The sequence below is a fragment of the Numida meleagris genome, chromosome 4 (assembly GCF_002078875.1).
Source record: "Numida meleagris isolate 19003 breed g44 Domestic line chromosome 4, NumMel1.0, whole genome shotgun sequence".
NCBI lineage: Eukaryota > Metazoa > Chordata > Aves > Galliformes > Numididae > Numida > Numida meleagris.
Window position 1 is genome coordinate 85881040 of NC_034412.1, and position 229963 is coordinate 86111002.

Genomic DNA, 229963 nt, shown 5'->3' on the forward strand with positions numbered 1-229963 from the left:
AACGCCGCCCCCGGCCCCGGCCCCGCCGCCGCCCTATCGCGAGCTGCGGGCACAGCGCGGCTCCCGTTCGTGGGGACCGGGGAGGGTGAAAGGCACCGCGGAGCTGCCCCCCACGTTAATCCCCGCCGTGCAGCCGGGGAGGGGGGAGGGGAGGAACGCTGCGCACACAGCGCTGCGACACGCACAACAGGCACGTGGCATCTCCCAGCCGGGTCTCGTCCCCTACGCATCCCCCCAGATCATCCCTGCTCAGCGCTCCAGCGACCACATGGGGTCCGCTGTGCCGCCAGCTCATCCTCACCCCCACAGCCTGAAAACTTGGGGGACTCGCCGAGCAACGCTCGATGTGCCCCGAGGGGGGGAGGCATCACGGGTGTCCCAAGCGATAGGGGATGCTCAGGGTGCGCCCTCCCCGCTGCTCTGACACGAGGGTGCAGGTGGGGTGGGAAACACCGCAGTGCAGCTCTGCACAGACCCCGAGTTCGCCGCAGTGAGCGAGGTGGGCGCGGGACCGTGTTCCCTCCGGGCTGTCCAGCACCGGGTGACCTGAGCCTCATTCGTGCGAGGAGCGAGGAGCGGAGAGAGGAGCGGGGCTCCCAGCCCGATCGCAGGCGGGTGGCCGCGAGCGGTGCCAAGCGGCGGTGCGGGGACACGGCTGAAGGCCGCGGTTCTTCCTAAGGGGAAATCAATGACAGCCCCGGAACCATCTCCCGGCCCGGCTCTGCCTCGGGCTCAGTTGGCACGATCGGGGGAGATGGTGCCGCAGCTTCCCTGCCCCGGCCTCACTTTTTCCTTAAGTCTACAAAACGAATCCAGGCTGTGGGCCCCCTCCATCTTGCTCATAGCTGGGGAACCTCAGGCAGAGGCTGCCGCCCCCCTCATCCCCCGCCCGGGTCACAATGAGGGCGTCGGGGGCTTCGTGGGGGCGATCCCGCTCCATCCCGGGCAGGGGGGTGTGGGGGAAGCAGAGGCGACCCTGCGGCCCCGCCCCCGCCCGACCGGCGTTCTACCGGCACGAAGGAAAAAAACTCATCGCCATCACTTACAAAGGAAAAACGATTTCTGCCGCGTCCCCCCGCAAAACACCCTTAAGGAAGCTCACAAGTGAGACAGTTCCAGGGCCGGGCGGGCCGTTCCCGTTGCATCCCCGTGCCAGGACGGGAGGGCAGCGCCTCCCCGACCTCCCAAAAACACTCCATGCCATCCCCCGAGGCAGCCCCAACCCCCGTGTCCCCGCTCACCTGGCCATTGTCGGGGCCCTGCAGCAGCTCCTTCCCCAGCGGAAAGCGGATCTCCACGCCCGGAGTCTTGTCCTCCCGCTCCCCCGGGGAGCTGATGACGGAGCCCGACACCTCGCTGATGTCGCTGGCGGTCTCGCTGTAGTTGTCCCCCCCGTCCAGCATGTCGTGCCGGCTGCCGCTCCGCGGGGTGCGTGATCCCTTCTTCCCTACGCTGTACGCGTCGAAGTCGATGGTTTTGTTCTCGTAGGCCCCCTCCACCGAGGCGAACATCCCCCCGTATTTCTGCCGCGGTGTCTGCGCTGTGGTCCCCGGCCGGGCCAGATACACAGGCAGGTCGTCTTCTTTATTCCAGTTCCTCTTTCTCTCGGCCATTCTCTCCGCGCGGGTCTCTCCCTCGCTCGCTCACTGCCTCCCACTTCTCTGCACCTTCTGCTACCGGGATAGGCTGCCGGTGACCATAAAAATGAATGGACGGCTGCGGCGGCGCAGGGTTGGCTGCCGGGATGCTGCCCTTAGGGAGATGCAGGCGGTGGGCTCCCCCGCGCCATCCGCCCCCGGCAGAAAAAGAAAAAAAAATTATGAAAAAGAGAGAGGAAGAAATAAATCCGAGCGGGATTTAAAAATAGCCGTGTTAGGAAAGAGCACGTGAAAATAAAGTACAAAGAGAGCAGAGGAGAGGGTGGCAGAGGCAGGTGATTGGAAAGCCCCTGACGAATCGGAAGCGCAGCAGCAGTTCCCAGAGCAAGGACCGCAGTGCACACGCTCCCCCGGTATAAAGAATGAGCCGGGGGGCGGGAGGGGAGGGGAGGAGGGAGCGCGCCGCATGCACACCCAGCCGCGGCCGGGACCGGGCGGGCGCCAGTCACCTGCTGCTACGTGGCTTCGGGGGGGAGAAAAAAAGAAAAAAGAAAGCCCCCAGTCCCTCCTAGCGAGCCAGGGGGAGTTTATCCCACTTCGCACACTCGCACACCCCGCCTTCCTCCCTCCCTCCTCCCGGGGCGGGGCAGGGGGTGCCGCTGCCGTTTCCGTGCCGCAGCAGCTGGTGCCGAGACGGGGGCGGCCCCGCTCCGCCCCGCAGCCCCCGGCCGCTGCGCGATCCCGCGGCGCGGAGGCGGCGGCGCTGACACGGAAGTGATCGCGGCGGGAACTGCCCGCGGATCCGCCCCGCGCAGCCCGCGCGCCCCGCGGAGCTGTCCCTTCAGCACCGCGCAGCCCGCGCCGGCCGGTGGCTGCGCCGGGAGGCGCCCAGCGCGACCCGACCGCAGCGCTTCGTTCTGCAGGCACGGCGCCAGCTGCCAAACCCCGGTTATTTATTATTGGTACTACGTAAAGCGGGTGGATTTGAGAATGCTTTCCTCTCTGCCCACTTCAGAAAGTCCGGCTCTATGCCTCCAGCTGTCTTACAACGGGGGTCATCCACTGAAAGCAGAAAATCTTGGACACTCATCTCCCGCCCACACAGCCGACCTCAGACAATCCTGTCATGCTTTGAGTGCACTAACAGTTACATAAGGAACACACTCCGTTGCTCTGAAATATTAGAACAAACTGCTCTGACATTGATTAAATGACTAAGCAAATTGAAAGTGTTGGATCAATCACGAGATCTGCTTACAGCTCATATACAACGTGGTTATGCCATCTGAACGCAAGCCCAGCCGCACAGTGCTACTGTCTCTGGCCCACAGGCACACCTGGTTGTCCAAGCAGCAGAAGAAGTGCAGGTTGTAGATTGATTAAGAGAGGTGGGAGATTAAAGGCAGAAGTCCCTGGGAATTCATAGAATCACAGAATATCCCAAGTTGGAAGGGACACACAAGGCTTACCCAATGGCACCACCCAAACCCTATGGCTGAGAGTGTTGTCCAAATGCTCTTGTAATGTGGGGCCATGCCCACTGCCCTGGGCAGCCTGTTCCATGCCCACTGCCTTCTGGCGCAGACCCTTTCCTAACCCCCACCCAACCCATCCTGGACACAGCTCCATGCCGTTCCCTCGGGCCCTGTCACTGTCACATAGAGCAGAGCTCAGCGCTGCCCCTCCACACCCTGCGAGGATCTGTCGCCGCCATGAGGCCTCCCCTCAGCCTCCTCTGCTCTGGGCTGAACAGACCAGGGCTTCAGCTGCCCCTCATACCCTTTATCATTTTTTGTAGTCCTCCTTTGGATGCTCTATATACCAGATACAGGCTGATGTAGACAGCTACAGACAGATCAAAAAACTTAATGTTTTCCATAATGTGCCTACATACTTCAATAGGACAAAGTCCTACTCAGTTATACCACTGTAAAATCGCTCATTTCATGGGTTTTATAATACTCATATTTCCACTGACATAGCTGAGAGTAGCATTTGGCCCAGAACATCTTCATTCAGAACCAGCATCCATTACACATAATAGCTTTCCCCAGAGAATAGCTGGAAACGTGCAGATACTGAATAGTGACAGCATCACAGTCTTTATCCCAAGCTATTCCTCAAGAAAAGTGTGAATTTGGGGAAACATAAAAATAAAAACAACAGTCAGAATCAAATTGTTTTTCCGGTGTTAACAGCCACTTGAACAGCCGCGAGGTAAAAAGTAAACAGTCTTTTCAAAAGGGGTTAAAATTGGGGTTTTTTTTCCTCTTTAATTCAGACTCCCCAACTTTTCCCATTCCTAGTTTTTCTGCAAAACACTTGAGCTCTATTGCTAGCTAACAAGCTAAATATTAGTGCTTTATTATTATTCGTGTCATAACCCAGCTAATATATTTTAAACCAGCTCCCTAAACCCAAAGCATGTCATAATTGCAATCAAGTTTATGAACTACTGCTAACTCTCCATTTGAAGATGCATTACAATACTGCACCATCCAAATGCCTGCTGTCATCCCAAAATGCATCATCAAAGTATACCAGCTTTCTCATCAACAACTACCCATGGACCAAAACCATGTAAAAAGCAGTTATGTAATGTTCCTGAGCACTGCTTTAACAAGTCAAAGACTTCTTAAAGTTACGTGTTAGAGTAAGGAACATCTTCCTTTTCTGCAATTCTTATAACACAGTGGTAACTCCTGCATCAAATGCCATGGAAAACTGTGTTGTCTGCATGAGGGGAGTTAGAGAATTAGTCAAAGGTTCACTGATCCCCGGTTATTAACACACTGATTTTAAGTAGTTGCAGCATCACGACTGACATTCCTGAGCACACATGCCCAGGATTCCACAGATAACTTAATAAAACTGGTTACCACATTAATACATTCTTATCATATGGATATTTCACTGATGTGTGAAAAAAATAAATATAACTTCCAGGATATTGCTTTGTTACTGCTTTAAATAATTCTCTATTATTTAGGCAAAACTTGATTTTTTGTTCCTAATGGTAATATTGAGATTTATTGACCATGCTGGGAAAAAAAGTCAATTTGTTCCTCCACAAGATGCCAAATCTATGTAGTTACTGAAATATGCAGGTGGTACACTCAGGGTGATGTGTGACCTCCGTGTTTTCCTAAATATTGCAAAAAATATTCATTTCATAAGATTTTTCTTTTCAATCAAAAGATGAATTTTGAATCTCAGTAAAATGTATTTCTGACAGTCCCACAGTAGGTCCCAATACATTGTAGGTGATGCATTAGTTTGCTAAATGATTCAGAGTTGAAGAGCATCTTATGTTTAATGTCCACAAAACCAAGACAGATTGACTCTGTTTACATGGTTTCTAGCTAGGTAACACTGTTCAGGTTCCTAGCACAGCTCAGATTTTTGAAACAACGAAGAAAAATGCCATTTTTTTAGTATTAAGCTAGGACACTCGTCTTAATGCTAATGCATGAAGAGACATGAAGACTCAGAGAACACACCAAATCTATGCTTCAGAAAACAGTGTAAAACTTTCAAGTTAGAAACAAACATAAAAACATAACCATCTTTCTTTGTTTTTGGATTTTCCTTCATAGTATAGGCCTTCACTTACTGAAACCTGTGCTCAGATGTATACCATTCTTCTGTTCACTAAGAAATGAAATTGTTGTTTCAACTGCTCCAGAAGACCCAGTTACAGCCTGATGCTGTCACCCCATGAATGTACCTGAAAATACGGCAACTTTGGAGAACTGTATAGTTTTGGAATATTCTGCAAACACTGTGTTTCATCTTGTCTTGGCATAACTTGGTGAAAACAGCCAGAACTTGACTGAAATTGCACCCTCTTCCTATAAGACCTTTAAGCTTTATAGTGACGTAACATTAATGACAAACTAATTATATTCCAAGTAGGCTAGATGAGAGACAGTGGAAAAACTAAAGACATGCTTGCTTCCCTTAACAAAAACTTTCAACAGAAGTCCTACATGAAAGACATTATTTACCAACCTGTCAGTGGTAGCTGGAACTCTTCTTTCAACAGCATGAATGCCAAGAGCTGGAAAATGACTTCCCAAATGCAGGAGATGAGAGAACATGCAACATACATTTTCCACCTGTTTTTGCTGTTGTATATTTTACAACAGAATCGTCAGACAAAAAAAAAAAAAAAAAAAAAGGCATGAGCAATGAGAGTTAGAGAGATCTGAGATTTCATTCTTCCAGAGGATAGAGTTGAGTCACTGAGATTCGTTCTCTGCTCTAAATGACTACTGGATTTCTGGCTGTTGTGTCCTTCTCCTGCCCCCAAATCCCATCCTGTATACTGGAAATTTGGACAGCCCCTTGATATGTTGGAACCATGGACACAAGCGAGTAAAGACTCATGTTTCCTACTTCATGAGCAAGTGATCCAACCAATACTGTTCTGTTAATTCAGATGAATTCTGCAAAGTCATCAGAAGCTGAATGGCAGCTTTTCTACCAAAAGGAGCAAGAACTGAGGCTGAGCAGTATCATTACCCTGATAGAAGACCAAATAGCTAATAGTTGGTGGCCCTTCCTCAAAATGGAGACTTTCTTGGTTGCTATGCAGGGATACAGTTGTATTTACAACTATATTTAGAAGCACCAGCACCATTTTGGAGTTAAAAATAATTGAAATTATAAAGTTTTTAATTTAAAATATGCATACATTTAATATACAAAATTGTACAAATTATACATTTAACTAACATAGAAAAATACATCTTGTTAACAAGATAAAATGTCAACATATCTTACATAATTTAAGTGAGAGTTACAAATCTGTGATAATCATCAAGTAGACTTTGTGACTTCATTACAATTCTGTATTCACCCTAATTACACTGAAAATGAATACATATGTACAATTCACATCCATGATAAATGTCTTAAAGTGGAAATTTTTATTGAAAAGGTATCCATAAGGTCTTACTGAAAGAGATCAAAATCAAGAGTGGCCTCTTTCGTGTTACTGAAACTTCTTGATTAGCTTTCCACTTTGACACCCAATTACAGGGTAATCATGAGTAAGAGTTAAAAATTTTTTGCATTTATTTACATTTTCCCTCCCAAAACATCTAGCTGGTACATCTGTTTAATAAGTATCAAACCATAAACCCCAGCCTTCTTGTGAATTCTTTGGCACCTCTTCAAATGGACCCCAATTTGTGTCCCCAATGCTTTGTGGTGAATATAATACTAGTGGCTGTGCAGAAAAGTTAAATATCTGCACAGTAGTAGAGCTCAAAATACAAGATCTCCATACGTTATTCATCCCAGATTTCTCATTAATACCTCAGGAGGTGCGGAAATATCTTTGTTTCAGTCAATGTGAGTAGCGAGTTTTTACTCCTTATTTAATTTACATGGTTTCTTTCTCCAAGTTCCAAACAAAAGACAGAAGCCTAATTTATAAACAAGCTATAAAAATCTGTTCCATGCTGCATCTTGTGTTATATACTCTGAGCTGTGTAATGATTTTCTTTTAACTATTTACATATTTTTTAAGACTTTTTTTGTCATCACAGGAAGCAAAATAGACAACCACTTCTCTGAGTTTCATGCCCACTTTTTTATTCTTTTTCATTTTTTTTTTTTTGGTAGCTCTGTACCAACAAACTATTTTTAATTCCTAGAAGATAAAATTCCTTCCCCTACTCTGAACCAAAGGCTGGCCAACTTTTCCTAAGATCTGCTTAGGAATACCAATGAGAACACGAATGACCTCTCAAAGGCTTTTTGCACAGGAGTGGTTTTAACCAGTTAACTACTTTTTCCCTCATTTTAAAAAAGACACAACCACAATTCTGAGAGCAGAGAAATGCAGATATTCAGTATCCGTTAATGCACACTGCACAGTACTCTCTCACATTGGAATTTACATTTGCATATTCATATTCCAATAGCGAGAGTCTGCTACAGACAGAAATAACATCGAACAGAGATTTATACCACAGATCATGACAACTCCAAGTCAAGGTAGGTCTTCACAACTACTCACCTCTCTTCTCCCCTCGTATGTATTTAAAAATGTTAAACAGAGCATATTGGTTTAATATCTATCAGATGTGAGCATTTCTTAAGCCAAGTAGAAGATAGTGTGAAATCTTGGTCCCAGGGAGGCCAATGGAGATTTGTGGTACAAGTATCTCATCCAGTACATTTATACTTTTTTTTTTTTTTTTCCTAAATTCTATCTCCAACTTGCAATTATCCTTGTTACCAAATACTGGTTTAGGCATGGATGGCAGTGGTAAAACTTAAGTTAGCTCTATTTTTAATTCACACCCAACATAAGAAACAGTATACTCTCTTTCCTAACATTTTTGTGGGGACAAAAATTCCTGTCCATAATCCTATTGCTACTGATTTCTGATGCAAATACGTTTGGAGCCAAAGGCACAATGTATTTTAAAGGAACTCTGCTGAAGCAGGAAAGAGGTTTGAACAAATTTCCGTAATCCTAAGGTCTGTTTCCCCTCTGCCTCCTTAAGGCACTAAAGGATTTCCAAAGGATTAGTAGCAAAACCCAGCATGTACATGTCCCTCCCTCCACCCACAACCATAGAAAATCGAAATACTAAAATCCTTCCTCTGCAAGTTAGCAATACAGGTCAAGGTTTACACTTTTTAAAAGCCCACAAGGTCAAACATCATCCATACCTTAGTATGAAGGTTTAACTTGAGAATCCTACGGTGTATGTGAAATATTTCCTGGGAATTGCATTATTCTGAATGTAATGTGATTATCATGCAGGAGTCAATCATGGTGCTTCCAAGCATATGCCATCCATAGTAGTATGAAGAATAGAATTCAGGCTTTAAAGATTGCATAAGGAGCTGTGGAAATACATTAAGCTATATTTTCAGTATCTTGTGGTGCTCTATACAGTATAGTGTATGGAAATAAGTGAACTGTCAAAGAAATCATCACATAACACAGCCCACTTTGTCTATTTAGGGTGACAGAAGAAGGCTATTTTTACTTAGGCAGAATTTAGCAGTACCTCAATTCTGACTGTGAGGAATTTGGTCAAAGCAGTATTGTGCATATAAAGCAATCAGAACAAAGTGCTTCATTTTGCATTCTGAGAAAGTTTAACACAAAACGTAAAGCAGTGCCCAGCCTGTTTGCCATAGGCAGTACATCTAAACAAGTTAACTTCTGCTTAGCAAAAGAAAACTGAACAGACTCTATAGCAGTTAGACAACATTTTTCACCATAAAGTATCCAGAAAATAACAGCTAGGCTCTCTGTTTCAGCTGATAATCTCACATTTAAAAATTTACTGTTAGTGATTTAAGGTAAGACTGGGATTTTAATTCCTGATCCTCAGCCACATGGTCTATCAATTTAATTAATAAACAGGATTTTTCAATATTGGTAGGACGATTTTCATATTAGGCTGTGGCAGAATTTGAAGGCAATCGTGGTACAAACCACAAAGAATGAAGCGTGCTTTATATTTCTTATGCTAATCATTTTAAAATGAAATCAAATGGTAGAAAGCCTAAGATGATACAAAATGGACAGGTTCATTATCAACATTTATAATTCATGGTGGGAGATTATGCATAAATGCTAGGAAAGAACCATGATGTTTTAGTTCAACACTTAATTCAAAAGTAAGTAGTAGGGTTTAATTGCTTGAGTGTTGTGGAAATTATGCATGTTTTCTGGTGGGTAGTATGCAAAGGGAGAGAAACCTACCCATATGTGATTGCTTCATTTTAAGAACTTGTAGTTAAACTTCAAGTGTTAACATGCCAATGTGCCATCTTGTTACTAATCATAAGATGGAAATGCACATTACATTAATTTGATTTGGGATTCCACAGGTTTTTTATCCTTCTGCCTCCTTTCAAAGAATATCTGTTATTACTGGGAGACTGCGCTTTGTAAAGATCAGCACATTCTAGAAGCGAGCTCAAGAAAAAAAAAAAAAGAAGAAGAAAAAATACAAAAAACAGTTGTCAACACTGAAAGTCCATCACAGTGAAAGGGACAGTTTGGGAGATCAGTATCTGTGGCTGTTCCCATTCGGACAACATGAGTTGCCACAGACTTCAACAGTGCTGTGCAGGGTTTTAGTTAAAGAAGAAATGTACATATCCATATCACCTCTTAAGCACAAATCTCGTGCCAGCGTTCATGTCCCCCTGCCTTCACAAATAGGTACTCAGATATGAACAGCAGGAGATATAAGTGCATAAACATGCACTGCGCATTGTGGTTGCAAAATATTTTTACATCACATGTAATATTATCAACCAATGGGTGCAGAAACACCTACTTCAGGAAAAGAATGTATGTATGCAAATATCTTATCTGAAAGTTAAATTCAGCATGGCTTATTCATGTGGTTGAATACCAATCAATCTAGAACACTAGGACACAATACAAGTTCCAAATGCTTCTCTTGTGCACATGAAGTGCATCCTCAATTTGCACCTTGTAAAAATGTAGTTCTATCTCATTTCCTGGACAGTTTTTACCCTCATCTAACATGTCCTCAGAAATACTGAACATCCTAACTTAGACCAAAGCTTCTTCATGGACGCCATAAGAGGCTGAAGACATTGCAAGCCCACATAAGCAGACCCATGAAGACCAAGGTCTGTGCTTAGTATGATAACTTATTTAAAGTGGATATTCTGAGGTCTTAAGAAAACAAAATAACAAAATATCAAACCACATATCAGGCTGGCTCGCATGGTCAACTTCCACTACAGGATGTGGCTAAAACATGGTAGATGGTAAGTCAGTGCAGCTTCTCAGTTCTTTTCCCGTAACGAAGCAGCTGTGGTAACTTCTACGTCAAAGCACCTCTCCTCATTCCTTCCGAGCAGTAATTGTGTCTTAGTAACCAATACATTACTCCCTGGATAAGAGGAAGGAGAAAATAGAAAATCTTAAGATAAGAATCTGGATTTCCACAATTTAAGGAATTGTTCATTACTAATTCAAGGTCAAAATAAAGCATTTGGAAAGTAGTGTGCTTTGTGTGCTTCCATGCATACATAACACAATTGCAGCATTAAGGGAACACGTTGTGGAAACTGAATTGTTCTGAACACATTGAGATGTTCTCCCATGATTAACTGATTTTAAGATGAAAATCACATCTTGTACTTCTCCCTTTTGCTACTCCTTGTAAACAAGTTCCACTCATCCATTTAATCAATGGATGAGAATCAATATGAGAATGAATACTTCCTACCATCTTCCCAAAACCATTTCGTAATCCTCTGGGATTATGAGGTAGACTCTTGGATAAAGTGCATTCCAGGGATGACAGCCATCAAATCCAACATTTCAGCTAAGCCCTATCTATATGCCTCTTCCTTAGGGCAATTTCAAATTCATCATTTGCATCATCCCTCAGATATAAAAAGCCTGGCTTTGCAATTTCTAATGAGGCTACATTATTACTGTTAAATATCACAAGTGATGCATTACCTGTATTTGTTGTCTAAAACTTAGTGTCTATTGGAAAAACATACATCTTAGTATATCAAGAGCATGGAAAATGATACCCACATACAAGATTCTGAAACACTGATATATTAAAATCATTATTACAAAACTGGCTAGCAATGGTAATTAACTGTCATCACTAAAACATATAATCACTAAAACATATCCTATTCGCTGACATACTCCCCTAAAGAGAAAAATCAGAAAGAGGGAAAGAAAAGAGCCTTTATGGTTTGTATTTTAGGATAGGAAAGTTTTAACTAGCAAGAAAAACAGAACAGAAAATCATGCAGAGTGAGGCATAATAATGGAGAGGCCATCATTTTTGGAGAAGCAGCTATATGGGATACTGTAGGAAACAAAATCAGTGAGGTATGCAAGAGACAATAATTGAGTCAGGAGTGTGCCAGCTGTGCAACAGCACAACTGTGATTGCTATTGATAAGAGGTATCTGGAGTCCTTCCCTACTCACTAGTTCAGATTTCCATCTTGAATCAAATGTGACAAATGTTCAGTGTTTCTTCTTATTCAGTACAACACAAGAAGCTTTCTGCAGCCTTTTTATGATATACATTATCTCCACTTTTTTGCTGTAGATGGATCCAAACAAAAGAGTTTGGAGAGTTTCTTCTCTATTCATGGTGAAATTGAGCCCCATTCTGTATTGCCAACAGACAGAGTACTTTGCAGGTCATTCTTTTCTTCAGGCAAAGAAAGAGAACACTTCTAGAGTGCTGGTGCCAGGCTACAGAATCACAGAATTTTTTAATTTGGAAAAGAACCAAGAGATCAAGTTCAGCCATCACTTCACACTACCAAGCCTACCACTAAAAAATGTCCCTAAGCACCACATCCACACATCTCTTAAATACCTTCAGGATGGTGACTCTACCACCTCTCTGGGTAGTCTGTTTCAATGCCTAGCCATTTTCTGTGAAAAAAATTCTTCCTCTCATCTAATCTAAACCTCCCCCAGCACAACCTGGGGCTGTTTCCTCACATCCTAAAGCCATTTCTTCATATCCTATGAAAACAATGTCTCTGAGGATCATCATATTTTAGTATTAACTGCAATCAGGACAATATGCAGTGGAGCACATTTACAGCTCTCACTATCCACAACTACCAATAATTTCACAGGATGTCAGCCACTTCCCTTTTTGTAATGAATATTACAGAGAGAATATTACAAAGAAATATGATCTTGTATTCTGGGACAGTCTGAAAGACATTCGTGTCTCTGCCCTTCCACTCACACGGTCTCTTCTCTGTGATCCCATCTGCGTGCATAGGTTCTGGGCAGGATCAGAGTGATCTCACAACCTCCTAAAACTTCATCTTTATTTAGAAGATAAAGAATTTGTACTTATAGCCCTTCATTTGCTTGCATAGGAAACACCCATCATTTCCGCTGTTTACCAACTATTTCAAAGGGAAAACAATATCAGCTCTGAAAGTATCCGGTCTGAAAAATGGTGTGGCTAGAACAATAAAGCCTGACCTAAACTTTGTTAATTTAATGACTGTACCGGTTTGTTTGTTTGTTTGTTTTTTTTTTTTTTTTTTTTTTTTTGCATTTTAGTGGCCCCATCTTTTGTCATCAAACTTTGAAATAAGTTCTCCAATTTTCTAAAGTCAGGGATAAAGGATATTTGTCAAACAGGCACTGTAAGTCTTAGAAGCACTTGCAGTCTGACAATAATTATTTGCATAATACTTGATTCAATTTTTATATGCTTTTTCTTGAAAAAATTAGCTATCATTAAATTAGCCTTATTTTTTCTCATGCTCTTCACATTCTTTTTCACCTTCTTTCCATCGTCTTTGTCTTTGCTCCTTCCCATGTGGTGTTATTTATCCTTCCTTTTGTTCTTCACTCCATGTCTTTTATGACCTTTGTGCTCCTTGCAGTCTTACTTTCCTGACATAGTACTCATCCATCTCCTGTTCTATTTCTTTGTACCACTTTTCTAAGTAATATGGCAACATAAATGACTACTGATCTGTTGTAATTACTCTTGTCAGGGAGGATGTCTGTTTTGTGAAATGCTTGAGGCAAATAAAGAAGGTCCTCATGATGTCACTTTGCCAAAGAAAAATACCAGCTAAGCATTTACAGTGCTTAAGCACAAAGGTGCAGTCACCAACACAGTATCACAGCAATTAATAACCAGCCAAGTCTTTATTAACAATGAGCCTCAGAATTTCAGCAAGGGTATTTCTGGTACTCAGAAATCTGCTGGCTTCCTGTTCTTTGTTAGGGCTAAAGCACATGCTTGAGCAGCGATGCAAAGGCTGGGCTCATGCTCTTCCACATCATAAGAGCAGCAAAATCAATTTCAGTCACCAGCACAAAGAACTGCTAATGCAGAAGTTCATTAAAGAAAACTGATTTCTTTGTGACCTTGGAGCCTTAAAGGGAATCTTAGAAAATTAAATGATAGGACCGTACCATACTCTCTAAGCCAGGGTTGAATTATACCCATCACAACAAAGATTAGTGAACCATTGTCATGTGCTCGCTTGATGTCCTTCAGTCTTTCACAACCTGTGTGCTGTGTTCACTTGTTCTGACCTTTCCTTACCATCCTCATCTATCTTTGCTCATCATGCACTGAGATTCCCAAAACTATAGGATAATAATAAGAACATCAGAAGCTCATTTAGATCAACCTACTAGAATAAGAGGCAGTTATGAAGCCAGACCAGGTTGCTCAGGGCTGTATTTATTCAAATCTTTAAAACCTCTAAGAATGGAGAATGCATGAACCTCTTTTCTCTGGGCAACCTGTCCCACAGATGGATTGTCCCCATGGGGGAAAGGCTATATTCAGTCTGAATCTCCTTTGTTTCACCTTATGCCAGCTGAGCCCAGCAACTCCTTGCAGGTTGTTGTGAAGTCTCTCCAATGCCAGCTCTTCCGTGGGGTGAACCAGCCTCGGTCCTTTGGCCTCTCCTGACAGGGCAAGGGCCCTTTCCCCATAGTACCTAAACTAACATTTTTAAGGAAGTTGAGTGAGAGCACTAGTAATGCTATCCAAGGTCATTGCTATCCCCTAACCAACTCAAAGAATGATGACTTAATGAATGCAGTGATAGAAACGGTACTCACTGCTCTGTGCAGACTTGTGATCTATCTCTGCTCACAGCAGTGGAACACAACCAGTGCTTCCCAGCTACAGCTACTTCTAGAAAGAGATGTCCTATCTGATACCTCTACACCAGAGAGCAGAGCTCTGCATCCACTGCCAGGGTCTGCAGTCAGAAGTAAACTAATATAGATACTACCAAGACAAACAAAGCAGGGATGGAAGGAAAAAAAAAAGAAACTGCAGTACAGAAGGCACATTCCTAAAATCTCTATACCATCTTCAGGGAATGTCTGTGCTTTTTTTTCAGTTAATGAAAGCACACGCACAGTTTCCAGCTAAACACTTCTTTCCATCAGGAAGTTGGAAAAAGGAAGACAATATTTTCCTCTTATTCTCTGAAAGAGGGTGTGAAAACAGGTGATGATACCTCTGTAAGAGCTTTCCACATATCTGAGGTGGGCTTAGGCAGTGGACCATCACATAATTCCACTGAAGCACTATTGGCTTTTACCTCTGTTCCAGAGCAGCAGCAGCACAAAGGAGAGAAAATGTCAGGCAAGAAAGCTTGTGTTGTTCTTCAATATTTGATAACATAGTTACAGATACTTGATCTATCAAATATAATGGGCATTCAGTAATTTTTATAATTTCTATTAATTACAGAAAATTAAAGGTCTATGGCATACACATCTTATCAGGAAACAATCTACCATAAAATATTTTATGCATATCTTAGATTACTAGATTGTAATCTAGTGATTAAATTAGTGAGTCTAATGATAAAAGTAGATTATTTTATCATATAATCTTCTTTATTTAGAAAAGGTTTGATTACCTCTGTATAGAAAAACTGTTGAAAAAGATAGGAAGTGTTGCAGAGCTGCTTTTTGCCACAATACACATGGGATACCTCAGCTTTTTGGTAAAGAAATATTGTTTAAACAAACACATAGTGATCTCTGTTTTTACAAACATTTGATTTTTGCATTTGGAAAAAGAAAATCAAGTAGTACTCAATGTGATCTTCTCGTTTATGACTTGCTTTTTATAAAGCTAGTTTCTAATTGATGGAGTTCAAGAGGTGTAAATCTCATTAAACTCGGAGTGAAAATGTATTGATCCCAATTACAAGCTAAGGCCAACAGAGCTTGGCTGTATATCAAAGCAAAGGAAAAGCTATGCCAACTGCATCCCAGAGGAAAAAACAACCAACTAACCAGCCATGGCTATTAAAAATCATGAATAAATTGTGTTATCTTCTGTTAGAAAATAAAATCATGGTAATCTAATTTTTTGTTCTTAATAAATTTATTACATACTAAAAAGTTTTGCATTTATAGATCTGATTCAGTATTGTTGCTCTGGCTTTATGCCATCATCATTCTTACCAAACTAGCACAGTAACTCTGGGAAAATGAATTCATGCACTGGTGAATGAGCTTTGTTTTAACCAAACTCTATACAAGACAAATTAATTTTGTTAACAGTTGAATCTACATTATGCTCAATATACAACATATGAGTAGTGCTATTTAATGGTATGGAACTCTTCTGGAACATGTAACACATTCATTTTCATACTGTTTGGAGAAGAGCAATTTAGGAGTAGAGCAATTTAGGAGTCTTAGTTGGGGTTGAATGAACAGGACTTCCAAATGTGCATGGACAGTTGAATTCACTGCTGTGCTGAGCATCATCCTGGAAGTTTATTTCTTCTACTAATGGTATAATGTATAATATATAGAAATAATATCTTTGCTTTCAAAATATCTTCTAAAACAACATTTTTGTAAATATTTCTTGTTCTAGTGCAAGACACTCAACTCTGACACGCAAATGCTTACAGAAGAATCCTGATGTGTAACCTCCTGCTCATCAAGTATTACAGAAATTTGCAGGCAGGCAGCAGTAACAGATGAACTTATGAAATGAGTCTCTAACTCATAGTCTTGAAAAAGCAGCCAAAGCAAGCCAGCTTGCCAACAAACTTAGGGTAAAACATGCGGATATGAAGCAGTCCAAAAATGGTAAATGACAAACTAAGGAACCTTGAAGTCTGATCACAGCTTGTTGAGAAACACACACGTGTGTGTGTGCATGAAAGAAAAATCCAGCTGGATTTTTTTTTTTTTAAATGATAAAGAGTTCACCCTGTACTAGTCCTAGTTAAAGAATTTTCCTATTCCAATTTAAAATAAGAAACAATTAAAACACCTTTGTATTCAAAGCATCTTCCACAAGACACTGTTTGATTTTCCTGTACAGGCATTACTCCCTCCAGAGCTTTTGCTAGCCTGGAAAGTATACTGGGCTTGTTAAGTACGGCGTCTTTTTCTGCTAAGGTAAAATGAGGACATGAACTTAGTGTTATTTACATCTCTTTACATCTCTCATTAAGACTGTTATAATGGAGTTGAAGGCTAACACAAATGAGTTAACCTCTCACTACAGAGAAAAGAAGAGCATGGCACCTCCAAAAATGCAGCATGGTACCGTCTACATCTGTGTGCTAGCACCATAATACTTCTAGTTACAAATGGAACATATGTGTTTCTTCAAGCAGTGAACATACAACACGTAGATTGACACATCACTGTCCTGCAGCCCTAAAATCAATAAGCAAAAGAAGGATGTTCAGCTCCATTATTTCCAAACACTGCGGCTGGAGGGCCACTCCTCATCCTTACTGTTTCTCGGAGAGGTATCTTTAACATCATAATCTTAATCATAAGATTCTGCTTCTAACACGCAGTGCAAGTTTTGCGGAAATGGAACTGATGTACTTGCAGTAAGTAACAGTTGTGAAGCCTGTGAAAACATGCCTCATTTGCTGGCTTTGCAACAAGGCACTGCAAACTGAATCAACAGACAATGAGAAAATCGTAGAATCATCAAGGTTGGAAAAGACCACTAAAACCATCTAATCCAATCATCAACCCGTCACCACCACTGGCCATGAAACCATGTCCCTCAGTGCCACATCTCCACGTTCTGTGAACATCTCCAGGGACTGTAACTCCACCACCTCCCTGCGCAGCAGTAAACCCTGTGCTTCAGAGCACGTCAGTGGGAAATGTTGGGAAAGACAAGGAGGTAAGTGCAACCTGCCGGGAGAAGAGAGTATACATATTGTGACCAGGAAAACACAAGATTCCTGGGATTAAGGGTCATTGGAGTCCTTCAGTTTTGAGTGTGCTGTCATTTTACCAGGTGATCTTTCCAGGCAGACCTATTCACATTTCATAGAATCACAGAATCATTTGAGGTGGAAGGAACTTTTAAAGGTCATGTAGTCCAACTCCCCTGCAATGAACAGAGACACCTACAGCTCAATCATGTTGCTCAACACCCTGGCCAGCCTGACCTTGAATGTCTCTAGGGTTGGGGAAAATTACCCATTTGCATGGGTAAAGGCTATTCAGAAGGGTTCCATTCATTTAGGCCACAGAAACCTTGGTGCTAGAGGGGTGTTGCCATTGTGCCAGTGGTGCCTACAAATATGGGGCTGTCCACTGTTTTTCAGGAAGTTTGATGATCTGGAAAGCACCACAAATGTTCTGCAGAAAATCATTAATTTAGATTATTTGAATTAAGAGAAGACACAGACATTTTCTTTGAAATTCAAGGTCGTTAAGAATGGATTACTCAGTATGAGACAAGGTTTTATGACTCACAGGAGACTAGGAAAAATCATCAGCAGAACTGCTTACTTAGAAAACTCTGTTTAGTCACCAAAGACACTTTCAGAGTTATTGCAGTCTCCTTTAACACTTTTTTTAATTGCTGCCATAGTGCTGTAGCAGTAACAAAGAAATATCTCCCCCTTAAATGCACAGTCATACAAGTAACTGATCAGCAGATTTTTCTTGCTGTTGTCAGCATAAGAAAAATGGGCAAGTAAATTCGCATTTCATCAAGGTATTTTATTATCCCACTATCCCTCTAGCCACATGGGGGAGAATGATGTATCCTCATCCAGAACCGATAATGTAGCACTTGAGGCTAAGGATTTTATTTTATTTTTTTAAGTAAAAATCAAAACAATATCACTGCAAGTCTGTGTGCTAGTCAACAGTAAATCATAGGCTTTCTGTGGCTGCTTCCTCACCCTGGTGCCCGATCAACCTACAGGAGATTTGAGTGTCAGCCTGTCTAGCCCTGTCTGACAGGGACAGGGGGTGACAGCCACGATGAGGCAGTGCTGCAGGGACAGCACCCACGGATGCTGCACAGCACAGCTGGAGAGTCCCCTCATTACTGGGAAAGCCTGAGGAACAACAGAGATTTTTGTTCTGAGGCAGAGTTCAGTAACTGCAACACATTGTTACTGCAGCATATTTTAATGCATTGCCAATAGTAATAACTGAAATGATTTTATCCCAAATCTAACTGCATGAAAATTATGCATGGAAGAAAAACATTTGTTATTCCCATCAATATCCACAGAGGCAAAGCAAGTTTCCCTGGTCAAGCTTTACTCATGTGGTGGAGGATTCAGCTTATGACCTACATAGCAGGAAGTCATGTTTCATTACAACCCTGTCCCCCTGGGCACCGAAAAATTTGGAAATCATAGAAGATGAACACTGTGGCCCAGATTTTCTCTGTCATTTGGGCAGTTCTGCATTGCATCATTAGTCCTAAATCACCCTAAAGGGACCATTGAGCTTGTTGTCTACCATCCTCCTGCTCCATGGCTAGAAAAAACAAGAACATGTTCACCTTCCAGGGTCCCCAACTGCTGAAAAACCACTCTGAAGCTGTAGATGTAAAGTATAAATTACAGCAACTTTTAGGCTTCTCTAAGTTATATAGGGGATGCCTACTGAATTTTAATGAGATACCTGGGACATATACACGCCCAAACAGTTCTCCTGTCCACACTGTTTCAACCACATGGTTTACAGGGTATGGTGGTGATGGGCTGATGGTTGGAACAGATGCTCTTAGTGGTCTTTTCCAACCTTAATGATTCTATGATTCCAATATCTCTACTTAGACACAGACCTCAAGGCCAGTGATAAATCAAGCATGGAGAAAGCACTGGGCATCAATATGTATTTCATCTGCCTTTTCAGTGCCATCTTATCAGCCTCTAGGCTTCCTAGAATAACCAGGTCCTCAAAAACCATGACAGCAAGGGGATTTATAGGCCATATGACTATGGACAGCCTGGTGTTACATGAAGAGCTGCATCCCAGCTACAGAGCTACTTGAGGGTAGGCACAGCAGTGAGCTGCTGCCTGACCCAGCACACAGTTTTATATATATGGACTTCACCAGTAAATCTCAGACCAGTGCAGAGATGGTCCACAACTAACAGAGCCACTAGAATGATGTATGTATTTCTTCATCCTCTTTTTCCTCATTGAACATTAGATGCACTATACCTAAAGCAAGGGGAGACAGGATCTTTACAGCCACGTGCTGACACGTTAGGGTTTCCACATGGGATTACTAAAAGCGGTCAGAAAAAATTTTCACAGAACATTTGATTTTGATGAGGCTGCAGGATTCACGCCTGATTTCCTGCCAGGTCCCCTTCTATGGTCTTCAACAGCATTTCTGGCAGGTTGACACAGAGTGGGAGTTTGAAAGAAGTTATTGCTCCAGGATCGCCTCAGAGATTGCAGAACTCTTAAGATGCTGGCTCCTCTACAAATCTCATTAGGCAGGTTGCCAAGAAACTCAGAGTGGAGTATCCCTGCTCACAAATTCTGAGGCTGCCAGTTCTCTGTTAGCCCACCAGGCAGAAAGAGAAGAAGCAAGAGTGTGGGAGCTCTGGAAATGTGCAACTCCTTGGCACTCTCATCAGCCAGGGGATCCAGACAGAGAGCCTTGAGCTGGAGACCCCATTGTAGGTGTTATTAACTTAAGAACTGGAAAAATACACCCGTTTTTGTTGCAAATCAGAATAAATCCAAATTAAACAAATCTATCACAATCCTCTGCAAAATGGAATGATCTTTTTCCATTCCACACCACTTAAATAACAGGCCGTTATGACTGGTCTACAGCACATCCCGGGGTCCAGATCCTTAAACACACAGATTGTCCTATTGCCCAGTAGCCGGCACTTTCATCATTTTCACAGCCTCTTCATCCTTCCCTCTTATCCCAGGTACTCATTCCCTCCCCATTTTATTTGCAAAAGCAAGCTCTTCAGCAAGTACTGTGTTTTATGTTTAATGGGGAAAACACCATATTTATATAGCCATAGAACTCAAAAAAAAAAAAAAAAAAAACAAAACTATAAAAGGACACTAATTTCAGATGAGCACATGAGCTAAGTTGAAAAAGATTTATTTTTCTCAAATTCCTATAATCACAAAGCTCCATACCAGGTCAGCAGGCTTATGTAACAGTGATGCATCAGGCTCTGTGTCCCAAATTAGATAGAATATGCTGTGACTGCTACATAACCTTGTGTGCTTGTTCATCAAAGGCTCACATCCATCTATTTTCTATTAAAGGAGACCCACTGAAATCTCAGCCTTCGATTTTCCAAAGACCTGTAATTGTTACATGTTCTCAGCCTGGTGCTTGCAATCAGACGCACTGAAACATTTTCCTGAGGCTTTTCTCTCCCTCTTTTTTTTCCCATATTCACTAGTGCCGACCAATTCCACTGCAATTTTGCTTCCAGAAAGAAAAAAAATTGAGTTAATTCACATTAGTTATATTTCAACATATTCTTTTAAGTTCAGTTGTTAATTTGAATGCTCACTCCATCATATTTTCTTACTGCTGTTTCTTGTTCCTTCTTCTCCTTTAACCTTTTCCATTTTGTCACTCACCCACAAGCCACCCCTCTGAAATTGCTATGGCTCAGGGACTTTATACATCTTCACAGGACACAGCACCAAGGAGACTCTATCCAGACTGGGATGTTGTGAAAATCTCTGCATTAAGTCTAGGACAAGGCATTGGGAAGGGGAGAGGACACAAATCAACATCAGGTGCTCAGCACTCAGGCTAACATGAACTACACATCCATGGCAGGCACCCATGCTTGAGAACAGTAAAGTTGATCTACTATTGTAGTCATTATAGTGTTTTATTCAGCTATCAAATACATGTGGATGTCTATGCAAATCCCAATTCTAGACAAAGAAGGTAACTCTAATATGCAATTCTGATCTCCAGCTGGCATGTAAATGAAACCACTGACTTCTATAAATATTCTAATATGGTTAAATTCAAGATGATGCAGTAGGAGCTAGGTGTACAGCCTATGCTTGCAGAATTAAAGACCATGTCCACAATAGCACCAGAGAAACAAGCAGAAACCTTCCTGGCCAACAAGTCAGCATGACCATCAAGCACAAAGCTGAAAGGTCAAATAGGATTTGGGATGTAAATGAGCAGCTGACAGATAGACAATTCTACCACATCTCTCACGAGCATCTACTGTACATGGCATATGTGAAGTAGAATTTCCCCAGCACTACTTCTGAATATGAGGCTATTCAGAATACACAAGACATTTTATAAGACAAGTTTCCACATTTCTTTTTATATTTGCTTCCATTTTTACCACAAAGTAAAATATTGACACTGAAACAGGACAACAATATGATATCAAGATCACCAAAAACAGTGCCTTTATCTGCAAGAGAATACCTCTAAAACTTCCTAAATTTGCACCTGTAGTAACATCTGGAACACAGCCTGTTAGGTTTAATCACATAGTAGGCATTTTCCAAGTACTAGGAACAATTTTATGCTCAGTTAATATATGCAGTGCTATACTAAGCCCGGCTAATCAACACTATCTATTCTGCAAATAGGAAAAAAATCTGTATGTCTATCACACTCCATCACCTTTCTCCACCCACTTCAAGCAATTAGCTTCAAAGACTTTCCAACTCCATTTACATAAAATACATCCTCCTCTCCTACAGCTTGTTAATGCATTAGACTAATTTTACATGGAACTCTTGTAGATAACCAGTGGCAGCAATTTCCTGGTTCACCTTGTCACCTTCAACAGATCTGCAAGCCCGTGGAGCAAGAATGCTATTCACAACCAGAGAACCTCTGGATCTGTCTGCAGACAGGAGGCTGCGGATGCAGATAGATAACCTCTGCTCTTTTAAGCAGACAAGAACTGGCAGAAAAGGACAGCTGTCAATGGACATAAATATCAGATAGATTCACTGGAAAACTCCTAGAAGTGGGAAGATAGGGCATTTGCAAGGGGAAAAGCAGGTGGTGCAATCTGTCTGGACGAGATTTGAGGGAAGGGTGTCTTATGGCCAAAATGTATGGTTACTAGGTGCTTTCAGACAGGACTTAAATTGTTATTACTTCATCAGCAAGCTCAGACCTAGACTGGTGGTTTAAGCAGCTGCTAAAGCATTTGTGATGTTCAGTGAATGGGCTTGGTCTTGGTCTTGCAAACCCTTCTCCCGCAGATCTGTTCAAGAGAGTTGGAATGGGAACACTGTAGTCAGGAGACAGAAGATTAAGCTCAAAGTGCTGGGACACAACAGTTCTGTTGGCAACCAGCTACTGCAAACAGTTGCGTAAGCTTTAGAAAAGCAAGAGCAATAGTTCCAAGTGTCTGCTTTTACCATTATATTTACAGCTTTTCCCTGACTGCGCATATATTAAGCAGCTTGCAAACTTGTAGTGAGCACAGGGAACATTGTGGTTATTTATAAAGCAGTTAACCTTTAGTATTGACCTTTGTATTAACATTAAACCAATCTGCTTCATGTTCAGAACAGCAGTATTTTCATCATTTGGATAATGAGAAAATATTCTAGAGCTATCTGCAAAAATAGCCAGAAAGTTGTTGGCTGGTACAGATTGTACAAGAGATGGAATCTTGAGACAGTTGATGAAGCACAAGCAGACTGTGGCACAACGAAACTACTCCAGAAAACAGGCCAGGGTAGGGGAGAAAAACAACATTATTTTGTGTTCTTCTGACGTGGCAACTGTTCACTGCAAAGTATTTCCACTGACTTTCTGCTAATCCAAACAAACACACTGTTCAGAAGTTACTGCCAGTATCAGCTAACACCTGGAGCCCCAGCAATATCATTTATCCGGTACTAAGCTGGGACTGAAAAACTGGAAACAATGGCTGGCATGCCACAATTTTTCTGACCTTACCTCAGTGTTTTCTTGTTTCCACAGAAACTCACAAAACTCATGTGAAAAAAGTCCCTGTTATAATAGAAAAAATAGATTTTTATTTTTAGATATGGCTAACCCACCCATTAAGAAAAGAAAACACAATCCAAAGAAATTTGTATGAGCAGTAACACTGACATTGGATAAACACACTGGTGTCACTGACTACATCTGCAGAAACAATTAACTGGAAGTACAAGACACTGCTGTTTACAGAGGTCCCAGGCTGCTTTGCTCAGGTTACCATGTACCTTAGCAAGTTTTTCATAAAAATACGTCACATATATCTACAAAATCTTCATTATGCCTTCTCCAATTTGTTCAGTTGATTCAAAATTAACTTCCTGAGAAAAGACCATGTGAGCCAAACCCTGCTTTACACCCACCTTCAAAGACACAAAAACAGCAAAGCAACCTTCATTTTGCTCCGCAGAGAACATATGATGGTCCCAAATTGCATATCAATACCACAAATTACTCAAAATTGCAGCAGGTAACAACAAACATTTTGTTAGGCACAATTATACAGCTTAAACTTTAAAAGACATAAAAGGAGAATAATTAACAGCTAGAAAAACAGAGTTAAGTTAAATAGCAATACCACTATTTCATATGCACTTCATTGATGGATGGCTCATGCTAATACCATTAGCCCCAGGCTTCAGCAGCACAGAACCCAGCCCCAGGAGACACCAAGCCTCAAAGATTCCCTCTTGTGCCATGGGAAGACTATCCCATAAGGAGGAGAAGTACATTTCCCCCTCAGAAATCTGGCTTCACTTCAGCAATTAGGAGACAAGAGGGGAGTCTCCATCTACTTCCAATTATCTTGTTCTCATTGGGAATACTTGGAGAAGAATTTGAGGTAATTCACACAACTCTCCTTTCTCCAGGGCATTCGTCCATTACAGGTTCAGTACATCACAGACTATTGTTGCAAATAATTCCATCCCCATTTTCTAAATGTGAAAAATGAGGTCTAGTTGAAGAAAAATGCCCTTTGTCACTCAGGAATACTTCTCGGGACTAATTAGTACTTCTTTTACGCTGCTCTCTGACTCAGCACAAGGTAAGGCATATTGTAGTCGTGTATCTAGAAGAAAAATTGCTTCAATTTCACCACGGGAAGTGGATTAGGGGAAGTGAGGCTTCATGTATCTTTGGTCAGAGTTGTTACATAGTAATTAAACAATTATACAAAGAAGAAATAGAAAATAAAGTAAAAGGAAAAATCACAGTTTTCCAGAAAACATGTGATGGTCAACCCTTCAGCACAGTACAGATCCCTTCCTCTCTCTAATTAATGAAACATAACATAAAATGATTTAGGAAGCCTAACAAGACACAACACGACTCCTTGGAAAAGTTATGCATCATTTCTGTGGAGAAAATTAAACTCAGAAAAGAAAAAATATGAAAATATAAATACTTGCTGCAGAGCTCTTTAACAACTTTAACAGATGACCTTCTCTTTTGACTGAAGGCCTCAGGTTGGAGATAATGCATCTAATATATCATCAACTCTATCTCATACATTTCTAATTTAAATTTTGTGTCTCCCCAGGTAATCATTATTTAGCAATACAGAAAAGACAATTCAAATCTTCTTTACACCCAGCAGTCATTTTATTCTAAGTGGTATGAATTAAGGGATTTGGGCAAGATCACAGGGAAAAAAAGACCCTAATGGAAAGCATAAGATAATTTTTAAATAAAATAGTTAATTCAACCTAATTTTCTTCCACCCTTCCTCACCCCTGTATAAGCAGATCTCCATGTGATGTCTTCACGAGACTTGAAAACTTCAAGCTGGTGGTCACCAGGTCAACTGGTGTGCTCCAACGGAAGCAGCTCAGCTCATCAGTGCCTGTCCCATGGCTCATGTCTGAGCCTAAGTAGCAACAAGAAAGAGGATAACCTTGCTTCCTCTCCATTCAGACCCCAAGCCAACATTTTAAATTGCAGTGCCAGACACCAGAGTCCATTCCCTAAATTACTTGAGTCAAAGGGATGTGAAGGCTCTAATTAACCAAACATTGCATCCTGTACATTTGCTGAAACATATGAAGTTGCTGAGTGTGATAAAAATGTGGGAATGTTTATGTTTGTTCATTGTAGTAAAATGTAAAACTATTTGTTGATTGTGATAAAGTGTGAATGTGAGACTGTTTGTCCATTGTGAAGGAAAGTACTACTAGCCTGACGAAGGGGGGGAAATATAAACATCCTGAACCCCCTGAAGGGAATGTAAACGTCTAGGTCTAGTAACTGTCCTTGTGATAACTCGAACATTCTGTCTCGCCACTTCGCCTCTCCATCCTAAATAAAGCAAACCAACCCAGTAAGAGGAAGGTTGCGATGACATCTAGCAATGGGAAAGTACAACTGCAGACGCCAAACAAGCACCCCGGAAGCCTCAACAACCAGAACCGAGAGACAATAAAAATAAAAAGCGGCTGGTGGCGGATTGCGCCTTTTTGAGGAGTCGTGACTCTGCGACTCCCAGGGTGCCCAGCGCTGTTCTTTGCTTGTGTTTTTGCTTACTCGAATTAATAAATACTTTTCTATAATTTGGCTTAATTGTCTAATTTATGACACTAGGGTTATGTGGCTGATTATCGTGCAAATTACACAGGCTTGAGCCTGAGAAAGGACACCCAGATCTTAAAGAATGACATCAGACCACTTCACAGCTATGTTTTAGTCATTCACATTTCTCACAAAGACACTAGGTTTTCTGTCTCTGCTTCAAAACATGTAAACCTCTACCTTATGCAGAAGCAAATGTGATAGATACACACATTCCTTCCCAGTTTCCTTCCTCATTGCCCATGAGCCTCAAGTACAGATCTGGGTGTTCAGTTACCCAGCTGGTTTTAGCACCTGACTGCCCTGGTCATATGAGCTTTCTTACTGTTATATATCAACCCTTGAAATGTGCTCAGCAGTGCTCTGCTTCTGACTTATATTTTTGTAAGACTAATAGACACAGGAGACTTGCTCCTATTCAGTGTATCTACCTCATCTCTGACAGGAAGAAGAATAATGTGGATACTTCTCTGATCTTGCAAATCTTTTGTTACACGGAACAAGTGACTAGGTTAATACCAACATGAATACAACATTTTCAGGGGCAGACTCCGTTTTATCAACAGAGATTTCACACCAAAGGGAAGTGCAGGGGGAACTTCTGGTTTTATTTCTGTAAGTCTAATGTTATTCAGTCTGTTCACATAAGGAACATCTCAATATGCCTGGCTTGGTGCTGGCTGCAAGGATTAACTGTTCTGCTTCTCTCCCACTTTCCTGAGAGCACCAAAGATTTTGAACAAAAATACCAATGTGAGCATAACAAATATCAACCATACCCTGTTTCTCACTAATTTCCCACCATTTCTTTCAAGGTCTCACCTAACTACAATACAAAACTACTTTTGCCAAGAATACAAATCCAGCAACTACTGCCCAATTAGCTGGTCTGCAGCTGTGTGAAACGAGACAGCAACTGGATAATGCAAAAGCTATCTCCAGTGGATGACCTGGAGGAGAGGGCATGCAGAACTTTGTTTCCACAGCTGCAAGCTGTGTCTTCTACCCCTTTCCACTTTTTCTGAGGAGAGCTCATTTCACAGCCAAACTCTTTAGCAGGCTCTTGAGTTTGAAAAAAAACCACCTTTATGCTGGGAACAAGGGAAGGAAAACAATGCAAAAGGAACTGCTGAAGCAAAAATCTTTCTTCCCCTCTTTCCCCTGCAGAAGGCTGTAAGGATGGGTGCTTGCCCTGCTCAGGCTGACAGTCTCAACAAAGCAAGTCACAAAACTGATCTGGCTTATTAGGGTCAGTCAAAAAGGAAAGGAGCTGGTACCCTTCTCAAGCAATGAGAGGTTTCCTTTGTAGGACTGCAGGCTCATGATAGACCACAACTTTAACTCTTTCTTTTATTTCTCTGGCTTAGACTGGAGTGCTTTCACAGTCTTAGCCCGGAGCTTCAAGTGATAGCACAGCTGAGCTGCAGCTACAGGAGTATTTTTAGATTGGTTTCCAATGGAAACAGAGCATTCACCACTATTGTGACTCCCCATTCCTGCCTCTCTCCATCACTTTTGAACCATGAGGCCATATTTAAAAAAAAATAAATAGGGGAAAAACCTCGAAGTTCTCACAATCTCCCGTGAATTAGGAGATCTGTAGAAAAAAGCACCTCCTACAGTAAGCTTCCTAGCTATAGGAAAAGCTACATACTAGGATTATTCCCCTTAGGGAGTGCTCTGTGGGTTCTCTGTGTACCCAAATACTGCAAAGTTTCATCTGGGCTCAAGCCAGTCTTCACCACACAGGCAAATCCAACTCAGAAATCTTCTGCTTCTTCCCATACACAATTTCTCATTGTTTTGTCATCAATAAAGGTCCCCACAACAGACCAGCTTTAAATCTCACCTGTTCTCTAACCACATCCTGATCTAGCCTTTTCTTCTGAAAGATGAGTTGCCTTGTGGACTTTAACAATTGTATTTAACTGTTTGGACTTTGCCCATCTTCACAGAATTCGCTTTTTCTCTGTATTCAAAATATCCAAATATCCACTTCCAGGAGTATGTTCACATGAGATCAGTTCTGGGACCATCTTCTGATGGTAGGATTGCAGACTGCAATGACGAAGCTCATATGGCATCATTGACCCATTCCACACAAATTTAGCTTCAAGTGTCAGCCTTTCTCTTACTCCGCAAGCTCAGGACTAATCCACATGAGACTAAGTGCTCTCTTGTTGGACTTAAGCATTATATTAATATGGGTGCTGGTTGCAAACTCCCTTCGATTGTTTTATTTATATAGAAAGCCAGATTCTTCAGCATCTTGGCATTGTTAATGCAAGGTTACTATAGCAACCTCTTTATGACCTGCATAGTCCTGATAGCAGGGAAGAGCTGATAGCTGAGTTACTGTATTTGTGGCCTTGAATAGCAAACTTTAAAGATGAATGGTCTATGAAATTCATATGTGCCGCACTTACTCATCATGCTATATTTATTCCTTTTTATCACCTTTTAAAACTACATTTATCTTTAAATTCTAAACTACAGCACGTGATACAACAGATTAAGACAACATCGTTTAAACTTGTTTCTTGTCTATTTTATGTTTAGCAAGGAATTAAACTACTTGGTAAAGTCCAAAGACTAATGTGTATTTCACAGTATGGTTGATCGAATTAATATCATCTTATTAGAGTTCTTGACTCAATTTTCAGATTACATACAATTTATAAAAGCAAATTCAGAACTAGCTAGACAGCTTATGGAATATCAAGGACAGAAATAACACTTTCCTTCAGTTTGCTTTTTATTTTCCAGTATTCAATTTTTTTTTCTTCGGAGGTTGCTAACTTTCATTCAACTGAGATGAGCTTGGCAGAAGTCTACTACAAGTTCATAACATGTCAAAATAAAATTTTAAAACTTTCTTGATAGTTTCTCATCAGACAAGAGGAGACATTGCTCCGGATGCAGGCTGGGTGAATGCTACACAGCCAGGATCACCATCACATGACAGGAATGTACTGCAGATGGAGATAGTGAGGAACAGCAGCAATTTTTTTTCTTTTGCTGGAGTGTCATTACAACACACATTCAGAATGACAAGCGTGTGCTTAGTTTTAGCCTGCATTTCCTTCATTACCACTGCACAAACTGCTTGAGCATGCACACATGGTTTTAGATCAGAAAGGCGTGGGCAGCTCTATCTGGTTTTAACTGCCTCACATCCAGGGCAGGCAAGAAATTCTCATTCAGATCAGGGCTTCAAGTGAGACTTAAGTAGCATATAAGTCATATAGCAACCTTCCATATAGACATAAAAATCTGTCTCCGTGAGACAGTAAATAAATGTTCACTGTTCTCTCCTGAGCAAGTTCCTTTTTTATTTTTATATATGTCATGCTAATATAATCCTTCTCTGGGCCAAGTCCTTCTCCCAGAGGCAACAGGATTATTCTTCTATTTTCAGGAAAGAGGGAAATTGAGCTTCAAAATGCATTGCCTCAAAGCCATATACCATAAAAAAACCCACCAATATCTGTGGAGAAATTGACAGGGATAAGCTAAATCCACTGTAAGGATCTTCCATCACTGTAGTCTTGACACAAAATGGAGAAGCATTTTTGCCCCTGTAGTCTCATAAAGAAGGCAGTAGCTTAAGAGATTCTTGGACTGAATAACTGTCATCCAGAGGACAGTTGGGATTTTTCAGGTTTTCTGTTAGTTAGTTGTTTTTTAAGCTTTGTTCCATTTATCACAATTGGTGATTTACCTAACAAATAATGTGAGTATTCTGTATTCGGCTTTGGGTTTGTTTTTTTTTTTTAATTTGCTTCTGTTGATATCTCTAGACAGTATTGGAAGGATAGGTCTTCACAAGTCCAGTGAAAAATGTGTCTTTCTTAGTCCCCAGCCATTTGCCAGCAAAACCACAAATTTCAAAGATACCTACATAAGACTGGGGGCAGGAGGTGGTAGGGAAAACAAAACTAGTTAAATTGGCTCCACCCACCTGCTTTCCCAGTATTAAAAGCGTTCTACTTAATTTCAGTCAACTTGCATAATTGACAGCAACCCAAAAATCATCACACCATATGTCTCACTTCACACTTCACACTTGTAACATTCTGACTTATTTCTCTTCGATATCTTAAGACTTTTAGCAAAGATTTTTAAAACTTGCCTTCCTTAGCCCAACAGCTATCTTTAAGTGACCTGCTTTATAAAAATGCTGAGTATGTCACACTGTCACAGAGGTCTAAATGTTGCTTAGTTTTTCTTGATGGTGGTCTCACATGTGATGAGTTAATCTTCAGAAAGTCTTAGACTCTACGTTTTCCAATACTCATGCAAACCTTCAAGGAAAAATTTTGCTATGCTCCTTGCATAAGAATAATGGGAAGGGTTTTTGGGGGGAGTCCATCTCCATTGAATTCCCTTTGAAAGTGAACATTTAATCTCTCCAGCTAATATGATTGTACATCAGCTCTTTTCACCTCTTTGCACCCTCCTGTGTTCTAAGCCTTTTATTTTAATTGACTTCAGAAAAGGTTTCATTAAAGAGGGCGTTTTTCTGGCTAGCAATTAAACTGTATCAACATCATTTCTACAACTCTCCTTTGAAAACCAGCCCATCTCTTATCATCTGCAGAAAAGAGACAGTCTTTCAAAGCAACACAAAGACAAGCAAAAATATCCACAGATGTATCAAAGTTTTGCCTAAACCTTTCATAAATTATTATTGTACTAAAGGTTTCAATGCTCTTTGTTAATAAAGTTAGTCGAGAAGACTCTAGAATATCTTATCTGAAGCATGCCTAGTAAAAATCCCTGGTGGTGCAAAGATTCTGTGTTTTCCCACACCAAGATTTGTGTTGACAAGTAGCAATGCAGAGACAGTGTCTGCAGTTTAAGGGTGGCTTTGTAGGTCACACTTGGGTCTAACCAAGAACAAGAAAATTGGGTTCAGCTTCTTTATACATCCCAGACTTCCTGGGAAATGCTGGGAAAGTCACTTGGCTTCTCTGTGTCTTAATTGTCCCCTTATAAAAACAAGGATGTGAAACCGACTCCCATTTCTAAATACCTGCTTAACCCTCAGATAATCTAGTCCTTTAATTATGCATTTTTTTCTATTGACATTTGTGAAAATCCATTATATCTTTAAACATGCATTTAGGCAACTTTGATCATGTGGTGCTAGAGTGTGCATAGAGTATTTTCATCTCTAGCGATATTAAAATATTTTAAGTTAAATAAGAACATATATTATGATCATTAACCAAGTCAATATTTTCTTTCTTAAACCTCAAATAATCAGGTCTGTTCTGCCTTTCCTAAAGAATCAATGTTGTACTTGGCCACGTGTCCAAATTGAAGCCATTAATCTCTCCTGTTTGTCACCTCCAGATTAAAGTGGTTTTGCAACCAGAGAGATTGCAGCATGCACCCAGCATTGAAACAGACCTGCAGGGCTCTCAGGAGGCTCTGCTTACGTGCAAAGGATATGAACTGAATGTTTTATGAATAGCACCATGAGCAAGACGGAAATTGCCTGTGTATTCATTCAAGGTTTGATCTGGCCAGAATAATGATCTATAGTTTACTTTTTACTTTAACAGGAACTACTTTATTGTTACTAAGAGCATACAAGTAAGTATTTAATACTATGTTAACAGCAAGTAAGTTTTCGTCACCTTTTTTGGGGCTGTATGATTGTAAGAACAAAGACTAAATGGCTGACAATTACCTTTCTTTGTTTCTGCTGCTGTTGATTTTGTGGTTGGTGAAAGGTTTGTTTGTTTAGTTGGTTGTTTTGGGTAGTTGGTTTGTTTTGGCAAACACTTCCTTTTAAAGCAATTTCCTATTCTGTGAAACATATTTAGGAACAAGTAAATATATTTTTAATTAGTCACATTTTAAACATTTTAGTACAGAGCACTGAAAATTTGTTTGCTGTTAGAGTCTGGCTACTGAAGTGTTTCCAGTGCCTCTGGTGATTAACAAGAGCATCTGAAATGCAGTTTAGGTGCTGAATCCTCACAAATATCTCACAGCCATGGAGATGTCTACTTTAGGTAGCTGTGAAATGCAATACAAGCAGATAGGGAAGAAAGATGGTATTAAGGGCCTAATGGCCATAACAGACAAGCTTGAGTAGGCTTGATTTTGGAATAGCCTTTTCCTGGTCTCAAGGACTGAATGCCACTAGCAGCTGGAGAGCTTTTTCCAGTTTAAACCTTGGAAGAAATTCATTTTGCCTGCTCCACTGTTAACTAAAGAGCAGCGAAGGAGGAATGACCAGGACATTCATTTCAAAGGTGCAGACTAAATACTCAGGCCAACAGACCTAACCTGTGGAATTTATCACATGTGGAGATGTATGTATATGAACAAGCCATCTATCTATGGCTTAGAATTTCTTTGTACATTTGGCTCCACAGACATTAAAATTCACAAACTTGTTCTGAAAATCACTGAGGTTCAATCTGCTTAGAGATGAATCACTGTATATGGTACATGGAATTAACTGTGGTATATAAATTCATATTTGTCTTAAGGAGACATCCCACAAAAGAAATTTAAGTTTTCATCTGAAAAATATTCCACCCATTATAGGTAAAAACTTTGTGACAGTTAATATAGGTATATACTTCTTAGCTAAAGTTTAAAGAACAATTTCCAGCCCTTGCTGACTAGCAAGCTCAAGAAAGCTCACAATCTGTCTCCTGCAGCTCAGAAGCATATCTTCCCTTGCATTTTTCTCTCATTGCCTATTCTGCATCTATGCCCGATGAACTCTCTAAAGGACAACAGAAAAGTTTAGGGCAAAGATATTCAAAAGCCTGCCTTTCAGTGTCCAGGTGGGGACACAGGAGGCATAACATTAGTTCTTCAACTCTGAAAAACCCATTTACAACTCTATGCAATGTGTTGGATCAGCTTGTCCTTGTTATGATGCCAGTCAGACGTTTCTTATAAGAACTATGAAATAAGAAAGTATTGCAGGTCAGCACTCACAGATCTCTCACTTTCATCCAGGACAATTTGTTTATTTCATAATTACCTTTCCATTCACTTAGAATCATAGAATCATTAAGGTTTGAAAGACCACTAAAATCACCTAGTCCAACCGTCAACCCAGCATCACTGTACTACTAAATCGTGTCTCTCAATGTGACATCTAACCTTTTCTTGATCACCCCCAGGGATGTTGACTCCACCACCTCCCCGGGCAGTCTGTTCCAATGCATTACCACTCTTTCTGAGAAGAAATTTTTCCTAATATCCAACCTGAGTTAATCCAACCTAATGCCCTTACTACCCTCTGGGATTGTACGTGCCAGGACAGCTGTTAGTTCAATCTGACACAGGTCAAACAAGATCTACGCTTTTTAAAAAAGGCTCTTAAACTATATCAAAACTTCTTAATTTTAAATCTGCTTAAGTGAATAAGTAATATAATCAGAGACTTTTAAAGTCCTGTATGAAGAGTTTTGATTAAAGATTTATTGGCATTTATTAAAACCATAAGGTTAAATATAACGCACATTCCAAATCTTCTATATGGCACAAGAATCAATGGATTCTCATTGAGATGAGTAAAACTATCTTGCCTTGACTAGAATATGGCATAAATGTTTGCCTGGATCAAGATTGCTTCCTTTCATTTTTCAGCTTTGTCACCAAGACTAATGCTGCTTACAATTGTGTGAAATTGTTAGTATTCATATTCTTATTTCAAAGTTAAAAAAATTCAAAAGAAAACAAAGTTGTGTTTCAGATGGTAAATTTTTGTCACATTTATAACCCAGCAGCCTAACAGATTTTGTTCCTGTGATGATACACAGTGCAGCCTGGACACATAAAGCAGATATGTAATGGGGGCACGGCCAGGAGGAACCAATAGAGTTCTGGAGACAGGACAACAGGAAGAATATAATGATCATCATAGAATGGCTTGGGTTGGAAGGGACATCGAAGATCATCAAGTTCTAACCCCTTGCCATGGGCAGGATTGCCCCCCAGTTGATCAGGCTGTCCACAGTCCCATCCAACCTGGCCTTGAACACCTCCAGAGATGGGATATACTATACAAGGCATGTTCATACCTGAACACTTGGCCACTCTGATCTGATCAAAAGTCACCTTTAGACCTGAGGATCTATCCATACATAAAAGTTACATTACTGTATTTATTCTTTTAAGCTAAAAGCACCTGTCAGAACATAGAGTTCCATGCCAAAGGGCTGGGTGAGTTGTTTTTCAAAAGCATTACAGAACATTTCAAAAACTGAACCAATGCAAACATTTAAATAAACAGATATCATTACTTAGCTGATGTCAGCTTGTGCATGCGGGGCATGTAACAGCAGTATTTATTATTTCTGTTTGCATTCTAGGATGCCTAAAGTGCAGAATTGTTCAGGTCTCTGAGTAGTTACCTGCACTGTGTAACAATTTAACAACAAAACCCAAAGACAGACTCAGATGTCACATCTTATGAACCAGAGATTCTCATCAAAAAATCTACCATGACTAAGATCTGTTTAGCAGAGACACTCTTCGCAGGCAGTATTTTTCTTCAGTTTTCATCTACACACAATGTCCTTAGTTTATTTTCTTCAGTAAGAGAAATCAAAGATTTCTTAATAAAGCTTCAGAAGATCCTCCAGACTTTGATCTCCTTGTATTTCTAACCCACAAGTCTTTACATATTAATTTTATTAAATTCTCAAACTTACAGATGAATCCTCTTTTACTGTGCCATCACTAGCAGTCTATCCACGTTACAGTGAAAAAACAGGTCTTAATCGGGTGATCGGAGGTTGTTTTTTAACTCTCTGCTCCGGTAATCCCCTTATCAATCTGTATCAGATTCAGATATCTCTGTGTTATCCAGGGTAGGAGGTTTGACTGTTAACAATGAAACCAAACACCATCAACTCTCACTTTCCTTACAATTAATCCCATCTCCAACTCCATCTGCTGTCACTTGGAACTTGCCTTTAACAAGACCGAAACGCTGTTCACCAGGTACACAATATCTAGTCAGGAATCACAAGCAGATATACAACATACACTCAAGTCAAAGATGCTTTTTCAAGAAAGGCAATAACATGGATCACACAGAGAATAAATGTCAACATTAACATTCATATAGAAGTAAGTACAACTCCACTTGCTGCCACCTTACGGGAGCTGGCAGTGGGCTGTTGCTCTGCAGAGCAAGGCTAAGCTTCAGACCACAGGACTTCTCTCCTGCACCTACAACAGGCACTCGAACTCTACAAACCAAGCCAGAGACACCAGGAATTTCAATGCTGTTTTGAAATGCTACATGGTTATTATTTTAAGACAGTTTAAAATGAGAAAAAATATTAAGTGCAAAATGAGTAAGTTTCCTACAACTTTTTCTGCAATACTACTCATTAGGCAATATTTTTTGGTAAAATACTGGAAAAAGCTTTTTGTTGAAGTAAATAAGTACTTTTACTTTGACTTGTAAGGGATTTGATTGAGGCAGTAAAGACTGCAATACTTTGTATGGTATGCAATATACAGACTGGTTAGCTCCCAAAGGAGCATCAGACTACTTGTGAGTAAGGCAGGTATTTTTACATTCTTACCGATTAAAGTCTTTGTTCTCTATTTGTCATTATTTAGAAAACTGAAAAATATATTTTTAGCCAAGAACTTCATGGCTTCACTACTCTAGGTTTTGGCACTTGGAATCCTGTTGTAAAGAGCTCACAAAAAGTCAAAAAGTTCTTTAAAAATTAAATTATTTCTTTAGTCTATATATTATGGTTTTAATCTTTTAAGGAACTAGAAGTGTTAAATCAGACTGAAAAAAGTCCTCTCTCCCCTGTGGGAGAGAATACAATAATATTCTGGACTTCAGCAATTATCCTTGACATAAAAATGTTTATATTTAATGGCTTTTGAGAGAATCTTACCCCCTTCACAGGACCCACAAAATAGTGATTTTTATCTGGGGGATTTTCACCAGAAATAGAAAAAATGTATCCTGCCTATTGTATTTTTTAATGAAAGCTGCTGCTCAGTATCGTGGAGTGCTGGAAGAGTCCCTGGAAGCACAGACCAGGTGGAGGGGCCAAAGGGGCAAGTTAAGCTAATTTATCCTATGGCCATATGGTTTATGGTATTTCCATTTTCTTTATCATATTCTTATCATCAGGACACATAGGTAGGAAAGCGGAGAAAGGAGTCAGTATCTCCAGTGGGAGAAGCTACTGAGTTTCTAAGGACAGATGCAAGGCATTGACATGAAGAGTAAAAGGTCAAATGGACTATGGATTTTTAGATCACAGACAGAAGCAAATATCAGGACACAATTAAGACATCTGGGGAAAAGGACATACAGGCAAAGCAGCATGGGTAATGCTTTCACAGAATTTGTGGTGAATAGTATTCAGGGTGAAGCTCAGAGAAATAAACCTAACCTCAGTGTACTTACAGCAATAACTGCAAATGATGTCATTGGAGAGCTGCCATAAGAGACTCCAAAGAGATGTCAGCATTCAAATCTAACAAACACGGAAAAGCCTAACCAGCAATAATGCTTCCAAGAGCAAAGTGACCTGGTCTCACCCCACTGCTTGTCAGGACTGACTTGGTGTCTGCTAGGGGCTCACTGTGGGGAGAACTGCAAATCCCGGGAGAAGTGAAAACACATCGGTAAGGCACATCCCATGGCATGCTGTGTCCCGGGAACAAACCTCTGAGTGCCAGGAAGCACCTGAGCAGCCAGCAGGCTAAGAAACCTGGTAAGTCCCAAGCAACTAACAGAAAAACTGCCCGGAAAATATGTGTGCACTGCCACATACTATTAACTTGCTTCGTGCTTTTTATCATAACACCACATTTTGTGGTTATTCTTTCAAATCACTTCTAAAAAGTGAAGAAAGCATGACAGCATTAGAGGTGTTCAGTGAGCAGCACACACATCTCTATCAAGTTACGCAGTTCACTGGATACAACATTAATTTAAATAATTGAACACCTTTAATATCCTGGCAACTCCAGTTCTATTTTAAAGGAAAATATACATTTGCAATCCTTCATAGAAAGTTGTCAGCTTGTTCTGTCTGCACCCTGCATTACAGAAAGCCTTAAGAACTCCTCCGACCACCCAAATGTTTCCTGCATAGGTGAAATGCTCCAGGTTCTTGCCAGTCACTTGGGGGCCAGTCTTGGGGCTTCTCTGATGTAGCCCAATTTTCTTCTAAGTCAGTGTCTACATCTACAGCCCATTCAACTCAGCTTGGGTTATTTGGATCAAATTTCAGTTTAGCATACCAAGGTGCAACTTAATCCTCAGGAAGCAATAGATTTCATGGGGACTGCACCAAGGATCTACTCTTAGGGTAATGCTGAGCAAAGGCTTCATCCATGAAATTGTAATTTCTTTCTGCTTGCAAAAAAAATTCTCCTGAGCACCACAGTATAAATGCTGACCAAAAACCACCAGATGCAGACATACGGTAACCAGGCACAATAATAATTCTCTCTTTATATGATGAATTACAAAGTAAAAAGACTAATTAAAACAGTCTAAAGAACTACTCCTAAATACATATATGTATATATAAATTTGTCATAAGTCATTTGAGGCAATACATACATAAATTCAAATGGCAGAATGACTAGACATAGTGATGTTACACTCATCGGGACTATGTTTAGAGAAACAGGGCAGCAAAGTCTTATATTTAAATTAATCTTAAATAGATGTGGAAGAATAGCAAAAAGTACATCGTTTCAGAGTACAGATGATAGCGACAGAATACATTGTGTAACTTTAAGACTGCATCAGTACCAAAGTAGTTTAAAGAAGATAACATTCTAAATTTATATTCGAAAACAGTGTTGCTAGAAGCAGCTCTGGTGAGGACGCACCTCAAGTACTGTGTTCAGTTTTGGGTCCCTCACTGCAAGAAAGACATTGAGGCCCTGGAGAGTGTCCGGAGAAGGGTAATGAAGCTGGTGAGAGTTCTAGAGCACAAGTCTTACAAAGAGTGTCTGAGGAAACTGGGATTGTTTAGTCTGGAGAAGGGGATGCTCAGGGGTAACCTTATAACTTTCTACAACTGCCTGAAAGGAAGCTGTGGTGAGGTGGGGGTTGGCCTCTTCTCCTGAATAACAGTGATATGACAAGAGGCTTTAAGTCATGCCAGGGGAGGTTCAGGTTGGGTGTTAGGAAGAATTTACTCTCCGAAAGAATGGTGAATGGACTGGAGGTGTTCAAGACAAGTTTAGACGTTGCGCTGAGGGACATGGTTTAATGTGGAAATATTGGTGGTGGGTGGATGGTTGGACTGGTTGATCTTGGAGATCTTTTCCAGCCTTGGCAATTCTGTGATTCTGTGGTTCTGTACACTGATTACAGAACACACTTTGAGCAGTTAATTGAAATGAGATTTTTCTTTTTTTCAAAAGAAAGGGGCAAAATGATCCTGGAGCAGTCATCACATTTATTCTGGTTAACATGAGATCCAAGTGAGCTACAGCAAGTTCCTGACCAGTTGTCAGGGGAGAAAAAAAATGAAGGAAGTGAAATGGGGAAGGGGCATGATGAGACAGACCTGAAGAAGCATGGAACTCACTGTGAAAGTGATGAAAGTCACTGAACTGTGGTCGGGAAAGATGATGCACGCTAGGAAGGAAAGAAATACTCTAACTTTCATAATGAAACTGATAGCACGTGTCCGCCATTAAGAGAAATGCAACCAAAGAATCAAAGTATGGACTAGGAACTCTAATTTCTGTAGAAAAATATCTACGTCAAGACTACACAACTTTTCAATAGCTATATAAATGTAAATTATTGTATCTATTGTTGAATATAGATTTGCCGTATCTTCCAGGAACCAACAACTATCACAAATAGGAATAAATATTCAATTTAAAAAAATCAATTTTGTATTAATAATATATGTTAGATTTTAATATATTTAGTACTACTGGGTAAAACTTCATTTCTCAGCTCTCCCTTCCTGACATAAATGATCCAGGGGTTACTGAATTTAGATCTTTGATACTCCGCTTTGCTACAGACTGTGCATGACCTCAGACTTTCACTTAATCCTCTGTATCTCAGTAAAAGAGGAAACTGCTCTCTTTTAAAAGTAAAGTGAAAGATGACAAGACTTAAGAGTATGAGTTTCCTGAACACAATAAGAACAAGCATTACGTGGTCCATGTGAGCCAGGAGAATCATTGATAGAAATTGGATGTCTGAGCAACAATGTACAACCTCTCCAATTCCTGCCAAAGTCTAGGTGTTGAACCAGAACAAATACTGAGCTAGAAATTCAGCCCATTTTTGTGAATAGGAAATATAAGTAATTTTCCAAATAAAATAAGAGTAATAATGTGAAATGCGATTTTAAACAGTTGAATACAAAATTATCCTGATGAAATACACTTCTACCTAGTTTGCTGGCTTTTTTTTTTTCTTTGTAAGACAACACAATAGATTATGTGTCAGTGACTACTGTGCAAAAAACGTCCAATCTGTGTTTGTCACCAGCAATGGCTCTATTGATTTTATTGAGTGTTTCAAGAGCAATGTGCTCTATTTGAAAATTAACACTACTAAAACTTAACATACAGGGTTTTCTCTATCCAAATGAAAATATACAAAAAAAAATCCAATTAAATTAAAAATACTTAATGCCTTTTGAGATAAAACATTAACTGTTCATTCATGTTAAAACTCTATTATTCTGTATCCTGCAATGAAAGCCATATTGCAACATCCTGATTCATCATCTACAGCTCTCCGAACTGCAGGCTGCCTTTCCCCACTGCTTTAATAACGCAGACCAAACCAACTGGCAAAGTGATCCCTGGAGAAAAAATGAAAATCATACAAATACTGTTATCATTAGCTTTTCAAATCCCTGGCAGAGCACAAATGCAGACATGGGGGTTTTCTCCCTTTTAGTGAGGAAAGTCAGAGTAACAGTGTTCTCAGTTCAGCATAACATTTCATCAGAGTCCTTACAATGAAGTCAATTTTCAACCCACTGGCCAGTTCAGCACCGGGGTTACAATATGATTAAAGCATTTGCTTTAATGCTTTGATTTAAAGGGATGTATCTTTCGATTATCAATATTTCCTCACCAATACCATGAATTCCCCCATTATGTCTATGCTTCAGCAAAACTTAAAGTTGGTCATCTCAGTCACAGTCTTCCGCCATTAGCTATACAGTCTAATTGTTTTCATCAAATTGCACATGGTAATAGGATTATTTTAAGGAAAGAAGAATTTAGCAGACAAAACAGTGAATGAAAAGAAGCAGGTGTAATAACATAGTAGAAAAAAATAAAAAAGACAGTACCTGAAAAAATAGCTGCTAACTTCTCAGGGCAGGAGTATGAGAAAATAACACTTCAACCTAAAAAGAGTGACTGCTTTCCGTAATATTCAACAGCAGAATGAACATTTCTCTATTTTTGGGGGTATAAATAAGTCTTAAAGATATAAATACTTGGTTTTCAGTGTTCATTTCAGAACTGACAGCTACTGAAAAAAGTGAAGTCATTAGTTGTGCATACACAGCTTTAAAAAGCCAAAAAGAAGTAATTCTCATTTTATTTATATTTACATAGACAAAATTCATTTCGCTCTTAATTTGTGAGGCTAAGAATTTCCAGAGCATAAAAGCAGTCAGGAGTTGTACAGAGGAGAGAGTGGAATCATAAATATTTGCTGTGGAAGCACTTACCTGGAATTAAAAAGAAATGGTATCCCTTTGTTTTCTAATTTATTCCACCTTCCCCATTTAATATAATTGCCTGATTTACCTTACAAGCTCTGATAAGGGACTCTAATTGTAATATCAGTCATACCTCCAAAAGTTTTGTCTGTGCTCTGGAATTGGCCCAGTGAGTATTTTCTCTTGCCTAAAAAAAGAGAAAACAAACAAACAAAAAAGTTTAAGTAGAGATTTACATTAAAGCATATAATTTTGGAGTAGAAAGGTTTGAGAATTTTTCAAAAATTTTCCTTTATCTATGTCCTGAAATGACTTTAGAAATGTGAGTAGTATAGCTATCAATAAACAATGCTGTCTCCTAGATTTTTTACAGATTCCTCTGTAAAACTGATGCTCTGCAGTGAAGACTGATAGTTGAGTAGAAGTGCAGGTAAAAAGAAAGGGAAACAATGAATAACAAGCGTCAAGGTACACTATGAAAGCCATTGGTAACAGGCTAATCATCACAGAACCATAGAATGGCCTGGGTTGAAAAGGACCTCAAAGATCATCGAGTTTCAGCCCCCCTGTTGAGTGTAGGGTTGCCAACCACTAGACCAGGCTGCCCAGAGCCACATCCAGCCTGGCCTTGAATGCCTCCAGGGACGGGGCATCCACAACCTCCTTAGGCAACCTGTTCCAGTGCGTCACCACCCTCTGCGTGAAAAGCTTCCTCCTAACCTAAACCTCCCTTGACTCGGTTTAAATAACTTCTAATAACTAGTTTTAATAACAAAGTGGTTCTTAACACAGAATCATAGAATCACAGGCTTAGGCTGGAAGAGACCCTAAAGACCATCCAGCCCCAACCCCTGCCACGGGTAGGGCTGCCACCCACCAGAGAGCAGGCCGCCCAAGGCCCCATTCAACCTGGCCTCAAGCACCTCCAGGGATGGGGCATCAACAGCTTCTCCAGGCAAAACATGCAATCAAGTGGTGGGCATCCTGCGCACATTAAAGAGCAATGTGGAGAAATCTAATGTGGGTTCAAAGAAAAACTTGACAACTTAAGCAAGGTTCTCTGAATGAATAGGGACCAATACTACTTCAAGAAGTCACTGAGTTGCAAATGATCAAGACCTTGGAGATTATCAGTCTGCCCTGGTCTTTTCCTCTAAGCAACTGCTTTTAGTTACTCCTTTTCTGTCCACAAGCATATTTCTATTCCATTCACAAGCGAACTCCCATTCTGTAAGCACAAGAAGCAACATTTAAAAAAATTGGCAATTTGCCTTCCCTAGGTGTGACCTAGTATATGCCTGTAGAATACGGAAGGATGTGACCACTCAAGTAAGCATCCATTTTAGGAAATTATTCCTAAAATAACTGCACCAATAACTGGAATGCTGCACCTCAACTGCTGATAGGATGTCAAAAGCATGTGTGAGGTACCACTCAGGCACAGCCCTGCACTGACACCACCTGCAACCCAGTATCCCTTTTGCCAGCAGTAGCCAATGTCATCTTGAAACAGGAAGGTCTGAAAAAGGCCTGGAGGCATAAAATAAATTCCTAATGATGCCATTCCCCTTAATAACTGCTGAAGGGTGTAGATACTAGTCAAGTCAAGGTGGCACACACATCAAGAATGAAACAGCCATGATCTATCTGGATCAAATCTTAAAGAGCACAAAGAGAGCTCTAAGAGCAGTGGCAAAGGAAGCAAGAATCAGCTGACAGTTTAATTTGTGCCAGCAAATCAGATAGTACTTCTGTCTCATTTAAAGCTACTTCCAGAGAAGAAGAAAATCCACAGCTGTAACTGAAGTGATGCAGCAGTAACAAACATTAGCTCTCTGTGGGAAACAAAGCACTATATTTGTCAGAGTCTTATAAAAAGGTCAGCAGCTGAAAGCACATGTTTTCTGTCATGGGGTTTCCTCAACAGCCAGGTGAGTAAACAAAATGAATGTGAATTCCTGCCTAGACAGCATCTGTTTCTTCATTTTGACCCATTTCTTCTGCCCTCCCCAAGACGTCCTTTGGCACCCAGGCTCTGCAGAAATGCACAGGTGCTTCCCCAGCCCTGAACACACAACGTGTTTTGCTGTCTAATTATTTACCAAGTCTGACTCAACCCACCTGAAGCTTTCTAACTCCAGCTGTATGCTGTGGAGGAACAAAGGCCTCCAGCATGCTGAGACTGAATTTCATACAGAAAGTGCAAAGTAACTGAGCAGTAACTGGCTCAGTTCATGAAACTCTGGAGAACAGAAAGGATACTCCACATCTCTTCCTTTTTCATCCCCACCTGTTTTTTTAAAAATAGCATCATGGATCTGATGCCGGGTGACAACTTTTGCTGACTGTGCAAATGGGTATCAGTGACAGCAACAAAAGGCTGCTTTAACTTCAAACCTCTCTGTGGATGAGCTTCCAGTCAAGCTGCCCAAGCACACCAAGATCAACCATGTCCAGAGGATGCCAGGTGTGGTGAAACAAAACTCAAACTCACTGCTGAAAGAGCCCAGCAAGCCAAACCAAACCAAGCAAGAGATAACAGCCAGTATTCAGAGGCCGCTAGCAGTGGAGGGATGAGAGAGGTGCAGTCCTAAACCACCATATTCTCATTTATAGTATTTTCTTTATTTTCTTTATTTGTGACTTTTTTCCCCTTTGGTTAGCTAATACAACTATAGTGATTCTCTTAACCCTTAGAATATTTTTCTGTTTTAAAGAAGAGCAAATACTGAGACAGAGCCAGCTTAATTTATGACAGAGCTAGAATGAACTGGAGCCCATGACAGCTAAACTTGCAGACCTATGTTCAGATAGCATGGTCAGGCCAAGAGAAGCGATGATTACACTGTTACCCTTACAGCTATCTTGCTTTCCACTCCCTCAAGTAAAGTTTATTTTTAGCAAACTAACTAGCACCTAGCTATACAGAATAATGTGGTTCTTCTCCATTCCTTATTGCTATCTGAAGAGGAAACGAGAAGAAAATAGGATACTCGATCCCCATCCCAACCCACCCAGGAATTGAAAGTGCTTAGAGAGTCTGGCTAAAATGAGAGATGAACATGTTAGTTAGATGTAATAATGTATGCCCATATGGAAGGAATAGCTGAACTGTCCTTTCCTTTAAAAGAAACTGAACAGATTGCCTAGAAATAGGCAGCTCCCATTCCCTTTACAGAGAGAAGAAAATGCCATCCAGATGGAAATTATCAAATTGATCTAACGGCTACATTTTATTTCCAAGTGATCTTTGTTCTACTTATCAGTCATTATACCAGGAAAATTATTTTCCCTATATCCCAAGTGCAGACAAGAATATTATTTATCATATGCTCATTCAAAATATTCTGTATTGAAGGATTCCCTGATGAGATATTGATTTTTCCACACAAAAAGAGGAAGAAGGGTGTCCTTCCCAATGGGAACATTCATTTAATATCTGTGGATTCCCATTAAGTCCTACATGCGAGTGAGGACTACACTGTTCCTGTGGTACAACAGCCAACTCTGCAGCATCTTCCTGATGCCCAGTGTGACTGTCTTTTCAGCACTCCTATCTCTTGCCAAGTTTTACAAAAGTTCATGTTACAAGGCCCCAGATAAACAAACCTGAGATTCTTCGCCTACTTTTATTTATTGTCAGTGGTTTACGGGCTTTTGGCCCAGTTCCGTGACGAAGGGGACGGGGGAGCCATGGGCCCATGCCCCGGGAAAAGGGAAAAAAAAAAGGGTAAGGAGATGGCCTTGAGAGCAAAGAACAGCGGCAACAATCTGAGGAGAAACAAACTAATTTACTAAATAAGATATCGGAATGCAAAACAACACACTATAATACAATATAATTAAAATTTAAGCTGAGAAATCCAATACAGAGAGAGAGAATGTCTCAAAAATCAAGGTAGGTCTTATTCTACTACCGACGATAAGACGGCTGGAGAGCGAGGTGCTGCCAGGATGAGAGATGGGCGCAAAAAGGGATGAGGTCTCGTGATCTGCAAGCTTTTATCTTTTCCCTCTGTCCGGAAATGGTAACAGAGGAGAAAAGTACCCTGGGAAATGTAGTAGTCCTTCTCTTCTGAGAGCCAGGTACATTCACTACATGATGTTATGATGTGGAATACCAATAACCGAAAATCACAAAACCATGACATTTATATTCTCCCATAGGTAAGTATTTCAACTGGAAGCTTGCATTGAATAAAAGCATAATTTAAAAACCACCAAGAATCCACATCTTTGGCTGCACATGATAACATATGTGCATGCACAATCAAATTCAGTAAATTAGGGGATGTTTTCAAAGGTTTAAGAGGAGTTATCAACTAGAATGTAAAGGACATTACATCTCAATATCTAATTCCATCTAATAACTTTGAAAAATCTCTGTAACACTGAATGTGGCAAAAAGTCATATTTGTGTAAGCATATGTCCCCATAAATTTCTGATTATATTTATGGATGCTTATTTCTTGTCTTATTGATTACATATGCTCTGGATATATGCTTTATTTCAGCATGAATTTCTTTAGCTTAAAAACCTACAGCAGCACAGGTACCTTCTTTTATGAAGATATAAATTTTAACAGCTGTGGCTGACTGGCAGGATTAAATAAAGAGGATCTAATCTATCTGGGCCATGTAACACTGTCTTTTATTTCACATTAATTATTGAACATGAGTTCAGGTTGTGTCACAGGCTATCAAGCAAGCCTATAAATTAGGCAATAAATTAGAAGTTGATTTTTTAATGCTGTGGCCCTAAACAGATAATGCTGTGTTCAGCTGCTGCAGTCCCAGAATTCCAAGGATCCCACATCTTTAGAAATCACAAGAACAATGCTGAGAGGGTGAAAATGAACATAGCACCTATGCACCATCCAGGGCCTGAGGTCTGTATGACTGATGTTTCAATCTCTTTCAGAATACAGATGATGGATGGATGGATGGATGTCAGCTTTGCAGTGTCTGGGAATATAATGGCACTGATGCATAGGGTTCCCAATGTAAAACACACAGATGGAAAAGCAGTTCTGATGAATCAAGGAACAGACTGGCAAGCAGATTCAGACTTACTGCAGATTCAGATTTACTATGACAATATGACTTGGTAATCAGTCCCAAACCAATCATTTTTGAGCAGGAAGAAGCCCCTATCATTAAGCTGCCAGAATATCCAGGTGAGACGTATTGCCACAACTTCTGTTTAACTGAGAGCTCAAAGGTAGTAATTCATTTTATAGCATATAACATGATATTACAAATAAGTCTTACAGACAAGACAACCTCTTCTGAGGGAAAATTTGGTTTAGGAAATGAAATATGCATGCTTATAAATTCAAAGAATATAAGCTATTACTCCTAATAATACTGCTAAAATAATAATCTTGTTCATATACCATTGATTTACAACAGGTTTAACCTACTATGGAAGTTACCCAGTACTACAGAAGAAAGAAGAGTGTTATTTCAAAAGAGAAGAGTGCTTACTTTCATGCTAAAGTTTAGATTATTTTTTTTCCAAGGACTACTTTTAAATTGAGGCAGAACCTTCTTCTCAAAACGGTTTATTAAACTGAAGGATGCATCTTGACAATCACATTCTTTCCCCAGCACTCCGTTTGCCCGTGCACAGGGCTGCACTCATTCTTAGCAGATATATCATCTTTTGGAGACTTGCAGGAATCTTAGCAATTGCTTTTAATTTAGAAGCAGCAGAAACTACTTCTATCCTTTACACTCTGTAAAGCTCCCAGGGAAGCATACCACCAAGGATTTCCTTTAATATCACCTTACTTAGGACAAAGAAATTAAAGAGAAGAACACAAAAGAGGTCAGAAGCCCTCTAAAGGAAGCACATGTGCTTACATGATTTCCCAGAAGAATGGCAGCGACTGCAGGTATGAATCCACTGAAGAAAACTTACCACAAGCCAGGCTGAATCCACACACTTTAATACACTGTTTTATAAGTTGGTACTCTCTCTTCCACGTTGTTCTATTTTACACAATTCAAGGGGATATGCAAGTAAAGAGTAGTGCGCAGTTCACAAATGAAGGAGTGAATTTATTCTATTTTTATGCAAAAACTCCAGAGTATTAGCACCAGACCTGGCGTATGTTCAATGCCTCACTTGATGAATGTCATCTCTGATCTCCTGCGGCCCCCAGAGAATTTATGTCAGGTCAATAAGGCTTCAGATTTACATACACCTTTTATTTCCTGTTTAATATATTTATAAACTGTAACCCAAATGCCTTACAGTGAATTCAAAAGAGTTGAAGAATATAAATAAAGATGAAACTACATAGATAATCCAAGGAATAAGTACAAAGGAAAAGTCCTCAGGCAGAACATTCAAAAAAGAGATAGAACATCATAACAAAGAGTGTTCCTAAGTGTTAACATCAATTATCTCTTATGAGACAGCAGCTGTTTAGGACATAGGAGGAGGATAAGAATCACCTTCCCTTTCTTCTGCAGTACAGACCTGACATTCAAGATCCCCCACAGCTCATCTTTATAGTCAGTGAGCTGAAGGGTCAGCTCTAGAATGTGGATGTTGCCTAGTGCCTGTTTTAGATCTACACTGTTGTGCGATGAACCCTGTCCTGTAGACTAAGTGCTGATTTCTCTTCATGACTGTCAGAGGTCTCAGGAGATTAACCCAGATTTACACTTGGTGGCAAGGAATCCCACTTTCTAGATTGCAAATTAAGCAGAATTCAAGCTTAGTTCCTAAGCAGATGACAACAATCTTCCTGCCTCCAAAACAGACGTTGAACATCTGCTGCTGTGAAGGTTCTCAGCATTGGCTGAGTTGTCCTAAAATGAGAGATGTCTTCTGAGAGATGAGAACAGCTCTGTGCACTCCAAAGTTCCAAGCACAGCCATAAACTATCAGTGCCCTTCAGCTACTGCCAACTCCTAGATTTATTTTAAAGCCCCCTCAACAGAAGGGACTGTCTGCAGCCAGATGGAAACTAAGATGTGGCTGCTGAGAGACGGAGTCCTCAGCCTACAGATGGGAAAGCAGAGAGGTGGCACCCAGCAGATGGTGGGGGCAAGGCAGGGCAGCAGAAGATGGCCACATTCTCCCTTTCTAGCTGTGGCTTTCTCTAAGAGCAAGAAAGAATCACTCATAAGTTTCAGCCTTAGACCCACACTACAAAAAATCACAACGTGCCCTAGGAGCTTCCCACTTAAAGAAGGCTTTGCCAGCCAGGAAGATGCTAAGATGCCACACCATTCAAAGCTTCTCACTCTTGTCTAAAAGTAAGTAGTGCAAGCCCAACCCTACTGAACTTCAAGGAATCCTTTGCCAAAATTCCCCTTTACTCTGCTCCATGTTCTCACATTGTGACAGAACAGGTAACACCTTAATTTCTGATTGACTGTTGATTAAATGTTTTTAGTACACCACCAAAGAATCAAACAAACAAAAATAAAACCACATCTCTCTCCATCCTTGATCCTTTGACCTCATTGCCTGAGAAGCCACAGTAACAGCTGGTCTGGGTCACCAGATTGAAACAGAGCTGCCGTAGCATGCCATGAACATGACCCATCATCTGTAAAAATACCCGCAAGCTTTTTACTAGTGTTCAAAAGACCTTCAGCAGGGCTGCAAGTCAGGCTAGTTTCCAATACAGGAACAAAAGTTCAACATTTTATGCATGTAAAAACAAGACAAAAAACTGTTAAGAATATTTTATACAAGCATTGATCTTTTCTCTGCAGAAAGTAACTTATCCCTATTATTTATACTACTTTCATTTATACCAATCCCCCACATTTATACATACGTACAGATACAAATTTACATAAATATTTAATCTATATTTATGTGTAAAGGAACACATTGTCCTATGGTTCATCATTATCCTGACTGGTAAGATCCGGGACACAGTCTGGGGAAAGACAACGTTCTCTTTATTCACAAGAAAAAGCTGCTGCAAGAATGATAGACTTAAGTCAGAGCTACCAGCTGGCTGGCCTGCTAAGAATACAATTGCACAAATAGATCTTGGAGTTTTTTGGTTTAATCAGGCCCTGTGAGAAAGGTCAGTTCTGAAAAAACCTTCCATGCATTAACTGGCTTTAATAAGCAGCTTTAATATTCATCAGCTTAAGGGCTAAATGAAAGGGTTGTTTCTAAGAAGATATTAGATAGCATTCTTACACATCAGAGTTGCCAACCAAAAATATAATCATGATTTATTAAGGAATGCAGAAAATATAATAATTGGCTACTCGTTTTTATTCTGACTCATAACAATGCAAGTCCTGAGCATGAGACTCATCTGAGCCTCAGATTTGATCACCAGATCTCGTATATTCATAAAGATTTTTACAATATGAGATAAGCAGTAGATAGGAAGTGATAGGCTTCCAGAAGAACCCCTCTCCCTTTTCTCAAAATGATTAATCTCCATGAGAACGTAGAGCTAATGCTGGCATCATTTACATTGAACATACTAAGTTTTGCTCCCTTTTTTGCCTCAGTTACATCATCATTTCCTTTTCTAAGTTTCTTTCATGTAACCTTTAAAATATACTATGTGTGCACTATTTCAGGTTACTTCTTCCATGTATTGCATGGGTATTCTATTTCTAAATAATACTTCTATTAAAACAAGAGAGAAAAGAGAAAACTTTGCTGCTAAAATAAGATATTTTGACTTTAGTACTGAGGAGTTCAAGCATGGAAAAAAGAACAAGGCAAAGATTGCCCAAAAGTGTTAACAAGCATTAGTTTGACATGAACTGTTGATCCTAGCAAACAGCTTTGTCATGTTTCTAACAAGTTCTTTGTAACTGAAAGAGTCTCTGTGGGAAAAAGGCTCTGAGAGTGTGGGTTAGTTGTATGTATCCTGATGTCCAGTTTCCCTCTAGGTGTGCTGATAAACCCATCAAACTCAGATAATGCCATTTGACTCGAGCAGCCTTGGATACCAAACAATAGATAATTAACACAAATCAATTGTTCAGATGTGTTCTTTAAGCACACAGTTACCAACCCTCAATTTAAAAAAAACCCCAAGTAATTTACAGAATAAGAGGAAATATTAATCATTCTGTATGAGTCACTCAACAAGTTCAGACTCCCAAAGGGCTTCAGCTTGGCAGGACACCAGTATACAAACCATCTGGCTTGCCACTGTATGTCTTGGAGCTGGTTTCTATTAATGACAGTGTTTAAAGAATTTGAAAGACCTTATTGCTGATTTAAACCATCATCTAATCTTGTACATCAATTAGCACAAAATTATTTGGCATCATATGACTATCATTTCTCATTTGCCTATTCAGTGTTGAGATGGAGTAGGACAGAAATTTCAAAAAGAAAGCCTTTAGATGATTCATCTTTCCTAGGGCTGTTATAGGTAACACCGCAAATGAATGCTGCTAAATTATTAGCATTCCTCCACTGTAGTATCTAAAATCTTGCAGTTTTACTTAGCAGAAGTAAAAAGAAACTGAAATTGATAGAAAAATTATAACTGTGATATCTGCACATATATTTTTTTTGGTTGCAGGAAGAATGTATTTCTTAAAGAATTAAAAAAAAAAAAACAAAGGGCTACAAGATTTTAATTAAAATCTATGACTTGCAAAGCAAAGCTATGAAGTGCCAGAAAATAATCTATTATCCTGAGGAATTTCTTGAGTCCACTACATATTACGCAGCTCCTTGTTGGTAACATGTCTGCAAGTGTCTGTTCCTGCAACTACAACTGTGTGTGTCTGCAGACCTTGTTCAGGAAATGATTAAGGAAAAATGGGGCCAAATAACCTACTTAGCTGTAACATGAAGCATAGTAGTTAAACCATAGTTATCTTTGATAGGAAGAGACTGGACTGAGAAAGGCTTAATTTCATGGTATGATACTGTGGTGTTGATGATAACAGGTTATCTTACCATCATACAATATTATTATTAATACCCTTATTATTAACACGCTTCATGGATTATGATCTGACCTCTAGCTGACCTGAGCTACCAGTCCATGTAATTTACTGTCAGCAAGATGAAGCTCCAAAAAAGTTTTCATTAAGTGCTGATTCTTAAAGCATCATTTTATCAATATGAGAGTTATTGTGCCAATAATGTGTTTTTCTACATCAAAATAACTTGGCCTTAAACAAGACAGCTTGTGGCAGGACATCAGATTTATCTTCAGAACTGCTGACCAGCATTAGAAAGAATAGGAAGACAGATGAGAGCAGAATTCCAGATGTTGGATACTCATAGGTGTCTCTGCTTAGACAGTGCTTTAAAACATTGCTTCCAGAGGCTATTTCCCTTGACATATGGTGTGTATTTTCTAAAGAGGTTTTGGATGAAGACCAATTCAGTTATTGCTGTAAGCAATTGCACCACTACATTACTGAGCAAATGAAGATGGGTTTCCCACCATAAGGAGTAATGTGTGCATTAATATTTCTTCAACACCAGTCATTTTGTTTCTGGCTTTTCAGGAGCAGCATCAAACAATGCAATAATGCACTATGAACCAATTAGGGTTAATCAATGAAGGCAAAGAAAAAGCACAGAATAGTGTCACAAATTAATGTGTGTTAAAAATGCCCTTTCCTAATAAAAGTGATTAAAAATAAAGATAGCTAGGAGATTTGAATAATTGAGGCTTTCCAAAAATATCAACCTTGGTTGTTGGTAGGACCGCAACATAAATGGCACTTAAGTGTTTAGGGGAATTTACAATCATGCTCTGTTAAATTTTCCAGACTCAAGTGGTGTTGGGTCACACATACCTCCTTCCTGCTCCCTCCCATTACTCTAGAATCCATCAAAAGTTCACACAGACCAGACCGCATCTATTTCTGAGTCAGGCTCACAAGGAAGTTCTGCCACAGCTGTGCTAGAGCAGCTGGCCTGGCACTGCCTTCACTTTTGTTTACTGCAGGTATAGGGGTATCCAGTCCAGGAACTCTGATGTTATGGTACTCATGATGCCCAAGCAGTCATCTAAAGAAGCAAGTCCAGTAAAACTGCTGAAGTTAAACTGCAATTTGACTAAAGGGCTTAAAAGTAACAATTGAAGGATGGTGTTTTATGGATATTACCACCTACAGGAGCACATAGAGAGTATCCTGTTGTAAGTCAGCTTATAAAAAGAAAAAAAGAAAAAAATCCCAAGATATTAAAGAAGTACTAACAGCAAAACTACAGTCACATTTATATAAAGGGGGAATTTAGGAAGTCCATGCCACAATATCTCCTTAAGTTCCTGTCACTCAAGCCAGATATTTTTTAAGAATTTGCCACTGCACTCTGAAGAAATAGGCTATATATAAAAGCAAAAGTGATTTAATGGATTGTTTCACAGTTTCAGTTAAAGGAAAAGCAAATTATAGACAAGAGGTAAAGCAAAAATTGAGCAGCAGCCTGGCTGTTGAAAATTCTGCTGGTTTCAGTTATCTAAAGTGTTCTAAGAAATCATGATCATAAAAACTATTACAGCACTTTCTCATGTAAATTTTCCAGACACCTCAAACATGCTAACTAGTAAAATATTTATGATTTTAAAAATTAGATGTACTTTTTACACATACAAAGTATTATGACAATGGGAATACCACATCTCTAAGATGCTTTACCTGAGGTTTTCTTTCCCATGCAGCTGATTTCTCCCCACAGGATTTCGACCTTTATTACTTGCTGACAACATGTCTGACAAAGAGCTTTTTGCTGCGGTAGCTGAGGTTGAGCCATCTGTTTTTTCTCTAGAGAGCCATGCATTATTTGTAATGACATCTTTCTGCTTAATTCCCTGGGGAATAGCACTTGCATGCTGATTTCCTATTTGACCCCCAAATACATCATCCCATTTGGACAAGCAGTCCCTCCCCTGCATGGACCAGTCACGCTCCGAAAACTCCAGTGTGTCCTTCATCTCTGGGAGTGGAGGCCAATGTGTTTCCTCATGAGTCATGGACAGGTTGGGGTCAGCCTTTGAGTTTGTATTGGAGGAGACAAATGAAGGCATCTGAAGAGGAACAAAGACAAGAAAACATAACCTTGGATGTCCTAGTGTATTTCTGTACTGTATGGAGGCATGTCACTCTGGACATTGTGGTTGATTTCAGTAGTAGCTTCCCATTTAATTCTACAATAGGCCTGTGTCATGCTCTCCTTGTGATTTAATTAAAGCACGCATCGTGTAAATATATTAAAAAAATAATTCCAGGAATTATCAAAGATCAGGATCATCAAAGAGCTGCTTGCATTCTGCTCTCCCTAATTATTTTCCTCTACAACAACGTTTTCATCAATCCCTTTTGTAAATGACTGTGATAAAGAAGACCACTGGGAAATCAGTTTGAACTGTCACATACAGCCCCTGGATTAAATGAGTTCTATATGTTACCAGAATTCTGAATCAACATTTTTTTTGTATAATAAACTTCTTAACTAAAAAGAAACATTTGTGTCTTACATGACTTTTTTTTAACTTAATAGTTGAAAACAGAAACTGTATATTGCTTGTTTTATTTCTTTTATTTTAATCCGAGCTAACAAGGAAAATTCAATAGAGCAATATTCATAACTCCTCCAGCTAACTGGCTCCAGTAATTGCATACTCAAATTTTGTTTATGTATAATTATTGAGAGGTTATATTGTCTTAGAGAGGGCGAAATCTCTTGCGTGTTTAGTTTAGCAGCAGTCTGTCACAAATGCAATTGCAATTGATCAACTTTGTTCTTAACAGGATTCCTGCAGTTAATGGAAATTACTATAAGAGCTTCAGGGCATAGGAATAATTGGATCACTAAAAAAACAAAATGGAGGGAAAAAAAGGTGGGACAGAATCAACATGATAATTCCTTTCTTTTTAAACATCCCACAACTTTCAAAGATAACCTTAGCAGAGAGTATACCATGATGTAAACATTTTTAAATCATTTTTACATATTTCAAGCCTTTCTTAGGCAATGAGAAAGAAAATGCATAATGAACAACATTAAGAATTTGTTATCCTCAGCTTGTTTAAAATAACAATAAAATATGCATCTCTGGAAGAGACCATTCAAATATTTATAGGACCTGTAAAATGACTGTCAAGAACAATAGATTTCACTAAAATAAAAACGATGAAAAAAATTTTACTGACCTGGCAATTTTTGTGATGGTTTTGTCTTAGTTCCCGATGCAAGGCTATGATCCTCTCTGGACTTGTTAATTTTACAGGAGAACTGGTGTACATATTTGGAGTGATGTGAGAACTGTGGATGCCATCAGCTTCTTGCAGAGAGTTTGCAGGTATTGACCCTGACATTCCACTCACTCTGACAAAAGCCTCATGATCCTCTGACTGTCCACTGGCCTCTGAAATGTCTGTGGAAGAAGGCAGCATCTGCAAGATAAAATGTCATCTTTAGAAACTCAGGCTAGATGAAGCTTTCCAGCCCTGTTTATTTTGGGTAAGTGGAAGCTGTTTGGATTAATTCATTGTAATAAACATTCACAGAAATCAAATGTAAAGTAATGATATTTATCAAAGCAAGAAAAAAAGATAATATACCAATTACTTTAACTGTGAGACATTCTTATATCTTTCTAAATTGGAATATTGCATTCCTCAACTCTTCCCCTAGAAGTAAAAATTCCAAATTTGCATCTGGGTATTTAGAGAAACTAGAACAAAAAATAGAAAAAATCCACTAATTTCAAAGATTGCATAATTTATCCTCTTGAAGAATTTAAAAATTTATAGCATGTTTCTTTCACACAAATTCTCTTTCTCAGCAACAAATCCAGCTTTGTCTACCCAAGAATGCTCATAGAAGTTATGTTTAATTTTAAAAGTTCAGTTGCACAAACTCTTCTGCAGATCCTCTTATTCCAAATTTGAATTAATTTAATTGATCTTATTGTACAACAAAATTGACTTTGACACCACATAATACTTTTAGATTACATTTCCTGAACACCCTCCTCACTGAACTGACGTCACATTATGAGAGAAATGTGGCTTGATTAATGATGCACCTTTTCATAACTGTTGCCAACAGGAAGAGATGATTTCACTGAAAATAAATGACTATCACAAAGAAGTAGCATTTTGTCTTATATACAAATATATTAATGCAACAAGATTAATGATACATTCTTTTCCTTGCAGTTGTAAAGAAAATGAATTTATGATTGCTAACAATATTTTCAGCTGTTAGGTTTTTGTTTTTTTGAATTACTTCCAAAATCAGTGCATCTGATTTCAAGTTATCACCTCTTTAATTCTCTTCAAAAACTCCAGAAATGCACATACTATAAATGTCCCAAATCAGGAATTGTTATTTAAGATAAAACACATTTTACTCAAAAAAATGTATTGCTTTTTCTCTCCACATTTTTAATAAGTATTAACTACATCACCTGATGTAGTAGGCGTGTCACGGATCTCGGTCTGTAACGCAGGAAGGCCCTTCCCCATATGCTTGTTATTGGTTCACCTACATACTTGAACCTGTGTCGTAGACACAGGGGGCTGTGCTTCTTTGTTTTTATAACAAAGGGCACAACAACTCCGTGTATGGCCTTTCGGAAGTGACAGGTCAGAAGCGGGATATTCAATATGATTGGCCAGGAGCCCTGAGTGAGCTTCTGGAACAGTCTAGTAAAAAGATAAGAAATACTATATAGTTCTGTAGCTTTTACCAATAAACGCCATTTTGCTGCATATTATATTGATGCTGTGTGTGGTATTTGGCCAGGACCGGGTTTTGGTTCTTTACGTGCAAGAATAATACTAAAAGGGTCGCCGGAGTTCGGTAACAATCACCTGTGTCCATTAAAAAAAAAACAAAACACCAAGGAGTTCTGAGTTGTTATAACGGTGTAAAATTGTTTTGAAGTGATCCCCCAAATGTGACTATCATTGATCGGCAATATAAAAATAAAATATATTAAAAAAATTATAAAATAAAATGCTATGTCGGTGTAAGGGAGAACATACAGTGTGTGAATTGCTGCCATTGCTAAGGAAAGAAGTTTCACCATCTTCCAGAAGCAAGAACCATGGAGCTTTATGTGTAATATGCAACTTGCAAGAAGTTCAAGGGCAGCTCCAATACCAGGGTCAGAGCACACAGATGCCAGTGGTGCTGTACTGTCCTACAGCCTTGGAGGTGACCCTAAATCTTCACAGAATACAAGCTAGTCTGACCTGAGAAAGCTCATCTTTCTTGTCCCCTGCTTACAAAACAATGCTTTTGGCTCTTAGGCTCCCTAGACTATGTGTCTTGTGTTTCCTAAGTACACCAGTGCACTGGTAACCAGTCCATGGGGTCAGGAGTATGAATTGTGCCTGTCCATCTGTAGATCTGATGTGCTGCAGGACAGATCCTTCCACAGGACACACCACATAAGAGAGTGTGAATGACAAAATTAAGTGATGGACACTGACTTTGATCCCACTGCACCTTACATTCTTGTCTCCTCACCATAAGAGGAGGGAACCAACACTGAATTCCGGCCACAGATCCCATTAAAGCACCAAATGCAATTTGTTTTCCCAGCTGAGATGCCAGCAACTCCATAATAGCAGCCACCTTTTACTTCAGGCTGAGCAGCAGGCAAGGGAACAGGACAACAGCATCAAGGAATTGAAGGACTACTCACATGGACCAACTTTGGGCACACAATTTAGATTGCTGCTCCTCCCTAGAGGACTTCCTTTCTCTCTATGCTGATTATACAGATAGTCTGTGATCTGGATAGTGTTTATTTAGGTAGCATGAACACCCAATCATACCCCAGCACCTATGCCATAGATCAGTTGGAAAGCAAAAGCTATATATTTGGATTTTCTCCTGTAAACACTGAAGGCAAAGGCATCTCCAGGAGTCTTTGGTTTCTAACCAAAGTTATGAAGGCAGTGACTTTCACCAGCACTCACAAAAAGTGCCGTCTGGCTGAAAGTAGTGGAGGGGTTACAAAAGGCAGCCCTGACATGTTCTGAGGCATGAAGAGATTGGATCTAAAATTATTTGATGAGAATTTCCTCACTACAGGAAGCACAGTTAGAGGCATCCCTAGTGATAGATGAGACTCAGCAGGAGCAGCACAAGCTCTGGAGTCCAATGACCCGTGCAAAGGCAAATCACTGTCCTCCTCAGTAGGCAGGATTGCTGCTAAAGCTACCAGGAAAAACACAACCGTATCAAAGCTGTGACACTCATACATTCCATCACTAGAAAAAATAATATTTTTGAAGCCTTTTCTTCTATTTCCCTCAAATATTCAACTCACAAACTCTTTTGAGTTCCAGGATTACTGAATTCTGCCTCAGCCAATGTAGCAAGAATCAGCAGAAATGTGGGTTATGAGTTAATGCAAACCCTGATGAGTGGAACCGCTACCACACTGACAAAGTGCCCACAGAAAGGTCTGTATATGAAAGCTGGTACAATTCTCTCAAAAAGGCTCATCTTTAGCATTTCATAAGGCCTTGTGAAACACTAAAAACTACATTTTCTCTAACACTGTGGATGTAGCCAAGCATTATATTTATGAACACAAAAATTCCTGCTTTTTGTCTCAATGTCTACGTGCAAATTTCTTTGATTAGCTAATTATCACACTTAACATTTCCACTGTATTAATTCTATTTTACTTTGATAATTTTATGCCTTCCCTTAATGCTTCTATAAATTATCCCAGCTAGGAAAAAATGAAAGTATTGTGACATTCCCCCCAAACTCTGCAGAGTGCAAATTTACAATTCAAGTTCTTGAAAGGATCACTTTTAAAACAAACAAAAAATACTACCCTTCCTCACATTACAAACATAAAAAGATACTAGTGTCATCGATAGAATAAAGTTTGAGTTACTCTGGGTAATTTCAACTGAACATTTTACCTTAATAGAAGTTCTAGAATTAGTTTCAAGGTTAGTTTATTTATTTTAATCATGGCTATTATTCTACATGTATTTACTGTTCTACTCTATTACGGCAAAATTCACTGCTAAAATGTCTCTACTATGCATGCTGTCAGAAAACAGATCTAAATCTTTGTCAGCCAGACCCAATTTTACTTTAAAATGGTGCTAACCTTGAGTATGTACCAACTCTCTACAAACAGCTATTTACATTATTGAACAGCTTTTATCAGTTATTTCACTGGAAAGGACAGGCTGCCCTTAATAGTTTTAAATCCATATTTCATATCCTTCATTATTTTTAAATATTTTTGAGGGTAAAAAGTAACATCACTTTGCAATGGATTCCACCCTTCTTTAACAAAATGACTAAATAACAATCATCATCTTGGTTCTTCCATCTGCTTGGAATTCCAATCAACTCAGGTCACATTTTCTGTAATATCAGAAAAGGAAGCCACTTCCTGTGAAAAATTTGCCTGAAAAGGTTGTTTGGTCTTGATCAGCTTGGTCCCCAAAAGACTGAAACCCCAGAGTCCTCCACTTTAGGGGCAGGACTCGGCTCGCCACAGCATATCTCTTTCTGACCCTTGTTAAAACAGAGAGAAAGCCACTTCTTAGATTCTTCTCATCACATCTAAGCAGATAAAATGGGCAGGTAACTCTTTGTCAGTACCTCTTCCTCTTCACTAACTATGGAAAGAAGCAGAGTAACTACCACAGATGTAACTGTCTGAAGTACAGGCATCAAATGTGAATTGTATCTCACTCTCGGTGTCAGAAAACCTGATCTCAACACTAATGCACAAACTGTTTTACGGAGAGCAGAAGAGAAAATTATTGTAGGCCTGTTTCCTTCAAATATGATTCACAGGAAAGCAGTAAGTGCCTTCTTGCAAGGAAATGTACAGAGAAAAAAAAAATATATATATAAATATAAATAAAAAGCACTGTCCTGCTGAAAAGTACCTCTGAAGAAATCCCCTGATACAAAGGATGATTAGGCTACACTGATTTGCACATTTATTTCTATTCTGTAAAACGCATAATTCACCGCACTGGACACATTCTCTGCCTGGAGCTTTCCATTCATGAGGTTTAAGATGACTGCATGAAAAGCAATAAAAAGTACTACCATTTATCCTTACATTCTTTGCACAAATTCCCTTTTGGATCTGAGAAAAAGGGGCAAATAGCCACAATGGCTTTAGATGCACTATGGAAAGAATATATAAAATACATCATCAAGTCAAAGGCTTCCTGTGCAAGAGAAACTGAAGTGATTGAGTACAGCAGCATTATCCATTACGACCATTAGTCATCTAAGTGGAGGCTGTTGACATAAAACCAGGACTGGCTGGCTCAGACATTTGTGGGAAATAACTGAACACGCTCCTGTTTCTCCACGCACACCCTAAAAGAGAGAGAAAATGACTGAAAATACTGCACAGCTGCACAGTCTGGGGTGAGCTCATGTGAAGGGCAAGTCAAGCTCTCTTGCTCCTCTGTGTGGTTCTCATGTATGAGGCTGTAAAACGGGTTAAGTCTGTTTCTTAAACCACAAGTAGGCACAAATTCAGAAAAAAAGTGGAGACTCCTATTTCACATTTCCTATTAGTTATCTGAAGCATCTTCTCTTCTTTTCCGCTGTTACCAATCCAAGCATGTCAGCTATTGTAAACCCCAGTCCTAGTCTTTTTTGTTACCTGTCCAGTAAGTACAAATATCTATTATCAGCTGATGAAAGCTGCGCTAAGTGCTTTCTACTGAGAAGAGCAGAGAAACAATAACTGTTAATAATGTCCATTAATTAATCCTTCCTCAGAAATAAAAGAAAGATGACAAGTCCATTCCAATTGAAAAAAATCAACATTTAAAAGATCATGAAAGTGACATGACAAAAGGATTAAAATGGAGAATGGCCATATACTTTGTCTGACGTTGGGCTCATGAACACCACCATGGCACTGTGCTGCGTGCCACGTGCACCTTCTAGAGGCTGCCCTTGTCCCTGGCATGTGTCATCTCTTTAGAGACACACTTCCAATTTTCCAAACACAAAATACAAAATTTTAATTATTTCTGTCTTCCGAATTTATTATCACTCTATGACAAAAGGCTCCAGAGATTTCTCAATTTAGGTATTTTAAAACGAGAGTATATCTCAAAGTCTAGAAATCAATGAAGTTTACTCCTTTGTGTCTCCTAAAATTTTGGACTAGATTGTTATTCCTATGGCTTCCCAAGAAGCCATATATTTTTTCAAAATTGAGAGCTAGGCATGATGAAGCTTTTTTTCAGAACCCTGCACACAAACTTTGCTTTCACTACGCTTACACATATGTTTTCTCTCCATGAAAATGAATTTAAATAAAAACTTCAGTATAATTACATGTGTTTATTATGATAAATAAACTAAAACTAATTACATTAAATTACTAAATTAAATTAAATTACAAATTAAAGGGTTTAATGGTCACATTTTATAGTGAGAAAGTCATTCAAAGTCTAGTTCTCTTTACAACAACTTGAAAAGTGCATTAAAAGAAGGAAAACTGACTTCCTTTTCTAAATAGATTACATATTTTTTTTTAACAGATTACTTAAACATATACTGTGGGACAAAAATAAGGGATACTATATGATTCAAGAAAAATTTAGTTCTCACTCAAAAATATTTGACTCTAACACTGGACTGTGAAAATAATCAAGGATGACAAAATTCAGAATGAGTGCTGTTCTGCTGAACCAAACTCATCTGAAATTTCCAGTTAGTGCAAATCAGTAAAATGAAGTCATTGGGACAACAGTGATTTACAGTGACTGAGAACACAGTCTCTAATTCTGAAGGTGAAGTACATATCTAAAGATGATTGGTTTTGCATGACACTCCCTTAGTGTTTTAGTATTAGAGATAGGTATTTGAATAAAAATACTCCTGGAAAACAGAATAGAATGCCCAACCATATGCAGTACCCTGAATAAGAAAAGGACTAAATACACTTTTTTCTTTAGTCATGAGTAACTCGTTGATGCCCATATGTCCTCTGCTGAAGCTAGACCATCCTCACACACAGCTAGGAGAGATTGATCCTATCTTCATGTATTTACACAGTTGGTTATAAAAAAAAAAAAAAAATTATAGAAGAAATTTTTTCTGAGAACTAGTACATAATTTTTTACTGAACTATGCAAGACCAGGCACTGAATTGAATGTAGAGTCCTTCAAAGGGCTTTGGGATCAGCCCTTCATGCAGCCTTGCAAACTTTCAGTTGAAATTCATCGTTAAGCTAAAGCAAGCAAGTCTGCTGCCAATATGTAACAGATTTCTGTTTGTCACTGGATCCAGAAATGAATAAAGCCCAGTGCAAATCTTTATTTCAAGAAGGAAAAAAAAAATGCATCCAGCAATTTTTTTCTGGAAGCATTCAAGTGTGAGGAAAGATTTAGACGTTAAAATCTCAGGGGAGGGATGAGAATGAACTTTCAAAGGAGCTTTATGTCAGTAAAAGCTGGGAATCTTAGATGTGAATATCAGTGAGAATAAGAGTTGAAATGAAAAATATAACTCTTAAAGATGAAAGGTCAGTTCAGTATAATACATGTCTGCAGAAGTCAGCACAGAATTTTGAGTATGAAACATTCCCTTCTCTTTGTGATTGCAACTACTTATATATACATTAAACTTGTAGCAGTGTCAGTTGGATATCTTCTCACTAAAACGTTTTCCATAGGAAAACTTATTCATGAAAACTTTTTTTTTTTTTTCATGGGAACACACAAGGGAGGTCTTCCTCTCTTACATAGGGAATTACTTTCCACAGCCAGCTGAAACATCTGGACCCAGAATGGTCAGAAGCTCAGCATCACTTTGCTCAGCAAGAGTGAGGCTGTCATTTGCCAGATTCAGAATCCAGGTGTGAATCCACATGTCCCCAAGTCCTGGTGAGACCTCTGTCCACTACAGCGCTGGATACCATGTGAAGGCATTTGTGTTCCACTTGGTGAATAGCTAAATGTCTGTTGAAGCAAGCAATTGAATTTGGAGCTCCTATATTCCAGATAAACTCATTAACTATCCAGATAAAGATTCAGTCTAAGACTATACTGTTAAGAGCTGTTTAGTTTTGTGATAATTAGACATTCAGGGAGACAGAGTAAATGTGCCTTACTATATGCTCATTCATCACAGCAATGTTTGAGAAAACATCTGACAGCAGTGAAGTATTGTCTGCATTTCTGACAGATGAGTTATTAACTCAGGTCACACAAAACATTCATTCTCAGTATGAGCTTAGGTAAGGCAGTGTTGGGATGTGACTTGAAACATTTGCGGGAAACTTAGCTATATACAAAATCTAGTCCCATCCAGATTGCTTTTTTTTTCCTTTTCAATTTCTTCAGAAATCTGAGATGATGCATCACGCAGGAAGAAAGCGCAAAAATCCTATTACAAGTCATATTGTATCAGACATGCTGCATTATCCACTAGGTCAGATATTTCATCAAAGTATTAGCTAAGAGTTTTTTGTATGGAGCACAGACATACCTGGTGATAAGCTCTAGAATATTTAAACCATGACCGAAATTGCAATAAAGTACTCCGGTCTGCTGCTGGGTCTGAAGCAATTTTTATATTAAGTGCCCGGAGATATTTTACAACAATTCACTGAGTCTCACTAAACTCTTCAAAGAAAATCGCCAACAATACAGCAACTGAAACCAGAGGATCCTGCTAGGACATGCAAACACTTACCTCTTGATCACATGTTGTAAAACCAGCTGTGTACTCTGCCAGGGTAATGTCATTCACCAAGCTTTTCACCTCTTCATCGAATACAGAGTTGTTAAACCCTTGACGGTGAAACTCATCATGCATCCTGGTAATGAAGCTGTTCCTTTCCTGGCATTTTCTGGTCAGGCAAGCCAACTTAGCCTATGCAGCATGAACACATACACAGTGATCTCACTCCCTGTTCAGATTGCAAGATTATATTTTGTGTCTGTTCCACATATTTTGACCCAAAGCTGTACACTGCAGTCCTATACTTCCAGGCCTTTCGGGTGCTTCTGCACCTGCAACAGCAATATGTAACTCACAGATAAGCTGGAGAGAGGCATTCACTTTTCCATCTGTGAAAACCCACTTTTGCAAGCTACAATGTCAGCCAACTCTCACCTAAAGCGCAGAAGCAAACAGCTAAGTCAGGCGGAACTGCAGAAAGCAGGCACACACAGAGAACAGCTACAATATGCTGAAAACTAGAGCAAGCCTGTAAACACAGGGATATCCCTTTGCATCAGCCTGCATCAGCCTTCAAGAACATATATTACCTTTAAAGGAGCTAGCGTCAACATTACTTCAGACTTTCTCTTCTGGAGTTCTTTTGTCTGAAAGGTTGAAAAACATACCGTATTAATATATTCAATAGTCACTTAAAAATATTTCAGTAGTATTTTGATATTTGTTTTAGACTCGACTTCTGAAGCATACACTTCACATAGTTGTGTGACCTTGTATTACAAACTCCCTGCAGTAATGTACGGAGTTGTTTGTACATTGATAAGCCCTAGCATTGCTGTTGGACTCATGTATTACCAAGAGCTTATGGCTGCTTTTAAATGGAACCCTATATCACTGAGGTTATTTCATCAAAGCAGCATCACATTAAAGACTTGATATCATTCATTATGCATTCATACTCCCATTTGATCTGTGAATCTTCCAAAATACTCTTTTGGGGAAAGGTTTTCCCCTTTCTTATTTATGTTGTGTTGTAGAATGCAAGAAACAGAGGGAGATTTCCAGTACATTCATACCATGGCAGGCTTTCAAAAGTAAACATCAACAATTTTCTACTCTGTAATAATAAGACTAAAGGAACTAGGGCTGTTTGGTCTGGGGAAGAGGAGGCTGAGGGAGACGTTATTGCTCTCTTCAAATACCTGAAAGGTGATTGCAGTGAGAGCAGGGTTGGTCTCTTCTCGCTGGTGACAGGTGACAGGACAAGGGGAAATGGCCTCAAGTTGCTCCAGGGGAGGTTTAGGTTGGATATCAGGAAAAACTTCTTTACAGAAAGGGTTGTTAAGCACTGGAACAGGCTCCCCAGGGAGGCGGTTGAGTCAACATACCTGAATGTGTTTAAAAACCATTTGGATGTGGTGCTCAGGGACATGATTTAGTGGTGGGTCGTTAGAGTTAGAGTAGTATGGTTAGGTTGTGGATGGACTTGATGATCTTGAAGGTCTTTTCCAACCTGAGCAATTCTATGATTCTATGATGGATACATTTCCCCTACTACAAGGTGAGGCAGATGACCTGAGCTGTACTTCATGATAAAAATGTTTACTATCTATGAGAAATCTGCTTTCTGATAATACAGAAAATGTATAATATTCTGCCAGGTAAAATCTTATTCTATTATATACAGATAAAATATTATTTAGCAATAAAGTACAGATTCCTTTGGATTCATGTTGTTTGATTATGTGTATTTCTATAAAGTCTGAAGTAAATATATGATGTACATAAAAAAAAAAGAAAGAAAAATATTCCCTTTATAAGAACTCAGTTATGCTGAAAGAGGTCACCCAGTATTCAGCCAGTAAATTATGGACTTATGAAAGAACACAGTGGATAGGACAGAGAGACGCCCTTACATTACACTAGCACTGAGGGAACAAAGGAAAAGCTGGCAGCGGTTCTCCTCACTGTTAACACTAAATTCTTGATGAAGCATGGAACAAAACACTTTGCTGATGCAACGGAATAATTAGGAGCTGCCCACTTATGTGGATAGCACGTCTCATCCTTTACTCACCTACCATCTGATACACACCATCCATCAATACAGACAGCAGACACTATAAAATAAATTCATTTTACCAGCTCTATTCTGTTAAGAAGCAGCCTAATCAACTCCTGAGAGAGGCCACTAGTTCTTCATGCAGTGCTCTTTAGAGTAAATCACAGCACATGACAAGGAGGTGGATTTACTGTGGAGGAAGAAATTCACACTCTGCAGGAAGAAGAAAATTCTTTGTCTCCTGTATTTCAGAGAAAAGACAGAGGAGAAGCACATTCTACGTGTTCTCCGCCGGGCACAACTGAGAAAATGCTGTTTACTAGTTGTTTCACAGCACAATGGACAAGTCCAATTTGGCTCACATTGTAACAATCAATCTTTAAAAAAAAAATAAAAAAAAATGGTTCCAAAGAAATAGAAGATGAAAGCTAAGAAAAAAAACCTTAACAGGAATTTGTTCATTCCTCAGAGATCAGCTAAGAGATCAGCAATTGTAGTCATGCTGACAGCAGTTTGAATTTAAGGCAACAGCTCTGCAAGTGTTAATGAGTGCACCTGCTCTGGTTGACCTGCTGCAATACAATGTGCAGATCTAAAAACTGTTAATGTAAGTAGACCTGCATGTACATGGTGGCTCTCACCAGAATAATCATGTGAATTTAAAAAAAAACTACATCACACACACAATTGAATCTCTTAATATGTAACCCAAACCGCTGGATCAAAGAAAAGCTACAAAATTCTAGTGCAACAAGAGAGCTGGGAATGTTAAACATTCTGACAGTGTAAGCCAAGGAAGTGGCTCTGTAAGAAAACTCAGCACCGCTTTTCTTGTATTATGATATGGGGATTACAGAAGAGACTGGTGGCAAATTTTTATTATAGTGAGACTATCATCTTTCCATAATGTTGACCACCCAGGCAGTTTACATCTTTTCCTATTTCTCTAAAGTCAGGGGTAATTTTACACGCCTGTAAACCATTTAATTATCTCCAGACCCATTCCCAGGAAAAAAAGAAAAAACAAGAAAAGAAAAATTATTTTGGTTCTTTTTTTGGGGAAGAAAGAAGTAGAATCTGAAGTCTGAGCTCACATCAGTCCACTCCTTCAAGCACACAGACAACAGTTTCTACCTTTTCACATAGTTGAGCCTGAAGGAGTTCCATTTCATTTTGCAAGTCGTGAAACTGATTTTGTAATGCAGTCTGGTCCCTGAGCTGGGCTTTCAAGGTCAGTACTTGCTGCTGTAATCTCTTATTGGATATTTTATTTTCCTCCACTTCCTGGGCATCTTTCACGGTGTACACGGGCTAAAGAGCAAATACACAGAATTTCAGATTTGATGTAGAAAATAAAATAGTCTCAATCATGTTTTAGAGCAATGTACCTACCTTTTACCTCATTTTTTTTTTAAGCTAATACAAAATGTATGATTTCAAATCTTTATAAACATAGGAGCACTAATATCTTGCAACAATCTTAAAATTGTTTATGAGCAAGGAATTCTTGATTCCCTCTGAAAATAGGTATAGGACTGGAATTTCAAAGTTCCTTCAAGGTAAGTATTGTGTTATAATCATTTCATACATAGGGAAACTGGGGCACAGGCAGATTAAGTGACTAACCTAAGGTCACACAGTTAGTGAGGACAGAATTCAAAAGTCCCCAGTCTCCTGCTCTAACTGCTATATAATACACCCCTTGGTTTTCACATGTGTTTATCTCTGAGAGTAAATTGCAAGCCTTCAGTTAACTTTTTATTTTGAAAGATAATTAATAAAACTAATATGATTTTGAGTATAAATTACAAAAGAGTATTTAAAAATAAACTATTCATTGCATTCAAATGTAATGATAAGCAAGCGGAAGGAAGAACTTCTGAATGTAATTCCTCCTCCCCCACTCTTCATTTTTTTTTCAATTTCATGCACTTAGATTGAATGGATTAGTGAGTGCTTTAGATTTGTGGTCAGTATCATAAGGTCAGCTCTAGAAGTCATACCATCAGATTAAACATATAGTCTGAGAACGAGGAAGATCCAAGAGTGAAGAAAGTCTTGTGAAAATTGTTTGTGCTATTGTGAATTTATATTTTAAAAATATTGAGTTGATACACAGAGCTGTTAAGGTTTTCCTGTAATGCTATATTTGTGAAAGTCTAAAGAGATCGAGCATTTCTGAGATTATGCTAAAAAATCCTAGTCAGATCTGTAAAAAGACCATAAACTTTCTTAACAAACACTCAGGAAGATGGTTTGATTTTCATGGATATTAACACCAAAACAGCTGAAAGAGAGGCTTATGTTCAGCTACTGTGCACAGCAGCACACTGTAATTCTCCTTGGCTTAGTGACCACCTTTCCAACTTGGACACCTTTGGTGACTAGAAGATACTAAACGTATCATTTCATAGAAAACAGAAAACTGAAGTGAATAATCATGTCATTCTAGCTGCAATTCATTATTGCAACACAGGCAAAACCACAAATATGATATTTTCATACTCTTCCTAATCAAGTAAGTTTTCTATGTGTAGCATTCTAGTCATCCGTGCTTGCTATGTATCAAATTTCTTGGCTCCCTCTTGTGTTAAAAGAACAATAGTGTCTGTTGGACAGTCAAGGTTGACTAGATTGTTTTTTTTCTCATCTTCTTTCCTCCACAAAAAAGCATGTTAAATCAGAAATGGTAACACTCCCTGACTTAAGATGCTCAATGGAAAAAGAAGTAGGAAAAAATGCTTGAAGTTTAAAGGCAGACAAAGGTTACCTCCTTCCTTCATCATTTTGCTGGTACACTAGCCGTTTTCTCTATTTTCAAAGCACAAATGAGCACACAAAAATTATTTAAGGTTATAATGTCCCAGTTTACAGTAACTGCTGTTCAAGCCCCAAAATGGTGACGAACCCAGAAACTGAGAAATAATTGAAGGATGACCAAGCCCCAAACTTAACTTATTTAGCGTGCATTTTGTCCAAAAATCTTATATTCATTATCAAAGCTACAAGTAATATTCTGCTCTCTTCCTGCTCACCCATATAATTCTCCCAACTCCTACTACAGTAGTGTGGTTCAGAAAGACATCAGAGCATCCTAGAAATTTTACCCAAATAATCTTATGTTAAATTATGCTTTCCCTGTTAGTAACACCAGTGAAACAAGAAGTCCTAGAAGTAACTTTGAGGTATATTACCTATTCCAAAGGTACAGAAAAGCTTAGACCATATCTTATGGATTTCACACAAACAGATTTACATGTATTAAAAAGTTTATTTTAAAAGAAAGTGAAAAAAGTTTCAGTCTTTCTTAAAATGTGTCTAATTTCTATCTGTATTGATATTTGCCTAATTTAACATTAAGATCTACATCCCTTGGTTAAGATATAATGGACTTAAGTCATACAGATAATTAGTTGATGATTAGTTGATAGTGTAATTGATGATAAACTCATCTCTCTGATGTACATACACTGCAACTTTGACCCTAGGATGAGATATGTGTTTAAAAAATTGATATTAATCCTACAAGAAAGATTTAAATTAGACAAAGAAGTAAGCGCCAAATCAAAGAACATTGCAAACATCTTCAACTGTGGGTGATCTCATTAAGCAATCTGAAAATCCATGAGTCAGAGAATCATCCTGGCTAGATAGAGCTCTCCTAAAAAAATAGAAGTGTCTAAAATGCCCACACAGAACCCGAACTTTGGAGTATCCTGTAAGAGAGATGGTCTGCCTTGCGTAATATCTCCTCACTTTCAAGTTTACATCTGCATTGGCTCTATACTTGCATCAAATCTATTGCCAATAAAAATAATAGATGTCTCAACACCAAAAACATCCTGTTCAAAGGAATATGGCTTTTCTCCATTCCATTTACATACATACCATTAATCTGCAGCGCTGCTTTCCAAGAGTTTTGTCTCCAGCTTCTTGTTTAAGACGGTCTAATTCTGAGAGAACCTGTGTCAAATGAGTCTTGATTTCTTCATATCTTGTTTCAGCAAAGCCAAGTTCCCTGTACCATTTCTGAGCCTAATAGTAAGATTAAAAAGCAAAATTACTGAGTGTAGTTAGTATCAGTGATACTGATTCTCAATATTGGCTTACAAACATGGACTTGAACAAAATTTCCAAGTTTTGCATCACTGTAAATTAATTTAAATCAATGGAATTTTACCATACACTATCATCCTAGAACAAGAAATTGGTAAGAATCTTAAATCGAGTTCTACAGAAATATATCCAACTAGAGTTATGAGGAAATTAGATTTTTAAGTTGATTTCTAAATTTGAAGTTACCTTGGTACTCTGAATGAAACTTAAAATAAAACAGTCTGAAAGCCATCTGAGCAAAAAGGAGAGTAAGATTTTATCAATTAGTGGTTAAAAAAAAAAAAAAAAACACCTCAAAAATGTCAAAAATGAAAAATGTAGTGGAGGAAAAAAAAGCTTGTACATTTACCTTTGCATTACATCTGAGATTCATTTTCCCTACTTACACACATTAACTGTCATTTTGAAACAAACAAACACATTCAATAATTGACAGCAAGATCCTTTCCTCATTATTTCTTTTCCTTCTGAAATCAAAGGTTTCACATCCTTTTAAGTTAACAAAATAAGTTGTTGTAACACACAAAAGGATTAGAAGGGCCCAAATTAATTAGACTTTTTAAAAATAAATAAAAATCAAATGATATATTTGCACATAAACTCCAAGGTCTGGAGTCTGTCCCTAACAAGCCATCACTCATCCCAATCCACCCCTGCACTGCAGTTGCCTCGTTTGAAATCAGGGAGGTTTTACACAGTGGTTGTGAAAGGATGGCCATTTCACACATCCACCATGTGTAATCATACTGCTCCTTTACATACTCAGTGTAACATTTGTTACTGTTGATGTTTTTCCAGACAGTTTGTGTGATGCTTGTTACTGTGTGAAACAGCCCCATAAATACAAGCTTGCCATGAAGAAATACATTCCATTGAGATAAGCAGGATGTGGAGATTGTTCAATAAAAATAGGAATCTTAAAGCTAATGTGTTAGGAAAGGCACAACACAGAAAGCTTAGCTTCCCTTGTTGGTATTAAAACCACAGATTTGCTGTACACAGGCACAGAACTAGCTCTTCGTTCAAACAAGAGCTTCCATAAAGATGGTTATTATTACATAGATGCCAAGAGGCAGTGCACAAGCTTTGCACTATCACTTGGTATAGCAAAACCACTTGTCAGTGTCAGATTTTATGTCACTTTTCCTCTTCAAAAATTACTCTGAATTCAGGTTTGCCATCATTCTCAGTGCTTCTTACTCTTCATTTCTAATGAGTGGGAGGGAAGCCAGAGCTAGCTACAGCAGATATTTTGTTTTGTGTGTTGTTATTAAGCCCTCAGTTTCTGTCGAAGTGTGCTGAAGGAATGCAGCTTCCCTTGAAATTCTGGCCAAAACCAAATAACTATGCAATTCATCACTTAGCTGAAAGATCTTAGTTCTGCAGATCAGAGAGTTTAGTAAAAACATTAAGCACTGGCATAAAAAGCAGCCATGTAAGAAAACAAAGAAGAAAACAAATTTGCTCCTCAGATTTGCATCAGAGAGGAGGTTACCTCTTTTTTTGATTTTTCTAATTCCTTTTGCTGTATTTTTAATTCATCTTTTGTCCTTTCCACTTGCTCTTTCATTGCACTGTAGCTTTCAGACCTGCAGCCCTGGATACACAACAGAAAGACATGACCCTTCCCACTCATACTCAAGGGTTCACATTTTTTAGTGAAAAATATACAGCTTCCTTTTATCTGAATTACAACAAACATTTGCATACAATCAGAATATTAGAGATAAATCTTTCCCTGTTGATTATTCTCAACTGAAGTAATAATTCCGCATTTACAAGAACATTGTAATCACCATAGAATTTCACAGCAATGTAAGATTCATGATTGCAGAAGAAAAATACAGATGAGAAAATGAATATAATTAAAGATCTTGTCTTTAAGTATACATGTCACTTAAATCAGAATAGTTAAAAAAAACCACCCTATCAGAATAAAAGTTAGTAAATGAACATGTTTGTATTTCCTTCTTTCTTTAGAAGATCCTGCTTGATAACATTCATTACTTTTAATATTTACCTCTTTGCTGTGGAAATAGTTGGAAGGGTCTCTTCCATCTTCTTCAGTCTGAGTTACACTGCATGCTGTTTCAACTTCTTTTGGCTTAAGACCATGCTGTTGAGTTTTATTTTCTACTTTTAGTTTTACTACCTTTTCCTTTGTTTCCCAATTTTTTTCTTCTCTCAGATCTTCGTAGGTGAAACCCAACAAATACAACAGCTCTTTCAATTTGTTATTTTCTAAAATAAAGTCTGCATTTGCTTTCTGAAACTCATCAAGTCGTTCTGCATTTTCTTTTTTAACTTGGTCTATAGCTCTTTTCAGGATACATTTTTCCTCCTGTAAATCAGAAATAGTTTGATAATAGTTGGTTTTGCACTCCTGAAGTTCTGAGACCAAGGTCCGGTATTTATCTTGTTCACATTTTATTTCTGCCAAATTTCCCAATAAATTTTCTTTTTCACTTTCTAAAATAGATATTCTTTTTAAATTTCCCTCTCTCTCTTGCATTAATTCATTATATTTTTCTATATAGTTTTCCTTGTCTTGTAATAATCTAGCTATTTCTTTGAAGCATCTACTTCTTTTTTCTTTCAGGTCAGAAAGCAATTGGAAATATTTAATTTTCTTTCCATCCTGAGGTAAAACACTCTTGGGAAGTTTATTTGATTCAATTGTTAATGAGTCTTTCCCTAAATTCCTAGTTTTCTCTTCAACGTAAGAGAGATTCTTAGAGATGGTTGCAGCAAAAATTGTTCCTGGGCTCTTGGTATTTCCTTCTGTCATGTTATAACATTTACCAACAACTTCACTCTCATTAAGTAAATTTTGAAAAGAAACAATGTTATCTTCATCAACTTCTAAAGCGTATTGAAAATATGCATTCATGTCCTCTTCCAGCGCGCACATCTTCTGAACACATCTTTCATTCTCCTCTTGTAATATACAGACCTTTTTAAAGTAATTTTCATTCTCTTGCATCAGTAGAAATATCCTCTGTGAACACATCGCCACTAATTTTTCCAATGCGTATGTTTTCATATCATGCTTATGAACCGCTGCCAGTGGTGACAGGTAACAGAAATACTCAGAAAAATTGTTCTCTGGCAGGAACAGTTTGGTTAAACACATTGAGCTCTTCTGCATAGGAGACAATATGTTTAGTGGATAACTCTCTTCCTCTGACCAAAAACATTTCTGAGGGCATGCATATTGCATGTTTTCAGCAGCAATTTCCTGACATGAAAAATCCTTCTCTTTTGATTCATATAGTTTCAGGCACTGGACTTTTTTTTCTTCCAGCCCAATATTTCTTGAAGGGTTTATTTGGTGAGTTGGCTTCTGAGGTTTCTTCCCTTCCTGTCCCATTTTCACCCTGTCTCCAGCTTTGCACACCCTCATCACATCAGAGATGCAGACTTCCGAGAGGCTTCCGAGTTTCTCCACTTGTTCAGGATTCCCTCTGAAATGCATCTGTGAGTCTTTCAACTCAACAGATATTTTGTGGACACCTTGTGGGCTACCTCGTTTGTCTTTGGCTTCAATTCCTTGCTTCTCAGGTTTTATCAAATCACTTTTATTTAAAACTTTAGAATTTTCCTCAAAAACACAAGTAACCTGTTGTACTTGGGCTTTCTCACTCTGTATTTCTTCTCCTTTAACTCTTGATCTAAAGATATTTTGGTGGTATCTTCTATCATGAACACTTCTATCCAAACTTTTATTTTTACTTACGCTTCTTGGTAGAATTAGTTTCTTTTGCTGATGTTTTTCCACTCTGTGTTTTTCAAGAGAAGATGCAATATTTTCAATCACAGAGCAAGGCATTTTTCCACAAAGAGCTTTAGGAGCTTTATCAGAAAAACCTTCTGTAACAATACACAGGCCATCCGAGCCAAGAGTGGTATTTACCCCACTGAAATCCAAGCTCCTCATTTTCTTCACCGTTGTGACCGCTTCTACCTTGTAGCTTTTGGGTTTTAACAAGATAATTTTGGGTTTGTTCCTCATCAAATCTTCAACCACAGAAACAGGGAATATTTTTGCTGGTGGATTTATAGCTTGTTCTTTCAAGGAAGAAAGGTATTCTTCATCTTTGTTTCCTTCGCTTGTTTCACCATTAGTTAACTTCTCAGAGCTAGGTGGAAGCAGTCTTGATGTAGCATAGCTTGGCGTACATCTAAATGAAGTGAAACTGTCTTCTGGAGCACCTGTACTTTTTGTTCCTAGGGTGACCTGGTAATTGCAAAAGAGAAATGTTTCAAATGGAAAAATATAAACCAATGGAAATAATATTTGATTATGGACAAATGAGAAAAATATTGCCATATAAAGTTTTCAAGTAATTTAAAGATATAAAATAGAATAAAGGTAAAAATAAGAATGTGCAAATAGTCAATCATTTTCTTAGTGCACAACATTATTCACCTTGAATAACACCTTTACTAGATAGGATTTAAAATCCTTTAATATTCATTTTTAAATACACCAACTCTTCTTTTTAACTCAAAATTTGCAGATTCACTGTGCTCACAAAACTAATGAGAACAGCAGGAACTTCTTACCAGTTTGATCTCAGCTAAATCAAGTTCTTCAGCAGCATTTGCAAAGGTGCTAGAATTGTGTTCCAAAACTGGCAGAAGTTCTTCTGGTATTTTTTTTGTCTGTTTAGGCCCATCACAGCTGTATCCCAGTGTTTCTGTTATGGTAAAGCACTGGGTAAGTGTAAGAACACTCAAAAGACAGTTACATGAAAAACAAACCACAGAATTTCTGACCAGATGTTTTGTATGGAAAGCATTTTAGTAAGAGTATGCCCCAAACTACCTTCTCTAGCAAAAGGAAATATCATGAGTGATGCAGAAACAAGCAATACATTAAGCATGAAAACATATTTTATAAGAAAAGATAAATATTAAGCTCCAAATTAAGGTATATTTGGAGATTGTTCCCCCACTCTGAGTTCTTAAAGCCTTTAAAAATAAAAAATACATCTCATTACAGTGAGTAGAGGACAACTTATGTGTTAAACTTAAAGGTTAAACCTAAGAGCTAAAATATTTGGTGTAGGTCTGTGTTTGCATAAACTGAAATTCGCCATAAAGTTCACACTAATTTTAGTTGGAAAATTAACTCTTTACAATTTGCCAAGATCAGAGCTTTCATGTAATGTTTAGTTTAAAAAATAAATCTGACAGCTGCACAGTGTTCCCAAACACTGTACTTCAGTCTAAACTTGAGAAGTATTGCCTAATTTCTCAGCTCTACATTCTCTTGGCAGTTGCAGGATTTGTTGAGAAAGCTCGCATCTAAATCCTCATGTCATACAAGTGAATCGTTATTCCTCTACATTCTCGAGATACTGTTTCCAGATGTGGTTTTTGGAGGTGTTTTACATTTTAAGTCATGCACACCACATGAAAGGAGTAATCCTCACTTTTGCTGCACAGAAATGAAATAAAAAGTTGCAGCCCATTTTCATACCATACTCCATGGCATGCAGCATCACAACTGGAGTTTGAGCAGCTCTGCTTCTCTGTTGATCTGAGATTTTTCCTCTTTTCTGGTTTTGAACATCTTGCTTGTCTAGGTCTCTGCTCTTAATGGGAAAAGGAGGAAGAAAATAAAAAGCAGGTTATAAATACACTGTTCCTAATATGAAGGCACACAGGCACACAACTTTCCTTAATTATTTTCTAACAACATTCAAAAGACCAATTATTTAATCGTAATTGCTACTAGTTTATATACTTTTCTCATTCCAATATTTTTCAGTAAACATCATGATTGTTAGACTTCACCCTCACGCTTCCTTAAGACTCTACAGCTAATTAAGCAAGAGTATCTCAGTAACAAGCATGCACAATATGTTGGAGCACAGAACACTAGCAGGGCAGAGTGTAATTGATATGCTGTCTATTAACAAAGGGAAAGAGACTTAACAGTTCTCTGCAGGCTACAAAGTTAGATATTTGGAATACTGGAATAGCTTTTCAGTAAAAGTAGAATAGTTGTTAGGAAAAAAAAGTTATCTTCAGTCAGTTATTTAATTATAAAATTCAGATCTTCTTCTCAACATCTATCTTCAGAATCTGATTGAATTTGGATGCTAGGACAATTTCTGGTGCAAAGCAGATACCCTCAATGCCTGATACACTGCAGATCATGTTTCACATGTGCCATGCTTATTTTTAGTGAATAGAATAATCAGGTTTGATTTCCTCAACAAAAACGTAATTGAGGCTGTAGCCAGACCAGCTTCAGCACAGAAACTAAGCCAACTGAGTCATTTTTGTCTTCCCACACTGCTTTGCATCAAATGCCAGCTGAAAAAAAAACCTCAGCCGATCAGGACTGAGCTGCAGCTTTATAGTTACATGCGGATGGAAAAAGCAGCGACTTCAAAATGAGTCTGCAAATGCCACTTGGTTTTCCTCTCAATAACCAAGGAGTGTAATTTTCATTTCAACCCAAACCATATCCTGCATTATTGTTCCCTGTTATATCTTGTCTGGGTGGCATGATTTATGTGGAAACCACAATAATTCCAGATTGATTCCTTTTTTTTTTTTCTAAGTGATAATGAAGCTAATATTAATTCCTTGGAACACACTCATTCTTTTCATACAAGTTTGCCTCTATTTCCTCCCAGATACACTTTTTTTATTAATATCGGGGTTCTGTTAGAAGACTGTTATACAAAACGATGTTAAAGGTACAATGCTTGAATGCCAGGAACATCATAGAATGAAATCGAACCTTTGACTCTCATCTGATAGCTGTAGAAAAGTGTGTTGCTTGGTGTTATTTAACTTTCCTTCACCAAGATCTTGAATAGAACCCCAGTGTGCACACCTAGAAATTGTCTGATAAATAAAGACATAGGCACAAGGTACTAGCTACTTTTTTGTGCATTTTTCATTCAGGAATAATCTGCAGTTGGAACATTGGAATTCTGGAAATTTAATTTTCTTATGAGATTTATGTGACTATATGCCTCCATGAGATTCAGTTCACTTTCACAGTACCAGAGCAAAACACCCAATTGGGTCCAGTAACACTGCATTAATATACAATAATGATCAGGGCCTAGTTTTCAAGTATTGTTGATAAACTTGTCGTTTGACACAGTATTTACTGAGGAATCTCAGATCTTTTGTACTTCACATGGGTCTGATAAGCCTGTCTTCACAAACTGCTTTTTTCCTGGCTGCAGAATGGGCATATGATCCCATTTGCTCTCTCAGTGAAAACTGATATATCAGAAACTTTCCAGAAAAGCATGAAATTTTTTCTTGTTATGCATATAATTCCTCTTCTTTATAGCTGGTGATGGAGTATGATGAGCTTAAATAGGATTTTTTTTGTAACTATTTTGGATTTAATACTACAAGACCAGTGTAATGAGATTAGGAAACTCTATTCTATCTATACTATTCTATGCAACTAAATTATGAGTTGAAGGGAAAAACCCTCTTCAGTTTTACAATACAACACCAGAGGTCTCCCTCTTCCTTTTAGCATGGAAATTGAATTTTTCTTCCCAATTATTTCAAGGCACAATTTTCTACTGGAAAAATCCAGGTGACTCTGTAACAGTGTTGAAAGCAAAGGAAAATACAACTGGCAGTGTGCAAGGTACAAGGTTTGCTGCTGCTGATGCTATAAAACACAGCAAGGAACATAACCTACTGTGCATCAGAACAAAATACGCTGGCTTAATGTATACTTTGGCGTGTTCATTTACACCATATACTGGCTAACTCAGTAAATTTCTAAGACAACACAGCTATACATTAATAGTTGGAAAAGAAATGGTTAGAAAACTTGGTGAAGAAGAAAAAACTTTTCACCATGGTACAGAACAGAATGAAAGAGATACGGTCCTGTTTCTTGAAGACTTTCTGCATTAGTCTCAAGCAGTTAGTCATCTTGCTCAACTTCAACTCAATATTTACTTTCTCCCTTTCTCAGTTTTTTTGAAGTAATTCTTCACTACTTATTCTCTGCCTCTGAAAGCCACCATCCCTCCTGATTTTACCTTGGCAGTTCCCTCAGAGTGCACTTGGTTGTGGTACCTGTATACAACTCAGTGCAACTCTTTCTAAATGTATCTCAAGCCTGGGACATTTTCAAACCTTCATTCTTAAGAAAAAGTGAAGTCACTAAGTAAAGCACCTGTAGCAACAGTTCAGGCTAAGTATAAAAATAAGAACAGCTGCAAGTCCTTCTGCCAACCCAGTACAGCTAGGGAGAAAAGTGGCAACACAACTTCTGAGCTCTACATTAGAGGTCAGGCATGCTGTCAGTTACTGCAGAAGGATCTTAACATCCTTTCTCTCACTTATTTGGCACTAAAGAGTTAGAAATGGTACCAAATCACTATGTCTGTAAAGATGCATTCAAGTACTAGGTTAAAAACTTCATCTTGATTTCTTTTAAACTGTTATGGACAGAGGGTCCTCTCTACCCTCTCGCAGTCCTGAGAGTACTCACACTGTATTTGTCCTCCTATACTAAAGAGGTTTTGTTCGTGTTCATTACCTCTCAGTTAACTGTAGATAATATCAGGAGAGTTCTAGAAATATCAGGTCACAATCTCAATGGGTAGCTGAGCATGAGGCTAAACTGATTTCGCTTTATTTAACAATCCTCAGAATAAAAATACCATCTATCCCAGTGCATAAATAAAACCTTGTTTGTGTCCTCTCCATTAAACTATTCTTTGTCAGCAAAATGAACTGGCAGAAGCTGAATGTCATATTACAGCATATGCAGAGCTTTCCCAGGCATTGCTGGAGTGAACTGCTGGTAGCAAAGAAATCCTATTCAGTGTATTCAGAGCACATCACAATGCTGGGGAGCTGCAAACCACTGAATATCTCATCTCACTCATAGACTTGAATATAGTATCTATCTTCCTTTGTGCTCCATTATCCAGAAAATCTCGTGAGCAAGATTTTTTCCCAGCTGTGCTTTTTTCCTTCAGCATCCGGGCATGAATAAGATGTGAATACTCACCCAACCATACATGCACTCTTCTTCTGAATGGTGTCCATGAGATAGACATCTTAGAAGTTTTCCTGGGCTCAAATTCTGGTGCCAACAGAGACCTTTTGCCTTGGGCACATCACTTGAAAACTTAAGGAAATAAGATTTGTGAAGTGCCTTCATTATATACCTAATACAAGCAGTGATGCATTGAAACTCAAGCTGCTGATTCCAGTTGGTGTGAATTAGACACTGAACTTTTAATACATCAACAGAAATAAAGGAAACAAATATAGGAAGGAAAAAGCCTCGGGTTACATCTCCACTGTACACCTAATAAAAAGTGTAATCTAGGGTGATACAAAGATAAAACTTTATTGTACTTTGCCTTACTTTTACTTACCAGGCTAGCACCGTTGTCTGTACTTTCTGGTCTTGTAGCCTGTGAGTCCTTTCCTTCCTTCTTTTTTAACCTCATCCTAGCTTGATATTTTAAAGCCTTGTTTTCATCCAAAAGCTTGTTCACTTGTTCCTGTAGTTTGATTTCAGATAGTTTCAGATTATAAACATGATGAGAAGATTCTTCCAATTTTCTCCTGAGAAAGTCTTCGGTGTCCTGGGAGCACTGGAGCTGAGTCAGCAGGTCTGCTCTTTCTCTTCTGTTGTCCTCCTCTTTATCCCTTAAGAACTTCAGATTTTGTTGAAATGACTCAAAATGGCTTTTCATGTCATGCTCCACATTTGCAATGTAGTTCTGCAATTCCATGAGTTGCGTATTAGGTTTATAGCCCTGAGTGCCTTTGGATGCTGATTCCAGCTTCTTTTCGAGACATTGTGCCATTCCCTCTCCTAACTCAGATGTCAAAAGAGCAATATGGGCACTGAGATCTAGCACTTGCTTTTCCAGTCTAAACATCTCACCCTGAAGGTAACATTCCCTTTTTCTTAGCACTGCTGTCTGTTGCTTCTGCCTTTGTTTGTAGTGCTCAAAATACTCAGACTGGCTTTTTACTTCATTTTCTTTTGTCTTCAGCTGCTCCTGAAGCCAATGTAATTTCTCTTTTTGTTTCTTCTCTGACTTCTCTTGGTTTTCAACCTAAAATTTTGGTGATTTGTACAGTTAACAATATCAAATCAAATCTTCTCTTACCTTTTTTCTTAATTTTGCAGTAATTCTACGCCTTTTCTCCCCTGAAAACTCAGGAATAACAAATAGGAAAAACAAAACAAAACAAGAAAAACACTCCAAACCAAAAACTGCCCACTTTCTTTTGCATGTTCTACAAGAAATATTAACTCAAAAGAAACTTTGAACTGAAATGTATACAACCAGCTCTGAACAATACAGTAACATATCCCTGACACTGATCTTGGTATAGCACTGAGATGTTACAGACAGAGAAGCCATGGTTATACTGAATAAAAGAGAACACACACTTTTATAAGAGACCAAGTTTTTGCCCTTTGCCCTTCCCCATACCTGTCATCTGTCAGCTCCTTTTATAAGCCCATAGTAAAAGAAGAAAGGAACAGATGCCTTTTGAATCAGTTTCAGAAAGACTTTAGTATTTTGGTTTGCACCAAACTGTGCTTGAACACAAAGACATACAGAGGTGAAAGAGGTCAGTGAAAGGCAGAGAATGCTTTCATGATTCACATGCTGCCCTTGTTTAGAGCCACCAGTATCACAGTGTCATAATAGCAACATTTAAGCAAGACTGAAGCATTGAGACACTGCTGTATTCCCTGCAGCTGAGCAGCTGCATTTTATACAGAAAACAGGTTGTCATGATTGTGTTGTGCTGCTGTAACACATATGGTGGAGAATGAAAAAAATGATTTAATATGGGGCCAGAAGAATAAAGGCTGACTTATGGAAAAAGAATGCGTTCACTTTGGAGCATATATCCCAAAGTTCAATGCCTCAAATGTCAGCAATAATGTCTATGCCGTCAAAACCATTAGAGAAACAGAAAGTGAGGGACAAAAGAAAAGAGTTCTTCTGATTCCTCTGGTTTTACAAAAAATGAAAGCCTGAGATGATATATTGCCCAAAAACAGACAGGTCACTGGAGAGGAGATTGACTTATAAACTGCTACTTTAAAGAGAACTTAAACTAGGTCATTTGAAACAATATCCTCCTCACCAAGTTCATCAACTCCTCCCAGACATCTCGTAGTTTCCCTTTAACACGCACATTTGCATTTTCAAAATGGTGCACCTTCATGTTCAATTGATCAATCATCTCAAGAAGTGTTTTGTGTGACAGCTCCAGCTCTTTCATCCTGGTGTATTGAGAACAAAGATCTTTGCTGAGTAAACAGTACAGTTCAGATGGATAAGCTGTCATCAGCAATACATCAGTTTATTTTTATTTTCCCATTTTTTTCTCTCAACAATAAGATAGTAACACTTATTTGATTACTACTAATAAACATTACCAAAAAGAGTCTACTGGAGTTTGCAAGTTTCACTGGAGACTATCAAAGATGTTAAAGACAATGTTGACGTTCATTCTCACTCTGAATCTGAAAACCATAAATAACCACATTTACTGAGATAACGTTCACTGAAGTTTTGTGTGTTATACATCTATGGTCTCTACACCTATCCAATCACAGGGTTTTGCTAGACTCATGGCTAGGAAATTCAAATTCTATTATCTAGTTAAGTCTCAGGTCTCTAGCTTTGTTAAGAATAGGGCAACTGCTAGGCACTAAAAACTTGATCTTCTTCTAGTCAACTACATAATTAATGCTTATTTAGCTGTAGTAATGATTAGCATTAACATACTAAGCAACATGCATCTTTCTGAAACAAGAATTTTTTTTAAACAGCACAGAGCTTTAAATTTAAGCATAAGTGCATCTTTCTGCTCCAAAATCAACTCTTAAAAGAAAAGTGATATACTCTGCAAGCAGAATTTACACCTTATGAATATTTAAAGATGAAGTATCCTGAGAAAGCTGTCCGGTTACATACTAGCAGATTCTACATCATGCTACAAAAGTGATTTAAATAGTAAAAACAAAAATTCGAATAGTGTATTTCGATTCTGATAGATACATAAAACATTTATATCATTTTGTTAGACACTCTAAAGTCCCTTAGAATTTATTTGCTAGTTTTGCATGTATCTCTTGACATCCATTACAAAAAAAAAAAAAAAAAAGGTTTTATTTACCTATTCCTTAGCACAGAATCTGATTCCATGCAGTCCTCTAAAGTGCGTTTCAGTTTTTGCTCCAATTTATCCAGCTCTTTTATTCTGAGATTCAAATTCTCTTGTCCAGCATTGTTTCCTTGCTCATCAGGTATACCCGCATCTTCTAAATCCTGGAAAACCCAAGAAGTACCAATGTTAACATTAAAATTCAGAATATCAAATCCTTCATTACTGAGCATTTTGATACAGTAACAAAATTCTTGTTCTCTTGCAGATGAAGGATCCATGATGAAAATAATCTTTTAGGTTCTCAATGTATCGCAGTTTGAGTATGCAATAAGAGTCTAAGCCTCTCCAAAGATCAAATTAACAGTCCGCAATTCTGAAAACATATATTATTTACGAGAGAGTCACATTTCACTAGCCTCAAAGTAATTCGCGTATGAAAGGAGTTGCGGATCTTTATAAAAGATACAATTAGATTAATTCATGAAGGAATTAAGTATCGAACTCTTGAAAAGGGGATAATTTTCTACTAACTATAGCAGCTGATAACATGGAGTACTTTTATCACATAAGATCTTATTTTGGATAAATCTTTGATATTTTTATTATTTTAGACAAAAGATTAATGCCTAAAAAGAACTTTCAAGCTTGAGTTTTCAGTCTGTTTATTTCTTTTCCTTTGCCTCCTTCAGCAATGGCTCTAAAAGTTCCTCAGTCCACAGTTCACCTTCATTTACACAAACTGTTTTCAGTAAAGAATAATCCTATAACTCATACCTGAGAAACACCATGGCTTTCACTTCGTGAACCAATTTTTATAGATTTGAAATTGGACCTGTAATAGTAAGACAGCTACTGAAGTTCAGACTTCTTAACAAAATAATGCAATTAATTTTTGTGTGTGTTTTATTGTTCGCTTTCATATTTTGTTGTTTTTGCTTTTTTTCTTTTACTTAAAATCTTCACCAAGAAGAAAAAGGAAAAAGTAACATTTATTTTTGCCGCTGAAGAAAATAGCACTAAATCACTGCAAAAAGAATAAACAGTTTTTTACTGCCCATGTTTTCATATGAGCTACCCCCATATATGGTGAATTACAGAAAATGGTGGTATTTTGCCTTGTTGTATCACCCTTTGGCTTTATGTCAGCTACGTAAGGACCTAGACCTGAAATAATGCAGCCACTCCCCAGTCCTTTGAGAAACTGATATTTAAAAGCTAGAAGCATGGAAAGGCAAACAAACTGTAAATTCATATGGATAACAAAGTTCAAACCCTTTTGTCATCTTGTCTAGACTTACCAGCCCGAGTCTCTCCTCAGAGACCATGGTTTCCCAAGACCTGTAAATATAAACATTTTTTTTCCCTGGCAAATGGAACAGTACCTTTGCTTAGAGCTCCTTGAAACACTAAGAATTTCTCTGTAAATATTATCTGTGAAGTGAATAAACATCTTGCTCTCCTACAATGGGCAACCCTGTGTACTACTACAAAAGAAATTTATAGTAATTATGGACACAATTGCTCTGCATGTTAACAGTTTACATCAGAAGCCAAATTAATACAATTTTCAATCAGGTGCGGCATCCTGCATAGCCTGAGTACCTTAAGCCTGTTCTCAGTTTTACAGCTGACAGCAACATGCAATGGATAGTAAGACCGAAATGATACACGCAGTTTTCCAGAAGTACAAATCTGTTAGTTCAGGATAGGATAAAAATATAATGAATGTTATATGGGAAATTTCATTAAAATCGGACAGGTTAGGATTTTTTTTCCTTTTTTTTTTTAGGAAACTGTCACATGAATTACAATGCAATAAAACACATAAAAGAAAATAAAACTGATCATACCTTTTCTGCTTTGTAACAAGACCATCTCCTGTCTTTGCAGAGCACTTAACGTTGCAGTCACATGCTGAGTGACCATTTATGTTTATGCTTCTAGTTTAATTTCCACAGAAATGATGAGCAAAGCTATGTCTGGTAGAAGAGGACTTCTTCCCCAAGTCAATCCAATCTCTTTCCAATTTCTGTCACATCATCAGTTTCTGATTTGGTTATCCAAAGCTCTGATTACCACTGTTATGGTCTCTCTTCAGACTAAAGACAAAACTTTTCCCGTCACATTAAAGATCTCATTTTTCCACATTCTGTCATCATACTGCCAAAAAGTTTCAACTAAAACACAAAATATCTCTGTTTGAAAACACATTCTGTGAATGCTTGTTCCTTTTTGAATAAAACATTTTAAGCAACAAATTCTTTCTCCAAAAAAACTCTAAAGATTCTAACTTTAATTGTGCTTTGTGTCAGGAAACAGGGTTATTCAGACCCTCAAATGATCCCTAGTTTGCAACATCTGGCTGAATTAATGTTGTCAAGTGCTCCAGCTACTTCAGCAGATAGATGATCTTGGCTGGTAATTTTTCATCTCTGATCTTACTTCAGAGCCTAAAATATTTGAGAGATCTGGCTTCTTCTGAAGCTGCTTCCTGTACCTCCAACAGGGAGATATTCAGTTGCTATGATAAATCTGTTCTTCAACTTTATTTGTGTTGCCTTGATTGTTCTTTGCCTTATTTTTTTTCAATTACAACTTTCACTTTATCTGATGTATTACCATAACCATCTTATTCCACTCTACTTTTGTGTTTGAGTTTTAGCATGTCCATGGGAGCAGACCTGTCTCTGTAGTCTTCTACACAGCCCTTTTTAATAGGGAAGATTTTCCAGAAAATTCTAAGGAGAAAGTTATCTTTAAATATTGTGCTTTTAATAATATTGTCAACTTGCCTCTACATTCCAGAAACAATTAAAAATTACCTATTTCTTCACAATGTCTTTCCAGCCCTGAAACAGCACTTGCTTTCCTCTCCTTGAAGAAAAAACCTAATTTTTTTTTTCTGACCTTTCTCCATCTTAAATAACTGTTTTCAACTTTCATTTTTTCAATCTGAGCTTCACTAGAAGTTTTCCTTGCAGTTCAGGTGGTTAATGTCCTTGACTGTGTGTATCCAACCCTGCTGGTTGCGATTGTGCCATTTTTTCTTCCTAGTGGCTAACGTCAACTTTCTTCTGTGAGGATAAAATTTTTCCAAATATTTCTTTCCAAATGCTTATCTGCTTATCACATTCTTCTACACATCCATATCTTCAAGTCTTTCTTTCTTCCGGAAGAGATAACTGAGGACAGCACACCATGCATTCTGTTTTCCTGACCTCTCAGTCCGTCTCACAATCTTCCGGGCTATCTTCACAAGTTATTGCCTTAATTTTCCAGGAACATTCAAAAATTTACTTCTACTATGCAGCTCTTACCCACTTCAAAGATTTCCTTGTTCAATCTACCATCTTGCCTTTTCTCCAAAACCTATATCTTCTCCATCTGTGAATTTCCAACTTATGAATTTGATATGAATTTTGTCACTGTGGGGCTCCAAATCTTTCTTTGTTTTCAACTCAGAACAGTTTTTGGTTTTTTTTTTTTGTTTTTTTGCTTTTTTTTTTTACCTGTCAGATATTTACCACAGAGAATTTATTGTCAAACACTTATGTTTTTTATATGGATACTAAAAAGGAGATTTTGTGTTATCTGTGTGAAATGCAAACGACATTTGTTGAAAGCATGCAGTATGGAGACAAAGATCTCAGTACTGTAAGAAAACTATTTGGTAGAGAACAGTTCACATAGCATCCAGTAATTGCACTTGTTTTTTTTTTTTTCCAGTGTTTGATTGGTGTGTGAGTGTAAATTCTCTTTGTACTTTTTTTCAGTGTGTATGATGTGCTGGTCCCTGTTTGATTATCAAATCATTCCAGCTTGAAGCTATAGCTTTAAAAAATGTCTAATTTTAAGTTCAAATATTTTGCAGCTTCAAGTATTATGCAAACAGTTTTATGAAAAAAATGCACCGATTTAAAGCTGCTCAATAAATATTTTCTATATTTTTGCATGTGGACTCAGCTGTTCACTCCATATGTTCTTTTAATAACCTGTATAACAAAAGAAAAAAAAAAAAGGAAAAATGTATTCTCAGCTTCAGATAGACAAAATTAACATAGAAAAAAATATTGACATTCATCCCATCAAAAAGTCTTCCTAAAAGTGTAATGTTAGCTAACAACCCTAAGTAAGCTACAGCGCTTGCAGCAGATCTGTAATACTCTTGGGTTACATTGCACCCACCAGCATTATTTCACTGCAAAATAAAAAACCTATGCAGAAATGCTAGCAATGGAAGACTTGAGCTGGTTCCCAAGAGCATCCACAGGAACATGAGAGCTAGGCTGAACAAAGTTCCAAAAGAAGCCATGATAAGAGAGGACAGATTTTTCAAAAGTACTTGTGATCTGGGCAAAAGATAATACAGGTTCAGGCTTAATTTAAGGTAAAAACAATAATTTTTTTTGGATGGATTTTCATCATCATGCATAATCATGTAGTACTAGATAACAGTTTGTAAACAGTTCAGTTGACAACAATCTCTTATTACAAACAGTTTCCAGGAACATAATTCAGGACAGATTTCAAAGAAGGAAAAGATTTAAAAAATTACAAAAAGTTAAAAACATGGTATCATTTTCAGTTTAAAAGAATCAGTAGTTTTAAACCATACCTTAATCCTCTGTCACTTAGGTTGTGAAGTTATCATCCTCACTGAAAGGGAGCATGCTACTTACATTGCTTCATGGCAGATGAGAAGGACTTACTTTATTCTAATCTCTATTTCTTTCTTGTTCTGCGTGAAAGGTAAGCCACTGTAGCTATAGTGCTGCTATAGCTATATAAATTAATTATGTCCTTTGCACTGTGAAAGGGGCAGTGGGAATTGTGGTTATATCTAAAGGAAGACAGATTTCTTAGCCTCATCCTTACTGTGTTGCATGGGCACAAAGAAGGTCAGTCATACTTCTTCACATCATCTTATAATAGGAAAATCAAGTTATTTCTTCCTAATTTATTTCATGGCTTCTAGGATTTTAAGAAAGTAAAACGAATCTCTTTTTTGCATGCTTACAGGACTTTTTGAAAGCAAAACTGAAAACCAAACACTTCACCACCTGTCCATTCTGCAAGACAGGAGACAAGATCCGACAGCAATTGTTGAACTTCAATACTAAAATGTACCTGCTCTACAGAATTGAGAAGAATCCATTGCAGTACAGACATTCAGTATCTTAGAATGCAAAATCAATTCTTGTTGAAAAACAAATGATTTTCTGCAGAAGCCTGGGAATGTAAGTGAAAGCATCGAAGTTGGATCTTACAGGTGACTCTTCCTGTACGTGCAAGCAAAATCAGTAAACCCTTTCCCAGGGTTTCAGAGTGCTACAAAGATGATTCTCAAAATATAGCAAAACCTAAGAGCTAAAAAGTGACTACAAAATAATATAAAGAATACCAACCACATGTCTTGGCTTGGTTGTGTCATCAAGGCCACAGAATGAATGCTAGTGAAAAAAACAAAAAAAGGAACAAAAACTATAAAATAAGATCAAAAGAAAATGAGGAAAAAAGAAAAGAAAGAAGATGTAAGGTATGTCATATGAAATCCAATGACATAATTTTACAGCAGTTAATTTATATTAATATTAATTGATTTGATCTGAAAGATCAGTACACTAGTCTGACTCTGAAAAGAGGTATGAGTGTGCAAAATTCATTATTTGAGGACAGCTTTTGCCAACAGTAACATCTGTAGATTATGTAAAATTCCAAAAAATCAGGCTTAGCTCTGTGACTTAGTCAAGTACATACTCATCATTACATGCCTGAAAGATTTGCTGAACCAAAACTTACCCAGACAAGGCCAAAAACTATATGCAACGTAAAGGCCAGAGACTCAGTTATGAGAAAAGCACAACATGTTTAAACAGCACTTGTTCCTCATGTATTGGCTGGTAGAATGAGACTGAGATTTTAGATTATTGTTCTGCATAGTTTCTGAAAGTAAGACAGTTTGCTGAAGAATCTACAGGGCAAAAACACTGCCTCTCTTACCTTCTGATTTGAAAGAATTTTGCATAAAACTTAAAAATTGAATAACCTCCTAAGAGAAAATAAAAAGACATACTAACAATGGGGTAACTATAATCAATGTGCTGCCCATAGCTACAACCGGCACATGGGTTCCATTATAAAAACTGCCATTCCTTCAAAAGAAAGGACTTCCCTCCACAGGAAGTCATCTTGCTCAGTGTCAGTGTCATGTAAATGTCATTGTCTATTCACTTACATATTAAACCTTCTGAAGAACAATGAGGTAGAAGTGTATCATTCATTGATTTTCTGACAACACAAATTTCCTTCAGTTACTCAAATTCTGAATGAGATTTCATCTTAAGAAAGAAAAAATGTAAACATAATACAGGTAGAAGAAAGCCCTCCACTCATCTAGTAGAAGGATATCAGAAAATGATAAAGTCTTGAGAAGTCTCCTGTTAATGCAACATTAAGACAGAAAACACTAAAAATTTTAACTCATTACCAGCTTTCTGATTAGCCTGTGATTATGCTGTTTCTTTTCCAGCACTTTTGTCCATCCATCGCACATAAGAGCCAGCACAGATAATGCTAACTGCTATTTTCCAGTTTACCACAAGTTGTCTCATCTAGTACCTATGCTAGAAACTGTAATGGCTTATGTTTTGGCAGAAATAAAATCTCTTGATGTTACTAATTGTTTCACATTTGTGAGATTTGCTAAGCATTATTCACGGAGCAGGATGAAGATAGCCTCTTCTGTCAAGTAACAAATCATAATGCTGTTACTTGACCTAAATCACAGAAAAAAATATGTCTAATGACTTTCCAGATGCCTTGTTTCCTTTTTCTACTTGGCAGAAAAACCCAAACAGCAAATGATGACGAGTTTATGAGGGATAGAGCTTCATTTAATGCAGTAAGGACTTGAACTAAAATTTGATCTTTCTTGTATTAAAATGGATCTCTTGAGAGTAGGTTAAATACTGTTAACATCAGGGTAACTGGGAAAAGTTAGTTAGTATGAGGGGAAAAATCTTTGTTACTGAGGTATTTATTTACCTTTTCCTCAATTTCTTTAAGTTGCCTTTTTTGAAGTTCTATTTTATCTTCTAGTTCTCGAATCCTCTGGAACAAAAAAGTGAAATATATCTTATAGTATCTACTTTGGAAAACATATGAATCAAGAAGATGTTAAATAGCTTAAAATGAGAATAAATACCCTTTGTTAGCATAGAACTTCCTGTTCAGTTATATTAGATGTGCAGATCGCAGGATTGCTCCATGTTTCCATGAAACCGTGGCATTTTAAACTAGCTGTATCTTCAGATCATCATGTTTACTACCAGGAAGTCTAAACTCACCACTCATCAATCATACTTGTAAGATATACACAGAGATAAGGCCAATTAGCACCAAAATTCCAAGAAGTACAACAAAACTGTTTTCTCTGCAACTACCAGAAGGTATTTTTACTTACCTGCAGAGTAAGCGTATGACACTATTACGTTTAACACTCTACTTCCCTATCCTCTAAAACATGACTACGCTTCTGAGATATTTATACAATGTCAGAAAAACAAAGCATGCTTAGATTTTCAAGCCACCACCAAGATGCCATTCTGACATTCAAACCATCCTATTATGAGGACACCCTCCCACCAGTGTCAGAGAGAATGTCTCCATTACAGCTCTCCCCAGTTTTAAGGACCTTCTTTGTTCAAAGCATCCCCAAAAATATGATTGTTGTTGGGTCCACACATCTTATTTCTGCCCCCCTTATTTCCTTTCTGTAAGTTCCCTCTTTTTTTCTTTTTTCTTTTTTTTTTTAATAAATTTACTGGGCTTCTAGACTAAGAGGATGCATTTTATTAGTATGATTAGTATATTGTACTTTCCGTAGACTTTATGAAGTTCATGATCTCTTTTTACAGGTAGAAACCTGGGATCTCCTACTAATCTACCAATAAATCTAATGTGGGAGCTGCTGCACCACATCCAAGTAATTTTATTACTCTCAAATATATTTGAACAGTGTATCTTTCAGAAAAGCAATCAATCAGTACTTATAAAAAGTATCAGTGAGATCAACTGAAGATTTGAATCAATCACCTGCATTCAACTCAAGGACTTCCAGTGGTGGGAAATGCCACACACTCACAGCAGCCCACAACAGACCCAGCAGCAGCAACTGATCCCGTGACTATTTAGTACTGCTTTAGGAACCATACCACTCAGGCTTCAACTTTTTGACTCTAATCTGGAGATATCCCAAAAGATGAGGTACATCCACCCCACAACTCAGCATGCCCAGGGCTATTCTCCACAAATATATTGCAGGCAGGTGACAAGGAGTAGTTTTGATAATATTGATACATCGCTTTTTAAAAGAAAAGACTTTGTTTCGATGACTGTTTTGAACATTGTGCAGTTGGAATAAGTTAACCAAAACCCCCACCATATCACGCTTCACTGCTCAGAGATTTCCCCAGATAATATAAATGCACAAACCAGATTGCCCTCACATGACACAAGTGCATGCAGCCTTGCTGACAGTAACAAATGCCTGGAGCACAGCTGTATTAATTTCACTTTTCCTCTATTACCTTTGAATTGATTTATACTTCATCTACTCCCGGCTCATGGCATTTCTATCTCTCAAGCGATCATTTTCATATACTGTATGTAGCAGGAATATTACAAGCCCGCGAGAAGCCACAGGACATGAGCCAGGAAGATGTAATCACCTCTGAGTTCTCCACTCTATTAGGTTACACTTTTATTTCTCTCTCACTAATTTCAGTTCTGCTGATTCCTATTTACAACCGCATCCCAGATCTGAGTGACAGAATTCAACTCTCTGTGGTCGAAGTCATGCTCTGTGATAAAATTAGACTGCAGTGAGTTGAGTGGAAAGAAGGAATAACTTTAAACATCCTTTTCACCTTCAGGATTCATTGTGTGAGATGTTTTTACAATACATGTGGAGAACTATTCTCCCCAAAAAGTAAGAACACTAAAAAACCCCAAACATCCAGCTGCTTTCTCAGCCCAGGGTTTCGAGCAAGTTTTCTTTTATATAAGAACATTTTAATTAGAATTAGACAGCATTTTTCAGATTAGGGAATTCTGTTAATTAAGTAAAAAATGAGATGTTATTATTCCCTCATGAATTTTTAATCTTTCCAGAAGATTACAGCTATTCAGTTACTCTCTCCAGTTATTCAGAATAGTTCTAAAATTGAGGGCAGAGTTTTCTGGTTTGCAGTTCTCACCTATAACCCTTCATAACTGTTAAGCTTGGTGCGACTACATTAGAGAACAGTCTTAGGGTGAAAAGAATTACGTTTTTCTAAGAATCAGTTTAAATACCAAGGCAACCTAGAAATTAAAAAGGTATACATATAAGGCTGCATTTCTTAGCTGTGAAAATCTATTTACAGAAAATCTTCTAAGTGACAAGATGTGTATCAGTAGGGCAGACATAAACAGGGTGGATATCACCTGTAGGGCAAATATATACAAGTATATACATATACACATATACATATATATAGAGACCTGTTCCAAATTTGTCCCCTAAGAATGACACGTGGAAGTTAGGGTACAAGTGTTTAAATAGCCATTATTCCCTTTATATGAATGGAAAAGGCAATGGTGGTGGAACACAGAAGACTTAAACTTCAATTGAACAGTATCTTGTACCTTTTCTACAGGAAGTAGAATTCAAATCTACAGGTCAGAGTCTGTTCTAAAAACAACAGTGGGCTGGAATTTTCCACCATTGTATAAAAGCTTGGTGCTGTTTATTTGCACGTGCTTGCTCATGTTGTCCTGGAGTGTGGTGGGAGGATTATCCAGGGGGATGAAGTGGCTGTAACTATTGCAGTTAACATCCTGTGACTGCACATGGTCAGCCTAGCTCAGCTATTAATTTATATATTCAGAAAAATCTGGTCCAATTCATTACCTATCTCCATTTAATTCAAGAGATGCCTTTAAAAATACAGAAATAACTTTGCAACAGGAAAAAAAAAACTCAACAACATCAACACAGATTTAAATTTGCATAAAGTAGCTAAAACATCAAAATAATCATATTTCCTCTTCAAGCATACCTGCATTTATACTATTATCTTGACCATACTAAGATAACAATTTGCAGAATATGACCTTAAAAATACACGAGGTACATGAAATAAACATAGCTTTAAAAAGACTATCTTCTAGAAACAGCAACAAGTGTTCCTCAGTCAAGAGTTATATTAAACCACTGAGAAGGAAATTACAGAAAAAAATTACACATACTAATTAAGACCAAAGGCAAAACTGCTTGATATTCAGTACGAATGCTTACATCTTTATCTACTCTTCCTTTTATTTGCAAGTATTCACAATCAAGAATCTGTGGACTCATTCTTAGGTCTTCACAGCACTTGATTAGTTGTTTTCAATGAACTCTGATTTGTTTATGTTTGCAAAAGCACAGTTGTGACAACAAATCATGCAGAAATATTTTATTGTTATCAAGAAATTCTATCTACTGTCATGCTTCAACTTTAAGTTGATGATAAATAAGTCACAATTTCCAGTTGTGTCATATGGGGGTATAAATATTTCAGTATAAAGATCCGTTTGGCTTTTTGCTTGAACAAGGCTGTAAAAATCCACAGTAGTTTCTACAGTTCCAGCAGCTCCCATGTTCCTACAGTCAATAGCTGCCTAGTAACCCCATGAGTGCTTCCTGGGACTGGCAGGGTTTGTGAGAACAACATTGTGTTGTCAAATCACATGGCCATGCAAAGGAATCGCTTTGGCAAACGAAGAGCCACAGTCAAACAGAAACAGCGCAATGAGAACGTAACCATGAAAGAGAAGAGTGCTGTGCTAAGGCATGGATTCTCAATACTGTGCTCCACACCCGCACTCACAACCAACCTGCCAAAATTCTGAATACAAATCTGACATGCATCTTGCAATAGCAAAGAAAAAACTCACAAAACTTCAGGATGATGGACGGGCAGATTTGTGAATAGCCTGTTACCACTTCACCTGCATGGAGGTCTCCCAAGCATCCATTTTAGTACAGAAAGAACCTACTTGATAAATTATAGTTCCACTAGCAGTGAAGTTTGTTGCCACTTCTCTTCAGGGCCTTGCGAGCAGCCAGAAGCAGAGGCTGCTAGCCTGCTGCCATCCCGAGGTAACAGCAGATGGCTCTACCAGCCAGGCTATACTGCAATAGTAAAGCAGTGAGGCTCCTCTTGGAAATCCATTCTCATTTCCAGGCAGTCACAGAAAAAGCATGCTGAAGATGTGCAATATGTGCCTTACTTATTACTTAACTGCAATTTGAATAGACTTTTAAGATCCATTATAAATTATTTTTAGCAGTAGTTATACATACTTTGGCAAAGGAGGGCAGCACTCAGCCTGATAGACTAACAGTAAGGTAAGAGAGAACATTCAGAAAGTTAGGGCACCTAAAGCATAAATATTCTTTGAAGTCAGTAGTTTAGTGATAAGCATATGATGGAAAGTCTGATTAAATACCCCTAGCATGATACTGTGTGCAAATTTATTACACTGGACAGAGATGTACAAAGGAAATTTAACATCAGTCATTTCAACTTGTATGAAGAGTGCACACCCTCTGCAATGGTCATATAATACCCTTCCTCTCCAGTTCCATGCTTGCTGAGCTATCAAACACTCAGGGCTGTCAAACTGCCTACAAGCAGCCAACTGAATATTTTTTTCCGGCAAAAGATTCTTAATGTGCAGATTTCTCTTAAATACACATAACCATCATTTTCTTTCACCTCATGATGGAAAGTTCATCCTTCTGGGAAACAGGATGCACTTCTTGAAGTGTAGTTATTCACTTAAGCAGTTATGCACTTTGGTTAACTTGGATGGCAAGTGCCTTTGTTTATCTTCCAGTAATAGCAGGGAAATTCAGACGCTCAACTCTTCTAAGCTGAGGGGAAGGCTGAGGCACCAAGATGGGAGTACATAACATTACTATATCTTGCTGCTTTCTGCAAAACATAGACAGTTCTACAATGCCTCAGTACTTCTGTGAAAACACTTCATAACAGTAAGTAGCCAGCACAGATATGAAAAGAGCACATAACTGAGATAAAGGCAGCTGGTTCCTTGCAGACCTTTCAAATCAGAGGTGAGGTTCAGTGGAAGGATGTTAATGCACTGCCAGTGGAGAACCAGTTAAATATGCTAGGTGTTGATTTCAAAAGGGAAATTTATTTAATTTTTAGTATGGTCTGGTTCCCATGGCTGTACAGCAACCTCAAGGAGACAAGCACCATCTGAGGAATCAAGTTTCATGTGAAATGCAAAGAGCAAGATGATGGATATTTGCCTGGAAATGTTACTCAACTTTCAGAAACAGATAAATTGTATTAGTACAGGCTTTAAAAACTCAGCTTGCCTTGTGAAGTAAAGAAGAACAGATAAGAAAGCTAGTAGTAAAAGTGCATATTGCACTTCAGTTACTTCGTATTATGGAATGCTTTAACAAGCATGAAAAAACTGCTTAATTAAAAAAAAATTGATTACATTCCCACATAGTACGCACAAAGCATGTATGCACAATTGGTATTAGCAATCCATCTATATTAAGTATCTTTTCCATGAATACACTATCTGTTCTAAAGGAGCACTTAATAATGGAAATCCTTCCACTGAGCTCAGTGAGCCCTGGATTTCCATCATAGAGCCTTCATTTTTCTTCTGGAGGTAATAAATCAACACACTGATGATTTGTCATTGTTCTGAGAGTCTGGCATCTCAGAAAATTCTGCATTACAAAGAGAGATCTGAAGTGTAAAGAAGCGCCTCGCTAACCGAGGTGCAAATCTTCCCAACCACCTAACAAAAACATGTAGATTTCTTAATTTCTTAGTTTTTCTTCTATGATACCTCAAACACTGATGAGAACTGGCCCATTCCTCTGAGCAATTGCGTAGTTCATTTCACACATTCAGGTTTTTTACCTCATCTCTCTCAGCTTTCTTCTTGGTAGCAAACACACATTTTGAGAATTCTGATGTTTCCTGCTTATTGGATAGCAATGCACAAAATCCAGCACACAGGATGTGCTGTAAACGAAATGGAACTTCTCTATTTATGTCTTTTGTCCTATCCAATTCACTTGTAGTGCTAGCCAACCTAGCCAACCATTTTCAGTACTGATCCAACACCATTGATGGCTTCAAGTCCTCAAGCAGTTTGGCCAGGTAGTGAAAATGTTACCAGGAGAAAAACAACTTCTGTGGCAAATTTCAGCAGCCAAAACAGTGACTCTTCATGCAAGTATCCAGCTGCAGAACTGACATTCTTTTTTTCTAGAAGAGAGTATAAGTAAAAGACCTATAGGAACAAACTTTGTTTTACTGGAAGCAACACCAGGATGAATTTATCTGCCTGCAAAATACACTTCTTGTCATGGTGCTATAGCTGTGAAAACACAACAGTGTACTACTAATCAGAGGATATAGAAATCACCTTAGTAGTTCCTGTGACCCACTCTTATTGGATTTACATCCATCAGCAAATCAAAGAAAACAATTTGATAATTTTAGCACAAAGCAGACAAAGGAGGATTTGCTAAGCTGCTTATGTCCTCGGCTCTGAAATGTTTGAAAGGTTCCTGCTGATGTACATTTACAGGATGTGCACCATGAAGGGACTATATCAGATGCTGAATTTTTGAATCCAGCATATGATCAAGAACAAAGAGAAGAATTAATGTTGTTTCATTATATCACCCTTTTAAGCAGCATCTCAAGGATATTAAGATGCAGGTATGTAAGGTATTTGATAATGTGAACAGCATAACTATGGTACATGTACAAATTTAAACAAAGATTCATATAAACCAATATGCTTGTAGCTGTTAAATCATTTAGCTGATGGATAAAATTCCTTAAAGAAAAAATAATAACATGATTTTTATATTTAAATATAATGTATTTTAACAGCTGTTTTAAGGATTATATTGTATACACAATAAAATGCATATATACAATTGCCACACGCATCTACTCAAGCTGTTGTATCTGCTACTGTAAGAAACCTAGGCTCAGGAATACAAATATTCCCAATAGTTTCATATTCCTGGAATATGATTTTGCATAATGAACATAAGGAAAAAAAGCAAGCACACTTTAGTATCATTAAATTAAGCTATTTTTGTTGCCATCTTGTTTTACTTTATGAACAAAAACTTTCGGCCACTTGAATATATTACATCACTTTTGATACTCTATATTCTATATTCTTGGAATGTCATCAAGATATTTCTTTAAAAAGCAGGTAATAACCTAATTCTTTTCTGAGTTCTGTAGTCTCAACCATGAAATTCCAATTGATTATTATTCAAGTAGGAGAATTGTTCTTGTTAATATTTATTACACACTTGCAATTTCTTTATTTGGCTTCCTGAAGAGAATGAATCTTTTAGCAGCTCCACTGATGCATCTTTCAGCATGAAAGTTAACATGCATTCAATTACATTGGTTCTAGTAGCAAACCAGTGAATTTTATAAAGGCATTTCCCTTGAAATAAATGTTTGTTATAAGCTGATACCGAACATGAAGATACGGCTTTAAATTTACCAGTAAACTTGATCTATAACTAAAGTCACTTAAGCCTTAAATATATACAGTGGTTATGCTAAGTCTATGGGAGCTCAAAAGATCAAACACATTCAATATCCTGACTCATTGACAGTCCAGACACATGAGTATTATTAGAATTAAAAATATTTTTTGTTATTTAGGACCAAAGTTTTATTACCTATATTCTTGTATTTAAATAGAAAATTTCAATTTAATTATCATGATGTACACATGAATTGTGCATATGAAAGTACATTTAGCCTCCACTTCTTTACACCTTCTGTTTTCTATGTGCTTCAGTACTCCTTCTGTTTTTAGAATTGCCTTTATAGCCTCCCACTGTCCTTCCTAAGAAATACAGGGCATTCAGGATTTCAGCATTCAAACTACAGATGAGAGTTTTCTAGATTCTCATATTACTTTCAGGCGTGCAGTTGCTCTTAGTTTGAGTACAACCAGAATCAAACCTCACTGAAGGCAAAAGCAGCAGATTTTTCATATACCCTTTTAGGTATTGTGCCAGTACAGCTATCATCACTCACACGGAGAAGTAACATCACTAAGGCAATTAGCAAATCAGGCATGGTTTGATCTGAAGCTTAAATAGACAGAAAACATATATAACAAAGCACTATAGGATAAACATGTAGAAATGTCTAAAATTAACTCTCATCTCTGGGAATTAAAAGAATGTTATTGTACTGCTGTTTTTATGGCAGCAATGATGGTTTGAAAGACTCAGTATTCACTCCTGTGTAGTAAATCAATACCACAGGTCAGCTGTGATTAACCTAGTCATGGTATTCTTGATGACTACAGATTACAGTTAGATAGCATCAAAAGCATTTGTGAATACCAAAAATGCACCATCACCAATAATAATCATATACTGAATAGAGAATATTTCCCAACTGCAAACATTCATAACTGCAAAAAAATCCCTGATTGCCCTATGGATTCATCTTCACATACAGCTGCATGCAAATAAATGGGGATGAACTATGCCAGCACCATAACACTTCAGATTTAAAATTAAAGCATTAAAACAGATGGTATCTATAAAGAAGTAAATTAGCTGAGAATTTTCCCAACCACTGATGTGTAAGTAATCTTAATAATACTTCTACCTTACTTACTGTGACAAAATTGTGAGGTTTTGACCAAGTCACAGAATGGCACAGGGCAACATGCCAGAGAGGACAAATTAAAGACAACACCTTCTCATGCCCATCAGCAAGGTACACCAAGCATAGCATCCTCTCTAATTTGATAAAGTAAGAATTCATCTCTCTGGCTCTCCAGAGCCTCCACAGTTTAACATTAAGCCTTAACAATTCTCCCCAGGTGAAAAATAAATGGTTTATCAACCATAACAGATTACACAGTGAAGCAGAATAACTGCTGGATTTATCCAAGTTCTACCTGAGCATCACTAGTATATCAAGCAGCAAATCTGAGGTTTCGACTTTGCACTGGCAAACAATATTTCAACAAATTAATATTAAATGATGGGTTTCTGTGAAAACCCTAAAACAAAACAAAATAAAAACAACAACAAATATGTATTCTGAATAGCTGAGCTAATAGAATGATATAGACACAATGACAGCCCATCCTATGCGTTTGTGAACAAGTTGCTTCTCCCACGTACTACATGATAGTATGGAAAAGTTGTCCTGCCTATGAGTTAGCAGAGAGAACTCATGGAGGAATAGCAACCACCAATCTTAACCTAGAAGCAGCAAGGTCTCTTGTCCTCTTGCTAAGGACTCTTGTCCTATGCCTTCTTCCAGTAAAATGTGAGAAGTGGTGTTTTGTGTTTATATTTCTGTTGAATAAATTCTGCCTGGTCATAGGAGTAAAGGCTTCAAGAAAATAGAGTTAAAATATTTACAGCTATATTCTAATTATTTGGGGCTGGAATTTGTATGCTCTCAGCATTTCAGAGAAATGAAATGGTGGTTTCCTTCACTCTGTGAAACTGGGCTTCAACCAATAATATTCTAAACTAAGTTTAGAACTAAACTAAACTCTCCTCCCCACCTCAGCTTAGTACAGTGATTACAATGCAACTCAGAGGAAAAAAGGTTTTACACATTTTGATGACGCAGTGAGAACATATGTATTTTCTGCTTCTTTTTTTTCTTATAATTTTGTGCTATGATAAGACTTATCTGGGAAATTAATGGATTACGTTAATAAAATCTGTCTCCCGCATCCTTTCTGATTGGCAGAAAGCATTTTTGGAATGGAGAGGGCATCAATCCGGTCTTCTTCGAGGATTTTCTAGTTTCTTTTTGTATTTAAAATTACTTAAATGAAATCAGAATAAATTCTGATTCTATTATATATTTTCCTCATGTATGAAGACAGCCAACAGTGCTACGTAATTTAATCTATCCTAATTCAGAGCCTGGTTCTCTCCACTTTCCACAGTTTCTTACTACAGAAATGAGCTACAGTCAGAGTAACAGGAATAAAGGTCCCATATGATAAACAAAGGCAAAATCTGACCTTTAAAATTTACTAATTTCATCAGGGAACTAATACACAAATTTTTTCAGGAGATCTAGCCACTTGGTTCTCACTTTTTTAATTAAAAAAAAGGTAAACAGAGCTTGCTTAATTAAGAAGTTGATATCACTGCTTCAGAAACATATTGTACTGCTCTACTTGAAGTATTCTTTTCCAGGAGAGGTTTTTTATAGCTACAGCACCACATTTTTCTCCTTTCCAGAAAATGCTTACTGTGAAGCATGTTATTTATATAAAATCCCCTCCCTCACAGAACCGGCTAGAAACAATCCTCATAATTTCCCAAGTGCACAAAAGTCATGGCACTGCACAGGCTTATGCACAAATGTTAATTTTAAAAGTCCTTTTAGAAATAAACTGGCTTACAAAAGCTCATAAAAAGACTATAGCACAATGCAATCCAATAAATACAGGAACAGCAGCGGAACTGCATGCACCCTATGGCTAGGAGCAAATAGCATAAGCTGCTTGTGACAGATTTTTAATTAACATATCTTGCCTCCCACAAATAGAGAAGATGATGTAAACCGAAGCACCTTCTCTGACTTGAAAGGAATACTGTCAGTATCCTTCAGCCACAGATCTGTCCCCACATCTGCATGTTGCTCTTGCAGTTAGTAAAAGTTCTGTATGTCTTAACAAGCAGATCTAATCAGTGTTTTTCTAATTTGGTTCCACAGAAGCCTGGTTGCCTTCATGCACACTGGATACACACGAATGATTCTATTTATACACTAACAAATAATAGTAATGTGGGGCTATACAGGCACAAGATGAACAGAGCTGTACAGAGAATGTAGAACAGGGCCTAATATCCTAAAACATGTTTATTTCACTTGAACAACATTTAAATACTGCAACTAAAAACTAGGGCTTCATATCTAGACAAATGCGCACACATAAAGCAGCACAGGCTCGCTTTGGACAACTTTTACCCATGCGTGTCTACCTCCTTTTCAGACAGTATCTTCTCCAGAAAGAACATTTACCTGCTTTGTAAAACTAGCAGGTCCATCATGCTGCCATGTCACTCTCCTTATCCTCCATTTCAGGAGATAAAGAACGGTGCATACAGCAAAAGCACTGTGAAGTGCATAAATATGAACAAGTTTTGACTACATTTTGGCCAGAATAAGGTATAATTGGTGCTTGCTAATGACCCTGTGTCAACAATACCTCTGGTGGCCATAAATATATCAAGAAAAGAGGACACTCTTTTAATTTAAGGATATTTAGCACGTTTAGAACAGCTTCATCCATGCATGAAGACTCTGCCAGCTCCGGGGTGCTCTCTTCTTTGTAGCATTTCAGCTTCTGTCACCAGCTAGGGCAGACAAATGTAGTCCTGTGAGGATTAGCTCTGTGATACCACTGCTCTACACTATGGCTTTTTGTTTATTTCTCTGTTGTTTTTTTTTAAGCTGTATGTATTTTTGCACACAAGTACTAGATTATCAGCATTGACCACTGGTCTCACACAAATACAAACATCAGAAAGAAAACAGCTGAGAAGAAACTGAGCAAAGGATTTCAAATGCAATATGCTTGTTTTCCATACCCTGGGGAAATTAACTGCCATCTTTGACTTTGTTTTTCCTGTCAACAACAGGGGGTTAAAAATAGATGACTAAAATGCTTAGCTTCTTATTAGGCAGTAGAATTAGCTTAATGTGTCCTGCAGACCTTCAACATTAGTATGTTGAGATGAGCACAACACAAAACTCCAGTGACACACTATAAAGTGGATCTGGAGACAGGTACATAAATATCCATGGCTGAAGAGGCTATGCTTACATTACCATTTTGCTTTAAGGCAGAAGTGAAGTTTCACTCCACAAAGGATAAGGGATAATGGTTTTAAACCAAAAGACAGGAGATTTTCACTAAATGTCAGGGGAAAATTGTCACTGAGAAAGTGGTGAAGTGCTGGAACATGTTGCCCAGAGAGGCTGTGAATGTCCCATCCCTGGAGGTGTTCAAGACCAGGCTGGATGGGGGCCTGCACAATCTGATTTAGTGGTTGGCAAGCCTGCCCTCAGCAGCAGGTGGAACTAGATGACCTTTGAGGTCCCTTCCAACCCAAGCCATTTTATAATCCATCATATTTAACTTTATGTATGGAGCAATCCATAAATACATAAACCAGACCAAGATGAAGATATGTTCCAACATATCTTCAGTGAGTGGTCCGTGGGACCAGACTAACAACTAAACACAACCCAAATTAAACACCTAAAATGCACACAGTATAGCTGTTGTGCCCTTGGAAAAAAACTGTTCCAGTCTACAGATCTACTCCCATTAGTACAACCTATTTGTCAATGTCATGCTTAGTCAAGAGCTCTGCCTAGGTGTTCACTGAGGCCAAGAAAGGTCTTAGCAAATTGTGGTCCCTCAAAGAGTATCAAGACTACATTCCAGATGGGAACAAAAGACCAGACTATATCTAGTCTGATGGAAAAATCTCACACTGTACATCACTTAGATGTAGAGGACTTAGAACCAAGTGTTCAGGTAGTGTGATCAGCTCCTCTGAAGCTCACTCTTGCAAATGTTGACTTAAAACTTTACCATCTATCAGATCCAGCAACAGACAAACTCAAAAGAAAATCTGAAAAGTCATGAGTCTCAGCAGCACGTGACTGGATAAGTGTGTATGAGAGATAAATGGGATTTATACAATTAATAAAAATAAAATGTGTATTTCTCAGATGTATAAGGTATTTCTTCAAAGGCTCTGGGCAAGGATAGACTTGTGGTTGCTTGGAGCCAAAAAGTGTTTTATTTATTTATTTATTTTAAACTTTCAGAGTTATTACAGGAGGTAGAAAGACTGATGCTGTACTCACCAGTCAGTGGCATCAATCAACACACAATCCCATTCACACCCACTAAAAGTCAGTGAGAAATAGTGTTTACTAATTCTGAAAAAAAAAAAAAAAAGAAAATTTTGCCCAGAAGATCAGACCACCTAAGAAACTGGCAAATAAAACCCATTCTCAATAATTTCAGCCATGCTAATAACATTAAGCTAATAACTTCTGACTCTATCTTAATCGATCAAGTTTCACAGATTTACTTTACCCTATCTGACAGTTTTACAACTAGCTTGTGTCTACTTTCTCCAACCTTCTGTACACCTTCACTGATTAGACACTCATTAACAAAGATTTAACAGTTGCTCCTACCCCCCCCCGATCTTAGTGTCACATCTTCCAATCCAAGGGAACACAGTGAGGGAGTAAGAAAAAGGAGACTTTTAGGAAGTCAGAGCTGAGCTCAAACACTGACAACACTTCTCATCTCTGTAGGATGAGAGGAGATGTACACAACAGTGCTGGATCCGTATATTACGTTAGTTCTAGTCTGCGTTAATCTACAAAGCAAAACAAAATAGAGGCTTGAGCCAAACTAAAATGCAGTTACTAACCTAGTAACCAGTATTTGAGATAGCAATAACATCCTGTACACAGGTGCATTTAGAATATGTGATTCCAGATTTGCATAGAAAGCAGCCAGAGCAACCAGAGGGCAGGCTCCAAGACCTACATCTGGCTGTGTATTCCAGATGTTACTATAACAAGAAGCCATACAAAAATTATTCCAGCCGGAATAATTAATAACCTAAGACATGCAGTTCTCTTCTCTCCCTGAATATTTGCACAGAAAAACCCGTCATCCTACAGAGGATTCTTCATTAAACAATTACCGTGCTTCCACAGGCAGGAATTTGCCTGAATCTATGTTGCGTTCGTCCTGAAGGAAGTAGTTTAGAGAGACAAGGCATTTCTGAACTAATGTAAAGGCATGAAGGCTTGTTGATATTTTTCATAGTGTTAAGTCATACAAGTTTCCCTCCATTCTGGCTTTTCCTAATGTAGGCCTTAAACTTGCAGCAATCTGCCCATGAAGTCCTGTGGATGACTGTAGCTCTACACACAAGAAGCAGACTGTGCAACAGGATGTTGTAGTGAGACAGTGGCTCGTTCTGCGTGCATACCATGCCCAGGCCCACAGGGTCCTCTCACTGCCCATCTCCCTGACGTGGGAGCAGTGCAAGGTCTAGACTAAGCCCGACTCAACAAGGTGCAGTGCTGTATGGGCAGTGGCAGCCACCACAGAGTAACACCGACAGGAGGGAGCAGAGAGAGCGGGGATTACCTGCTGGGCCTGCTGCAGCAGCTCCATTCGTTCGTGCAAGATCTGGCTGTCAAACTCACGGCTCTGCCTCAGGATCTGCCGCCGCACCTTCTCCACAGCAGCCCGCAAATCCTCCCTCTGGGCTTCGGTCAGCGACTCGCTCGCCCGCCTTCCCGGGTCCTGCTGCAGGGCATTATACAGCGTGGCTTCCAGCTCCTGGATTTTCTAAGGCAACCCAAATCACATACAGACAGGCTGCCGTTTGAACCCAGCAAGCACACAACCCACCCGCAGCTTGAGGAGAAGGCCAGCGATCACAGCCGTGGGCAGGAGGGAAGGATGGACACAGACACGGGACAGGAACAGGACAGAAAGCGGCAGCCATGAGCAGTGAGGTGCATTCCACATACAGTGCGCAGAACCACCCAGCACCAGTACACACCCGGACTGTGATTTCTGTTCTACTAAATGATTAATTTCTTCTGTTTAGGAAAGTTCCAGATAATAGGCGTGCATTTAGTTTGTGGCAAAACCCCCAGACACCTGATACTGAAAATTACAAAATCAGCAAAAACTGAAAGATTCCCTTCAACTGCAACTGAGTTGTTAAGTCATTCTATAAAATGCAAAGCCAATAGAATACACAAATAGAGCTGTGAACAACAAAGATCATAGTGCCCTCTCTCCCTCTGGCCTTACTGTCCTGCTATCTGCTCAACATTGACTTCACACCCTTTGTTACACATGGTTGTAAGCAATGAGGAGATAAATGCTGCAGGGTACGCTAATCTCTCTTCAGTCTCTCACCCTTTGTCAGACTGCTAATCAGATTCTCATACACTAACCCTAGCTGCAGTACTTGGCAAAGCAGAGAGCACAGGAGAATTTTACATTCGTATGGAGAACCATATTCCCAAGAGGAAAGAAAGAAAGGAATCATGACAGCATTCTCTTGCTCCTGTGGTTGGTATATTTCTATATTTCCCACTAGAAAACAACACAGAATGCTATTTAGATCAAAAGCATCTGACAACGTCCCTTTAGCCCTCTTAACACCTTTGTGAGGTAGGTAATTCTATCCATATTAGTGATGCATAAACAGCAGCACAGAGAGGTTAAATGGTTTGCCCAAGGTCACAGTGCTAGAAATAGAGCCCGCTTGCTTCCTTCTGTCATCTGCTCTGAGCACGAGACCTTCCTCCTTTCCTGAAAATATTTTCCCCATAGGAAATACTTATGATGTTCAAACAGTTCTTCATGCCATTTTATTTTGATTTCCTGAAGTCTCACTATTAAGAAAGTAAAGAGTGCAGTTTTGTCAATTCCTAGATCATTCCCAAGGCTTCATTTTGTGTTGCGTAGCCTGAGAGAAGGAAAGGCTGCAGCTTTCCACTTGAAAACTAGGAAAAGTAAGGTTAGCTAGGATAGCACAGGAAGAAGGGCACAGGAAGAATAAGCATTCCCAGCAATATTTACAAATGCTAATGGAAAAGCAATATTGGAGGAGTTCTAAAGTTATTTCTGGTATATTTTACTGGGATAGTTTCATGCACAAACAGACCAGTTCTTACCATTCTAGATGTACTAACAAGATTTTAATGTATTTTAGAATTTTTTAAAAAAAGAAAAGAACACGACACTTCTAAATACTGTAATCTGTTTCCTAAGTCCTCATTTATGTAGCACTTGATTTCCTAGTCTGGTAGAACACTAAGTAAATTAAAAGAGAACCCTTTTTAAAATCAAAAGAAAAAAAAGTTTTACCAAATCTGTTCAAACATGAAAATTTAATGACTGTTCTTTTCCTACCATGTATGCCTGGTCCAGCGCTTGTTTTCTGTAGTCGAGTTCTTCCTCTAAATAACCCTTCTGTTTACTGAACAGGTCCTAAGTGATAATAAAAACAAGAAAGTGTTTGTTCTTTATCCTAATTCATGAGGAATCATAAATGCCATCATTTTCACTTAAGCTCTCCACTTGAAAGCAAAAGAAAAGCTATAGTCATTGACAACATTCATCAGAAGGATATTTGGATATCAAATTTACAGTAGAGGCACTTAAAATATGTGCATGCGATCAACAAGTTGTACCCAGAAAGTGCAGACTTCTACATCAGTGTACAACTCTGCCTTGATATCATGGAGGTACAACCAAAGACTGGGAGGTCGATGTGGCTGTGCATGCATGGGGTCCAATAGCCATTACATGCACCAGGCAGGTCAAGGGAGGGATGGCAATAACAGCAGTGAGGGCACTTTACTGCTTTTCTGAAAATATCCAGTATGACGCTCAAGGAAATCATGAGACAACCCAAAATCTGTGTTGTCTAGCCTCTTCTAGGCAGGAAATCAGAAGGTGCAGGGCCCTAGCTGCATCCTGCAGCAATAATCCATGATGTGTTAGTGAAGCAGGAATAGAAATTCAGTTTTCAGCTTGTAGAGGTAGGAAGCCAATTTGAAATGTGATGCCCAGAGAGATTAAGTGACTGTAGCTACAGAGCTGAAGAAGTTTTCACCGTACCGAGGATTTTTATATCTTTAAAATCAAATGTGACTAACTTTCACAGAAGTAATAACTTATAGCTGATATTGCAGTGAAACTCAGAATCAGAGGGGATGATGCAGGAAAATTGTGAACATTTAAAAAGTTGTAAGAATAGTCAAACTACAAGGCAAAACATGCCTCTAGAGTGCTTCAGTGATAATAAGTAGAATGTAAAATAGTAGGTTTTATTAAATTTCCTCTCTAGGCAGGTTATAATTCTCAAAAATAAATATAAATAAATAAATATGGTAGTCATTCAGGAAACAGAGTCCTTTTGATCAAATTTAATATTATAATTTTTTTATACCCAACAAACGCTTGCAATCCATGTAGAAATACATACAGTGTGCAATATAGAGAGTAAATAATAGTTCAAGTATACAGGAGTCTTAAGATGTTTGTTCTAGCTTTTATTAGTGTATAAAGCAAATATCACCAGTCTGGTTACATCTATTGATTTATTTTAGTACTATGACCATTTCCAAATACAACAGAAGGACTTTGCTTGCAAACTATATATAATGTTGACAATACAAAAAGATATTGAGGACTATCCCCAAGTCAATTACTCGGTCAAATTTTACTTTCAAACATATAAAAACTGTTGGAATTGCACATGACATATGTATGCCAGTGTAGTACTGGTGTAGAATTTGCCTAGCCATGAACAGTACTGATGGCAAACGCTCACTGGAAAAATCTGGTTCAAAAGAAATCTATTCTGATCAGCAAATTAATGTTTGACAGGGTCTGTGAGCACTCCAGAAGGGCAGGGGTCTCTTGCAGTTGCTACAGACCATATTTCCCAGCCTCTCATGGACATAACTCTGAAGAATGTAATATGGTATCAGATAGCCTATAAAATCCCACCTCAACTGCCCAGGTAACACTATTTTCTTACACAGATTATGGCAAGAACTCCGTGGCTGTTGTAGAAGATGCACATTGTAATGCAAAGTAAAGAATAGGCCTGGTCTGAAGGCGCTTACAAGTGGCTCACAGCAGAGTGGACTGACTTGCACAAGACTACAGAGAGAACCAGCAGATCCCAGAATAGCAGTGCAGCTGCTCTGGTCATATTACCTCTCCAGAAGCCATTGTAAAAGATGGCCAAAAAAGCAAGAGAGAGAACAAGAGTGTGATCTCAAATTCTTCACATGGGCTCCAAGGACATCTAAATCAGTACTCAACCCTTCTGAAAGGGGCATGATAGAATACTATTTCTAAACTCATTTCATAGTTCCGTTTTTGGAGAAATGGCCATTAGCAATGAAGACTTTCAGAATGCTATGTTAATGAATAGAGGGCTATCAGGAGTAATATTTGAAAACATCACAGATATTAAATGGAAAGATAACAAAGTTAGAAAGAAATGGTCACTTTCCAATTCCTTTTTACAGAGGAATCTAGTATTTCTGGGCACTTTGCCTCTCTAAAACTTTCCCATTTTTCCATAATGAGTTAAAATAGAAATGCTAAATGCAGGAAAGATAGCTATATTCAAGTACAACAAACATGACAGGCTACGCTCAACAGAGAACACAGTCTGAGCACTTCTCTTTTTGTGTGGCCCAAATACTTCTTCAGTGGCCCTGGGCAAATCACTTAACCTCTCTGTACTCAGTTTCCTATTCTCTAAGATGGATGTAATGTTGATTACTTATCTAACTGGAAAAGGTGTGGTGAGTATTAATTTGTGTTTGCAAAGCCATTTGGAGATGAGAAGCACAGCATGCATGGCAAACCAATAAAAACAAGTATTCCAAAAACTCTATGTTTAACATATGAAAAAGTAAGGTTGTCAATCTAGAGTAAGAAGAGGTCTTCACGATTTGTCCAGAGACTGAATATCAGAGAGCAAATAAATATCCTTGACAGTTCTTCCAGCATGATTAAAAAGATGTCGCTGTTGCCAGACAAATTAATACACAGAGAAAGCACAAAGAGAATTTCACACTGTTTGGTTAATCTGCTCTGTAAAGTTATACCTTCATGTACTATTTTGTGTATATTTTACTGTTTTTGCTCCAAATGACTTTGACGCTTCCATCCCACTTCAAAGAACACAAGCAAGAAACTGTTCTGGATACCTCTTGCCAGTTCTACCATGAAACAATCTCAGCTAAGCAGAGAAAGGCAGCAAATCAACCTGTGCTGAAGTTTAAACACTTGCTTTTGAAATGAGATTTAGCCAAATGAATTCTGTTTTTGGTGTCCTTTCCTTACCTTTTCATTCTCCAGGTCTAACATCTTCTGTGTCAGCGCAGCTTCTGTCCCCTCGATCTGTTTTAACCACTGCATGAACATAGCAATATAGAAAGGAGAACATGAGAAGTGAAACACAGAGCTTTTGAAAAATTTGCACCAAACATTCTGCAAGATGTTGCCAACACTCCCAGGCAGGTGGTTCTGCCTTACTATCTATTCACTTTGAAGTAGCACATGACTAAGCAGGTTGTGAAAACAAGCAGAATGGAGGACTGCGGAAACATAGTCAGGACTAATATGGAGGTTATTTTCTGACAATTAAAGATTCTCTCCTCTTATAAAATTCAACCTTGACTTTGGTGAACAATGTAAAATCAATCTGATTTTTTCCAACTTAATATACTTGTGCTTATTGCCTTGATTTATGAAAACATTATAATGACATTAGCTCTGCACTTTCCCAGAAAACAATATAAATGAAAGACAAAGTGGAAAACTTGAGCCTTTATTTTGCAGTGTTGAGTCTTTCCTCATAAGAAGTACACTTCTGAAACATCACTAATGTAGAGAGAATAAAATAGAAAGATAGAAGCAGTTAACGTAGTTGCTTTTGTGAAACCCTTACTATTGTGGGGATAAACAAAAAAATCAGGATGAAGAATAGCCATTGAATTCCAAATGCATGATTACATATTGTAAAAGCTAAATACAGATATAGAAGGTACTCACTTAATTACTTCATTAACTGTCTTCAGGACTATATTATATTCAACATTTATCAGAACGGGTAGGAATGCTCTGTTTCTTTTTTTTTTTTTGGTCTACAGAAAGGATCAGTGACTAGTTTTCAGAGAGCAGTTTAGACTAATGCTTCTTTTCTGAAGGCCAGTTCCCACTAAGACCAGCCATCGCTTTGCAACTGATGAATGGATAATTATCACTTTACTAGATTGCTCCTATTTACTTTAATTCTTTGGATAAGAATTACACATCAACTTTTTAAATTTAGGGTTTTGTTTTAAAAATAAGCAACATGTGAATTAATGAATTGAGGCTTTTGTATCTTCCACTATTCAAGAGACTGATGGATAAAAAATGAAGCTTGTTTTATCTATGTAGTATGTTTATATTTGAATGCAAATCTGAATGAAATTAGCAGGAACATCATATTCAGTTCTCATCATAATCTTTGTGTTCTTCATTTAGAAGGTGACAGATGGAAGATATTGCTAAACAAAACCCCACCACTGATAAAGGATTCTGCAAGACAGTGAGCATTCAGAACCCTTGAAATCAATGGAAATTGAATGTACTTGGCATCTCTCGCAGTAACCCTCTGTAGTTGCAAACGGAAGGTTTTTTGCAAGAATTAGAATTGTTTGAACTGATGGATAATATGCAGAACTAAATTTTGATTCTGCTCTTCTCATGCATGTAAGTCATTCTGAAACCAAGGGGCACAGAAGGGACAAGCATGTATTTATGAATCATAATCACTTGTAGCATTCCAAGTAAGTTCCTGGAATTGTGCCAGCAGTACCCAGAAACCTTCCTTGCCTAGCAGCTTGATTTCCAGAAAAAATTACTGCCAGTGGCTGAATATAATAGATTTGATTGAAATAAACATTAAGCGTGAATAACTAGCACACATGAATGTAACTAGCATATCTATGTCAGTAATACCTTTACTTTATCTAAGATCTCATTATAAGGTGATTATTTATGTTGGCTTCTCGTAACAAAGGATCTACAGGAATGCACACCGGAAGTCATCTGTCCTTCACGGAGCAGGACATTTGAGATAGTTACATTATACAAGAAGAGGCAGTTGAGTTGCTTTAGACTTCTTCTAACCTAAATTGTCTATGCATCCAGTAAGACTTATATTAAAGCAATAATCTAGTCTTGTTTATCAGATTTTGTATTTTATTTTTCATTTTAGCTCCTCAGTGTGTGCTGTAAAGCACAGAATATTATGAAAATATATATTACTGTGTTTCTTATGTTGAAGACAACATAGGACTATTTTCTCTTATTTCTTGTCTTGGTAAATTTTGGATACGGATAGTGCTTCACCTTAGAGTTATTTGATGTAATTTGATTAGATTGTACACCAGATGTCTACCAGGAAAAGGACAAAAAGTTTCATGATTCTCAGAGTATTCTCTTCATTTAATTGCTTGCCAGGCTGCGCTTATTTGATTACTGTGAGGCACTTTACTAAAATTGCAGAAAATTGGAGTCCAAAGATAAGATGAACAATTTTTATTTCATTCATTTAATGCAGTCTATTTACCTATGAAAGATAAAATGAAAGACTCCATCCTTCTGAATGAGTGTTGAGTTTCTGTAAAAATTGGATTATGTGGTAAAATCACCATAAAAATCCTTTAATGCAAGCTATGAGCTGACCAAGTAAACTCCACAAATGAACAAAACCAACCAAAAACAACCCAAAAAAACTCCACTATTTTACTTGAAATGAAATTGTAGTACAACTTTTACTGCTAAAGTAAATAAAGTTTTTTAATTAATTTTACGTTTCTATTCACCTGAAGTATTATTATGCTTACAAAACTGCCGATCTCTTATTGCTGTGATCGGTTGCTACTGGAAATAACTTACAGATAACAAACTGTATGTGCTGTGCTGCGCCATTGACATCAGTTAAAAAAGCTGACTAATTCCAGTGGCAGTTTTTATGCAAGTGCTTATTTAATAGAGTAATGATAACCCAATCCCACCCCTAAAGGCTGGCCATATCTTCCTTACCAGCCTTCTCCCACTTATTGAATTTAAAGGGCTGTGATCATCACCTCATATTTTTTTATATTTTGCCTATAGCAATTACTCAGTTAAGTCAATGATTATTAAATTGCTTTATCTAGATTACCTAAGTTAGATAAACAGATTAATAAAAATAATGTCAGTTAAAGCAATGATTACTTATTTAACAAAATGCTCAGATTCTAATTTTCAAGTTTTGTTTCTGAATTTTAAGTGTCAGAAAGATTTTATAGCAAACTATGAAAGGAAGGGATGAAGTTCCTTCAGTAAAAAAAACAAAAAGGCAAGTTTTTCTTAGTTCATGTTCGATGTTATCATTATTCATATGTAGATTATATTCAGTCTATAACTGGAGAAGTAAAGAGCTAGTCATTGAGTGACCTGATAATTATCTGTCTTGCACTTTTTGTTATCTATGCCCACTAATTTACAGAGAAAAGGACCACAGGCTCCTCAAAGTTTTCCGTTATACATAGAAATGGGCCGAAGTTGACCACTAGTGTGACTTAGAGAACCTTGCAACAGGCCAGGAGGGTCCCCTGGAGAACATAGGCACTTCTCAGAATGAAGTTGTTCCTGTCCAGTGGCTTTCTAGTACTTTATTCTAAAGAAATATCTCCAGAGAAAGTTTCTTTTTTTAAATTAGTTTCATTTTGAATGTTAGCTTATACCTCAAAACATCACAATCCCAATAAAATCATGTCAGGATGAATATGTGCTCCAGTTCAGATCCACTTAACAGAAAAACCATGCTTCTCTGATAAAGCTACATGAGATTTCAGCAGACATGGTCGGTCTTTTATGCAGACAAAAATCATTACTGAGTTCTACCTTTTCACAGAGAGAAAGTACAGTCCCAGCTTGGATTATTGCAACCTGCTCTTCATTTCTCAAATTCTAAAATACAAAAAAGATGCATTTTAAATTGGATTGGAAATCCATTCTTCAATATAAGTGATCAATTTTAACTGCAACTTAGAGAATCAAAGTAAACAAGTTACATTTAGCACTTTATAAACGTGACCAAAAAGGGTTTAATGACTGAAAATTAAAAAAAAAATGCTTAATCTCTGCTCTAATTCAATATACCACTCAACAGTTCTTTCGCATCTTTTTATTATCTCATGAAAACCAAGTCATTTTTGTCAAAGATTTTGAAATTTCTTTTTTTTCTAGCCATAAAAGAATACCAGTTTATTGTATTATATATAGCTCTGCAGCAGTGAAGGTTCTCTCAAGCCCAGTTCAGAGCCATGTTCCTATTCCTGAAAACAATATAAAAGAAAAAGCAAGTCCTCTAGAAATAGCCACACAATTTGCAGCATAAAAAAAATAAATCTGGAGCTTTAAATTAGTATAATAAAGATGCCAAATGATTAAAGCTACCTGTAAATGTCTCCACAGTTGTTTGTACCCCAGCTGTATAACCAGAAATTTATTTTGTATTTGGCAATACAGGAAAAGTGATCCTTGCCCTTTTTCCCTGTAAACATCCCCCTGCAGAGGCATCCTCACTGCAGCAGGTACTCCTATTACTACCCAAGCGATACAAATTGGCCTGGCTTTGACTTCCTTGATTTTCTCCTCTAGCCTGCTTTGTGCCTTGTTCCTGTGCCCACTACAGTGCCTTTTCTTTCAAGCCATTCAGCAAAGATCAAATCCTATCTTGAGGAAATACACTTTAAGTTCAATTTATCAGAAATCTTTTTAGTTTGTACAAGTAGTGTCTGATCATTCATCTTTTTTGCACAAATAGAGACAGAAAAAAAATCATTCTGTTCATTTTCTTGTATGTTATTCTGTGCAGTGGAAAAAAAAATCCTGCTTAAAAACAACAACAAAGCTAGTGTTACATTTGAAATTTAAAAATCATTACCCCATTATCTCCAAGAATATCTAGCTTCTTCATGAGTTCTGATATATTCACATCCTGAAAAAGATGTTCAATATTTATATTTATAAAGAAGGTGAGAGACAGTTTCACATGCTACATTTTAGGTACCTTTGCATGCAAAGAGTCTTGAAATGTCAATAAATTAAACATGAGTTTTGCATCATAACTACAAAAGTGTTACTGATCATTTCAGAAACAAAGTCAAACGTCACTTGATTGCAGCAAGCAGCACTGAGATCTGTTCATCCTGCTGATGTAGACCAATGAAGGATCAAAACTGATAAGCAGGCATAAAGTACCTTTTTTTTTTTTTTTTTTTCTGGCAGTTTGGTGTGGAATGTGAAGTGCATCAAGTCATAGAAGTTAAAGAGATAGCAAAATAATTGCTAAGAAGGTTTGCTGTTGATTTTTTTTCCTTTGGTTGAGCAAAATAGAAGAGTTCCAGTTCAGTGTTTTCATGGCAGAGGGGAATGTGCACAGCGGGCTGAACGTGCTCCTGCAAACACTACTAACTCACAACCTCTCTGAGTAGAAAGCCACAGTTCCCTGCTAGTCACCCCCATATCCACAGAGAATAGCAACCAGTGCCCCGTCACTGCAACCAAGGCAAACACTTCACTGATATGAAGAAAAGAGGAGGAATACAGCTGTAGATGATGCCTGTATTTTAGATTTAACAGGGCTAGGGACCATTCCTCAGCACCAGAACTCTATTTTCTACTGTAAATAGTTGTTGGAAAGGTTCATGGAGCTGCTTAACCTGAGATAACAACATGCACCAGAATAATCCCAAGTTTGTCCCACAAGTAATTGTGGAGCAGGGATATTTCTATTGACAGTTTGTAAGCAGTCATGCTATTTGAAGGTAGGAAGGCTTGATAGCATGAGGATATTAGTCCAAAAATTCTTAATATACACGCATAAAAAGACAGATATTATAGTGCTGGCACCCTCAACTTCTCATATTCAGTGCTTCTTAGTAGAGGTCAGCATTTCCCAGTGGTTTGGGGAATGTGCCTTAGCTCATTAGTTTCATTACTTACAGCATGTAACATGCTGGTTTCCATCTGTGTGCTATGCAGCTGCATAGTACGAGGAGTCAGGATGACTGATCTTCCAATTTCTTTACAGTGAAATTAGATGTGTTTGCAAAGTACATAACTACATCAGAATATATTTGCTCACTGTTCTATATCCAATAGGCTCCAGTGAGTAAGGCTTAATAAGGAATTGAAAGATTTCCTGAAAATCAGACACAGCTGTGGGAGAGAATCTGTACAGAATATCCTGGCTGCAAAACAGGAATGATGTATTGCACTGGGCTATCATGGGAAGTACCCTTCCCCGCAACACTGCAGCATTGCCTCTACATGTCACATTAGCTACTAAATAACGCACATCAGTAATTTTAGAATGGTGCAGAGCTTAAAATACACTGTGTTTGGGCAGGATTAAAGTCAAAGCTAGTGATTCTGAACAGCAGTGACAATGTTGAACAGAAACTTTAGCTGATCCGTTTCACTGATGAGGAAAGGAATTCAGTAAGACATGCGAGTTCTTGGCCCTATTAAACCCCAAATCCTCATTTTAATTCATTTATTTCCACAAAGAAGTGTAAAGAAAGATTTAAAAATCAGATGAGATTTTCCATCACTGTTATGTCCAGCTTGCTGCCAACAGCTAACAGTTTTGACAGGCACTGAAAACATGTAAAAGAAAACAATATAATATGCCTATATGAGGTGATTGTCTGTGCTTCCAGGCAAGTAAATTGAAAGGAGGGAAAAAAATAAAAAAGAAAGAAAAAAAAAAAGAGAAAGAAAAATCTTTCATGCAACAGAAGACAATAGGTGAAAATGAATTCAGGATCCTGTACCAGCTACAGCCAACACGCAAATTAGAATAACACATAAGTTGAAAGCAGATCTGGCATCCTCTGGAGGCTCTGTTTGAAAGGTGATATGTTTGGTGGTTGGAACGTGAAGATCTTTAAAGTCCCTTCCAACCAAAACTAGTCTGTGATTCTGTGTTAATTAATGACACTCAGTGTGGTTCGGGGAGATGATTACGGTGACTTTTAAACTCTTTTTGTAAAGACTCCTTTCCCTACACCTACAGAGAGAGAGGGAACTATACAGCCTACACTTTCAGCCTATTTCCTCTACTGATAGTATTATGCTTATTAAGGGACTGAATAGAAACCAGCATTCTGTTAAAGAGCTTGTAAACTGACCGGTCTTCATTTTCATTTATGAACTCCTTATAAACTACCTCAATGTATTCTTATGAAACCCTTTTCCCAGTTAAAAATATATTTTCTTACTATATTTATTTTTCAGATTTTCTTCCCTACAGCAAGATGATAATAATGGAAAACCATTCATTTGAATATTGAGTTCCTCATTCCGGCCATCCAACTGTTCCTAATGCCCCACGTATACCTTTATTCCTTCATGTTGACAGAACAGTTGCAGTGCACTTCCATTGTTTTCAGGGAAGGTGGTTATGTGAAGATTAAACGCTGGCGACCTTCGTTCTCTCTCCTGAGGAAAGATTTTGTTTAAAAACAAGATGTGTGATTATACATTAACACATATTTCCCATCTTTACAAAATGACTTGTACACTAAAAAGACAGATTTCTAATCATATTCCAAATATGTGGGATTTCCTCCTACTTTCACCATGCTTGAAAGACTTTGGGCTTAGCTAAGCATATAAAATAACTTTAAGTTCCAGATGATCCTATAAACACAAAGTTTTTGCAAAATTAATAGCTACACCCCAGTAGCAGTAACTCTTTTATGTTGCCCAAATAATTGACTGGAGTAATAGTAGCAATTGCAATAATTAATTTCAGTTACAGTCATATTTAACTGTTGTTCTCTTTCATTAAGAAATTATCATTTAGGAATAAGAAACTGTAGTAAAAAATATAAACTCTGTCACCAAATAATATGATTACTTGTTTCCTCCTTAAAATTAAAGCTGTGTATCTACTCTGTTCTACAGTTAAGCCTTGGATTAGAACATGTAAAATCCTATCTTATTCACTGCACAATCCAAGGTGTTTGAATGTGTCTTCATGCTAAACCTAAAAAATTGTATATTCTCATCCAGTCCATCTACTTGATTTTCATGTGTTTCTTCAAAATACCAACCTATTATTTCTTCGAGAAACAAAAAGGGAGTAAAACAATGAATAAAAAATCTTATTTAAATGAAGTTTCAACATATTTTTGAGAATGACTGGGTAAAGACTCTGCAAACCAAGGCACTGGGACATACATTGAGCTCACTGTAGCCACGGGAACAACAAGAGGCACCATCAACAGTACCTTCGTTTTCACTTTCAGTGAGAGTTGCTGCAAATTTACTAATGTCTGTCCACATTACCTGATTTCTAAACCACAAATGAGGTGCTTTAATTGGTAATCACAAGTGGGCAACACTCATTCACTTAAGGAGGTTACAAAGCATGGGAACTCTTGTTCATTAACTAGCCAAGATAGGAACTACAACGTAGAGGGAAAAATATCTCTGTACTCTATACATTTTTTCCCTCTCATAATCACTGTTTTAAATAATTTTTCTGGTAATGGCATAATTTTGAAATAGACTTAAGTGACCTAGCTATTGAGAGACAAACCAGAAGCTTAATTCTTGTCCAAATTCAATTACCAGTTTAGATTAGTCACTTGCTATTGCACTAAACTCACCTGGATCTGCTTGTGATAAATTATGTAGAAGTGATTCTGCTTTCTATATTAACGGAATTTTTGTCTGACATAGTTTAGGTGTTCTAAAAAAACATCGTTCTGGTTATGAGAAGTGTTCATGGCCTTACTAAAGCATTCACATTGTCAATCACTTTTGCGTCTAAATATTTGACTATGAAGGAAAGGAATCTCTTACTACAATCACACAAAAATACTCAATTTGTTATCCTATAAGTCCTTAAATATTTGGCAGATAATGAAACTAGACACATTAAATTGAACTACTTTTCATATGATTCTTGTGTGTGGAAAATACTTTCCTGAAGGATGATTTGAAGCACTTTTTTCTTTTCAAAGAAATTTTTTCAAACTGCTGTACTTCTAGGAACACCTAAATTTTAATGAGCAGATTCTAGGGTAACTGGCAATTTAATGCTAAATTGTTTGGCATTTCAATCTACAGTTGCTTAATAAAATATAAAGATATGTATTAGAAAGTATTTTTATTTTCTAAAGTATCTTCTGGAATTCTAATAATGTAAAATTCTTAATTTTGAATATAATGTACTATGACATCAAGATATATGGTTGATAAAGTAAAGGATTAAAAATAGACTAAGAAATATCAAAGGTAAAAGAAAAAGAAGAATGTCCACATAACAGGATGACATGACATTTTCTTCTTTATCAGAGAAGTTACACATGCCAAGATTTTTGGTGAAACGTGCTGGGTGATGAAAATTATGGAGGCGTGACACTGACAGACTTCCTGGAGAGTTATTGAAGATGGTGTTAAGAAGGCTGATGATCTTTGAAGTTGAACTATGTATTATCAGACAGTATGACTGTGTGACTGCATCACACACAAGCTGTTTACTCTTACTGAATTTTACATGGCTCCCATTTACAAGTTGATGAGAACCATTGCTTTCTCCTGTGATCAGAGGCTACATGTTCAAATTGTTATTCACAAAATTAATTACACAGTTATTTCACAGAATTTGTTAAAGAAGTTTGCTATGGGCAACTTCCCTCTTCCACAAATTCTACTTGTGCCTCATCACAAACATTGACTTTCTCAGGGGTTTATTTTCCCTCTTTTAATTGAGTGGTGAAAATTATTTTCATGCTGTGACCATATTATTCCATCAGAATATATTTTTCAGGTAAGAGAAACTATTTCAAAGCTACTATCAAAGTGTGATCTTTCGATACCATTTTACTTCATTCTACTGCTGTCAAATCAGCGTAATTAAAAGCAATTGTACATTGATGTGATGGATGTGTCAGACCTTTACATTTCACTGCATGCAAGATGTGAGAAGGTGTGTTAATTGAAGCAATGTCAACCAAGGCTGTAGTATACATACCAAGTGATTTCACATGCAGGAAAGGAGTAGTTATGGAAATGAAACAAATAAAAAAAGGCAAAATATTGCAAAACAAAATATTTTATTAGATGTAAAACAAACTATATGCATTATATATTAGCTATATTACATCTTCATAAACATTAGTGAGTACTCTCTCCAAAACATTAAGGCAGCGGTATCATTCTTATTATCCCAAAATACAACATTTAAAAAATAGATACCTAAGTGATTTCCCTTAAACATGTACCAGACATCAGTAATCTTTACAGGAATTTCAGCTTGGGTTCAAACATAATTTCTGCTCCATTTGAGAGTTTGCAACAGAGAGAATCTCTTACTTCAAGCTCTAGCACTCTGAATTCTAACAGCTCATTCTGGTCTTTTGCATCTTGCATCTCATTCTTCAGCTGATGCTCTTCTTGCTCCATCCTGTAAATCTATGAGAAAAACACAACATCTAACATCATGTAAATAATGGAAAGGGAATTATACTCGGTTATGGGTCAAGGTTTCAAGTAAAGCTGTAATTTCAGTTTCTTGTTAGGTGTTGAACCTTGTCTTAGACATAAAGAAGAAACATCATAGTAGGAAATATTTGTGAGATCTGCCAGAATAAAATAGTCCATGATCCCTTAGAACATAATTTAGAAGCCAGTATGAAAAGTTATATGAATATTACCTCTAAACAAGTGAAGAAATACAAGCTTTCTTTTAAAAATCAGGTGAATAAAACTGTTTAGCGTTGGACAGACTGTTCTAATTGTCTTTGTGAAATTGGCATATTAAACATAATAATGGAGGGTTTTTAATGATTAATTTTTAATTTTCCAGATTTCTGCTTTGGGATACTAACAATAATAAAATAGAAATTCAAAACTGATTCTTCATTATGCCAACTACTAGCTTTGATCAACTGGCTGGCTTAACTGAGTGATCTTTTTAGTTGCATGAAACTGAACAGAAGAGTAGCACCTGGATGTGATATAGCAGAATGTGATGTTGCAGTTACTTAGAATAGCCGTGCAAGTGTCTGACAAATCAAGTCCAGCTGCAGCTACTTTTATTCATGTACTTCCTATTGTATTAATATTGTTCTACATTTACTAAGAACAAAAGTATTTGTTACATTCTAAGTACCAGCTAACTTTTCCACCTACATTAGTAAAGACCAATCAGGATGTTCAGCTTTGAACATTTTGGTAAAGGATATAATAGTCTAAAATGAATTAATACTATTTAATGTGGAAAAATCTCTCAAGTGAGCAGGTAATTTTAGAATTTTAGTTTGAACAGTCATGGCAATAAAAACCTTTGTGTAACTGTGTGGTAAAATGCAAGCATTTCATATTACCAGGGTTTCATTTCGGCAGAAATTTGAATGATCAGACACCTTGGGTCTTACTGTGGGCTATACAACATGTAGTACCACAGTACAGAGCAGTTTCCAATCCCAAAGAATACAAAAGTATATTAGTACTTTAATAGGAAAAAATCAGAATCCCTGTTCCTGGGGAGAAATAAAGCATGCAATTTTGTGTTGATGTCCCCACATTAAGTACATTCATGTCCATTCACCATCCATTTCATGATAAAGCACAGAAATTGTGAAAAAATTCCCAGATTATGAACATATACCTTCTCTAGTAACTCCTGATTTGTTCTGATTAGCAATTGCTTCTCTTCTACCCATTTTGAATCCTATGAGGAAGAAGAGAATTTAAAAGATCACATGTATTTTGTTGAACAAGACATACAAGTACAATTAGAAAATTGCACACTCACATAAAGAAATGATCGCACATCAAAGAACAAAGCTATCATAAGTATTTCAATGATAAATAGAAACTGAAACTACAGAGAAAAATAAAAGTTCCTTTTTGTTTTCCTGAAGCTTAGTCTCCCATTTCCCAATTTATTCTGTCTACCTATTTCCTTTAAAAGGTTTACATATAGCAACTGTGGGTAAACAGATACATACGATGTTTTGTTATTTAAAAACCATTTATTTATACAACTTAGCTTAATCCAAAATTATTTCTTTTTCTACTGCAAGGAGCTGGGAACTTTCTTGCAAAATCATTTGATTTTGAGTTCTGTAAGTTAAATCCAAATGGAGAAAGAGAAAAAAATATTACACACAAGGAATGAAATTAAGTTTCAGAGATATATAGGCAATTGCTCTCTGCTAGAAGTGTGAGAATCAGGCTAATACACAGTGTTTGAGACAGGGAATTCAAGACTATGGAGGAAGGGCAGTGATATAAAATATTCTCCAATCGAAAACTGTGCTTCTATTTGATCATTTGCTCCAAAGGTGATTTTAGCTGTTAGGTTTTCCCATGGCTTCAGAAGGCCGCATCAAATATCCCTTTAAAGATCCAAATTACAAAAACAAATTTGGATGTTCAGACATCTTGGATTTTAACATCCAAATCCATTCTATTCGCTCTATAGAGAAGTATTTGCACAACCTAGCTCATTGTGCTCTAAGATTTTATTTCCTAGGTAAAAAAAAGACAATTTGTTTACATTTTAAGTATTTTTACTGAAGTATAAAGGCCGATACATTTTGTCAGCAAGGTACTTGTACATTGATGCTGAAGTAGAGAATAATGAAATGAGGCTATCCAAGCCCTATAGATAGCCTTGAAAATTAAACTAAAAAAAAAAATCAAGACAATATTTAATGTACTTTTTTTTAAGTTTAAAGTTTGTTTTTCTACTTTCTGTAAACAATAGTTTCATACTCTACTGGTTTTACTCCTTTTCCCACTCGTAAGCAAGTACAGGCAAGCACATTTTAGCTTCCATGCAATAAACAATTTCTTCAGTGTTATGGAGTTAAAAGCAACATAACAAGAATGCTGTACTAAGATTAGTACTGAAAAACATTGTATTTGTCATGAATTTTTGAAATAAAATAAACTAATGAGACAAGATTCAAATTATTTTCTAGCTACAAGCTTTCAATTTTCTGCTCTGAATTTGATATCAAGAGAACTTTTGAAGCCTTTGCAGCTTCTGTTTCCTACAGTTGTAACATCAGACTAGAATTTCCTTGGATAGTGCACTAGAAACTCTTAATTAATTGCTTCCTTTATGAAAATACTTTATGGACTGGTTCTCCAAATGAACATTTCACAGGTATTATTAAATAGTCAGGATTATTATGACCTTCTAGATGAGAAAGTAATATTTAAAAAATGACATAGGGCACAAAGAAGTCAGTTTATTATCACAATCATTTATTTTTTTGAATATAAGGACTAACAGGTAAGGAAAACTAAGTAGGTTCTTCAGCTCTCAGTAAAATACTGTGACAGTGAAAAGCTAATGCTCAGTGTACAAACTAACCCAACAGGGACACTACTGTGTTGCTCCTTGTGGCATCCCTGCTGGCCTTCTCAGGATTACAAAAAGATAAGAGGTTGTAAACGTGGTTAAGAGTCCCATAACATAATAAATTACCTACATTCTAATCTCCAGATATATCTTTTTCACATTGCCATTCTAGAAACAGAAGTCACAGAAGTAATTTCTTGTATGTGTATCCATTTCCACTTGTCATATTTACATCCATAATGTTGGCATTTTACACTGTAGTAGTCAATTTTGTTATTATTTTCAATTACACGGCAATTTGCCTACATCACCATCATCATCAACACATGAAAATGTCAGCAGTTGATCCTCATGAGGTTTTCAGTTCCAATTATTCTTCCAAAACCTCAATAAGTCATCACTTTTAGATTGATAACATATTCTTTACTTTAGTAATATTTTATTTACATAGAATTTACTAAGCAAATTGCAGTTAGTATGGAAGTGAGCATAAACAATTTTTATCTGTTTTTATCCTCAATTTAAATATGGTTCCAAGAGATTTGAATTTATACAGAAACTTACAGCAAGTTTTCTTACGTAGAACTATAAACTATATAGAAACTATAAAAATATCAATAGCATTAACCTGACATTATTTTTAGATTGTTTTCATTTGGTGCTCTAGGATTATCACTCTTTGAAATGTGTATCTATAGATAAATATACCCAATTTTATTACCATATACTACCTGCAATCAAAAAATTGTTATTTTAAACAATAAAAAAAAAGGTAAAATAACATCCAATTTTCTCAGTGCATTATAGCAGTTATGCAACTGCACATCTTTTAAATGTAGCATTCACTCTCTAACCAGTCTTCCTGACTATCCTAGATATTATTAAATATGCATCAGCAACCAGATCTTTGCCAGTTATTTACAAGGTATAATGAAGCCTAATTTTACTCTGTGTGATGTTATGGGAATTTGAATGCAGCTGTGTCCTCCAAGAACTGAAGCTCGAAAGAGCTTACACTACAAGTGACTTCCAGGGGCCAGATACACTCAGCGGTTCTTTGCTCCAGAATATCGGGAAGTTAATTTTTTTTTTCCTAAGTTTTCTTGTGTTACACACTGTAAATATTCTAAGGTGATACAGAATACTCATCATGTTGGAATTTATAGCAAAGACAAAACAGAAAAGAGGAGAAAACCTGCACTGAATGACAGTAGGAACAGAATTTAGAATGCATGAATATGTGGATATTTCTGTATTAAACTGGGTGTATTATGTGTTAGAAAATAAATCTTTGGGGGTTAGCATATATACCATTTTCCTTTAAATAATCCACCACTGCAGTAGTAATTAAGCTGCATCAGACACACTAACACACCAGCAAGCAATGAAGATGGCAAGGGCACCACTGCATGCAAGGGAGAAAATGATGTTGTAGAGGACATTAAGAGAGCCTTTTACCTGTCCTTTCTCAATTAGAGCTTTCTCCAGGTCCTCAATTTTTGCCTGACATCGGAGAAGATCGGTTTGCAGTTGTTCACGAGTCTGGGGAAAAAAGAAATTTGTGTTATAAAGTGTATATATATGCACACACATCTAGGTAGACACATATGTTTAATCACATATGGAATTGAAGTTACTCTCTTTTTGGATCATCCAATCAGCTTTTAATGTTTTTCATTAAAATAAATACTTTTGAGTTTATATTAAAAAGTATTTAAGGCCATCAGTTTAAGAGCATTTTTCATTTCTAGTCTATGACATATTCTGTGACCAAATAATGTTAGGAACTGAAAGAGCTCTTCATAGGAAACTATTCATAAGCTTACACTGTAAGGTAATTAGGGAAAAAGTGCAAGATAGAACTGAGGTAAGCACTGGATAAGTTCATAACAACTGAACAATACCAGATTTCAAGAGCTATATGAAAATAAAGCAGATTGACCCCAAATAATGCATTTATCCCTCAAATAGTATACACCATTGCATTTTCCTCTGTCTACACAATTGTTAAGTAGAAATTCATCTACCTACCAGGTTCAGAGATGCCTTAAAAGTAAATAAATAAACAAAAGATGCACAAAACAAAAGATCTCTGGAGATTCTCAGATAGTAACTCAGTTACTGAGTAACTGCGGCTCCTTGAGCTACTACAATTATTCTTCCTGCCCAACTTCAGGTACTTTTCACCTAAGCAGTTCAAAAATTCCCATAAGGACTTCCTTCTGCATCTTCAGGTCCTCGTTGTTTACCTTAAGCCTCATCCAAAAGTAGCAGGAAACATTCATCACACCAGAACAGTGGGCTCTGGAAAACTATGCAAAAAGCTACCTTCTGACTCCCTCAAAAATGCCAGATGGCATTAACAAGACAGAGCAATAGTTTTGCAAAAGATAATTTTAGAAAGATATTACAAAAATATTCATATCACTGCATTCCTTCCCATGAAGGCAGAGGAAATATGCAGCGGTCTCTCACAATTTTCAAGTACATCAGTGTCTCTGAAATCATAGTTTAACAGTAGCTGTAATAATGCTACCACACATACAAAAAAAGAAAGAAAACAATTTGTATGCTCATCTTTGAGTTTAACTGAAAATCAGCTGCAGTCATGTGATATTATTAGCACCATAGCAGCTTTCTGGAAGAGGAAAAATTGCCACAGCAATGGCCAAAGAAAATGTTATTCCAGCCAAAAGCAGTACCACCATAAATACTCTTTGACCATACTGTCATACATTGCATAGGCTGAAAAGAGATTATTAAAAAATGTTGAGTACTAAAGTAAAATGTGCTAACAAGGTAAGGTAGCAAGTCTATGGCATTAGACCACCCAGTTCTGTCCCAAGATCTACAACTAGCTTGAGAAATGATCTCTGAAGTCCCTGTTACTTTTCCTGGCTGAACTTCCTCCTTTGGTTCCCAAATGTGAATAAGTTTTTGTATGAAGCTGAGAACTCTTAACAAATAAAGCTGTACAGCAAGAATTCCGCTGTTAAAAGAATCACATTTCACAGAAAAAAAAAATGTTAAGGTTGGTTGAGAGTAATTTTAAGCAAGCTTGGAAAAAAGATCACATTCTACAGTACAATCCAAATTTCTTACATACTGGCTCTGGAAAAAATAGTCTACGATTCAAGCTGTAAGTCACCCCAGATATTCTACATTCTTTTTAACTTTTATCTAGGAATATTTTATTAGGAAAAATTTATTCTCCAAAAGAGTAGTCAGGTACTGGAATGGCTGCCCAGGGAGGTGGTTGAATGTTCAGATATCGTACTAAGGGATTTGGTTTAGCAGGGAAATATAGATGGATGGTTGGACTGGATGATCTTGGAGGTCTTTTCCAATCTTGGTGATTCTATAATTCTATGATTCTAAAAAGCTTTGAATATGAGGACACAGCAAAAGGTAAATGAGAAAAGAATAAATACTCCCTCAAACATTCAATACCCCATAAAAATCTTAGTGCGAATTGCTGTGGGGATTCTAAAAAAAAAAAAAATAAAAGCATTTATTTCAGGGAGAGTCAATCACTCATATCACTCATACTGACCTAATAGGAATAATTGTTGACTATGTACTTTTTAATGGCAGAATATTCTCTTCACCCAAAATTTAAAATAAAAAAAAGAATTTCAACCATTCAGCAAAACATTTGAAGAGAAACTCTTCCTTTGTCAGATTTAGATCAGATTTTTAATATACTGTTATGATAAAAACAGTTAGGGACTCTTTTCAACTTATTCTCTTAAGCATTTAAAATGCATAATATTGCTATCCAAATTGCAAGCTCTTCTGAACTATCATTCACAACAACAGTATCTTATGAAATCTTTTACACATTGTGCATGTTAGAGTTATATCATTATATACTGTTCTGGTCACACTAGATTAGTCTTAATGTTTGCCTTACTGATAATATCCTTCAATCCTCAAGAACTTTGTACTGTGCATTTTACTAACCTGTAAAGATGTCTCCTGCTATTCAATTTTTTTTTCAGTTTTTTCAAATATTTCAGAGATAAAAGAAATTTCAGTTAAAATAATTACCCTTGCTTCTCTCTCTGCATCCAGGGTTCCGCCAACTTGTTCTTGAAGCAATGCGTATGCTCTTTGCAAAGCTTGATACTCTCTTGTTAGCTGGCAGAATCTTAGTTCAGCTTCTTCTTTAGGTGTGCTCTTAGTGAAGAGGAAAAAGAGGTGTTCTTGTGTATGTTAACGATAAATGCATATAATAATTTTGTATATATAGAGAGAGATACTTGCTCAACAAGCAGCACAACTCTTCCAAGTCTCAAAGTTCAAGAAAGCTTTAAAAAAATTACATGAGTAGAAATGGTAGGAAAGATGATTTAAGAATGAACGAGAAACGTAGAGATCAGCAACTACTTTTACCTTGCAATTGCAGGACAGTGTAAGCTGCTATATAAAGCAGTAATATGTAGAAATGGCAAGAAACTGACTGAGAAACCACCAGGGTAAACAGTTTTATTAATCACTTTTCTTCATTAACTCCAGTGCCACGAAGTATAAATCCTACTTGTCATGCAGTCCATCGCTCCATTACTCTTTGTCTCTACCACACCAGAGTAAAGCACTTTACCAGCACAAGCACACTAACACAGCAGTTACATCGAAAGCATTAAAACAGGCTTCTTCTTTTTTTTTTTTTTTTTACATGAAGTAATATTAATGTCTTAAGTTGCTTAGAATTTTGAGCAACTGATATCAACAATTTCAAGATCTTTTCTATAATGCTGAGGGCAAGAAAAGTCCTTTACTTTAATTAATTTTTGCTCCTGGAAGTCAGGCTACAAGAAAAAGAGATTAAGATATTATTAGATATTAAAGCTAGAAAAATAGGAAGCCTGTTGTGAGTGAAGAATGTGAGGCATAAGTTAGCAAACAGGATAGAAAGATGAAAGAGAGTGTCTAATTCATGTTTTGTCCTTGGCCGTGCAATCTTCTGAAGTAGGCCAACTACAGCGTGTATCACAGAGCTCAGAAAAAACATGACAATGGGTATTTACTCGCTATGATCACTTAAGCCTTAATGAATTGCAAAAGCTTCTCTCAGTACCTCAAAAACAGGAAGAAAAATCATGTTTGTATTAAAACAGTCAAATAAATTATAAAGTCAAAAGGCAAAGTATTGTCTAGTAACTACTGGCTTTTAGCAAAGCAACAACTCCATTTTCTTTTGACTAGTAAGAAAGAGTTCAAGAAAACACAGTTTTGTTTCTCAGCTCAGTATCTACCAAATCTGTCAGGTAGAATCTTAACTTATTCATTCTATTTTAGTGACTGTGGGTTTTAAAACTGGACTTGAAACAAAACAAAACAATTTTCTGCCAAATCTTTCATAGTTCTTGTGGCAGAATAGTTGAAAAATGGTTACACTTATACTCCATGCCAATTTTGGTAGAAGTTAAGAACAAATCATCTGCTACTTACATCTTCCAAATCTTCCTCTGGTGTTGCTGGTGTCCTGTCTGTTTTATCTGTGTTATATGAAGTTATAGATGATGTTTCTGAATCTAAGGATTCTTCATCAAATCCAAAAAATGTCTCCACAACATGCCTCTGAAAAGTTAGTTTTCCTCAGTTATTAGCAAAATAGTTAGAAAACCCCAGTGACCCAGTAAACAGCAGTCAAGGTCTTCACTGATCATGCAGGAGGAAAAATGGCTGCTGTGTAAACTCCTGTTCCATTGAATTAGTTATCTTTCCAGCATCATTTGCTTAAGCAGATGCAAAGACTGAACTCCAAATAGTAATGGGAAATTGTCAGTAAAGAAATGCTTTAGTACAAACATAAAAACTAATTACCAAAGCCATTGAGATCTGTCAAGATTCACGGTGGAGGACTGCAGTATCTACTCAGAAGTAACCAACCCAACAGAGTGTAACATATAAGGTTCCAAAAAACCAAAAATATTCCAAACAAATTTGTGAAATAAAAGTAGTCATTCATATTACTTTTAACACCGCCCCCGTCCCCCCCCCCCCCCAAAATAAAAAAAAAAATCTTTATCATATCTGTTTGGAAAAATTCTACTTAAAAGTATGAATTGCTGATTTCCAATTATTTGTCCAACACCAAAATTCTGAACATTTTTGAAACTGCTCCAATATTATGACAAGCAAAAAAAAAAAAAAAGGAAAACCTGCAATTTTAAAAATTGTACTCAATGTAATCTATTTAATGCATGGTTGCAGACTAGAGAAAATAAGTAGCCAATGGAAGTCAACAGTGTGGTATTATTAGTGACTGCAATAATCCTTTAACCATTCAAAGACACACTTTTCTATCAGTTTACTAATACATGCTTAGAAAGCAGCAAAAGTCTACAGAAAATTCTGCCATTCAAAAAAGTGAGAATATTGTTTTAAAGTTTAACTAGGAAAACAGTTTTTCAAGTACTGCTCCTTCCAAAATAAGACCAAAAATTAACTATTATTAATCAGCTACAAAATACAGGTTGTGTGTGAATAGATAATAGTCCAGGTCAAGAAATAAGCCTAAAGGATGAAAAATAGTTGCTATTAGTTCACTACATCAGAGTATGCTATGAATATCTTATATCTCAGCAAAGTGAATTTGGCTAAGTGAGTGGAATTATAAGCTTTTATATCTTTAAAGATACTGAAAGGTTGTTTTTTTGTTAGCTTGTTTTTTTTACCTATAGTGCCCTACCTCATGATGAATTCCAAACTTTTACTTTTCAATCAAGTAATCTAGACTTGCCTAACTTTATACGTCCTTCTAATAGGTCTGAAAAGTACTATTTCCACTTTCTCATAAAGCCCCATAATGTACACTCTTTGGGCTCAACATAACTCTAATTAACAACCAAAATTCTCTATCTTGAATTAAGTGGTATCACATCTGTTTTTCACATACAGATGATTGCACTCACGTGATTGAACACAGTCTCAAGGCCATATCCTAAGCCATTGCTTTCTTTGAAATGAGACTACCACATAATAATTGAAAATATAATTCAAACTGAATTATAAAATAACTGGTTTTACTAAAAGCTCCAGAAAGAATGCTATGCACTCAGAAAAGAAGTCACATCTTCTCCAAATTGTGGAGCTACAGTTCCACATCCGTCCATGGATATACAGATAAATGTGATGTTGCACAGGTGGCCAAACTCTTTTGAACAATCTTTAGAAACTAATCCTATTTTTGTAAGCTACTAACCCACTAGCATTACTGCTGGGTATATTCACAGGAAAAAGAGTGCAGCTCTTGTACTAAAACCCTGTAAAGGCCCATTAGTGTTCTCTCTGTCCTTTATGAATCACTGCTATCCAGCAGAACTGTCTTAGGTACTTAAGACAAACACTTCCCTGCAACCCTGCCTTCTAGGGAGATTGCACATATAGCCTACGATTTGAATCACAATGGCTTTTGGAAAGAATACGTGCTCATGTACAATACTCACTGGATTTTTGTAACTACATGGTTTTCATTGAATATTTATTCAAGTTTTTCTTAAAAAGGAGGAAAGTTCTCAACAAATTGTGCTTTTATAGAGATTTGTATGTTCAATTGTTACTTCTAAATCATAACTGAGAAAAGTTATATCAGATGCTGAAAAATTCTGATTTGAATTCTAATTTCCCCTGATTACTGCCATATATTTGATAGCAAGTATTTTTCAAGTGAATTTATATCAATTTTTTTCACATAATTTTAAAGTAAAATTATGCATTAGGCCTTTGTAACTCAAGTATTAAGGCTTCTAGAGAAGTATAATGGTCAGTAAACATAGAAGTTAAGTATGTTATATAGTAAGACATAAAACATATTATATGCATATTTCAAGATTCCCTCACATTTTTAATGATAGCCTGATTTCTTGGTACCTACAGCAGTTTTGATTCACAGTTAAATATCTAAGTTTTCAATAAATGAATCTAACATGATGAAAATTACCCAGGATGAATTTCTCTGTATTGCAATCAGAGGAACTAATCAGTAACTTCTTACCTTCATGCTTATATGTCAGTTCTTGGCAGCCAGAAAAATACAGGCACACCAAAGCACAGAGGCAGATAAAAAAAGAAAAATATAAAACAAGAAATATGAACTCCATCACACCAGGGTGCAGGCTTTCCCTGATTGCGAATGCAGTTTATTTCTTAAAGTTTAAGTAAAAAAAACAAGTCTGTAAAGACCTGCAGTTTCCAAAGAAACTGGGCAATAACGCCTTATTTTCAAAAGCATACATCATCGATCATGGAATCATAGACTTCCATTCTACATGTGCAAAACAAACAAACAAAAAACAACACTGTTTCCAGATTTCCTTTGTTATTTCAGCTCCAAAACAGGGGGGTATGGGAGGCAAAGGAAGCATAAAAAGGAAACAAACCCTGAAAAAAAACCACTCCTTGAACAGTGAAAGAAAAAAAAGATTCACACCTGGTACATCTTTCTCCTAACAAGTGGCACATAAATTAAAAAATTAATAAATCTCTATTTGCTTAGGCTGCTTCACTTTAGAGAAAAACATCCTACAGTACCTGAACATCCACAATCATTATATTACTCCTCTAAACACCTTGCAATCAACAGAAGTTGTAAAGCCCCATCCCACTATGCTGATCTTTTCCTCAGGGGGACCTGAGCTGGTTGCCTGAGCTCTTCTATGGACACCTGTGTCCTTCGGTAATTAAAAGAAATCTCAGTTAAAGCTACAGTAGCAACAGTAACCTAGTGCACTTATGGTGCTCCAGGAATACATAGATAACTAATTGCAAAGTGAAATATTTAAATCCTTGGTACTTTCAAAAGCTTTGCAGCTGAACATACATTTAGACACAACAGGGCTACAAAGGCTATTGGATTAGCCTGACAGATCAGTCACACAAATCTTAAAGACCAACAAAGGTATGCCAAGGATTCTGTTCTACCTAGCAGGAATTGCTGTTAGGAAAATACTTGTAATAGAAACGTCCACATACTGGACATTATCTGATCAGAGTATCACAAAAATTAAGGAATCCAGATTATAAGAGTATCCTTTCAGGAAAAATTGCAACAGTACAGGACTAAAGAGAATCATGGAGTGGCTTAGGTTGAAAAGAAGCTTAAAGATCATCCAGTTTCAATCCCCTGCCATGGGCAGGGTTGCCAACCACTAGACTAGGTTGCCAAAAGTCTCATCCAACACCTTGAATGCCTCCAGGGTTGGGTCATCCACAGATTCCCTGGGCAGCTTGTGCCAGTGCCTCATCACTTTCATAGTCTCCCACCTGTACATTTAGTTCCTGTTTATTAGAAGAAAAAATTAATCTTCTACATGTTCTAGTGTGAGCTTATCTGACCAAAGTCATGAAACCTGACTGTCATCAGTTATTTCCTTTTTCACTTTGTCAAAGAGAGTGAATCACAGCTCTGGAAATAGCTCCAACTCCAATAGCCAAACTTGGTAATTCATTGATGCTAATGATAATTTCAGATTTATCAAGTCTTAGAAAAGCAAAGCCAAAAATTTACATCAGTAATTTCTCCTCCTGAGTGGTTGGCAGGACAGGTACAGCCATAATTTCTTCTACTGTTATATATGGGTTATCATCTATAGGATATAAAAATCTCACATGGATCATAGACAGAAGTACACTTACATTGTTCATGTCTCCATAGAAAGTAAGTCATCCTAGACTGCATTTGTAGTCCATTGAGAGAAATAGATATTTTCAAGACAAAACTCATATGGCCTGTTTAGGTACCTTCTTCCAGAGGAGAATAATCAAAACTTAACATTACCTCTCCATAAGGTACCACTCAGAGTGAGACGTCTATATCTCACCATTATTAATGACTTCTGACTTAGCATTTGATTTGATGGATTTTACAATTTTCAACTCAATTACTGAGACTGGCTCTAATAATTGAGATGGTACAATCCCTACAGGACATCTGGGTGAGTAGTCCATTCTACACAGATTAAGTAAGTAAAAAAGTGCAGGAAATTTACATAGCCTTTAGGATTTTCATTTATCTTTCTTGATTTAGCACCTGACTAGACTATCGCAAACCATTTTGACTCTCCCTTCATGAACTGTGATCTGCAAGGAAAAAAGGAGAAATTCCTGACCTGAGATAACCTTTTAAAATTTCTACTAAACTAACATTTACATGGGAGCTAGTCAGGTTAAGACAAAGCACATTTTTCAAAAGGTCTTTTGGAAATTTTAAATGATATAGCTTTTCAATATAGTTGCCTATGTAGATTCAAGCTATACTGCCTTCATATAATAACAATGTAACAAAACAAAGATTCTTTGGCTTATAACAATGATTAAAAAAAATAATGTATGAAATGTTAAAATGCACCTACAACAGTTATATTATTATTTGGCAATAGCCTCAGTGAACAAGGGGAAAAAAGATGGTTGGACATTAGGGGGGTTTGGATGGCGGAGGGGGAGAAGAAAGGGCTGGGATTTTTGTTGGTAGTGGTTCTTATAGTTTTTGGAGATTTATTTTTATTTCTGTTAAACTCTCAACTCCAACTGTAACTCAGTATACTTCTATGGAGAATTAGAGAGTGAGGAATAACAATTTGATCTAAAACTGTAAAGCAAAAGAACGAACAATTACATGATTTGATACTAAGATATAACGACAGATTAGCTGTGCCTAGCTTACTTTAATCCCCATCAAAATTATGCTTTGTAGTTGTGCCTTCACATAAAGGCAGTCATCAATACCAAAATCACACATAATAAATTTCTCCACGTGGAAGAATTCAGTTTCACACCTTTGCTTCATCCACACTTCTCTATCAGACATCATTTCGTCAGGCTGCCCCTCTGCTGCCACCTGTCAGATGGCAACAAAGTGGAGTGGAATACTGGTGGGAAAGTTCATCCTCTACTGCCATACCACCATCTGTCTCTGACATTGTGGGGCAACATAATAAAATAGGAGGCATTACTTTCAGAGCAACCCGTCATCTACATATAAAGCCCTATTTTAAACTTGTTCAAAACAGACGAACTTCTGGGTACAGTACAACAAGAAGATATAGTTCAGCTTACTGTAAATACGTTTGGCCTCTATCAGCCTTAGATTATGTAAAAGTAGAAGATATGCAAGATTTATCATCCTGTCTGAATCTTTCTTTCTTCATATGACAAAGACACATCACTATTAGAAGCATCACTTGAAGAATTTTCACCAACACAGAGAATAGAAAAGAATAAATCTTTCAGAATAAATAGAACACAGAGCTATAAAAAAGCACCACCTGGAGGTCATCAGGAATTACACGATGGAGAACACACTGATAACTAGTGTAATACTCATTTACAAAAGCATGTATCTTATACTGTCATATACCTGATAATAACCTCTCCACTCTTCATTTCCATTTTCTCCCCCCATCTCATTCTCCTCCCCTCTCATGCTCCAGGCTGTTAATACTCATCTTTACAAAAAAATAAAACAGTATTCAGCAAAACCAGTTACTTTAAAAGCATTACAATAAGCACTGAAACCAGAGTCTGAAATAAAACTTTGTAAATCCTAATTTTTTTTTTTTTTTTTTTTTTTGTCTTTGCACTCCGGAGGAAAATAGTTACTAGCGAAAAATAGCTATGTATTTTTTTTCTATTTTTATCTACAGAAATACCATTTCATCCCTGACATAAGTTTTCAGTTGCAATTAAGCAATAACTTTCTGCAAGTACTTTAAAGGGGTGTATTTTCTGTAAATAGGCCTCGCGTCGCATAAATGTCTATGTCACAATGGCTAAAAATGTGATTATTTATGCATTAAAAACAAGCTTGTACACAGTTGAAATCCTGCAGCTCCTAAATTATCCATAGAAAAAGTTAATCAACACTAGAGAAAACAGGAGAATTATCTGAAATTTTACCATTAATTTAAATAGAGCTCTAACTTCAGGTAGTATTTGAAACAACTGTTCACAACAACCAGAATGCACAGAAGATGAAGGTATTGCTCACCTTTTGAGGCTTCAGAATTTTCTTCTTCTGCTTTTTAGATCGTAATAGTCGTTCTCTTTCCTAGAAGAAAAGATAACATTTTGGTGTAGATTTCTTCTGAAACACATAAACATAGATATGTTTAACACAAAGAAATTTTACAAGTTTCTTAAAAGCTGAGGTAAAGCCAACACAAAGACAATGTCTTTATCCTCTCAGACTACACCATGTTGGTGTCACACCACATTGTACTGCAGTTTTATCCCTTTAGCAAATAAACATTCAACCACACACTTCACATGCTTGATTGGATGTTGGCAAGAAAAGGCTTTGTTAAATATTGGGCACAGATTTCTGGCAGTTCCTTTGACTCTTTTACCAAGAAGCTCACTATGGAAACAGAATTGCCTTTCTCATTCCAGTGTCCAATCATCCTGAAGATGCACGTTGGTAGGCAAAAATGAATCCCACTCAGATACACTGTTACATGTAATTTATAGGGATAAATAGGAAAAATTCTCAAATCCAAAGACATTTTCTCATCAAGAGAAATCAGGCCTACCTTAGCCTATGTCTAGTTTCTAACATGGCCGTGGAACAATATCATAATTTACTGTGTTATAACATGAGAAGATTGTAATTTGAAAAATACTGGATTTACAAACATTCAAGCACAAGAATGCTGCCTTTAATTTAAAAATTCAAAATGAGTGTAAGAAATACAGAGAATGTGGAGAGAGGGGAGGGAAGGTGACAGCAGGGGAGGCAGGTGATCTATCTAGCTCTATATCTTTGCAACATTTCCACTTTTAAAAGAATAATAGCAGTTGCAAGTTCATCTCTAGCAGTCATTGCTCACTGTATATTTTCCCATTCAGTTATTTGTTATACACGCAGTTCAGAAACAGAATCAAAAGCTAGCAGTAGAAATCAAAATAAAATCATCTCTATAAGTACACTGTTCCAATAAAGAATTTTTGGAAAATAAGTAATTAAGAAATAATTCGGAGATTTCTATAGCACCTTTAATACATGTGGCTTTCAAAATAAGGAAAAGTAATGACTGCCGAGGTAGACTGAAGGTGATATCTCACAGTGCAGGAAAACATAATATATTAAGTTAAAGCTGTATACACACAGCTACATTTTAGATGATGTAAGAGAATAACTCCTCAGAAGGCTGGGTTAAGGCACAGTCCCTACTTTAGCAATAGGTCTCCTGCATCCCAAGCTGTTGTTCAAATAATCGGAGAAATGAGATTGTCTTCTCTGTCTTTCCTTCTCTTTCCTCTTCCATTGCTGCAGAATTAAACAAACACTTCCTAAATCTCCTGGTTTTCCTTGTTTCTAATCTTGTAAGATGATTGTCCAATCTACCTTCCTTCTCAATATTGCATCAAGCTACCAGAACTATAATAAAACCAATTAGAGAAAAATTATTTGCTGAATCACTTGTATGTATTGCAAGCATCTGAGTTCAACTTGACAGTTTTTCTTTTAAGAACTGGCCAAGAAACCACGGTTGTGGGAGAACTCAATTTGATACATCTTCAACAGCATCAAAGATACTCTAGAATTGGCAACGTAAATCAATTCAGACAGCTGTATTGCTGAAGACCATCTTTCTTTTATGTATCATATTGGACTCAGCTGTAGTTAAGATGATGACTTTTGTGTTAAGTAGGTATGTGACATGTGGGTCATTCTTTATGATTCATTTGTATTCTCCTGAGGTGTGAATTGAACCAGAAAATATAGCTAAAAAGCACAATGGAGCTGCAGAGTGCCCTGCATTCATATTGAAGGCAAAGCATCAATTTGTTTGTACTGACAAGCAAAGCAGTACCCTAGTTTACAATTTCACTTATTTCTGCAGTGAAACTGCATCTGTAAATAGGATACAAAGTAATCAATGAGACCATATTTTACAGTGCTTATTAATTTTATTTTCACACTAAAAAGTAGTTAATACTAGTTGAACAAAGTTAGATTACAATACATTTCCTCAAATTACTGAGTAATACCCACTTCACAGTGAAATATAGGTGAGGTTATATTTGTATTTATTGGGAATTTAATGTCATAAGATAGTCCCTGTCTGTAGAGTTGTACTTTGAAGGTAAAACAGCATCTCCCTGTGAATCAGCATGGGTGCCTGGATAACATCCTACTGCTTGTAACACTGTGACATTGGACAATGGACACAGCCATCTTTGGCATGATTGAAGAGAGAAAACCTTGGTCAAAATCTGAGGTGAACTACCAAGAATAGAGACAATGTTCCAGACCAAGTAATAACACATCTTCTTGTTTTATATTTTTTATCTTCTTGTTTTATTTTCTATTTTCTTTTCTATTTTGAGTGTTCTGATTGCTTAATCCCTTATTTAGACAAAGTGAGCTCAAATTGGTTTCATCACTGGTTTCATTATGTAGCTTTCATAGTACTACTTTAGATGCCGTAGAACAGTCTGCCTGAGTTCCAGATGCCGCTCCAGATGCACACACATCTCTCAGAGATGATACATAATTTCTGCCAGCACCAGAACGGTGTATCCCAGTGTCCAAAATAGCACTAAACACCTCTAGTGCAGCTGAAGTGAGTCCCGAGCAGTGCAAACATCTATGAGCATCATCTTATGTAGTCTTCACAGTCAGAGGGTAGCAACTGCGCAATCATAACACCAAAATATGCTACCTTTGGTTAGATGAATCATACATACCTCTATCTCCTATAAAAACAGAGTATGGACAGTTCACTTAGGTGAAATTAATGTCGTTCTGTATGTTCCTTTGTTTTAGAAGAAATTCTAGGTCAAATGAGTGGTTAGGTTTACAGCAGGATCCACACCCAGCACGTTTCAGTTATTGAGTTTTAGAATGTGCCCTTTCCTCCAGGTTCCTCAGTTGCTGACCGTCAGTTTTCTAAGTAAGGTGAATGGACTGATGTACCCCTTTCCATAAGCAGTCCATAACTGATAAACTCATATACACTGCAAAGAAATTCATTCACTACCTGGGAAATAACAAGAACAATTCAATGCCAAAGAATTACTTCTATGCCATTACTACAACTGGAGTTAAAATTTTGCTTTCCAATCTTCAGCTTGCCTATTGATATATATGCATACATATGTGTGTACCAGACATGAGAAGTATTACCACTGTGAGATCATCAATAACATGCTGCTTTTCTTTGACTTGCAGTTTAAGAAATTCAATTTCTTGTTCATCCCGTGTGCTGCTAAGATCATTTAAAGACGTGTGCCTCTTCAGCACTGGTTGTGCAGATAACTTCTCTTTCTACAGAAATTAAAATAAAATCTGTTATTAAACACAAAGAATGTTTAAATTATCTTTCTATAAAGATAAGAAAATTCTGGTGCGTGATGTAGCAATCAAGAATTCTTCAGACTTATCAGGGCACATTCCACTACACCATGAAGCCTCTTTCGCTAGCAAGATATGTACCCTGTATGCCTTAGTGTTAGTACTTTGCATTACATATTTTAGAACAGCATCAAAGAACACAGTCTGGAAAAATGTTAGCAGACAAGCAGCTTCAACAATCTATAACAGTAGAGCCTGTGGGACATATGCTTAAAGTCCATTTTGGCTTTTAATCACAAAAAAACAGCGTTTTATGAAGCCAGTTTTTAGTTGTACATCTGCAGCATCCAAATATATTTTTTATCTATTCATGACCCTTTTCCTTAATCAGAGCAAACTAATACAACACAGACACAAAGGAATGCAACTCTGTATGTAGAATGTGAATATTCAACTGCATTGGCTGACTTGAACAATTATATCATCCCATTGTTGAGACTCTGAAATGGTCGGCAGAAAAAAAGCCTCACAAGCATTTCCACCTCAAAGTAACTGAGTTCCTATAACAAGACTTCAGAGATCATTACTTACCAATTCTACATTTTCCCTTGATAGATTTTTTATTTTTTCTTCCATTCTCTGGATGCACTGCATCATATCATCATTTTTTTTGCTCATCCTCTTATTTTTTTCAACCAAAGGCTTTAGCTGACTTTCTGTCTCCCGAGAACGTTTCAGCTGCAGATGGCAAAGAAACAAGCTAAGCTGTGCTTTAGTTTACAGTTGTAGGAAAGAATAATTGTGTGGGCTTTCTCTTGCCTTTTTCATTCATTAGAAAGCTTGGTACTTTTGTTAAGTAGCGTCTGATACAGATTACTATACTAAGACCTACAAAAGTCCAAGTAAAGAAGAAATAGCTCTGGTCCTTGGATTTTCCTCTTACAAAACTTTTATGAAGATCTGCACAAGCGATTTCTTGATAAACTAATCTTGTTGTATGCAAGTTTCTTGTGAGCAAATATATGTAGGGTCGTCATCTTTCACCAACTTAACTACCTTTTAGTAAACACTTCCTCCTCTACTTTGAAAATCTTATACCTAGCGCATAATTAGGGCAATGCAAGAGGCAGCCAGAGGGCATTCAATCTCAGCATTCTGTTGACATTTCCAAGCTGCTCCGTTTTGCTCCTGTGGTTTTATTATGTTAGACAATTGAGTGAAACAAATTACTTCTCTTTCACGTATTTGTGTGTATTCAATATTTCACTACTTTTGTTTCATTAATCCTTGAGTTGTTTTCTTTGTTTAAAAGTATGTATTTTTTTCCCCACAGTGCTGAATCACAGGAGCTTATTGATATTACTGGTTTTATGTAGTATTGTCTCAAAATATGACAAAATCTCCACCATGTCGTTTCCAAACTATGTTTCTGAAACCTCAAAGTCAAGCATCAAGAAGAGCTTCTGACTGAGTCATACATGCCTTCCATTTAGAGGGACACTGCAGTAAAGATGTTGCAGTACTTTAGCATTCTTCAGGGATGTTTTGACTGACTTATGTCCACAGAAAGGATTAGGAGGCTGAATTATCTTGTCTTTACATAATGCAACCTTGAAAGAAAGCATGATGTTCTTGTAAGTACAGAGTAGAGAAAAGCAACTGTACTGGTAAAAGTAGAAGAAAACAAAAACAAAAAAAAAGCACACCACTCAGCATCTAGGCAAAGTAGTGAAAGTAGCTAACAGTATCCAGGTTAAAAAGCATGCTCTTATAATAGTTGTTTGTGGGGGATTTTTTGTTTTTGTTCTTTAAATTCATGATTACGTTCTGAAGTCATCCAGTTTTACTCTAGTATAGTTCGATTAACTTCACTAGTCTAGATTTAGCCAGGACAAGAAGGTTTCAATAATTAGTTTTGACTATCATCAAGATATCAAAACTAAATTAAGACCCTTTATCATAAAATAAAGCCCTCTGATCTGAACATGAAGATCTAAGTCTGCCCAAGTAAGTAAGAAGAGGTCAATGCTGCACTCAAACTACTGGAAAGAAATTGTGCCCTCACCATACATAATAGCATTACTTTAGAATCAGAAACAGGTTGCGTGAAGGAAAAATTCTACTTATTAAAATGAAAAATCCTTCCTACTGCCATTAGGAATAGTGCATTATAATAGGACACAAAAATTTTTATTGTTAAAACTCACCTCGGATTGCAGTCCATGGGAGTTTTCCCATTAATCTCATTACAAGCAATTAAGTAGTAATGCAGGCTAATAAAATTCATTCTTAAAATTTCTTTAACAAGTTACTATCATTCTCCTGGGATAATTTCACCTTCTTAAGAGATTTCCCTTTAGAAAGGGGATGGCAGATTTCTCATCTCCAGAACAAGAATGCTTTTTAACTCCCAGCTAGCAAAAGGATGGCACAAAACTGTTGTTGAATTTGTCTATTACAAAGATTAGTACAGTAATTTATGGGTGTGGATTATGCTTGTTTTACACAACATCATTAGACAGTGCCACAGGCAAGCTAACAGTCAATTCAGTTACAATGACCCCAAAAATAAATTTATAAAGCTTTATTTCTCTGGAACAAAAGGGATTCCATCCACGTCTATGGTGACAAAGTAAATATCCATAGAAAAATATCTTATCTTTATATATAATTCATTGTGTCCAACAAGGTCTAATTTGTAAATTATTTATAACACTGACTTTCCAGCATTAATTCATTTACCATAAAAAATGTCTTCCCAGTCACCATCTGTGTTATTACTAATTAATTTACCAGTTCATTTCTTTCATCTGCTAAGAGAGTATTTCTGTCTTCCAGCTTCCTTATTACAGCATTCAGTTCAGCGATTTTCAACTGAAATCTCCTCACATCTCGTTCATCCAAATGCTGCTCCTTTGCATCAAAGACATATAGATATATAAAATTATCTTTTAAAAAATATTTTACAATCCATAAATGTAATATCATGGTTTAGCAAGTAGATTGTATGAATCTAAAGTGGACTCTTACATCAATGTTTGGAAAACTTATTAACTGAATCACTAAACAGCAACGCCCTGTGTAAATGCTACATGATACCTTACATGAAATGGGTCTACTGGACAGATGTAGGTAAAGATTTAACAGTTTTTTAAAAAGCTAGATATAATTGATCTATTAGTAGTAAATTCTAGCAAGATTTATAACCATCATCTAGAAGAAATCTAGCGCATACTACATAGACTAAATGCACTTGAAGAGTTTTTGAAAAGTATGGTATCTTACATAACTTCTAAAATTATGGAATAAGTAACTCTAGAAAAATAGTGGGGTGCTAGATGAAGAAAGTTTGGTTTTAGTCACAGATAACAAGTTCTTGGTTGAAGCTCATCATGTAAGCTCTAAAAGTTTTATGTTCACCTATTTTTCAACATTCTTTGAAATTGAAGACATCCGAGGGTTTTCTTACTCATGAGCAAAATACTACGTACAGTGCAAAACCATTTATCGTCAATCAGTCCTTCTAGTATTTTATGAGTAGCCACAAAACCAATGTGAATACATGGGCAGTAGTTGTCCTGTGCTGGCCATTTGAAGGAAATAGGATTTTCTTACCGGGCTTCCCATCAACTCAGTGATGTCCCCCACTCCAGCAGGAAGTTCTCTCTTGGGGCTGCTGTGATACCGCTCTGCCTCCTTCACTTGGACAAGCTGCTCATCCAGAGCTTCTTTCTGAAGGAGGAGTTTCTGTGTATGTCCTGCCTGGATGCCAAGGTCTTTCTCCAGAGCCAGAATCACTCTATCTTTGCCTTTTATCTCATCCATCTGGAAAGAAATAAAGCAAGAGAAGTGCTATAACATCCCCAGATTTGGACATGCTGCATGCATATCCACAAATCTACAAAAACAAAGTTATTTTTCTCTCAGATTAATGCCAGCAGCCAAAGAGTGGCTGTTAAAAAGGAAGATCTCTCTCCTCTGAAGCATTCTCCCCTCCCCTTAAAAAAGTTTCAGCCCTCACTTGACCATGAGCTTGCTGGGTACAGTCTCAGTTCAAGTGAGAAACAAAAATAGATGCAGACATACACTGAAGCAAAACACAGCCACTGAGATTATTAATTTCACTTGAGAATACATACTTCAATAAGCTAAAGAGAAACGTCCCTTCACCATGCTCCAGAGAAGCAATACGGGGCTAACACAACATAAGAGGAACAAGACCATTTAAAACTCACATAAGCTTTGTTTTGAAATTTAAGCAGTACACATTTGCCCCTGTTGCCTCTGTCTTCATTAGTGAAAAATCACGCCCAGTGAATCTCTTCATAGAGGTTTTAAGATCAATGAACAGACACACAATCACATTTCGACTTAAATCCTTAAGCACGCCTAAGAGTTTTGTGTGCCTTTGCTAGTCTCCAGGTGTAAGGAAAAGAGCAAATACATGCAGAGTTTTAGAATAAATGGTAGGGAAAACTAGTATTTAGACACTATCTATGGTTATTGAACTATGTTGTTCATGCACTTCGATACTAAATAAAGCATGCTGCTAGCAGGGATCTATTGCAGCTCTCAGAGGATTTGCCCCTCTCAGCATCAGCGTTACATTCACTTTGGTACTATTCCAAACACCATAGGAGGTGATAATCTGCAGCAATTACTATAGAAACCATTTTCTTAACAAGAATGTAAACCATCAATGATATATTTATTAGAATCGTACCATCTCCTTTAGTCTAAGTAATTTTTCTTGGCCAGCTAACTCATGGTGTTTTGGAAGATTATTATAGTCTCGCGTAAAAAGAAAAAAACATAAATTGCATTGTTTATTACTGTTACTTTATTATTTGTTATAGTCCTACACCTATAAAAGTCTTTCAGTCAAGTTCCAACCCTACCACTTCACCCTCCTCCCAAAACAATAAGGAAATGTTAGAAATAAGACTTATTGTCAAGTCTGACAGTCTGAGCGGTGTACAGAATTAACACAACCGGGTTATGCGATCAGATATAACTTGCTTCTTAGGGATTCTCATCTTACTCTTTTCATAGTCTACAAAACATGTGAAATTAGTTTGTGCTCAGGATCTATGTGGCAAAAGATAGCTTGGCTAAATCAAATTAAGATGTGTTAAAAAAAAAAAGCCATCAGATTTGAAGTGGACAAACTGGTCTGGACTGCTCATAAATTGCAATTATTTGTTCTGATGCAGATTTCCTTCCTGATCTGGGAAGGCCAGAAAGATCTCAGTTCCTCATCCAATCAGTGGGGTTAATATCTTCCAGCAAGTTAATTCAGATTTGTGTCACTTTCAACTATGTCAAAAAGAACTTCCAGGACAAGTATGCAGTTTTTATTAATGGAAGAATTTGTAACATGCAGGGTTTCAGAGGGACTGTGCAGTGAACAGCAATGACAAAAATTAAGCAGCTGCCTCATTCACTGAATGCTATCTATCATGCACACTGATCTGTCAGGGGTCCCCCTTCAGAGGAAAAAATGTCATGTAACTTAATATTATGGATGAGGTTTGGCTCTCTGTTACACAGGTGTTCATTCTGAAATAAATGGAACAGAAATTTGACTATGCAAGGCATACACTTAACAAGGAAGAAGTAATGTTATGTAGGCAACATAGATTTTAGTCACCCAATTAATAACACATTTCATACTCTTGATATTCTCACAACTTAAATGCTAAATGGAATGACGCAGGTGTTCAAGTTGGAAGAAAAAAAGAAAAGTTTCAGTACAGACTGCTATTTGATGAACTGTGGCAGAACAGAACTTTTTAAATGTGTCAGTGACACTGCGCCCGAGTCACCTGTCCATTTACTTCCATCCATAGAGATCAAACACACTGGAAAGAAATTCCATGATGGAGCATCGCTTCAGGATAGGGTTACAGGGAGGCAAGGAAGAAGGCAAAATTCCCCTTTGGATGTCTTAAGTTTTTCTTCTACCAAAAAGTCTACATGTGGTGAAACTTTTTTTCTTAAAGTTTCAGTCAAATAGAAAAATCACTGATATATTGATAATAATTGATAACAGCGATATAACAGTCATTACTACAGACTCTTTTCTATTAGGGGTCCTATGCGTTAAGTTACAGGCACACAGCAGAGTATCTCTTACACTAATAAACGTGCATATATACACACAGAAAACATTACAATAGTGCTAATTTCATTACAAGTTCAAACTAGAGGAATTTCCAAGCAATTTTACTCAAGTAACTTAAAACAAACAAAGATATGAATAGAAGAGCAGCAGCAATACCTCTGCCTTGAATTGTTTGGTTCACAATATAACTTTCTTTTCCTCAAGGGAACAGTCACGCATATGATATCTTCAGTGTAAATACATCAACTCAATCACTGCATCACTTTTCTTAAATTAACATCACTACCTGACCCAAAAATTTTCCATCTTTCTCCTGACTTACACATTACAGAATAAACCTGTTCATCTACCCCTGCCTGCCGCAGTGCGTATGTTGCTGCTAATGATTCTTTCCTTAACCCAAAAACTCTCACCTCTGGACTAAGATATTTTAGTTTTTACTACATTAAACAAAAAAACTCATACTTGCTCTCAGTGATGTGCACAGACTAAATGTAGTCCATTTTTCCCTTGTCTAATGTTAGATGTTGCCACATCCTCTTTTTTTTAACAGCTCGCCATGCTTGCAGGCAAGCATTTTCATGTCTTCTCCCATGCTGCCTTTTCTGCTTAAGGGACTCACAACAAATATCCATTTGATTACCAGACTAACCTCAAATTCCTCTTAAATATCTCTCCTTTTTTATAACTTATAAAATGCAAAAGCGAAAAATGGAAAAGCATCAATACTTAACAGTAATTACACCACTGAGATTTCAATCTATTTTCTGGTCCTCTAACAGCATGTCTAAACTAGAAAATCCCTTAGAACCTAAGAGGTGGGAAGTATGTTTTAGGAATGCAGAACTTTCTCTACTGGAAGTTCAGGTATGCCAAGGCCAGCACAGAGCTGAAGCTAGTAAGTCTGGGTGGATCAAGTCTCACCTGATGATTCTTTACCTGATCCTGAGCAAGTGGAAGTCTTTCCACTCTTCCTCAACCTCTCATGGTCCAGGGAGCCACAGCAGGTGCCTATATGAGGTTTCTTCATCTATGGCACAGTGTAGCTGAGATAAGCCATGCACAGCAACTGAAAGCTGACTACACTGCTCTTGTACTTTTGTGTATTCCTTCCTGCAAAGTCATTTAAGACCTCTCGGTAAGATATGAAGGGCAGAGACCATCTTTTATTCCGAAGTATTTAGAATAATTAGATCCCAATCCATGAATTGGGCTTACAGGTGTTATGTTGAATCAAACGTATCATCCCAGAAATTCCTTCCAACTGGCTGTCTTCGTTGCTGATTTATTCTCAGTTTTAAAATATCGCCAATTTTTTGCAGTTACGTAATATAACATTACATAATATAATGCATAAATTCTTCTGCATTCTGCTTTGCAATGATTTTAAAGCATCTTAGAAATGTCACATTTTTAATGCAATTAAGCATGGTACAATTCTGTATAAAAAGGCTGTGATCAGAAGGCAATAGAACAACAAAAGGTTAGAATTATTTTTGTTTACATACTTTGAGAAGTAGTAGAAATAACATCAGAAAGAGCGTTATAAAGAAAATAAGGTCTACAATCAACAGCTGCAGAGGACATTACTATCACTCAGAGTTGTTGGTTAAAATTACAGCTTTCTAAAGTGTCTTCTCTTAATGGGTTTTATACCACCGAATGGTAGGTGCTGAATGCAGCAATTACCTGCATTGTGCCAACAAAGAGCCAATATTCATAGCCTATTCCAAAATTACATAGTTTTCTAAAAAAAAAAAAAAAGGCATCTAAAATCCTCCTAAAGCCTAAAAGAAATGAGCAGAAATAAGTGTTTTAATAACATTTATCAAACATGAAAGAAGGCTAAGCTAGTCATTGGAAAAATGTATCTGTGTGCCAATTATCCCACACTTCAATAGCTACAATAAAAGTAAGTCAGAGACCTCTGGGGGAACTTTACCCTCTCACAGCGTTGAAAGAGAAATTCCCAGGGAATTAATAGCTAGCTCTTTCAAGGCAGTGAGATTCTCAGTTTCAAAGTGGAAAAAGCCAGCTGCTGCATGGCCAAATGTAGGACCTTCTTCTTTACTTGTCCCTTTCAAAATTATTTGCTAGCCAACTGCAGAACAACATTCTACAGCCTTTTGCTCTGGAAGAAATTGAGTTCAAATTTATCCTGAATGTTTGACATTAAAAAAAAGGCATATCTTGACAGGATTGCTTGCTACTAAGAAAAACACAGAGCAGAAGCAACAATTTTTAACATAGAGCTAACCAGAAGTAATACATTTTACATTTCACGGAATCACAGTATTGTAGGGAATGGAAGAGACCTCTAAAAATCATTGAGTTCAACTCCCTACTAAAGCAGTTCCCTACAGTAGGTTGCAAAGGAAGGTGCCCAAATGGGTCCTGAATATCTTCAGAGAAGGAGACTCCACAAGATTTCTGGGCAGCCTCTTTCAGTGCTCCATCACTCTCACATTAAAGAGGTTCTTCATTATGTTCATATGGAAATTTCTGTGTTCCAACTAACAGAAGTAGCCAAAAGATGGAAAAAATAGAAAAACTAAGTAATCCTAACTTAAGCAGATTATTTTTAATTCATGAGCCACACCATACATCATTTCTGTGAGTTTTTAATACCATACAAGGAGTTGAATATTTCTTAAGGACATAAAAATCATATTAGTGACCTACCTACCACAGAGTCCTAAGAAAATATTAGGAATAAACACAAAATGCTGAGCCTATATTATAAAGCACTTTCATTACATCTTTCTGATTCAGGGGGAAAAAAAAGGACTTAGGTGGAATGTTGCTCTGTTAGCTCCCGAGAAGACAAGCATAAAATCTTTAGTGGTCTGAAAGAGAAGTATTATTTGCAGTCTTAAAATGCTGAAAGCAAAGTATAGTTTGCAGTCCTAAAATGCTGAAGGTGGTAGAAGTCTCTTTGTAAGAGATTAGCTGAGCCTTGGTATGTAACCCAAACGGGCTTCTCAAACAGATGGCAAAATCCAGAGAAGCAGCCTACAATTCGATATCAGCAGCTGTGAATAAAATACGTGCACGATTAATCGAGCGATAAGAAGCATGTTACTGAAGTCTCTGCCCAAGATTTCGAAACTCAACTTTACAGTTTGATAATTTTGTATTTGGAAGAAGAAAAAAACTCATGCATATTTGACAGCACAAGTGAAGTTAAAAAAAGCCACGCCTCATCCCTCTTTTCAGGCCTCAGGGCAGCAATGGAACACAGAGTCCCCTTGCCAACAGTAACTAACAGTATTTTGAGAGAGGAAAAGTCTCAACGCCACCTGCACTACAAATTCCACTGCCTTAAAATGGCAAAATCCTCACAAGAATGTGAGAAAAATTGAATTTTATTAAGAAATTATTGCAGTCATTGAAAAGAATTCAATTTAGGTGAGATGAAGTGTTAAACTTTTGTTCCTACTATTTTTCATGTTTAACTGGAAAGAATTGCTGAATCTTGGAAAGAAGATTTTTATTTGGTCATCTAAATTTTACCCCTTAAAAACTGAAGAGAATAATGCATGTAACATCTTCATCCACTACCCAGATGAAGAAACTGAATGCACTGTCCACAAGTTGGTAGATGACATCAAACTTGGGGGAGCAGTTGCTTTGCTGGGGGAGCAGTTGCTTTGCTGGGGGAGATGTCTGCCATTTAAATGGACTTTGCTGTGCTGGAGAAACAGGCCAAAAGAAACCTCAGAAATTCACCTAAGACAGATACAAACTGCTGCCATTCAGGTGGTTTAGGCTTTGCAGCAGAGAAGTGTGGAAGCCAATTATGCTTAGCAGTGTTGCAGAGGAAAAAAAAGTAAACAAGAAAAGGCTTTGATGTCCTGGAGGGCAAGTTGGATGTGGGTCAGTAGTGAGAGGTTTTAACTCTGAAATTAACTTGATACTGGACCAAATGATGAGGAGGGTAGTCAGAAGGATGAGAGAAGTGATTTAGCCCTTCATTAAGCACTTGTGAAACCACACCAGGAGGAAAGCAACCACTTCAGGGCTTCCCTATGAAAAAAAAAAAAAAAAAAGGACCAATGAATTTGCACAGTTGCCATAAATTGCAGCAATGGCAGTAAGACCACTATGGGGCTTCAGAATGTGTCATTCAAGGAATGGGTGAAGGAGCTGGACTTGTTTAGCCAAGGAAAAGACTGCAGGATCCATACATGAAGGCTGAATCATATTTTCAGGTACTGCATTACAAATATTTGGGAAATTCTAAACAGAGGATTTTTTACATTGGGGCTTTGAATTCATGCAATAATTAGCTGCCACATCAGGCTCAAGGGATTTCAGTAACTGAGGTTACCATAGGCACATGGCCAGTAACTAGTGGGGTGCCCCAGGGCTGCATTTTAGGGCTGGTTCTCTTCTATATGTGATCTGGACACATCTAACTTCATAAATCGTAGCTGATCACAAACTTCTTAAAATCAATCCTAAAAACAACTTTGTATTTTTATTCTATGAACAACAAAAGGATTTTTTTCCTTGCAAATGTGAATCTGTAGTAATATTACATTACTGTCTAGAGAATTTTGTAAGGTTATTTATGAATATAAATGAAATAAGCAAATCTAATTCACTCAGTCTGCTGTGTGCCCTCAAACATGGATCTGATTGTGCATCTAATAAGATAAGTGGAATCTTTTACATTGATTTTCTGGATAAAAAACCTGAGTCTCTTTTACATTGAAGTAACATAAGTGATTCAATTCGTCTCAGTCCAGGAATATTTAGGAATATTCAAGGCAGACCATACGTGCAAGAGTTTTAACTAGGTTGAATTTTGAAATGGACAAAAGGTTTGATGTTAAAGATATTGCCAACAGAGAAAACAATATTAACCTAAAACCTCATGTCAGAAAGTACACGATGCATGTCATCTGTTTATTCTGAATTTTAAAATATTGCATTATTTTCAACACTATCAGACAAAATATACATTTAAGTTCCTTCTTATGAGATAATATAAATGAAGTGATGTCAAATCAATACATGATAAATGGTTATTTTTGTATTATTTTCCAAAGCAAGCACTGTGAAGAATCAATCATTCTCATCTCTGCAAAAAAAAAAAAAAAAAAAAAAAAAAAGAGTACTGAGAGGAATGCACTTTGTAAAGTAAGAGCCTTCTTGAAAACAGTCTCCAGACAACCCCGGAATGAATGAAGCCTCTAACTGAAATGATGTACTACTCACGCCCTATTTCACAGATGTACTTGCAACAGAACGATGCTGGTCTATGGCCAAAACTTAACAACATTTTGAAGATACTATATTTGTGATTTGAGGCAAAGAAGACAAACTCTATTTACTGCTGAAAACTAACATTAAACGTGATTTTAAAACCAAATTATGTCAGTTAAATAACCAGGATCTTCCCATTCATCTTGTTTGCACTGAGGTTTATTGCATAATTTTAATGGCTCAATTCAGAAGTGTGAAGATATATCTCAAAAGTGATGAATCGTATTTCTAAAATACTGACATTCGTACAACACAAGTATGGCTGCTTATGTATCCAGTGTAACTATATCCATATATTCATACATTCTTGTCATTTCATTCCTCAAGTGTAGGATCTAAGCCAGTCAAGTACTCCAAATCTATAGCTGATAAACTTGATTTTAAATTGAAGTCAAGCATCCCTTGCACTAATTAAAATGGTGGGGCAGAGGGAGAGAAACATCCTTATGATCTATAATACCACCTAGTCTCCCAGAGGAGGATAGCAGCTCCTAGGAACTCTGCAGTGTTTGTGGTGGTTTTGTTTTGTTTTTTGTTTGTTTGTTTTTTACCTTGCCACAGATTAAAATAGTGCCATATACAAGAACAGTTACCTAAGTTGTTATGAATTCCTGGAAGAAACACTTCTCTTTCATCATAATATCCCATACAATTTAATGAAATATTGAAATTTGTAATTTGAAAGGAGTCAAGCTACTACATGGCAACACAAATCTTCTGATATCTTTTCCTCACTGTTTCCCCTAAAGCACAGAAGGATGTGAACACTTGTAGTGAAAGCCCATGAAGCTAATGGCAGACTTCTTCCAGAGCTGTGAACAGATAACAGCAGTTATCTACACACACTCCAAATACAATTATCTTTTACAGGCGCAGTTGTACTGAGTAACAGAGGAAGAAATGGAGAGACCCAGAAAAGCTCCAATTATAATTCAGAATGATTTGACAGAGTTTCATGCGAGACACCAAAATGAAGTGCCCTCCTTCACCTTCATTCATATCACAGCAGGCTTAAAGGCTCAACTCTTGAAAGAGAAGAGCTAAGCTGTTCCCATACAACACCACTCTAAGACACACTGTAGGTGTATTTGTTGGGGCAATTTAAAATGACAGAATTTGGGGTGAATAAGTATGTGTGTCCCCTCACCCTTTCTTCGCTTTGAGAAGGGTAAGTTTAAATATCACCTTTCTCTAGAACAACACGAGCAACAAGACAGCAAGTTTTAAAATTACCTGGTTTATAATGGTTATTTTAAGATTCTAAATTTATAATATGGAACAAAATGTGAAAAGTTCTGTTCACAATAGTATCGCATTCTCAGACTTTGCAGTGGCCATTAATTAATCAACGAAATGATGCCCCTGAAAGCTGATCAAGATCCAGTTTATTTTAAGTACAAATATTAACTACTTTAAAAGCTTTCATTTCCTCAGACAAAAAATGATCACTGTTAAACATATATAATACTTGTTTGCAGCTTATCTTCACCATCCTTCTTCCCAAGGAGCAGAAGAAATAAAAGAACACACCCATATAAGCACAAAGTGATAAACTAATTTTTGCTTAAGAAAACCAATGCTTTATTCCATTTGAAATGTAATTTTGTTCACATATGAGAATTATTTTCTTATAATTTCACATTTTACTTGCGTAACTATTGAATTGCTTGATTAGCCAGATTAACAACCAGATCTTAGAACCATAGAATTACTCAGGTTCAGATTGGAAAAGACCTTCAAGGTCATCAAGTCCAACCTCATCCTAACCATAGTACCGTAACTCTAACAACACACTGCTAAATCACATCCCTGAGCACCACATCCAGATGGTTTTTAAACACATTCAGGGATGGTGACTCAACCACCTCCCATGATTCAACCACCTCTCATCTTGAATATACTTTGAAAGAATAATGTACCAAACAAATGTCCTTTGGTGTTGAACTGCTCTAAATGTACTGGTGCATGCAGCCCTCCTTACAGATGCTTTACATTTTATATAGCTGCAAATTTGAAATATTTGGGGCACCCACTATCAGGAAATATTGCCCATCCTTTCATTTAATACAAATGGCACAGTGTGCCACCTGCACTGAAGTCCTATGGTTCATGAAACATGACAGAGCCTGCAGTTCTGCGCCCTAGTTTTTCTGCCCCCAAAAGACATAATCTAAAATCAGAAGTTTTAAAGAAGCCAAAAGGAGTAGCAATGCTTCAAATTGAATGAGCTGGGCAATGATTCAGAAGGAGAAAATACTTTGTTCTGGTTAAGCACAATGTGTTTGCCAGATAAAAACACAAAATTACTCTGAAAAGTTAATCTATTCACCTCACAAAGGTGTTGCTTAACTGCCTACACATCAGTGCCTCACTGTTTTGATCAGGACAAATTTGATAAGAAGTACAATTCAAGCATGTAGGAAAGGGAAAAATCAATTTCTATGATTTGCTGAAAGAAGTTCGCTCTGGAAAGTTCTGGTTCAATCACATTCTACTTGATGGGACATAAAGCTTTGGATTGGATTGAGATAGCCATGAAGCCAAGGCATAAAACTATGCTGTATGGAAGAAAAAGTAATGTAAGTAGCAGCCTACTGAACCAACCAGCACTGGTGGAAGATGTCACTGCAGAACAGGTTTGATATTTGTCTGTGGGCAGATAAAAGTATATCTTAAATGCTGCCATGAACAGATGTATTATTTCATGAACTTACCAGCCTGCGGATATCCCTCTCGCATTCACGCTTTATTCTATTAATCTCATCCTGATGGGATTGGTAAGCCATGCGCAGGTCAGCAGCCTTCATTTTATCTGCCTGCATGATGTTGTTCAAAGCTTCTTCAAGCTGCTTTTTACCAGATTTTAGCTCCAAGATCTCCTGTTGCAACTTCATTCGTTCACCGTCAAATGCCTTGCGAGCTTCCTCCTTCGCCTCACTCAGCAGCGCGGTCTTCACCTTGTCAGCTGCCCCATCTCGTAGGACATTTACTGTTGACTGCAAACGCTGAATTTCACTGTCTTTGATTTTCACCATTCTCGCTACTTCCTGCTCATGCTGCCGGATCAGCAGCTCTCTGACACTCTGAAGCTCCTTCATTTTCTCTTCGTGGAGCTTAGCTTTCAGTTCAGAAACATAGGCTGTGTGCTTGTGCTGCTCCTGCTCCCTTTCTTGCTTAACCTCTTGGATTTTCTCTCTCAATTTACCCACCTGGAACATCAATATAAAATATTGATTAATAAGTGCCATCACACCTTTACAAGTCATCAGGAGAGCTTCTTTGTAAATCTTAAAAAGTCATCCCATCCAAAGCATCCAAAAGCAAAGACTGTATACACGAAATTTCTTTCTTCAGCAAACAGCAAGAGAGCTAGAGCTTGAAAAAGGCTGTTTATGCCTGTGTGTAAAGGAATCTGCTGTGCAGAGGTGCTACTGGCAACAAACTCTCACAGTTTTCGGGAGTAAAACACCACCAAGAAGCATCCAATCCAGTTCCCTGCCAGTTTACTCCACCAGCCCCCCCCAGATTATTCTCATCCACAACCCGTGCGTTGTGCCCAACGAGGCTATGGAAAAGGAAGCAGAGAGAGAAAAATGCTCATGTTCATGCTGAGAAAATTTTCTACTGTTTGAAGGACCGTACTTCAAGGATGTCATAGTGACTTAGATCTTCATATAGGCTCAGGTAATTTATTCCCACAGCATGCTTCTGTACCTAAAGACCACTATCACTGTACTGCAGATGGGATTCTCAGCCAATCATTGATTTACCTTGTTTATACACATAGTGTCTTTGGGATTTGAGTTCCAAATTCCTACACTCGAATCTGCTGTTTGACCTAAGGTAAATTCCAAGTGGGATTAGACATTAATATAGATGGGGGAAAAAAAAGGAGGGATAAGCTTGTTTCTGCATTGTAGTATATCAGAAAGGGTATAATGCATCCAGTCACACCTAATATCAGTAATACCTTTCTACAACCCTTATCACTGCGTCTGCCAGAATATAGGCTCTACACATAATATTCTACTTTAAAACAAAGCCAGAGACCAGCAGAGATTTCAAAGATTTGTAGTTTGACCTTGAGCGGCACTAAAAACATATAATCCACATAACACTGCATGGTAAAAGTCAGGTTACCAAGCAGCTGGATATTAGTACCTTCCACAGCATTCCCAGACTTCTTGCACCTGTTCTGTGCACTGCTGGGACCTGTGGTCACACAATGCATTGATGTATTTAATTTATGCTAAACTAAGGCAAAGATGCAACTTGCCCCAGATTTTAGTGCAGCATGGAGGGGAGGTTCTCTATTAATATTCAGAATAAAATTTACTATGAAAACATAATTAATACAATTTATTTTTTTCCCACAGTTCTGGATTCTACAGTCAAAAACAGAAGTAAAGGGTTCAATTAAAGTGGTAATACTAGTTCAGGAAAGGTTCAGAAAACTTTGCTATTTTCTTCATTGTAAGCAGGCTGGATCTAAACAGGTACTCTTGTGTGTTTGCTTTAGAGAAAACATGGCATCTTAACTCAAAAGCCTCAGTTATAACTCATCCAATGAAACCAACTTTACTGTTTTATTTGATTGGTCATAAAATGAGACCAATCTGTTGTACATCAAGCCCCTAGCTCTAACTTCAGGATTTCCAGAATCTCAACTCCACCTGAAGTCTTCCAGCAGCAAGAACAGCAAGCTTTTCCTTCACAGAAGAGGTTGTTATGGTCCTATTATTTTCAATAGTAATTTTGAGACTCATATTAGGCGTAAAAAAAAAGAAGTAAAAAAACAAGTGAAAGCAAGATAGGGAGGGTATGGAAGCAATGTTCTAGATATACAATGGACTAAATATCTGGGACAGCATTATAATTGTAGGTGTGGAAAAGTTAGTAGTTCTGAATCAGGCACCATCCGACTACGATGATACTGTTATCCCATTCCAGGATGATGCAGATCATATATATGTTTATTCAAAAAAGAATGATCTCCCCCCTAAATTGTAAGTCTGGCTACTGGAAAATGTCTTCTTTAGATACTCATGTTTTATTTCTTCCGGTGAAATAACTTGAAGTTTCAAGCCTATAGCAGATAGCATGAATCTTCACTGCTTGCATTAGGGCACTCAATACCATAAGAGAATCTAAGAGAAAGTTAAGCTTATTTACTATCACAGATGAGTGAATTTATAGATAAATTTGCAAACCAACCAACACTCAAATTAACTGAAATCTGACCAAAGAAAGTTAAGAAACTCAAAAATGAAATCTAATAAAAACTACATAGCAAAATAGATTATATAATGACAATTATAAACAATGCTAATATTCCTCCTGAACTACAGTACTTTAGAAGTACAGTAACTTTAAAGCTACAGTAGCTACAGTACTTTAAATTTAGTCATGTTGTATATTAAGTATGAGTACGAAAGGCAGTTTTCAATAAAACAAATTATTGACTGTGAATTCCTAAAAGCAATTTTAATATATGTGAAAAGGATTCTGACATTTTGGAGGAGTACTGGGTTACACAAAACGGTATGCTTGAGTAATGGTTTGCATTTTTCATTGAGTGAATGCCATTATCTATACCCATTGTTGCTGGCTGTGACAACACATCTCAAACCTTCAGATTAACCAAATACCATCACATTCCATCTAGTCAGTTTCACTCACAAAGTTTCTGCAAGCACAATGCAAATAATAACAATCCTTCTATAATCCCTGATTTTTGCATCTCATCTTAAATGCATTTCATTCTACATGACCCAGAAAAATAGATCCTAATCTTCAAGGTCTTTAAAAAGCCTCTACTTGTTATTGCTTCTTATCAGAGAAGATGGAAAATTAGCTCTATTATAGTTATGTCTTTCCTGAAAGCCATAAACTCTGTCCCTCTCCCTCCCAATATGTTAATCTCTACACTTCTGGCAACTGATGGAACAAAAATAGTAATATGGTATTTTCCCATATGCTTAACTGTCTCAGTCTTGAAATGCATTTAAACACAATTAATTTATTTTTAAATGCATAAAGCCGTTCTGTCCTCAATTTGAAGCATAACCAAGAAATGAAGTCAATAATTTAAAAAAAAAGTTCACACAGGCTTTCAGAACACCACTGAGAATGCCTGGCTCCATCCTTACTCCTCCCCAAGACCCATCAGCTATTTATGCATTTTGATAAAGTCCCTTCAAGACTTCTCTTCTCTCAACAGCCCCAACTTCTTTCTTGGAAGTGACATTGCATAGCAACATGTCTTAGAGACAGAGAAAATTGCAGAGAAACAGGCTAGTTTCAGAATAAAAGGATAATAATTCTCACTGTGGAAAGTTCATACTACTTGAAATGATTTGTATGTCAAAGGATAAAATTGCAATTGACTGGATTGGAAGAACTCTGTGCTAAAATAAAATTTAAACAATTTCAGAGGGAGAAAGAAGCATGCTAAAACTTTGTACTTAGGACATGATAACTTTTCTGCAGAACATTAAACTTGCAAGCGTAGAGCTCTGGAATTTAAGTTAAAGGCTTCAGGAGAATCTACAGGCCTGATTTAGTTTCTTTATCGGAGGTGACAATTTGTCACATCAGTCCACAGCCTAGGAACTATCCTGGCTTCTTCCAAGATTATATCATTGTATCATATCTTCTGAAAGAAACAGTTCTTATCACTTACAGTTATTTAAGAATCCAACTAATTTTACCTTGATTCCACTTTCAGGCAATCATTTTTCCAAATCTCCTCCTCTGCTAACAAGAGCAATAGTAATACCTTGTTATCAGGAACAAAGAATTTCCTAAATTGTTCGAAGATTATCTTCTGATGTTTCCTAATTATGTCAGTAGGAATCTGTACTTCATAGAACTTTTTTAAACATTCGCTATTTCAGAGCAAATTGTCAGCTAAAGAATTTTTTATTTTTTTCTTTTAAACATAGGCACCACACTGGCTATGTATTTTTTTGCCAGTGATGAACAACAGGCTGCATACTACACTCAAAAATCTGCTCCAGTGGAGGCGACCCACTGTTACTGGTGCCATTTTTCCTACATGGGAAAATTCAGTGCCACATCTTTGCTTTATCCGCACTTCCATGTCAGACACCACTTTTTCAGACTGCCCCTCTGCTGCCACCTGTTGCACGGCAACAAAACGTAATGGAATATTGGCGGGAAGGTTCAACCTCTACTGCCATACCACCAACATCCGCCTCTGACAAAAATAATAAAATAGGAGGCATTACTTTCAGTGCTGTGTCTATAATTTGTCAGTCAAGGCCTTCACCACCTCATGTAGCTGCTACACAGACAGCATGCCGATGCCCTGATGGTGAGGTGCTCCTTTCTCTATTCTGCTTCAGTGATTTACAGCAGAAACCACAGCAAAGACAAGGAAATCAAAATTTCCTCCCAGAAATGCTTTCCAACATGCAGCAGAATTTACTGTGGAGTGGACTGTACATTCAGTAGGATTTTAGAGCACTCTGGCTCTAATTTCCTAATTCAGATACCTACACATTACACATGTGAACTCACTGATTTCTCAACATGTGTATCTGATGCGTGATACACAGATGCGTCTCCAGCAACAACCTCAGTACTCACTCAGATATAAAACTTTCTAACTGCAGAAACATGAACAAGTAAGCAAACTGAAGCAACTGATGCTGGACTGGATATAAGTAAGGATGCTAGTTATAGACAGAGTTTTAGTATTCTGAAAGCTGTCATGACGTTAAAGATAGAGTTTAACACTGAGTTAATCAGAATTGAAATTGACATCAAACTTCAAAAGCATACCAAGGCTAAACTCTTAGCTTTTGTGTAGCCTTCAATGTGAACACTCAAAATTCATTCATTCATCTGTCCTAATTATAAGATAGCTTTATAATTATGTGCTCTAATGTATTTAAAAGATTATAAAATTCATATTCTTACTCTTCTCTTCCAAAACAGAATAAAAAAAAAAAATAACAAGGCTGAAGAAGACAATGATAAATGCAATATATTAGCTGCTAAAATTGATCTTAGAGGTTTTCAGCAACTGGTAATTTTCAGGTTGTGTGGTTTTAAGAAGCAGTAGTTTGTACCACCGGTATTATAGTTCATTTTCATAATGTCAAAGAAGAGCAGAAGTTGTAAGATAAGCAAACAAGCAGCAATATAACTGGCTTTTCTGTTCATTCATCAATTCTGTAAACCCATAAGAGATAGGAGAAAGGATCAGACAGAAGTTCATAGCCTCTGCAGTCTGAAAGGCAATCTAGGCTGCAGTAGGAAACAAGAAAATATATAATAACATCTGAATTTTCAGTTTTCTGTTGTGTGAAGTGTGTCATTCTATGATCATTTTCTTTAGTCTGTTACAGTCTTATATCTGAGTACTTAGAAACTTCCCTCTTCCAACAAACTTATTTTGTCTGATCTGCACTGAACCTACTCCAGTCAGTAAAAATCAGGGCTTTATTATTTGCTTTTTCCTCTGTCTGAAGATTCTATTTGTAGGTTTTTTTCTTGGAGTAATGAAACAATAATATGAAACAAAATATGAAAGATAACACCATTCAAACCTGAGTATCACGCAGGTCTGTTAAAGAAACTTGAACATACGGGACTATTACTATCCATGTGTTCCAAAGATGTTTCAAATTTTCCACAGATAGTACAGCAAGTACAGAATAAAGGCATGTTATATCAAGTGAACATGGTTTTAGTACATATTTCTTCTACTAATAAGTCCTTGAGACTTCTAGAAATAAAGTATCACCAAGCAAAAAAAAGATAAATCCATCCCCACATGGATTCATCTCCAGAACTGCCTTGTGAAAGGTCAAATGCACTGAGATTATCGTAAAATATAAATAACCTCATTGTCTTTCCATGTTTTAAAATGCTACAGGGATGTTTAAAGGTAAATGCAAGAAATTGTAAATATACATGCCAGGTTGGATGGGGCTTTGAGCAACCTGGTCTAGTGGGAGGTGTCCCTGCCTATAGGGGGAGATTGGAACTAAATGATCTTAGAAGTCCCTTCCAACCCAAACCATTCTACAATTCTATGATTCTATGTACTTTATGAATGAACATTTTCTCCTGTGTGTTCTCTTGACTACTCAAATACTTGTTGAATATATGCAAGACAGACAAATAGTTATGGATTCATTTCATTAATAAACAGACACAGCAGAGCAGCTAAGGACAGTAGCACATATAACCCAAGCAAATCAAATCATGACTCCTACACACATTATTTCTAGGTAAGTTAGAATCTCTTTAGACATATACATAACATGGTTTGAATATGATGCTTGTGTTCAACTCTGCATACACTTCTTTTAATATACCATTTTCAGTGCTAAGATCAAAACCTAAACTCCTTTGTTTCCTTTGAGACCAGCTAAGCTAGTGCTATTAGTATTGAAATCACTGCAAATTTCAACAAAGTGTCTTCGGGAATATTTACTTACTTCTGTACATTATTAAAATAGTTGGCAAGAAAATGGAATTTAATGCTCAGTTCTTCTCATATTTCATACCACACCTCCCCTTGACAAAAATCTCAGTTTATCAGTGAGTGGTTCTTGAGATGTTTCTTATAAGTTTGATGCATATTTTAGTAGGAAATTAATTTGAGATTCAGGCTCTGTTTGTTTATAACATTGCTAGTATTTAGAAGAGTGATCACAGAATACAGATATATACCTTGCTTTTTTCTTGCTGAAATTCTATCTGAATGTTGGTTAGTTTAGTTCGTAGCTCCTCATTAGCAGCTTGCAGAGCTTCAGTATCCATGTCCGGCTTATCTCCCTTGGCACGACCTTTCTTTGACATAATTATTTTTGAAGTTTAAAATAATTTTTTGCTCCAATGTGAGCTATCAGCTAGGGCCTTCTGCTTTCAGCATTTAATAGTCAAGTGGTGTTCAACCAAGTCTTTCACATAAATCTCTGCCATTGTGGGTTCTGTCTCTCATGTCCTGAAAGAAACAAAGTAGAAAAAGAATTAAACTACACCACAGAGCAAAATCATGGATCAGAAAAACTAATACCTAGTTTTAAAGCACATTGAACTTGGTTGTGGTATACACTATACTACGTAACATACTAGATTAAGAAAGCAATAGATCAGAAAAGTTACACAGTATTCATCATCATATCTAAAACCATATCTACTCTCCTCCTATGCTTACAGAAAGGAAAGTTTTGCTGTTATGATGAATAAAGCATATAAATATAAATCATATTTTATTCAGGACCCGACGACTTGGACCACACTCAAGATCCTCAAGAGGCACTGAGACAATGATAAATTAATAGAGCTGAGTGGAGTTCCAGTGGGAATTGTTTATTTCCTGTAGTAAGGAGTAAGCACGTTTCACCTAGGGTATTAGAAGTACTGCATTGTTCACAACATCAGCATACATGGAAAAAGTATCACAAAACTAGAAAAACACTTTCAAAGACTTAAATATCGTATAAGCAGTGTACATTCAAGGTCATAGTTTGAAATGATCTAGTGAAAATATTAATGTATTTCATTTCATTTAAATTCCCTAATACGTATCTAAGCTTAAAAAGTATTCAATTATTTAAATCAGCTTTACGGGATATTCAAGGAGAACATCGATAGCAGACAAAGAACCCTAAAATTCCAATACTTAACAAGTCACAAGATTAGTTAGCTTCTTGAGTAGTAATAAAAGCTTCATAGAATGGCCTGGGTTGAAAAGGTCGTAATGATTATCGAGTTTCAACCCCCCCTGCTGTGTGCAGGGTTGCCAGTCACTAGACCAGGCTGCCCAGAGCCACATCCAGCCTGGCCTTGAATGCCTCCAGGGATGGGGCATCCACAACCTCCTTGGGCAACCTGTTCCAGCAATCACCACCCTCTTCATCAGTTCTCCCTACCCTGCTTCCCAGCTCTTCTTTAAGAATAACCTGGTGCTCCACAAGAACAGACTGAGCAACAAATGCTACCAATGCAGTTATTTTGAAACCCGGGTCATTTTAAATAGCCACATAATTTTCAGCATTAAATTCCTGACATGGCAGAGGGGTTTCTGCTTCAATATTAATTACATTCACAAATGGTTTTATATCCAACAAAATTACTAACAGATTGTTTTCAAATAATAAGTTGCTTTTTCCCCACCTACTTCAAATTTAGAGTTATTTTAGACATGGTATTCTAATGAAAATCACACACATACTTCCATGGATACATTTTAAACAGTCAAGAGCTCAGAAACCTGCAAATATGTGTTTAGTGGAACCAAATAATGTCAGTTTTATTTTCATTTTTAAAGACTGGTGAACAAAAAACAAGGAGTTAGGTAGCTTGCTTAAAATGACAGTTCAAGTCAAGAGAAGAGGGAACAGAACTCAGAATGTCATCTCTACCTATGTTACAACAGAGTTCTATTATTTGTTTAAAAAGGAGTTGAAAATGGACCAACAATACCAATTATTTTTCTAATAAATAAGAAAAAGAAGAGAAAGAGAGAAAAGATACTGAAGATTAATGGATTGCAAATCTCTTCTTCAGCATTTAGAACATACCAGACATCGCACTTGAGAAAAACTTATAAAGGGGCACTTGTAGAGAAATTTAATTGGATTTAAATCATCAACTGTTTGGGGGACTAGCATGTGAAGGATCAAAATATTCATACAATCATAGAATTACAAAGGTTAGAAAAGATTTACAAGATCATCCAGAACAACCATCCACCTATCACCAATAGTTGCCACTAGACCATGTCCCTCAACACAATGTCTAAATGTTCCTTGAATACCTCCATGGTCAGTGACTCCACCACCTCCCTGGGCAGCCCATTCCAGCACCTGACCACTCTTTCAGAAAAGTAGTATTTCCTAATGTCCATCCTGAATCTCCCCTGGCACAACTTGAGGCCATTCCCTCTCATCCTATCACTAGTTCCACAAGAGAAGAGGCCGACTCCCAGTTCACTACAACCTCCCTTCAGGTAGTTATAGAGAACCCTGAAATTGTTACTCAATTTCTACTGTATCTTTCAGGAAATCCAGTAAATTTTTAAAGCATGTTCGGAAAACCAGAAAACTGAATAATGTTTCAGTCATAACTTCTAGTTTCTCCTATTTTTGCTTTACAGATTTAAAAGATGTACTTCATCACTATCTCAGTCACCTCCCTTTTCTAGAACATTGCTGGTTTTAGGAAGACAGATGTCATGGTTTTATGATTTTCGATTATTGGTATTCCACATCATAACATCATGTAATGTATGTACCTGGTTGTCAGAAGAGAAGGACTACTACACTGCCCAGGGGACTTTGCTCCCCTGTTACTGTTTTCCGGTTAGAGGGAAAGATAAAAACTCGCATATCACGAGACCTTCACTCTCTTTCCACCCATCTCTCATCCCGGCAGCATCTCGCTCCCCAGCCATCTCAAAGTCAGTATTAGAGTAAGGCCTACTTTAATTTTTGGACACTCTCTCTCATTGTATTGGATTTATCATCTTAAATTGTAAATATATTGTATTATAGTGTGTTATTTTGCATTCCAATATCTTATTTAGTAAATTAGTTTGTTTCTCCTCAGATTGCTGCCGCTGTTTTGCTCTCAGGCCCATCTCCCTACCCTTTTTTCCTTTTCCCTTTCCTGGGGCGTGGGTCCGTGGGCCCCCGCCCCATTCGTTACAGAACCCAGCCAAACCAGCCCGTAAACTATTGACAAAAGATCTAGAGCTAGATGAATTGTTATATGATGCTTGTAAGTATTAAATAGTAATACAGCATTGCAGTAACAAAAATTGGTTTTCAGCAAAAAAGTGTTGACATATAACAAAACAATATTGATTATTTGAGTAAGAAGAGAAGAACTTGATAGTTCTGGTGAAAATAACTCCATTAAAAAAAATAAAAGTCTTAAAATACAATTATCTGCCAAAGAAACAGCAGTAGGTGGAAGATCGTTTATTTACAGATCTATTCTTAGTGTGATAAAGAGTAAGCAATGGTAATAAGTTGTGAACTGAAGTCTTACATTAATAAATACAGATAAAATAACATAGTGACAAGAAAAATCATAAAATGCTGTCATCTCAAATTCAGCATTGCAGTCGTGATTCAGAACTTGAACAACATCATTCCGATTCAGTAAGAATTCTGGAAGATGAAGTTGTTAATGAGTCAGCTCAACTGAAGCACAGAGCAAAAACAAAGGAAAAATCTCTGAGGGAAGGGAAAATGGATCATGTCAGCTAAGAATCTATTTTCCCACATATTTTGTGGAATCAGTTGCCCTTCCATTTCATTTGAAAGAAAATTGCGAGGTTCACTGTGCAGGTTTCATTTCAGTCTTGGAGTTTTCATTCAGGTAATGATATTTTCCTTCCAAACGCAACAACAAAACCTGCAATACTGCAACCTCTACTAATTAAAAGACTTGGTTTACTGAATTCTTAAAAGAAAAGAGAAAGTAGCTATGACAAAAGAAAAATTATTGCACTCTCTCACACACCTATATCAAAAACAAAATTAAACACAATGACACATTCTGACCAGCAGTTTTCTAAAGGCATTATACATAAACTGAAGACTCATTATTCTTAGCTGAAGCTCACTCAAAATCAATACCATTCCATTGTTCTTTAACCAAAAGGAATTAAATTAGCAACCATTAGCAGCAGAACCTATAAAAAGCTCCTGAAAATACTTATAAAAACGTAACAAATGTGTATACACACATAGTATTATATATCTAAGTTCATACTATCAAAGAGTTCTTTGACTATGGTATTTTTCCTTTGAGAGTAACCATATTCTACCTCCTCCCCATCAGATCAGACACACCTTTTCTTTTTATCTGACATACAAGCATGATACAAAAAAATGGAGAACAATGACAATTACAATACATAATAATCCTTACTGTTGAAATTTTCACACTCATTCTACTCAAAGAATGAAAGAAGGACAACACCTGCTGGCTAGGGCTCTTACAGAAAAGATAAATCCTTCAGTTCAGCTATTTTTGCTTTGTTGTTGCCCATATATTCCATCTCTGTCCAGCATGGAAACCAATAATGTAGCTAAGGTTTCTTTTCTGCCCAAGAAATATGGTAGAAACTATGTTCATAATCTTCTGCATCAATAGTACAAAAAATGAAGATACTAAGTATTGCTCTTCACATCCTACTGCCATTTTTAATTTATTCCCCAAATTCAGATTTTTAACTTGCTGTTATCTTTTGCAAGACACAGAAAGACCCTCAACCCTTCAGGCTTTCAAGAATGCCTGACAATTCTGAACTTTTCCACCCTTATATTTTCAACAAATTTTCCTGACTTCTCTCTGTGGAAAAACACCTATGTAAAAACATCAAGTATTTAAATGGCCATTTATTTTCAATACCTTCCCACAGAATAAATTCTTCACTCTAATGCATTATTTTTGTAAGGGTAGGAAGTTATCTTCCAAAAGATCCTCAGAAGGTTAAAAGTAATTCATGCAACTGTGTATTATATATACATACATATAAGAAAATTAGATTTAAAAGAAAAATAATAAGTAAAATGTTCTTCATCTAGACACTTCCATCCAAATAAGGTAATCTCTCATTTCATTTAATCCTTTCTCCTGCAGTTTTACACAGCCTTACTATGGGCTACAGATAACCCTTGTTATGCTTGTGAACGTGAGACACAAGCCCATCAATGCTGAACATTCAAGAAGTTTAAAATAAAATTTGTTACCTTAGCACCTGACAAAAGTAAGCTCAGTGGACATGGGTAAAATATGTTATCCTCAGAAATGCCAGTTCACCTATGTTATAACTTTAAAAAGTGTGATAATCAGCCATTGACTGTATGGGAAAGCTGACATGAATAGCTGTCAGTGCCCAAGGCATATTTCCCAGAAGGTTCAGATGACCTACATTTTTTGCTTCAGTTCTCAGATGTATGTAATAAAATATGACTGAATGGATAAAAGTAAAAGCATCTATGAAAAAAGATGAAAAAGAATACTTTCCCCAGCCAACAAATATAAATTTGTGTTATCAGAATAATTTTCTAAGTATATTGTAGACAAGTAAAACATTTTAGGTACCCATTTGTTTGCTACCAAATGGATCTATTTCTGTAATAGTAGAGCTTTTAACGGTTACTTTAAATCCTATCCCACTTGTGGTATTGTTGAGCTTCCTTAGTGGAACACTTTAAGTGTCACTTGTGACTTTTTTTCAGAGGATAAAACCCAAAAATGTCTTGATTGTAAACTAACAGCCACACATTTTTTTGTAGCGTCACAGCCATTCTTGTTTTAATAAGAATACCTCTCTAGGTCCAAACTAGATGGAAAGCAATCACCAAGAAGCACTAAAATTTTTAAATTAGTTTTTCCAGAAAAATCTCATAAACATAATTGAGTACAGATGAACAAAGGAAACATTTGCTTTGCAGAGCCTGTAGCGTAGCATGAGTTTGACATTCATGATGCCTGACTAAGGAAGTTCCACAACAGATGACACCCTGTGGATGAACTCAGTATTTGTAACTCACTTAACTCTCCTGACAATGCATCTTTTACAGTCGTTTCTACAAAGGCAGACCAGCTAAAGAGATGTTCTGAGATTTTGCATTTCTACAGTCTTTCAGAAAATTCTTATTGCTCCCAGAGAACAGTAGTTGTGTTTTAGCATCCCATCACAAATCCCTGCCTTTCAGGCCCCTCCTCTGCAGTTAACAGAACTGGAATTTGGCAAGCTTCAGGATGATTTTCACCCATATATTCATTCTCACTTTAGTTAATTGGTAGCCTGTGTCATGTACGCATCTGCTAAAACACATGTGATGAGAAAATGCTTCCAAGCCAACACATAACACACACAAAAAAAAACAACAAAAAAAAGTATTTCAAACTCATTTAAAACTTATACACACCTTCAAATATGTATCAACTAATAACAACCATACAACACTGAATAATTATTTTTGATTGGCAATACTGCAAGCCACTAGATAGCCACACTGGAGGCCTTTTTCTAGATGGAGAACATAAGCACAGTCAAAAAAACTTGCACTTATCTGCAAGAAGTTGTACAGTAAATATGCAGTAAAAAGGGATGTTTGAGCTGAAAAGGATGAGGTAGTGGGAATAGAGGAATCACAATTACATTTAGCCATCAAGATTCACTTGAACTAGTTGAACATCATTTTAACGTATATAATGTAGATTATATGATTTTTGTTTTAATCTATGCTGAAGCTATTTTCAGGAGAAGTAGTACTCTCAATGGTCCTTGTAAGCCATTCGGAATGGGAATGACAAAAGTTACACAATGAAAAAGGATTTAAAGGAACAACTGGTCTCTGATTTCACAGACTACTTTGGAAGAGAACTAAAGGACTGGTTAGAAACAGACTATTTTACTGTGTCCACAGGACACATACCTCTGACTCTGCTGGCCTCTTTAAGACCCAATTAGAAATTCGCTCTGCAGTTCCCTTTCTGCACTACAGCACTCTACACCAGAAATTACTGAAACCTTGGCCTAAATCTCTTATCAGAACGTTATGAGCTTGAATCAGGCCTTTTAATAAATAAAAAAATATTAATTGGCTTCAGTTAATACTGGAGTGACCTCTAATAGTATTTACTCAATTTCACATGTAGCAGTGGTTTGTGGATTAATCCTTAAAATCACCCAGCTAAACACATTAAAAGTCAAACCATTACAAACAGCATCCCTGTGACACACACAGGATCAAAGAAGGAAGCACAAAAGGTGCAAGTTCAAATGCAATTTAAAGTAGTAAGACCCTCCTTCCAAAGGCTTTCAAAATCAGCTCTAGTACACATTGTAGCAAGCAGCTTGAGTCAGTCGAGCCTCTGATCTTAGTGCCAATTCCTTTCTTCTGAGCATACACAGGAGACCTGACAAGTGGCTTGCTGTCTAGCACGACATATACCCAGCCTTCTATCCTTCTGCTTGCACCGTGTGTGATTCAGAGGGAGTCCTGGGCTTTCACTGATTAATATTTCCTCCTTTAAAGCATAAGATTTAAGAGCAAAAGAAGAGTAGGAAGAAAGATCAAATTTTAGCATTTCCCAGTTAGGGCTACACAAATGGCAAACGCTGATACTAACTGTAATAATGTTATTCACCCTCACTGATACCCTACAACTTTATCATCCCATCACATCTAGGCTTTTGGATTACACTGGACCACTTTTGTTGAGTTATTTATCTGAATGTTAAAAGAAGATTCCTTTGATATTTCTTTTTACTGTTTTGCGGTGTTTTTTTTTCTTTTTTAATTATTATCATAATCACTATTATTAATACTACCAGTGTTATTTTTTCTTTTTTAATTATTATCATAATCACTATTATTAATATTACCGTAGAGGTCTGGAATAATTAAAACCCAAAAACAGAAAAAAAAGAATTTGACAGAAAAGTAGGAAATATGGAAAGCAGTCAGATTTGGGAACAGAGGTTCAGGTTCTCAAATGATTTAGAAGGGAAAAATCGAACTTAATTAGACAAAAAACTTCAAATGGCTTAACACTAACAAATGCTGAATGTTTATTTTGTAAGTCTGACATGATTTTGGAAATCTGACCTCTGAAAGACCTCAGAAGTCAAGTAAGTATAAAGAGGAGAACAGACATACCTGGATATTATCTTGTTACCAGCTAAAGAGGAAAGCAAACTGATGTTGCGTTTTTTGATGTCATCATCTCTGGTTGCTAGAATTGTGTGTAATTAACCACCTTTACTAAACCTACAGGCTACCCTGTATCACACCAGCCAGGCCAAATTCCCACCTTACTGCTATACCGCAGAAGAAAAACACTAGTATATACAGAACTTCGTGGCAATTTATTTCAGTTATGCCAAGCAGGCTAATGACAAAACTTCACCTCAACTTTGACAAATCTCATTAAAACAAAACACTTCACCAAAATAGAGATGCTAGCCTATTCCAGTAATACAGGAAGACTGATAAAAGAATTGTTACCAAAGATGCCATAAATTCCACTTTTAACGCCAAGTTCCTTTGTTCCTGAGATCAGAATAAATGTACATTACAGAGCCAGCTGTGTTGCTTAGCTTTTAAAGAGTCACAGAATCTCTGAAAAGTATCTACCTACCCACCCTCAAGATTTTAGGACCTCATGCTTCTTGCTGATGCTCAGTACTGAAGACTCCTGCTAAACTATATTCCCTGAAGGCACTTCATGTTCAAGTCTAATATCAAATATAATTGAATTATAATAATTATTATGATCATTTTATGGGCAACACACAGGGTTACATCTTGATAGATTTGGGTCCACCTATGGTTTTGCCACAGATGCCATGAAAGACTTTTTAACTGAGAGATTAAGTGATTTGTTCAGAGATATTACAATTGTCTACCTCATATTCTGCGGACAATATTAAAATATGAAGTACTGAATAAGGATTATGAGAAATTGGAGTGATTAGAGCCTGCCAAGGGTTTACAACAATTGTTAGCTGGCAGGAGCCACTATTTTTAACATATCGCAAAGCTCCAATTCCCTCAAAAAAGATGTCTAGAAATACCTAAAAAATATGCTCTTCTTAAACCAATATTTCCCTGAACAATTGAGCTCAGAAACAGGACAAAATACTTTGGATGCAGATTCAGATTACTTGAGTGGGACTATACAAAAATGAATATCCAAAAATCACAATCCAATACTCTCCTTATCTTATATATGAGCCATTATATATACCTTATAATCAATTGCTACTTTTCACTGAAGAATTTACATGATCTTTCCAGACAGAGAATAATCTAACTGCTGCAATACAGATTGGATTGTTCAGCTCTAGTGATCAAAGAGATGAACACAAACTTAGTAATGTTTTCTGGTGGGTGGCTTAGATAACATCCATGTTAGTACTTAAAATACTGTTCTACATGTACATAATAGCCTGTACCCACGTACTGTCTTGAGAGCTAAGATCTTATTCTGATCAAAAGACTTCAGGGATTGATTTCCTATGTGACCAGGGACCATGCTGACTCACCAAGCATCCTCCCTGGAAGCGCTGATTGTATTTCTTCACATGTGTATCTAGCAGTAGTGACAAGATGAAGTGACTCGCTTAAATTTCTCCTTATGACAGTGCTCTGAAAAAAAAAAATCAGTGAGCTAACACTAACATTTCAAGCACTAAAATTTGAGTGACCATTCATTGGAGTGAACAGAGCTTCAGGCTCTGGACTGCAGGCTGATAGAACTGCATCAGCTAGGGTGAAGCATTTAAAAGATCTATTTCAGCCAGATGTTAGTTTCTTCCATTTCCCTTCCCTCAGTTCCATAAAGGAGCAGCACAGTAGCTTAAAATTACAGCCAGCAAAATGCGCAGCTAGAGGCCAATACGGTGAGAGCTCAGAGACAGACTCCCATTTCTTATTCAGTTTCAACAGCACAGATACAAGCATGACACAGCACAAGAAAAGCACAGCAGAGAAACTTCGTGAGCTGAAGACTTTTTGTGTAACCATCTTCCAGTATCCACAAACTGGAAGCTTCACTATAGTGAGAAGATTGCCAATAAGATATCCTTCTGCTGACTGCCAGCAATTTTGATTCAGTCAGACCAGGCTGCCTGGGAGGAGTTGGCAAGGTGCTCCCCAGAAACACAACAGGAATGCTCAGAGCTGAATGTACTGTGTCATGGTTTTGTGATTTTCGGTTATTGGTATTCCACATCATAACATCATGTAGTGAATGTACCTGGTTCTCAGAAGAGAAGGACTACTACATTCCCCACAGCACTTTGCTCCTCTGTTACCATTTTCCAGCCGGAGGGAAAAGATAAAAGCTCACAGTATAAAAATTTGCAGATCACGAGACCTCGTCCCTTTTTCCACCCGTCTCTCATCTTGGCAGCACCTCGATCTCCAGCCGTCTTATCGTCAGTAGTAGAGTAAGGCCTACCTTGATTTTGGGACATTCTCTCTCTGTATTGGATTTATCAGCTTAAATTGTAATTATATTGTATTATAGTGTGTTGTTTGGCGTTCTGATATCTTATTTAGTAAATTAGTTTGTTTCTCCTCAGATTGTTGCCGCTGTTCTTTGCTCTCAGGGCCATCTCCCTACCCTTTTCCCCTTTCCCCTTTTCCCGGGACGTGGGCCCGTGGGTCCCCCGTCCCCTTCGTCACGGAATCGGGCCTAACGCCCGTAAACCATTGACATATTGTCCATGAGTACTCGCAGAGAATACTTTTATCCAGATAAGCATATCAGAATCAAAATGTTAAGGACAGCATCCTTCATAATGTTAAGAAGCAAATAAAGACAAAAGACAAATCAGTCATAAGTTGACTTAAAAAGAGATGCACAAAACTAAAACCCAAAATTACTCTGTGATAGGCCACAGTCCAAAATATATTTTGAAGTTCAGAATTTACTCACTGCTCACAAATACATATGCAGAACTAAAGCTCCCCGGATTGGTAAGAATAGTCAGATATGGATTAGAGGTTACTTCCACACAGGATTTAAACTTCCCTAGAAATCTGAACATCCAACTCAAGGTCTGCAGGTACAGCACTGCTACCAGTGTATCTCCAGCTGCTGAGTGCTGTCATTGACAGCCTCTTATCCATTAAGGGAGAATTAAAAAATGATTTTTTATTCACTCTGAGGAAAATATTTTTCCCCCTTTAACTATAAAACTTTTTTCATTTACTGTAAAATCAAGATCTTACTTCAATATATGGACTCACAGAGCTGACCATAAAGACAGCACAGTGTTTTACTTAAAGCAAAGACCTAGACATGACAACTAAAGTTTACAGGAGTTAGTGTAATTAAAGGAAAAAGCTTTATGTTCTGAGAGTCCTAATAAATGAAACCTTCTTCTCTAGTCTGCTTCTGTAAATCACTCTTGGCTGTGAACAAAATTTTTATTTAAGTTTCATTACCACATAAGTAGGAGGCAGCAGTAATGAAAATTCATGTCTAGTTATGGAACAATATATTCATATAATTTGTGCTATGTACTGATCTTAGTATTCTGTTCTGTCACTCACCCTACCTCATCCCCTAGAAAAGGTACTGGAGGGAAGCCTAAAACATTAGGGCACAAACGGTAATTTTGTAGGCATGCTTAGTCTTACTGAAGAATTTATGGAGTAATAGGAAAATAGGTATTACCTCATCATCTCCCCACACTGAATTACAGAATAAGACTTGGCTTTTAATTAAGCTTGGCACAGCTCTAGCAGTAGCAGTGCAATTTTTCACATCTTAAACAGCAAAGTTATTCTAGCAAAACTTTAACAGTTTCCAGAGCAGGAAATAAAAGAAAGGTGGCAGGGAACATTGGGAACACCCTTACACAGAACACACCCTGTCAAAGGAGGCTCCAGTAAAGGAAAAGAAAGGGAACTAATCTTAGTAGAGCCCACTTCTTTTCACTAGCCCAAATAACAGTCCTATCTGCTGTCTGTTACTCTCTCAACTCTTTACCTCACAACCACCAGCTCTCAGAGACAAAAGGATGGAAAGGAGATGTGTATCAGAAGAGGAAGAAGAAAAAAGTAAAGAGAAAACAAAAAGCTGAGTTGCACATAGATCAAGGCTTATTTGTTGCCTGCATATATTCCCATTCCATGCTGAAATGTTGCCTGTTTCAATGAGCCATATGAGAACTAGAAGATCTGACCACGTTCTTTGCCTCTAGGGGACATCAATTAAAATACCAATGCTACACACATATTTACATTCCTGTTGAACAGTAATCATCTGGAAGCATCAAATCAAAGATTTTCACTAACACTTCACAAATGGGACCAAAGATGGGAAATTTTAGTGGTTATTTTCTTTGACATATGGAGGTTTTTAAGCAGTAAATAGATAATGAGTCCACTTTTAAATCTTAGATTAATCTTTGGAAGTTAATTGAAATGCCCAAATACTCCACCTCCCATCTACTATCCAATTTCTCTTTCTTCCTAGGTTGTGATAACATCCAGCACACCTATAAGCTGTTCTTATGCCTCTATCAGCACTAGTTATAGTGCTTTTCCTTGCTTCCCTTCTTTCACTGATTTCCATTTATTTTAAGTAGTCATTCATATCTAAATTTCTAAATGAATATAGGAAAATATTAAGACAAGGAAAATATTAAATTCTTCCTGCACAGAAAATTGCTACAACTGCACTCTTGCAAGCAGTTTAACATAAGTTCTTCTACTTGAGAAAGATGGGAAGTCTGCTTTCATCAGCTTCCTGATAAGCACAGAAATATTAAACTGTCACAGTTGGACAGACGGAATAAAAGCGCAACTGATCCCAGAAGTGAAAGAACAACATGATAACTCTCAGAATCACAATATAATCCTATTATCTTTTTGTATCTCTTTCCTATTTCTTGCCTGAACCAACCACATAGCAATAAAGTACTTCCTCAATAAAGAAAATAAACTCTCCTTGAAAGAAACAATAGAAACATCTCTGCTATAATTGGAAATTCATAACTTACACTTCAGTATAGTCCCTTATCCACCTCCCCTGTGCATTTTTTACTTTTAAGTCAAATTTAACGTAACTGACAAAGAATTTATTTCCCTCCCCAGAACTTGTATTTTGGGTTTAATTTTGAAGAGCAGCACTTAGGCTAGCCGTGCTTTAGCAGAGACATTTATTAAATCTGCAAAGTACAGTTTAGGGTTGCTGACTAATCTGATCACACCAGCCCTCCCTGGCTCTCATCCCAACCATTAGAATTTCTCTCACTTCTTTTCCATCTCTGCAGATTGCACGCAGCTATCAAGTCACCCTAGCACTCAAAAAGTTAGTCTGCTTTTCTTGCTTCTCCTCACCTGTACATCATCTCTACGCAGTGTCTGAGCCTTGATGCTTCTTTCTTTTGACCTCCAAGTACAGATATTTCTTGGCAGTCCCTTCAAGGAAGGTAGTGTTACCACCATCATCACATGCTCCTCTCATTGGGAGTTACTCATTTCCAACCCATACACAAAATGCTTGCTTGCTTTTCTGAACAGATATTGTTCTTCTCTTTGCTACCTCTCAGGACATCAAATTTAAGCTTTGCTTCTATTCAAGTGATTTAATTAATGCTGATCCCCCTACCCCTCAACACTTTCCATCATGTTCACCTTCAAGATGAAACACACCCATGATGGTCCTGACTTCAGAGCACACCTACAGATCCCATCATTCTCTCTCCATACAGATTCCTCTTAGACACATTATTCTCCTGCAGTCTTTATCAGACTCTAACACTTCTATTATTCCCCTTTCCTAAACTGTAATGGTATTCTTCCTGGAGGATGAACTACTTCTGTCCCCAGGGCACAAAGAAGATAGAGAAAGGGGAATTCTTGTCTCCAGGGGACAATAATGATAAGCTTCTGAAAAATCTCCAGTAGCACTTCTTGTTTTCATAGTGTCATGGTTTTGTGATTTTCGGTTATTGGTATTCCACATCATAACATCATGTAGTGGACATACCTAGTTCTCAGAAGAGAAGGACTACTACAGTCCCCACGGCACTTTGCTCCTTTGTTACCATTTTCCAGCCGGAGGGAAAAGATAGAAGCTCGCAGTATAAAAACTTGCAGATCACGAGACCTCGTCCCTTTTTCCGCCGTCTCTCGTCTTGGCAGCACCTCGCTCTCCAGCCGCCTTATCGTCGGTAGTAGAGTAAGGCCTACCTTGATTTTGGGACATTCTCTCTCTCTGTATTGAATTTATCAGCTTAAATTGTAATTATATTGTATTATAGTGTGTTGTTTTGCATTCCGATATTTTATTTAGTAAATTAGTTTGTTTCTCCTCAGATTGTTGCCGCTGTTCTTTGCTCTCAGGGCCATCTCCCTACCCTTTTCCCCTTTCCCCTTTTCCCGGGACGTGGGCCCTTGGGTCCCCCGTCCCCTTTGTCACGGAATCGGGCCTAACACCCGTAAACCGTCGACACATAGCATGTTTTTTTTCCCCTAGGCAATAAGTGTTTGAAGACATCTGTTCCTCATTTTGGTTAAAATTTCTAAATCGTGGTTAACATCTAAAAATAATTCAGGTAAAGAAGATTTCAGAGATTCAGTCAGTGAAATAAGTTACAAATATCATAGAGGAGAAAATTTATTTCTTCTAGATCAAATCACTCATAAAAGTGATTAAAACAGAGCTTAAGAGAATTTCTGAAAGTGACACCATCTAGCAGCCTACCCTAATACTGTATCTTCAAGTCAAAGTCTTGGATGAGCAAGGAACTTTTTTATTTTTTTAAACACAAATGCAAATTCTGCTGGTCAGTTTTGCAATTGTGAAGTATAGTTATGTTATTCAGTTCCATCCAGACTCAAGAGCTCATTCTCTGCCAAGATCTTTTCTGCATCATGGTGGTTTGTGTTTGTAAGCTGGCGCTGCTGGGTTCATTCTTCTTTACTCAGTTCAGTTCCTGTACTCACACATACAATTCTACGACACATTCATTCTTCCCCATATTTTGCTTTCCTCATTTCTTTTCATTGCTATAACCAAATAAGTGTTAGTAATGCATTTTTGAATAATATATTTTCAAATCAAATTCATGTTTGAAGTTCATTTTCAAAGGAATTTAAGGTAGATTTCCTACTTTGTGCTGAAGTTTAGGTTTTCACACACAGTTCTCACTAAATACAAAATGAACTGTGAGATAGAAATGTTTCAGTATGTAGCGTTTTTCAGGTCCACTGACTCCAAATTTAATAAAAATAAAAGATGTGCAAGAAGATCACACAAGGTAGGAAAGGAGCAGAAAAGTCTCAATGAACAAAAGTTTGATACTATTGTCAAAATAGTACAAATGCAGTATTGACCAATTGAGGGACAACCTGCAATCAATTGCTGCTGTCCAAGTTGATTATAATATAGAAACAAAAAAGAACATTTTAAAATCTGTTTTTGCTTAAGATTATATGTAATACAATATTAAGATAATATTTTCAATATAAATATGGATATTTATATTATGTGTATATATGCACAGGATAGGTTTCTTAAAGAAATATTTTAAGTAGTAAGATAATAGTCTTTCAAGGCTTCTTAAAAACAACATTTATTCTACAGCATATTTTTGTATAGCAATTTGTAATGTATATTGTCATAATTAGACCATGTTTTCCAAGTAATTTTAATATTCATATTTCACTGTTCACAATTATTGATGTTTTCAAAAAATTAATTGAAGATCTTGAAAAAAAAAACCCACAACAAAACAAAAACAAATACTCAAAAACAAACAAAAAAAACCACAAAAATACACCCAAAGAAAGTCAACCAATTTCAGGAGAGAGCCTATTTATCAAGAGAAGCACATTATTACAAAGGCAGTATCCTAGAGATGTCAAATCTCCCAACTTCTTGTTCTCACTACTATTTATTAAAAGCTATACCGTGAAGGCTACAGGTTTCTCAGGGTTCATACCTTGTTTTTCCATTCACATAAACATACAAATTGACAAATAGCTTCATAATAGACTGAAAATCTGTTTTGCTTAACCTCCAACAGCAAGTCCTAAAGAAATGAAAGACCTTTCTACGGTATTGGAAAAGTTCGTTTTCTTTTTAGCATCTCTTGCAAGCATTCGAAATGTAGACAAGTATTTTTGGCTAAGAAAAACATGACCTTTCTTATCTTAACAAGACCATTAGCAGCCACGTATTTATCTAACTGTAAAATTCATGTGGGAATTCTGCCAGCAGCTGAAGAGCTATCAGCTATCCAAATGCAGCACCTTTTCAGAAGAGTTGAAAGTTTGCAAGTAAGAGAAACCATTTAGATGCATATTATAGTAGTTTTTTGCTGTGTTTGAAGAGTAATGGATCTATAGTCATAAAATAGGAAAAATTTGTGCAGAGGATTAGTCAGCACAGATAGACTGCTGAAAAGCTGTTTAAAAAAAAAAAAAAGGAAATATGAGTAATCTCATTTTATCTGCATTGAAGTTGCATCAGTTGAAAGCAGGAGGCTGGAAGCAATTATGGCAGATTTCACAATCTATCAGTCAGCAAAACACTGAAAGAGACATTTAAAAATCATATATGTGCCAGGCCCTACACCCAGTACATTGCAGAAATCCTGTATTTTCAGGCACAGCTATTCTTGTTTAAAGCAACGTGCCGACATATAGCAGCACGATGTAACTGCCCCCATTGAAATCCTGTTCCTGCATAAACATGTTTGTGTTTACATGGTCATTCTGAGGAGGTAGTTTGGAATTATCAGAAACAGTACAATCGGATTAATAGGACACTGATATCCAAGAAATAGGAGCAATCAAACAAAACAACTGAGGGCCAGACTGGGAATTTTTTTTTTTTTTTTTTTGCCTTTTTTCCCCTCTAGCATTGCATAAATGTGCATAAGCAATCCAAAAGATGAAACTCCTGTGCTAACATTTTCATGAAGTAGTTCCAGGAAACATGATGTTTCCTCATATATAATTAGCACACTTTCATGATTAGGTATCAAATACTTTCTCGTATCTTGAGCATTTTGCAAAGTCTGTTAAATAAATCAATTTGTTAGTCCACATTCATCTGTTTGAATATAGAGTAGCTGACAGACTTAAGGATAACAGAAGAACATTTTTAAACTGTTTTAGAGATTTAAAAACAAAATTCACTGGAAAGTGGAGCTATAATAGTCAGCATTTTAATTATTTTCAAAATCAGCATAATCTACTTTCTATTACACAGGCCACTCTGAAAGTTATGTTTCTTATTTATTTCTGTGGGAACTAGAACAGATGCAAAGAGCACAACAACTCTATTTGATAGAACAAATTCTCAGTTACAAAACGCTGTTTTTCAACAGCCACCACCACTAGCTGTGCATTTTCTCTAGTGATGAACAAGAGTCTGTATGCCATGCTTGTAAAAAAATCTGTACCAGCAAAGGAGACCCACTGTTTCACAGCTGCTGTGACAGCATTGTTGCTGTAGGAAAATGTTGCCTATGCAATCCATCCTTCATTGGTCCATACGGGCAGAAGCTAGAAGGCTCCAAAACCAGACTACATGGCAAGAACATTCAGCCAAGATCGACAGCATGCTCCATTGTCTCCAAACTGGCATGGGGCTTGGCAGTGTGTTGCAAGTGAAAGGTTGTTGTCTTATTCTCTGGCCTGACTCAAAGTTCAAACCTTCAGCTTAGCATCATGATGTAGCAGCAATATAGAGTTGATAGTTTGTTCAGATTACAGGAAATCTGGAACACTTTTCCTATCCAAACAGCAGTGAACATCACTTTAGCTGCTGAGGGACAAATCTTGAACACAGCAATACAATGTAATGGAATATTGACAGGAAGGTTCAGCCTCTACTGTCATAGTACCAACATTTGCCTCTGATGTTGTGGGTTAATATAAAATAGAGGGCATTACTTTCAGAGCAGCCCTTGTATTATTAGACAGGTACATCTGAACAAATCACCTTCATTTCTGTCACTGAAGCTCCTCCTGTAGCTCACCATAAGGAGTTAAACTTGGTCAGAGGTAAATGTTGAATTGTCTGCCCAATTACAGATGCACAATTACTTATCTGTAGCCCCCAGAACACACAGTTACAATTATTCTTCTCTTTACTAAAAGTTAATCGTTTTAATGAACAAATAATTTAGACTCGTTTTTCACTCTTTAAACTGCTTTATAGTGACTATGCTATAAGGAACATCTCTCAAGCATTAAAATAGAAGATACTAATAAACTATTAGCCGTACTTGAGCATCACAAAAGACAATCCAATACTACCCAGAGGAGCCCCTAAGGCATGTTCTGCACTTTTTTTTTTTTTTTAAAGAAAACTTTACTCTTTTCTTCTTCAGTAAGATTTCAGTAATGATTACACACTGCACAGCTGTCATTTCTCATAGCATTCTCCCTCCTTAGGATCATAGTTAACCCTTCCATCAGGAGTTTTTCCACTGTGCACTGTATTCAATATAACATCAGGTTTTGTGAATAGCAAAGAAGCAACAATTTCCATATGCAAACTGCAAAACATCGGCCAGTAAAGGATATCTTCAGAGTTATTGCTGCTTTCCTCTTTTTTTCTGCAATACAGAAAAACCTTGATAATACTCTCAGTATCTTTCTGCAAATATATCACTAATAGGATCCATTGACATTTTGCTGCAGTAAGAACAGTTACTTGGAATGAGGGCTGTCCAGTCCTTTTAATATTTCTAAATCTAGTAACTGCATTATCTCTGAAGTTCCACTGTAGGAAGATTCTAGAACACATGTAAAAGCCAGGAATTAGGCAGTGCTAAACTCTTATCCTTTCAATAAGTTCTCCAATAGGTAGAAACTGATATTTTTCCCCATACGTGTAGCTGGTCCCTCAAAGCAACCCCAACCATTGACTTCTCATGCAAAGTATACAGAGTTGCTTTCTCAACACTCAGACTTGTGCACACTATACACACACGAAAGGCAACAGAAGGCTGATAAACTCTGTCAGAGAAGCTTAGCATCCAACAGAAACCAATCTAGTCAAAGACTTTCCTCTTTATTAAGAGTGACAGTCGTACGTGACGTAGAGACAGTGGTCACGTTAGCAAGCACGTGATGAACATATAACACCAGGCATCATTTCTGTACTGCAAACGTAAGATTCTACAGGGGAGAAAAGCCTTACGAAATTAACAGAAAACAGAGTAAAAACATTGCTATAAAGAAGTTCATTCAGTGAGCACAGAAAGGCTTCTTGTAACTAGAACCATATTAAGGCAGATAGAAACTTAGGTACTAATTTGACTTATTTTACTGACTGCAAAATCTAGTTGGGTTGGGAGTCTGTTTCAGCATACACAAAAACATAACTTGAAGCTTCAAGTGATATTGTCTGTAAGAAATTGATAATGCAACTATTTTAGATTTACTCTTTTTGTACCCCCCCAAAAGTGCTGGCAATGCACAATACCTTTTCTCCTGTCCACGGGTCTCCGAGGCAGTTGTGTTTGACTTTACGTTGGTGTTAAGTCTGAGCAGCACCAGCAGCTAAGTCGTTAAGTATGTTTGTTCTGGGATTTTCCACAATGAGTACTACTCCTATTGGCACATCCTCTTTTTCGTCAGGACAAAGGGATTTCTGAGTGATGCTGGTGACATTATCTGTTAAACAAAAGAGATTTAACCCAAATTAGATTTGACTGATAGCTTTGACAGTAGTAATGAACAGCTAACAATGAAAAATTATTTACACAAAGTAACAAAAAGCAGAAGAAAAAGCATGCAAAATTATTTGTGGCTTTTTCTGTTAACAACATATATGTACAGTCCAACTCATAATTGTCTTTGCTAGCTGATCTTCAAGCGAAGTGACATAAAAGCTGTTAAGCTACTTAACCATTAGAAGAGGGCAGTGCAAACTGTTAACTGAGGTTGTATTTCTTTTCAAAACATATCACTTGTTTGTGGGTTACAGGCTTATAGTGTTATGGTGACTACATATGCGTTGTCACACGCACCCTGGCCATCATCATGGATCTTTGTATGTGCCAAAAATATATCAACATAAGGAAGTTATCACGTCTTATTCAGCAAAGAACTAGACTGAATTTCAGAAACCTATTATTTTTCTATGTCTGTCCTGTACAGTGAAGGATATGATGCTAATTTTCTCTCAAATAATGAAAAGAGATGCACAAAGTCTTGATACTGTTTCCCTCCACATTTCTTAAAAATGTTCAACATATTTGGCTATAGAAATATGGCAACATCTTTATTTAAACTGAGTACAGAAAATAGAGTTGAGTCTCCCAAGCATTAAGTCCTTTCACAGTATACTCTTTAAGCTAAAGCATAGTCTACGATTGACTAAAAGGGATTCAGACAAGGAAAACAAATTTCAATAACATCTAATGCAGGCTTCTAGGCTCTCCAGAGCCTAGAGCTGCTGTAAGTGACGTAGAACCTAGCAAAGTCCAGGGCCCTTGGCAGAGAGCTGGAGGCAGGCAGGATGCCATGCCTGAACAGTACTGAAACATGACAGGCCTGTTGTCTTTTGCTTGGTTCAAGCCTTAACAAAAAAAATTGCACTTTGCACAGAATACATCAGGCTTGCTTCCAATGGTAACAGTCTCCAAAGCATTAACTCCTAAAAGATTCTCTTTGCTTTGGAATACTTCCACTCAATTCAAGTGGTTTGATACAGTCTTTGAGTCGATGCAGTTGTTATTTGAGTAAATACAAAATCCTCAGGGAATAACTGAGCAGCTTATTTGTTCAGTAGGGACAATCATCCAGGCAGGGTCTAATGGAAAAAGAAAAAACACCAAAAATTCCACATGCGTATTTCCTTAGGGCCAAATTCTCTGCTGTGAGAGAATGCTTTTAAAAAGGATAAAAGTAGAATGAGGGTCAGATCATGGCAGGAGATCAAAGTGCTGAAACAGTTTAGTCAGCATCTTTAAGTAGCACAGAAGGCTGGAAAAGGGGAATTTGCTTTGTTTCTAGAGCACCAAGCTTCCTCAGGGGAGAGGGGGCCAAGAACCTGGATTTTTATGATGTCAGATGCGACTGATTTGACCCTATCTTCATTATTCTCTAAGAGCTGCTCTGTTTCTAAATATTTCAATAGTCATTGCACACAAAACAATATCTTGTTGTTTTCCTCTAGCCTTACAGCAGCTAACTTGAACAAGTCTGATTTAAAGGGAAAGAGGAGTATTTGCAACATTAGCAGGTAAATGCAGAAAACATCTGAGAGAGCAAGAAGTTATCAAAATACAGCAATCAGCCCAGCACGAATGCAACAGAGCTCGAAGACAGTACTTGCTAAATGCTCACTGTAGAAATCTCAAGACTCACAAAACCCACAAATCTTCAAATCAAAACTACCCTGGTGAGTTTTCTACATTTAAACGCGTATTCAAATTTCAATAGATCTATTCATCCCACAATACTAACTCTTTTAAATAAGTTCTTACAATCTAAAAACTCATTAAGTTTAACAGCAGTTGTATTTAAATTCTCCAGTTAGTTTGGAAACAATCAGTACATTAATTTTTGACCAAGATTTCTCCCATATGGAGGGTGCAGTATGTACAGAAGCTTTCATAAGGATGAACATAGATCTAGAACATGCAATTTCAAGTTGCTATAATAATAGCATATGTAATAAAAATAGTATAACAATGTCACATAGCCTTTTTAAAAGTAGACGTTTCAGTGGCATAGCACATCAGCAAGATTTAAAAAGAATAATTGAGAATAAGTCTTCCAGAAAATATTGCAGACTTGAAACATATTTAGTTATGCCTATCATTAGATATCATCAGAATGCTTTTCGTAACAAATAACCAGCAGCCACTGGAAACCTACAACCTAATAATCCTCAAGTAATCTTCCCATAGTTTCTGAAAAGATATGGTAATACATAAATTAATTTGATATTTAATTTCCCATTTCCAGCAACTGCTAAGCTAAATCTACTTCTAATTGGGGTTGGGAGGGGAGAAGGGTAAAGAGGAGAGGGATGCTGTTTCTTTGGAAAAGCTATTTATTAATCCACAAACAAACAGCACATAAATGATACTTATTCTGCTTCATTCTGAATTCCAAGTATATCATGTATGCCAAAAAATCCTCAAAGAACCAAAGCTATTATAGAAATAATTTGATAGATGAACACTGATGATGTTTGATAAATGAGTAATTTCATTCAACATAATAATTCACTCATATCCTGTAGTTAGGGCAGTACCAACTAAATAAGGAAAGCTGACTGAATTACGTGCTTTGTTATACAATGGCCCTCCAGACAAAAGTTCGGTGTTACAAGAATGAAAGTTTTATTTCTGTTTACGTGGCAATGATTTGCAAATCTGCCAACACTTCCCAAATAGTTAAAAAATTACGTTGGGTACCTTCTAGGCCTTTTCTAAATTGACAAACTGAAATATATGGAATCTTTGGTGAAAATTAAGCTTCTCACACATTATGACATCAGTTCCAGTAGCGTTATCTTTTAAAATTGACACAAATTCCTCTGTCCTTCAAACAATTACAAGCAGGGGTTAATTCTAACCTTCAGAGCAGAAAGACAAGATTAACAACAATCACATCCTTACCCTGTGGTAAGAGGGAAGTATTTCTCCTGAATTTTTCAGAAGCTCTCCATATACCCTTATACAGCTGATGCACATTTTGAAGATTTTTGGGAAAAAAAAAAAGGCTTTTGGAGTATAAAACAAGTAAAGCATGGTAAACAGCAACAGGAATGAGCCAAATAAAAAGCAATTCCTTTGCTATGTGGGAATATAGTGCAGAGCATACCTGTGAGTTCTCTGTAGTAGATGCTGTAAGTTTTGCTTGGCAAATACTTCATAACAGGAATTTACATTGCCTTCTTGTTGTTTTCAAAGAAGTTACTCTAATCAACAGACGGGGAAAGTGAGATCTTATCACCAAGTGTTCAAGTATTTTACAAAGCACACTTTCTTAAAAAAATTAATTACATTTTATTATAGTACCTTGCTTCCTAGTCTAAAACTTTATATCCATAACATTAATTTATTATCTACCAAAAGGACATATAATTGTCTAGGTATAAGTTATACTCAAGAAGATCGCATCTTCTCAGTATTGCCACCACTCTTAAATATCTAAGAATGTGATACTTTTTTTAAGCCAGATTCCCTATTATACATAGACAAGCAAAGATTTTATATGCAAATAAGAGTGGCACAGACACAGTCCTTCATGAATGGGGCTTGACACGACACCAGTCAGAACATGCCAACAACAAATGCTTGTGCACGATACACACCAGTTGCTCTCTAATTTATCCATTCAGTTTCCCCTTAATACACCACATTACAAACAGAAAAATGTGAAGCCTTCAATACTGACTGCACCAAAACTAGATAAAAAATGTATTTAATATAATCATTACCATCATAAACACACAGTCAGATGGGCAAACACTATAACCACGCTTCATATAGGGGACAAACTTAGATCTTAAGAGGTGTGGACAGAATGACTATTTCTGTGTTGTTTGATATTGTCATACTTGAGATTATTGTGACAATTCCCATATGGAGGGACAAAAAATGGCTTGTAGGCAGCACTTCATGCAACAATGTTTTCATACGAAATTTACATCAGTCTTTCCAAATTGTTGTTTTAATTGGATTATCAAGCAAAAAAAGTTTTCCTCTTTTTTCTGAAGAAGGAGTCAGTAGGCATTGGTCATAGTCAATACCAGTTAATGAGGGGAAAGTCTACTTTAACTAACTTAATTTCCATTTATGACAAGGTCACCCATCGAATTGACCACAGTATCCCACAGGACAAAATATCCAGCTTACAGCCAGACAAGTACAAAATATTGTAGGTGAGCAGCTGGCTGATGGGTCAGGCTCAAAGGGTTATAGTAAATGGGGTTACATCAAGCTGCTGGCCAGTCACTAGCAATGTTCTCCAGAGCTCCATTTGTAGAACTAGTTCTCCAGTATGTTTTCATAAATGATCTGGACACAGGACTCAAATGCATACTAAATAAGTTTGCATGAAACACCGTATTGAAAAAAACCGTTGACTTCCTCAAGTGTGGAGAGGCCTTGCAGGGAGATTTCAACAAATTAGAGGGCTGGACAATCATCAACTGCACAAAGTTTAAAGCATGGTTTGATTTTGGGGGAATCCTGTGCGGAGCCAGAAGTCACACTCAATGATCCTTGTGGATCCCTTCCAGCTCAGGATATTCTATGATTCTAGGATCCTGAGAGATTTTTCCAGGCATTGCTCTGTAATGGAATCTTGCTTCCAGATCAGTTTCAAGATGATTCATTCCACTTTCTGTGCCCTGAAATGACCCAGCAATTGAAGCTATTTTGCCTTGCTGTTACACAACTTACTCAAAGACATTGTCTAGAGCAATGAAGGTTTACAAGACTATTTTTGTTTCCCACTCCTACACACAGCATTTAGTATGACTTTAGCAAAGTGAATGAGATTGCTGATGCAAGACTGCCAATTAAATTAGCCCTGAAAAAGAACTTATTAACGTACTGACTTTCTTCTTCACTATTTCAGCTATTATAGAGTTGCTCTTTTTAAGCCTGAACAAGTATTCTTCATTCATACGTAGGTCACTGATAAGGAAATTATGTCTGAAGTCCTTCCATGATGGAAAAGGAAAGATTTTCCTTTCCAGAAACAACTCCTGTTTTTCCACATACACTCCTCAGGCCCTAGTATTTACTTAAGTGTAATGCAAGATTTATTAGGTTATTCAGGCCTTCGAGCTTCTCTCACATATTTGCTGTTTTGCCTCAGCAGTTCATTCTGTACATAAATATGTATGACATTCATTCAGCATTTATAAACATATGAGCACATACGTATTGGTGGTCCTTTATGAAAACAATTGAGTTTCTAAACCTGGCTAACTTGGAACCTGACTCTCATACCTTAACCCTGCAAGCTTCTATGCAAAGGCTAGAATTTATTCATTTATTGTAATTGATCATTTGAAAGTCAGTTAAGCACGAAACCTTCACATCAGCAAGTTCTAGGAGCAGTTTGGAAATAGACAAAGATGAATATTGCTTCAAATAGTATCATTCCCCTTAAATTCCATTGTGTACTAGTAGGAAATCTACACACTGGTACTCACAGTATGGATTTCATTTTTAAGAGGTTTTAAACAAACTACACAATTTTTTCTTACAACTCTATGGTAGTCCCTTCCTTTAAGAGCCTGATCCTTACAGGTACCAGCAACTTAAAGCATGAATTTTCTCTCACTGAATACCATAACTACTACACTTAAAATTCCAAAAAAAAAAAAAAAAAAAAAAAAAAAACCCGAGAGCTATGCTATATTTGTGCAGCTAGTTGATATTATGCGAAGAAATGGTAAAGCATAAGTCCCTGCTTCATAAAGTAACAAGTGGCTAGTAGGATCAGGTCACATAGTATGCCACTTTTCCACTAATTTCAGACTAAAAATTCCTAACATTAGGTGCTGCTCTTTTTACAAGTTCTTGTATTTCAATAATTTTTCTGTACAGCTAATTCAAAGAAAGAAGAACAGGAGCTATCTGAAAAGTCAAAGAATTTAGAAAGTTAGAATATTTTCTGTCTGAACAGGCTAAAATTATCTATCAAAAGGACAAGATGTTAAAGACTCACTATACAGTCCACTATAGTGCTGTCTATGCCTTCTAATTCCATAGATTGTATTTTAGTAAGTACAAAATGCATGCCTACTCCAATTAGAAATAACATTAAGCTGGGAAATGTTTGTTAATGCACCTACCATTAATTTCAGCGCTAGTTTTCCTTATTTTTGCTTTTTAAAACACTGCCCTCTCACTAGCTTTGAATCAGTATTGCTGGATCAACTTACACATGCTCAAAAAAAAAACCCAAAACAAGGATGTCAAAGATACAGTCATTCATTTTTCATTCCCAGTTTTCTCCTTCTTACCCCTCAACATGTACTCAAACTCTTTTCATTACTAACGCACAGTGCTTATCATAGTGCTGGTAAAATTCTAAAACAGAACATTCTCATCAAATCTGCAGTTTTCTGCATCCAAGAATACCCACACAACGTAACAGCTAGTACTTGTCCCTTGCAGATGCAGTATGCCAAGGGAAGGAGGGGAGAGGTTTCCTCAAGGTCATGCAGTGAGTCAGCTAAAACTTGTGAAAAGGACTCAGGGCAGCCACACTGTATGTGCTTGAACTGCAGCTTAGCCCTTAGCTCCCCTCAGAAGAAAACCTGCACTTTCTATTCTCAAATCCATCAATTAGCTGTGTGTTATGAATAAAATTGAATTGCTTCTTTTATGTCCAGTTTGTAGCACATTACTACTAACGGTTTCAGTTCCAACAGCAAATTTAGAGGTCTCTACATTTCACAGAGTTACACAGAAAGGATTTGGTGCACAGATCCTGCACGCTCAGTTAAGACTTCATAATGATCATAAAATGACACATGTAGGTACATCTGTAAACTCTGAGCTTCTGCGTGCTCACTACTGTGTTTCTGCAAAGAGCTGAAATGTAATATCAGAAACCAGCTAGCATATTACTCCGCCTACTCATAAATTGTATTTTTTTTACTCAGAAACAGAATGTTGAAGTGATTCCCTGTAGAAGCTGATAGAAATTTCATTCTCCCAGAAACCTTGGTAAGTCCAATTAGACACTGACAAATGTAACAGTTTGAAACAGGCACTGTTTGATACAAAGACATTATTATCTTCCAATAAAGGACTTCACACCAGTTTTACACAAACAAAGCTGCTTACCATTAAAATCATAGTAGCGGGGGATGGGAGAAGAAATCAGTCCCAGTGACCTTTAGATACTTTCCTTTATGGAACAGTTATCCTATGGTATGGTCACAGCCTTCTTCACCCATCTCATCAACAGAACAGTAAGGAAAAGTGCCATAAAGATGGGGCAGTGTGTAAGCATGCTAGGTATTCAATTCCAGTTCTCAGTTAATTCCTGTCCAGTTGTTTACCAGCCTGAATCCCTCAGGTGTCACTACTGTGAGGATTTCGTGTCTGACAGTAGCACACTTCAGAACAGATCATATAAAATATTATACCTATTACTGAAAATGCATCTATCAGTGAAATGATATTTAAATAACTAGAGACACAAGGAGCTACTCATATTTCTTGAAACTCACAATCAGTCTATGCTGACACATCTAATACAGATTTTTCAATCTCTAAGGCTGAATTCCACAAGCTGTGTTTCAGTTACAGTAAGAGCAAAGGCTTCAGCAGTTTGGTTCTTAACTTTAACAGCAGTGCCAAAACCACATCTTGCGTATATAAAAGAAAACATAAGACACCAAAACCACAAACTCAATACTGTTTTTTTAAATATATATATACGCACATTCATCCTCTTCATCCCCTCTCCCTTTTTTTTTTTTTTTTTTTAATGTACTGCAGATGTCTCCTAAGACACAAGGGTGGTAAGGCAAAGGCTGCCCAGAGAGGTTGTGGATGCCCCATCCCCAGGAAGCATTCAAGGCCAGGTTGAATGGGGCCCTGGGCAGTTTGATCTAATAACTGATTTAGTGGTCAGCAACCTTGCCTGTGTCAAGAGGTTGGAGCTAGAAGATCTTTGAGATCCCTTCCAACACAAGTCACTTTATGATTCTGTGATTCTATGATCTCATCACTTCATTCCAGCCTCATCACATTAATATAATTTCTATGGCATGAGTACTAAATATCTTCTCTTCTAGACTTATTCTAGCTGATATCTAATTAAAAGCAGATCAAGTCCTCTTAGCTCAGAATAAGCTGGCCTTTGAAGATCATGGCTTATGTTTCAGACCCCATTAAAAAGACTGCATATATGGGAACTTGTCTAATTACTCCATTTACATCAGCTGGAGTTCACAAAATCTGAGTGCCTTTATCAGCAAACATTGTCTTGCCAGGTTAAAGAGTCATTGTCCTTTCAAGGGAAGTAAACATCTGCAAACAGAGATTTAGGTGAAAAGTTCAAACAGTGGTGGTCACTGAGGAACAAAAAGGTAGAATTTCAATGAGTTATGGCTGAACAGGGCTTTGCCTTCAGTTCTTCCATCAAGTTCAGCTCCTAGCCTCCCTAGCAGGAGTTGCATTACCAGATGCAAAAATCTGGGTGTCCTAAAATTATGGTGATCACAGCCAACTCAAGGTTCATTAGAGAAACCCATCTCATTCCACTAAATAAATCAGAACTAGAAACACACCTCCCAAATCCTGCTCTCTGAAGTCTTTTTTCCATTCTCTCCTCACACATTTTTATACTATATATGTAGAAACAAACACATACACAATAGCCTACAGGCTATATATTAAAGCAGGATACTGTCAAACACTTTTCAGAAGTGGCCACAGATTTGGAAGCAAATGGAGATGCCCAATTTCCTGCACTTTCATCCCTCAAAACAGCGACTCTACCAAAGCCCTGCATTGTGGTTCACAAAGGTCAGGATCAATTCTAACTGGAACTTGCAATATCATAGTACAGCAGCCACACTGCATACTGGTGGGAAGAAGAAGGTGACATTGGAATGAGTCAGCCTGTGGGGCACAGCACACACAAAATACCCCATGTAGGATATTTTCACCTGGATTTGTTCTACTCCCTTGGGTGTTTCAGAGGTCTGTTTGTACAAATGTGCACAATGTCTGCCTTTAAAGAACATGAGTGTGGGAATGGAGCACAGGCATAAACCTGCTTCTAACCATTCCACAAAGGAGTTCCTTGCAACTCTCATCACTATGACATACGCTGAGCTAAAGTTCTTGCAGGCTTGTCAGCAGTAACGTAGCTCAACTTATTTTACTTTGCCAGATCATAAAGCTTAAGCTCAGCAGCCCTGCAGCTCAGTTCTGTTCTCTCCTTTCCACACCTGCGCAGATTTGAGCCTTTCTTTTGCTGTACACTCACCTCCTTTATTTATATTTTAGTTACTTGTTTAAGTATCTTGCTTCTCTACTAGGTTTGCAAAACGAAGTGTAAACTGAGTTCCATAAAAAAAAATTTAAATTAATATTCTTCTAAAATTACATCAGGAAGCATCAACTCAAATTATTTGCTATACCAAATACACTGCACCAAGTATTATTATTCATGATTCCGTTAAGCAAGTTTATCACAAGATTACTGGCTACACTATGACCTTGATTTTTATGACATTGTAAGTATGAATCCATTTTGCATTATCATTATAAAACCACCTTTAATTACAAACCATTAAGTGATTTAAAAAAATCAACAAATTCTGCACTGCATTACCATATGTAACTTGAATACTGCATAGAAAAGTTTCAAGAAAATCTTTAATAACAACAAACAAACCTGAAATCATTTTCTTCCTGTGGTTTACCCGCATTTAATAAATTACTTTGGTTTATATCACATTCAGTTTACTGCATATTTATATAATCACCTCCTAGTAAATAAAATTTCAGATGAAATAGACTGCTGCTGGACTCAGCAAAGATACATTAGAAAAAGAAACACTGACATATGCATGCTAGTGCATCCATATTTATTAGGGGCAATGGAACAATAAAGTCAAGGAAGATGCAACCATCAGCAGAAATGCACGTGTTGCTGATGAAATGCATTTCAGAAGCCATATAAAATGGATAAATTTCTCAGCTATAGTTCAGCTTGATTGTACTTTTTTTTTAAACAGACATAATTCACATGAAAAGATAAAAATATATAGATAAAATATACACATACGCACATTCAAAATAAAGATTGCTTTTGACCAACACCCATTTTTATACATCTTCTCTCTAAACCAGGAAAATATAGCACTTTTAATATCACTTCCTTCAGAAAGCGATAAAATGGATGTACATACAATTTGAACTTGTATTACTGGCATACATTCCCTTCTGTTAGCAGGTGAGTAAATAGAGGACTAATGCTGTGGCATTACCATTTATCCCTTACTAAGGACAGTATTGTAAGAACTACCACTTGATGCCTATCACTTGACATGTCAGGGTGTTGGTTTTTTCTTTCAGCGCAGCCCTAAGTCTTAAGTTAGCTGCTCACAATGTTGCATGTATCCATTATAATTTAATTTAAGATCTGGCAGACTTCATTGTTCATTTGTACATCCATCTCCTGGAGCAGACCTGCACTCAGTTTCTTCCATCATCATGCAGCCAACTCATCCGCAGTCTTCAGAAGTTCTTTACAGTATTCTCTAACAGCAAACTGTTTGCTGCAAGCATAACAGCTTCCAGCAAACAAAGATACAATTAAAAGTTCATACTGGAACACTGCAAAGTATGAAGTGATATTGCATTTCAGATTCGATGGGTTCAAAGAGCTAATTTCAGAGCACTGAACGCTTAATGCACAAAAGAGAAATCATTTCAACAATATCCTAAGGATTACAGGATACAATGTTTGTGACTTAGCCTTCCAGTTACCATTAATTCTTAAAAACCAAGCCAAGGAGTAGCATGTGATGAAAAAGCTAAAAGTTACCTGTAAGAAAACTGATATTTATTGGAAGTTCACAAAGAAGGTAACAGAAAGGAAGTCATCATTTTTGCCCACAGGATCCCTTGGCTACTGTATGGCAATAGGATAAATTATCCCTTTCCTCTTGATTTTGCTATTTCTAAAATATGACTTAGTACTGCTGCAAGCAAGTGATCAGTGTGTTTGCAGAGGGTGGAGGAGATAATTTATACACACGGAACTATATTTTCATGTGTATACACTACTTGTTTAATCTGAGCCCCATAAAACTTAGAACCTGTATTTAGAAATTTTAATGCACTCTGCTCTAATCTCAAAGGATAGAGACATAGAGTTAAAAATAATGCCCCTTTAAGCAGCTCTTTGGAAGTGTGTTGTAACCTGAGGCACATCTCCAATCAGTCTTGTTAGGGAGACCAGTTACTCAAAATTTTGTAAGTGCTTTTACGATAATTCAATAAGAAATGGATGAAATAGAAAAAACTGATGACTGCACTTTCAAACAGACCTTAGGTCCTGATTCAAGAGAAGCACCAGAGATTTCTAAGGTAGAGAATAATACGAACACATAATATGAACACATTGATCAATTGGAAATAAGGTAAATACTTGATACTTTATATTCCATTCTTATATAGAATTAAAAAATATGTTTATGTAAACCACTTGATTTATATTCAAAAAATCTCCAAAGTTTAAAACAGCAACATCATTTGGTAATCTGGTTTTGACAAAAAATGAGAAGATACATGAACTTTATTGCAGCTCAGATCTTGTGCAAAGAGCAATGGCAGGGTAACAAGCTAAAAAAACCACTTGTCTCCTGATACGGCTTCTGCTAATTATCAGTCTTAGAGTTACTGGATTTTAGCCTATTTAAGAAATTTAATTAAAGGCCAAACTACACTACAAATGATATCTATGTTGTAGCACAGCACCTCGCTGGCTTTGTTGGATCATTAGCACCTCTCAGGTAATGTCCGCTGCAGAACCTCTCCTGTATAGCTGTGCTTCTGAGCCCCAGCTGCGGGGCCAAGGGAAGCCATTCTGCTACCCCAACAATCATAACATACTACTCCGAATGTCGCACAGATTAGTATATTCAGGTAGCTGTAAAACCAACAAATAGTTTTTAAAATTGAACAAAACCACGATTTTCATTATTTCTGACACCCACTTTCGTATTTCTTAGCTGACTGCCTGTAGGACAAAGATCTCAAATTGGAATTCCCTTTAAATGAACTTAAAATCTATTTAATTCCAAAATATGGCAAGTTACATGTAATAAAACACTTATAATCTGCAAAACTTTTTCAATTCACAAGTATGAGCTCGAAATGCCAAAAACTTGAGTTATATCTAGAAAAGTATACCTGGTGAAAGAAAGAAATTCTTATGTAGCCACCCAGAAGCAACAGAAATACATATATGGTTAAGAAAATCTGGGTAAAGTCAAGAAATAACAAAGTAGATAATTTATTATTTGAAACACTGTAACTACAATGTCTAGAAGGTCCCAGGTAGCATTTACTTAGAAATACCTTTAAGAACTTAACTCACCATTCATCTGCCTACAAAACCAGCCAGACTTACGTCCAGAATACACCACCTCTCCACCATCTCAGTTATAACAGCAGATAAACTTGAAATTAGGTAGTAATAAGAAAGTTAGATAAAGCATAGTGTCTCCAGAACTGCGTGCTAGAATGAAGAAACCTTAGAAGATCTATCAAATCATTGCTAAGTTAAGGTCACTTAAGTGCCAGGCTAAGATAATTGTTTGTAGGAGAACTGAGGCATTTTGAAAGGGCAAATGGCCACTGCATTTGCCTTAATCGATCACCATACTCATATTTTTTTGTGTGTGTGCGTACTTTAAACAGCACTGCATAGAAAGGACTCCTCTCTTTTCAAGGACTGAAGTCAGCAAAGATCTTAAATTCCAGCCTAAACCGCATGTAGTCACCTTAGAGAGCTTAACAGACTATAATCAAATGGCTTTAATAACACTTATGCATTTACACAAGAAATAAAATTTTGGTTCTGTACGTACGAAACAAGAAATTATCCAATGAATATTATTCTTTAAGAGATTCTTAACACTCTAAATCCCCAAAGAAAAATTCTTCTTTATCCATTTTTATTTTTCCATTTTTAACAATTTACCAATTCAATCAGATTTGTTTTGTCAAAACACATAACATGAACTCATATTCCAGAAGAATTCAAAGCACTCAGAAGTTCTTAAAACCTTCAGCACCTACAACTGACTCATCAGGTTGTTATACAGTATGCTTGAGAGACCTGCCTTTTATAAAATGTGTTTTCTATAAACGGATAAGGGACTTGAAAAGCAATTGTTGACGCCACCATAATTTCATAATAGAAATGCAAACAAAAAAATGCATTTTAAATCTAATTTTGGATCTTGCCAGCTTTGTACAAGATAGAGTGATATAATATGATTAACATCATCTTAGCTCTTTCTATTCTTCCTGTATGCCAGTATTACTGCTACAAGAAGAAAATCCACAATTCCGAAGAGTTATTTGCACTTTTCATAGCACAGATTAACCATGATAAATCAGTCAGGTCACTAGGTTGATTTCTTCACAATCTTCTATTATGTTTTGTTGTGTTTTTCAGGAAGCACGTATGACCCCACAGTTTCTGCAGGGACAAACTGATCTTTATTAAGGGAGAAACATCAGCGTGTATTTCGAAGTGTTAATCAAAGATCATGTTTCTCTCTATTAATATACACAAGGGAGAAAAGAGATTTTTGAAATGCACTTGGGAGTCAGACACCCAAGTAAAAGAATTAGGTAATTAATTCAGTCTTTAAAGCCATCTCCCCCTTTACAAGAAAGGTTATATAATTTAGGCTCTTGACGTAGACAAGCTCAGGAACTTACCACATCCAAAAGAGATGCAAATGCTTACCAATGATACTAAGGCTTCATTACTGCTCGAGTTAAGATTTGATCACTGAAGAGCATATTTTAGGATATTAGAATAACCTGAAAATTAATTTGTCAGACAAGGACTATGTTAGCAACACTTCGGTCTTCAGCAGTCTTTAAACAGTAGGGCCTCAGAATAAGTAAACTGTTTCTTTCTGTTGTGGGGAAAATGTTAGAAACCTGCTTTACTGCAACAGAGATGGCAACAGGGAAAACCGTTTCCCCAAACCAGAGAAGTTTAACGGAATAGATACATTAGAATAAAATACATGCAGTCACATCCTACCCCTTTGGTCCTTTAACAGGTAGCCACAAATTACACCTGATTATTTGCAAGTCAGTAACACAATGGTAACATCCATGGTACAAACATTCAACAACCTACCAAATCCTTTGTTCTCTGTCTCCTGCCACTGTATTTTGAACTAAATCAAAAACAACTTCTCAGACTGTTAACCTCAAGATATCCAAAATCAGACACCTGAATAATTTGCAATACTGAATGAAATCCCAGCCATACCATTTCAACCATGACAGCATGACTAGAAATGTCTCAAAGTAAGATTTATCGTATGTATCCCAGTTTTCACTTTTGACAAATTACAGGCGAAGAATAGTGGTGTCCAAACAGCAGGCATAAGAGCCAAATGACACAGTTGGGGGAACATAACCCAGATGTTTAGAGTATGTATTTATAATTGTTTTGAAATATGCAATGGATTTTAACAAACAGCACAGAACATTGGCTTTTTATAACTGTAATCTCACCTAAGGAAGCTTTATGACCTAAATCTGTAAATTAAATTACAGTTCTCAACTTATAATGCCGAAAGTAATTTGAAGAAGAAAAGGTAACCTAATAAAGACGTCCCAGGAAAGGAGATGTCACACATTAGGCTGTTAGGGGCTGTGAACTTCAGGAAATTATCTCATATCAACTTCCACAGCAATATTAATGAAAGTTACTAAAAAGGGGGAGCACTTATAGAACCATAACATCTATCAAATCAAAACAATCATTTCTGATGTGCATCAAAAAGAAGAGCACAAAATACAACAATTCCTCTCACTCTACTTGTATCAGGAATGGTGTGGTGAGCAGGACTAGGGAAGTAATCCTGCCCCTGTACTCGGCATTGGTGAAGGCTCACCTTGAGTACTGTGTTCAGTTTGGGGCACCTCAGTACAGAAAGGACATTGAGTTGCTGGAGAAGGTCCAAAGATGGGCAACAAGGCTTGTGAAGGGCTTGGAGAGGTTAGGGCAACATATCTAAAAAAACTTTAGCAAAATCTGCATAATATTGGAGTAGCAGTCTGGTCAATCAAATTGTCAGCCCAAACGTGAGCATTTAATGAATATGTAAGAATTCTTGCTAAATATAAATCTTGGAAAACTTTACTGTAGGTGGGAGAGCCAGACTTCCCTCTTTTGCATGTATTTTTCTAAATAACTTGCAGATTCACCATCTGTATTGTTTAGACAACACACATTACTAGACAACAGCACAGGCTGTTGAAGAATTCAAGCATAATGATATTGGCTCAGACCAGGATCGTGTAGTCAAGCATACTGTCTCTGACACTAACTGGGTACTAATCCAACAACAGATGTCGTTGGGTAAACACATGAACAAAGAAAATGAGAGGAAAAAAAGTAAAATGTGTGGAAGAATTTCTGTGAAAGGAGATTCTTCAAAGAAAGGTGATTTAAAGAAGGATATTCACACAGGCATCCAAACTTTTGACTTGTTTGTGCTGCATTGAGTGAAAAGTCTTGAGCCATATAAAAACTATTTTACTTATATACATTTTCTTTATTATGTTTTGTTACTTATATTTTTTATTGAAACAAAAACTGCAACAAAAAAAAAACAAAACTAGTGGGATATTTGACCTTGTTTTTATGAAGAAATCCATGAGTGTGTGGTTTGATAGAAGCAACTGGAATTCTTAGTACATTCTCTGAGCATCATAGAATACTTAGATTTGCAAGGGACCTGTAAAGGTCATCTAGTCCAACCCTCCTGCAATGAATAGGGATGTGCACAGCTAGATCGGGTTGCCCAGAGCTTGATCCAGCCTTGCCTTGAAAGTCTGCAGGGACAGAGCATTAACCACATCTCTGGGCAACCTGCTCCAGTGCCTCACCACCCTCACTGTAAAAGACTTTTTCATTATATCCAACCTAAACTCACCCTCTTTGATCTTGAAGCCATTTCTCCTTGTTCCATCACCATAGACTCTGCTGAAGTCTGTCCCCATTCTCAAGGTGCCCAGAGATTTTTTTTTTTAAATCTTATTTTGCTCTTCCTGTGATTCATCCATGAAAAATAATTGTTCACAGTTGTACATACTGTCAAAAAGCAATGACGTGAACAAAGCAGAATTGTGGATTGATAGTTTTCTATAGCAAGTCTTACAAATGTCTAGTAAAGAGACATGGTAAAATTTTTCTTCAAGTTGAATGCCTGATTGCAACTTTGTATATTCCATTTGAAAATTCACAGGTTTGTGTCAACTGAAAATGGAGGTGCAAATACAAAAAAACAACTTTTTCAGCTGTCTTGAAAACTATTCTCAAATTCTTTTATCAAAATGGAAAGAAAGGCTGCATACTATCTGCTGTTCACAGGACTGCGTGAAGCCAGAGTATCAAAATGCAGTTACTTGCCAGAACTAGAGCTTATCATAATTTAAGTTTGATTTCACAAACTTCTATCTTCATAGTGTTAGTGATGCTGTATATGTAATTATAAAAATATCATGAGCAAAAAGCTTTTAGATATATTTTTTGTACTTCCTATATCACAGCTGATGAAAAACTATTTCAGTACATTCATCACAGAGACTGTGAAGGGACTGTAATGCTTCTCTGTGCTGAGGTGCAGATAATGCAGACATCACAGTCACTTTCACCCTTCCAGGAATTACATTAAGCAATTGCCATGCTGCATACTATGTGTTTCATTTGTTATTAGCAGACAGTACTCAACTGGTCCACACTGAGAAACCTTATAGATGGCTTATCTGGTGGCAATTTTACCATTTCCTAATTAGAGAACTTGTATGTCTGCTTAATGACAAAAACCACACGTCTTTACAGGCACACACACATAATAGTGTGTGCAGCACACCAGAGGCAGTTTGTGCCACGCTGTGCCCTCTGCTCCACAGCATTCTGCTGTCACCTATGCAGTCTGCATCCAAGCTACATGCTGTAAACTCATGAAAAATATCACTAAAAAAAATCACATAATAACACTAAAAATTTATGAACCTGTTGAGCCACGATAGTAGCTGGCCAGGGCCACATGGGGCCTGCAGCCTGGACACACGCGGTTTAGGAAATCTTAGAAATATCATTTTTTACTGAATTAACTTTTTATAACTTCCTCTTAAAAGAATAGTATATGAGAAAGATTATCCCATTGTTTTCTTTGTACTCCTAAGCAAAGAGTTTGTTCAAAATTTTTTGTTGGATAAGAATGGAGAGCAAGTCTATTTCTAGTTTCAAATGAATAATGGCCATTAAAGCACAGTTTGAGAAGAAGAGGGATGAAGTAATTGCCTAAAGCCTGGTTATATTCTTCTCCCTGTGTTATCATGTCAAGCTGTCACATTGAAATGCATATAAAAAAACCCAAAAGAGAAAAGAAAAAGCAATCTGACAGTAACTCATAGAGTAGAATCCCCAACAAGGCTGTAGGGAAAAAAAAAAAAAAAGAGAGAGAATCATTTTATACACCTTTGTTAGTTTGATGTTTGTTCTCCCTCCCCTCAGTTATATCTTGAGGGCTTTTCCTCAGCACCACTGGAACTACTTCTTAAAGAAGGTTTAGGAAAATTCACACCTAGGGCATGGCGAGACTTTTTTTCCCTCACTCCATGACATTTATCATGTTTAATGCTTTGAAGGGCTGTTCAGCTTTCAGAAAATTGCATAAGGTTTAAATTAATTCAGATACCTTAATAATCAGAATCAGCAAAACTCACCATTGATCACACCATCTTTTCCCCAAAACTAGTTTTTTCATATAGACTTTTTTTCTACCACCTTACAGTATGCAGAAATCCATAAAAAGACACTTAGAAATGATGTACCATTGGTAGTGGTTTTCCTATCGTCAGCAACTCTGCTTTAAAAATTACTGAAATCAGTTTCCTAGTTTATATTGCCCCCCCCCCCCCCCCCCATTGATCAGTACAGTGTTTTTCCACATAACCAGAAGCTAGCCTGCCCTTTCCTGTTCCTTCACCAGTGTATTGGATTTCAGTTCAGTGGGCATCCAACATACTTGTTTGGAAGAAGAGCTAACTGGTCAAGGTTTGCTCTTCCACGTGGATGAAGTAAGCGCACATCATTAGGATTTGTCACATATGCACACATTTGAAGCCACAAGAAAGCTCACACAAAGCTATACCATAATACATAGTTGATATACATATTATGTACTAATATTGTGGATATTCATATTATATTAATACATAATTGAAAACCTACAAATGCTTTTATTTTTAAGAGAAAAAACAACTCCCAGATGTGGAAATTACGTATTAATGACATACATGTGCCAGAATACCCAATACTTTGGCAGTGCTCTGAAAAAGATATGCACTGTACTGCAGGTTTGTACAGTTATCTACTGGCTGGGTGAACTCCTTAAAACAGTGTTATAGCAGCATTAGCATTATATCTATTTCAAATAACAATGAGCATACATCAAACTAGTCGGCTAATGAATTAAAATGGGCGGTCCAGGGAAGTTTGTGGTTTAGGTGCTAGCATATGTTAGGCATTCTTAAGGAAAAGGCATAGCAGTTCTCACAGAAACATTTCTCAATGTTCTTCATGTAGTGTACCCTTACACAAAACCTGATGAATCAACATCAAGAAAAAGGGGGGAAAGGTCTAACAAAGAAAGAATTAAGCTTCAGCATCGTGAAGGGTGAATTCAGCTATTTTACTGCTTCCCAAGATTAAGAGGAAGTCTAGCAGCACTTTCTATTGGAAACAGCTATGTATATCTAACACTTCAATATGCAATGACATTTGCATATATGCTTCACAACAGGAAAGAAGAAAATTAAGCATTTATGCACTTTGGCTAACAGTAATTTGTTCCGTTTTTTTTTCCCCTTAACAAGGAATAAAAGGAATTTTGCAGGAGACAACTGCCTCATAGCTTCAATCCTTTCTTTTCTATTGAAAAAGCTTGAAGGTTCCTTAGAAGAGAAAAAAAGCTATGAGAGGAAAGATAATAATAGAAAAAAATGTTCTCCTGAAAGGTCCTACAAAGAGGAAAGAAATTGCTTGTATTTACAATGAGAAATTCTCTAAGCAAGGAACAGGCAAAAAGGTTTTAAAACCTGCCTAAAATTACACATGCAGCCTGTGACAGGAAAAAAAATCCAGACAATCCTTTTAGTTGATGATGAGACTTAAGCAGGATATGAAAACCTTATTTTTGTTTGAGGTAAGGCATGAATTTCTGAGTTGCCTCAGTTTTTCTCTCCTAATATCCTGTTAGACTTCCTACTAAACACTATGTAAGACTGTAAAGTCACGTGAAAACTTTCCATGAGCATTTCTTTCCCCGAAAAAATTATTAATGTATTGCTTTCCAACAATATTTTTGCATTATTAATATAACTACATAGTAACTAATAGTTCTGTCTTTGTGACCAAAGGAAAATCCTAAGGTATGCATTGAAATGAAGTAGTACAACACCCTCTGAAAAACACGCAGGAGTACTTTTAGCTCACTGATCTCTTCTATAGAGAACCAATCCTATACTCAGGGTTATTTTTAGACACAGTCCATTCCATTCTTTCTCCTTTAGTTGAAGCAATTACCAAGGTTTTCTTTTCTTTGCAGAGCAGAACCATAGGCTACTGTCCACAAAACAAATCGCCTGGATTTTCATCTTCCACCTACTGGTATATCATTAGATCATAATAGTTTTGTTTTTTTGTTTTCTTTTTTTTTTTTAAAGTCTAGCTACATCTTCAATAGCATTACTTGTCCTTGCTAATATTTTTTCTTGCAGTACTGTGCTATTTTAATTAAATTCTTAATGTATTGTTGTTCATGCACATCTTTCATTAACTGGAAACAGAACAGAAATACATCATTGATGCTAAATTTCCACTTAAACTTTGGATACAATGATATGCACGGCTCCTATCTCCTACTGCATCAAGATCCCTGAGCAGAACGGTGTTCTGGGGAAGAAGCTCCCAAACTGACTGAAGCTCAGTGGTATTTCTGTCATGCACACTTAGAGAATTAGGACACGACAAAACCATAGAAAGAATTTAAAATATGTTCAGTTTAGAGCACCAGAACTGTAAGACTGATGAATCACTCAGGTCACAAGTACTCCGGTGAACACCACTGATACTTTGATCACTCACTCTTTGTACAGTGCAGGAAAATAAGCAGTAATCCCATCCTTCAAAAAACTATGAAACTGTGGATTACACAAAAATAACATGTATATAGATTTTTGGGGTTGGAATATCTAAGTTTTCACTGAAATTTTAAAGTTACAGTATTTAGTAATAATTATAGTTTCTCCTTCCATTAGGAATCAGTAGTGAAACTTCATACTTCCTTCTTTCCTCTCCCCCTACGGAAGTTCTTTATTTCCTCTTCAAGAGGCATCACATATCTTCCTGCTCTCCCCACCTAGCTGCTAGCCCTGAAGTCTAACCTTTACCGTATTTAGAGAAAGAACAGACACCAAATGTAAAAACCTATCACTCATTTTATTAAAAAAGTACATTTGTGTGCACACATACAAGTAAAAATATTCTCTAGATGTAGAAAATCTTCCATGGAACAGGTTTGTTCTATAGAAATAACAGAAAGCAATATATTGGTGTTTCAAACAGGCAAATAGCGTCAGGAAATTCATCCCACACCAAGAAATTATTTATGGCCAAGGAACTTACAAGTTGAGCAACATTTTTTTTTTTCCAATTGAAGATATACCTGTATTTCCACAGTATTTCCTATAGGTTTTCCTTTGAGGAATATAAACAACAATATTTAACGTAAGGATTTTCTTAACTGGAGGCAGTGCCAAAGACAAAGAAACAACAATAACCTGTGAAGTTGATTCTTTGCTTAAAAATTACTCAGGAAGCAGCAGAGCTGATGCTGATGATTTTGGTTGATAAGATAATTTTCAGCCTGCTTTTGCAGTGACAGGCTGCCCCCATCATCGCGAATCCAGTTTCAATTACCTTTAACAGTTTACTCAGTAGAATCACCCTAACTTTTTGGAAAACGTCTTTGATACTTTTAAGAACACTCTTAAGGCTTTCTCCTGTAGCATCTTGCTTGCATTCACATTATAACTCTTCAGAAGTTCCACTTCACACCAAAAGCTAATTTTCAGTTGAACCCCACCTCGAGTACTGTGTCCAGTTTTGGGCCCCTCACTGCAAGAAAGACATTGAGGCCCGGGAGCGTGTTCAGAGGAGGGCGACGAAGCTGATGAGGGGTCTGGAGCACAGGCCTTATGAGGAGCAGCTGACAGAGCTGGGATTGTTCAGTCTGGAGAAGAGGAGGCTCAGGGGAGATCTTATCACTCTCTATAACTACCTGAAGGGGGGTTGTAGTGAGCTGGGGGTCAGCCTCTTCTCTCTTGTAGCTAGTGACAGGACAACAGGGAATGGCCTCAAGTTGTGCCAGGGGAGATTTAGGCTGGACGTTAGGAAATTCTACTTTTCTGAAGGAGTGGTCAGGTGCTGGAGTGGGCTGCCCAGGGAGGTGGTTGAGTCACCATCCCTGGAGGTGTTCAAGAAACATTTAGATATAGTGTTGAGAGACATGGTTTAGTGGGGTTATTGGTAGTAGGTGGGTGGTTGGACTGGATAATCTTGTAGGTCTTTTCCAACCTAGCTGATTCTATGACTCTACATTACTAATCCTGATGGTGTATAACACACTTCACTTAGCAATCTTAACTACTGTTATCTTACTGAAAAATATGAGAATGAATTCAGTGTCAATTCTTTTTTTAATTACTACTTTCATTCTCCATAGCTTTATGGAAGTATTCCTGCTCTTCCTGCAACAATCTGTACATAGAGTTGTTGAGTTTGTCTGTTTGTCTAGGGCAGAAGCAGCAAAACTGCTTCTGAGAAGTTCTTTGTGATACCAGGCAAAATATTATTAGGAATAACAATAATCATATACAGGAAAAAGTTGACTCACCTAGCCAGTGATGAGAGTTTCTAGCTGTGGAATACTCCCTCTCAGGAAGCAACCTTCATCTAGGAGACACTCTCCCTCCAGAGGCTAGCCCTCAAAAAAACCCAGGGATGGGTGGACCCAGGGTCCATCCCCTCCTGTCACATGGGAGTACAGGTAAATTGCTGCACCTGCACTTCATGGGCCAACCACCCCCTTCATCAGGTGCTCAATCATCAATTCGGGCCATGACATAACAGTTCCTCTACACAGACACTGTTAAAGAAAAATGTTTTATGATTGTTTTCTGCACATAACTATCCCTACCAACAGAAGTACTTTAAGCAATTAAATTCTGTCATTCTAAATAAGGAATTGGGTTTCTGGTGACTTCTAACTACTTTTTCTTGATTCAGTGGAGCATCTTCTTTTGCAACTTTCTATACTTCTAGAGATGTTACCTCTCATTTTCAGGTCTTGCTGGAAAACTAGGAAGACATCCCTACATGTTAAGTACGAAGTCTTTTCCAACTACTTCTAGCTCTTAATATCTTGTTAGTATTTTCAGTTTTCCTGGTACTGAACACTTACTCTAGCTAACCAGAGGCTAGAAGAACATCTAATGAAAAAGTTTTCAAAGGCTTCTAGATCATTGGCTTTTCCAAACAACAGCACAAAAACCATGCTCCTACAAGCATGGGTTTTTACATTATTCAAGACGATTTATTGCAGGGTTAATTGTTTTCAATAGTGGTCTATCTTTGAACTTGGCAAGATTTCTCTCTGCTCGATTGTGTAATCAGACAGTTCACGAAGGACAGGTTAACTGGAAAAGCGTTTTAAGCTTCCTTCAACTGTGAATTAATCTGATGAAATCCTGGGAAGAGCCCTAGGTTACCAGACATCTTCATCCAAACAAATTAGAGCTATTGTTGATGATGGAAACAGCAATTCTCCCAGTCAAAGAGGGTCATGCTTGAGTGTCTCCTGCAGTTCCATAGCTTGGTACTTCTAGTGTGCCAAAACAAAGCGTGCACTTCACAGACCTCAGGATTGCCAATGCCCATCCAGCCTTTCTTAAACCACTCTGAAGTCAGCTGTGTTACCACTAGCATAAGATTATGTCAATGACTTAGTGGGACAAAACCAACATACAGTTATTATAATAACCCATTAATAACGTACAAGTTCAGAGACATGGTGGACAACCGCCACAGCCTACAACTTCCCTCTCCACCCTAAGAGTCTTCATTAATGTTCAAATAACACATAATCCATAATTATGCTTTTAAAGTGCAAGAGGAGGAGTAGCAGCAAGTGCTCCTGAGAAATAGCTTGTCTGTAAACAGTAACATATTAAATAGTAAAAGCATTATAGAAGCAAGGTTACAATAGTATTTCTGCAAAGTGCTTTTTTTAAAAGAAAAAAACAACTCTGTATATCCTTTTGAAGAAAAGAAAACTTAAGCATCTATCTTTAGATTGAAGTAAAAAATGGTTTGCTACTTACAATCATGTTGGTATAAAACACTGAATTCCTATGGTGAACTATACTTTTAAAAAATACTCTTGATTGATAATTTTTCAATTTTCAATTTCATTACAGATACTCATAAGCTGGATAGGGGAAGAGATATGTGAAGACACTATTTTCTCTTCAGATTAGTTTGCTGCCTATAGACAATATATAGATCATGATTTCAATATCTGCCTTAACTTCTTGGCCCTATCAAGAGAATTAGAAATCAACAGCAAAATTTTACAGTAACATTTTGCCCTATAATGTATCAATGTGTCTTTGTAGAACCCTAATGACTTACAGGGGACACAGATCATCTGAGCTGTGCTAGATTAATATTTTTTTAGACAGAACTAGACTTAATTTTACTAGTGATATTACTTAAGAAAAAGGTAGCAATGATGATTTTCTAGAAAATATCAGCTTAAATATAGCCATCCCAGATCTAAAAACTCAAAGCATTAGCAAAATACTATGATGACAGTCAGGTGATCACTTTGTGAAATTATCTGAACTAGTAGGTCGCTTCAATAACAAAATAATTAGAGAATAAAGTGCATCCAGGGGACATAATTGGAAGAGGTTCTTTGCTTTGAAACATCTTTATATAGGAGGACTTTCTGGCAGAACAGTGAATTGCATTTCCATCAATTATGGAACAGAACAGTCAGCATTATCAAACCATTAACACAAACTGAAACCCTGCTGTGCTGAGAGCACTCTGTGACTTCCTGACCACCAAAACACTGATTAATACTTTTCGATTTTTCATTACTACTTTTTGATCTAGCATTGTGTTGTAAGGTTGCAATATGCTTCTCAAGAATAGCAAAGTTGTTCTTAAGTAGCAATGATGTGAATAAAATAAATCCTTCTAACCCTTGTATAAGTAAGTCGGACCGGAACCTCCCTCTATCTGGGACAGACTTTCCTGTTATACAACACAAGAGAGAGAGAGCAGTTTACTGCAGAACCCGGGGGCAATACGGAAACATCTATGACAGTCTCAGGACTAAGAATTAAACTGAGCATGTGATTGGAGTTTTACTGCAAGTAGTAGCTTATTTTTTCAAAAACTGAAGAGCTGCCAAAAGATCTAACATGACTAAAGACATTGGACTGTAAATCAGGAAACATTATAAATACAAAGAGAAAATAACGCCATCTAATAAGCAAAATGCTGTTTTCCTTCTTTCATGTTGCTTATTGCTCACTCCTGTTGGGCACAAACCAGAGTACACATGAGGCACTAACACTGGGGATCGTGTGAGATGAAATGGCTAAACAAACCCAAATGGATATTTATTTCTCATACTAAGAAAATGAAGAAAAGTCTTCATCAGCATTCTGAAGCTAACTTCCGGAATCACTATAAAATGTTCATGTTATAAAATAAATGGGCTACATGACTTCTCTAAAATTCTTCATTACCACAGAATATACAATCACAGAATCATAGAATGGCCTGGGTTGAAAAGGACCTCAAGGATCACTGAGTTTCAACCCCCCTGCTGAGTGCAGGGTCGCCAACCACTAGACCAGGCTGCCCAGAGCCACGTCCAGCCTGGAATCAATTGGCATATTTGCACTAATTGTCCTTCAAGCCCAAATAAACTACAGAACCAAAGACATCACTATTTTTCTGCTTTTTACTTACAAATTTCAATATTCAATGTTCTAAAAATTCATAAAAGTAATCAAAATATAGTGGCCTTAATTTTTTTTTAAAAAAAGCTAAGCTACGTAGAAGCCAGAGGGTTTACTACTCTCAGTATGCTGAGAAAGCAGAAAATACTCACTCTTGCATGAACTTTGATGTAGGAGGAGCATAAAGAATTAAAATTAAGGTTTATGAATTACTATAGTCATGACCTGCAGCCAAGAACTTACCCTGAAGAAAATGCTTGAAATAGAGTAATGCTCCAAACAGATGAATAAATAATTTAAGTAACATGATTTAACCTTTCATGTTTGATTCAAGTCCTGCTGCATGATAACATGCTTTTGAATTTAAATACATACATAAATTGTTATTTCCATTCATTCAGCAACAGACAATGCAGCTGTGTCAAACAGCATTAAAGGCATGCCATTTATCACCCTGCTGAAGGCCTGCTTTGCTGTGGAGCTCTCACAGAAGCGGACTAGAATTTTCCTTCCCAGCAAGATGAAATATCTTTAGAGCTTTGCATAAAAATATGTGTTACATTTTATGAGATGTATCCCCATTTTGTAAGGTACTCCCAGGTATAGTTATTAGCTTGCAATTCCTGCCTTGCCTTCCAATGGATCCTAGAGATGTTCTGTTGATTAGGCAGGGCTGAAGGAGAAGTGCACTGCAGCACTGCCTCTACCTACGACTGGTTGCTCTTCATGTTGCTGGCCACTGGGAGAGCAGTGCAGGAGGAGGAAGGAGGAGAATTAATCTGACAGTCACTACTTAAAGCAGTTCCACTTTCCATAACTTACATCAGAGTAGGAAATGAAAACTACTCCTAATGACACAACATTACCATTATGCAATAAATATAAAGGTTTTTTTGAAGTTCATGTTACAAAGTATAATAGTGGTGCACTTATTCTGCAAAAATAGTTACTTAGGAATCTTCTTATCATAGAATGTTTTGTGTTGGAAGGAACCTTTAAGATCATCTAGTTACAACCCCCTGCTATACGCAGGAACACCGCTCTCCAGTCCAAGTTGCTCAAAGCCCCATCCAGCCTGGCCATGAATGCTTCCAGGGAGAGGGTGTTCACAGTCTTGTTGGGCAACATGTTCCACTGTCTCACCACCCACACAGTAAAGAATTTCTTCCTAATACCTACTCTAAATCTACCCTTTTCCTGTTAAAAGCCATTTTCCCTTGTCCTATTTCTACAAGGCCTTATAAGAAGTCCTTCCCCAGCTTCCCGGTAGGCCCCCTTCAGGTACTGGAAGGTCTCCCCCAGAACATTCTCTCAGCCTGTGCCCATAGGGGAGGCTTTCCTCTATGACACCAGATGACATTTAATGTCAGCATCATCTTAACATACCCAGTGATTTCAAAAGCTTACTGCCTATAATTGCATATTTATGTAACTGATACTTCTTCTTAATCTGCCTACTTTAGCATTAAATTGGAGCACAAGTGGAATTTCTGACTGGAGCTTATGAAGTTGCTTCACTTAAAATAATAGAAGTTGCATAAATATTTTTAATCTCATTTCAGTACATAAACCCTCACAGGAGAGGTCATCCCTATTACATTCATTTGCAAATGAAAATTCAATCCTGTCTGCCTTCTGCATCACTGAAGTGAGTTTGTAATCTTTGCAGAAAAGAAAGCAATGAGAAAATGATTACACTGAATAGAAGTAAGTTGAGTACGGGAGCTGGAAGCATGTTAGAATACCAGAAACTGCAGATTTATAGATGCAGAAAATATACTTTAAAGTAATTTTTCAAACCTAGAAGGAGAAGGAGTTCAATTTACTTTTTTTTTCTTCATTTCAGAAAGCTGATTTAAACTGGTACTCAAATTAATTAGGGCAATGAGCGATGCAGGTAAAAAGGTGAGATGTTCCCAACTAGTGAAAAAAGGCCTTTCATAACAATGCTAAAATAGATTGCTTCGTGTACACAGAAGTAAGTTTTAATAGTGGTGTACATAGGTCATGCCTCCATTCATTCAAAAAGAGATAAAAATAACATTAGCTGCTTCACTGTTCTTAGTAAGAAAAATGTACAATATATGATAGCATCCAACCCTCCCTTAGTGATACACAGGCAGTGCTACACTGCTGTATTTCACATGCTGGGGTTCTGAGATTTACAACTTTGGAAGCTGCAGTCCTTTGCAAAGACATTGCATTACTGGAACCAGTAGACTACACAGATAAAACACTCATGGTGAGTTCACTGCTGTCCAAAATTTAGGACAAACTGGGTCTCATTATAACTATGTAATGATGCTGCATTTTGTTAATACCTTCCACAACCTCTACAGTACACGAGGAAGTTCATGTTCCCCTCTTTAACAGTCAATAAAGATGTATTTCTGACACTAAGATTTCCTGAGATGGGCATCTCCACTAAAAGCAGCTCTAACTTGTCTTTTGTAGCTCGATTTTTCATCAAATTTCTTCAAAGATGAAGCAGGCAACAGTTTTATTTTCAGGATGCATTTGGAAGAGCGTGCTCTAACAGCCCTTCACAAAAATATCATGACTGCAATACTCACTCAGAATACAAGCAATTTATTACTCTCCACCAAGTGCCCCAAACACTCATACAGAGATCTAGGTCCTCCCCTAAGGAGCAATAAATCTTTAATTATTTTATATGACATGACCTAGTTTCAACAGGGAACTGGCATCCTATCATATTTTGTATTAGAATCACTTCAATTTGAACAAAAGATCTCTACATGCATAGAAGACCCTACTTCTGGTTATGTTTCTGAGTAAAATTCCAGTAACAACATTTTTAAGGCACCTTGCTATCAATGTATTTTAGCTCAATACACCTCCTGACTTGGTCCACTTTGAGGACAAATATTGGGTTACATACAGATGTACAGTGACTGGTTTAGCAAGGGAAAAAAATATGAATTAACTTGGAAAGATGTAAAATCTGAGCTACAGATACTCAGAAATTTGCTTTTAGAAATTCAGACACTTACAGCTCGTAAGTGGAGACCAGTGTAAGTGCAGACAGTGCATACCATGCAGACGTTTTAAGAATTGTATCTCTGGATTTAAACAATTCAGTGTCTTAGTGAATACAGCCCTTACCTGTTGCCTCACAGGACTAGCATCTACTGATGGACACCTAAAATACAACCTGATACTTTTAACAGAATCTGCAAGCTGGTGACAGGCACTGATGACCCTGACTTGATGACAGCTTTGCAGGAACACTCATTGTCCAAACTGTGCAGAATTCAGCACAGAAGTAGTGAAAATCATCAAACTTCAGCAAAGGCTGTGGAGAAACAGTGATTCAGTCAGTTGTCAGACTGTTGCTGTTGGGAAAGGCACTCACGTAACTCCAGAAACAAGAGAAGGAGATACTAAAGATAACTGCTGAGGCACGTACCCAAAGTAAGTATCATCTTGGGAACAGATACTATTCAGGAATATTAGAGGAAATCCCTCAATGGGAGTACAAGGATAGCTCTCATTCTCTCCCTGCAGCATGCCTCAAATAAGACTACAGCATCACAAGGTCTTTATGCCAGTGTAAACCTTAAAAAATAATCATTTTGCCACTACCTTGAGTCAACAGATCAGCGATAATTAAAAAAAATAGAGAACCAATCTCAGTTAGTTGCAAGTCATTTGCTTTTCTTAATATTTTTAACATTTATCCTGGGCCAGTTCATCTCAAAAGCTGAAAAATACTGGAGACAGAAAAAGGAGAGGATGGGAGAGGAAAAGGCAACTGGGTGCAGGAGAGCTAGAACTTCTCCTTCAGTCCCAGCATAGGCTTGAAAAACCCTAGTGAAATTGCAGCCTAACTGCATCCCAAACCCATCTCCATCTTTTTCCCACTTACTTCTGCCTACTGAACATCTAATGGTATTTTAACATACTGCAACCCACCTTTTTTAATTTAAAAATACATAGTTGAATAGATGCATTCACTTTTTTCCATCTATTAATTTATTAGATATGTACTCTAACTTTACTGACTGAAAGTAGACATGTTAGCTGTCAGAAAAGTCAATTTTTTTTTTTCCAAACAGATCCAAGAAGAGTTAACACTATTATTTTAGATTACTTAGAATTCTTGGCTAAGATATAGCAGCATTTTCTAATTATTTTTTCTGATGAAAAAATCATAGAATGTACCAAGTTGGAAGGGACCCACATGATCATCAAGCCCAACTCCTGGCTCCACACATGATGTAATTAAGAGTATTTAACTTACTCTATATTCCAAAATGCTACTAACATCTGCATGCACAGCCCGTTATATTTGAACAAATGGATGCATTTGACAAATAATGAATTTTTAAATCATGTAAATTGGTACAGACAGTTGCAGGAATTCCCACTGTTAACAGACTTTGAGACTTTTATTGGAAATGGTGCAGGGATTTCTAGAATGAGCAGAGATTAAAAGAAGAGGGATGAGATACTTTGCTTGGGCACTGGACAATATTCAGAGTTGGATTTTCCCATATCTGCAAAACCTTTATAGAATAATGGAAGAGAAAAATCAAAGGGATATTTGAAAAAGATATGATATTGCATGCTATGATAAAAGAAAGACAAACTGTCAGATGCTAGGGCTAAGTAAAATATGCCAGGGACAAGAAGTGCCTCAGAAATTGTCATTTAAGAAATGAAACTTGGTTGATTTAATATCCTTCTGATGAGATAAACTGAAGAAGATCCTAATCAGAATATTACTACAAGAAGGTTTATTTCTCCATGAGCATTGTGCAAATGGGAAGCTGTCACCTGATAAGACAGCAAGCAGCAGATGCTGGCAGTTGAACATGAGACACGTAATGGAATTTATAAGCAAGTTTTCAGCATTCTGTAGGAAGAAATAGTTTTAGCTAAAGAATAAAAAAACAGCACTACCTTATAGTAGCGCATACATGTTCAGATACTAAGTAAAATTTGTTGTGAGTCACTTTCTTTTGTTAGACCTCACCCTTACTGGGAACTATGAAGAAAATTTCAGCCTTCTTTGTGAAACTAGCGGGTGTTATGAAAATAAAGAAGTAGCTCCTAGAAAATAAGTATTTATCTTGACATTCTACCATATGTTCTTAAAATAGAATTATTCAAATGTAAAGGTCTCTTAACAACAGCATCCACAACCTCTCCAGGCAACCTGTTCCAGCACCTCACCACTCTCTCACTTAAAAAACTTCCCCTTGACATCTCATCTAAATCTCCCTTCCTTTAGTTTAAAACCACTCTCCTTGTCCTATCACTATCTACCCACGTAAGAAGTAGATTTCCCCCATGTTTGTGAACTCCCTTTAAATGTTGGAAGGCCACAATGAGGTTTCCCCAGTACATTCTCTCCTTCAGGCTGAAGAAGTCCAGCTCCTTCAGCCTCTCTTCATAGGAGAGGTGCTCCACCCCTTGGATCATCTTTGTGGCCCTCTTCTGGACTCTCTACAAAAGCCCCACATCTTTCCTGCCTTGGGCACCCCAGACCTATACACAGTACTCCAGATGGGGCCCCATGAGGGCAGAATACAGGGGGACAATCACCTCCCTCACTCTGCTGGCCATTCCTCTTCTGATGGAATCCAGAATACCACTGGCCTTCCAGGCTGCAAGCGCACATTGCTGACTAATGTTGTGTTTTCCATCTACCAGGACCCCTAAGTCCTTCTCAGCAGGGCTTTTCTCAAGGAGTTCTTTTCCCAGTCCATACACACGTCTGTGATCGCCTCGACCCAAGCACAAAACCTTGCACTTTGTTTTGTTGAACCTCATTGGGCTCACAAGGGCCCCATTTCTCTCATTTGTTCCGGTTAACTCAAAAAATGCAATCATCTGCTTAGGACAGCTCTAATCAAATCAGCATTGTCAAGAGACCATCTCATACATAGAGACTATACCTCTACGTTTATTAAAGGGTACCTAATTCACTGCCATCATAACATGTATAAAAAGGAAATTGTTGTTTCATCGAATATGATTTCTTCCTTAGGAGAAAATGAAAACCGTTTCTCCTTTGTTCTCTACTTCTTTAAGAAAGAGTTGGGGACGTAGAGTCCTAATGTTTATATTAGGACTATATAGCCTGTTCTTTCCCTTTCCAAATTATAACTACATTTTAATTTCTATCATTTATTCCTATGGTTACATGACTCCAATAAAATTCAGTTACCAATTTGAGTATCTACTGTAGCAGATATGCACAGAGACCCTCTCCTGTGCGCTACCTCATGTGCTGCTAAGAGCAAACATATTGGTTTGGGTAGGTTCGGCCCTATCTCACCCTGTATGCTGTGACCATAGGTGCCAGCTCAGAGACAGTTCAGAGCAGAGCATGCATTTATGGCAGCATTTCTCATGAATTCTGGCTCAAAAGACTTTGTAAGCCTTCATGGAAGTTCAAAAGGAAAAAGTAATATAGGAAAGAAAGGACGTTACAAGGTTTTTCCAAGTATCATAAAAAAAGGAAGAAGGAACTCAGAATGGCAGTGGACAAAGGTGCTCCAATGGTGCAAATCCATTAGATAATACTTTGGAAAAAAATGTGCTAGGAGTTACAGAACAATGACAGTATGTTACACAGGCAGCATACACAACGTTGAGCTCTTTTTGTCATTCATACTTCTAGATAAATCAAAGGTCTACATATATGCCTTCATCTCTGGCCTAATACAGTCACCACAATCTGAGAACATTCACGTTGAGTATCCTGCTTGGCACAAAACACAATGGAATGTACTTTTATCTGAACATTTCTACTTTTCCTGCCTAGAAAGAATTGTGTACTTGCCAAGAGCATATATATATATATTTTTTTTTTTTTTTTACAAAATCACGCTGGGCACATTCACTGTATGTATATAGTGCATAGTGAACAAGATAAGACTTTAAGAACATGGAAGTTACTGCCCACAAACAATTAATCCAATACACTACCTAACCTCCTAGGGCACACGTATGGCAAAAGAATGCCATGACCATGACTTTAGCAGGCTACAAAGCCTACAGAGCAATAACAAGTAAAAAAACAAGAAGGAAAAGTTACTCACCTCAACCAATGACAGCTCAAGAGAAGTGCAGCCTCTACCCAGAAAGATGCTACCCCCTCAGCTACTAAACCTTAAATAAGAGTGAGGAGGGGTGGATCCAGGCTCCTCTCCTTACAGTCACTGCATTGCTTGCACCTGAGCTCCCTGGGTAAGCCACACCTTCCCATCTGGTGCTCAACCACTGGTTCAGACTGTGACCTGGCAATTCCACTGCAGCATGCAATAGCAGTTCAGCACAGTACATCTGTACGTTCTGCTGCCTGGGAAATTCCAGTCAGAAATACATCTGGTCTGACCTTGTTAGCTTTAGAAACCGCCCTTACAGCTCCTCCCTACATTTTTGTAACTTGAACACAATACTTGTCACTTTGTGTTCCCATTATGAAGGCATTTATCATGTCCGGCAAATCTCACACTGTAAATTACTTAAAACATAAATCTATCAGAAGTCACTTTTTCTGAAGTTACTTTTACAGTGACACCTACAAAATATCTTCTTATCAAGAAAGAAGCTGAATTTCTTGCCAACAGAGAGCAATTTGAGCTCATTCACACACACTTAAGATGAAAATTGTGACTATAAGTTTGTTAACACAGTTCCTTGGGTACTTGTTTCTAGAAGACCTAACAAAGTATTAAACATTTACCTAAAGACACTTAGGGAAACATAACAGTATCAAATATATATATTTTTAAATTTGTCTGGACAAAGTAGTTTGATAATAGCAGTACTCTATATTATTTGGAACTTCAGAGATGTTGAGAGAACCTAGCTGAAAATTGGACTGCTCCTCACATAAACGTGCTCTCTTCATCTACAAGAGAAAACTCAGCTGCCAGAATACAGTAAGAGCGTTGTCCAGGAGAAAACAATACAACACAGATAAACGCATCATCTTTAGAATCACCTAAGCCATACAGATAAAAAGCTCAAGGGTAGACACACTAAAACTAGCAAAGCCACATCTTGTTAAAACATATGCCACCTGTCTACAATACTTTTAACACATGCTAGAACATACTGAACATATGATCACATTTATTGCCTTGACAACAAAGCTAGAATTAATAGTATAGGGAAGACCTTGTTCCAAAGAGCTTCAACTCAAGGGAAAGCAAAGTAAGAATTAGTATGTTTTCAGACTCCACCTGAGAAGGTACTTTTTTATTGAAACACAGCAAGAATAATCCAACACTTTTTTGAAATATAATGGTTGGGGAAAACATGTAATTTTTCATAAGTCCTTCCCAAATGATGCTCTATGCCTGCTGGCAAAGAATAAAACCTCTAAATGCTTTGAGTTTCTCTTATCTTTTCCTTTACGGTGGAAGTTAAAAAGGAAAAAGTTTAAAGTCTACAGAAATAGGATGTGTTGCAGTTACCAGGTCTTTATTCTTACCTACAAGTTTCTAAAATAAATAAAACACACTTTGTCCAGGTCTGATCTTGGTTATGTTTAGGAAAGCTCTACTGAAAGCACCTTAAATCAAGTGGTGCTTGGTCTCAGGCTCTAAATTCTCATAAAAAGCGTTTTTTCTTTTCTTTTTATTCCAAGATATCTCAGCTTCCTACAATCAGAAAAACCCTGAACTACCCAGAAAATATTTATCAGTCAAGAATTTGTCACACATAACGAATTGCAGTGTTAACCACAACATTTTTTTAGGGGGGGCGGGAGGGGTGCAATGTAATTTGTAGGAAGATAACAGATGCTAAATAAATAGATGAATGAAAATACCAAGGCAAACATCTGCTTAACAAAGCTCGTGTAACAGCAAATGACTTGCCAAATGAACAACCAGACTAATAATGATGTGTTAAATAAGACATATAATACATCAATTGGAATGCAGTTACTTACTTGCTAGAAAGAAGCAATCTTATTTTTGGCTTTTGATAGTTTCATTTAAGTTTTGGGAACTGAGCCCTTGGTTTTTACATTTCTAATGCACAGCCTCAGAACACTTTTTTTTATTTAAAAGACTGTCATAAAAATAATGAGGTGTTACTAATGGAAATACTCCAGTGAGAATTTTGTCCCACATATAACAAACAGGATTTCCACAGCACTTAGTCTTTAAATAAAATTTAAAAAAAGAACTTAAGGTCAATAGTGATTTTGTCGTCATTAGTAAAGTGAGGAGTATAAAGTTAATCATCTTTATGTCCTCATTAACTCATTAAATAGACCCTCTGTTTAGATTAAAACAAAATATGAACAGCAGCAAACTTATTGTATATTATGAATTAGGAAAGGGAATGAGATTTGCACGCAGTCACAGTATGTTTTTGAAAAAAGTTTACTGCTCTAACTAGAACATATAATAGGACTGTGCTTGGTGGACATCTCCTGAGCTTACCAGATTTGTATAATCTTATCTGAGGAAAAAAAACAAAAAAAACTGTGACCAAGCATTATCACCAAGTACTTATGCTTGGCACGGCTTAGCTAAGTCTTTTGGTTAGAGCAAGCCATGCTCATCTCCAGATATGGGTATGGATATATGGCACTGATTTCATACTCAAAGATGAGCATAATCTCCTATCTGGTGTGTCCTCACTTGATCACACATGAAACTTTTGAATGGAAACCTGAAGCTGATTAATAGCAATTTTTGCTAGAAAATGGTGCTTATAAGTAAAGATATAAATACTTAAGTATTTACAAAGTAGGAACATCATATATACTTTACATCCTACCTAGGAACATTGCTTCTAGAAGTCCATGAGTCTGTTTGTAATTTTATTGGAAATGAAGTAGTTCTTGAAGAACAGGCCAGAGGGAATCTAAATTTCTTTAATATTTTTATTCTCGTTGTGAAATATATTTCAAAATCATATATTTTATCTGGCAGATTGTCCTAACTGGAGATATCTGTACTTTCGCAGTAGCACCTGCAAGATTATATGTAAGACAGAAAAAGGAAAACAATTTATTTTTATTATTTCACTGAAGGAAAAAATGGATTAACGAAAGATATGCTGCCTATATTTCAAGTTTATTCCAGTCCAACTAGCTAATTACTACTTTTATTCATGAAGAAAAAACCCACCGTAAGTAATGTCATAAAATTCACAATAAATTCAATGAAAGGTTCACCTGTGAATTTATGTTTTCATTGTAGTTTTGATTTTAATCATAGCACTGAAAAGGTGAACAAATCATACTACAACTGACAGCCAATACAGCCACATATTAAACTACAGAACTATATTTAACCTGGAAAGATAGGGTCCCATTTATGTAATCCTGCTTTAGAAGCTTCTAATGAGTTACTGCAGCCTAACCCAGATATGCCTGCTAGCAAGTTCACTGCTTTTTTTTTTAATGTCTACACAATAATGAAAGTGCCACTTTATTGTAAAAATTGCTGCACAGCACAAAGAACACTCTTGTTAAACATGTTGGTCACAGATGTAATCAGTAACCTGAAAAATCAACTTCTGCCTAATTTCACTCATATTTATGATGCAGAAAATTTATTTTTGCTTGTCTTAAACTGAAGGAGGTTTTAAGTCTCTAATTATATGGTGAGTTATTATCACAGCAGCTTCTTTTTGCTTTAAAAACCCACCAGCAAGAACATTCTTCCACATTAGAAGTGCCTCAATGCCTGTGAGCACCCACTGCAGGCTGTGATTCCCACGTGGGAGCCCTGGGGTCAGCCACCTGCCAGGCACACACATATGGGACCAGCAGATCAGCAGGGCCAGGCAGAACACCAGTCACCCTGCAACATCTGCCAGCTGATCTAAAGTGGCATTAATGGCATTCTGAAAAGGGGGTTAGTTCACTCCTTCATACTGGAAGGCAGCTGTAGCAACAAAAGGTGTATGTAAAAAGCAGCACAGTAAGACAATAGACAGCAAACACACGCAGGGAAGAGGATGAAAATTTTCTGAACATGCTTTGTGACCCAAGTCATAGACTGCCTTGGGTTGGAAGGGTTGTTAAAAATCATCAAGTTCCAGCCCCCTGCTGCAGGCTGGTTTCCTCCCACCAGATCAGGCTGCCCAGGGCCCCATCCAACCTGGTCTTGAACAACTTCAGGTCATCTAGAGGAAACATCTTACAGTACTGTCTAGAATCAAACACAGCATCAAATGTAAAGCAATGACACAAGAAACAGGAATAAGAGTGATAAAAACCTACAAACAGAAGAAAAACAGAGAGTTCATTGTTGTGTTTTGTCATTAAATCACACACATCAGCAGCTGTTATGTCTAGATTTGGCTGTATTTGAAGGATTGGTGTTTCAAGATCACATCAGTGAAAGATCAGAATACAAATACAAAACATGCATGAAATTTGTTTGTATTTTCAGTACTTCCAATTGTTCTCTTTACACTGCTTACTGATGATACTGTAAATACAGAAAAAGTACTACAAATGCAATTCAAAAAGCGAAACTTCCATTTCACCACATTTTTTTCCCAGTGATTAGGCTGTCATTCTCTGTTCTTTTATTGGGCCTATATCAAGCCAATAGATCTCAAATTCAATGAGCAGTGGCTGTAGTGAGGATGGAGACATGGCATTCCAAAAGCCAAACAAGGCCAACAGACCATAAACAGCATCTTGGCTTCAAATGGTAATTACTTGCTGCAGAGCTAAGGCTGTAGTCCAGTGGAAAGTTCTTCCAGTAATTTAACTCTTCACAAATAAAATAATGAGGTGCCCCCAAAGAAAAAGAAAACACCACACCAATTTATTTTACTTAAGTATTTAACCAAAAATTACATGGTAACTGGAAGAAAAAAAAATAATGGCCTCTTTTAGAGAAAGAAGACAAAAAGAGAGAAATCTTACATATAGAAGAGAGTACAACAGCAAGTTTGATGACTGGCAATCTGAACCCGAAGCTCGTTTAACTGTTATGTACAAACAGATCAGAGACTTTGTTCTGTGATGGGAGCGAGACAGAATATGAGTTCCATTATCTTTTCCACCATTTGGTGGATTTAATAATTAAGGCAGGTTTTGCACCTTGAGAAAGCAATATAAACACTTCTTGTTACAACCTGCCCACTACCCAGCTTTCTGTGAAGACTTCATTACTGAGATTTTTCTTGCTTTAAGCTACCATCATCTGGTGCATGGAAAACTGCTCTAGGGAAAGTGGAAAAGCAACATGAAGAAGCAGCAGCAGACTATTCTCTTATCTTTCCCTCTATATTCAGCTATTCACCTGTTACTTTCAGCATTTCAAGTTTAAAACAGAAAAATAGCAGTTAAGTGACTCTGTGAATGTATTTCAGAAGTTATAACATGTTAAGTACAATGTTTTCTCCAGTCTATCAGTAATACCAGTATTGGTTTGGTTGTTAACACAGGTAGTGACCGGAAAGATCAGCACAATGGAAAAGGCATTACAAAAGAGGTGGAAGGAGCAGCACTATAGCAAGGTGCTACAAAGGAAGGGAAGTAGATTGCTCACCCATATCAGAAGATTTTGGGTTCACAGGAAATAGCTTCCACCAAGGAGGAATCTCCAGAAAGAGATCCTTCCTCAGTGGCAGTCAGCCCTTAAATGAGGCCTAAGAGGGGTGGAGCCTGTCTCCACCCTTTCTGGTCACACAGGTGAATTGCCTTCACCTGTGCTCCCAGGGTTGACTGGGGCTTTCCTCCAGGTGCTCAATCAGTGGTTCAGGCTTTGACTCAACAGTTCCCATACAACGTGGAAGACTTCAATGCAGCTCAGTTTGGTCTCAAAAATATGAATTTGTCATTGTTTAGTTTCATTACTGAAGAAGAGATCTTAGCCTTAAATTAATAGTACTTTTCCACAATTAAAAAAAACAATGCATATATGTAAATAAATGAATTTAAAAAATAAAACAGAATGACACAGCTTAAATTCTGCAGAACATCCATTCCTCCATCAAGAAAAAGGACACAGCAAGCTAAGAACATGTAGCATTTTGCCATCAACAAAGCTGCTTACATAGACACCCACTCTTTCCTTTTTTCACTCATCTCCTTCTGAATCTCACATTCACTGGCATGCCTGCTTTCCACACAGCTTCTTCAGGCCTGTTTCCACAAGAAAACTAATGAAGGAAATAGTTATTTTGTTACAATCAGTTCAGAATAAGCCATCTGTTTTAATTTTTCCCTCTCATGAAATAGTCAAATGCCAATAAAAATTATTTCCTTGAGAAAACAAAATAGGTTATTCTAGGGTACCTGAAATAAAGATAGCAGGATAGTTATTCCACAGCCTCATCTCTGTGTTGTGATAGATTCGTGCATCTGGTCCCACCTCTCAGAAAGGAGCTGGCAGCTCCTATATTCCAGCAAAGGACCGTGCACTTCTTCCAGCTCCCTGACTCCAATGCCAGTTGCAGCTGATGGCAGCAGCTGGACCAGCAATGTCTTTTCTCATCAGATGCAAAAAGAGATAAATATGCTAGGTATGAAGGAACAAACCAGAAGTATATTATTTTTTTCTTCTTTCTGTCGATTAATTTTTTTTTTTCAATAGTAATATTTAAGGCTTTGCTTTACTGGCATAAAACAGGATTTTAGATATACAGATGTAAATCAGTAAGAAAATGCCTCTGTATGAAAGGCTCTGCAGCTATTACCTTCAGTGATACTGGGACACATCCCTCTTTTTAGAGATTAATTAACTTTGTGTGAACAACCTGAAAATACTTTAAATTACAAATTGTAAATAATTAGAATCTTATGTCACTTTTGCACTCTTTGAAGAATTAGCCTCAAAATACACATTAAATACACTAAGTGCTACAATTAGAGCTTAAGTACTGTTTAAATCAGACATACCTTCAATACATCCCCTCTTAAAGCCTAATCTGGCATTACTATGAAATTATTTTATAGCGTTACTGTGTGGGAACCTTCTGTTTCATCCCGTTTGTCACATATGCTGACTGCAGACACATTTTTATTTATTTGTATATCACTTCCTGAAGTATTTTCTTAATGCGTGTTTGTGTATGCACACAGAAGTTCTTCACAGTTACTGTTGATACTCATAGAAGGCTCTGCCTTGTTACCAATCAGCTGGATTAGTAATAGTTAAATAGACTAAATCTACCTCAGCTGTATCTAACACAGAAATAACTATCTAGCCTAGAAGTTATCTAGGAAAGTCTAAGGTGAGAAGATAAGAAAAATCAAAAATATATGATAAAAATAAAAATCTAACAGGCTTTTTTACACAATGGACAATAGTTAAAAAAAGATACAAATAATTTCTTTGTATTTTTTTTAATAAGCATAAAGGCAATGCTAGTACAATTAGCATTCAGCTGAGCACAGGAAAATAATGTATTTTAACACAAAGCATAGCAACAGCCCTGAATTTCTGGCTGGTAGAATGCAGAATCTAAAAAATGCAGAGAAAGGTAATGCCTGATGGCAATCCATCAAAAACAAGGAAAGAAAAATAAACCTGAAAGTTTAACAATGTGAAATAATGATGGGAAAAAGAAAGTAGCATCCAAATTTTTGCTTTCCAAGGTCACTTTTTGCATAGAATACAAGTTAATATTCTACAATAGTGAAACAGCTTTAAAAGTATAATAATAATAATAACAACACAGCACACCTCAGCATCCCAGTTGAGTATCTACATCTTGAGTTCTGGAGCAGGAGCATTATGTTTGAGATCTCAGTTTCTCTTACAAAAGCAGTTTAAACATCAAGCTTGGCCAACAAATTCAAAAAATTAGTCATAGGGCACTAAAAGACAGCAGAAGCATTTAAGTCTCATTTCCGTAGGAAGCCAAGCTACAGCAAATATAATTAAAGATCTTACTAAGAGCTTGCCATTTTACTAAATGGCTCAGAATTGCCAGAGCAGACATGAAGTGTTGGGCGCACCCATCCTCCCTCCCCATGGTACATGGTAGTGGCTAAAGCCTCATGCAGAAGCTAATAGGGTGATTATCTTTGAGAAGATTATGCTGCACAGAGAAGCTGAAGTCTGGCTTTGTGAGAATTAAGTTCATCATCCTGTTGGTCGATGGAATTATTTCATTTTACCACAGTCCAGATAGATTTTCCACTCTGATCTTTCTTAAAATTAGTAAATACAAATGAACATCAATATGAGAAGCTGGGATAAAATGTATTCCTTTTGGCCATTCTTACTGGTTCAAGAGTAAAGAGACCAGGAAAGTGAACGAGAAGAAAAATGACTGTATTCTTCTTTAAGAAATAAAATCTGCTCCACTAAATTAACAAGAGTATAATGATAATATATTCTATACCTGGGTAGTTTGGTAATGAATGACTAAGACATGTTCTATCCTACTGGAAATGTCAAGATGTGACTCAAAGTACATCAATAAGGTAAAAATATTGTGAAGGCCCTGCTTTACAACTCTATAGGGAAAACAGCTGTATTCACTAGGTTTCATCTCCCATTTCCAAGGAGTTTGGAGAAGAAACACATCACAACACATTCTCCATTCTGACAGGTTGCACAGTGACTTCATATTCAGATAGGACAGAAAGTACTAACTGAAGGACTTCAAATATCATAGAAGCACCCGCAGCTGGGATGCTCAAACAGAAACGGAATCATTATCTCAGAGTAAAACCTCCCCCCTCCTCCCACCCTAAATGTGCCCTGATTAGGATCAAGGTAGAGTTGCATTGCCACGAGTATTTATGAAGGTGGTGAGCAAGCTTGCTCAAAGAATTAGTAGTTCTACAAGAAAAGAAGGCTTGCACCTGTATCAAGCAGTTTATGAGCAAGTTACTGAGAAGAAATACAAAACATTTGACAATATTTTCTTAGCACAAGTGGAAGGATTCCGATGCAGTAAATAAACACTTATCAGTATCTGGATACTTGTCTAGAGAGAAAACAGAAAAACAAGGTGAAATCTCAGCCCCATAATCACTGACATATCGGGAAGACATACTGAAATAGATCTATTTTAGATAGAAAAGATGTTCCTCGTTCTGATCATTAAAGAAGAGAAATGAGATAATTTTGGAAGAAGCCAAGGAAGATTGTTCTGCAGCAGATCACTTTTATGCCCATTGTGTAATAATAATATTATTATTACCACATTTATTATTATTATATTTCAGTTTCAATTACAGTATTAAAGCAAATAGATAACACTAAGATTAAACTTGAGTGCACAATACTCAAGTGGGAAAAGAAAAACACCTCACCTGCATAGTAAAGTCAAAGGAAAAGGGTAAGTAGTGAATGATCAAGGCAAAGGTTGACAACCATGCTTACCTTAACTAAAGGTACACAATTTATTGAGGTTATTTTCAGAGAGCCATGCATTTCTTCTGCAGCATGTGCTTAACATTAGTGCTAAATCAAAAGTGAAACTGCAACAAACATCACTAACAACACTTCCGTAATGAGTGAAGAGGTAACAGCTATCAAAAAAGCAACTGAACTTGTTCAATACTAATGTTTTTTCAAAGACAAGTGAAATGGAGGACATCTGCTTGTTATCCTGAGAAGATGAAAATCAAAATGATACTGAGAAACGTGAAAAACATACTTTCTGATCCAGCTCCCATTTTCCTTACTTCCAAGGTAGTGAGCTAGAGAACAGCCAAATACTGTTAGGGTGGGCTGAAAATGAGAAGAAAACAGCAGAAAACCTCAAAGATGATTGCAAGAGTTATGAGAGTGATCTTGGTCCTCCTACAGTTGTGTCTATGTTCAGGATTTAATGGGGAACAAGTAAGCAACACACAAACAAATACACATTGAGCTGATAACATAAATAGCTCCTCTCCTAATTCTACACTGATTACAGAATGCCGGCTCACTGTCTAAATATACAGGGCTTTTAGATAAAAGTACAAGAAACAAAGCAAGTAATATTTACATTGAAGCTCTTTCATCATCATCAAAACAAAATGAAGATGTTCTTCAACCATCTTCCACTTACAAAAAGAAAGAGGAAAGGGGGAGCGAGGGGAGGGGAGACTGATGGGGAGAAAGTCATAGCCAATATATTAAAAATAAATAAATAAATAAGCCAATTCACTAAATGATCTCATCATTTACATGGCTTTTGCCCATCGGCCAGAATCCCACCCCTGGAAACTCCTTTCAGTTCATCAGGTTGCCCGCAGTGTTACTTGCAAAGCAGTAAAGTAGCTATATGTGTATGTATGTTGAAATGTTTTTCTACAATGTATCTTAGACTCACTTCTCTTGAAACAGGAGGATAAGAAGATACTATCAAGCTTGTCTGTCACTCTGTATCTCTGTTATATTGATACATAATTTCCCTTTGTGAATGGTAAACAATATACGTGGAGACTACAAGTTCTTGCGCCTAAAACCCAGCAGAAACAGGAATCCAGCCTCTCAGCCTGACCCTCGCTGTGTAAAGCACCGCATCCACTCTTAATCTAACTTAAAGCAACAGCTGCAGGTTGAAGATTCCCAAACACATTTGGCTCTTTTTTGTGTGTTTCTGCATTTGTTTGAAAGCATACATTGCAAAAAGAAAATGAATCAAATTCAATAAAGACTTTGGAAAGAAATGTCAGATCTGTGAGCCTGGTGTTGGGCTGAAGGAAAAAGGGGAAGAACTCACCCATCATAGCACATAAAATTAGTCCCCCTTAAGCTACTATTTCCAGTAGATGGAAGGAGAGAAGAGATGGAACTTTGCAAGGAAGAAATGAATGAAAGCTCTAATGTTCTCAAAGAAGAGCTCGGTAAAGCATTCCATGTGAGAAAACATGCTCTACGATTTATCGTAATATGCAAAATAAGCAAGTATCCCCAAAAATGAATGAGTTAAAATGAATTTAAATGACTACAGCTCAATTTTCCACTGTCAAAAAAATAATGTATAACATTTTAATTGAAACACTATATGCATGATGCCTGTTAGTGAAATTAGGGATGATGATATTTCGTATTTTTAAAAAATCTTAGCAAAAGTAAAGAAGAAATTTGTTACAAAATTCGCATATATGAGTAAGCCTCTCCACAGTGGGGAAAAATAAAAATAAATAAAAAAATTAAAAAGGACTTTTTTAGACCTGAACTGTCCAATATACTTTATTGTAATATGTGAATAAACTGTGATCTGGTTTTCCTGAATAATGCAAAGTAACACTGGAGTAAGTGCAATGAATCACCAACTGTTCCAAATGTGAAACTTTATTTTTAATGAAAAACTGGAGAGATGGAATATGTTTGTGTGTATCAGTACACAAAGCTGCAATTAAGGCTGCATATTGTCTCTTCAAAATGATGCAGAATAGTTAATGAAAATTGAGAGAAAAAAAAATATATCAGGAGGATTACAGAGAAGGACATGAGAAAGGATTTAATGTTCTTTCTTCCTTTATTGGAGAGCAATCTTTTTTCAAAGTTATGTTTGAATAGATAAATCAAGACTGATGGGTAGTCCCACAGTAATCACTGGTAGACGTCCATACACCCTCCAGGAGTGTGGCAACACGCAGCCTTGCTTATCTGCAGAGAGGCAATCCAACCTCACTATCTTCACTGTATTATGCTCTCCAACACATATTTATGCCAGATGGCTTTACACTGTCCAGAAACGTGGCTCAGGCCCTTTTATTTCCTCAGTGTACTCACTACTTCCATGTACCCTATTTTTCTATCGTATTCTAATCAAAATATTCAACAGAAATAAACAACAACAAAACTATATGTGAAAATAATTATAAATATTTAAACAGCAAATAATAATACTTAAAAGCAGAAGCTGACAGCAGGGCTGGGGTAGCCTGTAATGAAGATGGTGCTGGAGGGAAACTGGACATTACCAGAGACACAAATACGCCAGCTGCAGAAAAGGGTTGTGGGTATGAAGTGATGGACCTCCAAGAGAAAAAGCTTGATGAGGAATCTCTGATCTACCACTGTATAGTGGAGATTAACTCTTGAACATAGCACTTATCTTTCATCTCAAGCCTCGTATTTAGCTCTGCTTCAACCCATGGCCTCTTAAGGATATTTCCATCTCTTGTGTTCCCATAACAACAATCTGAGACACTAAATGAACATATATTTCTGCAGAGAATGAGTATTGTTCAAAGCATTTTCAAAAAGAAAGAAAATAAATCTTTATCTGCATGCAGGAGAACTTACACATGGACAAATCTCTGTAGCAATGACATCCTACAGTACAGCACCTCACACAGAGCAGACCTAAGCCCACGTGCCTCAGTGGCAGAGTCCTAAGGACTGGTCACTTTCTCAGACTTGTAGAACACCCCTCCAGAGAACCCATCTCCTATGAGCACAATCACCTCTTCTGGCAGATCCAATATCCTTGGCTCTTGTGTTTAAAACTTTGACACGTGTTGGTTTTATGTTAACATCCTCAATTCCTGCACCCATCTGAAAACAACCAGTTCCACAAAGATGCTGCTCTACTTCAGGTAGAGAAGAAGAAACAAAGTCATCCCAATGGACTGAGAAATATAAACAACAGGGAGAAGAAATTGAAAGCAAATTTCTAAATCTTATGGAATACCACTGCTCCCATATTACAGGAACTAGCTTTGAGCATTATTAATAGTAAACGTGTATTTTCAATGCAAAACAAAAGCCCCAGCTCAACTGACAGTTCAGCAGAATTTAGAAGTCTTCATAAAACCTTCCTGCTTAAGTGTGCCATGAATTATCATCTCCTACAATCAGAGCATGTTTATTTTCAGCAGGCTTTAGAAAGCCCCACACAAATCATGTACACCTCTAGCCATATAAACCTGGAACAGAAACAGGCATCTCATGGAGATAAAATGCATAAGACCTCAATAAGCATTATAGAACCCCATTCCTGCATAAAATACATACGCACATCTTGCTTACTGTCAGTGAAACCAATCAAGGAAGAAAAGACATCACTGTGTGTACATGATAGGTCCTAAGTATATGGCAGTGATCTCAGAGAGCAAATTGAATCTTGAAATGAAGTGGGATTCATTTTCTCTCTCATTTTGAGATTCACAAGGATTTCCTCCTAGTAATTCAATGAACTCAAGGGGAAAAAAAAGATGAAATTTGTTTAATTTAACATTATTCCTTAGAATTTCTTGCCTATTTATAGGCAGCATGTTACATTTAAGGTAATAATCAGGCTAGTACTATATGACTCCTAATCTGTAAATACCTGTCAGAAATAGTTCTCGCTTGTTTGTTCAACCTGTCCCTGCTCTCTTTCAACAGAGACCCAGCGGGTCTGCAGTGACAGCAGGCCTGATGCTACTCTAATGGCTGAGATGCAGAACTTTTCCCAAAATCTCAGTCATTTCCCACCACAAACCAATAAACAAAAAATTACACCACATCCAGTTATCCCTATCATCTGTCCCCATGAGTGATCCATTCTGCAGTGTTGCCATAGAAAACGGAGGGGAAGCCTCCAGTTAGCGAGGAGGTCACACTCAAGCAGAGACATATTATGTAAATCGCAGCCTGCCAGCACCCTGCACGGAATAAGGGAGGCCTCATCCTGCTTGCCCTCCAAGGGCGGGCCTCGGGGCGGCTGAGGGCAGCCCCACGGCAGCGGGGCTCGGTCCCAGGCCTCAGGAAAGAGGACGAAGAGGAGGAGGAGGAGGAGGAGAAGGAAGAGGGCGGCGGTCCCTGCACCGTTATCCGCCCTCCCGCAGGTACCGGCCGGCAGGGCACGGCGAGGGCAGTCTCTAGGGACGGGAGGGATAGAGCGGGGAGCACGGCAGCCCCCGGGGGCTCTCACTTCCCCGCAGCAGCCGCGCCGCAGCCCGCAGCCGCCTCTCCCCGCCGCCTCCCCGGGACAGCCCCGCCGAGGAGCGGTCGCCTCCAGGAGGTCCCTCAGCCCCCAGGACAACGGCGCGGAGCGGCGAGCGGAGCCGGTCTCGCCCCACCCCGGGCTGCACTTTTTCCCCTCGGGCACCTCGCGCGGTCAAAGTCTCCGGGCACGGCGGCATCCTCCATCCTCCCTCCCCCGCATCGCCCCACCGCCGTACTCACCCACCCACGTCGCGGCCGGCAATGGCTGCCGGGCCCCGCCGGCTCCCCGAGCCCCTGCCCCGTTTCGCTGCGGTGTGTTCGCAGCCGCGGATCGGGCGGCGGCCGCACCTCGGAGCCGGCGCCGCTCCCTCCCAGCTGTCACCGGCGTTCCGCCCTCGGGAGGCGGTGGCCCCGAACCGCGCTCGCCACTGGTGTCGGGCGCTGCCGCTCCCGCAGCCCCGCCCCGAGCAGCCCCTCACCGCCGCACCGGCTGCGTGGGGAGCGGGCGGCGAGGGGCAGGAGGTGCTGGGCCTGGGACGTGCGTGGTGCCCCTGCTGCTGGGCTCGCACTGAACACGAGTGGGCCCGCGCACACTGAGAGCAGAGCGCTGAGGCGGATTTATCAATTTCGATTTTTATCTTATGTGCTTTCCTTGAGCAACATAATTAGACGTGGAGGAGTCAGATTAACTCAACCGGCAGCACCCGCTATCCATGCCAGACAGCCGTAAATCCTAATTCCAGTTAAAACCTCATTATTTTCTTAGAATGGAGCAGGATCTCGGTTTGAGGCTCTCAGGCAGAGGCATCGTGTGCTGGTATCCAGGCTGCCTCTGTGCTCCGTGCGCAGCTTCCAATGCGCCCCAGCTGAAACTTCCGTACTGTGAGGGTGACAGAGCACTGAAACAGGCTGCCTAGAGAGGTGGTAGAGTTTCCTTCTCTGGAGATATTGAAGACTCCCACAGCATAAAGGATATGCTCCAGGCCTATGATTATCTTTGTGGCCCTCTGCTGGACTCTTTCTAGAAGATCTCTATAGGAAACATGCATTCCCCTTGAGCCACGCTCCAAAAGGTGGGCTAGTTTGAAGGGACGGTGCCAGGGTGACTGGGCTGCAGCATGGTAATACAAGTTCAGCACAGCTGAGCTGAAAACTCAGGGACTTGTGTTGATGGCATCCTCACAGAGGTGGAGGGCATGCCTCTCCTTGGACAAGATAGTAGGTACATCAGCAGTAGCAGTGTGTTTGTGAAGAACAGTTGAGGAGACAAAGCACTGGGCTTTTTTGGTTGAGATTGTAATTTCCCCCTGTACTCAGCACTGGCGAGGCTGCACCATGAGTACTGTATTCAGTACTGGGTCCCTCACTGCAAGAAAGACGTTGAGTCCCTGGAGTGTGTCCAAAGAAGGGCAAAGAAGTGGTGAAGGGTCTGGAGCACAAGTCTTATGGGGAGAAGCTGAGAGAACAGTGATTGTAGAGTCTGGAGCAGAGGATGCTCAGGGGTGACCTTATCACTTTCTGCAACTCTCTAAAAGGAGGTAGTGGCAAGGTGGGGGTCAGCCTCTTCTCTCAGGTAATAGCGATAGGATGAGAGATAATGACCTTAAGTTGCTAAGAGGTTTGGGTTGGATATTAGGAAACATTTCTTCTCCAAAGATTAGGCTGCTCAGGGAGGTGGTGGAGTCATCATCCCTAGAGATGTTCAAGAAATATGTAGGCATGGCACTCAGGGACAGGATCTAGCAGGCATGGCAGTGATGAGTTGATAGTTGGACTATGTGATCATGGAGGTTTTTTTCCAACCTTAAAGACTATATGAGGGTCAAATTGAATGAGTCAGATCTAAATTTGACATGGAGCACACATCTGTAACAGTAAAGGCAATAAAACAGTCAAATCAAAAGGGAACATTCATTGCAGGACAGTATAAACCAGTACATTTAAACAAATCTCCCTTAGAAGGGAGACATTTCAAACAGAAACTAATGGAATTCTTGTAGCCAGAATAGCCCTGGAAGGTTCACTTCTACAGGGAAAATGTTTCTTTTGATTTTAAAATTAAGGACTTGAATGTCCTAGTTGGCATTAATTAGTTCACAGAGAGTATTTGTTCCATCTTCCAAGAAAATATCAGGTATAAATGTATGACATATACACCCTTAAAAAAAAAAGTCAACACATTTATTAGTTGCTGTGCTCCAAATTTGGATTAATGAAACAAAAAGAAGCAGCCTGTTATGCTTCAGCTACTCTGTTTTTTATAGGAATAGGAATTTTGGCCACAGTAAGAGAGAAAAGACATTGAAGCTCTTCAATCATCTATGCAGAGCTTTTTTGCGGTGTTGGATGTTGTATAAGGTCATGGGATTGTCTTCTTTTTTCAAAGGCAGGGTGTACAGTGTAGGTTTTGCTTATTGTAGGCTGATGCCATAGAGTTGTAACATGGAAGTTAATTTTTTATGTGTGAAATTGTTTTTGTTTAAAAATAAATAAAGAGGAGAAATCTGTAACCCAGCCAACACTTTGGTTCTCAGAATTTGTCATTCATGGATGCTGTTGAGCTTTAACGTGATAAGTTAGAGTTCACTTAAAAGTAAAGGTATGTGACCATCTTGTCTGCATAAAGTCAAAAAGATGATTTTCCTGTCAGACATAGACCTATAGTTTACTTCCTTTCTGCTGGAGAGAAACCTTTACTTTATGCAGTCCAGAGCACGCTTTTAACAGCATGTGGTCTGACATATCTACTAATGTCTAGAAACCATTACCGGATTCAAGCCAAGGAACACCCTGCACTCAGTTTTGTGGCACAGATGTACCGTAAATAAGTTTTTATCCCCAAAGCACTAATGTTCTCAGTAGATATAGAATAGCCAAGGAACTGGAATATTGCACAAAGGTAAAGATTCAAAATCTCATTTGTTTGTCTGTTTGCATCAGTGTTGTATCAGCAGAGCTCTGCTAGCCCCAGTGAGGAGCTTTCTGACTTCAGGGAAGCAACTGAGACCAAGACTTGCCACAGTTCCCACAGGACATCCATGGTCTGGCCAGAAACTAATCCAGATGCATCCTTGTAACTGTGGTGCCCCTAACAGTGAAGGAAGCTTCTGAAAAATACATGTGCAGTACCTAGTTGTGCACTACAGAAGTAGTCTACAAAGGAAAACAGCATTTTGCCCAGTCAGCTGCTATGTTGTTGCTGTTTGCTTGGCCGTTGCATTCCAGTTTCCTAAGTACACTCTTAGTAATAGAGCAGATTGAAATACTAAATAGAAAAACTGTTATATGAGATGAGCAAGAAAATATTGTGCTCTGTTCTGAATCTCTCAAAATGAATGCAAATTCTTCATTTAGTTCCATGGGAATAGAATGGAGTCTTTAAAGTAACACTTTAAAAATTCATTAAAAACCTCTTCCAGCTCCACAGTTTAGAATTAGAGGCATTTTAACTATCTTGTTCTTATACTAAGATAACTGTATTACATAGAAAGCAAAATGAAATTTCAAGGACAGATCATAATTGAAAAGTTAATCCAGTTTTAATATTGATGTACTCATCCTAAAGACCTTTAAGCCTGTGGCTAGCAGAAGGATATCGGAGTCCTCGCTCTAAATTTTCTCTGCTTTTTAAATGATAATAAAAAATCCTTGTAAAACAGTTGTGACCCTCTTACTCAGTCAAAACTGAAAGTATAAGTTTTTAAAACTTCATCTCTGTATAATAGTAATATTTTAAGTCCTTACATTCTTTCATTAAAATAATTCTCGAGAACTTTTGAAACACACAGGGGACCAACTTATCTGCTGCTGTAAATATAAAATGATTGTATTGATTTCTTTTTCTTTAGAAACCAGAAATACACATCTAATGACAGAATTTTGTTTTACTCCATGTTTTTTTTCCCAACTGAAATGCAGCCATCTGCAGGCAACTGTTTAATAGTGCATAGCACCACTACAATTATGTATCATATATGGCCATGTTTAAAACTTCTCTCTGCTCAGCACTCATTATTATTAGTGTTAGTATTGCTCATGACAGGAGAGGAAAAATCAGCTATTCTTAGGTAAGAAAAATGACCGTAATCATCCGGTTTAAAGTCAAGTATACAAATGATTTCACACATGTGAAAAAAGCTACCTGCCATGCTGCTGAGTGGCAAAAGACAAAATTTGTATCTACCAAACCAAGAGGGAGACCAATGTTGGTGTCTGCAGCTGGTAATGTGGAACACTTTGGTTTGGTGAAGGTCAAAAAGAGCCTACAGCCACCCACAGCATTTCTGTGCACAGTATGAATTCTTTCTACAGCAAGTATTTTGTCAGAATCAAATCTTCTTTTATGAATGGTGGAAACACTGATACGACAAGTTATAGTACATCTTCTTGTAGGTGTTCTTCCCTCTCTTCCCAGAATTTCCCTCTGGATATTCTAACACCCACCTATGACAGTACCATAGACAGTTCCCTACAGTACTGTCATAGATTGGTGTTGGTAGAATATCCAGAAATAGCATGTGCTGCTGAGTATGTGCTTTTTATAGGGAATACTTACCATGCACTGTTATCAATAGCAGACGAAAGAATCAGACTGCGATTAGGAGTTGAAATACGGTCCTTTCCAACTGTAATTTTAACAGTCTCAAGTTAATTTTCTTGTTCCACACTAAGTAGATTGTACAATGTTCCTTTTTCTTGTGTGACAGCACATATCTGAGTGGATATGCATACAAATTTAATATTTTCTTGCACCTGTTCTCAAGAACTCGCTTTTTCCATAACAGGGGGAGAAGAGTCTTCTGGGAATATACACCCTAAAATTAAGATTTATTATAGGCTTAATGTACAGCTGACTTGGATAAAAGCTGCCTTGCTGTGCAGTCACGTATCAAATTGATAATGACAGTGTAAGTAGATGAAGTTAATGACTATACTGTGGAATATGGGAATAAAATATTCAGCCCATCTTAAAGGGTGAAACTGAGGATTTACAATATATTAACCCATGTTTGGTGAAAGATACTGCCATGGAAATAAGCACTAGAGGTTTAAGTGACAACTGATTTCTAGTGCTACCTGTATATTTGCCTTTAATGCATTTGTTGAAATGATTAGCTCTAATAAAAAGAGACTGGAGATAATGGGGTAAAAATAAAAGCTGTTATACTTAGAAGGAATTCTCTGGGTACATGTGGGTCATTCTCATGGGTCACTCATGCTTGTGCTAGCACACAGTGCACTGTGAGCCAGCCAGAGCCAGAAGGTCTCCTGGAAGAGAGGCTGCTAATCATGGCCACTGAAAAAAAAAACAACCAGTTTTGGTGGCTTTTTTCTCTTTATGATTCTTATTCTTTCTTTCTAAGGAAACGATGGTAGAGAAGTAAGTAGGTGAGAAAAGAAACAGTAGTAGAGAAGTAAACAGGCTGATAAATTACATCCTTTTTCCCTGTTAAAAGAAGAGAGGACCCATATGTTTGCTTATCTTTCGAAACGAGAGTGCAGTTGAACACAGGAAATCTGCAAGGTCTGCTGTTTCTCACTAGCAAGCAGCTATCTTTAAAGATGGTTAAGGAGTTTGAATCTTCTGTGTGGTCCTTTCTTTAGAGGTAGAAGTTGGATAGGATCGGTTGCTATCCAGAGCAAATGATAATGAAATCAGTGAATATACAAGTACACAAATAACATATAATTGAGGAAAGGGTAGCCAATGATGCGTGACTGAACTGCTGAGATCTCCGTTTCCTCTCTTTGTAAACTGGCTAATTCACAGCCTGATAGGATAATGGCTCCTGAAGGGCAGCTTGCTTAATCTCCATATGCACAGCTGAGAGCTAGCACTAGTGACATTACTTCCTAACATGGACTTCCTTTCTGTGGCTCTTCCATTTGTTGTCCTTAGTGATTTACAGAAAAAAGAAAGGACTGCTGAAATGACAAATCTATGCTGCAGGTATTGTACACAAATGTATTCTCCCTGTGTAATCTTGCCAATTTCCCAAAGCCCACATAAGGAGACTGCAGGAGTAAAAAACAGTTAAGCAAATAGATCACTGTTTAACAGTACCCCAGAGTTTAGTGGACAAAATTGGTTTAATCTGATAAAGCCAGGTAAATCTGGCAAAGCGCCCGGAAGGTCCTCCAAATTTCTGCACCATTTCCTGAGTATCTTTTTCCCTTCTTTAATACAACTGTGCCATAGCCTTTGGAATTCAGACTGCTTATTCCCTACAGAATTATCTCCTGCTCAAATGGACTGAATCAAGCACAGTGTATATAAAATGCTTTGTTGTAGCAGATGTGAGGCAACGTAATGCTAAGTACTTCCCTGCTTCAGAAAAGAAATCATAGCTACCCTAAAGGAAAAAATAAAATTAAACCTTCAAAGGAATTTTCAGTTCCTTGCTTGCCTATCAGAATGTATGACGTAACTTGCCCTCTTAGAGTGTGTTCTTAAATGAGTCATTTCAAGAGGTTTGGGCCCCAGCTGTAAAAAATCTCAGCATATTCCAAAGTCTTTGAGAATGGCCCAGAGGAAAGATGAGGTGAGTTAAAAATGTGTAGGCTATAAAATGTTGTGAAAGTCAAATCGCATTTTAAGGAAGTTGGCTTTTTAGTCTTTAACTAACATCCAACTTTGAAAAAACAAATCCGTACATCATTCACTGCTCCCTTTTAATCCACCAAAAAAGTTCAGAGTGGAATTAAGATAATTAAAGGGAATCTAACTTAAGAATTAAATACATCCTTTCATTTTTCTTGTGGCCCAAGAGTCTCCTGAAGATTTGTTTCTTCTTCTACACTCCTATTGGAAGAATAAAAGCTCTTTTAGAGGTTTGTATCACCCTCTCATAAAAAAGAAGTCTGATAATGGTTTCACAGATGGTCTCTTTCAGTGCCCTTGTAAAGTTCTAACTAACATCTAATCTAAATTTCCTTTGCTGCAACTTATTACTACCTGTCCTATGCACTCCACGCACTAAAAGCAATCCCTTTGCAGAAGATTTTGCATATTTTGAAATATCTTCTTTGATAAGTCTGAAAGACTAATTTTTCCACCTTTTCCCTAAATTCCTTCTAGGTTTTTCTCTTCTCTAGACTTTATTCACCCGAATTACATCTTTCTCAAAGTGGACTCGGCCTTTGCAATGTGGCAGCAGTGGCCATACAGTCCCGATTAGTGGAAGGATTACCTCTTGTTTGCCTTACGTGCCAAGATAGCACTTGCCTTTATCTGAAATAGAATGACATTCTTGATTCATCAGCTATTAATCTTCTGTAATCCCCAGTGTACTGCTACCTTGCCATTTATTCTTCATCTTGTGTTGCCTTCTTGATCCATCCTGTTATTGACCTATCCTAGATCACAGGTTGGCTGTAGAAAATGTAACAGCCTGTACTACATCCTGTATTTGCTCCTTTTACATTTCATCTTCTTTTTCTTTTTCTCCATTTCTTTTTCTTTTTTATTTTTTTCCTTTTCTTTCCTTTTCTGTTTCCTTCTCCTTTCCTTTTCTTCAGTATTCTCAAGTCATTTCCATGGTATAAGCGAAAAACTGTAGCAGATTGTCTTGTAAGTATGGAGTTATTTTGTTTCCTGGATGGACTCCAACAGAAGAAAACTGGACCCCATATTATGTTAATAAATTAGACAGGATTGGCTTTAAATCTCCTGCAAACCTGTATTTTTATAATCATGTAGTGATCCTTTGCAGTTAACAAAATCAGCATAATCTAACTGAGGACACTCGATAATGAACTGTGGGAAATGTAGTTTGTTCTAAGTCATGCTGATAAATTCTAATTCCATTGAGGAAGACACATAATCTCCTTCAGTGGAAAGTACATCTGAATTTTGCGTTCAATAGAAGAATATAACAGTATCTTCTGAATTACATATTGGGCAAAAAATCTTGCTAGTGTTTCTTATATTTCTATGAAAATCAGAGTTTTCTTTTTATTTGTTCATCAGGAGGAGTATTTATAGGAAGTAAAACTCAGAATAAAGCATATGTGCTTGTGATTGATGCAAGTGTGTTAAACCTGAATTTTAGCAGTAGCTGAAGAACAGGGCCTGATAGCAGCCTAGTTCTGTCCTCTTAGATATGTTTGCTGGTTTTGTCTTTACTTACATCCTTGTCTCTTTGTCTCTGGAAAGTTTATGTTATTCAGTTCTTTGTGAAAGAAGCACCCTTCTGTATAGCTGGTCATTTTTTTTTCTCTTTTTCTTTTTCTTTTTCTTTTTCTTTTTCTTTTTCTTTTTCTTTTTCTTTTTCTTTTTCTTTTTCTTTTTCTTTTTCTTTTTCTTT

At 37.5% G+C, this 229963-nt stretch overlaps 3 protein-coding genes across 10 annotated transcripts in view; all 3 read right to left on the reverse strand.

Annotated features, from left to right (window-relative positions):
• The window catches only part of CRMP1 (collapsin response mediator protein 1), a 45565-nt gene extending 43212 nt beyond the window's left edge, over positions 1 to 2353 (reverse strand). Inside the window, exon 1 of the mRNA XM_021393985.1 lies at positions 1242 to 2353. Coding sequence (XP_021249660.1) covers positions 1242 to 1613 — 372 coding nt within the window. The 5' untranslated portion in view covers positions 1614 to 2353. The remainder of the gene's footprint in view (positions 1 to 1241) is intronic.
• C4H4orf50 (chromosome 4 C4orf50 homolog) lies at positions 50290 to 84005 on the reverse strand. The gene is made up of 14 exons (XM_021395515.1): positions 82472 to 84005; positions 80631 to 80782; positions 79593 to 79731; positions 77849 to 78541; positions 73939 to 74053; positions 73020 to 73153; positions 70474 to 72690; positions 69949 to 70050; positions 68226 to 68372; positions 65472 to 65648; positions 62866 to 62922; positions 62288 to 62467; positions 53763 to 54005; positions 50290 to 52636 (listed from the first exon to the last, which is right to left on the reverse strand). Exons 2-14 carry the CDS (start codon positions 80657 to 80659, stop codon positions 52244 to 52246), a joined length of 4626 nt encoding a protein of 1541 aa, XP_021251190.1. The 5' UTR covers positions 80660 to 80782; positions 82472 to 84005; the 3' UTR covers positions 50290 to 52243.
• On the reverse strand, positions 84089 to 222047 carry JAKMIP1 (janus kinase and microtubule interacting protein 1). Of its 8 annotated transcripts, XM_021396239.1 has the most exons (25): positions 217167 to 217252; positions 178820 to 178916; positions 175464 to 175654; positions 165544 to 165646; positions 156192 to 156465; positions 149198 to 149692; positions 138704 to 138913; positions 137882 to 138001; positions 135680 to 135826; positions 134921 to 135061; positions 131780 to 131839; positions 125242 to 125370; positions 123838 to 123966; positions 121246 to 121329; positions 118081 to 118143; positions 116784 to 116882; positions 113796 to 113897; positions 111337 to 111390; positions 110292 to 110357; positions 106692 to 106760; positions 103731 to 103808; positions 101943 to 102146; positions 87666 to 87731; positions 86027 to 86071; positions 84089 to 84613 (listed from the first exon to the last, which is right to left on the reverse strand). In XM_021396239.1, exons 5-25 carry the CDS (start codon positions 156318 to 156320, stop codon positions 84581 to 84583), a joined length of 2523 nt encoding a protein of 840 aa, XP_021251914.1. In that variant the 5' UTR covers positions 156321 to 156465; positions 165544 to 165646; positions 175464 to 175654; positions 178820 to 178916; positions 217167 to 217252; the 3' UTR covers positions 84089 to 84580. The 8 variants fall into 8 exon arrangements, with proteins under 8 accessions (XP_021251914.1, XP_021251915.1, XP_021251918.1 ...); XM_021396240.1 differs by lacking the exons at positions 178820 to 178916; positions 217167 to 217252 and adding an exon at positions 221898 to 222047; XM_021396243.1 differs by lacking the exon at positions 178820 to 178916 and having other exon boundaries at positions 101943 to 102104.

What these genes read in the sequence shown, in the direction of transcription:
- JAKMIP1 (XM_021396240.1), bottom strand. Translation starts at nt 156,320, where the DNA reads ATGTCAAAGAAAGGTCGTGCCAAGGGAGATAAGCCGGACATGGATACT. An exon ending in CTCTAATTGAGAAAGGACAG is followed by an intron (nt 118,144 to 121,245) that starts GTAAAAGGCTCT and finishes TCTTCCTCATAG; the next exon opens with GATTCAAAATGGGTAGAAGA. An exon ending in TTAAAGAAATTGAGGAAAAG is followed by an intron (nt 86,072 to 87,665) that starts GTAAATAAATAC and finishes TTTTTTCACTAG; the next exon opens with CATTCATTCTGTGGCCTTGA.
- C4H4orf50 (XM_021395515.1), bottom strand. Translation starts at nt 80,659, where the DNA reads ATGGAATCAGATTCTGTGCTAAGGAATAG. An exon ending in GGGAGGAGTTGATGAACTTG is followed by an intron (nt 78,542 to 79,592) that starts GTGAGGAGGATA and finishes CCAAAATTTTAG; the next exon opens with GTTGAAAACCAAGAGAAGTC. An exon ending in TTACAACATGTGATCAAGAG is followed by an intron (nt 54,006 to 62,287) that starts GTAAGTGTTTGC and finishes TTTATCTTGCAG; the next exon opens with ATGCTGCCTTCTTCCACAGA.